The following is a 232988-nucleotide window of genomic DNA, read 5'->3' on the forward strand; positions in this document are numbered from 1 at the left end:
TACATCCCAAAACAGAATCATTGTACCATAAGAGGTGAACCTGGAGGACTTAGCACTATCCATTCTCTGTGCTAAACACCAGCTTTCTCTCCTGGAAATAATTTTATTTCAGTCACCTTCTTGCCCTACCTTGAACCTACACTGGTTCATCCACAGTGTCTTGATTTTAAATTTTAAGGGTAGCCTGGGTGGCTCAGCGGTTTAACGCTGCCTTTAGCCCAGGGCCTGATCCTGGAGACCTGGGATCGAGTCCCACGTCAGGCTCCCTGCATGGAGCCTGCTTCTCCCTCTGCCTGTGTCTCTGCCTGTGTGTGTGTGTGTCATGAATAAATAAATAAAATCTTTTTTAAATGTTTTTTTTTTAATTTTAGGGAGGGGATTGGGTGGGTGGGGAGTGTCTGAACTCTTTTTGCAAATAAGCCTAACCTCTTCCCAGAGGACTACACACCAAGAGGAAAGGCAGGTTTTGCTAAGCCCCAAGAGAGTATCTAAAGGTACCTCATTACACACTATGGTATAACCACAGTGTTACAGAGGCAATGATAAGAGGACCTTTCCAAGACCAATGGACAAAAAAGTTCTGCTTGTAATAGCCTTTTCTTCCTGAATGTATAGAAAATAGTTGGTAGACACCCTAGACAAGCACTAGCAAATATATATAATACTGCAAATGTATGTGAAATATAATGCAAACCACAAATGAAACCCTGCATGTAATTTCAAATTTTCTAGTAGCCATGTTTGAATAAGTAAAAAGGAAAAGGTAGAATGGGTTTTAATTATTTATTTAATACAGATTTCCAATGCATTAGTATCTCAACATACAACCAATATAAAAATTATCAAGATCTTTTACATTATTTTTTTCACACTGTCTTTAGAATCCAACATATGTTTTACACTTATAGCACATCTCAATTCAGACCAGCCACATTAAATGTTCAAGAACCTCACATAGTTACTAGCTACCATATTAGAACAGCTCTCGATTTAAAAAATCTATATACCCCATTACATAGACCATGTCCAAATTTCTGGTCAAAGTAATCTAATGAGCTCTTGCACTGACATACACCATCTGATCAAAACACATAACTATAATAAAGTAGGAAATACATGTGACTATATGGATGCTTCCCTAACATGATACTTTTGTAGCTGAACCCCAAAGCCAAAATTTACCTTAATAGAAAAACACTAAAAACACTTCCATTAAAAACAGGAAAAGAACAAGGGTGTCCTTTATCACAATAATTATTTAACACAGTACTGGAAGTGCTAAACAGTCCAATTAGACAAGAGGAAAACATAATAAAACCTTAAAAGGATTATCATTATTTGAAGATTATGTGATTTTTGATCCATAAAACCTGTGTGAGTCAACTATAAAGCTATTTAAAATAAGAGAAGGCATTAGGTTGACTAGATAAAAATATATATACAGAAATCAATAGTCTTTACAAACCGTCCTTTAGAAGTAGTAATAGAATAAATGATTCCATTAAGATAACAAACAATAAAATACTTAGGAATTAATGATATGTGCAAGAAATTCTATATGAAGAAATCTTAAAACACTACAAGAAATTAAAAGAAAGACTGAAGACAGAAAGGCAGACCATGTTCACAAGTAGGAAGAATCAATATTACATGCAAAAAATCCACCACAATTCTCTCATAGATTGAAGAGATGCAAGAGAAATGACAGAATTTTGCAAGTATTCGGGGACACCGAGGGTTTGAAGAGTGCACATACCTAAACATGAATGACAAAGACAGATGAACTATCTCCCCCTCTATCCCATGCCTAATTCTGTTTGTTTGTTTGTTTGTTTGTTTAAAGGGTATTATCCTTGCCATTCCTCTGATTGTGTATGATAAAAAAAAAAAAAAGCACCATTTCCCGCATTCTATCTCTACTCCAGCCATGAATCCATGTAGTGAAATAAATGTAGGAAAAGAGATCCAGTTGTAGAAGCTAAAGGAGTAAACTCTAATCCCAATGCTTCCACTTAGAAACTGTTAACTTTGGGGTGCCTGGGTGGCTCAGTTGGTTAAGCATCTCCCTTAGCTCAGGTCATCATTTCAGGGTCCTGGGATTGAGCCCTGCATCCAGCTCCCTGCTCCACAGGGAGTCTGCTTCTGCCCACTCCCAATTTGTGGTCTCTCTCTCACTCTCTCTCTCTCAAGTAAATGAATAAAAATCTGGAAGGAAGGAAGGAAGGAAGGAAGGAAGGAAGGAAGGAAGGAAGGAAGGAAGGAAGGAAGGAAGGAAGGAAGAGAAGAAAGAAAGAGAAAGAAAGAAGAAGAAAGAAAGAAAGAAAAGAAAGAAAGAAAGAAAAGAAAGAAAGAAAGAAAGAAAGAAAGAAAGAAAGAAAGAAAGAAAGAAAGAAAAAGAAAAGAGAACTTTATATAACTCACTTAAGTTTCAGAGCCTCAGTTTCCTTATCTGTAAAACAGAGATGAAAAAATGACTGCTACTCTTCACAGGATTGTTGTGAGGATGGGAACTGAAGTTTGAAAGTGCTTAGGAACCTTAACATTCTTCATTACTATTTAGTTTATTATCCAGCAAGATGCAATCCATGTTCCAATTCGTGTTTAATTGACCATCATTAACACAGCTCTAAACCTAAGATAAATAAGTATAAGCTTATTCCTCTGATATGTTTGTTTTGGAGAAGGAGAGTGAGGGAGGTAAGGACAGAGGCAGAGGGAGAGAATTTCCCAGCAGGCTCCACACCCAGCACAGAGTCCAACGCAGGGCTCAATCCCACGACCTTGAGATCATGACCTGGAAGGAAATCAAGATTCAGAGCCTTAACTGACTGAGCCACCCAGGTGCCCCTCTTTGTTTATTCTTTAGAAGCTTCAAGGAGGGACATCTGGGTGGCTCAGTGGTTGAGCCTCTGCCTGCAGCTCAGGTATGATCCCGGGGTCCTAGGATCGAGTCCCTACAGGGAGCCTGCTTCTGTCTCTGCCTGTGTCTCTGTGTCTCTCGTGAATAAATAAATAAAATCTTAAAAATCTTCAGTCAGCCCCGGTGGCTCAGCGGTTTGGCACCACCTTCGGCTTGGGGTGTGATCCTGGAGACCCGGGATCGAGTCCCACATCAGGCTCCCTGGATGGAGCCTGCTTCTCCCTCTGCCTGTGTCTCTGCCTCTCTCTCTCTCTGTCATAAATAAATAAATAAAATCTTTTTAAAAAATCTTCAAGGAATAGAACTTCTCTGGAACTAACCATTCCCAACCTCTTAAAAGACTGCCAGCTGTGGTTTCAAATAATTACTCAAGAACACTTGACTTGCATTTTCCTCTTCCTCTCCTATTGCCCCCTTCTCCAATTGTAAAATGCAGAATTGTTTGTGGAAGAGTGGATGTGGATGTGGAATGAATTCAAACCATTCATTTGCATAGAATATATATGTCTGACTCACTGCTTGGAAGAGAGCTGTGTGGCATCAGAGTAGGACTGATGAGAAATAGAGAAGTGAGAAATAGACTTTTGTTGCATTGAAGTCTCCAGATTTCGGAGTTTATTTGACTCCAAAGCAGTCTTCCGGTCCTGCCTCCTACCACTTGGGTATTATAAGTGAAGTGATGACCAGAGAGAAGAGCAAGAGCTCCAGATCTTGCACATGGGGCAGATCCATGAGATGGCCAAGTCTAAAGTATGACCACATCTGCAGGTTGGTAATAGGAAGTGGAGGTAAAGGTAACTCCGATGACAAGTAGGAGGCTTTTTAAATTTTTCCTAAGTGAGGCCTTGGTTAAAGGTCTATGTAGAAAATTTCTGTATAAGTGGCCATTATTACACAAGGGATAGAATTAGATTTGGTAAGTAAGGAAAAGTCAGACTACCAATGGGTGACTTGATACATTGACTCTGCATAAAATCTTTTCTTTGGGAGACTGTCTCTGGATGATGCTTTACATTTTAGACACGGCACAAAAAAAAAAGTAAAATTTAGCACACACCTTCATACTCATGATGGAGTGAAGCTATCACTTTGAATAGCAAGTGAGACTTAACAGAAGTCCATGACACACACACACACACCCCCCATGTGGTTCAGGGGACATTAGCAATAAATGCTTTTATTTATAATGAGAAACAGTTGAAATATGGAAGGAAGTAACAGGATGACAGGATTTCCTGTAAAGTACATGAACAAAGCAATATTACACGAGGTGCCTTTATAAACAGCTCTAGTAAATTTTACATAAAGCCTGACATGACCTTTTGTGCTTTTGAGCTACTTCAGTTACAGTAACATCAGAGACAGCAGCCAAAAGCATTTCCTATAAATTCAAATGTATTCCTATTCATGTGAATCAACGCATGAAAATTAATGCATACCTCACATTCAGACACACTCAGAAATCACATGCACAGACCCCACACAGAGAGAAAGCATATACGCACGGTATCTCATTTTCTATATCAGAAAGGGAGACAGAACATGAAAGGCTCCTAACTCTGGGAAACGAACTAGGGGTGGTGGAAGGGGAGGTGGGCGGGGGGTGGAGGTGACTGGGTGATGGGCACTGAGGTGGGCACTTGACGGGATGAGCACTGGGTGTTATTCTATATGTTGGTAAATTGAACACCAATAAAAAATAAATTTATTTTAAAAATGCTACATTTTGAGAGCACCAGCAAATACATATGGTGTAGGGAAGAAAACATCAGTTTTCATTAAGCAATTATGAAATTTGAGTCACCAAATTAGCATTCCTAAATCATGCGAGTCAGAATGACTTCACTGAGATTTGTCCTAAGTAATTAACAAATCACTTTTTCCTTAAGAGCTGAGAACTTCATAATGGTACAGAATTATTTTATTACTCAACCATTAAAATTCATGGGCCCCTCTATTATGTTAAACAATTAAATTTTAAATTATTTAACTCTTAGAAGTAAGGGAAACAATATTATTCTAACTTGGATTCCCTGAACTTTGTTTTTTCCCTTTATATTCCTTCAATCACCTGATTGCTCTCAAAGAAAGTAATTTCCTATTAACATTTTATCCTGTTCAAAATCCTTTTGTTGTACTTTACCCGGAATTTACATCATGATCCGAACAAAGTAGGAATGACTGGCAGGCAAGACACTGATGAGGAAGGGTTGAAGAAAGAAAAAATATAAGCCTGTAAGAACCTGGGTTTAGATGAGGAACACACATTAGAACAACATGAAGAGCTATTTTTAAATATACCTGAGTCCCATCCTCTGAGATTCTAGGTCATTGCAAATCTTATTAGCGGGCCCATGTTTCTTTTTCACAGAGGCAATCAGAACACTTGGGCCAGGTTTGGGACCTATGTGTGTCAAGTGAATAGAAGCAGGTGGGACAGCATGTGCGTCACACATGGACACAGCCTGGACATCGTGGGGCATTTTCCATTTGCCTCATTTTCCATACTTATTTTTAGTTGATCTTGCTAAATTGTGTGCATCTCTAGAAGTCGATTTGAATTCCCTTTACAATGTGGAGAATTTTAAGTGAGTAATAATGGGCAGGGAAAAAAAGGTTTTTTTAATTTTATTTATTTATTCATGAGAGACACAGAGAGAGACAAAGACAGAGGGAGAAGCAGGCTCCCTGCAGGGAGCCTGAGGCAAGACTCAATCCCAGGACCCCTTGATCACGCCTGAGCCAAAGGCAGATCCTCAACCACTGAGCCACCCAGGCATCCCAGGGAAAATTCTTCAATAGGGAAATTTTATATTTCATATTACAATTCTATTCTATCCATGATCTTTCCTCTCATTTTAGAGTTCTGGCTGGTGGTATTTGCTTCTGATTCCATCAACCGCATCCTTAGGAGAGGATCTCAGTATCCATCACTTACACGCATGTGAATAAACTCAATGTGCTATCCCTCCCAAGGGCATTTGCCTTTTCTCTGATTGCAAAATAAGATTTGTTACCCCTCACTTTTTCGCAACGGGTTTGCCGCCAGAACACAGGTGTCGTGAAAACCACCGCTAAACCTAAACCAAAATGGGAAAGGAGAAGACTCACATCAACATCGTCGTCATTGGACACGTAGATTCGGGCAAGTCTACCACTACTGGCCATCTGATCTACAAATGTGGTGGGATCAACAAAAGAACTATCGAAAAATTTGAGAAGGAGGCTGCTGAGATGGGAAAAGGCTCCTTCAAGTATGCCTGGGTCTTGGATAAACTGAAAGCTGAACGTGAACGTGGTATCACCATTGATATCTCCCTGTGGAAATTCGAGACCAGCAAGTATTATGTGACCATCATTGATGCCCCAGGACACAGAGACTTTATCAAAAACATGATTACAGGCACATCTCAGGCTGACTGTGCTGTCCTGATTGCTGCTGCTGGTGTTGGTGAATTTGAAGCAGGTATCTCCAAGAATGGGCCGACCCGTGAGCATGCCCTTCTGGCTTACACACTGGGTGTAAAACAACTAATTGTTGGTGTTAACAAAATGGATTCCACTGAACCACCCTACAGCCAGAAGAGATACGAGGAAATCGTTAAGGAAGTCAGCACCTACATTAAGAAAATTGGCTACAACCCCAAAACAGTAGCATTTGTGCCAATTTCTGGTTGGAATGGTGACAACATGCTGGAGCCAAGTGCTAACATGCCTTGGTTCAAGGGATGGAAAGTCACCCGTAAAGATGGGAATGCCAGCGGAATCACACTGCTTGAAGCCCTGGATTGCATTCTGCCACCAACTCGTCCAACTGATAAGCCCTTGCGTCTGCCTCTCCAAGACGTCTACAAAATTGGTGGTATTGGTACTGTCCCAGTGGGTCGAGTGGAGACTGGTGTTCTTAAGCCTGGCATGGTGGTCACCTTTGCTCCAGTCAATGTTACAACTGAAGTAAAGTCTGTTGAAATGCACCATGAAGCTTTGAGTGAGGCTCTTCCTGGGGACAATGTGGGCTTCAATGTCAAGAACGTATCTGTCAAAGATGTTCGTCATGGCAACGTGGCTGGTGACAGCAAAAATGACCCACCAATGGAAGCAGCTGGCTTCACAGCTCAGGTGATTATCCTGAACCATCCAGGCCAAATCAGTGCTGGATATGCACCTGTGCTGGATTGTCACACAGCTCACATTGCTTGCAAGTTTGCTGAGCTAAAGGAAAAGATAGATCGTCGTTCTGGAAAGAAGGTGGAAGATGGTCCCAAGTTCTTGAAATCTGGGGATGCTGCCATTGTTGATATGGTTCCTGGCAAACCTATGTGTGTTGAGAGCTTCTCTGACTATCCTCCTCTGGGCCGTTTTGCTGTTCGTGACATGAGACAGACGGTTGCTGTGGGTGTCATCAAAGCAGTGGACAAGAAGGCAGCTGGAGCTGGCAAAGTCACCAAGTCTGCCCAGAAAGCTCAGAAGGCTAAATGAATATTATCCCCAATACCTGCCACCCCAGTCTTAATCAGTGGTGGAAGAACGGTCTCAGAACTGTTTGTGTCAATTGGCCATTTAAGTTTAATAGTAAAAGACTGGTTAATGATAACAATGCATCGTAAAACCTTCAGAAGGAGAATGTTTTGTGGACCATTTGTTTTTTGTTTTTTTGTTTTTTTTGTGCGTGTGTGGCAGTTTTAAGTTATTAGTTTTTAAAATCAGTACTTTTTAATGGAAACAACTTGACCAAAAATCTGTCACAGAATTTTGAGACCCATTAAAACAAAAGTTTAATGAGAAAAAAAAAAAAAAGATTTGTTACCCCTCAAATCAATTTCAGATACCAAGGAAATGGGAGGAAGTGAAGGAAGACAGGAAGAGAAGACAGAAAGATGTCTTCTCAATACCACAAAACTTATACCGCCCACTCAGGACAGTTTAAAGGAAAACGTTAGGGTTTCAGTAATGATTTTAGTAAACTGCTTTATTGATAGCCTTCGGTGCATTATGTGAAAAGCCAAATTAACAAAGATGCTGAAGAGAGAACAAAAGAGAATAGTGTGGAAATTGAAAGACAATCTGGAGGGAGTTAAATAGCCGCTGATTGTCCCTTTATGGAGAGGGGAGATAGAAGCAAAGGTTAAACAAAACTAATTTGTTGTTAGTCCAGGATGAGTCTGAGGGTGGACCTTAAATCACAGGGCTATGTAGGAGGCTATGAGGGCAGTTAACTGCTTGCTCTGCATTTTGAAGAAAATTTTGCCCTCTGTTTGGACTCCCCTGTGTGAACACAGAATGTCACTTCCCTGGTGTAGATTGAATTATGTCCCCACCCCACCCCCCAAAAAAAAGGTATGTTAAAGTCCTAACCCAAAGTACCTTAGTTAGAGATAGGGTCTTTGCAGATGTAATCAAGTTAAAATGAAGCCATGCCTGATGATTGATGTCTAGACGACTGGTGTCTTATAAGAAGTAATTCCACACACCCTCCCCCCAGCCCCCGTCCCCACCTCTGGGAGCATATAAGTTCATGGAAAATTAGAACAATATAATAGGGATCCTGATGTAGATTATGGGGTCAGGCCACCATACAGCACTGATAAGGAAGGAAAGCCAGAGGGGGATGACACAAGATTTGCAAGTTCTTCATAGCAAAGCCTATCAATGAAATTCACTGCATCAATGTAATCCACTAAAAGTGGTAGTGCTGTGTGTATGTGTGGGTCTAATCAACAAATCACATAGCATATACAAAATATTTATCAACAAAAGAAGGGTCATATATCTAACCCTAAGGCAAGTCCATATTCCAAAAGACTGAAGTCATATAGACTGTTCTCTGACCAAAATGAAATTAAGATGAAAATTAATAACAAGCCCTATGTGAAAATTTACCATCTATTTAAAGTTAAGAAATATGTTTCAAAATAACCTATGACTCCAAAAATAAATGATAAAGGAAACGAGAAATTATCTTTAACTGTGTGATAATAAAAACATAACAAATATACAACAAAAATGTTCAGTATTTAAAGGGACACTTATAGTCTTTATTATATTAGAAAGGAATTAAATTGAAAAGCAATGAGCTAAATAAACATCAATCTCAAGAAACTGGGAAAATATGACCCAGCAATTGCACTGTTGGGGATTTACCCCAAAGATACAAATGCAGTGAAACACCGGGACACCTGCACCCGGATGTTTCTAGCAGCAATGTCCACAATAGCCAAACTGTGGAAGGAGCCTCCGTGTCCATCGAAAGATGAATGGATAAAGAAGATGTGCTCTATGTATACAAAGGAATATTTCTCAGCCATTAGAAACGACAAATACCCACCATTTGCTTCGACGTGGATGGAACTGGAGGGTATTATGCTGAGTGAAATAAGTCAATCGGAGAAGGACAAAACATTATATGGTCTCATTCATTTGGGGAATATAAAAAATAGTGAAAAGGAATAAAGGGGAAAGGAGAAAAAATGAGTGGGAAATATCAGAAAGGGAGACAGAACATGAGAGACTTCTACCTCTGGGAAATGAACTAGGAATGGTAGAAAGGGAGGTGGGCAGGGGGCGGGGAGGTGACTGGGTGACGGGCACTGAGGGGGGCACTTGATGGGATGAGCACTGGGTGTTATTCCTTATGTTGGCAAATTGAACACCAATAAAAAATAAATTTATTTAAAAAAATAAAAAATAAATTTTTCAAAAAGCAAAAAAAAGAAACTGGGAAAAGAACAGAAGAAAAATCTTTAAAAAGTAAAAAAAGTTAATAAAAAAGACAAAAGACTGATAAATAATATATAATAGAGAATCAAGAGGTCATTCTGGGAAAAGATTAAGAAAATTGAGAAACACTTGGGGAAACTGATAAGGAGGAACACAAAGAAGGCACAGGTCAATGCAAAGGATGCAAGGAAGATGTTAACTACAGACTCTACCAACATTTAAAACATAATCAGAAGATGTTATGAACAACTTTGTGCCCACAAGGTTGAGCATTTTGATAAAAAATGGACAAAATTCCAGAAAATAGGCCTTACCAAAATTAGTTCATGAAAACAGGGAAAATCCAAATAATTGGTTTAAAGCTTGCAGTCTGGTAATCCTGACATCTGAGTCATTGCAGGTCTATTCTCTCTCTTAATCCTGTTTCTTCTTTTTTTTTTTTTTTAAGATTTTATTTATTCATGAGAGACACAGAGAGAGAGAGAGAGAAAGTGAGAGACAGAGACACAGGCAGAGGGAGAAGCAGGCTCCATGCAGGGAGCCCCATGTGGGACTTGATCCTGGGTCTCCAGGATCACGCCCTGGGCCAAAGGCAAGCGCTAAACTGCTGAGCCACCCAGGGATTCCCTCTTACTCCTGTTTCTTGAACAAAGTAGTAACTTTTTATGGACTACTAGACATTATATATGAAAAACTGCAGAGGCTCTGGATGACATTATCTTCCATCAGAGAGGATTTACTTCTCAGTCTGTCCCCATGCCCAGACTTTGCAAGTGCCCCAAGGGATGAAACTGCAGGCAGAATGGGGGCTCCTTCTCAGTAAGGTGTCTTTTCCTCCAATATATCAGTACCTCAAGTCCATACTACCTTAGATGTCTTCAAACATGTTTTCAATATTCAGCTTTTCCAGGTTTTCTTAATGGGAGCATTGGTCTACTACAAGCTATACTCTTCTAACTGAAATTATAAATCTGTGTATTAAAGCATGATCAAGCATTAAAGACATAGTAATCATTTTAGAAGTTGCGTGGTTTTTTTGAGAGAGAGAATGCATGTGTGTACAAGCGGGGTGGGGAGGGAGGGGCAGAGGAAGAGAGAGAGAGAAAATCCCAAGCAGGCTCCACACTCAGCACAGCACCCTCACAACTCTGAGATCATGACCCGAGAGGAAATCTAGAGTTAGATGCTCAACCGACTGAGCCACCCAGGTGTCCCTAGAAGTTGTGTTTTTAACATTGGCATTTCAAGAGTTAAGTGCAGATGGCAGCAGTTGAGAGGGTGAGAAGAGTATTGAAAGGAAGGAAAAAGGCATTAACAGCCTTATCTTATGCAGTGGTCAAGGTGGTTCCAGAAATAAAGATAGAGGATCCCTGGGTGGCTTGGCAGTTTAGTGCCTGCCTTCGGCCCAGGGCTTGATCCTGGAGACCCGGGATTGAATCCCACATCGGGCTCCCGGCATGGAGCCTGCTTCTCCCTCTGCCTGTGTCTCTGCCTCTCTCTGAGTGTCACTCATGAATAAATAAAATCTTTAAAAAAAGATAGATGATAGATAGATAGATAGATAGATAGATAGATAGATAGATATACCATTGTGTGAACCAGCAGAACTCATGGCATATGATCAAAATGCAGCTTTACTTTAGTTTTCCATTGGTCCTCACAGATGTAGTCAGTGATGCTCACCTTTCTCTGGCCCTGGATAAAGTCTTGGCCAGATCCCATGATATTTCTGCCAAGTGCCAGGTAATAGGTATACCCCTGTTACTTCAACATTGCAGTCTTAAATCAGAAATCTAAAATCCAATCCTCAAAAATCATCAAAATTTTCGATTGACTTAACATCAGATCCTCCTTTCTCCACTTGCCATACCCATTGAGGCCTGAGTGTTGCTAAAGGAGAGGAATGTGTGGTCTTTCTCTGGCTGCTTTTCTTGTCTAAACTAGGACTTCTTGCCTCCCCAGCATTGGAGCACAGGAGGGGAATGGGGTCAGGGAGGTTGCTTACTTAAACTGATAACACTGTAAGTTAGGTTCACTCTCTCTGTCCTACATGTCTAGAACTGTGTCTTTCTTTCATGAGGACTGGAGGAGGCTTACCTACTGGGTTGCTCTGGCTGAAGTACCTGTGACATGAGTGATGCATCCCTTTTGGTTGGCCTCACACCTTCCCCATTGGTTCCCCAGCAATCCACTGAGAATAATGCTGGCTGCCTGCATCCCACCACCCTTCTGCAGGACTTTCAATGGTTCCAGAGCATCCTATACATTCCTATATGGTTCCCATTTGGTCCATTGGAAATATTCATGCCCCTTTGGACTGGCCACTGGGCAGGAGTTCAGTTATTCCCCATTTGTAACAGCAGTTCCCTTGTATTCTATCATCTAAGCTGCCTAGTATCCAACAGTCTCACATTTTTTGTTGCCAAGATTTCCTAGAATGAGAATTAGACACCAGTCCACTCTGTATCCACATCCGAGGAGTATGTATTGGACGCCTCACTTGGTCCACATAAAGCCCCCTCATGCTCAGTAAGATAGGTAGGTGATCTCTGCCCTAAGCCCTGCTGGGATATGTGGATGAGGCTCACAGCGGAATCTTCACCAAAAAAATCTTCCTCACACAATACTCTCTATCTACGCATCAGCATTTTTACATTTTTGAATAGTAGTAGGTAAAGAAAAGATCAAGAGTCAGTAAGCTGGCTCTTGACCACTTCCTTTATAGTTCTGCATAACAGAGTTTGTTTCACATCTGTTATAGTAGATATCCTATTAGAACTTCGGTCAAAATGAAGACAAGACACATCCTATTTTCATATACTGTTTCTAGTACAGTATTTAACATAATAAGGATGGCAAATAGTCAATGATCACAGATACAGGTGCATGTAGGGGCAGAGCTAAAGCAAATGAGCAAAAAAGGCCTGAGATAAGAAAGATTATATGGCCTGCTTTGTCCATTTTTAATTGTCCCACATGTCTTCACATGAAGAAATATTTTACTACTATAAGAAAAAAATATATAGCCAAATGATGCTAATGGCAATAGCTACTTGGCCTCAGTACTAAAGACCAATAAGGAATGCTAGAATCTGGGGGACACTGGAAATCTGAATGATCAACAGTCATGATTCAGTTCAGGCCAACTATTTCCCTAAAAGAATGCAAACCCAGTTTTGAATATTTGATGATTTTTCAAGAGAAGCAGGAAAATCTATGTTTTTGTGTTATAATTATACTTGATCCTTTACATTTTGGCACGATTTTTTTTTCAAACATTGTATAGGCCAAATATAGACAGCCAGTCTGTACCCGCTAGCAAGGCACTAAAATAATGAACCAAAACCTCGTGGACCAGAGCAGAAAGTCATTAAATATTTTCTTAAATGGATATACATATGAATAGTGATTTTAATGCATTATTTAGACCTCCTAAGGTAACTAGGAGAATAAAAAAGCTAACTCCAGTTCTGGGAGTCTAAACTGTCCTTAGAACAACATAAGAAGGACCAGTTTTTATTACTCTATAGTATTTTGGCTTTTAAATTTATGGCCTTGTTACTCTGATAAAAAAATTTTTTTAAATAAAGAGGAACTTTTAAATCCCTTGACAAAATTCCAACTCTGATTTGACTTCCCTGGCTAGAAAATAGATTTCCGTCAGAAATGAAGCAACTGACTAAACACTACTGCTTGATACACCAAGGCCGTAACAGCAGCTCCAGTAGCTTTGCACAAATGCGAGCTCTGCACGGGTTCATCAAGCTCTGTGCCCAACTTCTGTATCTGTACCTTCGTCTCCCATATGGGTTTGCCTGAGATCTTATTCTTTGTGCATACCCTATATATAATTCCTGCTGGTGGCTCAGGAGAACAATGACAATATCTGTGGACCTTGAGAGCCTGTGCTCAATCCAAGGACCGAGTTCAACAGCCTGAAGACCTCCCCAGCCCCCTTCAATATCCAACAACTACATGGATATCACTGAGTTTTTATCACTCAGTGATAAAAACTGAGTTTCCTCACTGAGTTTCCTACCCGCCCCCCACTACCCCATGGCATTAATCCAATGCCATCCTCATGACTATATATCCGCTCAAAAAAATAATACTTCCTACGATAGCCACAACCACCCCCATTCGTACCACTAGAATATCTTTGTCTTCATGGATTCTCTCTCCAGATTTTATGAGGCCATGGGCACAGATTTGTTTCCTCTCTTCTGTAGAATCTCTCCCCTATCCTTGGGATGAGTCATTTGTCTGCAGCTTACTACCAACAAAAAGATGGCCAAGAGACTAATCTTATCCCAGAATGATAGAAATTACAAGAATTGTATTTATTTTCTTTTAATAAAAATAGCTAACTTTGTGTTTTACTTTGTATCAGATGCTGTTCTAATCTCTATGATGTAGATACTATTTTCACCCATTTTAAGCCAAGGAAACAGGCACAGGAAAGCTAAGTAACCTGCTTGGGGCAAAAATTTTCTAAGTGGCAAAGCCTGTGTTTTAATCCTGACTCTAACTCCAGAGCCTGTGCTCTAAAGTACTAAATTAGAAAGCCTTTCGGTATAAAATGATACATGAATGCAAAATGGTAAATCCATAAAACAGGTTACAGTCATCAAAATATAATTGTTACATCTAGATGATCTCTCTTCATAGGGAAAAGAATTGAACACCACCACCAAGTTTGGATACGCTCAATACTTACACGCCTACCTTTCTTCCCCCTAATTATCAATTGTCTCAATGGCATTCTGAGCTTTTATAAATTCAAATAAATAAAGACTTTCTAATCTTTATTCAAATAAAAAGAGACTTTATAAAACTTGTTCACTAGAGGTCGCTCTCCTAACTATGGAGTCTGGTTGGTCTTTTCTCACAGGCAAGAGGGCAGAATTAGGCAACAGATGATGGCTGCCATTCATGTGTCCAGCAGATGTCACTAGAATCCCATGGATCCTGAGGTTGATTCTTAGCTAAACACCTACACTTCACTAACATAAGCATCTCACTCTGTCAAGGCATGTTATGCTAAGTTTGTTATTTTAATAGATTTTAAAATATAAAACTATTTGGTTGTCAAGATAGTCTATGTAAAACACACATGATCCACGTATCTTCTGGGGAAAGAAAATAAAATAAATTACCTTGCTTGAAATAACAAGGTAACTGAGGGAAAAACAAGAGGGTTACTTGACAGGAATGACAACTCAGACTGGGTTGGAGTATGTTTTCTCAACAGCTTTCATCAAAAATCATACTATGCCTAAGATCAGGGATACAAATGAGTGCACGTAGCTTCCAATGCTTCAGTTGTTCCTTGTCAAAGTACTTCCAAGTGTCTTAGCCTACTGGGCTACCATAACCAAATGTCAAAGAGTGGGGGTGCTTTTTAGACAACAGAGTTTATTTCTCACTGTTGTGGTAGCTGGGAGTCCAAGATCAAGATGTCGGCCAACGGCTCCCTGGTGAGGACTCTCTTCCTGGCTTACAGAGAGCCACCTTCTCGATGTATTCTCAGGTAATGGAAAGAGAGGAAACAAGCTGGTCTGGAGTCTCTTCATACAAGGGCAGTAATCCCATCAAGAGGTCCTTACCTTCATGCCCTCATCCAAGCCTCATTATCTCCCAAAAGCCCTATCTCCAAATACCATCACCCTGGGGATTAGGGGCCAGGGGAAGGCAGACACTATTTAGTCCTTAGCATCAAGTTTAGTAATCAATAGGGGCAATCAATACAGCCTTATGTGAGGATTTGTCTGTGTCAGAGGAACCCAAAACACAGGTTCATGGCCTTTTATACCATGTTAGGCCTAGGAGACCATATCAGCTCCTGAGGATCCACCATATAATGAATTTATTGTTATACCACTTACTTTAGAGTTCTATTTCCTATGTTGTTGGCATACCTATAGCAATCCTACCCATACCCATACCTAACCTCTAGGATATTGCTTGATTTATCAGGAAAACTGTATTAATTTATCACTTCACAGACAGACACAGTCTCTATGAAACATTCTCTCATCAACAACCCTCACAGTCTGGTGTATATCATCCAATTCTATTTACTGCCTATTTCATAAATACAACATTCCAAGAGCAAAAGGCTAGCTAATAAGTGTAGAGATAAACATTAACATTTTTATATTTTTTATTAAAAAATTTATAAAATGTATTTTAAAAACATTTATAAAATAAACATTTTTATCATTATGATTCAGCTGAAATAACAAAAATTCATAGTTCCAGTTAGGAAAATACTACTTATCTATGGTAAAACTACCCTACTTTATCAATGCTGTAGAAAGTTTTGAGAAGTGGCACTTGCTTAGAAGAACCACGTGCTAAGAACAACAGTCACATGTTCGAATGACATGACTTCTACTTGTACTTTTATTCATTTCAGTTCAAAAGGTCTAAATATATTAAAACATCTTTATATCCTGAAATATAAAATGAGAATGTTAAAAGCACTGAGGAAAAGAGTACTTTTTAGGCAAGCAGGAATACTGAAGATAGATCATCTGTAGACAAAGGGTTTAAAGTGACCAGAGAACTCAAAAGACAGAACCCATTTCTGAAATTTTCCACACAGAACTCTTGAATGCCTTTGCAGAGAACATCTTTTCTGTTTGAACCATCTTATCTCCTTTTAAGTCCTATTCATCAATTAAAGTTATGTTCAAATGGTTCCTTCATTGTAAAACATTCTCTAGCCTCCTCAATCATGGTCAGAATCAACAGCTCCGAACTCTCTTCCCTTAGTACATCTTATAAACTGCCACCATTAAAGAGCTTATCAAGTTAAATCACTATCAGGCAAGTAACTTGAGGCAATATATATATCTCCAGAGCAGACTGTGGCATTGATTCTTCATTCTTCCATGTACTAACTGTGTGGCCTTAGATATGTCATTAAACTACCCTGACTCATTTCCTCATCCATACAACGGAGGTAATAGGGGTGTCTGGCTAGCTCAGTCTAAAGCATGCAACTCCCAATCTCAGGGTCATGAGTTCAAGCCCCACATTGGGTGTAGAGCCTTAAAAATAAATACATAAATAAAGTCATTCTCTTTTTTTTTAAATGGAGGTAACAATACATTATCTTGTAACACAATATCTTACTGGGTTATTAGAAGAAATAAAGAATATAAAATATGAAAAAAGAATAATGCCTGGCATAAAGCAGTCCTTAATAAATTTTAACTTTTATTAACTTACCTATTAGACTGGTTGTTCTTCACTGTATATTAGAATCATGTGGGGAAATTTTTTTTTTAATTGCCGTGCCCAGGACCCACCCAAGACCTATTTTAGAAGATTCTAGATGTGGTTCCTTATGTATTAATATGCTTTAAGGCTCCTCAAGTAAGGTGAATGATCTAGAGTTGAGGACCATTGCATTAGATTTTTATCCCTTTGACAAAGGAAATACTTGTCTTTGTAACCTCAGCATTTGGGCTAATGTCACACATATGGGAGAATTTAATTATATTTGTTGAACTGAACTGATGTGAGAAGATCCAGCAGGACATAAAATCAAAGCAAATCTTCAAAGCACTTTCCAAGATCTAAAGATGGTTTTAGGTATAGCTATTGCCCAAGATTACACCCCCCGTACCCAGGAGTAGAAGGCTTACCAGAGGGCATCAAGGACATTTGGGGAACAAGGGATGGTAGAAAAATGCTGATCGGCGTAGTTTCTCATGGAGACCCAGAATTCATACTGATGGAATATCAACAACTGTAAGGTGAGTAAAACCCTCATTTGGAAGGATTGAGAAAATATCTTCAACATATTAAAGAGCATTGTCCAATCTTAAAAGACTATTTACTCCTCATTCCCTGCTTCTTGTAACAGGATTGGCAGTGCTTTGAAGAAGCAGAACATACTGCACCAAGATGCACTGTAGCTAATAACACTGAGCTAGTTTGACAGGATAATGCTGAACCATCAAAGATGATGGAAAGACGAAGGATGTAGATTTTAGGACCTGAAAACAAAGTAAACAGGAGTTTTCTCTCAGGAATTTAGAGGTTGTTAGAACTATCACAGGGGAATTTTTACATTCTTCAAAAAGGCTAGGCGCTAGGAATTGTGCAAATCGAAAAGACGCAGATTTGGACTGCTGAATTGAGAAGCTATTATTAGGTCCACTTCTTTGCAATGACTAGCGTAACCACAGAGGAGACAACATTTTCAAACACTTTGTTATTTTTTAGTGTTCTTTCACCTGACTATCCCCAATTCAATATAGCTCAGTTTCAGTGAGTATTATAGAATTTTGCTGAAGATTTTAGTTGCAATCAATCAAAAAGCATTTATTAAGTCCCATATACTCAGAGCACTGTACGAGATGCACTGGAGATTGGATTACATACATGATACAAGTTCTCAAGTGGCTCATAATTCCAATAGCTCAAATACAAAATGGTTCAACTATTAGCTCAGAGCTGGAGCAGCCCGAGATGATATGTTTGGCACTCTGTGCTTACACTGCTGTTTCTTTGGCTTAATACTGAGGGCATTTTAGAGCATCTCAAATCAAACACCATTTATTATGAGCCCAGAAACACATTTTCAAGGGGAACACCAAAGGCCATAGCTTTTTCTCCCCGCTCCTCATCTTAAAGCTCTAGTAATAGCCAGTCATATATATGTCCACCAAGTGATCTTCATGAGTAAGTCAGATGACTGCAAATGAACCGAGTCAAAAATTATTCCTAATAAACAGAACTAGATCTATCACATGATAATGGCTATCATCTGCAATAGAGTAAAAGCCAATGCTCTTTCACCCTCAACCCTGAGCCCTGTACCATCTCCCTGGCCTATTCTTGTATGTGCCTTTTTGCAAACTTCTTCATTCTCTCTACATAATCACCAGCCACAGGCAGAAACTGAAACTTCCCCTTTTGAAAGTGAAAAGCAACAAGTGAAACTCCTGATACTCTCAATCTTTAACATCTTTCTGTTTTCTTTCCAGGTGTAAGCTTCTGGAATCTTTAAATTTCTGACAGCCACAACTTCTCTTTAGTTATTATGCGGAGGGATTCCACAAGTAGGATCAGAGAGAGGGTGATACAATTACTCAGCAATGAATCATTTTGTTCAAAATTAAACCACCTCCATTGCACATTGTTGTTCCCACTTCCTTCAGTAACTTATAACTAGAGGAAGCCTCCCTCTACTCTCTTCTAGAGACCATGGGTTCTTCATTCAGTCTCACACTTAAATTGTACTTAAATTTCTGCCACACACCTCACCAATCTTGAAATATGGGTGTGTGCAAACTTGGAATATTCTTCCTGCCACCATGACGTAGGCTTTCACATAGACCATATACTTTCTTTTTAATTTTCTGAGAACAGATCTGTGGGGGCTCTGACTCACCTCCTTATTGCTAGAATCTCTTATATGTGTTTCCTTCTTCTCCTCCCATTTCTGGTTTCTTTAACCCTCTCTGCCTCTTCTTTTTTTCTCAGCATCTTTTTTTTAAGATTTTATTTATTTATTCATGAGCGACACAGAGAAAGAGGCAGAGACATAGGCAAAGGGAGAAGCAGGCTCCCTGCAGGCAGCCTGATGTGGGACTTGATCATGCCCTGAGCCAAAGGCAAATGCTCAACCACTGAGCCACCCAGGTCCCCCATTTCTCAGCATTTCTTATGAGATATGACTTATTATTTACAAATAAACTTCAAATGGGTTTGCATCTACCTGCGACTTATAATGACCAAGTCTCAGAGTATCTTACGAAAAAACATGTCCACTTGCAATAGTAGTCTTTAAACACACACGGGGGGCGGGGGGGCAGCAAAGGGGAAAGTTTAATCTTTCCAATAAATGGTGGTAGGTCACTTAAGTAGCCATACAGAAAAAAAAATCTAACTTTTCCATACCTCACTCCGTTCACAAAAATTAATTCCAGGTTAATTATAGATCTAACTGTGAAAAATAAAGCAATAAAGCTTCTGGAAGATAACATAGGAAAGTATTCAAACTTTGAGATGGGGAAATTTTTCTTTAAAAGGATACAAAAAGCACTCTCAGTAAAGAAAGCGATAGAAAAATTAAACTTCATTAACTTTCTGCTTTTCAACAAAACACGATTGAAGCTATGAAAAGGTAAACCAAAAAGTAGGAAAGGATATTTTCAACCAATATAATTAACTCAAGATTTCCATCCATTAAATTTGTAGAACTACAAATTAGTAAAAACAGACAACTTAATAGAAAAGTGGACACGAGACTTGAATCAACACTTTATAAGAGAATAATTTAATGGCCAACACACATTTGAAAAGCGTCCCAAATTCATCAATCACCAAGGCAATGCAAACTCTAATGGCAATAAAATAGGACAACATTCCCAAGAGATAAAATTTAAAAGGCAGATCTTTGGTGAGGCCAAGAACAAATGAGAAATCTCCTACACTGTGAGTGTAAATGGCCACAACTATATTGGAAAACATTGGTATCATCTACTAAGGTTGAGCATGTACACATACTCTATAACCCCACAACTTGACTTCTACATGTATACTCAACACAAATGCATGCTATATACTCCAAAAGATATATACAAGAATTTCCAGAACAGCATTATTCAAAAGAGCAAAAATCTGGGGAGGAATTGTGCAACATTAGTAGATCAGCTAAATAAATTATAGTACATTTATACAATGGAATTTTATACAGCAATGCAAAGGAATGAACTGCTATATGTATCTTGGTCAGATCTCACAAACACAACATGGAGTGTTAAGAAACCAGTCACTGAGTGAATATATACCATATGATTCTCTCTACGTAAAATTCAAAACCAGGCATTAGAAGGCAGACTAGTATAAACTTTGGGAAGAGGGTAACATTGACAGTAACAGATGGAGAACACAGGGCTTCTGGGGTGTTGTTAATGTTCTATTTCTTAACCAGGTGATGGTAATTGGTTATGTTCACTTTGAGATTATTGAGGACTTATGGTTTGTGCACTCTTTTATGAATGTCATACATGTGTGTTATAGAAAAACATATGAGAGAAAAGATAAATGCCTAAATTAGAACTAGAGATAATGTCAAAGATGGATCATTAAATTAGCAAGATTAGCTGAGTTCTAGACAGACTGCCTGATATGTTTAATATATCCTACTTAAGGACAGCACACTGGTCCTAAAGATAGTCCTATGAACTTGTAGATAAGGTTGAAATAGTTGTAGCCGTGACAAACTGAAGGCTGTGAAGGTGCAAGTACATGCAAAGGTTAACTTAAAACTACCCTATAACTTCTTGGCAAATGAGCAGCCTGATGCAGCGGATACAATTTTAAGATCAACTTTCCAAAAATGTTAACCAGACATACATGGGGCATGACTTACTGAAAATACCTAGAATTACTATAATTTAATGTTTTGCATCAAAATGAGGCAGAATTCTATTTTATATAGTCCTTTTACAGAAGAGTAATAAGTCGCTAAGAATTTTTTAATATAATATTAAGTACACATTACACTTAGTAAATGTAAGTTGTAGTTTTATAATAATCCATAAATTTTTAGATATCATCTGAAATACCTTTATTTTCTTCTCATGGCAAGAGCTGAAGTTTTACTTAAAATGTTTCATGTTTGAAAGGACATCTAATTTTAGGTTAAAAATCATACAGCCTGTCTGTAACTGTTTGCTAGGGCTGCTATAACAAAATATCACCAAATGGGTGGCTTCACCAAGAGATATTCATTTTCTCAGAGTTCTGGAGGCTGGGAGTCCGAAATTATGATATTGGGAGGGGTATACCTTCTTCTGAGGCTGTGAGGGAGGAATTGTTTCATGCCTCTCGCTTAGCTTCTAGGGTGTTTAATGATGATCTGTGGGTTCTTCGGCTGTAGAAACATCATCCCAATCTTTGCCTTCATCTTCACATGGTATTCTCCCTGTGTGCATATTTGTGTCCGAATTTCCTCTTGTTATCAGGAAGCCAATTGCCCTGGATCAAGGGTTTATCCTATTCTGTTATGACCTCATCTTAACAAATTACACCTTCAATGACCTTCTCCCTCTTTTCAATGACCCTGCATCAAATACAGCCACATTCTAAGGCACTGGGGGTGAAAATGGCAACATATGAATTGGGTGGGTGGGGAGCACGGAGCATACTTTAACCCATAACACAGACTTTTTAACAAGTTATGCTGGAACAATTGCCATATCCAAAAAAATTTTTAATTTAGAATTTAGATCCTTAGCTCACAGCATATACAAAAATAAACTCTAAATGGATCCAACACCTAAATGTAAGAGCTATAACTATAAGAGCTATATAACTATAAAAACTTAGAATACACAGGAGAAAACCTTCATGACTTGGTTACACAAAGAGTTTTTTTTTTTTAAGATTTATTCATTTATTTTAGAGATGAAGAGCAAGTGAGCAGGGGGAGGGGCAGAAGGAAAGAATCTTAAGCAGCATTCCCACTGAGCAGAGAACCTGATGCAAGGCTCCCACAACCTGGAGATCTTGACCCAAGCCTAAATTGAGTCAGACACTCAGCCTCCTGAGCCAATGGGACACCCCTTGGTTATCTAAAGAGTTCTTGAATATAATAGGAAAAATATGATCCTTAAGGATAAAATTGATAAAGTGAACTTTATCAAAATTAAAAACTGTTGTGCCTCAATAAATAATTTAAAAAAAAAAAAAAGGGAGTGCCTGGGTGGTTCAGTGATTGAGTGATTGCCTTTGGCTCTGGTCATGATCCCAGGATCCTGGGAGGGAGTCCCACATCAGCCTCCCCACAGGAAGCCTGCTTCTCCCTCTGCCTATGTCTCTGCTTCTCTCTGTGTGTCTCTCATGAATAAAAATTAAAAAAAAAAAAAAGATATCCTTAAGAAAATGAAAAGATAAGCCACAGATTAGAAGAAAATGTTTGTAAATCAATGTATCTGCTAAAGGACTAGTATCCATAACACATAAAAGACACAACTCAGTAATAAATAGACAACTCAATTTTTAAAAATGGATTATTTTATTAGACATTTTTATCAAAGAGGCTATAGAAATGGCTATACACACGCAAAGATACTCAACCTCATTAGTCATTAGGGAAATGCAATTAAAACTACATCATATAACTATAATAAAAAAGACACAATAACAAGTGTTGGTGAGGATGTGGAAAAGCTGAAACCCTTGTACGCTGCCAGAGTAAATGTCAACTGATATAGCAACTTTGGAAAACAGTTTGAAAGTTTCTTTAGAAGTTAAATATAAACATAAACAGCAATTTGTTCCTAATACTTGTTACAATATGGGTAACCCTCAAACACATTAAGCTAAATGAAAGAAACCAGATGCAAAAGATTATATATTGTATGATTCCATTTATACAAAATCTATAGAAAAGGCAAATCTAGAAGAAACAGGCTGATTAGTGGTTACTTGGAGCTGGGGTGTAACTGAGAATGGATTAGGGTTATGGGGAATCTTTTTGGAGTATTAGAAATATTCTAGAACTAGATTTTGAACATAGCATCACAACTTTACAGATTTACTAAAAATCATTGACAAGTTCACTTAATACAAGTGCGTTTTATGGTATGTAAATTCTACCTCAATAGGGCTCAATAAAGCAGTAAAATCATATAGCTTCAGAATTTTAATGTATCACTCTATATTTTCTAATATTCAATATTGCTGTCAGAAGCCTATGTCAGTCTGATTCATGTTCTTTCTGAATGACCTGGATTGTTTCTTTGCTTCTTTTAATCTCTGGAAGTTTTTTCTATGTTCATTATCAAAAAATATATAGTATCATGTTTTGTTTTGCATTATTAAATATGCTTAATTCGTATCTTCTGAATGTATCATTTTGCAACCTGCTTTTTCTTTTCCCTTCAACATATGGTTTTTGAGTGTTACCTATGTTGCTACATAATAATTTTAATTATTATACAATAATCTTTTTTTTTCTATTATAAACAGTGTTGCAAAGAATAATCTTGTTTAGGTTTCCTTAGGGAAAGGTCCCAGTTTCTCCTAAGAATATATCCATAAGTAGAATTTTTGTCATAGTTTGTCTGCTTCAGCTTTACTAGGTAGTGACAAAATGTTCTTCAAAGTAATCACTCTGGTTTAAATTTCCACCAACAGTGCATTGTAGTTTCCATTTCTTCACGGGGTCACTTGTATCTTTAGACTTTTATATCTGGAAAGCAAAACACATTGACTGAACAATGGAAATGAAAATAATCTCTTGAGCCTCAGGGTTCTGGTATTCATATATGAAGATACATATCTTTCAACTCCAGAAGATTCTCATTTCCTCTTCTCAATTATTTCTGATTTCTCTCTCTCTCTCTCTCTCTCTCTCTCTCCAGACCAGTCTTATTTGACTATTACAAATTGTGAATTGTACAACCACATAATGACAAACAACCCACCTGCTCTTAGCCCCACTAAAATGACCCTCTCTGATTCTAATTCTTTTGTGTCTATCTCTTTTTGCCCAACTTCCTGAGATCTCTATTCTGCTTTCCCCCTCCAGATATTTCACAGCATTATGGTTAGGAACATCTCTTCTTACCTGAGTGGTCTCTTTTCGGGGTATCTTTGTTCTGTGTTACACACATAGAGTTATAAAGAGGCTACTATTTAGAGAAAAACAGAATTGTGTTCTTTCCTACTGCTGGAGTAATCAGTTTCCTCTCAGATCAATTTCCCTGCTTCTATTTTGTTCTTCATTCATTTCTGTGACTTTTGTTCACCATATTTATGACTGAAGAATTGGAAAGATGGATTGGAAGTTTGTATCTGTGGGTAAGTTTGTCAACTAGCAGGCACTGTTTCAGGATGCACATACAGAGAGTAACCCCCCATGTGCCAGAATGCCAAAGCTGCTCTGGTTCCACCCAGAGTTCATCCTAACTCTCTAGATTTTGTCCACTTTATTTAATGTGTTTAGAAGAAAAAAGGGCCTTCTATTATTCTTCACATTAATTTCTGGGTTTTAGCATAATCCACCATACCTGGTGTCTGCAGGGAGTCGGCATGGACTCTCATGACTGGATAGAGCTTGCATGGCACTTTCTGCTCAGTTTCTCCCTCTCCCTCTGCCCCTCCCCCTGCTCATGGTCTCTCTCTCTCTCTCTCTCTCTTCTCTCTCTCTCTCAAGTAAATAAAATCTTAAAAAAAAAAAAAGAAAAGAAAATCAGGGTTGGAAAGAAGACAAATTATCTAACAACTCCCTTAGATTTGGCCTCACTGTTTTCAATCTTGTTACAAGAACACACGAAGGAAAAATCGGTTTTACAAGATTTGGGAGGGTTTTTCTTTTTTTTTTTTTTTTAATTTGGTTTTTTATTTATGATAGTCACACACACACACAGAGAGAGAGAGAGAGAGAGAGAGGCAGAGGGAGAAGCAGGCTCCATGCACCAGGAGCCCGACGTGGGATTCGATCCCGGGTCTCCAGGATCGCGCCCTGGGCCAAAGGCAGACGCCAAACCACTGCGCCACCCAGGGATCCCGGATTTTCTTTTTTTAATACGAAAAATGTTATAAAGTTCCTCGGTTACTAGCAGATTTATTGATCACTACTGATTGCCTAGTTTCTATTCATTTGCACTATATTTATAGGTGACTTCTTACTGTAGGGCAAGGACAACTGTTATAGTCACTGGAAAGAATAAGACAAAAAAAATTAAAAAAAAAAAAAACACCTAAAACCCTCACATTCTAGACCTCAAATTGTTTACAGCCTCATGGTGAAATGGAGAGGTAAATGGACACAGGGAACCCAGGAGACACCATGGGACCAAGTAGGAAGGAGCTTCTAAATTTATCTTGAGACAGGGGAATTACCATGGAAGCAATGATGTTTTAGCCCATACTTAGAAGATTAGAAGTCTGCAATGTGTTATCCGGGAAGGACATTCCAAACAGCATTTGAGAAACACAAAGTGTTCAGAGAACATGGTACACTCGGAGACTGACAAGTGTTTCGATATTTCTGGAGCATGAAGTGTAATAAGAGAAGAATTCTAAGTTGGCACCACATAGAGCAAATGCAAATCAGTGTGACACAGACCATTACTGTCACAAAAATATAAAGAAGGTTGTTATCAAATTGCAAAATACTTTGAAAATAGTACAGAAACTTTGGCATTTCCTTTTAAGCCAAACTCATATTTCAGCTTCTCTAAATCTCGTTTGATTATCTCTTAGCTTCTTCTAACAAATTACTTTGGTCAGGTCAGGTTTTCTTCCTCCAGAAATGGCTCTTTCTCCTTCCCTGAGAAAACACATTGAAGCTAAAATGAACTTTTCATACATCCATCCTTTATCAGTCACAGATATGTTCCTGTAAATCTCTAAACAGCCATTTATCTTATTTCAATTAGAGCAATGGAATAGAAATTGTTTGAACAGAAAACTTCATTTATCCTATTTTGAGTTGGAAAAATAGGAGTTTCAAGTTGGAAAATACTCCTTTCTCAGTTTAAGAAACCAGAAGGTGCTTCTATTTTCTTATTACCTCATACAACTATCATATGGATTGTGAAGGTTAAAAAATTCACTGAGAAGCCCAATAGTAAAGACTTTCAAAATAAAATGGATTATTCACTTTAGAACTCAAATTGAAGAGGACACATTAGTGTCAAATCAATGTCCCATCCACTAACCTTTTTTTAAAAAATCAAAATTGAAAATGGACTTTAAGATGTTTGTTTTCACAGGTCTCGCTTTTTCATTTCACATTTATGACTTACTTAAATATTCATGGAGAATTGTCTATTCTTGAATTCATTCCAACATTAGTGCTTAAATATAGAATCTATGATGAATAAGCACTTAACCAGAGTTTACTCCTAAACAATCCCATACACCCCTTTTCCCTTTTAACATTGAAGCTATATAATGTATTTTTTAATTCTTTTCCCTGACCAAATAAGAAGGAACATTTTAAACTAGAAACATTCGCTCTTCACATAAATTCCTATTAGGGATCAGTGTTGCAAATCACAATTTTAAAAAAGGTTTGCCTAGGCAAAATTTTTACCAGGTAATCCATTTATGTAGATGGAATTTGTAAATCACTTACTATCAGAATAATGTTAGGCATAGAGTAGCTATAAATACAGTCCCCATATATCAGGAGCACATTACTTTACCAAGGAGAAATACAGAAGAAAAAGTAACAATAAAAGGCTACCAGTGATTGCATGACCAAAAAGGATGTGCAATATCACAATCTTCTATACTTTTCTATCAAAAGTACCCCTGGAGGTTGGGGCACTTGGGTGGCTCAGTCAGTTAAGTGACAGACTCATGATTTCAGTTCAGGTCAGGATCTCAGGGTTGTGAGATGAGCCCCACTGGACTCCACGCTCACTGGACAGTCTGTTTGAGATTCCCTCTGCCTCTGCCCCTCCCCTGCTCATGCACACCTCTCTCTAAAATAAATAAACCTTTAAAAAAAGAGAGAGAGAGAAAATGCCCCTGGAGAAGATTCCCAGCCATCCCTCTTTAGAGCTTATTGATTAGATTTGGGGAGGAGCCAAGGAATCTGAATTTACAAGGGCCAGGTGTCGTTTATTATGAATAAAAGCAAAGTAAGCCGGTGTGCCCAAGGAGTATTTCATTAAGGAAATGAGCAACCACCTAAACCTAACAGGATGGAGAGGATTTAATTAGGTTTCAGAGGTAGACGAAGGTTATATGTGTATATTTTAAGAGGTATGCGGGATGCCTGGGTGGCTTAGCAGTTAAGCTCCTGCCTTTGGCCCAGGGTGTGATCCTGGAGTCCCAGGATTAAGTCCCACATTGGGCTCCCTGCGTGGAGCCTGCTTTCTCTCTGCCTATGTCTCTGCCTCTCTCTCTGTGTGTCTCTCATGAATAAATTTTAAAAAAGAGGTATGCTAACTGATGTGTTTGACGGGGCAAGAAGACTTACTTTAGAAGTAACAAGAATTAAAAGTAAAACAAGATTTTATTCAGGCCAAGAATATGTTTGCTTTGTAGACAATGCAACAGTATTTTGAGCTGAAGAATCACATGATGAAATCAGCTTTTTAGCAATATTAATCCAGCAGAGGCGTTTAGGATAAATGTGTGGTGAAAGCTAGGAGACATAGTCTACATATTTATTCATTCACTGAATAAGTATATATTGAACACCCAAATTATGTGAATGCACTGTGCTAAGTAAGAAGAATGCATAGCTTTAAGTACCAACGGCCAGATCGAAAGCACCAAGTCTGTGAGTTGTCTCTGTTTAAGCTTTTCTGTTCACTAAAATTTCTTCTTGTAGCCTGACTTAATTTAGGACTGCCCTAACAGCTTTCAGTTCTGTATTTATGCTAATTTGCCTAGCTATTTGGAGTCACTGCATTTGCAATTAAAATGTTCTCCGTGGTTGTTAGAAAACTACTCTGTGAGATGAAAAACAATTTTGTTTCATCCAAAATATACTTAAAAGACTCTGAGAGGGGGAAAAAAATTAAAGCCATATTGATAGGTAGCCAGAGCTTAAAGTACAGAGTTAAGGAAACTGGTTTAATGGGAATGCATTTATCAGAACAGAGAGGAATCCATAAATATATGTAATAATGATGACTGAAAAAGATTTAAATTTATTTATTTTTTAAAGATTTTATTTATTTATTCATGAGAGAGACAGAGGAAGAGAGAGGCAGACTCCACTCAGGGAGCCCGACGTGGGACTCGATCTCTTAACTCCAGGATCAGGCTCTGAGCCAAAAGCAGAGTTTAACTGCTGAGCCATCCAAGCATCCCATAAGATTTAAATTTAGAAGTATGCTTTGTTACATCCTGATTGGAAGCTAGGTCTCTGGGGTGGTGACGGGTATATGTCATATACTTTACTGCCGGACTTTTGAACTCTTAGTAAGAAGAGGCACAGATTCCACACCATTATTTGTGTTAAGAGTTATTGTGAATATCACACATTCCAACCTGTAAGAAATTAGCAACATTTTCCATCTCCTTTAAATCAACTGAAACCTCTTTTGACAAACCCCATCCCACCAAATGATGGGAAAGTTATTCTGAATTGTCTTCCCTGTTATGTATCAGAAAACATTAAGGCCATGTATGTGAGAGGTCGAGAGGTGGTACCCATCAGCCTGAATTGAGCTTGTTGGTGTGTCCTATTGACCCACAAAGTATATATTACAAATAAATAAAAATGTGTAACTATGAATCATTTTCTGCATAGTTGCCAGAATTAATGTGGGAGGCATTCATGTAAAATTTGCATTTTGAGCTTCTATTGCAAAATCAGCAATATTTATTCTACATTAATTCTTGGCAACACTTGACTGGAGCCAAACAGCTCCTGGTGCTCTTAGAAAGGGTATCTTCTCATAGTTGCCACAATGCCCAACCCTTTATGATCATACACATGATCATAAGTCCTTTTGTGTTACCTCCTGCCCCGTAGGCACTTATTTGATTTTTGCCACTCTAGCTCACTGGGTTTTGAAGGGGAAATGTGACCTGTGCTAAATAACCCAATGGGCTAATGAAGCATGTGTTGAAGCTTCTCTGAAAACAGAGCCATCAAAACATGTGACTCGGTTTTGAAATCTTTATCGAAGTAACTGTGAGAAATGCCAGATTTGTAATGGATTTCATAATATCTATTTTATAATTGGGGAGGCTATTTTTCATTAAATGAGATGGGGGCACATATGGCACATCAATAGTTTTTTGACACTAGGACCATGGAGATCATTACATGCACCCAAAGTTGGGCCTTAGAACTTCGCCCCTGAGATTTCAGGTATAGTGAGTCAGAAATTATAGCATCTATAATTGAAATTAGTTGGAATCCTTTGCCAAAGATCACAAATAAAATCAGCACTGTAGGCAGTGAACTCTCCTCTCCTATGGTAAGGGTATAAAAATAGCCCAGGGCAAGCAAGGGGAAAGCTCCTAATTTTGCTCTTCATTAATTGGGGTCAAAGAGAATGCACATGAAATACACAAAGCTATACTAAATCCCTCTGTTCATAGCCTGTAGGCATACCCTCATATTTCAGTAAGGCTTAAAGCAGTTTTTTTGCTTCATGCCAGACAAGGCTGATCGAAGCATTTAATAATGAGTGGTAAGAACTGAACAAGTTAAAATACACAAAAATATAAACTTTAAATTCATTATAAAACAAAGCAAATGTTAAAGATTGTTCTCAAAATGAGATTAGATAATATTAAAATTAACATGTATCTGAATTCATTTAAGATTATGTTAGAGAAAGAAAAATAGGGGAAAAAAGGAGGGAAGATAGAATAACATACTAAAACTGCTTGCCAAAAATGAGAAGACCTAAGATTTTGTGTCACTGTTGATGCTATTACAAGAAGTCTAGACTAAAGATGACTTTGAAAAAACTAATGATCAACACCAGTAAATTTCAAAACATGATACAGTAATATTTCAATAATAACTGCTAAAAATTGATCATGATCTTTTGCAAAGCACTATACAAATTTCTTGACATGCATCATCTTTTCTAAGTCTCCATAATTGCTTTATTAAGTAGGAACTATTGTTACCCCATTTTACAGATGGGAAAACTACACCTTAGAGTGTGTGACTCTCTCTCTCTCTCTTTTTTTTTTTTTAGTGTGTGACTCTCTTAAAGTCAATGCAGCAAATCATTTTGTAGGACAGGATTTAAAAGCCAGATTTGCCTTATTCTAGAGCATGTGCTCATTATGATTCAAGCTATATCCTCCTGCCTTCCAAAACATTAGAGAAGAGACAGCAGAGAAAGTGTAGCTTGCATGCAAAGTTACAGAGAATGGCACAGAATGACAAAAAGATTTGGTAAATCATTTATTTTAAGAAGTGTCTTTGGGTCAAATGCCCATGTTAATAAAAAAGTCACATTGGGCTGAAATATGGATTCTAAATGTATGCTATTGATTGATAAATACATAAGATGAAATGACAGAATATGATTAAAAGTCCTAAGACATAGAAAAAACATTAGATGAGATAAAGCTGTTAACACTATATTAATATTAAACAAGGTGCTCTCAAAGCAGGACATCCAAGTGTGAGAATTGTTCTTTAAATTGATATATTATCAAAATATATTATTTATAATTTTCTGTATTAGTCCATAAAGCGACTTTCACTGTGTATGTAGGCACAGCTTCTAGAGCCAGAAAAAAATGACAAACTGGTTCATTTTCCCAAGCCCAATCCAGAAAATGCCTTGGAAGGAGGAAAGAATTGGGCTGTTCTGAAAAAACACAGCAAAACTAAAGAAACTCTTGGGGAGGCAGGAAGCAGTTGTGATGCACTTTGAGAGGAAATAGCAGTTTAGAGCAGAAATAGGCTGAAAGCGAGAGTGTGGAGCTCAGAGAATAATTGGGGGAGAATTTGACCTGAACTCTGTTCTCTCCACTACATCACCCTAGAACTCTCCTGCCCACATCCTCTATGAGGCAAAGAAGGAATAGAAACATCGCAGTGGTCAGGTTGGTAGGATGACATGAGAGTGGCAGCCATTTGAGTCTGGGAAAAGTCCAAAAACAGTCGTGGCCAATCTATGGCCCTGAGTTTCTCTCCTTCTCCCCTACTATGAGCTAGTGCTCTCATGTGTATATGGTGCATGGGGGTATGATCCAGGTGGGAAATACTCCTGAAAAGAGCAGTGCCTGGGCAGAGATCTAAAGAGAGTTCCTCAGGACATGCTTGCCTTGATGGGGAGAGAAGGGGAGGGGCAGAAAGGAATGGTCAGGCATAGACTATGACACCGGCGGCTTTATCCTGAGATACCGTCACGCACATACATACACACCTTTATACCTTAAACTAACCCAGATGAGCAGGAAGCAAAACTCGGGTTTCTGCTCATTACACCAGACCACATTCCCAATCAAAGTAGCTGATGTCCTCAGAATCACACCAAACATAGGAGAGGAAGACACACCAGCAATTTAAGGAAACATTATCACATAAAGTAGAATTCATGGAATATATAGATTACTATTTCAAACTAAGCGTCTCTCAAAGAAAGAACAAAGGATTTTAGCAACATGAAGTGAAAACAGTATTAAGGAAGAACCAAATAGAAATATAGGACATGAAAAACAATCATTGAAAAAAAGGAACTCAATATGCGTCAGTAAGTCACAAAAATGGGTTCAGCCCATCTTATCTGGAAGCAGAATGACTGACCATCCTGTTTTGCCAAGCATTGAAGAGTTTAATTTTTTCTTTTTTTTTTTTTTTTTTTTTTTTAGCATTGAAGAGTTTCAATGTCAGTACTAAAAACAAAAAGACCTGAGCCAACTAGGACTTGGCCCCCTATCTAGAAGACAAGAAATCTTTTAGACTTCAGGTAGAAATAAAAGTTAGAAATTCTTTTTAAGCATTATCAAGTAAAACTGTCAGCATTTGTATAATAGAGATTGCAATTCTCTAATTATAAAGAACTAATAACTGAGAAAGTTTCCAGAATGAAAGTTGAAAAATCTAAGATCAGAAGGGTTCCAAACTGTCAAACAGGATGACATGTTTATTTTAAGCATGAGAGGAAATAATAAAGTACACAGAAAGAGAGCAAAATACCCACAAGAGAACAAGCATCAGATTAATATGAAACTTCTCAAAAACAACATTGGGTATAGAAAAGATGATGAGAAAGAAAGAAAGAAAGAAAGAAAGAAAGAAAGAAAGAAAGAAAGAAAGAAGGAAGGAAGGAAGGAAGGAAGGAAGGAAGGAAGGAAGGAAGGAAGAAAGAAAGAAAGAAAGAAAGAAAGAAAGAAAGAAAGAAAGAAAGAGAAAGAAAGAAAGAAAGAAAGAAAGAAAGAAAGAAAGAAAGAAAGAAAGAAAGAAAGAAAGAAAGAAAAGAAAGGAAGGAAGGAAGAAAAGATGATGGTCAAACATTTTGAAAGTATCAGAGGAGATGAATTTCAAACAGAATTTTACATTCAGTTAAAACACTCATGGATATATAAGTATGTATGGGATGTAGAAGGTCTCTCTGAAAGCACTCTTGGTGGAAATATTTCAGTAAGAAAAAAAAATAAGTACGGAGAATAACATAGGATATATGGAAGTGACTTAGTGACATCTTCGGTGGTCTAAGAGAGGAACAAAAAAGTGCATCTATAATAATCCAAATTATAAATTGTCAATATCAAAGTGGTGAGGGCAGGGAGCGGCATGATGTGGGAAGAAGGGGGGTGATGAAAAAAGAGGTGAAAGTATGCTAGAAGACAGAGATGTTGGTAAGTCCAGGAAATGGACAGAGTCCTCCAGCTGGGAGCCGGAGCCCGGCTATTCCGGCGCCCGTGTTGCTCCCAGCCCCTGCGGCCCAGCTCCCGCCTCCCAGCCATCGCTCCCCCACCGGCTCCGGGGAGAAGGGAGGATGAGCTGGCGGACCTGGAAGTCCAGGCACCGAGAGGTGGGGAGAGGTGACTGCACAGCTCCAGGGGGCCTCCGCCGCCACGTGCCTTCCCCCAGGCCCACCGCCACCCACTGCTGCAGGGCCCTGAGGCCGAGTGGGGAGCAGTTTTCCTTTGGTCTGGGCTTCCAGCGACCCCTCTCCCACACGTGCCTGCCCTCCCAGACAATGCTGGCTTCCCGCCTCGCCACACTCAGCGGTGGGGACATAGCCAACTGGGTTTGGGGGTCCCTTCTGCTTCCCCACTCTTCCCTCTGGCTTCCCACTAAGGGGTTTTGGCGGGCTCCTCCGCCTTACAAGGGACCCAAGCCCCATCTCATTCTGAACTGCCCCCACTCACTCCACAGCACTGGCAGCAGCAGGTGTGAGGCCAACCGGGAGGGAGGTCGGCCCCAAGGTGCCCGCAACCAGCCTGTGGCTCACCTGATGCGGCTCACACCCTCTTTTCTTCCTTCTCACCTGGCCTAGACCTTGCTCTAGATTGGACAGCTGCCTTTAGGGCACAGGAAGGAAAGCAGCAGGGGTTGCAGCACACTACCCTCTCTAAATGGGCTCCAGCCCACATCCCGCCAACTTCCCTTCTCCCCCAACCCCTCCAAATCTATTGCAGTCATGAACATGCAGTCCTGCCTTTATCCAGGTGAGGTTCAGAAGGCCAGGTTTCCCTGTGGCCACCACCTAAGGTGGGCTGGAGCCACTGCCCAACCCCATGGGCTTCCACCGTATGCCTCAATTTCCCCTTTTCTCACATAGGGTGCTGATAACAAGGAACTAGCCTTGCCCACTCCCACACTCCTGGTCCTCCTCATGCCCCAAGGTTCTAGTTCCATCTTTTTCTCTGTTACAAACTATCTCTGGACAGTTGTGTTGATTTTGTTCAGTGTTTCCATTCTTAGATGTCTGTCACTGGTGCTGTGATCAGGCCAAATGTTCTCCTCATTGCCTCCTCCTGTTCTGCCCACATAGTGGAGGAGGGGGCCTGTATTGACCATGGAGGTTGTGGGGTCCACCTTCTTCCCCTATTTCACTGGGGAGGAGGCCACCATTATTTGTCTCAGCCTGCCCCTGCTAAATCTGGTTTCCTATTTGCAGTTACTTGAATTTTAAAAAATATCCTTAAAGAAAAAGAAATTGATAGAGAAAAATAAACAAGTATTGATCTTAACAATTTAGTAGTAACCACCTAAAAAATTAGACTATCATATGTGTCTTTCAGCCTGACATCCCCTCTCAAAATCCAGATCTATTCAACAGAAAATGGAAAAAGTATAAATGGAAAGGCATAAAGTCCTCATATGTTATTACATTTAATTAATGTAAATAAATTCAAAAAGCAAAAAGATTCCTAAAACTGGATAAAAAAGCAAAATACAAAAAAAAACTGTCTATAAGAAAAAATATGCAAAATGTTTGCCAATAACAGGATGGATACAGATATATATTAGACACTAATAGAACAAAATAAAGCCAGGAGATGAATTTTAATATGACAAAATATAATATTTTTTTGAACAACAAACACCTTTATTATATAACTGAAGATAGGAGGGAGAAAGATTTATTTGCCTTTTTGTGCTTTGATTTTCCTCAGAGTTCTGAGGGCAAGTAGCCATGTGCTTGGCCACACTGATAATATTTTTTGCCTTCAACGCTAAAGGAAAATGGAGCATTAAGACTAACAAAGTAATCAAGATACGATTTCTAATGTCTTAAGAGAGAGAAACTGCAACTAGTAGAATTCCAGAAAGATCACATGGGTAAGTGGATAAATGCAGCTTTTAAAAGACAGTCACAAATTTATTGATAAAGCATACTAGAAACAGTGAATTACAGGTGCAGTAAGTAACATGATTAATAAATTCACATAAATAGCCATGTAACCACCAGAAAAAAAAAAAAATCTTTTTGAAGGATACATGAAACCTGGAGAAAAAATCCCCAAAACACCCTCTGCAGACTTTTGCCTGCCTCTTGCTCTCCAGACCTGTGCCTCATGGCCACTGCCAGCTGCACAAAGCTTGTAAACAATTATTGGGATTTACTAGCCTCCACTGGAGAGGCAGGCAGGAAAGAACGATGTTGGGAATGGAATTGGGTCAGCCAACCTTTAGTATCTACCATGTCTTGGTTATATCATTATTCTGCCCTAACTCAAATGATCAAGAGCAACTGGATCTAAAAAAATTCAAATCCCAAGTTTTTATGCTTAGAATGTCAAAGGCATTGCCTGCTGGCATCCAATGCATCTAAGACAAGTTTTATACCTGTCTCTTCCAAGTTTCTTTGTAGTTCTAATTACTATTCGCTGAGCTTTTAGGAACTTTATATTTATTTCTAGTATAATGTTCTGAAATTATGTGTGAATGAGCCTAGGAGCGGATCATTTTTTTTTTTTTTTTTTTTTTAAGTAGGCTCCATGCTCAACATGGAACCCAATGCAGGTCTCTGAGATCAAGACCTGAGCAGACGGAGGTCAAGAGTTGGATGCCTAACCAACCGAGCCATTCAAGTGCCCCAAGGAGTAGGTCTTTATAAAATTCTTCCTACTCAGCACTCAGTGAGCACTTATAATCCAAAGACTTAAATAATCCCTTTCTAATTCTAGAAGTTTTCTTCTATTATTTCTTTAGCAATATTTTCTCTTATTGAGAATCCAATTAGTTTGCATACTTTAGCTCTCCTTGATTGTCTTTCTCTCCTATTTTTTGTTTTATAATTTTAGATTCTCTTTTTTCCTTCTTTTTCTCTGGTTTTTCTCTCAAAGTGTGTGCATGGCCTGGCAGCACTGGCCTCACCTGGGAGCTCATTAGAAATGTAGAACTTTTATAGCAGCAATGTCCACAATAGTGAAACTGTGGAAGGAGCCTCGGTGTCCATCAAAAGATGAATGGATAAAGAAGATGTGGTCTATATATACAATGGAATATTACTCAGCCATTAGAAAAAATGAATACCCACCATTTGCTTTGACATGGACAGAACTGGAGGGTATTATGCTGAGTGAAGTAAGTCAATCAGAGAAGGACAATCATTATATGGTTTCACTCATATGGGGAATATAAGAAATAGTGAAAGGGATTATAGGGGAAAGGAGAGAAAATGAGTGGGAAAAATCAGAGAGAGTGAGAAAACATGAGAGACTTCTAACTCTGGGAAAGGAACAAGGGTAGTGGAAGGGGAGGTGGGGGGAATGGGGTGACTGGGTGATGGGCACTGAAGGGGACACCTGACAGGATGAGCACTGGGTGTTATACTATATGTTGGCAAATCGAACTCCAATAAAAAATATACAAAAAAAAAAAAAGAGAGAGAGAGAAAGAAATATAGAACTTCAGGTCTCACCTCGAAACCATTGAATTATTTTCTGCATTTTAATGACATCCCCAGGTGTTTCTTATGCACATTTAAATTTGAGAGGTATTGTGGGATTGTTTTTTTCCACTGTTACCCTCCATTTCTATTGAAATATTTTAGCTGTGACATTTATATATTTTTTTGTTTCTGGTAGCCCTTTCTGATACCATTCCCTTTTCAAGGTATTTTATTCTGTTTTATGCATATAATATTTTCTTGAAATTAGTTTTATTTTAAGCTGTTTTGTGTTTCATGAATTATCTGTTTTCTCTGGGGTTTTTTGTTTTGTTTTGTCTTTTTTTTTTTTTTTTTTTTTTTTGGAGGACTGGTATCCTGGTCTAGCTCTTTCATGTTTTTTTTCCCTTATACATCTGTTGATCCTCGATAGTTTCTTTATATTTAAGAAAAAAGATATGATGTTTTATTTCATGTATTTGCTATGGGTTTCTCCTTCAGCTACATAAGAATGATAAGCTGGAGCACCTGGGTGGCTCAGTCGGACGAGTGTAAGACTCTTGGTTTCTGCTCAGGTTGTGATCTCAGGGCCATGGGATCCAGCAGCCACCACCACCAACCCCCAACCCCCAGTGCGGGTCCACAGTCAGTGTGTTGTCTGCTCAGGATTCTCTCTCCTGCTTCGTCTGCCCATCCCCCCTGCCCACACTCTCTAAAATAAACAAATAAATAAATAAACAAACAAATAAATTCTTAGAAAAAAATTAACAATAGGCCTTTTTCCTTAAATGGGAAGTCATTGTATAGGACATGTTAAGGAGCATGCTGTACTTCATCATTTGCCAAGGAGTCAAATTCAGGATTCCCCTTGGAAAACTTACATCTTTGAATATCTTCCTTAGGAATCAGATTTTTTTTTTTCTTTTTTGTGATGCAGCCTGTCTGATGGGTGAGATAGGAAAGTAGGGAGTCGACTGGCATAGCTTTTCTTTATGTTTAGTTCTACTTTGCATGTCACACCTTCTGATTTGTAGGTTCTGCTGGTCTCCCAACTATACTGCCACTCCACAGAACTATAGTTTGAGCTCCATGTCACCTAGTTTATTTTCCAGAATTTGTTTGAACTCTTCTACCTGCTGAGAAGTCCCCTTATCTTCCCTCTTAGACTGTTTATATAACTTTGTACATTTCCATAGTGTCCTATCAGTGGAGTCTTGGAAAGGACATGAAGTGAATCTATATACTTGGTCCATTATCTTGTGCCAGAAGCCTTTAAGATATTTTGTGGTGCTATATTTAAATCATAAAGGGGGCATCTTTAGCTGCAGTCTTAAAGCCGTGATACCACCATAGAGTCACACTTAAAGATGATTCACAAGAATACTAGCATTTCGAAGGAATGTATAAGCATTGCATGATGTGACAGGGGTGGATTTGTATTCAATAGAGTAATCAGAAAAGATTGAAATAGTGCTGTTTGATTTAAGCTGGGAGAGGGCTTTACAGATGAAGAACAGAGTCCTTAGTAATTAGACTGTTTTTATAAGAATTTATATAATGACAAATTTTACCTCTTCAAATGAGGTAAACCTAGAAGACTAACAGATTTGACAGAAACAGAAATTTTTTAAGACTTTATTTATTTGAGAGAGAGAGAACAAGCAGTGGGGAGGGGCAGAGGGAGAGAGAGAGAGAAAAAGAGAGGGAGAGAGAGAGAAGCAGACTCTCTGCTGAGCAGGAAGCCTGATACAGGGCTTGATCCCTCGACCGGAGATCATAACCTAAGCTGAAGGCAGATGCTTCACCGACTGAGTCACCCAGGTGCCCCAGAAACAAAATTTTTAAAAAGGTGGTAGGTCGGAATGATAGATTTAATCTAAAAGAACAAAGATTAATATGGGCAAGTGTAACATCCAGAACTTTGTCCAAGAAACCAACCACACAGGAGCACAGTTTATGAGCACAAATGTGATGTGATATAGATGTTAAAAATAGCAAATGGAATTTTAAGTCATCCAAATAGACACAGAATTGTGCTCTTCATAGGTCTGGTCCTCTATGCATCAGGCAGTCTTTATTCGTAGGTTTATATTCAGTTTGGGGCACCACTATTTAGGAGGAAAATTTTCCTGTGAAGCAGATCTGAAGAGAGTGGTTTAGCTGGTGAGATGATCATAGGAAGGAAAACTAAAAGAAGTGGAGAAACATATGGTTGTTTATGTTGAGAAAAATATATGACCATTTTTTAAAAATGTTCTTTGAAAGATTATACTGTGGAAGAGAAGCCAAACCTACACGGAGTGACTCTGGGCTACAGGACTGGGATAAGCAGGCAAAAGTAATAGAGAAACAGATTAGGGCTCATTTTGAGATGGAACTTAATGGCAAACAGAGCTGAAATAAATTGAATGATAAATTGCACTTCCCTGTCACTGGCACCCCAAAAAGCAGAAAACTAACTGACCCCTTGTCAATATAAGCATTGGCATATGCTTATATTCCTTTCAACCTTGAGATTTTATGAAATATGAGTGAAGAGGAAGGAAATATGGGTTTGATGCTTTATTAAGTTATAAACTAAAAAAAAAGCCAACTTGTTATTACCAGAGAATTAATCTGTGCTCTGCAAATTGTGGCTTTGATTTCAGCAAGGCCTAGGATATGTCCTGTAGCATACCATTCTACTTCTTATATCCTTTGCAAGGGAAGAAAGAGAATATAAATGGTGATTAATCAGATTTGCTATTCTGGGATAACAAAAACCAAAGAGGCTTGGGCTTCTGATAGAACAATTATCTTAGCTATTAGCTAAACTTTCTCCATTTTCTGTGAATTTAAATTATTCATGCCATTCCTGTCTTTAATATCATAGATTATCAAGAATTACATGAATTCTACAAGGGTTGAACTTCTTTTATGATTGATGTTGAAATTTAATGAGAGTCTTTAACCATTGCTGCATTCATGGCATTCAGTATCCCTGATAACTTCTAGGGATATAAAAATGTTCAGGTTTGTAAGAATACTAGTAATTAGTTTCTTTTAATTAATTAAAATAATTAAGTGGTTTCTTTACTGATTTATAGTTTGAGGAATAATCTCTAAAAAGCTGGTTTTATATAAATTTTAGAAAATAATTCTGGTATTCAAGTTTAAAAGACCCAAGGAGACATTCCACAAGAAATGTTAAATGTGGGGCACCTGGGTGATTCAGTGGTTGACTGCCTTCAGCTCAGGTCATAATCCCAGGGTCCTGGGACTGAGTCCCACATTGCTTCTCCCACTGCCTATGTCTCTGCCTCTCTCTGTGTGTCTTTCATGAATAAATAAATAAAATCTTTTTTTTAAAAGAAATGTTAAATGTTTATCTTTTTTGTTAAATATTAACTTTTTTGTTACTACTTTTACGTTTATTTCTTTTGATATACTCAAGATATAGACATTTCATCCTTTACAGAGTCAAGTGACTTCTGCATGTTTTATGGAAGCTGTAGGTGCAACCAGCCCTCTTCTGCCCTCATTTCTCTCCATATCCAGCTGAAATTCATAGGCACTATCGTCATCACCAAATATATCATCCTCAACTGCCTTGTCCTTCTCTTTCTTTGTCATTCCTGCTTGGTTAAAAATCACAGCACAAGTAAGTCCAGCTCTTGTTTCTACTGTGCCTCTACCCATATGGCTGAATTGGCTAGGGAAAGAAGCACAATCATGTTGCTGGTTCTCACTTAGAATTCAGTGACTACCCTTGAATAGTCCCTTAATGCTTTCTGTCCTTAATACCATAGTCCCCTTCTCCTCTTACACTGCCTTCCAAATCCTCACTCCACACAGCTTCCTATTTCACTGAGAGAACAGGAGCCTTTCTGCACCAGCCAACCACTACATCTACCCATCAAATTGCATCCCAGCTTGGAGGCCCAGCATATTCTCCTATTACTGTGGATGAGCTATTTGTGCTTCTAGCAAAGGTCAACACTTGAGGGCCTCTGAACTTGCCACTCCCTCTGTCTAAAGCATGACTCTTCCTTCAACCTTTTGGGGTCTCTACTAAAATATCAATGAGTCTCTCTGTTCAAAATAGCAAGCTCTACCCCCACCTTCCAGTCTCCTTTCCTGCTTTATTTAGAACTTAACATCAAATAACATATCATATGTTTAGCTTGTTTATTTTTATTATTGTCTATCTCTTCACAGAAGACTCAACTTCAAAGAGATGTCAGTTCTCCCTGGTTTATCTATAAATTAGTAGGATCCCAATAAAAATACCTATATATGGTAGTAGGCAAATGAATTCTTAAGTTTCATATGGGAAAAGAATCAAGGAATGATAGGAAATCTCTGAAATAAAAGAGCAATAAGGAGGAACCAACCATACCATGTCATAAAATATATTATAAAAGGCTAAAGTATTTAAAAAGTATGAGATAGGCATATTAATGAACAAAATATAGAATAGGACAGTATATGGAAATTTCACATATGAGAAACATTCAAATCATTGGGAAAAATATGAACTTTTCAGTAAATGATTTGGGACAATTTAGTAGCCATCTGGGAAAAAATAAAGTCAAATCTAAAGCAATATGTAAATTAATAAGAATCCCTAAAAGCAATTTTGTTGATTACCACTATGTAGTACGTTTCTAAATTCCAAATAGGAAATTATATGAGTTAGAATAGTCAAGAAAGGGGGTGGCTCAGTCGGTTAAGCATCTGCCTTTGGCTCAGGTCACAATCCTGGGGTCCTGGAATCTAGTTCCACAATGGGCTCTCTAGTCAGCAGGAAATCTGCTTCTCCCTCTCCCTCTGCCTGCTGCTCTGTCTGCTTATACTCTTTCTCTCTCTCTCTGTGGGTCATATAAGTAAATAAAATCTTATAAAAAATAGAATTGTCAAGAAATTCAGAAAAGTAAGAATATTAGCTAGAGGAACTGGCATTATCAGATATTAAAACAATATAAATCTATGGTAACTAAAAACTATGGACTTGACACACGAACAGACAAGTGTATCTACATTCATGTTCATCCCTTCCAAGAAAGTAACGGATTCTCTACAGGTGTCTGTTGAAGATAAAATACAATGCTCAATTGAGTAAAGTAATACCTTTAAATTACCTCTGCCTGATAGCTTAATCACCCATTACTTTATTAATGAAATTTGAATTTCCATTAATATAAATAATGCATCAATAAGCAAATTTCAAAGTAATGCCTTATCAAGCTGAAGATTGTATTGTACCTTCAACAAATGTGTATATACATATATATATATACAAACACACTACATGCATGCATTCATATAATAAAGTTTAAATATGTATGCACACACTAGATACACAAGGGTCAACATGGATGAACCTCACAAGTATTATATTAATGAAAACTTGAAAATTTCCATTTCTATGAAGTTCAAAACATTGCAAGATCAAAAACAAATTGTATAGTATATATACATATTTAACAAATCTGTAGGAAAAAAGCAAGAGAATAAATACACATTTAATGTGGTGGTCACTTGGTGAATGAGGGTGAAGTGTTTGGGATAAACGGTGACTGGATTTGGGATGAGGATAAACAGGAAGTGGGCGGAGAATACACTGACAGCACGTCTGAGACTGCTATCCTTAGAAAAACCTCCTTACAAGTTTAGACCTTGGCTGGTGTCTGGGAGCTTGGATTTCATTTGGGAGAGTTCCCACCATTGCCTGATAAGAGTGGCTCCCTGTGCCGAACAATGTGATGATTTATACCAAGCACCTGCTTTTCTTTCAGAAGTCTTGGAGCCTGTGTCCAGCCTCCAGTAGAAATCCTGGGCACGGAGTATCTAATGAGCTTTCCTGATGGGCAATATTTCATGATAGGAGCAACACATGTTGTCACACTCTTTGCTAGAAGAATTAAACACATCTCATTGATACCCCTCGGAGAGGACTCTTAGAAGCTTACACCTGGTTTCCTTGTGTCTTTTCCCTTTACTGATTTTGCTTTGTATCCTCTCATTGTAATAAATCATATTGTGAATTTTACTAGATTCTGAGTCTGTGAGTACTCCTAGCTAATATTGAACCTTGAGTTCATTGGCCTTAGGAATCCCTTCCAGAGTGGGTTATATAGGTGTTCATTTTTAAATTTTTATATCTTTCATGTATTACATATATTGTATGTATTTACCAGTTAATCAAAAGGAAAAGGAAAGGAAAAATGAATAGAACTTACCCAAATAAAGAGGAGATGCAACTATGTAAAAGGCATTTCAGTAAAATGAAATAGCAGAGTGATGTCTAGCATCAGACCATAGAATATTGCATTCAAGGAACTGCAAGCATGGACAGGGGAATCAGAGGAAACAGTGAAACTGGAGAATTAATCAGAAGTAGCCACAGTTATGATCCCCATGATCTTCATTATCCCCAATTCCATCTGCCTCCACGTACCGTTCCTCCTCCTCTTAATTTTCCTCTAGAGAGTGATGCGAAGGTTGAGGCACATGCTTATTTTTCTGTATGGATTGCCTTTTTATTACCATTTATTGAAAAGACTATGAATTACCTTGGTGCCTTTGTTGAAAATTAATAAACTATATCTGTGTGGAAATAGATATGTATGTATATATGTATGTATAGATGGATGGATGGATTTGTAGATTTTCTATTCTTATTTTTTCATATATGAATTTGTTGATACTCCACTACCACATTGTCCTCAAGATGGAGTTTTATAACACTTTTTTAGATTAGGCAGTGTAAATCCTCTCAATTCTGTTTAAAATTGTTTTAGGTATTCTAAATCTTTTTCATTTTCATAGAAAAATGGAACCAGTCTGTAGATTTCTAGGGAAATCTACTTTTTCAAAATTGCATTTTGAGAAGAATTGTCATCTTATCATGACATATTGAATCTTCATTCATGAATGGTTTATCACTCTTGTTTGGATTATAATTCAATACTGCTTTATTTTCTTCTTGTGTTGCTTTGACATACAAATCAGCATGTGTGTATCTGTGTGAATGTGTAGCACTTTCCAGGTGATCAATAAAGTTTCTCCACTTTGGCTGATGAGAATTCAAATATCCCTGGGTTCTGGGAACTGTTCAGCTCTCAGCTCCTAAGTGCTTTCCTTTGCCTGGCCCTGTGTTGTTTTACTCTGCGCATGTGCTGTTTTGTGCTTAGTAAAACTTAAGGTGACCTGTCTGCCAATTTCTGGAGTCCTTTCTGCATATAGATTACTCCTCTCTGCATAGTACCCTGTTCTGCAAATTCCACCATCTTTCCAAAATCTGATCTCTGTCTCTTCAACTCAGCAAGATTTGCACATTCTGTTTGAGTTTCCCTCCCTGAACTGTGGTCCTCAAAGAGCTGCCAGGCAAGAAGTAGAGGTACAATTGAGAACATTTTTGTAAAGGTCTACTTATATATATAAATAAAAAATATATTTTTTATTGAAGTTCGATTTGCCAACTTATAGTATAATACCCAGTGTTCATCCCATCAAGTGCCCCCTCAGTGCCCATCACCCAGGCACCCCATCCTGCCGCCCACCTCCCCTTCCACTACCCCTTGTTCATTTGGTATATATATATATATTAGTAGTACTACTACTAATGATGATGCCTTCTGTTTTACATTTAGCCATTTAAATAACTATCTCTTTAACAGAAAACAGAACACAGCTACCAAACTCAAAATTCCTACTTAATTTAAGCTGGTAAAAGTAAAACATTTACTCTGTACCTTCAGCATCTTATAATTCTCTTGGAAAATAACACTTGGTGGATGGAACTGGAGGGTATTATGCTGAGTGAAGTAAGTCAATCAGAGGACAATCATTATATGGTTTCACTTATATGGGGAATATAAGAAATAGTGAAAGGGAAAAGGTCTTATTTATTTTAGAGACAGAGTCCTCAAGGCAAAAGCAATTTCAGGTTCCTTTCTGGCTCTCACTTTATTTAGGTTTTCCCTTGTTTACATAGCTTTAAAGCTCTTTTAATTTTTTTAGATAGTATTTGTTGTGATTTCAGTAATGGGACTGGTCTGGATAATCTAGTCCATCATATTATAAAAAAACCTATTAAAAAGTTTGCATTCTAGGGGCACCTGGGTGGCTCAGTGGCTGAGCTCTGTCTTTGGCTCAGGGTGTGATCCTGGGGTCCTGGGATGGAGCCCCTATCAGGCTCCCCATAGGGAGCCTGCTACTCCCCCTGCTTATGTCTTTACCCCTCTCTCTATGTGTCTCTCATGAATAAATAAATAAATTTTTTTTTAAGTTTGTCTTCCAAATCTGTCAATTCTACCATCTGAGCTTCATGTTGGTCTGGTCCTGCTATCTTGTGTTTCTGATGGCTCCCATTCTTGATGCTTTGTTTTCCTGTGTGTGTGTGTGTGTGTGTGTGTGTGTGTTGTTCAAGTATAATTTTATTTTCGACAGACCTTTATTTGTCAAACTTCTTTGTAGGTTAGGTTGAAGTTGCTTTTCTCCAGAAAGAATTTGTAGTTACTTTCTCAGTTGCCGGGGGGAATGTCAACATAGCACCAATTTAATTTGCTTGAAGGTTTGTACATCACCAGGTATGATGGATTGGACCACAAACATACATGAAGTCTGATGTATGGTTGTAAATTCTCAGGGAAAATCTTCCTTCTCTCCCCTCTGCCCCAATGTTGATCCAGGTGAATTTCTCTGCTGGCTGCTCCTTCTTCCCCCACCCATCTTTGGACAAGTTTCTGTTTGTTTGTCTTTTTTCCTCCCTTTACATCTTTAACCACTTCACTGATGATGTTGCTCTTGACATGTAGCATTATTCAAGCTTCTCTTATAAAACTCTGTAATGTGGTCATTTCGTGTCCTGTGTACGTATCTTGTATAGCTATCAAAGTCAAAGCTTAGTAAGATCAGGGACTAGCATTTTAGTGCTATGTTATTTCTTGGCATTCCTTTTTCTACTTGCTTTGGCTTCTGAGGATTGCTTATTTTATCTCAATTGCTTAACTTTATACACTCTCGGCAATGCACTTGCAAAGAAAATTGAAGTATTTTAACTGTCATTAGTAGTTATGCAACAAAAGTATTTAGAGAATCTGGTCTGCCATTCTACCAACATTCATCATTTTTAAAGTGCCAACTGTCTGAAGGAATTTAAGAGCTATAGGGCTCAGGGGCTAAGGCTGGAGTTTTAAACTACGCACCAAAGAATCCTGCCTCCAGGAAGCCCTCCCTGACCCCACAGTTAAGATTAAATTCCATTTAAATTTTAAAGACATGAATGTAAGACCTGAAACTGACAAACTCCTAGAAGAAAACATGGACATTGTTCTTAGCAATATTTTTTTTGCACCAATCTCCTCAAGCAAGGGCAACATAAGCTAAAATAAACAAATGGGATTACATCAAACTAAAAAGGTTTTAGTGAAGGAAATCATCAATAAACAAAAAGGCAACCCACTGATTGGAAGATATTTGCAGATCATTCATCTGATAAAAGGTTAATATTGAAAATATGTAAAGAACCTATGTAACTTAATATAAAAAAACACCTGAAATAATTTGATTAAAAAGTGGGCATTTTTTCCAAAGAAAAAATTGGAACAGACATTTTCCCAAAGAAGACATATAGCTGGCCGACAAGTATATGAAAAGATGTTCAACATCATTAATCATAAGGGAAATGCAAATCAAAACCACAGTGAGTTATCACCGCACACTGGTCAGCCTGGGTATCCAAAAGAAAAAATTAAAAGTGTTGGTGAGGATGTGGAGAAAAAGGAAGCCTTATGATCTGTTGGTGGGAATGTAAATTTGTGCAGCCCTTGTGGAAAACAGTATAGAGTGTTCTCAAAAAAACTATGAAAGAACTGCCATATGATCTAGGATTCTACTTCTGGGTGTATGTCCAAAGGAAATAAAATCACTGTCAAGAAGAAGTATTTGTATTCCCATGTTCTTTGCAGTGTATTATTGACAGCAGCTAAAATAGGGAAATAACCCAAATGTCTGCTGACAGAAAATGGACAAAGAAGATGTGGTGTGTGTGTGTGTGTGTGTGTGTATATGTGTGTGTATATACAATGAAATTTTATTCAGTCATGAGACAGAAGGAAATCTTACCCTTTGTGACAACCTGGATGAACCTAGAGGACGTTATGCTAAGTGAAATAAGCCAGACACAGAAAGATGAGTATGACAGGATCTCAGTTACATGTGGAATCTAAAAGAAAATTGAACTCATTAGTGGAGGGTTCCTGGCTGGCTCAGTTGGAGGAGTCTGCAACTCTTGATCTCAGGATTGTGAGCTCGAGCCCCATGTGGGATATAGAGATTACTTAAATAAATAAAACTTTAATAATAAATAAATAAAAGAAAATTGAACTCATAGTAACAGAAAGAATGGTGGTTACCAGAGGTTGGGGAGCAAAGGGGTGGGTATTGATCAAAGGGCATAAACTTTCAGTTATAAGAGGAGTAAATTCTAGAGGCCTAAGTACAGCATGATGACTACAGCTAACAATAATATAAAGTATACTTGCAATTTGCTAAGAGGGCTGCCTGGCTGGCTCAGTCAGAAGAACATGTGACTCTTGGAGTCAGGGATGTGAGTTCGAGTCCCATGTTGGGTGTAGATATTACTTAAATAAACAAACTTAAAAAAAAAAAGAAGTTTGCTAAGGGAGTAAATCTCAACTGCTCTTACCACACACACACACACACACACACACACACAAATGTGGTAACTTTGTGAGGTAATGGATATGTTAACTAGCTTGATTGTGGTAATCATTTCACAATGTATACATATATCTAAACATCACATTGTATCACTTAAATATATACAAGTTTTATTTGTCAATCAGGCCTCAATAAAGCTGGCAGGGGGAAATACCCTATCTATAAATACAGTCACATTCTGAAGTACTTGAGCATTTAGACTTCAACATATAAATTTTGGGAGACACAATTCATCCCAAGCATCACTCAAAACTGGTTAAAAAAAAATCTACCTCAAGAACTTTCACATTCAGATTAAAATCCATACAGATTAAGATATACTGGATAAAGTTAGTTAGGTCTTCAGAAGACCATGATTCAGCAAGTCTTACTATGGGCATTAAATTCAGCTAAAAGATGTCAGCCCAAAAACAAAAGAGATACTAGAGAGATGTTTGCAGTGTTTATTCAATAGTCTAGGAAAAAGGGACACTAAAGCTTGGGTATATATTGTGAGAAAGGATATAAAAGTTTTACTTACTGAAGTTCTTTTTTACCATTTAATAATTCAAAGCAACCTTCAGATTATTAGTTTCCCAGGTATCTCAATATGAAAAACTTTGTTTTGAATAGTAGACAATTTCAGTCACTTAAAAGTGATACAGTAGGGCAGCCCGGGTGGCTCAGCTGTTTAGCGCCTCCTTCAGCCCAGGGTGTGATCCTGGAGACCCGGAATCGAGTCCCATGTCGGGCTCCTTGCACGGATCCTGCTTCTCCTCTGCCTGTGTCTCTGCCTCTCTCTCTGTGTGTCCTTCATGAGTGGATAAATAAAACCTTAAAAAGAAATTTTTTTTAAAATGTGATATAGTAAATTAACAGACTTGCATTCTGAGGGTGTATATCAGACTCTAATGTGTTCGGTTGTCTTTCTTTATTTCTCTTTCTTTTTTTCTTTTTTCTTTTTTAAAATAGCTCAATGTTGGGCTTCAACTCACAACCTTGCGATCAAGAGTTGCATACTCTTCTGACTGAGACAGCCAGATGCCCATTTGGTTATTTTTAATTTGTCTACAAGGCACTGATCTACTCTGGACATATTAGCTTGCAAATCTGCCAACGTATGAAGAACACAATGATCACAATTTATTATAACCCTGTGAGGCCTCAATTAGATGGCCACCTTGATGCCACCCATCATTGTGCCCTCTTATTACAGGTGTTTGTAGCAGAAAGTTAGACCAAGTCTAGAGATATAAGGAAATGTCTTTTGGGCAATATAACCTGTCTTATCACAATCTGAGCCTTCTCTCACTCTATAACAGCAAAATAATTTGGTCACTTCCTCAATGATCTGAAATGAACAAAAATTTGTGTAGTCAGCAGAAACTGTCATTGCATAGCAATGGCATAATACTTTAAGGAAAGCAAAATAGCCCTTTCAGATAGGCAACTTGCAGTAGTATTCATTTGGAAAGTCTAGGGGAACAAGTGAAGGTTGTATCTGTATATTGGTCAAATAATTCGGATCAGGAGTATGTGTGTTAGAAGGAAGGAAAAATTCATAGTAGGGGAAGGCATGAATCTGCTGGTTTATTCATGGTGGGGGGTGGAGGAGCAAATGTTGAGCTCAAAACAATATTCCCATTATGGAGCCTAGAAATTTGGAAGTTTTTCTTGATCTTTGACTAGTAGTACTACTACTAATGATGATGTCTTCTGTTTTACCTTTAGCCATTTAAAGAACTATCTCTTTAACAGAAAATAGAACACAACTACCAAACTCAAAATTCCTACTTAATTTAAGCTAGTAAAAGTAAAACATTTACTCTGTACCCTCAGCATCTTATGATTCTCTTGGGAAATAACACTTGGTTTCAGTATCAAGTTTGGTGAATTATAGTGTGCCCATTTAAAAACACGAGTCAGGGTGCCTGGGTGGCGCAGTTGGTTAGGCAACTGATTCTCGATTTCAGTTCAGGCCATGATCTTGGGGTTATGGGTTCTGCCCTGTGTGGGGCTCTGAGTTCTGTGTGGAGTCTGCATAAGATTCTCTCTCCCACTTCCCCTCCCCTCCCGGATGTTCACGTTCATAATAAATAATACTATGAAAGGAGGGACTTGAAATAAATAAATCTTTAAGAAAAAGAGATATAGGGATCCCTGGGTGGCTCAGCGGTTTGGCGCCTGCCTTTGGCCCAGGGCGTGATCCTGGAGTCCTGGGATCGAGTCCCGCATCAGGCTCCCGGCATGGAGCCTGCTTCTCTCTCTGCTTGTGTCTTTGCCTCTCTCTCTCTCTCTCTCTCTCATGAATAAATAAACCTTTAAAAAAAAAAGAGATATAAAAATACTGAATTATTGAAAAGGGGCAAAACTGTTATTAAAAACAATCTCACTGTTTCAGTCAGTAGAGCACGTGACTCTTCATCTCCAGGTTGTTGAGTTCAAGCCCCACATTAGGTGTAGAGATTACTTAAAAATAAAAATCTTTTTAAAAAACCCTCAGAATCCCAGCACACTAATAATATACTTTTCAAATATAATTTTTCACTTTTTGCACATATACCTTAAGATCTAAAATACGTTAAAAAAATAAAAATAAATTAAAAAAGATCTAAAATACGTTAGGTTGATCTTACTCTTCTGTGCTTAATAGTCTATCAAGTGCATTTCCCATATTTCTAAGCTTATGTCAATCATTTAAAAAATTATTGTGGTTCAATATACCTAACATAAAATTTACCATTTCGACTATTTTTACATTTATGTTTCTGTAGCATTAAGAACATTCACATTGTTGTGGAACTATCATCACCATAGGACATTTTCATCCTGCCCAAATGAACTCTATACTCAATTAAATACTAACTCCCCTTTCCTGCCCTCCCCTGGCAACAGCCATCTATGACTATTCTAGGTATCTTATGTAAGTGGAATCATATATTCGTATCTCTGTGTCTGGTTTATTTCACTTAGTATAATGTCTTCAAGGTCCTTGCAAGTTGTGGTATGTGTCAGAATTTCCTCACACTTAAAAAAAATTTTACTTATTTATTCATGAGAGACAGAGAGAGAGAGAGAGAGGCAGAGACATAGGCAGAGAGAGAGAAGCAGGCTCCATGCAGGGAGCCTGATGTGGGACTCAATCCTGGGACTCCAGGATCATGCCCTGGACTGAAGTCAGACACTCAACTGCTGAGCCACCCAGGAGTCCTGTCGTCACACCTTAAAATTGAGTAGTATTCTATTATATGTGAATATACCACATTTTGTTTATCCATTCATTAATCAGTGGATACTTGGGCTATTACCACCTTTCAGTTATTGTAAATAGTGCGGCTATGAACAGCACTGGGTCTACAAATATCTGTTCAAGTCCCTTCCTTAGTTCTTTTGGACATATACCCAGAAGTAGAATTGCTGGACCATATGGTAATTCAACATTTAATTTTTAAGGAACCACTATTCCATTTCCCACAATCTAATCATTTTTATTGGATGTATAATATTCCATTTGTTTCTATACCTTAATTTCCTAAGCCATCCCAGAATGTTTCCTAAAGATTCTCAAGTTCTCATTTTTTTCCCATTGAAGGGAAATTAGTTTTGGGTTAGACAATGCTCCAGGTTTTTGTCCCAGTTTAAAAAAATTCACAAATATAAATATATCATTACTTTTGATAGCTAATAATCAAGTTGATTTTTGCTTAGTGTCACCTTACAACTATTTTCCCATATCTAGGAAGTGCCCCATCTATGGGAGTAAGTCTTCTTAAGCTAGACCTCTGCTTTCCTATTAGGTGTATACTAGTGTATATTCAAACTTGAGTCAACTGAGTTAAATAGAAATCAAAATTCTTTCTCTCAGTTGCAGTACCCATATTTTGAGAACATAATCGTGACCCAGAGCTAGTGCTACTGACTTGGGTGGCACAGATATAGAACATTTCCATGATCCCAGAAAGTTCTGCTCCAGACTCTGTTTTTGACGCTAACCTTTTGGCTATGGGTGAATTAGAGCTTATGAGTTATTTCCAGAAATGATTTAGTCCTAGGGGACAGGCTAATGATAACCACATTCAGAAGAGAATGTCATAAACTCTAAAATATGAGTTTCATAACTTATAATTGGGCATATCTCCTCCAGGGGCAGGAATACTTCTGCATGCTATTTCCCATATTATTCTTCTTCAAAATGCAAATTAGTGGTCTTATGTTTTTTGGTGATGGTACCTATTCCAAGCAGAGTCAAATTTCTTTTCCTTCCTTCAGGAATTTGGAAGCAGGAGGTGAAGTTTTTAGTCAAGTCTTCTAGGTATCTAGAATTATGAAACAAGGACCACCAATCCTATCTCACTAGCAAAACACAGTTGGATCAAGCAACAGAAAGAAAACTAAAACAGGTAAGCAGAGATTAGGTTGCTTTAGGCTTTCTATATTCTGGTTCCTTAGGCCCATCGGCATTCCTGACTCTGGAATCAGGACAAAACCTACCCACATCCTAATACTGAATTCTTGTATGCTTAAATTAGCCTGAATTGGTTTGCTATGTTGGGAATTGGAATCCTAATACACATCCTATGGATACATATCCACATCCTATGGATATAGGTATTGACATTTTCTCTCTTTTTTTTTTAAAGATTTTATTTATTTATTCATGAGAAACAGAGAGAGAGAGAGAGAGAGAGAGAGGCGCAGACACAGGCAGAGGAAGAAGCAGGCTCCATGCAGAGAGCCTGATGTGGGACTCTATCCTGGGTCTCCAGGATCAGGCCCTGGGCTGAAGGCGGCGCCAAACCGCTGAGCCACCCAGGCTGCCCCGGGTATTGACATTTTCACATTTGGTATGTGCAGTTGTGCATAAACTTTGTACTTAGGGGCTTTGAAACTCCCTATAGCCCCTCTGGTCTTTCTCCACTTTTCTTCTTGCTTTGCTTCCTTCTCATCTTGAGTACTTAGGCTGTGCTCTCCTTTTTTTTTTTTTTTTTTTTTTTTTTTTTTTACTCTTTTCCTTCCTTTGATCCAAGTATGCTGTCTGTTCTCTCTCCAGGTGTGGAAGCTTTATAAAATCAAGTCCTGCTACATATCAACTGATTTGATTCTCTAGCTTGTATTGCATTTTACTCTCTCAGGCCTAAGTAATTGGTCAACATTCATTAATCAATGACTGAATAAATAATCCCTGACAGGCCAAAGCAGTAAATGTTGAGCTTTAGAATCTGGTATGAAGAGTACCAAGTGGGGTACTTGTGCAAGTCGTGACATGCTGCTTTAGATGGACTGATTGGAAGGCACCTCTTGCAGGAGGACGGATGAAGAGTCAGCTATGAAAAGAATACCAGCATCAGTATCCCAGCGGCAGGGGCACCTACAAGTGATCTAGGTGGGAACATGATTTGTGTTGCCAAGGAAGAGAAAGGAGGCCAGTGTGGCCTGAAGGAAGAGAGTAAGGCAGAGGAGCGGGAGTTGAGGTGGGCAGGGACTTCAGGCCCTGGTAAGAGGCTATGACAGTATCTGAAGCGTAATGGGAAAATCCTAAAGGGATTTAAGTCAGATCTCATCTGGCTTGTGTCTTAACCAGAAAAAAAAAAAAAAAAAGTCCCTCTGGCTAGTCTGGAGAATGAATTATAGGAAGACAAGCAGAAGGCTGCAGGAGACCACAGCAATTGTTGGCAAGAGATCATAATGGGTACACCTGCGAGGACTGAAGGCCGATGGTGATGGAGAACTTTGTGACCACATTTAAGAATCTGAAGGTAGAAAAATAAACTCTTAGTGACGAAGGAGTTATCCTTTTTACCTTTTAAGCAGTCGGCCCCTATGCTAAAGTCATTAATGAAGTAGACCTGGACCCTAAGAAGTCCAGAAGGGCCTTGACTTCTCAGTTTCATAGGCTCCGGGCTCACCATTAACCAATGTACCTTGGGTCCAACAAATCCCCCAGCACGAAATTCTGTTACTTTCGTTCGTCGCTTCCCGTTGAGCGAAGTACTTGGGAGGTGACCGCTGGGGGGGGGGGGGGGGGGAGGGGAAAGACCCTCAAGCAAGAGGCCAGCGGCGTTTGGGGTTCAAGTGGCACACCCTAACTCTTAATTGCAACGCATGCTTTTGATTCGGTATTGGTCGTTTTCCATTGCACAAAGTGAGAGAAGGCATCCTGCTAGCAGAATCTCTTATTTCGCCTGAGAATACCGTAGTCAGCGTCTCTAACTCCCAACAACCCAGGGCCAAACTCCTTCGCAACAATCCGTCTCCCCCCGGAGCGAGTCCCCCTCCCACGGACCCGAGTCCCGCGCGTGGGGTCCCGCTTCCCGCCGCACAGACCGCCGCGCTCATTGTCTGCGCCCCGGGCCCCCCGGAGGTCGTGCCGCGCGCGTCGCCTGCTCGGAGCTGCGAGCTCCCGGGCGCGCTTCCCTCGCCCCCCGCACCCCCCCCCGGATCCCAGGCTTTTGTCCCCCACATTTCCTCGCGACGCTAGGGAAAGGCACGGACGCGTCGTGGCCACATCGAGTGAGCAGGAACTTTTCTTTCGGTCGCTGCGGACCTTGAGGCCACCGCGCAGTAAAAGTTCTGGAAGGCAGCGGGCCCCAGCTGCTCACGTAAAGGGGCCGGTGCGCCTGGAAACCGCGGGAGCGTGGACATGGCTCCTCCAGCTTGTCACGTTACGGGGACACACTCGGGCCCGTCTCGGGGTAACGCTCCGCGGGGGCCTCCGGGGGCGGGGGCGGGCCCGGGCGCCCCACGCGGCCGCGGCCCCGGCGCTCGCTCCCGTGCCTGCAAGGCGCGGGCTGCCCCCGGGCCGAGCGAGCGGAGCGGGACCTCCGGGCGGCGACGCTCTGGCCCGCGCCGGCTCGATGGTTTCCGCGCGGCCGCTCGGGCCCGCGCGGTCCAGTCACCAGGGGGCGCGCTGGCCGGCGCCGCGGATCTCCGAGCTGCGCGGCCCGACTCGCGGCCGCCATATTGGATGCCGCAGCCGCCGCTGCCAGCGCTTCCTCCTCCGTCTTCGCCGCGCGCTGCTGGTTCCTGCGGCCCGAGCGGCGGGGAGGTGAAACAGGAGTCTGACGAGGGAAGAAGAGAGAGGGGGTGGAGAGTGCAGGAGACGGGGCTAGAGGGCGGCGGGCCGAGACCGAGCGGGGCGGAGAAGAGAAGGCGCCGCGGCCCGGCCCCTCCCCCGCCCGCTGTCGACCCGCCCCGGCAGCGCCTGTGTTCCCCAGACCGGCGCTCCGCCCGCCCCAGCGGCCATGCCGGGGCCTCGCCGCCCCTGAGGGAGCCCTTCCCCGCCCGGGCCTGCCCTTCCGCGCCCGCCCCGGGGTCGCAGCGGCCGGGGCTCCCGCCGGCGCCCCTCCTCGCGGCCGCGCCGCCGCCCCCGCCTCGCTCTCCCCACCCAGTGCAGTGGCCGCCGCCTCTTCCGCCGCCGGGCTCGGGGCCTCCGCGCCGACAACATGGAGGCTGTGAAAACCTTCAACAGCGAGGTTGGTATTGCAGTCTGCGCCCCCGCCCCCGCCCCCGGGACGGGGCCCGCGCGACCGGGTGGGTGCGGGCCCGCGGGGCTGCTCGGGGTGGGGCGAGCGGCGGCCTAGCCGTGCGGTGGGGGGGGGAGGGGAGGGGTGTCGCCGCGTCCCGCGCCCCGCGCCCCTCCCCCGAGTCCGAGGGCAGGGCAGGGGGAGGGCCGCCCCGGGGCGGGGGGAGGTTCCGGTGCCTCCAGCGCCCCGGGCACTGGCTGGGGCTTGGGAGGGAAGGCCCGCTTGGGCCCTCCCCCCGGAGGCTCCCGGCAGGTCTCTCCGGGTCAGTTCCGCCGAGGCCTGGCCCGCCCACCTCTTTCCTGGGCCTGCGGGATTTTAAGTGCGCGCCGGGCCTCGCGGCGCAGGCCGCCCCGTGGCCCCCGGTGGGGCAGCGGCCGAGGGGGGCGGGGGGTGACCCCCGGTCACGTTGTACGTACTGTTTATATTTGAGACACTGTTGGCTAGGTAACGTGCCCAGCTAGGGATTTATGCTAAGAGAATGGTGCATCGGGAGGCAAGATTTTTTTTTTTTTTTTTTTTTTTTTGCGATTTATTATACTTTTCCTTCCCCCCTTCCCTCATCATCAGGACGTCCCTAAAGACACAAATGGTAGACAGAGATCTATGCTTGGAGAGGGGAAGATGCTGGGGAAGCATTTCCCATGGGCTCATTCATATCTAAGATCTTAACCCTAGAAAAGAAGCAGGTGTCCAGTTTTCACTACCCCAGTAGTGAAATTAAATTGAATTTCACTATTGAATTGAATTTACTAATCTGAAAGGAGACAGGTTTCGGTAAACTACGTGAATTTCTTTTTTGAGCTCCGATTTAAGTAGGCCTTAGTAGTGCAAACATTAAACATAATAAACATCAGTATGCCCGGGGGAAAAAAATTCTAATCTGATGTTAACTAAAGTCGCATACATTTTATGGACTTTTGATGTGAAAGGGCTAATACTCTATTCGATAGCGTGATTGACAAAATTTTAAATAATCACCACTTAACATACCAGATCTATGGCTCTGATAATCCAAATAGAACAATACTTTTAAAAGCTATTTCACAGCTTTGTTTCTTTTATTTTTTTCTTCCTCTTCTTTAAGGATTGCTGCTTGGGAAGCTTAGCAAAGAGGCTAACATTCAGTTAGATAACATTCATGTGAGTTGGACTCTCCATATTAGAGTACATTGTAGTGACACAGTTATATGAAAGCAGACCCTCTTTTTGTAAATGATTTTTTTTCTTTGGTATTGGATTTTCTTTTTTTTTTTTTTTTTTAACCACTTCTTGATGAATAGTGCAATAGACGTAGGAGTCTTTTTTTATTTTATTTATGAATTTATAGCTGATAATTATGAAATTTGGTTCTCCCAGCAGAACTTTATAGCGCTTAAATTCTGAAAAAACATATTTAACAATACAATATGTGTTCCAATTTAATTGTTAATAGTTTCAGGAGAAATTATTTCCTGCACTAGTTTCCTGTTCAAGAATGAAAACAGCTCTATGTACCCTTTTTATTTGCTACATATAGTGGTACAGCACTGTAGAATGTTTACTTTAAAAAATTCTGCATAAGAAAATCCTTTCTCTAATTTCCACTGCAGTTATTTGATTTGCCTTTCCTCTCCTTTTTTAAAGTTTATTTTTTTAGTAATCTTTGCACCTACTGTGGGCCTGGAACTCATGACCTGGAGATCAAGAGTTGTGTGCTCTTCCCACTGAGCCAGCAAGATGCTGCTACCCCACACCTTTTTGAGGGGTGTCTCTCCTTTTTGTCTAGGGGTTCCCTAATGTGTATCCTCCCTCACTCTCAGCACCTCTGTTCCCCTCAAATTCTGAATAGGATCTCCCATGGTAGATAGAAGAAAGGGGTTGATACACCATGGTTGTCACAATAGAGTACAGTGGAGTAGAAATGGTACATTGGTTTTTGTTTTAGCATTGCCATTAAGGATAGGGGGCCTAACATTTACATGGTTAGCTAGATATTTCACCTCTTTTCTCATCTAACCTTTACAGGACTTTGAGATTGGCAGTAGTCCCATTTTAGCGTATGTAGCCCTCTTCCCTTTCTTCCTATGGATTTCAAAGAAAGGAAATCTTTTAATTTCTTTATTTACTAACGTGCTCAAACTTCATGTTTGAATGTGGAGTAGCTTAAAAATAGTAGCAGTACAGTCACAGACAGAATACAGAAAGGAAATACATTCAGAGAAGATTCAGAAGAATATACTTTTTGTTTTAAACACAAAATACATAATTTTTTCTGATTTTGAATATAGTTTCCGTGAATGTAATGCTTGCTGATGTTAAAATGTTGCAAGTAAGCATATAATAGGGAATAATTCAGTAATGAATATTTTCCATTAAATTGTGTATTTCAAAGTGCAAAAAATAAAGGAATTTTGAGTTACAGTATTAGGAGAAAAGGAGAGTTTAGGATGTTTATATATAGTGAATGTGGCTTTTAAAGGCCCATTTAAAATAGGAAATGCTTAGGTTTTATGGCTTGCTAATTCTCAGGTTTCTTAAGACCATCCCCCCTTCTAACATTGGCTCGAAAATAGGAACGTGCCAAAGATTTTAAAGCTAGTAATACGGGATTTTTGTTTTTGTTTTTTAAGATTTTATTTTTCAGTAATCTCTACACCCAGTGTGAGACTCGAACTCAAACCCCTGAGATTGAGTCGCATGCTTTAACACCTAAGAGCCAAGCACCCCAAATTAAGAATATAGATTTTTAATTTGCAAAGCACAGATGAGTTTCAGTTGAAAATCCATGACCTTATTATGTTTGATATTTGCGAGTCATGGTCAACATGTGCAGGTGCCCCACTCCCGTCTATCATAATCTTTCAAAGGGGTCTGTGGCCTCTCCTTCCCTATGTACAAAGACACTGTCAGAAGATCTTTTATATGGTAAATTCCTCTTAATTATTGTGAGTTCAATGAAATTGAGGCCTGAGAATTGATGTATATGTGCCCTCTGTGCTAGTTTTGTGAGAAAGCCGTAATTTACAGTTAAGCATCATCATTGTGATGGGTTAATCCAATGAGCAGTAATGTCAGTTCTGAAATGATGAAGAAAAGTTTGTCCAGATTGGAAAATAAGACTCCCTAAGAGTCTAAGCTTGACCTGAGCAGTTAACGCTAAAAGAATTATTATCGTTACAAGTATCATAGTTGTAGCTGCTCTGAGATGGTGGCATATCCTTGTTATGATAGTTTAGAGGTCCCAGGTCAGTGAAAAGGGTCTCATTGGTCTGCTTAAATTCTGTTTTTAGGACAACAATTGATTACTCCAGTATATCAGTTTTTTTTTTTTCCCCCAGTGTATCAGTTGTATGTGAGCTGCATATCTGTACTCTGTCCTTAAGAATGCCACTGTATAGTGGTCATTAGGGTAAGGTTATTTTTGTTTTTGAAGAGAGAGAGAAGAATTAGCAATGCATGACTCTTAGAAAATTTTATCTTAATTGGAGAAGGCACTTTTGTAATCTAGGAACTCTTAATACATGCATAATAGAAGAATCTGTTACGCATTGGTTATGTTTTGGCAAAGTAACTGGAGGAGATGAATTTTACTTGTATATTAGATTCTTTTAATTTTTAAGGACTTAAAAAAATAACATCAGTACCGTTACTGTACTTCAACTGTTACTATACTTCAACAAGGTAACATTTTTAGCATAATCAAGTATCAGTCAGCAATCAGGTTTTTTCCCAAGTTCTTTGTATAGCTTGTTGTATTACTGTAGTTTTTTCCATCATGATCCATTTCTCTTGCTGCTCAGAAAAGTCTTGAGTGGTTAGCTGAAGGGCCAGATACGTAGGTGTGAGATGTGTCAGGAAAATTATCACAATTTAAATTTTGGATTTACTTTGATTCATAAATTGTGAGATGATTATCATCTTTGGGATGCCTAAATTCTCAGTGTTTTTGGTCTTTAGGACTTTTTCAGTCACATAGCTTACTCTAAACTGTTCCAGGATGCATACTTTCCAGAGTCCCGTTAACATCCAGGACCTTTTCCTCTTCCATGCCTTGTGAAATCCCATCTCTGTTTTACTCCATTTCTTTTGTTTCCAGAATGTTCATTTGTCTAACTACAGGACTTTTTATAATCTTCCCAGCAGTATCTAGTAGTAGGCATGGGATGGTGAATAGTGGGACAAGGTAGAGGGAATAATAAAAGCATGTGAAATTCATTTTTTATTTGTATGTTTTCCTTTCGTCTGTGGTTCAAGAAAGCGATTTTATGTGAGGGAGCTATTAAAATACTGCATTTTAAAATTTAATATTCACCTATCAGGGAGTCTGTCTCCTTTTCTTTCCTTAGTCTTCACTGTTTTAACTTTCCAGTGGGTGTTTTGGTTAATTGTATCAATCAAGCTTTTTTGTTTCAACCTGTGAAGCCCTTAGAGATACAGCATACTTAATGTTATAAAAGAAGGAATCCAAAATGAGTGAAAATATCAGTGAGGGTCACAGAACATGAGAGACTCCTAACCCGGAAACGAACAAGGGGTAGGGGAAAGGGAGGTGGGTGGGTGGGGGGATGGTGTGACTGGGTGACGGGCACAGAGTGGGGCACTTGACGGGATGAGCACTGGGTGATATGCTAAATGTTGGCAAATTGAACTCCAATAAAAAATAAGTAAATAAATTTCATTTGTCTTTTCCATAAAATAAATAAATAAAAGAAGGAACCCTTCACTAAGCCTTCACTGTGCCAGTGGTTTAGATGAGAGTTTCTCAGCCTCAGTACTGTTGATATTTTGGGCTGGATAATTGCTATGAGGAGCTTTCCTGTGCATTATATGATCTTTAACAGTAATCCTGGCCTCTACCCACAAGGTGCCACTATTGTGACAACCAGAAATGTCTCCAGACATTATCAGATGTCCCTTGGGGAACAAAATAGACCTTGGTTGAGAATCACTGATTTAGTTCCCATTATACCATTCTTTAAAAAAAAAAAAAAGTACTTTCCCTTCTTAGGATTACTGTAAGTAATATAGTAATAGTCTTTTCCACCAGACTTTAAATTTCATGAGGATAGTGATCATATATTTTGATTGCTTCATATCCTCAGTACACAGCAGGGTACCTTAATACATACTATGTGTCAGAGATTTCTTGAGAATGAATGAATGGATGATACACTTGGGATTAAATGACTTGGATGAGGGTAGTTAACATTTCTAGACATCTGGTTTCCTCTATGTAAGTAAATGACTTGAGAATATATTTAGGGGATTCTTTGATTAAGTATAAAATAATTTTGGGGAGGACTCAGTACCCTTAAGGATTTTTTTTTGAAGGTCATTTTATGGCACTGTAGGAGTCCAGATAAGTTGGAAAATTTTAAATCAAAACTCTGATCTGTTGGTAATTTTCATTTACTAAGGAGGGAGTGTTGGGAGGAGACTATTGCATTTGAAAGTTCCAGTTAGATTAAATCCATCTTAAGCTTCGTTTTGTAATTATGCTATTTTCATACCATTTTTTTGCTTCACTGCTTTTCAATTTAAAAAAACATATGGTAAAAAGTTGTGGGTTTTTTTTTCCTTACAATATTTTAAAAATTTAGAAAACAAGGATAATTGAGATTGATAATTATATTTTTGAGACTCTACTTTGAGAGTGTTATAGTCTTAATCATTCAAGATAAATATAAAAAATTTTTGGCAAGATTGAAATAGCTCTATCATTTTTATTCTAGGCCAGCATTGAGTTTTTTTACAGTAATTTTGATTGACATTTAGGGGACATGTGTATTCCCCAGTTTCCTAAATAGTCATATTTTATGATCACTTGCTGCTTTTTTTAAGAAGTATAATTGGCTTAGAATTAGTGATGGTATTACTACTTGTACATGGAATTTCAGATATCTCTTTCTAGGGCCAGTTTTCCTGTTACTGGACAACTTCTAACTCAAAATGGTATGAGAGAATGTAATCAACCTTGACCTTGAACACTGGCTGAGCTCCTGAACTCGAGTGAGCTCATTTTATCTGGTTTTGTTTTTTTCTCAACATCTTTCTCTACTCCTCTCTCTCAGGATTGTGCCTCTACTCCTGCTTGTACAGACTGCTTTTCCAGCAGCATGGACACAAGAAGCATAGTAAGATGATTATAATGCACATAAGGCAGGCCCTTTGGAAAATACTAGGTTTAAATTAGTAGTGAAATGATGTCTTGATTATATGGGCAGTAATTGGGAAGCAGAATGAAGTTTGTCACTTCAAATATATTAGTAATCTTAAAAAGGGCATGTAGGGAATAGTTGAATTTCTTCACAAAAACATAGGCTAAGTGAAAAAGTTATTGTGCTTAATAGTGAACATAAATCTTAAATTATTCTTGTTTCATTTACTTGCATTGTGCTCCACATAATTTTACTGTATTGTGAAAGGAATATAAGATTACATATTTAACGTGAAATTGTAAGCCTGAAAATTTGATGGTTGGAAATAAAATACATCTTATAATTTGAAGAACTTATTCAAACTATAAGATGGACAGATCATTGACATCCCTATATGCTATAGGGATGGAGAAACAAAAAAAGGACTAAATCAAATTTTTTATTTTCTAATTATAGAGCAGATTTTGGTATTGCTACATTATGAGACGTAAATGCTGATGAGAAATGTTTCTATAGCCTATAATTTTTTATGTGAGTTAATTCTATCTCAAGTTTGATGATAAATGATGCATTTGTGCTTTGATTCTAATTTTATGCATTTATTTGGTCTTCTAATTCTGTTTTACAAGAATTTCTCATACACCATATTTTAAACTGAGAGAAGGATATGTAAATGCATTCTGGTATCTGCTGTAGGTCAGAAAATACCTTAGTAACTGACAGTCACTACATTTAATCAGAATGAGGAATAAAGGATATTGTTTTTTAAAGATAGTTATTGACTTATGTTAATGTATGACAAGCTTGTCTTTAAAATACTTCTACAACTTGATTTATATAGGTTGATTTGAAAGATCTAAGATTTCATTCTTTCATTCATTTGTTCATTCATTTAATCAATACTGAAGGGCCTACGGTGTCCCAGGCGTTTTTCTTTCTGCCTGTAAGCAAGACAAGCAGGAAGCATACCGTATTCTTTGTTTTTCTGTCGCTTCATCAGCTTTGTGTGCAGTGAGTGTGAGCTTGCCGCGGAGCCAGTGAGGCCGTGTGGGCATCGCTGAGGGGTTGCTGAGGGTTGCGGCCTGCTGGAGACCGGGCTGCTTGCTGCCCTTGTCTGGGCGGGGTTCTGCCTGCTCTCTCTCAGCCTTTGCCTTAGAGTCTAGAAAGCTCACCTGCTGTTCAAGACAGAGATGGAGCAAATAGGCTCACACAAGAATGGGACTTTATGTTTTCAACAGTGGCAAAGTAAGAGGTTTTATATGAAATTTTCTATCACATGTTTAAAAAAATCTCTTTGTTTTGGAATCATAACTGTTGCTTAAAAGATAACATCTTTAAGAATATTTCCTTTTGTCAGTGAAATATTAGTCCCCAGGTGCAAATAATTTTTAAAAAAGCTTTTCTTAAGTGGCAACCAAACCTTTATGAATTTGGAAGAATATTAGTATTTTTATTTTTAAAATGAACTGTTGCTTGATTTAAGTACATGAGAAAAATTGGTCTCTTTTGTATAAACACTTTTTCTTTAAATTTGATTGGATTCCTCAGGGCTAATTTAAGAAGCTTGTGAGTGAAAGATGAAACACTTTGGATCACGTGTCTCATATCTTAGTATGTAGAATTTGGGAAATGGTTTAAAGATCTTTTTATCCTGGGACACAGCACCTAAAAGGTTTAGTGGTACACCTGAAACTGATACAATGTTCTATCAGTTAGCGTTTAACTAAAAAAAAATAAGTAATCCAAGCCCTAGTTAATGGCTTTTTTAATTTGAGTAAGATTTTTACACTATAAAATTTTATGGTAAAAAATATATATAGGGTATTTGAATTTGTTGAAATATTTGAGGTATGGGTAAAAAGAATGTTGAATAAGTTAACATTTTTACAAACTGAAACATATATAGCAGATGTCTACTTTCTATAATAGAAGCTTTCTGTGATGAAAAATGTCTGGCATATGTATTTTTGAAATACTTCTTGTTTACCAAACCCTGTTAAGAGTGAGCCACTTTATAATATGTAATGTTTTATATCCTGACCCTCTTTTCCCCAACCATCATGTTTCAGTGGAATTTTAGGATAAACTTGTGTGAAAAGTAGGATAGGTGCTTCTTTCCTTTTATTGACTAGAAAATAGGGCCACCATTGTGATTTTACCAACAGAATGCTACTTTTAAGTATTATCGCTGAGACTAGACGGGACCCAGTTCTCAACCTCTGGTTGTTGTTGTTTTTTTTTTTTGTTGTTGTTGTTGTTTTTTACCATTCTATGTCAAGGGGAACTGTCACTCAGTTTTTCACTATTCCTTTTTATTGGCATGGTGCTAATTATAAATTAGCTTTATTTTTTTCCCACTTTTGGACTTTACTTTAAAACTTCAGATGTATAGAAAAGTTTAAGAATGATAGAGTTTTATGTACACCTCATCTTGATTTCTCTATATTAATTAACCATTTTTGCTCTTTTGTTTACTCTTCACATTAACATGAACACATGCAAACTTTTTTTGGCATTATGCTCGAGAATGCAATTCATGATGCCTTTTACTTTTAAATGACTATTTTCTACAAACAGTGACATTCTTCTACATAGCCATAATACAGTGATCAAAATCAGAAAATTAACATTGGTATAATGCAATTGTCTGCAGATCTTATTCAGATTTTATTAATTATATCAGTAATGTCCTTTAATAATAGAATAAATCCTGCACCACATCTTGCATTCATTCATCTTGTCTCTTTAGTATCCTTTAATCTGAAGTAGTTGCTTATAACTCTTTCTTGACCTTTTATGATCTTTGATGATATTTAATGGTAATAGGCCAGTTATTTTTGGGATTCTCTCAACATGGCTTGTCTGCTGTTGCTTCATGATTAGATTCAGGTTATGCATTTTTGTCAGGAATACTCAGAAGTGATACTGTTCTCTCAGGAAGCTCATGATGTCTATTTATCCCCATTAATAGGGATGTTAACTTTTTTCTGCAAGATTTCTCCGTTGTAAAGTTACTATTTTTTTCATTTGTAACCAGTATCTTAACTGGTTTTTTGAAACTAAGCACATACCTTGTTGCTTATCAAATTTTCACATTTAAGTATCCATTTAGTTCTTGCCCAAATCAGTACTAGGATGATTGATTGCCAAAAGGTGATTTTCTGTGCATATCATTTCTTCATTTATTACTCGCATTCAGTAAGAGCTTTTCCCTCTCTCCATTTATGTGTGTATGTATGCATATTGGTATGAACTCATGGATTCCTTTTATCCATTGGGGTTTTTTGATGCAGACTCAGTTTTGACCCGTCAGAGATGCTTCAAGCTGTCCCTGGGTCTTTCTGAGGTTTGATGCATATCTTTTGAGTACTCTCTTACTTTCTTATGTAGTAAGATACTGGAATCAGCCATTTCTCAAGGAGCTCTGGTTTCTTCCTGTGGATATTTATTAGTGTATTGAACTAGAAAATTTATATATTTATATGAATATACATGTATGTATATACACATAAATTTTTGTTTTTTAACTGTCTGCTTATATGAAAAGCCATGAGTTCACCCTGATGTCTCCAGTTCCATTACAACAACTGTAGGGTTCATTCTGATCTCTCCCCTTTCCAATTCTGTATGTAACTCCTTTCTCTGACAGAAAACTAGTTTCTGTTATCCACAATGTATTTACATCTATTTGTTCAAACATAAACACGCAAAAAGTAGTTTCAGAATTGCTAGACTGTATGTCTCTGAAAACCTATTAACTAGAATTTAATACTTGTTTATAGTTCATGTTTTGTTTAACCTGAGGGTATATAGTCAAAATGCTGTGTTCAAACATGATTTGGTTAGTTTTTTCCCCTTAATGTAGTTTTGCTATTTATTTGAAATAGAATTAGATTCAGGGTTTTTTTGTTTGTTTGTTTGTATTCCATTTTGTTTTTTCCTTCATCTTTTTTGTTATTTCTTTAGTATGGAAAACATTAGACATAAATTAACTTTAATATTTTTATTAGCTTCACCATTTGTAGCCACTTATGCTGTATTAAAATTTTTATTCTTAACATTTTTCAAATAACCAGCCCAAATTCAGAAATTTAGTTATGGAGAAGGACTTAGGTGAAAGATATGTTTCTAATAGTGCAGATTCAATTCATCAGTGAAAGAAAGTATGCAAAACTTTTATTCTCTTGTGAATGGAATATCCATTCACAGGGGGCAATAAACTGTTTCTGTAGAGGACAGATAGTAAATATTTTAGGTTAGTCCCTTAAGGTCTCTTACACATGTTCTTACTGGTCTTTCATAGTTCTTTTATTTTTTTTTTTAAGATTTTATTTATATATTCATGAGAGACATAGAAAGAGGCAGAGAGACACAGGCAGAGGAAGAAGCAGGCTCCATGCAGGGAGCTTGATGTGGGACTCGATCCTGGGTCTCCAGGACCATGCCCTGAGCCGGAGGCAGATGCTCAACTGCTGAGCCACCTAGGCAACCCTCATAGTTCTTTTAAAATATAAAAAATGCTCTTGGCTTAAGGGCCTACGAAAATAGGCCAGTGGCCATTTTTTGCTGGCTCCTGCTGCAAACATTGAAACCTGAGAACTTGATTGATAACATACTACTTATAAGTCAAAATTATAAATGAGTAAGAAAATATATTCCTTACAGGCTTTTTAATAGGCTTATTTGAATGTCAAAAACAGACATTTAACAGACAATTTGAAACAGACAATTTGAAAAGCTGCTTAAGTGAAAATAACTTACTCAAAATTTTTGAGTACTTACCACCAAGTACAGACACTATTCTAGGCTCTAGAGACTTAACAGTGTACAAAACAGACCTCAAAAGAAAACAGAACCCCACCCAAAAAACCCTCTGCCCTCATGGAGTTTACATTCAGTATTTGTATGGGTGTATACTGGAAATTCATATCTCTTTTTTTTTTAACTCATTTAGTGACATTTTATCTATTAAAAATTGTTTTCATATCAATTACAGAGCAAGCATTTTCTTAAACCTGACAAAAATGCAGCCAAATGGGCAAATTTTAAAAAGTTTGATTCATTGCTTCCCATCTCTTTTTTGTGAAGTGTGATTTTTATTTGAAAATTATCTTAATCATGATAAGATTTCAGTGTATTGGTACATTAACTCACTGGAGGATGACAATTAAAACCTCATTAGTTGGGAAAAAGAACCTAGACTTAATTTAGTGGTAAATAAATACATATATGTTACAGAATCTTTAAAAAATATTATTCAGATACGTAATAGTGATTCAGCTAGTCTTTCTTTAACGGTTTAATGAATAATATGATAGAAATAAAATTATTCTTAAAATACTGTCCAAAGTTGAGGACCATGATGAAAGCAGTTGCTTACATAGTATTCTTGAAATAGGGAAAAAAGTCTCCTGATAGTGCCAGTATTTATTTATCTAATAAAAGCTCCTGAACTTTGTGCATTTTTTCTATTTTGATTATTTTTATTCAGTATTTTCCCTGGCTACATATTGAATAGAAATCATTAGAATGACTTTTTATTGTGTGACATGTTTGTTGCAGAGGTCTTCTTTGAGTACTTCTACAAGCATTTAATGAACCATTAGGCGCTTTTTTTTTTTTTTTTTTTTTTTTAGAATTTATTTGATAGTGAGAGGAGTGGGGGGAGGAAAGGCAGGGAGAGAGGGAAAAGCAGACTCCTCACTGAGCAGGGAGCCCAATGTGGGAGCATGACCTGAGATGAAGGCAGATGTTCAATCTCCTGAACCACCAAGGTGCTCCTATAAGTGTTTTTTTAAAACACTTGATTGAGATATGACTGACTGCTTTTGTAAGGATTAACATCTTTGAATTTTTTTACACCAAGAAAAGTGTTTTTTATTTATATAGCAATTCCTCTTATTGAGCAGAATTTTCTAAATTCTCGGACAGAATAGAAACAAGAACTCAGAACTTTTTTTAGAGGCCTATCTCTACTTTGGTGGCAATTACAAGATCAAGGATTGGAAACAACTGAAGAGTATTGACATTTTAGAGGAGTTGAACAGAGGTTAGCACATCATTCCTTGTACAAAATTTTCCAATCAGTACTTTGATTCCTTTGCAAAATCAAAGGGTTAAGATGTGTTAGGTGTCTTAGAGCTGTAATAGTTAATGATTCCAGATAATTCTGTGAGGGCTTCCTTTATTTTGCTAGTCCTTCAAGATTGTTAGTTTATTCATTCAATTTTAATTGCAATTTTCAAATTGCTAGAATGTAATGATAGCCCATGAAGGTTTTCATGTAATAGCAACTAGCAATTGGAAAGAATGATTGATACTGGGATGTAGTTGCTGGTTGGTTGAGCTTTATTTTTTATTCATATTTGCCATCTATCAAGCATTATATTCTGCACAGTGGTTACCAGTGTTAATTAGATATCTGTGTTCTTTTTCTCAGCTCATATTCTAATAGGGGTGGGAATGGGAATGTTTTGCCACAAAGAGTCAAAAGATAATGTAATGAATAGTATGATACAAGAAGTGAGTGGTATAGCCTGTGTAAGCTCTTCACGAATATCATCATGTACACAGAATAAGGAAGGACATGTTATGTGAGCACAGGGTAAAGATCATTTTCAAGGAAATGGCAACTTTGAGTAGGGGATGAGGTTGGGGGGAATGATGGAGAATTGGTCAAGGATCTTCTGAAGAAAAGCCTTCTTTCACTATGTGTAAGACGTCAGTTTTAGTCAAAAGAGAATGGAGATCCTGAAGGGTGTTTTTGTTTTTAAGATTTTTATTTATTAGAGTGAGAGAGAGACAAGCAGGGGGAGCAGCAGGCAGAGGGAGATGGAGAAGCAGGCTCCCCCCTGAGCAGGGAGCCCGATGTGGGACTCTGTCCCAGGACCCAGGGATCACGACCTGAGCTGAAGGCAGACGCTTGACCAACTGAGCCACTTAGGTGCCCCCTGAAGGGTTTTAGAGGTGTATTTTAGAAAAATGAGTAGTATCTTGAGATCAGGGCAGGGCAATGAGGGGATGAGAAGGGGGAAGAGTGTTAAATTAGTATAGAGAAGATGAGGGGCTCAACTACAGTAATAATAGGAGAGGGGATGAATGCAAAAGAAATTTAGTAATAATAGGTAGCTGGATATGAGGTCAAGGATCGTGCCAGGGCTTTGGCTACATGACATGGTAAATGGTATGGTATTAATTACTAAGGTGGACAAATCAGGAGGAGCTAAAGGCTTGAGAAAGATAATTTGGTGAGTTGGGTTGGAGTGGGATCATTTTTAATAACTTGGAATAAAATAAAGATCTTTAGTATGAAGTACCCATATCTGAACCACCCAAAGATATTTACTTTTACTGTTTTGCTAAATATAGTAATAATTTTATACATCTTGAAGATTTGGTGTCCGTGGGACCTCAAGGTGGAGATACCTAGCTGGATATATAGGTACCTAAGCAGAATGGAGATGAGGATTTAGGAGAGGGTATAGTTGTCTAGGAAGATGACATAGAGAAAGAAGAGAAGCAGGTTTAGGGCAAAATCTTGTAGAATCTTTATGTTCTTTAGTTTTTTTGTTTACTTTTTAAGATAAGGCTTTGATCCTTTCAATTATATTGTATTCGTGAATATGAGGACATTTAAAAGCAACACTGCATGGAATATTCTTGGCTTTAAATCCTGCTTATACAATTGCCGTTCTCCTATGCACTGTAATTTAAGTTGTAAATGGAATAATCTATGAGTAAAATTAAAGATTTAAATTTTGAGATTTTATTAGAATTTAATATTAAGCCTACTCATACCATTCAACATTTTATTAGCTCCTAGTCACAATTCTTTACCTTAATTTTGTCTATAGTAAACAATTTATTATAAACACGGAATTGTGAATGTAAAGACTATCTCATTAGAAATAGAACCCGTATTTATTTGAGAAATTTGTTACTATGGTTTGTGGGGATTTGTTATAGAGAGGATTTACAAATGAATTATTTTTTCTCATTTTCATTTTGGCCATTTGATTATCAATAGTACTTCTAAAGTTTGTAAAATTCACATCATTTAATTTTAATGCTTTACAAAAGACATAGAGAAGAACTGAAATTAAAGGAAGTTAGTTGGATTGTTTGGATTCCAGGGAAAAGTTAAACTAAAGTGTTATTTTTATATGTGTGCATGTTTGTTTATATTTATAGGTTTTGTTTTCTTCCTTGGAGAGTCATTTTTGTTCTTTTGACTTTAGATAGGGCAGCTAAAGACCATCACAGTCATGTTACACATTTGTAGCTGTAAGTGGTTCTATGATTAGAATTCTTGTTTACTTCCATGCTTGAACTTGATTTCCAGAAATTGACAACTTTTAGACCTGCAAGACCTGTGATAGTATATCATGGAACAGACTCATTTTATGGATGAAGAATTTAGGCTTAGAGATGATGAAACTTGTTTAGTATCAAAGGCACTTAGTGCCCAAATTAAATTTATGTTCGTGTCTGAGTTTAATGTTTTTGTTTTCAGTATGTATATTTTTAGTGAGATTTTGGTAGTATTTATATGTTGGAGGTAGAGGAGGAATGGGAAAAGGGATTTTTTGTTTTTTCAGATTTTATTTATTTATTCATGAGAGAGAGAGAGAGGCGCAGAGATACAAGCAGAGGAGAAGCAGGTTCCATGCAGGGAGCCTGATGTGGGACTCCATCCCGGGAATCTAGGATCACGCCCTGGGCTGAAAGCAGGCGCCAAACCGCTGAACCACCCAGGGATCCCCGGAAGAGGGGATTCTTAGTTGAGTTTTATTTCATGCTACACCTGGGCCAGGATAAGGAACAAACTACTGTCTTTCTGCTCTCCTGCCTGTAAGATAAGGGCCCTTGGGAAAATGCCCAGGGCCTTTGGCAAAGAAGTATTGTGCAGTAACACCCCCCCCTTAGCTGGCAGTTTTCTAGCAGTTCAGCCCTTTGCAGGAAAGTGAGAAAAGCCATAAATTACAAAGCTCCTTTATGGTGTACCTTTTTTGTGGGAGAGGAGTGCAGTTGCTCTGTTAGCCTGTATCTTTAGCATGTTTCTAATTTTCACATTTTAGTAATGGTGGCTACTTTGTAACTACTTCCTTTATTAGGTCATCCCTGACAGTTTGTTTACAAGGCTCCTGGTTCAAGTATTTTAAAGCATGGCCAAGCTGCAAAAGTCAGTATGTTGCTGTTAAAGTAAAATGTGAGAGATTATAGGTGACGTGGAGATAGATAGTAGTTGTATCATTTATAAAATGGGATTACACAAGGTAACCTTTAGGGTCTCTCTTTTTTTTTTTTTTTTGTTGGTGTTCAATTTGCCAACATAGGGTCTCTTAAATATTAACCTTAGTGAACAAGTTTTCTAACTAATTTTATTTTATTTATTTATTTATTTATTTTATTTATGATAGTCACAGAGAGAGAGAGAGAGAGAGGCAGAGACATAGGCAGAGGGAGAAGCAGGCTCCATGCACCGGGAGCCCGATGTGGGACTCGATCCCGGGTCTCCAGGATCGCGCCCTGGGCCAAAGGCAGGCGCCAAACCGCTGCGCCACCCAGGGATCCCTCTAACTAATTTTAAAAATGATTTTATTTACTTGTTTGAGAGTGAGCACAAGAAGGGGGAGGGGCAGAGAGAGAGGGAGTAGTAGACTCCCTGATAAGCAGGAAGCCTGGTCCCCAGGGCTCCATCCCAGGACCCATGGGATCACGACCTGATCTGAAGGCAGATGCTTAGCTGACTGAGCCACCGAGGCACCCCTCTAATTAATTTTTCTTTGCTTTACTTTACTCATTTCAAAAATAAAAATAATGATACCTTCTTTGACTACCTCTCAGAATTTGTTTAAATATTTAAAATATTGGCTGGTTTTGGAATATTCAAAAAAGCCTGTTTAAAGAAAGTGTTCAAATATTCAAAAAGTTTTTGAATATATAAAATTATAAAATTTTGTAAAGTATTTGGAAAGCTGAAGAATACCAGTTCTTGATGTTGTTTTCTAAAACCTCGTTTTAGAAAAGTTTTTCTAAGATAGTTTTCTTAGAGAAAACAATACTAAAGGTAGTTTAAAATTTAAAAAAGCTGCAATTGGGAACATTTAATGTTATTGTGGACATCTATGTCCCCCTAGTATGTTTATATTACATACCTTAATAGATAAAAGTTATGGAGATTATGCATTATGAAGAAAGTATTAATATATTCTCCATATTTTCTAAGTTGGAGAAATTGTTGAACAAAACATTTGAACAGATGTAACAAAATTCCATGATATATTTGGTAGGTTTTGGGCCCATATAATTGCTGGTCATCATTTATAAGAATTTCAGTATTTTACTGAATCCAGCAAGAAAATAAATTTTAAACAGTTACTAGGAGTATAATTTTGCACTGGAATATATATTCATTTTACATAGATACATATACGTACTTAACAATACTTACATTTGTACATAGGTGTACAGAAAATTCTGGAGGCAGCCTCCCAGTCTAACAGTGGTTCATTCGTTCTTTTCTTTCTTCTTTTCTTCCTTCCTGATTTTATTTATTTATTAGCACAAGTAGGAGGAGAAACAAGCTCTGCTGAGCAGGGAGCCTGATAGGGAGCTCAATCCTAGGACCCTGGGATCATGACCTGAGTGAGGTGAAGGGAGATGCTTAACCGACTGAGCCACCCAAGCACCCCAGCAGTGGTCATTTCTTAAGAGAGCAATAGGTGGATGGTGTGCAGTGAATGAGAGCTTTCAATATTTGGAATTTTTCACATTTATTACCATGTTACTGTGTAGTAATTTTCCCTCAAACCCAGAATTAGCTTTTGGGAGAAAAAATGGATTTGGTCTATTTTTGTATTATTTTATTTATTTATTTTTTTTTTCTTTTTTTTTTTTTTTTTATTTTTGTATTATTTTAATTCTTTAGAGAAAGTGAGCTTCCTTGTTGGAGGTTGGAAGGCTCTTAAACCTGTTAGGCGATTGCTTAAAATTTGTTTGTTGCTTAAAATTCATGTTTGTTTAAAAAAGATTTTACTTATTCATGAGAGACAAAGAGAGGCAGAGACATAGGCAGAGGGAGAAACAGGCTCCATGCAGGAAGCCTGGTGTGGGACTCGATCCTGGGACTCGGAGATCATGCCCTGAGCCAAAGGCAAACGCTCAACTTCTAAGCCACCTAGGCATGCCTTAAATTCATATTTAAATGGAATTTATTTAGCTGTTATTTGGTCGGTGGATGTATAAGTTTCATAGTCTGTTTTCTTTTGATTAAAGTCTTTTTTGGTTGTTAGATTGATGCTATTAAATGGTATGTCTCCCTAGTCATCGACCATCTTATAGTGACTCAATTGTGTATGTTTAGTTGGTTGCTAACTGGTGAGCTTTTTTGTTTTGTTTTTGAAAACAGTGTCTGGGTAGGCAGAAGAACTGTGTTTGAGGCATGATTCTGTAGTTTATCAATTTGAATTTAGTTAGGTCACTTACCCTAAGTTTATGCATCTATAAAACGTGTATAATAAATTTTCATCACATTGGGCCATTCTGAAGGTAAAAGTGATACAGCATTTGTGATAGTACTTAATAATTGACAAAGTAGATGAAAAGTAATAATTTTTTTTTCTTTCTGCTTTATTGTGCTACTGCCTTTCCTTTTTTTAGTTTGTATTTGTTGCTCTTATTTCTGGATTGATTTTACCCTGAGGCTGGCAGGCTTTTGTTCTTCTTATTCTCCAATACTTAGTCTTCAGTGTTTATTCTTTATCTCTTCCACTGTTAACGCTCTAAGAATGATGTGTATTTTTGCTTTTCTCTTATGGGATTCAGTCTCACAACTTTTTAGGTGTTTTGTGTCCATACGCACATGAAAGTGTAGTGTTATCAGCTAAATATAAACTTCTCTTTCTTCCACAAACTTAGACTTCTTCTCTTTTTTTCTCATTTTATATATAAGGCTATTTTAATTCTTGTCCTTAGGAACTATAACAACTGTACATGATTTGGGGAAAAAAACCCTCTAAATAATGGCTAAAGAAGAATTGTCCATTCTGTGCCTTGTCTTGGTCTAGTCACTCAGAAATACAGTATTACTAGCTATGATTCTTGTTGCTTGTCGCCTCACATTATTTTTATCTGTGTATTCAGCATAGTCTATTTTGCCTTCCACATAAATTTGGGACCCCTTATTCACATACTGATAGGCCACATCTGAGGCCTGTTCGGAACACTGATACTTGTGCCATATTGTCTTTCAACTGATGGTCACTTGTTTGGTACATTTCACCTTCATTCATTACTACAGAAAATAGTGCAGCTGGGTTTCTTCCTTCTGCCTGTCTCATGAAGGGTCCTGACCCATTCACACACAATTCAGAGATCTCTCAAGAGCCAAGTTTCTAGCCGTTTCAGACTCCTGTCTTACAAACTGATGAAATCCCTGTAATCCAGGTCTTTGAAGTGCGTTGTTTGCTTTTCCTCTGGTCTACCCTGGACACTCTAGCCTGAACCTAGACTTCTTCTTTATGTCAGCAGTAAAATCCTACTCCCAAACACTCAGACTTGAAAACTTGGAATTTTCCTGGGTGCCACTTTCATTTATATCTTTTCAGTCATGAAATCCAATGAGTTGTTTCTTTTTTTTTTTAATGTGCTTTGCATCCTTCCCTTCTTTTTTATTCTCTGTATTAAATAACAAAAATAAAGCATTGATACTTTAGTCCAGGTCCTCATCACTTCCCCCTTGGTTTGTTATAGTTAGTTTTGAATTGGCTTTTAATTTATATTCTCTTTTCTCTCTAGTTTATACAGTAGAACTAAGCTTTCTTTAGATTATTAGATTAATTTTTACTCTGTCTCTTCATACTGTTTTGCTTGATTCACTTTATACTTTTAAAACATTTCAGATTACCTTTGCCTTCAACTGTGCAGCTTTCCTAGCTATGGATTTAAGGCTTTTAATGCAAAACTATTTTAGAAATAAAGAATTTACTTATATTTATTAGTAAGTATATAAAATTATGCTTACCACATGTATTGTGTATGCACAACACTCTGAAATGGGAACATTTACTCTATATATGAAGCTATGCATTATATATTCTCACCTATGTGTCTTGTTTTTTTGGTACTCAGTGATTTTCCAGTAGGAAAGCACAGTGATGTGTTGAGATTCTAATGCATTCCCATTAGGAAATAGCCCTCTTCTACAATCCTTCTTGAAAATTACTATTTGTAAAGAAAGATTTATTGACAAGTGTGTTACGAATGTTTAGTGTGGAAGCAGAATCACAGCTCTAACAGGAATGTTCCCTTTTTCCAAGTTAGCCCATTTCACTTCCATCTTCTTTATTAAACCTTTTCTCCATTTCATTTATTTGAATGTAGCAGTTTTTATTCTGGCACCTAAGTATGCCATGTGTTTTTGTTTTCTTGAGGCAAAATCTTCAGGTTCTTATAAGATCCCCCAAGTTTTAAATACCACTTTAGTGTATTATTCCTCTGTTAAATGCAAAGGAGAGTATGAGAAAAGAGAAACATAGATCCTCCACCGCTCTCATAATTAAGTAAATCATTTTCTCATACACCAGTTTTTGAGTATACACACCTCAAATTAGTGTCTCCACAAAATAACCTGTGATTACATTTTAGAGACCTTTGGGATCATTAGTGAATTGTCAAAGCTAACAGTGGTAAATCTCAGAATGCTAAGTATCTACTATATTATAATAACGATATATCACTGACCCTCCCCTTCTACCTCACTAGATTATTAGATATCTGAGGTGAAGTTCTTCAAGATTTTTTTTGTTTGTTTTCTGAAGGGCTTAATACTCTGCATATCTGCTGTAGGTAGTCAGTGAATGTTGATTAGATTTAAATGATTCTTTAGCTTTGACCTATTAATCAGTTGAATTTGACTTTGTATTTTTCTCAGTTCTTTGTTTTTAGTTAATTATACCTTGATAATAAAACTTTATTAATCTAAGAATATTGTGCTTATGATTAACCCTAAGAGTTAAAGGAAGCTTGAAAAGTATACAAGAATGATTATTATACAATATTGTAAATGATATTGGGGATTATTTCAGAGTGAAGCATTCTGATGCCTTGAAATAGTTTCTTATTTTCACGAATATTTGGCACAGAATTATAGGTACAAGGCTGCAAAGATTATTAAAGGTAAAGTTCAAAGAGGAAAAAAATAGAAGAAATGTATATCATTACCTGTGGCTTTCATATTCTACCACTTATTTGAAGAAAATAAATCTGTTGCATACAAGTGAATTCAGATATGAAGAAGCCTGATAAATTTATTTTGCCAGCTTGTATTTGATACCTGATCACCTTTGGAACCCAGTAAGCTTCTTTTTAAATCAGCATATTTGAAGTCCTAATACGTGCAAGGAACTGCTTTGGGTATTGTGGAGGATATGAAAAAAAGAATACTGATATTGGTACCTATTTATTGAGGGTTTACAATATATGAGGTCAGTGTTTTCCAAACTGGATGGATGAATGGAGAGATGGTTAGGTAGGTAGGTAGGTAGATAAATAGACTAAATGGAAAACAAATTGTGGCCAAATAATGTTACTTGTGATGATTGCTATGAAGGTCATAAGCAAGGTAAAACAGTTGGAGGAGGACGCGTATACATCACTAGTTGCAGAATGTGATTTCAGATGTGAAAGTTAATTCCCTTTTCCCATTTTTCTGATTACAACTAGGAAAAAAATCTGAGTTTTATACTACTATGTCTTTCACATTTCTAGATATATGCTAATCATTTTAAAAAAATGAACAAAGCAGAGATTGCACTTTAGACTCAGTCTTTGGCAAGAATTATCCAGAGAGAATTTAATATTTTATTTTCCTTATAATTAATTTTAATGTTCCCTTCTACTTACGACTGTGGGCTAGAGCAGTGTCTCAGAGAAACTTTACCACCCGCAATCAGAAATACAATTTGTGTCATGAGCCAGTTGTCACCTCTGTATACATCACAGGAACAAAAGTTTCACCCAATATTAGTCAGTGTATACGTCATTATTTTCTATTTTGTTTTAACTGGGCTAGAATGAAAAAGTTTTCATAGTGGATTAATTAGATTATGGTTTGAAAAAAAAAGTTTAAAAAATTGCATGAAATAGAAACAAATGGGTAGGACTTTTAATTGTAAGAAAATTATCTATGCCTAATAAATTACATTCAGTTTTAACACTTTTCTGAACATTTTTCTTGGTCTTATTTTTGTATTTAATTCTTATATTTATAAAGTAATTATTATAAATATATATGTCATGTGACATATTAGACACTTCCATATTTCTACATTAATAATGTTTGTATCAGATAAACTCTCTCTTAGTATACCTTACTAAATCTCTTCTTGAACATTTTTTAAATTGTTGTGTGAAATGTTGATGTAAAAATTTGATGATTATGGCCTTTTGCTTCTTAAAAATATAAGGGTCACACATAAAAATTTTATAGCTCTTGTATTGAGCACCATACTACCTTTTCGTTCCAGATGCTGTATTTTTCAGTTCTAAAATTTCCAGTTCTTTTTTGTAGTTTTCCTTTCTCTGATGAAAACATCTAATTTTGCATTTATTTCAAGAATATTCTCCTTTACCTTATTGAAGATCACTATGATTTCTTTAAAAGTTTGTGATAATTCCAACATCTGCATCATTTTGGGGTTGGCATCTGTTGATTGTCCTTTCACTTGAGCAGTGTGGTCAGATCTTCCTGGTTGGGGTATGTGTGTGTGTGTGTGTGTGTGTGCTGGTATGTCAAGTAAGTTTGGCTTGTATACTGAACATTTTCAGTATTATATTGTAGGACTTCTTTAAAATCCTCTTAAGAATGTTGGTTTGTTTTATTAGCAGGCATTCAACTTGATCAGGTTCAGGATGCAAGTTCTGTCTTGCCTTTTTGTGGTGATTCCAATGTCAGTTCAATTTTACAAGCATTTGTTTTGCTGTTTTAGGTGTGCCTAGCACATATGACAGTCAGGAGTTAGTGATTTACATAGATTTTAGTTCTCAAAGCCTTTGCTAGATTTATTTGGGTCTATGGCATATATGTAGGCACAATTCCAGAATGAGCCCAAGACTTAAGTTCATACACAGAATTAAAAGATCTTCCTCTCTGCTCTCTGTGGGATTCCCATATCTTTTGTAGATTCCAGGGCATCCTTTTTTCTTCCTGTGGCCAAAAAGTCATGTTTCTCTCCCATTTTTAGCCTTTAGAGTTGAAGTGGTGAGAAAAAAATTGGGATTCCTCACCATACTTTGTGGATAACAAGGGCCCCTTTTCCTAGTTACTCTGTCTGGAAATTGGTACTCTTTGGGAGTTTTAAAGTGCTGGCAACAGAGGCTGCCCTCCAACTGGAAGCGAGGCCTGACAGAATTGGGAGAGGAGGAAGAGGAGATGCCTCCTGGTGCCCACCAGTAGCATGAGGAGTCCTTTAGCTAGTCTTCTGGCTAGACAAAAGGGGTTTCTTCTGGTCTTTTGCTTCTAGCGTTGGCTGCGTGGTATGATTCTGTACTCTCTGGGATCAAAACCTAGGGATAATAAAGGAACACAAAACACTGAAATTCACTAAAGCACCAACGCAGGATCCCAACCCCTGCCTTCACTGGTTACTTTTTTTTTTTTTTTTCATTTATTCATGAGAGACACACAGAGAGAGAAGCAGAGACACAGGCAGACGGAGAAGCAGGCTCCATGCAGGGAGCCCGACATGGGACTCAGTACCGGGACTCTAGGATCACGGCCCGGGGCCAAAGGCAGGCGCCAAACCGCTGAGCCACCCAGGGATCCCTTATCACTGGTTACTCTTCTACTCGTTTCTGTCAGCTTGTTTTACCTTTCACAGTCCACAGGTAGTTCCTTTTTTATATTTGGTCTGACATTTTTAGTTGTAATCAGTGGCAGAGAGAGGCTGTAGTTGACTTAATTACTCCCCATCTTGGCTCACTGTAATTCCTATATATCCACTTTTTTCCAAGAATTTGGAAAGGATATATAAATTTTTGTATTGAGATAAAGACCATGAAAATAATTTTTTGTGGCCTAAATTTAGTTCTTTAGTAGTTTTGGAGGGAGAGTTGATTATAGTTTTTCTTTGTTACTAACAGTGTTTTAAACTATAAAGTTAAATTCTAAAGTAAATGATTTCCTTTTCATTACAGTTTTCAAAACTGTAATATTAACCTTAAACACTGTTATGGTTAAGAAATAGAATGTTTTGCTTGATAATATAAAAAGTATAAAAAGTTAATTATGTGAAAATACTTTAGCCCATAGGAAACAATAGTTACAAAACCCATAGGAAGAATAGTTATAAATAAGCATTTCTATTTATCATAACAATTTGTTAGCACTTTTATATATCAAATTCTGGTTTTCTTTTTTTTTTTAAGCTAGAGGATCCTACCCACCCACTCACCCCAACAAAAGTTTAATGTGTAGGTTTGATCTTACTAGACAGATGTTTGCATACCTCAGATTTATAATTTTAAAATAGGCATAATTTTCCCTGGTAATATCTTATACTTTTTTTTTTTTTTTAAGATTTTATTTATTTGAAAGAGCACAAGCCAGGGATAGAGGTGGGAGGGAGAGGGAGAAGCAGTCTCCTTCCACTGAGCTGGGAGCTAGACACAGGGCTTGTTCCCAGGACCCTGAGATCATGACCAGACCTGAAGGCAGAGATGCTTAAACCAACTGAGCCACCCAGGTGCCCACCTTTTTTTTTTTTAAAGGGGTTCTGGATTTGAGATACTGAGAAAGATGTACAATTTTACATACCCTTCACCAAATAATTTTACTTTCATTGTATGCTTAACTATACTCTGCAAACTGCTTATTAGAATATTGCCTGTCTCCAAAAGCATATTCAGTTCCATGAGGACAGAGAGATTGTCTGCCTCTTCTATTGGATCCATAGTGCCTGGTACTAATGAGTATATTTGGAATGAGTGATGAATTGTTAGACTAGATAATTTGCATTTTCTGTCATCTTTGTGCTTTTTAAATATTTTCCAGTTTTCTGTACTAAAGTATTTTATAGCCACAGAAAAAGGTTTTCAGGATTTTTTTTTAAAGGGAAAACAATTATTAATTTTCTTTGCTGATTTTTATGTAACATTTCAGATTTTATGTGCTTTAGTGTTTGCTATTACATATGATTTATTTCAAAAATGCATTTGGAACTTTGTTTTGAAGTTTTTATACTCACATTATTTAGTGTAAAATCAGGAGCTGTGCCTTTGTTAAAAGTGTGATCTGGGGGACGCCTGGGTGGCTCATTGGTTGAGCATCTGCCATCGGCTCAGGTGGTGATCCCGGGTTCCTGGGATCCAGTCCCACATGGGGCTTCCTGCATGGAGACTGGTTCTCCCTCTGTGCCTCTCTCTCTCTGGTCTCTCATAAATAAAAAAAATCTGTTAAAAAAAGTGTGATCTGGGAATTCTGGCAGAATATCTGCAACATATCTTTTTGGCTTTTGCTCTTCAAAAAATTCTGGGTGATCAAGAATATTGCTACTTCAGTAGAAGTAACCCAAGCTTATATATTTAGAGTTTTAATTCAAACTTTTTTTTTAACAAAGAAATTTACTTCAGTATAAAGTCACTATTGGTCACATTATTCTTTTAGAACATGCTTTTTCTTTTTAAAAATTTTTTTAGGGCAGCCCGGGTGGCTGAGAGGTTTAGCGCCGCCTTCAGCCCAGGGCGTGATCCTGGAGACTGGGGATCGAGTCCCATGTCGGGCTCCCTGAATGGAGCCTGCTTCACCCTCTGCCTGTCTCTCTCTGTATCTCATGAGTAAATAAACAAAATATTTAAAAAAAATAAAAAAATTTTTAAAGATTTTATTTATTTATTCACGAGGACACATAGGGAGAGAGAGGCAGAGACACAGGCAGAGGGAGAAGCAGGCTACATGCAGGGAGCCCGATATGGGCCTGGATCCTGGGACTCCAGGATCATGCCCTGGGCCGAAGGCAGATGCTCAGCTGCTGAGCCACCCAGGCATCCCTGAGTGTTTTTTCTTAATATTGCTTTTTCTTAGTGTTGAATCTTCTACCGTTAATTCTATTATTGTTCTCTAGTCATATTTTGCTACTTCAAGTGCATCTGATTATATGTTACTTTGATACATGCTTATGGTATCTAATATTTTATATTGTATCCCAAGCCAAAAAGTAATATGAAAGATCCTGCTATATATATATAGGAAGGGAGAACTTGTATATTAGGGAGTGACAAATTTTAGATATAGAGAGTACTTAGTTTTTGACTTGTTGGAGTTAAATTTGTAATAAAATACATTTTCAGGCATTACAGTTGAAAATGATCTTTTAAAAATTACCGGTGAAACAAATGTCTTACTTTTTATTCCTTTATGCAAAATACTGAATTTCTGTTTTTTTAAGTTATTTAGGAAAATGGAAATTTTTAAGAATTTAAATTTCAACTTTGAATTATAAAAATAATTTTCGCAAAAATATTTGCAAGAATTAAAAAATTTATATAGTCAAGGTAAAATGAAGAAAAGTCATTTACAAGTTTTTCTACTGTGTTAGTAACTTTCTGTTGCTTTGTAATACAGTACCACAGGCTTAACTTATGGCTTAAAGCACCACAGATTTATTTTATAAATTCCATGGGTCATGACCCAATCACTAGTTGGCTGCCTTTGTCGATGGGGTTCACCAGGCTGAAATCAAGATGTCAGCCAGGCTGTGTGCTTTCATTTGAGACATGGATTTCTCTTCCAAGCTCATTTAGGTTGTTGACTGAATATAGTTATTGCTGTTAGAAGGCTCAGGTACCTGTTTAGTTTGCTGGATATGGACTGGGGGTTGCTCTCAGTTTCTACCAACCACCTTAAGTCCTAGGAGCATGTGGCCCCCTAATATGGCAGTGAGAGAGCTCTAGCTCTTTGGTGTCTCTTCTACTAAGGACACTAATCCTGTTAAATCATTACTGCATTTTTACAACCTCATTTAACTTTAAATACCTCCATGAAGTCTCTATTTTCAAATATAGTCACATTAGGTATTGGGAATTCCATATATGGATTTTGGAGGGAGAGATACTGTGGAGGGCCATTGTGGCAAGTAGAGTTGTAGAACAAGATTGTATTAAATTATAATTATTATATTTTTCAAAATAACCTATGCATGTAATTTTTTTTTTTTTAAGTACCAAAGAGATTTTATTGGAAGCACTTCCTTCTCACACCATGCTGGATTCCCCCAAGGAGAAAAATGTTTTAGTTCTTAACACATTAGTTTTTCTGATGGTTAATTTCATATATGTAAGCAGTATTTTTGTAACACTCTTTCTTGAATGGTCATTTTGAGATACTTAATTGACTTTTTTGCAAGAATTGATGAGGTGATATTATTGCAGTTGTGTTGCCTTTGCTCTCTAATACCTTAATTTTGAGTGGTGGGACTCGAATTCGGTAGGACAAATTATTTTCCTCTGGCTGTATCCTCTGTGTTTACTGTGGCTTGTGGTTTTCTCTTTGTGCCATAAGTTACTAATCCTCTTAAATCATATTCTGTTTTTTGGAAATTGGTGACATTTTGTTGTGCTGATTTACTCCCCTCCCTATTCTGCTTTCATCATGAGTTTGTTTTTTACCTTTTAAAATTTTTATTCCTTTGTTTACTTCCAATAGGAGAAAGAGAAGAAAAATGTTTGTCAGTCAGATACTTGAATTGAAAGTACCAAGATTGTGCTTGTTCCCGTGTCTTTTGTGATTTCTGATTTTCTGATTTTGGAGATTTCAGGGATCCTGACCAGTACTTTCGAGGCAGTAGAGGACCATTGTTGGGATAGATGGATTGGGTTGATGATTATTTTAATTATTTTAGGTGCACATGGTGGGTTAATTCCGTTTATTATAGAACCACAAACTTTTGAAGGCATAACATTAACCTGTAAATGAGCAAGATATTAGTAAAATTTGATTGTTCTCTAGGGTGTGTCAGAAAATGAGTTATTGGGCTCTTCCAAAGTAGTCATAGAATTCATGTAATACCTATGCTCAAAACTAACATTTTTGAAATGAGTTTGCTTAAAATAACAGCATGGAGTACAACATTTTGTTAAGTTTTGAGTAATGAGTCACTGTGGAAGAGGGCCGATGAGGGAGGTCATGAATATACTTTTCAGAGACATGAGATTGCAGTGTTTATCCAAAAGAGAAAAGTGTACATTTTCTAGAGCTGAGAAATATTGCCCAAATTCAGGGTTGGCTTGCTTTTATAAATAAATTCTTTTGGAACGTACCCTGCCCGTTCGTGTGTGAATTGATCCTTGATTCTTGGTTGCTTTCTTGCTACAGGGATAGAGCTAAGTAGTGTGATAGAGACCATGTGGCTTCTAAAGCCTTAAAGTACTTGCCATGCTCACTGACCCTTGGCCCAGTCAATAGTTAACAATTGACAACTTTAAAAATCTTTTATTTGAAATAAGTTTGTTTTGTTGGAGTAGCTGGCAGCAACTAAGATATCTCAGTTCAGGGAAAAATTTCCTCAAACTTTGGTGAAAGTTACTAGAAACTGATTTGATAGGTTGTTTTTAGATCTAAAAAGAATATATTTGATGTTCCTGCAAGTTCCTGAGGGAAGTTGAAACATTAAGGAGTTAATTAGACTGAAGTCCAAGCTATTGTTTAGTGCCTTTGTTTTAAATTGGTAAGTCTTGAGTAGCCATAGGAAGGGGCAGGTCAAGACTGGGACTTCATTTCAATACCTGAGGTCTGAGGGACATGAAGACTTTATATAAATACAGGGTTGTCATATGAGATTACATACATTAGAACATAGCATTTGAGGGGAAGAAGCTTAGATTTGGGATCAGGGTTCAGACACAACACTATCAGTAGACCTGGAAAAGTTAAAATAGTCATAACTGAGGGAATAATTTGATATAACTAACAGGAATCAGCAGCTACTTTAGAAAACAAGGTAGGAGGGAGCCAGGCCCAAGAAATAGACGGGTGGGATTAAAACCTATATATGAGGGGTGCCTAGGTAGCTCAGTTGGGTAAGTACCTGACTCTTGATTTTGACTCAGGTCATGATCTTAGGGTCATGGGATCAAGCCCCCTACCTCCCACAACTCCACCCTCAATGGGGAGTCTCCCTGGAATTCTTTTTCCCTCTGCCCCTCCCCACATGCACGCACATTCTCTCTCTCTCTCTCTCTCTCTCTCTCAAATAAATAAATAAGTAAGTAAGTAATCTTAAAAAACAAGAAAACCCACCAAAACTATACATGAAAAACTGGGTATGTAGAAAGCCCAAGCTTAGAGTGCATGCAGCCCTAATCTTCTCACTGAAGCGTAGAGATGGGAATCATCAGGCAAATAGAAAAAAAAGGTTCCAGAATAAACTTCCATTCTTTAACATTTTCCAGTGCAAAACCAGATCAAACTTTGAGAATACAGGGAGCATTACATTCCCAGTTTTTGGTGAGGAGTTGATACATCTGATTAGAATGAGGGTTGCAATGAAGCTTGGCACTTCCTAATGGCAGCATTACAGCAGAATAAGTTGTCAGCTGGGTAAGACAGGTTTATTACTGTGTATCAGGCATTCTGATATCTCCTGTAGATCTAAAGATTATTCTCTCTTGATACACATTGTATTACTTATAGAAGTTTTTAAAAAGGTCTGAATGGTCTGGCAGTTTAGCACTTTTTTCTTTTTCTAAAATACTGAATGTTACAGTGATGGTCCTACAATTCTCAACAAATGGTCTTTGAGAGAGGTCCTGGAGGACTGAGTTTGATGTTGAGGATGACAACAGGAATGTATAGAACACTTAAATTTGGAGATAGAAATTGAATAGAAGGGAAAAAAAGAAAAAGGGCACCTAGGTTCAAAGTCTGACTTGATTTTGGCTCAAGTCATGATCTCAGGGTTTTGAGATCAAGCCCCAAAGTGGGCTCCACACTGGGTGTGGGGCATGCTTAGGATTCTCTCTCCCCCTCTGCCCTCCCCCCCAAAACAAAGAAAGAATTTGAATAAAAGGTAAAGTGGATGATGACAAGCTGTCTCTGTAATCTTGTGCTCAGTTCACATTAGTTCATTAAATGTATAAATTTATACTTCACCTACTTAATAAAGAACTTTGAAATAGCGTATCAAAATTAGGCACTGGTGAAAATATATTTTATATTTACAGTAAAACTAATCAATATAGCAGAGAAGTAGATGTTAGTAGACATTTGAGATTTATGTTCAGACAAGTAAAATAAACATGAGCAAGCTTACTTAAAAGCCAAGGCACAAGAAGGGAAAAACATGTTAAATCATCTTTTTTTTTTTCTTTCATAGAGAACATAAGTATGTAGAAACTAGCTGAATCATTCTCCTGTTTTTGCATTCAAGGAGAATATACTTTGGGAATTCTTGCATAAGGGATTTTTTTTTCTTTTTCTTTTTGGTTAAAGATAATTGTTTCTTTAACAAATGGGTAAAACAATGTTCTAGAGCAAGTCTTTCATCAATCTTTGTAAGTTGAAGACTTAATATTAAATTTTAGTTAAGGCATTCATTGAGAAGTAGATAAAATGATCTGTGACTATTTTCTGATGATCAGATTTAATGAAGAAATGAGATTTTACTTTATTTTTATTTTTAAGAATTTATTTATTCATGAGAGGCACAGAGAGAGAGAGGCAGAGGGAGAAGCAGGCTCCTCACAGGGAGCCCAATGTGGGGCTGGATCCCCCTACCAGAGCCAAAGGAGATGCTCAACCGCTGAGCCACCCAGGTGTCCCTAAACAAGTATCTATTTTCTCCCAGACACTGAAGATAGTTTGGAGAAAAGGAAAAAATTTAAACAAAAAAAGACATGGTTTCTATTCTTAGAGCTTATTCTCGTATAGGAGAGGGCAAGAGTGGATCTCAGATGGGCAGCATCCAGGGCTTACTGAGAAATTGACCTTTACTTTATACATACAGCTTTTTGTAAGCACTATAGAATGTGTTGATTTTATTTTGTACCTAGTATAAAAGAAAGTAGACTGGCATACAGGTAGGAATTGAAGCCACACATATTAAAATTCCCCGTGAGTTTGGCAAAGATAGCTTCCTAAATGATCTGATGGGATCTTGACCCTAATGCTTAGCAGTATTAACAGATGGGCGCTTCTGTGGGAACTTAAAGGGAAGGACATTTGTACTTCTCCCACAATTGATTTCACGTGAATATCTCTTGTACCATTAACATCTTATTAACTTAAACTGTATTAAAGGAACTTTAATCCTTTGACCTTGGGTGTCACAAAGAGTGACAGTACTTTATTTATTTGAGAGCAAGAGAACATGTGCACGAGCCTGGTGAGGGGCAGAGGGAGAAGCAGACTCCCTGTTGAGCAGGGAGCCCAGTGTGGAGCTCCATCCCTCAGGACCTGAGCCAAAGACAGCCCCTTAATCAACTGAGCCGCCCAGGTGCCCCTGTGTTGGTCCTTTTAATAATCAGGTAGTAGTTAAATGATCAGACAAGTAAACATGAAAGTACTATGTTGAGTGCTTCAGGTGAATGACAATACAGTGAGGAGCTATTGATCTGGCTGGAAAGGTAGGGAAGGCTTTCTTCATTAGGTGTTGCTCAAAACTAAGATGGATGAGTACACATTAACTAGTGAGGAGATCCTGGTGAAGAATATTCCAAATGTAGGGAATGAGCCCATTTTTAATTTAGGCTCTGTGGCGGAAAACTGAAAAAAAGATTATTGTGCCAGGAGCAAAGGGCTTAAGAAGGAGCATGGAGTGAGATGAGACTGGAAAGGTTGGCAGGAGTTCGACTATGTGTTTATTCAAAGCATGGGAAATCATTGACCTTTTTAAGGGAATATTAGTGATCTGATCAGATTCGGTTTTGAAAAGATAGACATGCACATCCATTTAGAGGTGTTCTCTGGGTGAAAATGGAGCTGGGTTGTGGTGGTTAGAGGAGGAAGAGGAGACAAATATGGGGAAAACTTGGTAGAAATCAGTAGAATTCATTGATAGATGGGTTATAAGGGGTGCTACAGCAAAAGCTCTGTTGCAGTGTTGTAATGGCCAAAACTTAATTTTTAGATTTGAAGTTCTAGCATTATAGTTAAAATCGTATCATCACTGAGTTATAGAGGAAGTTTTAATTTAAGCTTAGTTATTTGTTCATTGCCTGATTCTTTCTCCCCCCTTTAGCTGTTATCTCTTTGAGCAGTTTTATTATCCTTTGCTTAAATTAGAAATTTCAAAATAAAATTATTTTTTGGTGGAGAAGATTACTGCTAAACCTTAAATCTCTTGATTTCTAAAAAGTTTTGAGATCTAATTCATACACCATATAATTAATCACTTTGAAGTGTATAGTTCAGTGGCATTTAGTATGGTTGTACAACGTTACCACAATTTTAAATTTTGTCACCCCAGAAAGAAATGTTGTACCTATTAGTAGTTATTCATCATTGCTTCCCAATTCCCCCAATTGTAGGCAGTCACAAATAGATTTGCCTTTTCTGAACATAATTATATAAATGGAATCTTATAATATCTGGTCTGTTTAATATGACTTTTTAAACTGAGTATAATGTTTTCAAGGATCATCTATTTTGTAGCATGTATCAGTATTTTTTCCTTTTTTATGACTAATATTTTGAATGGATGTAACACTTTTTTATCCATTTTTCAGTTAATGGACATTTGGGTGGTTTCCACTTTTTAAATGACTTTTTTATGAATAATGTTGCACTGACCATTGTGTACAGGTTTTTATGTGAATATATATTTTCACATCTTTTAGGTATATGCCTGGGAGTGGAATTGCTGGGTCAAATTACATATTACTGTGTTTCACTTTTTGAGGAACTGCCAAGCCATTTTCCAAAGCTGCTGCGCCGTTTTACATTCCCACTAGCTATGCATAAGGGTTCTAGTTTCTCCACATCCTTACTTACACTTGTTATTATCTGTTTTTTTGATTATAAACAAGTAAGTGTGACATTGTAACTCATTGTGGTTTTGATTTGCATTTTCTTAAGGGCTAATGATGTTGAACTTGATTTTTAAAAGAAAGCAACACTTTGATTTTACTGAGAATGTAAAAATGGAAATGTTTAGTGATTTCATGTTATTGCTTAGAGACCATTAGTTTTGTTGTATTTAAAATTTGTTCTTCTTTTTCTCAGTTGTATTCCCTGAATGACTACAAACCACCCATTTCTAAAGCAAAAATGACCCAAATTACTAAGGCAGCCATCAAAGCTATTAAGGTGAGTAATACATTTTATGCTTGTGTTTTCAGGAGAAAACACCCTACTACTATTTTAGAGGGAGGATAATTATTACATTATACAGTTGACCATTGAACATCACAGATTTGATCTGCACAGGTCCACTTACTTGATCTGCACAGTTCGGCTTACATGTGAACTTTTTTTGATAAGTACAATGCAATACTCTGAATATGTTTTCCTTATGGTTTTCTTAGTAGCATATTATCTCCAGCTTACTTTGTTATAAGAATACAGCATATAATACATGTAACATAGAAAATATGTGTTAATTAACTGTTATCAGTAAGGCTTCCAGTTAGCAGTAGTTAATTTTGGGGGTTATCCAAAGTTATATGTGAATTTTTGACTCTGCAGGGGATTGGTTGTTTAAGGGTCAGCTGTATTTTCTTCCTCTTTATGGGGTTAAGACATGTAAATACATATACTTAAAAATACAAAAATGATAAACTATTATCCTATTCTCACCCGTGAACTCCTCCACCTAGAGATGAATGTGTCCGTTATTTGTCACACTGACTTTACAGAATTTTGGTAAAGGTTTCTAAATAAAAATTAATGTGTTTTTTTTCTTATTGATTCTATTATAGATTATATTATAGAAAATGAACCAATTTGAGAAATAATTAAACCTTATTATATATAGGACATTTGAACTCCGTGAGAAGAAGCCACAGGCCTTTAGCCATTGCTCTTATATAGAGGTTTTGAACCAATCTATGTTGACTCATTGATACTTCAGAAAATTTCAGAGAAAGTTTGTACTTTTCTGTAGAGAGATATACACATGTACAAACTTTTGCATAAAATGTTGGACTTTAAGGACCTTTAAGTTCAGCCATAAATACCTCTTTCTAAGAGGCACTTGTCCACAAAGCCAAGACTCCTTGCTGTAGTAGGGCTGTCAAAATAGACAATGAATGAGTGCTTATATTTAATTAAGTAGGCTTTAACTTGTGGGTGTTTGGTGATATGTTTCCCTACTGTAAATAGCCAGAGGCACCAATTATTTAAATAAATTGTCTTTGAATGACAGCATTATCTCTTAGATTTAACAATTTTTTATTTACAGAGAGAATCACCATTAGGAGAAAATTCAGATAGTTCATTTTTTCAGTGTTCTGATGGTCAAAGCTTAATTTTCACACTTGCAGTTAATTTTTTACATTATAATTAAAATCCCTGTATTTATATGCATAGTATCAAAGAGGTGATAAAGTGATAAGGACAGTGACCAGGAAGCATTTAAGCAAGAGATCTTCAAAAAAGAGTGATTTTTCAGGGTGTCTGATAGACTTTGTATATAGAATGCTCACTCTCTTGTGCTTTCTTTGTCCTGTTTTACATTCTGATCTGATTTTTATGATTATGATTCTGAGTATGCAAATATGTGTATTACAATTTTTAGTCTGGAAATAATTGATGCCTTTTATATAATTTGAGCAGAATAAAAAAGTTTTTTTCATTAAAGTATAGTTGATAACACTATGTTCTACTTTTAGGTATACAGCATAGTGATTCAACATCTTTTCATATGTGTTGTGCTCACCACAAGGGTAGCTATTCTCTGTCACCATACATTGCTATTAGAATATCATTGATTATATTCCCTATGCCACCTTTTGTCCCCATGATCTATATTCATTTCATAATTGGAAGCCTGTGTCTACCCCCCTTCATCTATTTTGCCCCTCTTTCTGTCCCCCTTCTCTCTGAGCAGAATATTTTTTTATTAAAATAGTCTGTAAGGTATTGGCATCAACATTATTCCCACTTTTCAGATGCAGGAAGGGTCTAAGAAAAATTAAGTAATCTGCAGTAGTCAGAATAAATACAGCTAGATTTGAACCCAAGTTTCAGTCCATCTAAACATTATATACTGTACTATTTTGATTTATTGTTCCTGCTTTAAATTTTTTAATCTTGAAAATTCAAACATGTTCCAAAATATTATAATGAGCAACGCATAGTCTTCCCTTAGATTTATTTGCCAGTAAACATTTTGCTACATTTGGTCTATTTCTACACACACACATTTATTGGCTGAATCATTTGAGAGTTAGTTTCAGATTTCATTCATAATAGCACTTAATCCCTAAATACTTGAATTTGAATCTTCTTTCAAAGAATAGACATTTCCTAAGTTAGTTACTTAGGAAAGTATTGTACACTGATCACATGTAAGAAATTACAAAATATAGTAAGACCATATATTCATTTTTTTGTCCTGTCACTCAGCCTTACCCAGCCTTTTTGTTTTGTTTTTCATGTCATTGATATTTTTGAAGACCTCAGACCAATTGCTTTGCCAGTACTGTATTTTTTAAACTCCATGTAGTACATATGTAAATTGAGATTTGAGCTGCCTTTTAAAATCAGATTTAAATGATACTGTGTTTTATATTGAGGTAAGTCATTGTGTTTTTTTTTTTTTTTTTAATCAGTGTTTAGAGACATGGTTATTTTAATGGGTGCTTGTTGGCATTGTACACTGTCAGCAAAATTTCACAGATAATCTGTTGGGGAAGAAGGCCCATGTGAATTGATGAACTTTGAATTAAAGTTTAGTAGCAGTTTTACTCAGAATTACATGTAAAGTAGCTAGAAGCAAAAGGACTGTCAAGATGTTTTCTAGGAGAATTATTATTTAATAAAAATAACTTAGTGTAATTAATATTTTGTATGCTGAAGTGTTTAGTACTTTTAAGTAGTTTTGAATTTTTTGTTAAAGTGACCTACACTGTTGAGTAAACTGTTCCTTTATAGTATGAAAATTTTAGCTAAGCTTTAACTTGTACATTTGGATTTGATGACTGTAAGTAATGACATTTTCCTTTATTTTGACTTTTGAATTTCATAAATGCAGTTCAGAGGAATGTTTGTGTGTGTCTCCTCTCCTTGTTTACCATCTTTAAACAAATACGGTAATCATGCAGTTACCATCGAGGTATTAAAATTTATTAAGCACAAATTTTAGATACCTTTTGCTTTAATTTATGATTTCTAATTTATTCCTTTTTAGGTTTATCCATAATGTTTCTAAAACTTACATATATTTTCTTATAATTAATAATAGTCCATTACTCATTTTTTTTTTTTTTTAAATGTTTATTTATTTATGATAGTCACAGAGAGAGAAAGATAGAGAGGCAGAGACACAGGCAGAGGGAGAAGCAGGCTCCATGCACTGGAAGCCCGACGTGGGATTCGATCCCGGGTCTCCAGGATCGCGCCCTGGGCCAAAGGCAGGCGCCAAACCCCTGCGCCACCCAGGGATCCCCCCATTACTCATTTTTAATTTGTATGTTCACTTCTGCTGATTTTTGGCTGATCCATGAGAACTTTATACATCTCTGTATCTTATTATATATACTTGTTCCATTTTCCAGGAGAAGCAGAAGGAGATAATGAAGTTGAAAAACTCCCTTGCATACATTTATTAATGCTATTTGTTTAGTTATTTGATATTTCTAGTACTACTCTAATTTGATAATACCATAGGAAATCTTTTCCTTCCATGAAAGTAATAATACACATCTGCCACTATGCTTATTACATGCACTTTGCTGTCAACATAACAATTTGTGAAAGTATAGTTTTATAAGGACTATGATCAAATTCTTTTATGTCTCATAATACACTTTGGATATACAGTTGGCCCTTGAATACCCTGGGGGTTAAAGTGCTCATCCCCCCATGCAGTTAAGAATCTATGTATAACTTTGGACTCCCCAAAGCTTACTGATAGCCTACTGTTGACCAGAAACCCTACTAATAAGATAAATAGTTGTATTAACATTTATTTTGTATGTTGTATGTATTATATACTGTATTCTTACAGTTAAGTCAAATGTTAAGAAACATCATAAGAGAAAATATATTTATAGCACTGTACTGTTTATTGAAAAAAAAAAAAATGTGTAAGTGGACCCATGCAGTTCAAACCAGTTGTACTGACCATGTATGTACTTCAAGAATCCTTTACTAGTTAAATATAGTTTAATTGCTTATAAAGGTGAGTGACATGTTTCTCAAAATTCATGATTCAAATTCATTGTTTCGATAGACCTTTGAAACAGTGTTATACCTATGTTTAACAGAAAAATTCGAATCTGTATTGAACAGGTTTTAAAACCATATCATGTTTTTTCTTTTAGTTCTATAAACATGTGGTACAGAGCGTTGAGAAATTCATTCAGAAAGTAAGTATATAAATATTTTCAAAATATACGTTAAATGTACTATAATTATAGAATAATGCCTTGTGCTCTGTTCTCTAAATACTAAAGTTTAAATTGTTTTGATGGACTGTTCAAAAATAATTCCATTTATTTTCTTTTCTGATTAAGAAATATGGGCACCTGGATCACTCAGTCAGTTAAGGGTCCGACTTGATCTCAGCTTAGGTCTTGATCTCAGGGTTGTAAGTTTAAGCCCAGAACATTGCACTCCACCAGCGTCGAACCTACTTAAAAAAATAAATAAATAAAAAGATAGTGCTTTTTGGATAATTCTAAAAACAATAGTTCCATAATTCTAAAAATAATAGTTCTCATTCAGGTAGATGTTCTTGTTAACTTGTACTGCCATAGTGAGCATCTGTCACGTGAAAAAAATGGTGTATGTATGATTGATTTTAAATATAATTATAAATGTGTTGCTTTTAAAGCCTTTAAAGAAATTCTCGCTTGTCATTTCAAGCAGAATACCTAGGAACAGCTCTAGATAAGATGTGATTAAGACATTGCCTACCAGCTACTTCTCTTCTGCTGATTCATATTGTCTCATCCATTAGGATTTTATACATCTCAACATCTTATTTTATAGACCTGAAGTTCCATTTTCTAGAGTAAGCAAAGGGTGATGAAGTTGAAAAAAGCTGTCTTATACACATTTAGTAATACTCTTTTTTTTTTTTTTAAGATTTTATTTATTTATTCATGAGAGACACAGGGACAGAGAGAGGCAGAGACACAGACAGAGGGAGAAGCAGGCTCCATGCAGGGAGCCCGATGTGGAACTGGATCCTGGGTCTCCAGGATCACACCCTGGGCTGAAGACGGTGCTAAACTGCTGAGCCACCCAGGCTACCCTAGTAATACTTTTTATAAGCAGAGTCCAAGGTGACTAGATTATAGTTTTTTGCCCTCTTAGTGATCAGTGCCCTATTCATTCCGCAGTTTTTGACAGGAGTACATAGGGCTTAAAACTTATGAAATGATACTGTGTTTGTACTTTACTGTAATTGAATTTAGATTTGATATTCTGCCCATGTTCATGTGCCTAGACGTAACCAGAACAAGTAAGTTTGAGAATAAGTGGTATATGGCATTAAGGATGCAGCAAGGTTGCAGTGTTTCTTAAAAATAGTTGCCTAGGAGAAGGGTATATAAATCAAAGTGAGGTGACTATGTCATGTAGGTAACCTTGAGTAAATAATTTAACCTTTATATGATTCAACTTTTTTTTTTTTTTAAAGATTTTATTTATTCATTCATGAGAGACAGAGAGGCAGAGACACAGGCAGAGACACAACACAGGCAGAGGGAGAAGCAGGCTCCACGCAGGGAGCCCGATGTGGGACTCGATCCATGAACTGCAGGATCACGCCCTGGGCCGAAGGTGGCGCTAAACCGCTGAGCCATCCAGGAATCCCTCAATTTTTTTTCTAAAGTCTTGCTTTCTCAGTACTAGTAAAGCATATTTTGAGATGAATTGAGGCTGAGACACAAAGTAAAATTCAGTATGCTGTGTGTTTTAGGTAATCACAGTATAAAATAGAAATTATCTCAAAAAAATGATCTCTATTGTGAAATAACTGTAGAATCAGTCTGGAAAAGCGAGTCAGTATTGGAGGAGCTGAAGTAAAGAAAAGGGTAGAATGTCTTTATTGTAGGACATTGCAAGGTATAAAATTCCACATAGCAATAAGAAACCTGTTGAGAGGAAAAGCTTCATATAGTATGTATGGTTTGGAGCTGTTCAAGTATAATGCCATTGTAAAAAGTGCTCCAGTAGCCACAAAAGAATTCTTAGTAGAGAAACAGTATGACAAACTTAGACCAAACATAGTACAAACAACTTCATGCCCCAGCTGTGCAGTCTAAGGGTTAAAAGTCCCAGGGGTGCTATCTTCCATTTAGAATGTATAACCTTCAGAGGAAATTCTGGCACAATATTTTGATCTTCCTCTTACGAGAAATGCTTCTCAGTAGTTTAGTGAAGTTTTGTATGCAGACTCATTTTTAAAGAGCTTCAGTTTTGCTCTCCACATTCTTCAGTCATTATACTGAGTTTCTGAGTTTTGCCTAGTTTTCAAGCAGCCTGAAAGATATTTGAAATGGCATCCAGAATAATTTTGCTATCTTTCATAGTTAAGAGGTTGGTTCATCAGCCATTCTGTTATGTCATAGTGAGGTATACAGTCTGTTTGACTCTTCCATCACAGCCCATACAGCTTACTTCTGTATCTTGAAATCTGCCTTAGAGGGATTACTGGCTGGCTCAGAGAGTATGAGACTTAGAACACCAAAGAGGAATGATATTGCCAGTCAATGTCTGGGCAGAAATGTATATGATTTACCCCTGCCCCTACTTAAAGGAGAAATTTGGCAGTGGGTTAGTGTAATGGTAAATTGAGTTGTGTGTGTACAATTTTAAACTATTTTGTGATAATTGTATATTCGTGCATCATTAAATCAATAATAGATTATAGTGATACTTGTAATAGATTAAAGAGAGATCCCACATATTTTTCACCCAGTTTCCCCCAATAGTAATGTTTTGATAACATAAATATTACAACCAGGATATTCATATAGTCCACCAAGCTTACTCAGATTTTACCAGTTTTACATGCACTCATTTGTGTATGCGTATATTTAGTTCTGTGCAATTTAGTCACATGTATTGGTTCATAAAACCACCACTGAAGATCCAAAGTAATTCCATCACCCCAAGGATCCATCGTGTTCCTTTTCCTTTTCATAGAGCCAGACTTTACTCTCCTCCTCCCACCACTCTAACTCTCGCCCCTAACTCCTCCTGAGGGGCATTAATGTGTTCTCTATCTGTAATTTTGTCATTTCAAGAATATTATGTACATGTAGCTTTTTGAAATTGGCTTGTTTTGCTCAGTATAATTTTATTTAGATCCATCTAAATTGTGCATGTGTCTAATAGCTTCTTCAATTTTGAGTAACATTCCATAGTATGGATATACCACAGTTTATCTAACCATTCACCCACTGAAAGTCATCTGAATCCTTTCCATTTTGGGGGAGCTGTTAATAAAGCTGCTAGAACATTTGTGGATTTTTGTGTGAATTAAAGTTTTCATTTCTCTAGGAAAGTTAGTGCGTGTTTTGTTTTATAAGAAACTGCCACTGTTTTCTAGAATGGCTGTACCATTTTACATTCCCATCAACAATGTATAACTAATCCAATTTCCACATTCTTGCCATCATTTGGTTTACCACTATTTTTGGTTTTAGCCATTCTGATAGATGTATAGCAGTATCTCATTGTGGTTTAATTTGCATTCACCTAATGGCTGATGTTGATTTTCACAGGCTTATTTGGCATTTTCTGTGAAATATCTCTTCATGTTTTCACCCATTTTCTAATTGCATGGTTTTCTACTGTCAGGTGTTCAGAGTTCTGAATAAAATTCTAGATGTAAGTCCTTTATCAGTTATATGGTTTGTAAATATTTTTTTCTTAGTTGGTAGCTTGTTTTTTGATTCTCTTAACACAAGGTCCAAGGTCTTTTGTAGAACAAAGTTTTTTTTTTTTTTTTAGTTTTGATAAGGTTCCAGATTAATATAACTTCTTAATACCTCTTTCCTGTTCTTATTGGAACTTAAAATGGGGCAGAGAGGAGACAGATAAAACATAAGTAAAAATGTTGCAGTAGTAGTCATAGTAGGGAACCAGAAGCCCACTCCACCTGTTTTGTTTTCTGTGCCATAGCCATTGCCGCCATTGCCTAGATGCTTGGTTTCTGCTGTGGAGCCTAATTTATAAAACCATTGAATTGGAGTGTTGTTTATAGTAGGAAATACTGTTTTAACAAATTTACGAAAAAGTCCATTTGTCATGCACATTATATATGGTCAAATGAGAGATCTAAGAAAAATGTGAAGTATTATTTAATGATGTTGACTTGTAATTTTGGGTGTTTTCCAGCTCCAGAACACCACATATTAACTTGTCTTTACTTTTCCTGTATTTCTGTGGAGTGGAATTGTTGGGTTATGCATTTCTCCAACTTGGCTAGATAATACCAAATTAATTAAATTCACAATGGTTGCAATTCATACTCCCACTCTCATTCATTGTGTGAGTTTGTGTTGCTCCCATCTTTACCCACACTTAGTATTGTTAAACTTAAATACATCTAATGAGTCTTACAGGTTATTTTTAAAAGATACATCCTTATATCACCTTTACCTAAGGGATTAAATTCTAATCAGCATTAAATCTTGTTTGTCAGAATGTTTTTTAGATTCTTAAGAACTCATCAAATTGAATGAATTTCTGTAGTCAAAGAGCAAAATGTCCTTTTATCAAACCAAAAAATTTTAGATAATTATTAGTTATAAACTATTACCACTTTTCCTCAGATTCAGTATATCACATCTAGGTTAATCTGAAATATTTTACTAAGATGTATATTAAACTTGGATTTGTTTAGATTTGTTTCATCAGGAACTTGGATAATACTTTTCTTTCTTCTTATCATCTCCCTTCTATAGTTTTGCAGTGATACTTTATGTCCATGAAGAACAAAACCCTTGTCCATCTCTTGCTTCTTTGCTTGGGTGACTGCAGCCCTCTAAGTGTAAAGAGGAAAGGAATTAGTGATCCCTGTTATTCCTTCCAGCTTCGGTGTCATGGAAATCAAATTGCTATTGTGAAATTTCTGAGATTCCACACTTTTGGGAAAACTTGAATTATCAGAAGTCTCAAAAATGACACAAAAGTAATGTGTTTGCCATCTAAAAGAAAATAACCACTTATTCTTGCTACTATTGTATCTGTAATTTAAGTTCTATAGTTAAATATTATTTCCTTAGATAACATATAGATTGGTTCAGAGTTAGCAGTGAAGATCTTATAGGCTTATTGAAGAGTATCATATATCTTTAGTTCTTGTTGAACCTTCCTTCCCAGTCTGTATCCCTTTTATTTCCTTTTCTTGTCTTGTTGCATTAATTAGAACTTGTAGGATGATGCTGAAAAGCAGTGGTGAGAGGGGGCATCCATTCCTTGTGTCATCCATACTTGGTCTTATTGGGAAAACTTTTCAGTTTGTCAGTAAGTGTGATGTTAGTTTGTAGGGTTTTTTTTTGTTGTTGTTTTCTTAAATAGAGCCTGTTACTTCTGGACCATGGACTTAACACATGCTTCTCAGTTTTTCTTAATCCTTATTAAGTCAGGACAGGATGGCTATAATAGGCTGGAATTGGGTATTGTCCTTACCCCAGGTCAGGATAGTGCACTCACTATTCTTCTGTGTTGTGACTTTGTAATCTGAGTTTTTGTTATAAGTCATCAAAAAGATGTATTTTTTAAAAGATTTAGTACAGTCATTACTTAGATTCAGTATTAATTTTTTTAAAAGATTTATTTATTAGAGAGAGAAAGGAGGAGCATGAGTGGGAGGAGGCACAGAGGGAAGGAAAGAGAGACTCTCAAGCAGAATCCTCACTGGGTGCAGAGCCCAACTCAGGGTTTGATGTCAGGACCCAGAGATCACAATCTGAGCTGAAATCAAGAGACACTTAATGACTGTGCCATCCAGGCACCCCTCAGTATTAATTTCTAAAGCTCTTAAAAGCAACTTATAAATTCTATTGAATCTTACTCTCATGATAATCATTTATGTGAAATAAGGTATGTGAGATTATTTTGTCTCTAGCGAAAATAAGATGTCAATGAATCCGGTTAATAAATAATTATTCATCACTTCTCTATGTGGCATTAGGGAATAGATACATTTTAGCAAAATGTGTGTCCTGCTTTTCATTAAATTTTAAGTTTTCTTTATTGAGATACATTATTTGCTCAGCTAGGTTGGTATTTCTTTGGATGTATGGTAGTCAAAGGGATATAGCCTTGGGCAGATATAAGAACTGAAGGATGAGTATGTGAGATGTTTTGGCAACAGGAGGGAAAGTATTTCAGGCTTTCAAAAACCATAATTTTCAACAGAGCAGATATTTTTAACCTTTAAGTAGGCTAAACTTAAAACTTCAGTATCCAAATACCAACATCATTGCCCTCCTATGAAATATTTCAAGTCCTTAACAGAATGTTGCAGTAAACACTTGTGAATTGATGCTAAAGGTCTCTTCATTTTCTTAACTAAATATGACTCTAAGGATAAGGTTCTTAAAAAGTATTTGAAGGAACAGATGAAGCATCATAGTTGAAGCATTATCTTAACTTTTTGCATAATGAAATCACTCATTGTCTCTGCTGAGAATGCCATTAGAAACATGTATGTGTATGTTAGGGTTGGATTAAGGATCCTTTTCTCACTGGTACTGGGGTTTCCAAGGATTTTTCAAAAATATAATTGTGCTTTAGTGCCATATGTGATTTCCAGGAAATTACCTTGGGTGAGATATTTACCTAATTATACCCAAAAATTAAATCTGCTTTTTGTAGCCCTAATTCCATGTGAATTAACATAAGCTTGGGAAGCAGGTTTTCTTATGCTTCTGTATATGGTGACAAAGCAGGAACAGTAACCTTGATATTAAAAGGATTCTTCATCGTGCTCACCTAACCAGATAGGCTAGAAAAGCTAGTGGCAAGAAAGTAGACATATAGCCCATATAGCCCTCAATTTGGGTGGTGGATGAGAAGGCTGAGAAACATTGTCAGTGAAGTAGGTAAAAAATGTTTCCATAGGACAGACTCCTGGAATAGTAATGTCTTACCTTTCTTATAGGTGTGGTATTTGAGAAAACTTTGATACTTTGGGCGTGGTGGATTTACAATGTTACAGTGTTCCTTCATTAGTACAGAAACACTTTTGTTATGAATTTCAGATGAAGTCTAATGCATGTTGGTAATGCTTTTTCTAGAGCTCGTTCCTGAATTTGCTACTTCCTTCCATGTGGCTTTTCAAAATCATTAAACTTTTTTTTGTTATAACAGTAGCTTATTTATCCTTTTGGTTTTTGTCATTCAAGCCAGTAATGCAATACTGTTTTGGAACTTAGGTGACTGGCAGTTGAACTGGGTGAATGGAGTAGCCAAAGTAGATTAAAATGCCATTCCAGAGACAGACTATGTAGAATAGTCAATGTCTGAATATTCATTATGTCTACATAAGCATTGTTTTTGTATTTGTATAGGATTTATAATGAAATTGACCTTTTCTTTCCTTCCCTTCCTATTCCTTTTTCTGTTAGTGTAAACCAGAATACAAGGTACCTGGACTTTATGTTATTGACTCCATTGTACGACAATCTCGACATCAGTTTGGTCAAGAAAAGGATGTGTTTGCACCCAGATTTAGTAATAACATCATTAGCACTTTCCAGAATTTATATCGTTGCCCTGGGGATGACAAGGTATGCTGCTTTTATTTTTATTTTTATTTTTTTAAGTCGATAATGTTACCCTTTGGTCTTAATGAGACAAGATTATCTTAATTATGATTTTATGTTACCCTTTACTCCTTGTAATTCCGAATTTGGATATTTAGTTATTAGACTGTCCACATTCCGAGATTATTAGAATCCTCTTAAACAAGTGGAGAGATGTAGTTGACTTGGCTACTTTTTAATTTATTGAAGCAATTGGTGCTATAGTAAGCTTTGGAATAACACTAAAAGCTTATTTATTCTCACACACAACTAATTTGCTGTTTTGATTATTTGACCTGAACTGATATTTACCTATTTAGTGTCTATGAAAATGGATTTGCTAAACAGTTAATAAAAAATAACCAGATTTTTAAAATTCTTTTGTTGTGGTAGAGTTTTATTAGTGCTGGAAACCACACTACTAAGTCTGCTAGATCTGAATGAATAAATATTCTGTACTACATAAAAAGAAGGCTTTGGATCCTGAAAGAGAATAAAAAAGGATTCTTTATGTGTGCTCAAAGGTATTAGAAGTTTACATATTTTGGATGTCATTTGGAGATTTAGTTTACTCTTCTGATAGGGTTGATTGCAATATTAAATGTTTTAAAAGTTACTTAAGGTAAGGACTTGTCTTGAAGTTTGTTATTTGCTTAAAACCTAAAGTTAAAATCACCTGTAAATACAGCTTTGGTGCTAAGATGAATCCTGATCACCTCAGCAGCCTTAATACAGTCTCCAGGCAACCATAACCATCGATCTCATTAGGCTTTCACATAGAAGCTTGAAACCTAGTTGCTATTCCTATCTTCTGCTAACTGTAGCTTTCATTTACCTTGTACATGTATCAAAACGAACATTTTTTTCAAATATGTTAAGATTAGCAAATCAGAATTCCAGAAACATGATTTCAGGGGTGGAAAGTACTGTAGAAATATTTTAATCCATCGTTCCCATTCACTATTTGAATAGTCTCTGTGAAATAACTGCTAAATTTTTAAAGCAAAAAAATCAAAATGTCATTTTTCTTTTTTCCTCTAGAGTAAAATAGTGAGAGTATTAAATCTATGGCAGAAGAATAATGTGTTTAAGAGTGAGATTATTCAGCCTCTTTTGGATATGGCAGCAGGGATACCTCCCCCAGTTGTTACACCTGTTTTGGCCAGTACTACTGCAGCTATGAGCAATACCCCAGGTATGTTACTTTGATAGAGATTTGTTTTTTAAATATTCTACTTAAGTCTTTCAGGTGATTATTCATATATAAAGTAATAGTTTGACAGTGCGGGAGAATTATCGAGCATTAGGTAATTGAAAGGAAATGTAATTTGAAGGAACAATAAATTCAATTTATATTTGTGTGGAATGCTTTCCTAAAAACTGAAAAGCTGAAGTTTTAAATCCCTAGAAACCTAAATATAATGAACTTAGGGAAACTGATACGTCACATAGGTTTTTTCCTGATTTAGGCTGTCTATAAACTTGCATGTAAAACAACTCTTTTTTTTTTTTTTTTAAGATTTTATTTATTTATTCATGAGAGACACACAGAGAGAGAGAGGGAGAGAGGCAGAGGGAGAAGCAGGCACCATGCAGGGAGCCCGATGTGGGACTCGAACCTAGGACTCCAGATCACGCCCTGGGCCAAAGGCAGGCACTCAACTGCTGAGCCACCCAGGCGTCCCTCATGTAAAGCAACTCGTAGTATGGTAGGGGAGCAATATTTATAAGGAACCCTGAAAAAATTATTTAATGGAACCAAGAATGCTTCAGTAATATTTCAAAATCTTGTTTTTTAAAGAATATTTAAATGACATTTTAACCTATTATCATAGTTCAGGAATCAACATCTGATATATATTTAGTTTTTGTTGTGTGTATCTGTGTCAATACACATATATATCCCTCTTAAACAAAAATAGTTTTTTTGTTTTTTTGTTTTTTTTTTAAGATTTTCTCTTTTTAAAGATTTTATTTATTCATGAGAGACACAGAGAGAGAAAGAGGCAGAGTCATAGGCAGAGGGAGAAGCAGGCTCCATGCAGGGAGCCCCCGATGTGGGACTCGATCCCGGGACTCCAGGATCAAGCCCTGGGCTGAAGGCAGCGCTAAACTGCTGAGCCACCCAGGGATTCCCCAAAACAAAAATAGTTTTATATTATACCTACTCTTTTGTAATTTTTTTATTATATTTTTAATATTTCTTCATATCATTGAATTTTCTTCTGTAGTAAGATTTTTTTTTTTAAGACTTTATTAGAGAGAGAGTACAAGCAGGGTCAGCAGCAGAGGGAGATGGAGAAGCAGGGTTCCTGCTAAGCAGGGATCCTGATTTGGGGCTTGATCCCAGGACTCTGAGATCATGACCTGAGGTGATGGCAGACACTGAATAGACTTAGCTACCCAGGCGCCCCTGTAGTAAGATTTTTAGTGACTTCTAAGCATTGTAGGCTCCTTTAAAATAGCAGCTGAGTTAATGAGAACAAGTATAGACAGATCCTTCGGTTATTTTTTTTCAACTTACATATTCTGTAATTAATAAAATATAAACATTTATTTAAGTTTGTATATATTTTTAAAAAGTGACATAGCAAATCTATCTTTCCAAGTCTTATTTTACTTAAATATTTGTTTGGGTGGGTGTGATGTCTTTTTTAAAAGGAACTCCTGTTACACCTGTTACTCCAGCCAATGTGGTCCAGGGTTTACCGGATCCATGGGTATCTCAGATAACAAACACAGATACACTTGCAGCAGTAGCTCAAATCCTACAAAGTCCTCAAGGCCAACAGGTGAGCATTTATTTTGTTAAATAATAATGATTTAGAACTCATTATTTTCTTGATGTTTTATTTCATAATGTACCACCTAAAGAGTATGTGTTATTTCTGTAAAAATGAGATCACACTATAAGTAGTATTCTGTAACTTGCTTTTAATTTAGTAAGGCATCATTCTATGCACTGTTTTGTAAAAACTTCATTTTATGCCAAAATACTGACTTAGCACATAGTTTGTGCCAGACATTATTAGATGCTATTGTTATTCCAGTAACAAGACAGGTAATTCTCTCTTAGGAAAGATGTCTTTCTGTGTTGAGACAAATAATAAAAAAGTCTATAACTTTATTTAGGTAGTGATACGTGACTTAAAACGGTAAATTTTTAGAATGATTGGATTTGGGAGGAGGGGTCAGAATTAGAGAGGGTAGCCAAAAAGAAGGTATTTTTGAGGAAGTGGCATTTGAAATGAGACTTGAAGTGGAACTAGTTGTGGAAGAGTTTGAAGATAGGCCATTCTTCACATTTCCTTTTTTTAACCTGTCCTTTAAAAACCAAATTAATTGTGATCTGTGCAATAAGAACACCCAGACTCTTCTTCCAAATAATCATGAGGTTTCATGATTAAGTTTTTGTTTAAATATCACCTCAGTGAGGCCTTCAAAAAACTATTTAAAACTGTACATTCTTTCATCCCCTGTACTCCCTATATCACCTTTCTTTCTATTACATTATGTAATTTTTTTCTCTGTCTCTTCGCACCAGAATGTGTGCTCTACAAGGATAAGAATTTTTTTCGTCTATTTTGTTCACTTCTGTGTCTCCAGTGTTAGGTTGTAGCAGATGTTTGCTACATTTTGTAGAATGAGTGAATAGTGTACAGAGTTGTAACAGTGTTGGGTATACAAATATTTTTTAGAGTTGAGATGTCTGGGGGATCAGATTGGCCTGTGCGTGTAAGTTAATGATGACAAAGTTAACATGGTAGACCTAAGTGGACTTGGGTTTCGGAAGACAGAAATGGTAGGCTGAAAAACAAACGGTTCATATGCTAAGCAGTGGGGAATTGCCATAGATTTTTATGTTGAAGTGACTGATATGAACAGTACTTTAGTGGATGGGAGAGGAGGGACACCTAGAGATAGGAAGTATCTTTGTTTTGATAACAATGATAAAAGAAGGGAAGTAATGAATATGTGATAAATAGTAGGGTTGCAGACTCTCTAAAATGACCATCTCAAAAATAAAAGGGACCATTTTAGAGTCTTAAACATGGAAAAACCAATTCAGTTATAGTTCTAGATTTGATCCAGCTTCTCCATTTTGGGGGCAGTTGGGAAACTGAATTGGATACTAGATAAAATTATCAAATTATTAATTTCATTTTGTGATAATATTTTAAAAATCATAAAGCACATGGTCTCATTTAAAAGAAACTTATTAAAATAAATACTTTTGGCAGGAAAAGTGATTTTTCCAGAACAGATAGTAAAAGAGAGTTAAGAACACATAGTAATTGATAGAATGATAAGTCAGAGTAGAAGGAAAAGTAGGATGCTGCAGTGGTTTGAACCTGACTGAAACAGTAACAGTGCTATCTGGAAAAATGGGGATGTCAAAAGCAGCAGTTAAAGTGTGTAGAGGAGAAAATACAGTATTAACTCTTTACCCCCTTTTTTCCTCCCTCTCTTCTTCTCCCTCCTTTTTTTTTCTCCTTTCCCTCCTCCCACTCCCTCTCTCCCTATCTGTTCTGGAACCTCCTCAGTGTAGTAACTAAGCTATTAGATATTTTGGTATTACTTTCTTTGCTATCACATTAGTAGTTTGTAGCCATTGTTTATTTGGTTGCCAAATGACTCTAGTTTGTTTCTTAATGTAGCTATTTTAGATAGGCATGAAATTACTTTCTTCTTGGATGGCTTTTGTACCTTCTCTCACTATAAGTTGATCTTTATTTAAAACAGTTCACATGTCTTGTTTCTATTCTAAATTGATAATTTTCAGATTTATACTCAGGTTTAGGTCTTGATTTAGGAAAGTATTAATTATTTCTAAGATGTACATAGGGTTTACTTAACTGAAATATCTTCAGGATCTTAGTGTTTGTTGTTTCTGCTTTTTTGAGGATAGACGAATAGAGGGAACAGGGATTTATTTCAACTCCTTTTGGCACTATTCACCTTTAATTTCCTTAGTTTCAGACTGCTCCAAGAGACCCAATTTCATACTTGTTTTTCTGCTTTCAGGAATTGTGTTGTCCAATGGTAAATCTGAAAGATAGCAAAAGCAGTTGTTGTCAGTGCTTGTTCTTTTACAGAGATTAAGGAGTTAATTGAGGAAGGAATGAAAAGCTTAGTGAAGGGGCACCTGAGTGGCTCAGTCAGTTGAGCCTCCAACTCTTGATTTTGGCCCAGGGTCGTGGGATCAAACCCCATGTAGAGCCCTGCTTTGGGAGCTCTGCTTCAGGTTCCCTGCTTTGGGTTCCATGCTCAGCATGCAGTCTTTTTGGGGCTCTGAGAGGGGGCTCTAAATAAAAGAGCTATATGTGATGAGTTCTTTATCTGTCATGGTATGACCACACACACCCGGACTCTAAATAAAAGAGCTATATGTGATGAGTTCTTTATCTGTCATGGTATGACCACTTTATTTGGCTTAAGTTCCCTGGCTTTCTAGAAGCAAGACAAACTTATTAAGGATTATTGTATATGGGACACACAAAAAATATTTTATTAAAAAATTAACTTGTTTTGAGTTAGTATCTATTTTTTCTTGATCTCCAAAGACTGTACAACAGTGAATGTTATTGAAAAGATGGGCATTCTTACAGATAAATTCTGCATCTGTTTGTAATAATTTTCCTTTTTTCTCTTCTAGCTTCAGCAGTTGATACAGACTTTACAACTACAACAGCAAAAGCCTCAGCCTTCTATTCTGCAGGCCCTGGATGCTGGTCTTGTTGTGCAGTTGCAGGCTCTCACAGCACAGCTTACTGCTGCAGCTGCAGCGGCCAACACCCTGAACCCCTTAGAACAGGGAGTGGCTTTCAACAAGGTAGACATTAAGTTATCAGATCAGTTCTGTATGAAGTATTAAACTCTGTATGCTATCATGTGGATTCTAATTCTGTAAATAGCATTTTATTATAGAACCATTCTAGTATACGCTGTACTGTATAATTCATTATGAATTTTACGAAAGATTACAGATTTCTGACGGATATGGTAACATTGAGGCAAATGATAATTTTCTGAATTTTCTAATTTCTTTTATGTATGTTACAAAATTTGTTACAAAATACTAATTTTGATGTTCTATATTCTAAAATTTTAACCTGCTAAAATTATAATTGTTGAAAATGTGAAAATTCACAGGAAAACTTCTCTACACTGTAATATTATGATAAATTGAGGCCTATCTATAAAGGATAGTGGTTTTAAAGTTGAAATTTTTTTCATGTATAATTTATTGTATAATAGCCTCAATATTCTTGTTAATTATAAGACTATTAAAATACTTGGAAGTATTATCCATATTTTTGTTTCTGCTACTTTATTTTTAGGAAAATACTGATTTATTATGTTATTACTTAGACTTTTTTAGCTGTCAGCCTAATTTAGTCTGAAAATTTAATAGTTACACCACATAGAGGGCACCTGGGTGACTCAGTTAAGCATCAAACTCTTCATCTCAGCTTAGGTCTTGATCTCAGGGTCATGAGTTCAAGCCCCGCATTGGGCTCCATGCTGGGCATGGAGCCTACTTAAAAAGCTAAACCGCATAAGAAAAAACTTCAAATTGATCATTTAGAAGACAGTAGAGCATCCTAAGAAGAGAAATATACTAGGAATAGATCTGTTGATTATAGTCCTAGGTGTTTTTAATCAAGCTTTATTACTATTGGCAAGGCACTTAATTATTTTAATCCAGTCTTCTCTTCTACGATCATTAATATTTAATCTGTGTTGTGATTTGTTATATAAGACAGTGTATGTCAAAGTACTTTAAAAATAAAGATTCATTCAAATTAAATGCTTTATTATAGCACAACAAAATTATATAAAACATTTATGTATTATGTGATAGAGGTAAATTAATGGGATGTCACTGACATTCAGAATAGCACTTCTACCTTATTTTTGTGTAAAGCACTTTTAATCTTTTTCTCCTTTTTTTTTTTTTTTTTTTTTTTGTTTCCCCCTTTCTCACTTAGAAGTTGATGGATAGGTTTGATTTTGGGGAAGATTCTGAGCATAGCGAAGAACCTAAAAAGGAAATTTCAGCTTCTCAACTGTAAGAATTGTTGTTTTTCTTTATAACCATAAGTTTTTCCCATTATTATTATAAACATTGGATGGGACATTGTTTTCTGAACTACCAAGTATACTTTGAATAAATTGGGATATAATTTCAGGCTATTGAGCTCTAACATTACAGAAAGATGGTAGATTTGCTGTCTTGTTGCCTCCGTATTTATTTTGACTCCTTTCTCAGATCGTTGCAGTTAATTTGGGATATATCAAAATCCTTTATAGAAGAATTGTAGATACAGTTGTGATATTTTCTATATCTGTATTAGGCTTTAAGTTATTTAATTGTAAGAATATTTGAAATAATGGGAAAGAAGCTTGCTTCTAGTGTCAATGACCAGTTCTAGGAATTTTATCAAATTCTGGGAGTGTATCTGACTCTCAGGATTGGGATTATAGGGGATTTTATTTTTAAAGATATGTATTACATATTTTTATTTAGATTAGTGATTTTCTTTTCTTGTGGGTTTGAGAAAGGGCAAGTGGGGAAGAGGATGTTGGAGAGTGGGGGCGTGGAAGGTGGGAGGATGGAGGAAGGATGATGATGATGCCTCTGGGAATGCTATTTTAAGCAGAGGTTATTAATTTAATGTACTGGGATAATATCTTTTAAAATATATTTATGTAATGCATAAAAAGACATATATATATCCTTTTGGTAAAGAGATTTTACTTTAAAAAAAGATTTTACTTGAAAAATTAAAACTTGTATTTTAGATTATGAATTATAAAATTAGAAGAGAAACATTTGAGATCATGTAGATCAGTGTCCTGAACAATTTAAGAATCTTTTAATGGTTTTGATTGGGTATTTTTATAATGTTATAATGCCTTCTATGATGAGAAGTTAAATAATCTTTTATTACTGAATCCTGTTTGATTTACTTGATACACATTTATCCATTTTGCATTCTGAAGCAAGGAAACAAATTTGATCCATTATCTTTTGAGACATAGCCTTTCAATATTTGAAGTTAGGTATCATTCTTCCCCTTAGGTTTATTTGCTCCAGATGAAGTACACTTTTTTTCAACTGTTTCAAGACTTCTCACCATCCTGATTGCCCCTTTTGGGATGCCCTCTTTTTTGTTCATGTCTTACCTTGTGGCACCCAGAATTCCAGGTGTATTCCAGGTGTGAATTTCCCAGAGTTTAGTTAAATTATTATTTCCTCTTATCTAAGTACTGTTTCTGTTAACATACCTAATAATGTGAATGCTTTTCTAAAGAAAGCGGATTAGTTTTATAAAGTTTATGGTCAATTACAATTGTAGATTTCACATGTATTGATTGATAGACCATTTCTCCCACTATCGTATAGTTAGAGAAGGAGTTAAAGTGACAATGTTTAAATACTTTTAACTGTTTTTATATATTTAATTGAGATTTTCGTAAAGTGTGCTAATGTAAAAGATACTAATTTATATGTATTTAATAGTGTGAGACCATAATAACAGATCTTCCATCAGAGTATCTTTAACATGTTATCCATCTATTGAAAGATTGTTGAAGAGTATCTTTCTATTTTAACATATTAATGTTCTGAGGTATTCCATTTTCTGTTAATATTTAAAAAGTAAACATTGTAGTAGAGTATGTTTCATTTAATTGGCATGGGGGGTTGAAAAATCAGTTATTTTTATATTACCTTCACTGGGTTTTAAAACATATTTCTACTTGTTTTTCCTTCTAGTTCTCATGTTTCAGAATCTGTGAACAATTCCATTTTTCATCAGATAGCAGAACAACTACAACAGCAAAACCTTGAACATCTCAGACAGCAACTCCTAGAACAGCAACAGCCTCAAAAGGTTTATAACTCCATCTTGTGGTCTTTAGAATTATTGCTATCTGCATTCTATAAAATGGTGTTTCTCAAACAGTGATTTTTCTTCAATTTTATTGCTAGGAAGATCAGCCTTTTCAGAATGTTTATAGTCTTTTCTGTTATCAGAATGTGTTCTAGGTCTATAGAACCCAGAACACATACACCAGCAGTGGAAGACAGAGATTGTGTTTCAGTATTACAACTTAAAACTTCATGTACTTTTCTCTCCACTCAATTCCCTTTCAAGCAAGATCATGATGATTTTGCTTTTGTTGATGGTGATGAGGGCAAAATAGATTGCCTTTAATTAGGCTATTACTGTATGGCAGGAAGTTTACGAGTCATGATTACATTTAATGCTATGAGATATCATTGACTTCTACTGTGTCTTAGTGGAATTAAATATCCATTGCAAAACCATAAAGCTAATATATCATTAGTCTTAAGACATACTGTTATTTTATGTGTAGCTAACAATTTTTAATCACTTCAAAAGTACAATATCTCATAGAGTTAAAAAAAATCTCATAAATTACAGAGATGATTATATGTGAAGAATCATACCTTAGAATTGATAAAACATGTCAAGTTGCAAAGGCAGGGTTAATCCATTATAAAGCCTATTTTTACTCCACATGAGAAATACAGGTGTAAACTGTTTAGAATATCAGTGTTTTCAAATGCCCCACAATCATACTTATTCCTAATATCCAAAATTTTTTGGCACTAAAATAATGCTACACATGTTTTTAAAGTATGAGCAATGTATTGTTAGACAAAGGATATATACAGAGATGAACAAAGAAGCATCTGGCCCTCAAGTAACCTTTTCTCTAATAGAGCACGTATATTTGTATGGACACGGCAGAATTCTAGTTTCAATTATAGAGGTACAAGTGAACGATAGTGGAAATAAGAGAGAAGAGTTACTTTAGATTTAAGGAATAGAAAACCTTAGATACTGCTGGGATGAACTTTTCCTTTTAAATCAAATAGTAATCATAAAGTGGACATTAATGGTATTTGCTAGGTTGGAACTTATACCTGGAATTAGGAGAATGGAATTCTATATCTTCTTATAAAGAAACATTCTGATAGAAGTGGTTAGAGTAGGTGTAGTATTTTATGTTGTGCAGGTATATCTGCCTGAGAATTCAGGAGCTTTAAAGAAAGCATGATGTAGAATATTTGGATGTTGTTTAAAGAAAAACACAAGTAGTAAATCAGTGAAAAGAAACCGGTTGTCAGTGATGTTATAAAAAATTAGAGAGTTGTTATAGAGGCAAGGGGTAGTCATGATGGAAGAGTCTATCCAAACAAGATTTGTCCAGCTGTAAAGTTGGCAGTTTTGATTGTCCTTGTTCCAGTTTCCTTTCAGAAGGTTTAGCAGGAGCAGTAAAGTCACAGTGTAGTACTCTTAAAATTAGCACCAAATTATTGAAGTGAAAATTCCTAGAAACTTGAGAGAAGATTATTCTTTTTTCTTTTCTTTTTATTTAAATTCAATTAGCCAACATATAGTGCATCATTAGTTTCAGGTATAGAGTTCAGTAATTCCTCAGTTGCATATAACACCCAGTGCTTAGCACAGCATGCACCATCCTTAATGTCCCGTCATCTACTTACCCCATTCCCCCGCCCACTATCCCTCCGGCAACCTTGTTTCTTTCCCATAGTTAAAGAGTCTTTCATGTTTTGCCTCCCTCTCTGATTTCTTCCCTGTTTTCCAGGGTTATTCTGTCTTAAGAATCTCACCAACCAAAGAAAAATAGAGCTCTGGGCTTAGTTAATACATTATCTCCAAAATTTTAAAGGATACAGTGATTAGATCCTTTTGAAAGAATTAGATGTTCTTAAAAGCTTTTGTTCAAAACTGAGTGTTGAAGAAAGAGAATGATGAAAACTTTTCTAATACATCAAGTAGATAGTGTTCAAAACCTATGACAAATTTCAAATTGGAAACTGTGTATCAGCAGAGTAACCATTAAATTTAATAAGTTGTATAATTGGCTCTTCCAAACCAGTTGCCTTAGTCTGTATAAAACAGGGTGAAAAAAAAAAAGAAAAATAAAATAAAATAAAACAGGGTGAGATATGCATAAAAATGAAGCATTTTTGTTTATCAATGAACTCATTATGGCTGCCTAAAAGTCCTTAACAGTGTCTTAGAGAAAGGAATCTGATTGCTGGTGCCACCCTACTCATTGCAGCCCTAACCTGCATGTCAGTTGATATCTAGTATCCCTAACAATAGAAAACCTCTGTAAACAGAGCACTTCTGAGGAGCATTTCTCAGGATCTGTCATATGTAACACTTTGGTTCGGTTTTCTTTATGTCGGAGAATATAATGGAAAGAGTAGAATTGAGCATGATAAAACCTAAGATGGGTGGGTGTTAAGAGCCCTTGAGTTGCTTTAAGTGATTTGATGTCTAGGCTCATATAAATTGCGTTTCATGGTACTGAACTTGTAAGATTATATAGCCATAGCATGTGTGGATTTTAATAAAGCTTTTGACAAAGTGTTTCTTGTCACTTATACAGAAAAAAAGGGAGGAACATGGATCTATAACTGATAAAAATGTGACACTTAATGAGTGTTAATCCAACTTTGAAAGAAGTTTCTGCTAGCTACTGTTATCTTTGTCTTTTATTTTTTCAGTATTGATGGTTGACATGAGGACATCATTGAAGAAATTAGAGGTGTATACCAGGACATGTACTAAGGATGTATACCAGTGTATCAGAAAAATAGTCATTTGCCACCTGGGTCCAATGGATCCTTTTAAAATGTATTTGAAATTTAAAAAAAAATGTATTTGAATTCATCTCACAGATTGTTTATACAAGTGAGACTAAAAGGAGTAGGGGAAAAAAACTTTATGAACTATTTTAATATACATAATTGAAATGTAGCAAACCTTTTTGTGTCAATGAAATTCAAATGACACATGTTCTTCTAGCAAAATAGAGTAGTCCAGGTTCTTGTTACAAAATACTGCAAGATAAAGTCCTTCCTATTAAGTAAGTGACTGAGTGGATGAAAAGACCCTGTTTTTGCCTTAAAGACACATTTTTCTGACATCAGTTTAGGAGTTTGGGAAATACATTTAGGGTATGGTCATCTGAAAACTCATAGTCTGATATTTCATTTAGTTATTAAATTTCACCATCATCATTAGAGTCTAAATGCTGCTCTTTGTTTTCATGTTCTATTTTGTCTAATAATTATGAAATATGTTCTTCTGTCAGTTTTCTTCTTGCCATTATGTACAGAAATGGAAAAATCTAAATATTCAACTATCAGGGAAAGCTTGAAAGTATACTACAAAGATAGTGTCTCCAATCTCATTTTAATCTTGAAATACACAGTATTTTTTGTAATGCAGTAAAACTGGATGATGATGATTCTTATTTCACTATTGAATCACCCTTCATGACAATTATATTGCTTTTTCTTTTTTTGTATTATTTTAGTCTTTCTTGAAGTAATTGGGAATAATTGATGGATAATAACAGAATAATTCTTAGGATGATGAAATAGCAAAATGTTTCAACATATAGGATAGTAAGATCTCTAAGATCCTGTAACATATCTTAGATACAGGGAAGGGTCCAGTGGACCTATCGCTAATTGCAAGATAATAGGATAAGTTTTAGTTGAATTTTTATTTTCAGTTTTTAAATATTTTCAGTTTTTAAATATTTATTTGAGAGAGAGTGTATGTGCCTGATGGCACAGGGTTGCAGGGAGGAGCAGAGGGAGAGAGAGAGAAAGTCCTAAGCAGACTCTGCTTGCATGGAGCCCAACATGGGGCTCATCTCACAACCCTGAGATTATGACCTGCACAGAAACGCATGAGTCAGATGCGTAACCAACTGCACCACCCCTGCACCCCTTAGTTGAAATTTTAAAGTAAATTTTCTCTTACTTCTTCATAAGACCTCTAAGAAAGAATAAAGGTCGTGAAATTACAGTCTTTTCAAATGGGTAAAACTCCAACAAAAAACTCAAAAACTAAAATTACAGTGGATCCTGGTGGTTATACCAAGAGTTAACCATTAAATAGAAAAATAAGGTTCAGGGATCCCTGGGTGGCGCAGCGGTTTAGCGCCTGCCTTTGGCCCAGGGCACGATCCTGGAGATCCGGGATCGAATCCCACGTCGGGCTCCTGGTGCATGGAGCCTGCTTCTCCCTCCGCCTGTGTCTCTGCCTCTCTCTCTCTCTCACTGTGTGCCTATCATAAATAAATAAAAATTTAAAAAGAAAAAGAAAAATAAGGTTCAAAAAACAAGGGTGAAAGGAATACAAAGCTTAAGATAAATGGAGAAGTAGGAAAAATATTATGCGAAGCATATATGCATACAGAATTAGGACCAAATAGACTCAGGATGGAGCTGAAAATTCCCTTTCTGTGTTAAGAATTCTATTGTTAATCTGTTTTAAAGACATAAGCCCCGAAGGACTATGCTTAAAATGTGTTTGATTTGTTTGGGAAGAACATGCTTGCTTACTGATGCTTTGGCCAGTACCGTGGTGTGTAGTAGGTGTCTCAAAGAGGTCTTTTCTACTTTAGCTCTAATTCATTTCTAAACCTTGAAAATGTTACTCGTTCTTAGAGAACCTGTTCCTTCATAAAGTAAGAGACTTGGAACAGTTCTTTAAATGCCTTTTTTGGCTCTTAATTTTTATGCCTTTTCTTTCAGATTAGATGTCGTTAGAGTAAGGATTTTTTTTTAAATGTTGCTGAAGTATAATTAATATAATAGTAAGTTTAAAGTGTACAAAATCATGATTTGATACATTTAAGTATTGCAGTAAGCTAACACTTCGATCATGTCATAAAACTATCATTTTTTTGTGGTGGGAATAGTTAAGATCTAGTCTCTTAGCAACTTTGATCTTTATAATAAATTGTTACCTGTAGTCATGATGCTGGTATCCCTTTTATAGATAGGGAGACCAAATTTCACAATTCAGTAATTTTTCCACAATCACAAAATTTGTAGCAGAAATAGTATTTTTGAGTTACTCTTCTCTGTTAATTATTACAGTAGCTCCCAGCTTTTATACTACCAGGAACTATTTTTATTAATCTTTAACATCTACAAAGATGTTTTAGGAAAGTTTGTATAGGGAGACTTTTTCATAATTAATTTTCTTATAACATCATAATACTTGCAGTTAAATCAGGTTCATACTAATAAGTATCACGTAAGTAGTGTCACTATATCAAGTTACTGTAAATCTGATCCCAGCAAAAAAAGAGGAGAGGAGATTCAAATTTCAAACAATGCTTCAGTTAGTCTTCATTACCTATCTTTTATCAGTTTTTGAAATGTATTACATACCCCAGAGTAACTTCCTAATATTTGCAGATGCCTAGAGGTGGAGGTTGAGGAAGGCCCAAATTGAGAATTGTTTTGCTAGATCATTTAATTTGATAGTGGTATTTGAGCTTTGTTTTGCCTCTATACATGTAATGTATGACTTAGTTCTTTAATATAAAACATTTTTATATTGAAAATATTATAGCATTTAATTTATAGCATTTGATAAAAAATGCTACTTGCCATTGAAATTCTAGATTCATTTAACTGAGTGCCATTATGTATTATTTATGATGCAGTCCTTTATTTTTAAAGGTACAGTGTTTATATTTTCCAAATTAGAAATTTGAAGACCTTCTTGATCTTACCGTTCTAAGATAGTCTTCTCTCCCTTTTATGTAGATATTCCATGCTCTTAAGTATAAAACTTGGATTTGTACAAAAGTATTTTAGGTGATTACATAAACAATTTAACGTGGGATTTCTATATGTGTTTGACTTCTTTTTAAAACTTTGTGATGTTTACATGTTTAAATTCTGTTGTAATAATATGCATGGTTTCTTAATAATGTTTGTGTGTTTGTATACATTCTCAATAGGCAACCCCTCAGGATAGTCAAGAGGGAACATTTGGATCAGAGCATTCCGCATCACCATCACAAGGGAGCAGTCAACAGCATTTCCTTGAACCTGAAGCAAATTTGGATGATTCTATAGATATTCAACAACAGGTAAAAAGTAAATGTTTTTCTGGGTCATAAATTTCTAAAATTAAAGAAAAATATATAATCATTTTATTTTATGTAAAGTATGTTATTTTTATGTAAAGTAATGGTAATTTCCTGTATATTTTTTCTTCACGCTTAAGCTCTATACTAATAACCATTTTACTGTTAGGCATTAATGCTACTATAGTGAATATTTTGTAAGGCAGAATTGCCAGTATATACTGAATCTCAATCAGGCATTTTGTTTGCTGTTCTTTTGGCTTTCAAGGATATGGATATAGATGAAGGACAAGATGGAGTAGAAGAGGAGATCTTTGAACAGGAAGCAAAGAAAGTGGCTGTTCGCTCAAGATCAAGAACACATTCACGATCTCGTTCAAGGTTCTACAATAATATTTAAGAGTAGCTGTGTGTGAACTTTTAAAAGTTGGTGGTTTCTTTGTATCAGGATGAAAGGAAATGTTTTTCTTAGAATGACATCTTACATTCTCCAGAGAGAAGAAATTCAGAATCTCAAAAATAGAAAAATGCCTTGTTCTCTTTTGAATTGGATATATCTGTGGCCATTTATTTGAAGAATACACATTAATTGCAGTCATATCATATAATCCCATGAATTTGGGATTATACATGATTTTAGTTAATAATATGATTACACTCAGGATATTATTGCCTCTGAAAACTGCTAAATCAAGCTATAGAGAAACAGTGTTAGAAATTCCATTAATAAAAAAAGAAATTCCATTAATTTCTTATTTTGTTTTCATCTTATAATAATACCAAAAATGATCATAAAAATAAAATTATAAGAATTGTTCCAGACATTAAGCATAGTATCAAATTATTATAAAGTGTATTCTCTGGTTTTCTTTGTGGGCTTTTCAGCATGGCTGAATCTCATAATATACTTATTCAAATTTGAGTTGAAGTTTCCTTAACCTGGTAATTCTCATGTACTTTATATACATTGTTTTTGCTACAAATTGTATTAAAACTTTAAGTCCTTAGTCTTTAATATTAATATACCCTATTTTCTGCACATGAATACCGCTAAAAATCAGAGCATTGTATGCTAGGAAAGGGGCAGTATCATCTTTGATGACCTTTCAGTCATTACTTGTTTCAAGAAGTTCTTTGTATTTACCTCTTGTAAACAAGAGCCTGTGAGTTCAGCTCTCTAAACCCATCTCATGTCAATGAGTAATCTTGCTAAAGCAATTACAGTATTAGAGCTGAAATCTTAGCAGCTTCTTTGTCTTAACACCTTATTAAGCATTTTGAAGCAGTGCAGTAGCATATGGTTGACAGAAAAAAAAAGCAATGTTTCAGTATCATCTTATATTTAAAGATGAGGCACTTTGAAAATTTTAAAAGCACCTTGAAATTTTAGAAGTTGAAAACTTACGAGAATTCTTCAGTAACTTAATGGCTCTGTTGGAAACATTCTCTATTTCCAAATTTTAAGAATACAGTATCTTTATCATCTAAGGATCTTTCTATTTTCCTTAGTCTTTCATTCCTATTCTTGACTATTGTTGGAAAATGAGTTGCCAGACACTAAAGAAAGCAAGCAAGGCCTTTACTGGATAGAATCTCATTCTCCTTGGTCTTAGTAAGAATCATTGTGGGCCTGAGCAGTACAGAGATTTGACAAAATGCATGTTTGATACTTCATTCTACTTAAACATTTTTTAAGAGGTAGCTAAATATAAGACAACCTTTTTTGTGTGTGTGTGTGTGTTTTTCCCCTCACCTAGAAGTGAGAAATTTGAACAGAAGAATAATATTGTTGTTAGAAGTAAAATAAGATTTTTTTGTAGATCACCAAGAAAACGAAGGTCTCGGTCACGATCTGGTTCTCGAAAGCGTAAACACAGAAAGCGATCACGCTCACGCTCAAGAGAAAGAAAGAGGAAATCATCACGTTCATACTCAAGTGAAAGGAGAGCAAGAGAAAGGGAGAAAGAACGACAGAAGAAGGGATTACCTCCAATTAGATCTAAAACATTAAGTGGTAAGTGACATATTTTTACAGAGCTTTGGTTTCAACAAATAGTAAGAAAATCATTAATTGCTAAAGTCAACTGTATTTTTAGATTAAGAAATTGGAAAGTAATTTGGTAAGTGAGTAATTTTATCCTTGATTTTTGTAAAGTGAGAGAAAAGGAAAGGGAAGAGCAGGTTTTATTAAAACACTAAGATTACTGAGAGTTGTTTCTTTTTAATGCAAATTAGAAAATACAGAACTTGACCAATAATTTATAAAGTGGGCTAGGCCTAATGTCTTCTTAATGAACACTGTGATTTCTAGTCATAGTGTTATAACCAACCAAGTCTGACCACCAGGTCTGGGGAGTAATTATTAAAGGAAGCATGTAGTGCAGCCCGGGAGGCTTCAGCGGTTTAGTGCCACCTTGAGCCCACTGCCTGATCCTGGAGACCCCAGATTGAGTCCCACATCTGGCTCCCTGCATGGAGCCTGCTTCTCCCTCTGCCTCTCTCTCTCTCTCTCTCTCTTTATCTCTTTCTCTGTGTGTCTCTCATGAATTAAAAAAAAAAATCTTTAAAAAAAAAAAAAAGCCTGTAAATTTTAAAGCTAATTATAAACTTACTGGATCAGAACCAAGGGAGAGATTCCCATTGTACAAACTTTCCCTCCTTTATATGTTAATATGTAATGTATAATTAGAACAAATTTGGTAGTAGTGAGAGTTTGAGGAGAGTTCACTTGGTAGAAATGTGAGTTGTAATTAGTGCCAGATTCTTCTTGAAGGATTCCTACTGCGTTAGGATTTTTAAAATGAACAGGCTGCAGATGGGTAAAGTACATAAAATGGAGCAATTTTCATTCTTTGCCAAGAGCTGAACACCAATCAGGTTGTCTGATTTCTGAAGGTCTCCAAATAAATTCTTTCTGCCATGGAGATAGATAAATAATTGGTATAACTTATACTGCTGAGTCATCCTGGAAATCCAGACTTATATTTAAAGGCAACATCCAACTTACTACTAAGTTCTGGCAATTTCAGCAGTCTGTAGCTATCTTGCCAGAATCTTACCTGATTATGAGAGCCAGTGTTAATTCAGTAATGTTGATATTCCTAACTCTGAAAATTTCTGTTTATCCCCTCAGGATTGAAAGACCAAATTCAAACATTTTAGTGCTATTTGATAAATAACATCAAAGGTCTGACCATAAATTATCTGCTTGCATCCCCTCCCATGATTATTGTTAGGACATTCAGAATCACCGGTTTAGCATAGGGCTTTTATGGAGTCTTTTCCATCAGTTCCTCACTTTACTTGTCATATTATAGCTGCCACCATTTATGTAGTTACTGACCATGGAATGTATTTTTTATTGGTATGGTTTTTTTCCATGAGTAAAAGTGTAAAAAAGAAAATTCAGAAAGCACATAAGAAAATAGAGTGAAAAGTGTATCTCTCATTTTTTACCTCAAAACTTTCTTACTCCAAAACAGTATCAATTTTATGTGGCCCCAACACATTTTAAACACATACAGTAGTATGTCCCTACCATTGGTCCTTTGAACACAAGAGTATTCATGAATAGTTCAGTGGATATGAAACATCAACAAGCAGTAATATTCTAGGAATCAGTGTCCTCTCCTTATGGGATGGGGGAGAGTCATTATTGTTTTCTAGGTTTAAAAAAAATCTGTGGGAAAAATTTGTAGAGCGACTACCTTGAAAAACAATAGAGGAAACATGGGATGTATTTCAGGAAGATTAAAGCAGCTGTGATGTAGTAGATTAATGAAGCGATGGGAACTATTCTGTGAAAGAGGTCTAGAAATTTGCTGAGGGTTTGTGATAGGTTGAATAATAGTCCTTCAAAGATGTTCATAGCCAAATTATTGGAACTTGTATCTGTGTTACCTCACGTGGTATGATCGATCAGGGATGGGAAGATTTAACTTGAGTTATCTAGAAGGGCTCGGTGTAATCCCCGGGTCCTTATAAGAGGAAAACAAGAAGGTTCGAGAGAAAAGGTGATGTGTGGATGGAAGGAGAAAGACTCCACTTGGCTTTGAAGATGGAAGTCGGGATCATGAGTCAAGGAATGCAGATAATTTGTCAAGGAAACAAATTCTCCCCAGGGGTGTCCAGAAAGAATGTAGGCTTTTGTTTACCCATTTTAGACCTTCACAACTTTAAGAGAATACATTTTTGTATTTGAAGCTACTCATCGGAGGTATTTTGTTACAGCAAGAGCATAAAACGAATATATTGCTTCTTGAGACTTTAGTTGAATATTAAATTATGTGTACGTAGGGTGAGACTCTGTGAGGCAAAGAACAAGTAGGGTAAGAACATTACCAGAGAATCTGTTAGCTGAATGATTCCTAAAAGCTAGCACAGGTCTGGAAGACCTTAGAGTTCAAACCAGGTGGAATAGAGACCTGGTTGAAAACCTTCATTTAGTAGAGATCTTGTAATAGTTGCTAGTGTTGGGCTAAATTAGCTCTAGAGTAAAACCTGCTTTAGGTTTACCCCATAATAGATAAAAGATCATCCATCTAAAGACTGGAAACTTTGTCTTTAAAAATGACAGTAATGTAAATCTAAATATTAAAACTCCTCAAATGGGGATCCCTGGGTGGCGCAGCGGTTTGGCGCCTGCCTTTGGCCCAGGGCGCGATCCTGGAGACCCGGGATCGAATCCCACGTCGGGCTCCCGGTGCATGGAGCCTGCTTCTCCCTCTGCCTGTGTCTCTGCCTCTCTCTCTCTCTCTCTCTATCATAAATAAATAAAAATTAAAAAAAAAATTCTTAAAAAAAAAAAAAATAAAATAAAACTCCTCAAATATATCAGCTGTTGTAAATCTTTCACAAGTGTCTTCAGGAAAAGGAAATTTTCATGGAGGCATGAATGGTACAGCTTAAAGTAGGCAAGATGTCTTATGTGTAGCTCTGTTTCTTAAAAAGAAGTGCTTCCCACAGTTTAAATATCTTTTAAGTTTTTCATAACAAGTTAATTCAGCCTTTTCCCCATTTGTATCTCTGTACAAATTATTTCCTTAAGGATAAGGTGCTGTTTTTAGATTTAACAGTTGGTAGGAAGAAACATTGACTTAATCATTCCAGCACAGAAAGATTAAAGGTGAAAGGTAGGATTGCAGTGAAGTGTTTTTGTGACCTTGTTGCATATTAGAATTACCTACAGAATTTTAAAACTCCCAAGTCTCAGTCTATCATACCCCATAACCCTTCATCTTTTAGAGTAAGACCCAGGTATCCATGGATGATTAAAATGTTCATCCAGGCTTGAAAACACATAATAGATGTGGATGGATAACTGGAATTTTAGTTCATTTTAAGCATAACAGATAAAAATGGCATTAAGTTTTTTAAATATCTGTCTTAAATTTTATTATTGTTAATAGTGCTTTTTCTTCAGCTGCTTGAAAGAAGTAGCTTTGTCTGTGTGATTTAGGTCATTTGTCTTTTATGTCTTGACAGTATGTAGTACTACTTTGTGGGTTGGTCAGGTGGATAAGAAGGCAACTCAGCAAGATTTAACCAATCTGTTTGAAGAGTTTGGACAAATTGAATCCATTAATGTAAGTATCCCTTCTTATATAAGAATTTAAGGTTAACAATAATATATAGAGGATTTTCACTTATACAAAAGAATCACTTTGGTTCCTAATTAGCCCCACAGTATCTGCCTTTAATAACTCACATCTTTATAAGGATTATTTTATTTTAATCATTTCTGTGTTTATTTCTGCTGCTATTTATCTCCCTAATTAATTTTTCTTTTTTAATGGAATTCTAACAAAATGTTCTTAAGGCTTTTGTTGCAGTGTAGTTGGCCCTTGGTTCCTTAAGTCATGAAATGTTTGGGTTAGTAGGAACCCTATCTGTGATCTAATTTAATTCCATCCCCTCCCCTTTTTTTTTATAATGAAAATGAGGAAACTGAGTCCCACAGAATTGTAGTCACCTCCATGGAGCACTTAGGTGGTAGTGGAGACCCAATTGGACTTGGGATCGAAGTCTTTTACAAGCACCCTCCCTCGTCTCCCCATCTCTCCCTCTCAAAGCAAACCTGAGGCAGGAAAACCTATGTGGGCACAGCACCCCAGTAATGTGAAACAACTGGCACTCCTCAACTTGATTTTTTTTTCAGTACTTTTTGCTCCACCCAGTCTCTTTCTTTGAATATTTTCTTCTTCCCAAAGATCTGCCGTTTTTCCTTGGGGCTAATACTAAGTAATGGAATGTTTTATAGCAATTTATTTGTTTGAGGAGCCTTCTAATTTGTTAGCTCTCTGATTTTATTCACTGTTATTATACTTCTATGTCTGTTAGACCTTTTATCATTATTTACCGGGAAATTGGCTGATTTTCCTTTCTAGTCTTAGATCCTAACATTCCTTAAATTAAATGACCAAACTTGGCTTTTCCTTATGAAAACACTCTTCATATGAAATGTTTGAGCATTTCGTATACTACTTTCAACTATATATGATCTCATTGGAATCTCACAAGAAGCTGGTTAAGTAATTCCCATTGTTTATTTTATCAGTGAGGAGACTAAGTGATTTGCCTGAGTTGCACAGACAGTAAATAGATGATTGGTTGAGGGTTTAAACTTAGAGGAGTCCTGTTTCTTTTTCTACACTGTGAATGTTTTAGGCTTTTCTTATTACTCTCTTTTCTTTTTAAATTTCACCTATCAAAACATAATTATCTGCTGGAGTCCTTAATCATATAACCTCTAATTTTTTTTTTTAACATTTTATTTGTTTGAAAGAGCAGGGGGAGGTGGGAAGGGAAAGAGTAGAAGGAAAGAGAAGCAGACTTCTGCTGAGCAGGGATCCCTATGCAGGTTTTGTTCCTGGGACTCCAGGGTCATGATGTCAGCCAAAGGTAGAAGCTTAACTGACTGAGGCACCTACACACCCCTAACCTCTGGATTTTTTTTTAGTTTTCTTCTAGCTGAGGTGTTAGAAATGTGTTGACACTTGAAAGAATATGGATGCCCAAGACCCCTAGATTCTTATCAGAATGCCACAATTTATAAGGTGATTCTAATGCAAAGTCAGGAATCATTGCTCAGAATGGATCCTGAATCCAAGTAGCATTTAGATCGTCATTACTTGTGACATTTATAGTCTTGCTTGTTCCGTAGTCATTTGGGCATTAGTTTGCCTTATCTTCTTCCCTCTTGCGTATTAACTTTTAGGAGCGTCGTACTTATGAATTATAGGCACTGAGTAATTTTGTGAATTGAAGTGTATTGAATGGCTAATGATAAAATCTAGGATTTGAAAATTTGATGGAAAATTTATAAACTTTTCACTTAGTCTTGGGGGAGTTTGAGGACTGAGTAAAAAAAAGTCTGTTCGATTTAGCACTTAGTAGGTCATTAATGAGCTTGAAGAAAAATTTTCATTGCATTGATAGAGTTAGGCCTATCTTGCAAAAGAGGAAGAAGTTTCTAAGGGGTTTAGATAGATTTCTTTTTTGAGAAGTTTGGTATTAAGTTTAGAAAGTAGCTCGAAGTGAACTCAGTGAAATTAAAAACACTAAGTCTGTTTTCTTTTTCTTGTGTTAAAACTTTTGTCCAGAAGCACTTGGGCAAAATTAAGTTTTATACAACTGACAAGTTTTACCATTTGTTTTAAATTGTAGATCTTATATTAGGGATAAGATACTTCTCCCAAACAAAAAAAAATCTTTCTCCGTATGCCACTTGGAAATATTGAAATACTTTCAATTTTTTAATATTGTATGCTTTCACATATGTTGGCCATACAATACTGTTTTCTTTTTATCTGGTGGTATCATTTACATGTCATTTTACTTTTTTTTTGTTTTAGGAATACTTTGATTGACATCTGATACTCAAGATTTTGTTCATGTTATGACTTAGAGTGAGACCCAACTAGGTTTTTTTAATTCTTTTAAAACTAAGTAGTCATTTGTACATGGATTATACCAATAAGCAGCCAAAGGAAGAGAAGGGAAAAACTATTCAGTCTTAGTAGTCAGTGATCTGTTTCATTAAACCATAAATGTCAGAATGAATACCTTATTTTTACCCTTTCTAAAGAAAAAAATTTTTTTAATAGATGATTCCTCCCAGGGGCTGTGCTTACGTCTGCATGGTTCATCGACAAGATGCTTTTCGGGCTCTTCAGAAACTTAGTTCCGGATCATATAAAATTGGGTCCAAGGTCATTAAGGTGAGATTGGAGGGGAGGAATCCATGCTCTTGTTTTATTGGATTATTAAAATGTTCCTATAATTGATTCATCATCTTTTTTAATGTTATGGAAAAACTTCTAGAAAAGTTTATTATTTCAGTATTGTTGAGTTTTCTTTCTTTCTTTCTTTCTTTTTTTTTTTTTTTTTTGATGAGTTTTTATTTTTAAGTAATCACTCAACGTGGGGCTCAAACCTATAACCCTGAGATCAAAAGTCACACGATTCACCAACTGAGCCAACCAGACATCCCAGCAATTTTATCTTTCATTCACTTCTAACTCCCAATGCTTCCTATTCATACCTCTTAATTATATAATTATTATTTTCTCCTTTTTAACATCTTGTATTATACAACCAAGGCCACTGTGAAGGGTTTATTAATAAGTATATTTTGTTTTCCTCTTAAACTGAGTGTTTATTGTATATTTTTTCATTTTTACTCCATGTGACTAAATTTACATTTTATTTCTGCTACTTGAAGAAATTTATTCCATCAGTTTCTGCAACTGAGTTAAAAACTTAAAAATTGGGCAGCCCCGGTGGCTAAGAGGTTTAGCGCCACCTTCAGCCCGGGCATGATCCTGGAGACCTAGGATCGAGTCCCACATTGGGCTCCCTGCGTGGAGCCTGCTCTTCCCTCAGCCTGTGTCTCTGCCTCTCTCTCTCTCTGTGTGTCTCTCATGAATAAATAAATAAAATCTTTAAAAAAAAAAACTTAAAAATTACTTTCAAGGTTAATATGTATGTGCTTTGTCATCTCATGGCAGAAAGCTTCCTCTGTGTAAAGTGTCTTCTGGACTACCAAGGATTTGTTTAAATTATGATAATTGTTCTAATTATTGCTAGTGTAATTATTATTAACTAATTATTGCTATCACATTTTTATGGTGAAAGTAGATTTGGATTGTTTCCGGAAATGTGCTTGGGATTTTTTTTGTTTGTTTTAGTAAGAACTGGAAATAAATCCTGTGGTATAAATGCCATTGCTGTCTAATGCAGGCTTTATTTTAAAAACAAAACAAAAAGAAGAAAATACATGGAAAAACTTCTTGGCTGCTATTATTTTTCTTTTTCTTTTCTTTTTTTTTTTTTTTAAGATTTTATTTATTCATAAGAGACACAGAGAGAGAGGCAAAGACGTAGGCAGAGGGAGCAGCAGGCTCCATGCAGGGAGTCCAATGTGGGACTCAATCCTGGGACTCCAGGATCATGCCCTGAGCCAAAGGCACGTGCTCAACTGCTGGGCCACCCAGGCATCCCTCCTATTTTTCTAACATTCAGTTGCTTGTCCAACTACTTTTCTTTATGTTTACATTGTTTACGTATAATTTTCTAGCATCCAGTTGCTTATCCAACTTCTTTATGTGTTTACATTGTTTACAATATAATTTTGAGCGTTTTCCTTGTTTTCACAGTATAGCTGAGCTTTCTTTTTTTCCCCTCTTCATTCCTGATAGATTGCTTGGGCTTTAAACAAAGGTGTAAAAACAGAATATAAACAATTCTGGGATGTGGATCTTGGAGTTACATATATACCGTGGGAAAAAGTTAAAGTGGATGATTTGGAAGGTTTTGCAGAAGGAGGCATGATTGACCAGGAAACTGTAAATACTGGTAAGAACACTAAAGGTAGTTTTGTTTAAAAAAGTATGCTTAAAAGATTGTAATTGATAAGAGTTGTGCATGATAAGGTGAGTTGTACTTATTTTATTTCCTGGATTCCACCCCCCAAAAAGAGAAAAAAAACTGAAACACTGCTATTTCCAGATTACATGCTTAATGTGTCTTATTTCCTAAGTGTCACAATATATAGTATTTAGAAGTCTGTTAATGTAGCATTTTTCCTGTTATTTATTTGTTTGTTTGTTTGTTTATTTATAAAGATTTTATTTATTTATTCATGAGAGAGAGAGAGAGAGGCAAAGACACAGGCAGAGGGAGAAGCAGGCTCCATGCAGGGAACCTGACATGGGACTTGATCCCTCATCTTAAGGATCACGCCCTGGGCTGAAGGTGGTGCTAAACTGCTGAGCCACCCGGCGTGCCCCCTGTATGTTTTTTAAAACAAGTTTTACTCCTTTAGAAAAAGTTGTGTATGTGGAGGTATGTAACCCAAGTTAGAGTAATTACAAGTATGCAAGAAGGAAATAACAATATAGTGGTATTTGCTGTCTTCCTTGAATTTAAATAATAACTAGGGACTTAAGTTTCTTTGAAGAACTTCCTTGATTATTTTGATTAGTATCCATGTTGAGAATGGCAGGAATAGAATCTTAGAGAGCTATAGTTCCTATTCATGCAATTCTAGAATGCTTATAACCAAATGATCTTAGGTTGATAAATTATAAGAAGAGAAAGCAGGGAAAAGGGAGAGAGATCGGCAGTATGGGTGTGGAGCTATTGCAGTTTTACATGAAAAAAATCTAATGGAGAGAATAATATTTAAAGGAGTGAGAAGTGCAGCTATCTGGAGAAAGAGCATTCTATGCAGAGGAATAGTATGTGCCAAGTCTATTCAAAAATTGTGAGACCAGTGTGGTTTGAACAAAGTTAGTGAGGAATGAATTGTTGAAGATAAAAGTCAGAGATATGTACAGAGTCATATAAAGTCTTGTTTAGTCATTATAATGACTTTGATCTTCACTCTGAGAGAGATGGAAAACCATTGGAGGAACCTTGGGAGCTTCTTTTATTTTTGCATAGCTGTGTTTTCAGAAAGATATTTCTTTATTGAGTTAATAACCTTCCTTGTCGGTCTCCCTTTGTACTTTGGGACATAATATAGAATAAGATTGGATCTTCTTATATCAGATAGCTTTTGAGATGTATATCTATTCTATCCTCCTAATTGTTTCCTCTAAATATTTTAGTATCTTTCATTTTTGTCTCGCTTCATGCTTCTTTGGACTCCTTGGTTTCTCATCAGACTTAACTGGGCAAAGCCTAGGTTGGCATCTATAGTTGTGGACACATCTTAAAGATGTGCCAAGGTAGATGAATAGATGAAGGATGTAGAGATGAAGTAAACATATACATAGAAATAAAACTTTTGCAGCCATCCAGAGGAAATCAATTTCAAATGTTTTGTTTAGAGTGGGAAACTGTGAAAAGCTCGGAACCTGTTAAAGAGACAGTCCAGACAACTCAGAGCCCAACTCCGGTTGAAAAGGAGACAGTGGTCACAACCCAGGCAGAGGTTTTTCCTCCACCTGTTGCCATGTTACAGGTTAGTAGTGGATCTTTTGTTATTGTTAACATGTTGTCTTACATTTCTGTTTTCACTCATGTATTTACTTCATAAAGCTTGGAGGAAAAGTTATTGAAAATAGAATAAATACAAGTTTAGTCAAATAATTTTGGAGAAAAAACTATTTTTAAGAAATGGTGTCATTTATATTTAAATGTTTTTATGTATTGCACAAATATTTATCGATGGTCTGCTTCTATGACATTCACTGTTCTAGGCACCTGGGATAAGGATACATCAGTGGAAAGAAAACCACACAAACTTTTGCAGCTTTTGTTTTCAATAGGGGAGACAGGAAGTGCAAAATAAGTAAGTTCGTAAGATACTATGGAAAGAAAAGGGAGTATGAGGGTTTTCAGGAGTGCTTGGATGAGTGCTTATGATTGTAAATAAAATGGTCAGAGCAGACAGTAGAATATGACATTTGAGCAACAACTTAAAAGTTGCTGAGGGAATTAACCATGTGGCTACCTGGGGAAGAATTCTCTAGGCAGAGGGTGCAGCCAGTGCAAAAGTCCTAGGCCAGGCAAGTATTTGATGTGTTCCAGGAATAACAAGTGGGCTAGAAGTGAAGGGAATGAGAGGCAGCTTAGTAGAAGGGAGAGTTTTAGAAGGACTTTGATTTTCACTCTGAGATGGGACACAGAGGATTTTGAAGAAAGGAGTGATTTGATCTGGCTTTAATGGTTTTAAAAGATCAGGTTTTAAAGGATTGCATGGCTACTATTTTAAGAATAGACTACTGGGCGTTAATTCAGGGAAACTAGTGAAGAGATAGTTGCAGCAGTCCAGATGAGAGCTAATGGTGGCTCAGACTAGACTGATGACAGTGGAGAGAAGAGGAAGTGGTTAGATAATGAGGGGTACTCTGATTGTGTGTCCAGTAAGATATTGTGGCAGGATGAGACTTGAGTTGTGAGAAAGCGAAGAGCCAAGATTTTTGGTGTGAGAAATTGGAAAGATGAAGCTATCCTTATTTGAGAATGGGAAAGACATTTGGGAGTTCTGTTTTGCACATATGCAGTTTGGAGCGTCTTTCAGACAATGAAATTGAGGTGTTTAATAGATTATTGATAATATGTGAAATTTAGGAAAGAGATACACCCATAGTACAAGTGAATACTTGGGAATTATTCCTAGGATGGTAAAAAATATTGATGTTTAGAGTAGAAAATAAACTTAGGAGAAACTGAAGTCATTTTGAAACTGTTACTGACATGCTTCCCAGTGATTAGTTTACATACCATAGCTGGGTATTATAAACTTAGTGGGAGGTGGCAGTTTAAAATTGATCATGATAATAACTATTCAAGTAGGTGCTCATTAGTTTGTATCACTTAAATCTAAGATAGATTTTAGTCTCCATGTATACTATCTGTTGAATAGTACTTCCTTGCTTTTACTAAACCCAAGTTAGAGTAATTACAAGTATGCAAGAAGGAAAATAACAAAACAATATAGTGGTATTTGCTGTCTTCCTTAGAAAGAAATAGAAATTATTTACCTTTAGTTGTTCCAAGATTTAATCATTGCTGATGGATAAAGTGATTTATAGAAATTATTTACCTTTAGTTGTTCCAAGATTTAATCATTGCTGATGGATAAAGTGATTTATGGACTTTTTATTTTTTATCCACAAAAGATTCCAGTAGCGCCAGCTGTGCCTGCAGTTAGTTTAGTCCCACCAGCATTTCCTGTCTCCATGCCAGTTCCTCCTCCTGGATTCAGTCCAATCCCTCCACCTCCTTTTCTGAGAGCAAGTTTTAACCCTTCACAACCACCTCCTGGTAAGGAATCTTCTTTTTTTTTTTAAGATTTTATTTATTTATTTATTCGAGATAGAGCACGAGGGGTGGGGAGCTGCAGAGGGAGAGGGAGAGGCAGACTCCCTACTGAGCAGGGAGCCTGACGAGGTGGGGCTCTATCCCAGGACCCCCAAGATCATGACCTGAGCTGAAGGCAGACACTTCACTGACTGAGCCACCCAGGTGCCCCAGTAATTTTCATATTACTATATATGCTCTACTTAGAATATCAGTCAGTCATTCATTCATTTAAAAAACTTTTTTTTTTAATTTTTATTTATTTATGATAGAGAGAGAGAGAGAGAGAGAGGCAGAGACATAGGCAGAGGGAGAAGCAGGCTCCATGCACCGGGAGCCCGACGTGGGATTCGATCCCGGGTCTCCAGGATCGTGCCCTGGGCCAAAGGCAGGCGCCAAACTGCTGTGCCACCCAGGGATCCCCATTTTTTTTTTTTTTTTAATTTATTTTCCTTAAGTAAGCCCTATACCCAGCGTGGGGCTTGAACTCATGACTGCAAGATCAGGTCACATACTCTACCTACTTAGCCAGCCAGGTGTCTTACAATATCATTTAAATGGTTATTTTTCCAGGTTAAAATGCTATAGAGCATTAATTCTCAAACCTTGGCATGTGTAGGGATCACTTGGAGGGCATGTTAAAGCAAAGCGTGCTGGGCCTGGCCTCCTTTTGTTTTACTAAGACTGAGATATGGGGTAAGACAAGTATATTTCTAACAAGTTCCCAGTTGATGCAGATGGTTGAAGGATCAGCACGGAGAAAAAAAAATGGAATTCTTTTAAAGCATTGAAATACTTTCAAAATAATTTAAAATTTATGTTGAATTTTTCATATCAGAATTATCTATAGTTACCACCCATTCATCGGAAGTTTGCATTAAGTTATATAGATTGTTTCTCCTAAAAAATCATGGTTTTCATTTTGATTTTAGAAATTATAAATTATAATTTAAAATGCAAATTGAATTTGTAATATTTATTTTGACCTTACAAATTTTTGATAAAAGTTCCTGGAGTCAGCATTTCTAATTTAGAAACTGTAGATTACTTAACACACAAATATAAATAATAGCTTATATAGCTTAGAGATAGAGCTTTTAATATTAGACCTTGGAGTAGAAGAATGAGGAAGAGGCACAAGGGATCAAATGATATACATGTTTTTCAAAGCTATTTTTATCTTTCTTTGAACTTCATGAACTCCTTGCATAATTTGAAATTGATGCAGCTCTTACAAGAATTTTATCTTTTTTCTTTGTTAAAGATTAGAAAATTATTCTTGTTGAATATTTTCTGTATTTGGAATCTGAGTTAAAATTATTTTTCCCAGAAGGTAATTTTTTTTTAGATTTATTTATTTTAGAGAGGGGCAGAGGCAAAGGAAGAAGGAGAAGATGAAGAGAGAGTCTCAGGACTCTCCGCATGGAGCACTGAGTTGGATGTAGGGCTTAATCGCACAACCCTGAGATCATGACCTGAGCCAAAACCAAGGGTCTGTTGCTATAACCAACCGTGCCACCCAGCAGCCTTTCAGAAGATAATTTTAAAGGATTATTTTAAAAACATACCACATAGAATTTGTAAAGTCATTGTCTAGCATTCATTTGTTGGAAATCAGGAAATCACATATCTTTATTTTTAGCTATTTGTTTTTGGGGTTTTTTTTGTTTTTATTTTTAAGATTTTATTTGGGGCTGGGGAAAAGGCAGAGGGAGAGAATCTTCAAGCAGACTCTGCCTAGTATGGAGTCCGATGTGAGGCTCAGTCTCACAACCCATGAGAACATGACCTGAGCCAAAACCAAAAGTCATGTGCTTAACTGACTGAGCCACCCAGGTGCCCCATTAGCCACTGTTTTTCCAATTGAATTGAATGGTAGCTTTATATCTTAAAAATATAAGGAAACAGGTTTATATTTTGATCGTTTGACATTTAAAAATATTAAACAGTCCGTATTAAAGGTTTATTTTACTGTTCAAAACATAATGTAGTAACTAACATCCAAGGTTAATGAAAATATTTTAATCTAGTAGATAAACAGCATATATATCAAAGAAATACAATAGCACATTTTGCAGATGACATTATTGCGTATAGTGTTATCAACAGTTTGAAATACAATATTTAACTCCCCATGCAGTCATTGTGCTAACATGAAACAGGTTGCCTAGCTTGTATTAATCTTTGATTTTAGAGCATCATAGAGAGTGCCGCAGGACTTAGACAAATGAGCAAATAAATAGAATGTGATCATGATAAAGATTTCTTTGCTTCACTTAGCTTACTAAGCTAAGGATCAAATACAAGGTAGTGTTTGTAAAAGTGATTTTTAGAAATGTTTGTTTGTTTGTTTAGAGAGAGAAGTGAGAAGTGTGCCAGTGAGTCAGGGAGGAACAGAGGAAGAGAGAATCTTAAGCAGACTCCCTGCTGAGTCTGGAGCTAGACCCAAGGCTTGATCCCACCACCCTAATAAGATCATGAGACTTATTATGAAGTCAGAAACAGCCAGCCACCCAACCAGCTGAACCACCCAGGTGCCCCTAAAAGTGATTTTTTTTTAATAGAAAATGTATTCACAAATATGAGGCCATAGTAATGGAAGACTTTTAAGAATGTAGAATTTCATTTATAGCTATTGAAATCTTTGAATTTAACTCTTAAGCTATTTTATTTTTGGTCTCCCCGCCGTAGGTTTCATGCCACCTCCAGTTCCACCACCTGTTGTACCACCACCTACTATTCCACCAGTAGTACCAACATGTGAGTTTTCTACTTTGGGAGTTTTCTTTTTCTTTTCTTTCTTTCTTTTTTTTTTTTTTTTTTTATTAACCTGTTGATTCTCATTCTTATGAACTTTTAATTTTTTAAGTTTTAGGCAAATACTTATTTTGTTAAGTGATTTCTAAAAAATTAACATAATTATATGATAGTCATTCTATATTCATATTTGTTCTGTTGTCTCAAAATGTTATTTAAAATTGGTTTTAGTCAAAATTCAAAGAAGAGTCTCTGGGTCATCTGTGAGGTTGGTTTGTGTGTGTATTAAATGTCTTAATAAAGAGCAGGCCTGCTCAGACCGCCCTTTATTTCTTAATCCTTTATGTCGAAGAAACCGTTCCTTTCTGTATGCAAGATTCCAAACAATGGATTTGGCTTTTGCTTCTTTGTGGTATCAAATTTGTTCCTCTGTCTTCTGATTTTTCTGTATGTAGGAAGTTTTTTAGCATCAAAGGTTTGGTTAGAATGTGCTTCAGCATTTTTAGTAACAGTATTTAACTGGTTGGGTGCTACAGACTTGATACATCACATCAGGACCATGGAATTTCTTCTTCTCTTACTTTCAGTGGTGTTAAGATGGATCAGACATTCAGGTAATGGAACCTGGCCATTAAAAAAGTTTCCCTTCAAATTTTCATCTGATGATTTCATCCATTGATCATTATTGCTTTAAAATACTTTCTACCTTTGAATTTTATAATTTTTCCACATTTCTTACTTAGAATTTTTCTATTAATAAAACCTTCCTCTTACCAGCTAGTAGTAGTTAGTTGAGGTTCATTTTTATAGGAGAACCATGGTAGATGCTTAATTCTTGTCTCTTAAGTGCCGTTTTTCAGCATAATGAGTTTAGTTCTATGGGTATTTCCAGTGATATCTGGTGACTGAGTGAGAAGAAGCTTTTTCTTATTTCTCCTTCTTTCTTTCCCTTTCCTCTTCATCTCTGTCTCCATTTTTAGTGTTTATGGAATAATAGAGTTTTACTTTAGAGGAGTTGCATTCACTTTTCTTTTTGAAGTTTAGTTTGTTTTATCTTTAGACAGTAAGACCTTTCATAGTTGCTTCTCTGTCCTTTTGAGATGACTACATCAATTCTTGGAGAACTTCGTAGGTTTCTGTCCCAATACTGGTTCAATGGACTTTATCATAAAGACATTATATGTGACAGAATTTACCTACTGATAGTCCATTTTCCTTTTATTTATGAACTCTTCTCTATTTTAGTGTTTAGACAGGATTAGGATTCATCTTTGTTGTTGATTAGGAAGAATTATTTATTCTTCCTAAAAATTAGAAAATTAGAAGCCATTTTTGAATTCAGCATTCAGAGAGATTCATCCTAGAGCTTACCTCCTAATTATTTCTTTATAGTTTATTCGTTTTAGAAAATTTGGGATCATTTGAATGGAGAACGAGAAATAACAGCCATGTGTCAGTACTCTGCCAGTTGCTTACACTATCTTGTTTAATTCTCATAATTCCCATGCGTGATTGCAGGTCGTTTCTTTCCTATTCTATAGCTCCGTTGTATGCTAACTGTATGTCCAGGTAAGCTGCAGTTAAATGGGAGGATAAAACAGTTCTTAAAATTCCCAAGTAAATGATGTAACTGTATTGTGACATAAATTGGACTAAAAATTCTGATGGTTGAATTGTGATTTTATATTCCTCTCGTTCTTTTTTTTTTAACATATAAATGACATATACACTTAGGATGCTTTAAAATGGAATGTTTATTCTTTCTTTAAAATTCTTCAAAATGGGAGTGTTTATACTTTTTATTTGCAGTCCACTTTACCTCTTCTTATATAATCGGTTTCTAACCTCATTTGACAAGAAGTAGTGAAAGGACTAGTACATTATAATTTCAAGGTGATTGAACCGATTTGTATCATTGTATGTATTTGTCAGTCTACGTGAATCATTTCTATATATTTACAAATTCATGACATTCTTGGAAATTAGGATTTTTTTGTGTATTATTGGAATTTTCATCTTCAGTACTGGTCATTATTTTATTAAACATTTTCTATGAAAACATTTCCAAAAATTATTGTGTCCCTGAATAAAAAAAAAAAGCTTACTAATGTAATTTAGCCTCTTCTTGATGACTTGTCATTTTGAGCATCAGTTATGATAGGTAATAGATGCCAATAAATGAAACAGTCAAACTGTAAGTAGTTAGTTTTCATAATAAATAGAGGAACCAGAAGAGAATCATTTATGTCAGGGTATCTTACCAAACAATTGGAAAAGAGAACAGAAAGCCATTTAAAACTTGAGCAAGGCCAGTGTTGGTCACGGTTAATATTAACTTAGCACATGAATTGCTTGCCTAATTAAATCTGAAATATATTTCTCATTCTTTAAACAGCTTTAGTGCAGCCACCATTATCCATGACTCCAGAAACTGTGAAAGATGTTGGATTTGGTAGTCTTGTTTTACCGGGTGGTTCTGTTGCCAGCAATCTTGCTACTCCCACTCTGCCAGCTGGAAATGTTTTTAATCCTCCAACTAAACAAGCAGAGCCTGAAGAAAAAGTACCTCATCTTATAGAGCACCAGATTTCATCTGGTGAAAACACAAGATCAGGTAAAACAAATTCCCCAGAAATACATAGTTAATTCATAAGCACTACTTAATTCTGAGATGTCATGCATTTGTAACCAGTTCAGAGCACCAATATTAAAATGTTGCAGTATTTAAAAAGAGATCACTGTCTCCTAGAATTTCTCGTAGAAAAAAGTTGGCATTCTGTTCAAGATAGAATAGATTTTGGCACCTTTCTTTTAAGACCTCTCCTACTCCTTTTTTGGCCCATTGGGACTACATAAAGTGTTAATGTTAAAATATAGTTTCATAAAATATGTATACTTACAGAAAGATAAGAATGAGCAAGTATTAGATTTGAATAACTTCTACCCAGTATTCTCCAGCTAGATCTAAAAGATAAATATGATATTTGGAAGTAGCAGGTCCTTTTTTATAGCACCATTGTTAGTATACTAAGACTCATTTGTGCTTTAGAAATATTTTTGTTAAAGGTGGAGGATGACTATAATGCCTGACAGTTTTCTTTAAATGTCCTATGTAAAGATTTTATGTAACATCCCATTTATCTTTTAATATTTAAATTTCACCATGCATGGTATTAATTTTAATTTTTGTTTAGTATCTAGTGTATCTTGATTCTTCTGGGATACACGTAGTAAATTAATACTAGGCCAACTAATTATAGCATTAGTAATTACAAATAGTTTACTTTTATAGAAGAGTGATTTTTTTGTCTGTGTTATTTTTCTTCTTTCTGTTTTAGTGATTCCAAATGATATTCCAAGTAGCTCTGCAATTTTAGGAGGACAGCCGCCAAATGTGACAAGCAATTCTGGAATTCTGGGAGTCCAAAGACCAAATGTATCGAGTAATTCTGAAATTATTGGAGTCCGGCCATCTAATGTTTCCAATAGTTCTGGGATTATTGGACCCCAGCCACCAAATATTCTGAATAACTCTGGAATTTTGGGACTACAGCCACCAACTGTGTCAAGTAGTTCTGGACTTTTGGGAGTGCTACCCCCAAATATCCCTAATAATTCCGGACTTATAGGAGTACAGCCACCGAATGTTCCAAATGCTGCTGGACTTTTGGGAACACAACCACCAGCTGGGCCTCAAAACTTACCCCCTTTAAATCTCTCTAGTCAAAGGATGCCCGCAATGCCAATGTTAGACATTCGTCCAGGACTAATACCACAGACACCTGGACCAAGATTCCCTTTAATGCAGCCTGGAATTCCACCCCAACGGGGAATCCCTCCCCCATCAGTACTTGATTCAGCTCTTCATCCACCACCTCGTGGTCCTTTTCCTCCAGGAGATATTTTTAGTCAGCCAGAAAGACCTTTTCTAGTCCCTGGAAGACAAAATGTAGACAATGTTCCTAATCCAGAGAAAAGGATACCACTTGGAAATGATAACATTCAACAGGAAGGAGATAGAGATTACCGGTTTCCTCCCATTGAAGCCAGGGAAAGCATTAGTAGACCTCCCCCGGTGGATGTTAGGGATGTGGTTGGACGGCCTATAGATCCAAGAGAAGGTCCTGGAAGGCCTCCATTAGATGGTAGGGATCATTTTGGAAGACCTCCTGTCGATATTAGAGAGAATCTTGTGAGGCCAGGCATAGATCATCTTGGTCGAAGAGACCATTTTGGCTTTAATCCAGAGAAGCCCTGGGGGCATAGAGATTTTGATGAGAGAGAACATCGGGTTCTACCTGTCTATGGTGGTCCAAAAGGCTTACATGAAGAAAGAGGTAGATTTCGATCTGGAAACTATCGATTTGATCCTAGAAGTGGTCCTTGGAACAGAGGATTTGGACAAGAAGTTCACAGAGATTTTGATGACCGCAGAAGACCCTGGGAGAGGCAAAGGGATAGGGATGACAGAGATTTTGATTTCTGCAGAGAAATTAATGGAAACCGTCTTGGACGAGATAGAATTCAAAACACCTGGGTCCCCCCTCCTCATGCTCGGGTTTTTGATTTTTTTGAAGGGGCCACTTCTCAACGAAAAGGTGATAACGTGCCTCAGGTTAATGGTGAAAATACTGAAAGACATGCCCAACCACCACCTTTACCAGTGCAGAATGATCCTGAACTTTATGAAAAACTGACATCTTCAAGTGAAATAAACAAGGAGAAGAGTGACACAGTTGCTGATATAGAAAGTGAACCAGTGGTAGAAAGCACAGAAACTGAGGGGACATAATCATCACTCAGTAGGTAAAAGATACCTTTTGTAAAGTTGTCATCTCTCTGTAATAGATTAATGGCTGACTGGACCATAGTTGTTCACTTTTGTCTGCCAGAATTAAGTTAATCTGATGTTCATGTTCACCTTTCTCTTAAAATAATTGTACAACTGACTTGTATAGACATTGTTCTTAATATGAACATGGTAGGTAAACATTTTTTTATTTTTCTGATAAAATATAAATGTTGCCCCCAGATTCTTTTAACTTCAAGGAAATGAATAACAGCTTGTCAGAGACTTCCTATGGAAGAAAGAATTTTTTAGATACTACCATTAGGTTGGATATGGTAATAGATATATTTCAGAATAGCAAGTGGTGGTATATCTTATCCATATCTTTAGGCTGCTGCAGAATTTTAAGGTAATAGACAAAGCTGTGATATTTTATGCAAAGACTGGCTCTAGATATTTGAGGAGCACAATACAGAGATTTTAAAAAGTGATTTTGTAAAATCTACACTATGGTCTCTGTTTCTCCAAAGTAAGTGTTTGTGATTTGTTCCTCATACTGCAGTGAGTAAAAAAGAAAAAAAAAAAAAAAAAGAAAACAACATAAATATTAAAGTACGTTTCAATGTTGGGTGAATTTTGTTTTTAGATGCCAATAAAACTTACTTGTTTGATAACAGTGTTCTAGGAATTGTATTTTTTTAATCTACAAATTCTTAAAACCCTGGATCATTAGCAGCATGTGCTTAGTTGCAGAAGTTTTTTTATTATTCTTAATAACAACAATGAAGAACTGTATGGTAGAAAAACATGTACTTTGATATAAAAATCATGCAGTCTCATTAGTATGTATGTAATATCTGTATATATTTATTGTGTAAATCATATGTAGATTTTTCTGTTTCTCTGTATGTCTTCATGTACATACAGAGAAAAATAGTAATAGTTTAGAAAATAAAATATTCTTTAAAATCAGAAAGTTAGAGAAATTTGGCTAGTTGATAATGCTCATAGTCAAAACTCTTCTTAGCTTTTACGAAGGTAAAATAAGAAATATTGTAAAGAAATGCATTGGCGGTTTGGCAATTCTATTTTAATGTAGTTAGGCATGAAGCCAGAGTTAGCATGGAGCCAAAATTCATGTGAATGCTTGCATTGTTTTGTTTCACATTATATTTGCTATTCTGCATAGATAGTGCTAGTACTAAAGTACTTACTGGTCACTTGCCTGAAGTGAATTTCTTAATTGCACAGAATGTATAGAGATGTTGGTGGATTTAAAAACACTATATATATCAGAAACAAAGCATCCACCATGTGTTTTGTAGGCTGTGGGTAACACTGTTCAGATTAGCCTCCAAGGTAAACTGAGTAGCAGAAAAATTGGGGATTGGTTTTCTATTTATTTATTTATTTTTGCTTTTAATTTTCAGTTATTTGCTGTTTGTTATTCCTTTGGGTTTTACATATATATACATATAAAACCATTGTGTTTTTTTATTCCTAATGAAGGCTTATATTTGCTCCTATGAATAGTCATTTTTGTTCCCTGTGCATTCCCAACTATTCATCATTGCTCTATTTCTCTAAAATTCGTAAGCTACAGTTGTCAAACGTGCCCAAAGTAACAATAGAAACACACCAGCCATTTAAAATTGGGTTGTTTTTGCTTACCTCTTGATAAGCTTGTAAGAGCTATTTTACAGTTGGTTCCTGGCCAAAAATCAAGTCATTTCTTTTTATAGGTTCTGAACAGAAACAGTACATTGTTTTGTTATGTGAACAAGTGGGTAAGAGTGGAAATTGGGTGTTTATTTCTATAGTAATTCAGTCCAGTGATTTGAATTGGTTTCAGTCTTTTCCTTGGGATAACAGGAAAAACTGTGACATTGGTACAAAGTATTAATGTTCAGGAATGATTAGCCTTGTCCTTACGGACATTGTATTGACTGGGATTTCAAACTACTTTAGTTGCATTTACCATTATTAAAATTAAGTGACATTCACTTGAATTGAGTAGCAATAAAAATGTAAGACTCTTCAGTGACCTTTGATCCCAAGTTTTTTTATCACTTTTGGGCCTTCATGTGCAAACTTGAAAACAAAATACTTTCAGGTATTGCACTGGTTTGAAGATTTTGTGGTGAAAGTCAATCTAATCAGTTGTCAGTACTGTATCTAGAAACCCATTTTGGGAGTGTGTGACACTCTTAAAATAGTTGAATTATGTGTACTTGTTCTCACTTTGTTCTTACTTTGTAGTATAGTATTTAAGTGAAAGGGTGTTATTATTCATCCTTATAATGATTTTCCAAACTTGATATTTACATACACCATTTTCTTAAATAATGGAGAGAAACTTTGACACAGGACCCATCACATTTTTGTGCTTTTGATCCCAGTATTGTCACTAGAATGCTAGCCATTAGAAATACGCAAGGAATGACCCTAACCACTTTAATAAAATTGTTCAAAGTGCTGCAGGCAGTATCTACATTAGCCACCAAATCAATAGTGTTTTGATTTGTGACATGTTAGAGAATGATAAGACTTTCTGAGGTGTATTCATAGACTGCAGTTTGAGTAGATACTATTTTTTAAATTTTTGTGTTTTTTTGGTCTTTAAACATTTCATTAAACATTGGCTTCTGTTCATAGCGTAAATACATAAAATGCACTTTAATTTACATTGAAATTAGAAATTTATTTTACAGCAAAGCAGTCTTTATCTGCAGCATCTTGTAGGTGAAATGCTAAATTTATTGCAGTGTGTAGGGTGTACAAATGCTTAGCATTGGGAGATGGAATAGTATAAAATTATATGCTTAGAACTCTGAAAATGACTTTATATAGTATTTAATTGACAAAATTATTCATTATTTAAGCTCTTATATTCTTACTAGAATTTCTTTTGCCCTCATAATTTAGTTGCTTCATTAAGTTTATTGGCCATTTCACTTATAAAAGATTATAGTTTATGGAGCTATACATTTAAGGTTGTTTTGGGTGGATCAGTTTTGTAACATTTAAAAAGAAAAAGTTACCTCTTTTAATTTGAAGAAGTTTTTTTTTTGTTTTTTTTTTTTGTTTTTTTTTTTTGTTTTTTTTTAATAAACACTGTAGTTCATTAGACCTAAGGTGCTGTTGATTGTCAGAAGCACCATACAGGAATAAAAAATGTTTCCAAGATGACATGCCAGTAATAATAAGACCCATCCTAATTCAGAAATGTCAAAATGTAAAGTGTTTTAGAATCAAAGAAATGTGGTATTCATTATGAATTTTATATATCTATATAATCCCTTATTCATTAAGTGATTTAAAGAACATTTTGATGTTTTTTGTCATTGTATATATTTTAGATGGGCACAACTTTAAAGAAAAATTTTAATATTCAATTAAAAATAATTTTGTTATACCTTATGTGCCTTTATTATCATTACTTTATTGGGTGCTATATTAAAAAATGTCTTAAGGGCTTTTAACTGTTTCAGAGAAAGAAAACATTAACATTTTTCTCTTTAAATATTTTACATAATGTAGAAGAGAAGCAAATATCTTTATATTCGTTTTTAAGATAGGCAACATTAAAAACTAAATATTTGTAAATAGTCATAAATACTACAGTGTGGCAGAGAATTATAAATGTTTCCTTAATTGAGGATGCTGTGGTTTTATATAAAACATCTTTTAAACTGTAACTTAAAAAAAATAAACTATAGCTTAAGTTTTAGGCACTAAAAGTTTTCTTTTCCACTTCTGAAGAGAAAAAGATGACTGCTTTTTAATGGGAGATTTAAAAACAAGATACCTTGGTTTAACAAAACTGTCTGAAACTAGAATTCAAAATTAATGGCCCAGATTGATGGTATACTTTAGAGGCATCCATATTGAAAGCAATTTGAAATACACTGTCTCTGTGGTTCTCTCCCAAGAAATGTGTAACAGAATCACCTGTTGGAGCGATTTGAAAATACCAGGAGGTTTTGGGGGAGGTCACCATAGGCTTACTAATATAGAATCCCCTGTGGAGGTAAATACTTTATATACACCTGTACACACACACCCCTCCGTGGGTGTATGTATACTTTTTAGCCCCCCACATTACCACAACTTCAGATATATTAAAACATGTATATACCTAATATACCATGTACTTCAGATTCTTTAAAAAATTTTTTTAAATACTTTGGTGATCTAAAAATTATTTTTAATATTTCAGTAAAGTGGGATCCCTGGGTGGCGCAGCGGTTTAGCGCCTGCCTTTGGCCCGGGGCGCAATCCTGGAGACCCGGGATCGAATCCCACGTCGGGCTTCCGGTGCATGGAGCCTGCTTCTCCCTCTGCCTGTGTCTCTGCCCCTCTCTCTCTCTCTGTGTGACTATCATAAATAAATAAAAATTAAAAAAAAAAAATTAAATATTTCAGTAAAGTATATACTTAATTTGTGGCAGTTGGTTTTGGAATATGAATAGAAAATAGGGAAGTCATTATCACAGATGTTTTAAACTCATTAAAGCGCATTAAGCATTAATCTAAAAATGAATTCAAGAAAAGGATGGAAAGAGGCATATGAGATGGTTTTAGGAAGTATTTTTGACTCAAGTGAAACTTTGTTATAGGATACTTCAAAGAAAAATTTACTCAATAGCATGGAATTAAATGATTTGATTGATTATAGGCCCCTTTGGGATAAAATTGCAAACATTAAATTTATTAAGGACTAGTAATGTTACTAGTAGGACTACTTACATGTGGGTTGCACATTAAAAACTAATGCAAATCAGAGGTTTATTTTGCATGAGGTTTGCTCATACATTTTTCTTGCCCTCTACTTAATTCTCCCTTTTCTCCCTTATTTCGGGGTGGTCTTTTCATTCTTTATGTACACTTAGAATTACTTGGCCTTGTTCTGGTCATGATGCAAAATGAATATTCCAAGTAATTTGTAAACTGTACATAGTAGATCAAGGGGTAGAATTGTGCTAACTTTATATTGTGGAGGTGTTAGGTGGTTGGGATAGTAGGACGATGTATAGTGATGGAAGCGGAGGGAGCACTTAATGCACAGTGCTCACTAGATGGTAGACCGTAAACTTGGAATTTGTGACTTTGAGCCCAAAGTCACAATGAGAAATAGATGAGTTTAATGAGCCCATTCCACTTGTATGTTAGTGGCAGATACGTAGCACTTGGTTGACTTGTGTTGTTTGTCCCTTTCCAACCTCCATGGGCAGCTATTAGATTTTGTCTTATTTTTCTGCCTTTCTCAGAATTCTCAAATCCTTCTCATCATTAGCATTCCAGCCTCCTTTTGGACCCTTCATTTCAGACAAGGACTGTCAATTGAATGGAACTGTGTTGAAAGCAGGTTGCTGCCCTTAGGCTTAGTGATTTCTAAGGTCATTTCTAGAATTTAAACACCTTGAGTCTATGAAATAAATTTTCTCTTCTGTAAAAGTTGAGGAAGCAGGAGGAACAGAGGGAGTCATTAAAACAACATTGGAACTTTAAAAAGACCACAGATTTCATTGCCATTAGGTTTTCAACACTATCTTTAACGTTTGCTAGATACATGTCTTAAGACAAGTTACTGTATTTCCAAGCACTATTTCTTAATAACTGATCTGCAGGGTTATACTTTTTAAATTATTATTGATCATAATATTAGCTAATACTTAATGACATGTACTATGCGACAAGAACTAGAATAATTTTATTACCTGTATAAGTCTCATGACAGTCTTTTAGTATTATTATTTTAATATTTATTTTACTAACGTGAAACCTGTCACAGATTTAAACTATTTCCCAAGGTTATACAACTTGTAAATATTTGAGCAAAGATTGAAGCCCAGGTCTATCACTTTCAAAAATTAGTGTGTACCATCTACTGTAGTGCCAGACATACTTGGCAGAGGCTCACCAACTATTAATTCCTCTTCTATTTAAAAGGCAAATAAATTTGTGCAGAAAAACAAACTTGAACAATCAGTCGGTCTAAACACCAAACTGAATTTGTGTTTTCATTGTTACAAGTATGTGTGGGGCTATCTTCTTTTCCTATAGCCAAACAATCACTTCAGCTTCATTTTTCTTAGATTCTATTTTCAGGATTTACGTTTTTCTTAAGGTTAAACCATGATATAATATTGTTAAGTCTCTTTAACAATTTTAAATTTTGGAGGCAAGTTTATGTTGCATTGATACTGAATAAGATTTCTTTTTGATTACAACTTTCCCACAAATAAAATATCAAAACTTATTTTTAAAAATGTTTTAAAACATGTAAAGCAGAGCCAGTGATTGCTTGCAAATTTATATTTTAGATTGTGGCTTTGGCAGCTCCTATCTAAAATTCAGCATTTATACACTGTATGTATAGCCCAAACTTAGTACTCCGTGTTCTTGTGTGTAAAACTCCTATATTAGGAATATTCCATGCTTTGAATGAAGTAAAATATGTAAAATTGTCTTTACACATAGTAAGCATTCAGTGTTAGTCTTTATTCACCACTTAAATTCAAGTAGTTTTAGAGTCTAGCTCTGTTGTCTTTGGTGGCAGTGGATAAATTGCAGTGATTTTACTTTACTCAGATATACAATCTGATTCTAGATTTTTCTCTTCAAGTCTTCTGTTCATATCACTAAACTTAGATTCCACAGCATGTCATGGTGCTGGCCTCTGATCACCTTTTCCAGAGTCTTTGGAAAGATGACTCCTAAACATTGTGGCCATATTACTGGCTAATTCACATGTCAGGGGAATATGCTTATAATATTTGTGAGTTATACTTCTATTTCTACTAATCTTGTCAAAGGTAATTATTATTTTGCTTATGTTATGATTATTACATGAAATAAAAAGTTCCTGCATTTGAACAATGACTTTTCAATAACAAGACTCTTGTGTTTATTACTGAACTCGGGTCAGTTTGCATATTAATAAGAATATTAGTAAAACAGAAGACTTGTGTTGAATAAAATTAACTTTTGAAAGTTTTGAAAGTAGAAAGGATAAACTATTTAAGAATTGATCTTTCTGTGGTAATTGAAATTACTTTGAACCTTTTAAATAGGAGAGGGTAGCATTTACCTAATATATCAGGAACTTCTGAAAAGCATCACATCTTAGATATGGTGCTCATACCCAGGATAAGGATTTAAGTAGTTAAACCATCAGGACTTAATTTAAGATGGTATTTTTTTTTAAATGTACTTAATGATATTTTAATTCTAGCCCTCTTTTTATCATATTATTTTCTGAATTGTTAGCCAAATGACCACAGGTTAAAATGCATTCTCATTACAGGGAAAGAAGGGAGTTGGGGTAGAGAGACTTAACTTTGTTGTCTTTGTTGTCGATATTGGACATAATGTATATTCAGAAATACACTGGTAGGATCTGTTATCTCTCTTTACAAATGAAGCAAATTCAAGGCCGTGGTTACATTTTATTTGCACAGGTGTCTGACCTCCAGTTTTGCTGACTCTGAAGTATGCTTTACTTTAAAAGATGCTGTTTTGGAAAGGTAGATTTAATTTATGATCTGTGCAGTTAGTTTCCTGCTGTAACAACATTACCAAAAATTGGGCGGTTTAGAACAGCAGAAACTTACTCTCTCACAGTTCCAGAGGCTAGAAGCCTGCATCAAGGTGTTGGCCGGGCCACGCTGTTTCTCTGAAGGCTCTAGAGGAGAATCCTCCATTCCTCTTCCAAATTTCTGGCAGTTCTCCGTAATCCTTCCTGTTCTTGACTTGTAGATGCATCACTTCAATCTCAGCCTCTATTGTCAAATGGGTGGTTTTCCATCACGTGTTTTCATATCATCTGCCTGTGTATGTCTGTTTTCAATTTTCCTCTTATAAGGACATCAGTTATACTGGATTAAGAATCCCCACTCTATTGTAGTGTGATGTCATCTTAACTATTACATCTGCAGTGACCGTGTTTCCAGATAAGGTCACATTCTGAGTTGCTGGGAGATAGCACTTCAATATATATTTTTGGAGGACACGATTCATAACAACCTCTTACTGAATTCTATAACTATTTAAGATAAGTAAACAGACCTTGAAAATTTTAGAATACAGTAGGAAGAAAGGTACATTTCAGAATGATAAGACATATCTTTATAGAATTCTATTTTTAAATTACTTTGGTTGTTAATAACAATCCTATTCAAATCTATAATACAAGTATTGCAAGCCATCAAACACAGTAGCACTGCCTAGCTTTTTAGATGAATTTGTAATGCCTATAATATAATATAATGCCTGTAATTTCTTTAGTAATAATTGAACTAAAAGAATTTGCAAATAAAATCCAATACTATTAGTATGATATAGCAAAGAATCTATTTACTGCAAATTCTTGCATTAAAGAAGTAGACTTTTAACAGTGGAGGGTTTTTTTTTTTTTTAACTTTAAAATTTAGGTACTCTGAAAATTGCCGTGTCTTTCCATTTCATTTGGACTACTTATATTTTTTAAACAGTATAGCATTTTCTGTTTTGTCAACTCATTAAAATTTTCCCTTAAGTGATATGACTATCACTTTGCCATTTCAGTGGGTTTGTAGAATTAGTTTTTTATTTGCCAAAGTAAAGACTAATTTGTTCACTGTTTTAACTTAGTGTTACAACCTTAATACATTTCTCTTATTTTTTCATAGGATTAGCCAGTACAATTTGTATTCGATCAAGTAAAAAAACACAACTTTGTATGACTAAAATCCAAGTTATATGAATATAGGTCTTTACTAAATAGGTATCTTAATAAAGGCTCCTTGTAATTGTAGAGAAATTTGGACATTTCTTTTTGTTTTATATGAAAAACACCAAAGCACTTAAAGCACTGCCTGGCATGTCCTACAACATAGGTGCTCACTATTGTAATTGTCAATAATGACCAATAGAGACTTTGGGACATGCAAATCAGTTTTGTGTTAGTTGCAAATAATTAAGAGTCTATTAGTACAGATTTGAATATTCAGAATGGGAGAGGATAGGACAGAGAATGGAGATTTGTGTGGTTCTTGGAGCTTTATAGGTCTTGCAAGACTTTTTTTACACCCAAAGCTTCAACTTTTCGACCTATATTTATCTGATGCATAGGCTAGTGTCAAGCATCCTGCTGGCCCAAGTGGCTTACCTTTCATGGAGAGCTGTCTGTGATCGAATTTCAGGAAGAACAATTAGAAAGCTTCCAGGTTAGTAATAATTCAGTGGTTATTTTTTTTTTCAATAAAGTGGGAATTCAAGTTTTAAAAGTAGATATTTTTTTTCATGGGACTTGAGAAAGGCTGACTCATTTGAAATAAAAAAGATCTATACTTTTCCCATGAATATATTCAAGCTAAAAGATGTTGTTAATCACCGAAAATAAACTAAATACTTACTTAAATTGTGTCTGACTCAATCCATTGTATGGGAAACTACATTTAGGAAAATGATTTTCAGATTTGTTATTAGATTTCCCTATATGACACTGAGAATTTGAAAAACACTTTATCTAAAATAAGTCTGTCAAATAAAATTTGAGATCCAGGAGATTTATCTATTTCAGGAGATTTATCTATTTCAGAGAGAGTAAGTAAACTTACTTCATTGTTGCCAATTCTGGAATGTCTAGTCACCTATTGTAGCCAGTTTAAGAAGATAAGAGTAAGGATCTTGGTTCCATTGGGAACCACAAAATGTCACAGTAACTGTAGTTATCTGTACTTCCAAATGTGAAGCAGTAATTTTTTTCATTAGGGCTTTACAAAAATAACAGCTAGACTCTTTAAGGGCTAATGTAAAATTTAATTGTTACCTTGATATAGAAAGCTGATTATGGAAATGGGGCACTCCCTTAAAATGTTACCAGCTCTAATCTTTGTCACCTTGGTTATTGTATTTGTTGAACCAAAGCTATAGATGTAGGGCTTTACATGGAAGGATCTAAATATGTAATATACCTGCCCCCAAATTCATAATTCAAGGCTTTTGTTTTATTTAAGCCATGTATTTCAGGTTCTTCTAGTATGACTTTCATACTCTGTCTGGACAACTGAGAAACCAGTAGTTCACATTTTAATCAGGGTACACTAAAGTTGATTTCTAAATTAGTATTGGTTTTCAAGGATTGAAAAATGACTTCCCTCACTCCACAAGCAATCTGTTTAACTGATAGTAAAAGTAAGGAATCTGGAAATGTTCTTGCATGAAGGAAAATTTTTTGATGGAGGGTTCACCTGAGAAACTCTGGAGATAAAGGCACTAGTCTTTAGCTCTTCATGAGCCTCTAGCTATGGGTTATAGACAAGTGTATGGCCTTGATTCTTTCTAAACCACTAAACATCAGATGGAAAGATTTTAAGAGTATAGGAATAGTGTAACCAGGTCCTGAATACAGACATGATATCTAGGTTCAGAGAATTACATGAGGCTGACACTTTGTGATTAGTCAAGTCTTTTGAGGTATAATTTTCTCAGTTTTTCCAAAGCAATACTTTACTACTTTTCCCTTCATTCTTGGCAGTTTAGATTCTCATTTCTTTTTGTAGCTCTAAGTGTCTGTGTGGTAGAAAAAGAAAGTGATTATTGAGCACTGCCTATTGTTGTTTTGTCATCAACTATCTACTCAGGTACCTTAAACAGAGCACTTATTCTGGCAGGATGTGGTTGAGCCAGGTTGATTTTTCTTGGTAAATATTTTTGTTGTTCAGTAAGTAGTCTGACTTTACTTTTGTTTCTCGCTTGGCTGTTTACATTTTTAATTTCGCGTTTCAGATACTTTCTAAAACCAGTATCTTTTCTTTCTCTGAGTTTCACATCTGCTTACCAAACTTGTATTTCTGTAGGAATTAGATCTTTAAAGCTTGATATTTTCTTTTCAGGACCTACTCAGTCTTCATTAAACATATGACTCCTGTAAATGCTCCAATAACCAGAAATTAATACTAAGTGTATACTCAGTACTAAATATATTCTCAGAGAATGAGAGCAACCAACAGAGTCACCTACCTATATATAGGGTTTCTGTTTGTTTTAGGTTTTATTTATTTATTCATGATAGACACACACAGAGAGAAAGAGAGAGAGATTGAGGCAGAGACACACAGGCAGAGGGAGATGCAGGCTCCATGCAGGGAGCCTGACCTGGGACTTGGATCTTGGGTCTTCAGGATCACACCCTGGGCTGAAGGCAGCGCTAAACTGCTGAGCCACCAACCAGGGCTGCCGTATATGGTTTTTAAAGAGTAATATGGGGACACCTGGCGGCATCAGCATCAGTATATGCTCTTGATCTTGAGATTTTCAGTGTGAGTCCCATATTGAATGTAGAGATTACATAGATTAAAAAAAAATAGTATTTCTGACAACTGACTAAAAAAGTACTAGCACTAAATCATTTTTTATTCATCTTCTGATTTATTACAGCCTAACAATACTCATTTATTATTCAGTGCTCTTAATGTCATCAGCACTACTGTTCATCTGAATTTGCTTCAGCGTCTCTCATGGACCAGCTGAGTCCAAAGCTGCCAAAAGTCAATTGAGACTGAACAGGGCTTGAGAGAGGAGCCAGAGGTGTGCAGCAGTGAGAGTGATTGCAGTGGGACAGGCATGCGGCCCCCTTGGCCTTTGACCAGATGCTTTATGTTTAAGTACAAACAGAGACCTTTCTTCTTCTGTTTTCCCTTTTTCCTTTGTGAGCATACTATACTCTTGGTGATTATAATTTATGAACCACTATTCTAAACTCCTTTTTATCAAACTGATAAATTTAAAATGAAGTATTTTATTTCATTGAGCCAATGTCGCTAGGATTGATTCATGGGAATAAAGATGGAATGTTTGGCTTATCATGGATTAAGAGTACATATTTGAAATACCAAGTGGTAGATCTCTTGGGACGATGATTAAAAAAACAAACAAAACCCCAGACATTTATCTAGTTTTGGAATTTAGCCCAGGGAAGAAAACCCCTCGGGTCCTTCTGCTCAGACAGCCTGATGTACACCCTTGAACCCTCTAGTAAATGAGAATTAGTAGCATTCCCAATGTCTTTGTGCCACCATAATTATTCCTAAAGCCTTCTGATTGCTAAGCATAATATAATCTGGAATTCACTTCTATAACAGAACTGCTAAAAGCCCTAGCACCCTTGCTTCTTGCTCTCATATCTTTCTAATCTTACAGCTTTCATCTGTAAGCTATAGGAGGTGGACTCATGTATTTTGGGATGCCTTTTTAACTATTGCTTGATCAATAGAACTCTGAGCCTAAGGAAAGTTAACATTGTAATACCCATCAGTAATGGAATTTATCATCTTATGCTACAGCGCTCTATTTTATTTTTATCTAGAGCAAGGTTAAAAAATGTAGGTGTGTACCAACATATATATATCCCTCCCTGATAGATAAACTTTTACCACCACAACTATGATGATGGATACCCTTAATTGAGCTATCCCAGACTCTTTTTTGCTAAGTCCCACATTTCTCCAGGCAGCTGCTACGAGTCAGTTGTTAATATGAGACCTGAAACCTCTTCATCCTGGTCCTGAAGGATTTGACCATTTAAAATCGTGTGTCTTTCTCAAGAACCAGTTCCTGTGTCCTCTCACTTGGCAGTATACAGTTTTTCACTTCTTAAGGTAGTGTTCTGTGTGATGTTACTTTTATATTAACACTGTAAGGACATTATCCTCTCCTTGCCTTTACTGGCCTTGAGATGCAATCTCATTGTGCGTAAGTTAATGAATTAAATGTTTCATTCTGAATTCTTTGAAGTATTTTTGAAGTGAAAGACTACAGGTAAAATTATTAGCTTTTAATATTTTATAGGCATTTTTTCCATAACACCCTAATTATATTTTGGCCTTATTTCAACTCTTTATAGGGAAAAGAATCCTCAATGAAGATGTTAAATGGAATAATTCTATCTTTTGCCTTTGGTTTTAGGTTCACTTTAACCTTGTCAATAAAACTTTTGATTTATTATTAGAAACATGATAAGGCATGACCTTTGAACCAGTTAATCGTTACGGATATTAAAATTTTATCTCAAAAAAATATTAAGGGGACAGTTATTTTTATTGAATTACATTAGAGGAGGAAGTTTATTTAAAAGGAAACAATTGGAAATAACTCCGAGAATGGAATTAGGAGTAGTATATTTGGATTATTTCCCAGAGAAAGTAAAACTAGTAAGAGGCCAGTACAAAGATTGTTTAAGAAAGAGAATTATTTAGCACCTAAATAACTTAGATTTTTTTCTGAAATGAAAAGATGAAGTTTTACATAAAGCTTTCATGTAAAAAGCTTGTTTCATGTTTATGTAACCCAAGTATGTTAGAATAAAATATTTTAAGATTATGAGTGATCATGGAAATCAATGCATATGGCCTTGATGACTTCTTAATACCAAGCACCCTTAAAAAAAAAATCCATTTTGTTTATATCAAGAAAAATAAAGGCAGTTTCGGAAATTTGTCTGCTTTGGAACTTGACTGAACTCTGTATTCTGAATTGATTGGAATGTCTAGTAAAATCTGATTTGCCTAATGTTTGGCTTTGAAGTAATTTGATTTAGTAACATGCAACCATACATAGTTAAAGAGTTGTGGGTTTTTTTTTTTTTAAGATTTTATTTATTTATTTGAGAGAGATAGCAGGAGCAGAGGAAGAGGCAGACTTCCCACTGAGCAGGGAGCTCAGTGTGTTACTTGATCCCAGGACTCTGAGATCATGACCTGAGCAAAAGGCAGACACTTAACTGACTGAGCCACCCAGGCATCCCAAGAGTTGTTTTTCTATGAGTAGCTTAAGACTTGAGCCAGATACTGAAATCCTTAGATTTGCTACATTAACGAAGATTTGCAATTATTAACTATAATTAAATTATATGATGTCTAGACTGCTCTTTAACTATACTTCTATTCTCTTAATTCTTATGCTTCTTAGCATGTTTCTAAAGCACATGCAATTTCCATTTCTTTTGGGAGGAATAGACATAACCTAACAGCCTTAGGAATAACCCTGATTTCTGTATGAACAAGTTTGCCTTAAGTAAATTCTTTTACTTGCTTGGTTGTAATTCTAGATATCATTTTGTAACTAGGTTTTGGGAAAAGTGCATGGGATTTTCCAAAATCCCCACTCTTGGAGATCATCGTATTACAGGCCTCAAGTGTACAGATCAGACTGTAATTAGAGATAGACTTGAATGATGTTCACATTGGCCTTTAGAATACGGAATTCCAGCTTAATTTTTCATCCTTATATCAGTGTATATAGCAGATCCGAAAGTGAATCCAACTGGAATTTTCTTTCTTTGAAAGAGAATGGGGAACAGACCCAAAACACTTACTCAATATCAACTTCAGATGGTTGCAAAACCTAAAGGAGTTCTGTTTAGCTAGATAATCATAGCAAGATTATAACCAGCACTGTGGTTTCTCTCTAGTGGTTTCTCTCATACTCTCAAACATGTGCTTATGTTGAAAATTATTTAGTAAAGACATGAATCTTTGCCTACTATATCTGGGATTATTGTGTTAGCATATTTTAGTGTGAGCTATTTGTATTGAGATGCATTTGGTCTCTTGAGGAAGATCTTGCTTAATGCAAATCCAGTGCTGTTAGCTGTACATGAAGGTGCTTTAATAAGTTTATGGATTCAGGAAAAAGAAAAGAAATTTCTGGGACAAGTTCCTTATTTTTTTAAAGGATATTTTTAGACCGGGAGGGGGAGAGAGAATCTTAAGCAGGCTCCAGCCCAGCGCAGAGCCCATTGCAGGTCCCAATCTCATGACCCTGAGATCATGACCTGAGCCAAAATCAGGAGTCGGACCCTTAACCAAGGGAACCACCCAGGCATCCCATTAGGAGATTTTAAAATGAGATAAATTTCTTTATAGATCACTTTCCTTGGTAATGTTGACAAACATTGGGGGTATTATTGCACATGTAGTCTCTTCCTTGATATGAGGCCAGCTGCTTAAATTGTGAACAAGTACACTTGAAATGTACACATTTCCAGGAAATGACAAGGTTATTAAAATGTAGATCAGGTTTTCAAGTTTGAAGACTGTATTTAGAAAATAAAATTTAACTGAGATGGCTAGTTACAATGTCTTCTGGCCAGTCACTTCTGACTATATGCAACAATGAAGCTTTCGGAACCCAGATACAAATGTTTTTTTCTCTACCCTGAGCATAATTGTAATGTGTACTAATACCCAGAAGCATGTTAAGTTAATATGACACGTTTTCAAATGTGATGACAAACTTAAAATAGCAGATTATATTACTTTTGTGTCTTAGGACAAAAATGTGTTGATTTTAATGGGTAAGGTTTGGGACAAATAAAACATAGAAACTTTTCTTTTAAAAAATTTACAAAATTATGATAAAATTGCATATTCAGGGAACCCCTGGCTGGCTTAGTCAGTGGAGCAAGCTCCAACTTGGGTATAGAGATTTCTTAAAATATGTTTTTAAAAATTGCATATTCGGGGGAAAAATTAATTTTTACCCCTAAAATTTTGTTCTGGCAAACAAGGAGGTGGTTCTTTCAAGAGTCAGAACATCTTTCAAGACGATCCAATCCCTTAAATTGTTAAGGTATTTTAATAAAGCATAATCCTGATGCGCAGGTTCCTTTCTTGTACTGTCTTCGGGAGAACTCATAAAGGGAAATACACTGCTTTTCAAGCCTGGGAGAAGAGAAAATATTTCTTTCACTCAACAGTTTGCTTTCCCTAGTTGCAAGCCTTTTCCATTCTCCACAGAATCATCCCAAAACTTTTCCACCCCCCATAAAGTATGTTCATTTCCCCTCAGCAGAGTACCTTCCTCTTTTCTAGTGACAGGAGCTGCTTTGTTTCAGGCAGCCTTCTCTAAGCTTACTTTAAATCATCTGGTCTCTGCCTCTAGACCATTCGTTCTCAATGAGGAAGAGATTTTGCCCCCTTCTTTTCCCCAGGAGACATTTATGGTTGTAACTGGGATGGGGTTGGGAGTACTCCTGGTATCCATTGAATATCAGGAGCAGGGGCACTGTTAAAACATCCTACAATGCATAGGGCACCCCCTGCCCCATGACAGAATTCTTTCTCCAAATGCCAAAAGTGCCGGGGCTGAGAAATTTTTCTGTAGTCTTAGGAGCAGATGTCACTCCCTACCTCTTTTCTGTATTCTTAACCTTCTTCCCTCTTCACTTACCCCAAGTTTTCTCATTAATGTGTTTCCAGTCTCTCACACTTAGAAAAAGTAAGTGTACCCTTGACCTTTTGTTACTTGCTCATGGAGGAGCAGAGGAAGAGGAGAGAGAGAATATCAAGCAGACTCCACACTGAGCATGGAGCCTGACACTGGGCTTGATCTCATGACCTGAGCTGAAACCAAGAGTTGGATGCTCAACTGACTGAGCCGCTCAGGTTGCCCCATTGGTCTCAGTCTCCTCTTCCTCTTATTCCTTACTGCACTGTAGTGCTTTTGACCTCACCAATCCTCTAAAGTTGTTCTTTCTAAAGTCCTCATGACATGCTGGACTCTCTGAACTGTTTACCTTTTCCTGGTGTCCTATCTGATCTCTGCCATAAACATCGTATTTCAGCAATTTGATATAACCTGCAGCTCCTGCAGAGTGCTTCACTGCTTGTCTTGCTGTTTCTTCTGCCTCAAGTAGGCTCTTTCTCTTCACTGTGCAGACTCCTATTTGTCTTCAAGACTCAGGGCAAGAGCTGTATCTTTTCTGTTCTCCCCTGAGTAGCCATCCTCTTCTCACTAGGTATCTTTGTTATAGTACTTTGTGGTTATAATGTAATTATTTGTTGACTTGTTTGTTCTTCAGAGGCCAAGATCAGATCTTATTTCTGCTCCTGGTGAACTGCCTGAGTCAATACACATTTAGTAAAAATTTGTTGAAAGAATTTTTAAAATTTGTTTTAAAGGTTTATTTGAGAGACAGTACTTGCATGCACACCTGTGGGGCGGGGGGAGGGGCAGAGGGAGAGAATTCCAAGCAGACCCCATGCTAAGCATGGAACACAACATGGGGCTCAGTCTCATGACTCTGAGATAGTGACCTGAGTTGAAAACTGAGATTCGGTCACCCAACAAGGCACACCAAAATTTAATAATTATTATTATTTTATTTTTTTGAGAGAAAGTGTACATGCGTGAGCAGGGCAGGGGGAGGGTCAGAGGGAGAGAGAAAATCTTCAGCAGGCTCCATGCTGGGCATAACCCTGAGATCAAGACCTGGGCTGAAACGAAGAGTCAGATGCTTAATTGAGCCCCAAGAATTTTCTTTTAATTTTAAAGAATAAACATTAAAAAGAAATCAGAAGAGCCCAGAAAGATAACAGATCTGGAAAAAATCTGTTCTTAACAATAGAAGGCCTTAAACTACAAAAAAGTTCAGCATCATACTTGGAAGCCTGTTAGAAATTGAGTCTCAGGCTCCATCTCAGACCTACTGAATCAGGATCTGCATTTTTAAAAGCTCCTCTGGTAATTCATAGGAATGATAAAATTTGAGAAACAAAGTTCCAATTCATTTTTCTTTCTCCCAACAGATGTGGTTTTCCATATGTCCAAGTGGAATACATAGAATATTTTGATATTTGTAAAGATTAGAATAAGTACCTTTGATGAATGTATTTCTCTTAAGAGAGCAGTTAGCAGAAGCCCAATGGAATACTTATTTTTAACAAGGAAGGGGAGATCATTTTTTTAAACTAGAAGTGCTTTTTGGTGTATTTTAAGAGTTTCATTTGATACACCTCTGATAATGTCCGTAAGAAGAACTTTGCATTTCTCATGTGAATATTGTTTTGTCTGTAGGTTAAATTAAATCTTGTAATAGGTGCTATGAATTTGTATTAAGGAGATAAATGCGTAGACTTTAGTCCTTTCTGATTTGGAGGCAGAAGTCCTACTTTACCAGGAGATACTGACATTGTGGCTGTGTGGAGTGAATACAATTTAATAAAGTGTGAAAGGCTTTTAAAAATGTCATTGAAAAATGGGATGTAAAAATTGGAAACTATCAAGCCTTTGTTATTTAAAAGTTACTGTAAGCAGTATAACACAGCTGTGCTTTTAAGATGAACATATAATGGTGAATGCTGTTATATGGCACAACATTGGTGTATTAAATAGAGGGTTTCAATTGTACTATTAAATTTCTATAACGTAATTTCTAAAGATACAGGAAATCTGATTTTTTTTGTTAATGGTCTGAAAAAAATGACCCAATGACCCAAAATGAAGTGTTTTGATCAGACATTTAATGTTCCAAGTTTCTTAGCAAATTTTTTGAGGTGGAGCCCAACATGGGGCCTGAACTCATGACCCTGAGATCAAGACCTGAGCTGAGAGCAAGAGTCTAATTCTTAACCAACTGAGCCAGTCAGATACCCCTAAATTTGTTAGTTTTTTAAGTTATCTCTACACCCAACATGGGACTTAAACTCATGACCCCAAGATCAGTCACATGCTTTACTGACTGGTTCAGCCAGGTGCCCCAAAGAAGTTTTTTTTTAATGCTAAATTTTAAACTTAATTCTAAAACTCAAATGTAAATACTTGAGGGGTAAGAGTTGGAGAAAGCATGTTATTCCATGGGATTATCATTGGGATGGAAAAACAAATTCACAGTAAATTCAAATACTTATTGAAGAGTATGTACATTTAGTACTTTGATAGGTAAAAGTTGGTGATTTGGGAAAGATAGTAGAGGACTGACGGGACACAGTCCTTGACATCAAGGAGTTTACCTTCCAAATGGGAATCAAACTATTTCAGTTTAATGTGTGAATTGCTTCAGCAGAAGGATATACAGGATGCGCTAATAGTAATAGAAATCATAGTAGTAGATTTCACTACTAGTAGTAGATTTCAGTTAGAAGTTGCTGCCTTTTTTTTTTTTTTTTATGAGAGGATGGGGGAGGGTCAGGAGAGAGAGGATCTCAGTCTCCATGCCCAGCACTGAGCCCAACTCGGGACTTGATCCCACAACCCTGAGGTAGTGACCTGAGCTGAAATCAAGAGCCAGATGTTTAACTGACCAAAGCACCCCGGTGCCCCAGAAGTTACATTTTTATTTCAGCAAATTCCCTAAATCTCAATATCCTTATCTATAAAACCAAGATAAATATGTCTATCTGGAAGGCTTGTTTTGAGGATTAAATTAAACTACGTGTACAGTGCTTTGTACAGTACCCAAACAGACTGCTTAATAAATGTTAGCCACTGCTCCTACTCTGTGGCCATTACTGTGTAACTGGAGAGAATCCTTCCTTCTAGCATAGTGCTTTCTGCCTCCCTTCCTTCTTTTTGTATTCATAGCCCTACTACATGGATTTGAAGGAAGTGCTCAAATCTTGGAGGTCAGATCTAGATCTCTTTGTAAGTTTATTTTCTCTTATTGCTCCACTCTCACTATGAAAAACTCTTTTGTTTTTTGAAAGTTTCCAAGACTTCGGTGTTGTGGTCCTTTTACAGGATGTTGCCTCTCATCATTCAACTCCTGCATCATCCTGTATGGACCTCCTTAGTCACATGTGGCTATTTAACTTTATTAAAAATTAAAACTTCAGGGGATCCCTGGGTGGCTCAGCGGTTTAGTGCCTGCCTTTGGCCCAGGGCGCGATCCTGGAGACCGGGGATCGAGTCCCATGTCAGGCTCCCAACATGGAGCCTGCTACTCCTCTGCCTGTGCCTCTGCGTGTGTGTGTGTGTGTGTCTCTCTCTCTGTCTATCATGAATGAATGAATGAATAAATAAATAAATAAATAAATAAATAAATAAATAATCTTTTTTAAAAAAATTAAAACTTCAGGGGGCACCTGACTGCTCCATTGGAAGAGCATGTGACTCAGGGTCATGAGGTGGAGTCCCACGTGGGGTGTAAAGATGACTTAAACTTAAAAAGAAATTAAAAATTCAGTTCCTCGAGGCTCCTGGCTGGCTCAGTTGGGAGAGCAGTCACTTGATTTCAGAGTTGTGAGCTCAAGCCCCACATTGGGCATAGAGTTTACATTAAAAAAAAAAGCAATTCAGTTTCTCAGTCATACAGCCTACACTTAAATTCTCAGTAGCCACATGTGGCTTGTGGCCACCAAATTGGATGGTGTAGGTGGGGAACATTTCCACAAAGTTCTATTTTCTAGCACTATTGGAAAACAGCTATTGCTGTTAGTGTAAGACCCAGGAAGTGCGCTGTTTACCTTGTTAGCAGTTTTACAATTCAAAATCCTCTCTCCCTCACCAAATTAAAAAAAAAAAAATTTAAAGCCTATCACCCTTGGTTATTTTTCCATTAAAGAGTTAAAATGCAGATGCCTGGCTGGCTCAGAGAACAAGGCACTCTTGATCTTGGGGTCATAAGTTGAAGCCTCATATTTGGGCATAGAGCTGAAAGAGTTAAAATGCTTGAACGATTTTGGTTCTTATTTTTATAATTATAAAGTTTGGATTGATAATTATCTGAAGAGTTTTATTAAAATATCTCGAGTTCTCAAAATTCAGTGAAGTTGTGAAACAATTTTAGACATCTTTAAAATGTTATTTATGATTGAAGATAACGTTTGATGAGATTAAACATATTCAACAGACTGCTTCAATCCCTCTCTTCTTCAGTCTTTCATATCTTATATTTGCCATTTGTTTTTTCTGAGCAATGCAGCCTGTGTTTTCCAAATACAAACTGTTCATTTAGGGAGCTCCATACTGCAGCTGCCATTTACATCTACATTATTACTTGTGGCAGAAAAACAAACATGCTGACAGATAATTTTGAATGAATCAGCAAAAGTAAAAAGACCAAAAAGTTTCTGCACAGACTGCTGCTGGCAAATTTACAGTGAGTGGAAGTGTTGTTCAGTTATACAAACATTCCAGAGGAGTTTGCCAAGAACCTATCTGTAATTCATTCCTGAAGTGTCCTCATAAGTGCATATATCAAGATCTTCCCAAAGAGACCTTTTATTATTATTTTTTAATTCTGTGGCCCTAAAAATGATGTCCTTTATTTTCTGGCTTGTTGCAATAAAAAATTCACATTTACAGATATGTAAGTCAATACTAAATTTATTTTCATAATACGAAATAGATTCTTACCATGACACCCTATTCAATTTACTGCATACTTTATAACTTGAAGCCATATATTCTCTATAATATATAGAAATATTAAGGCAAGTAATTAATCCTAAAGATTGGGAATCAGAGTTGAATAAAAAGGGAATAATCCTCTCGTGTTTTTAAAAACAACTTGTATTTAGAGCTTAAAAACACCATAGAGATCATTGGCTGTATTTTTACAGAAGACAAAGCTTAGATTATGAATCCATGGTGATGGACCTAGGTAGCAGTTTTTTTTTTTTTAAATATATTCTTTGCTTCATATAGTAAGTGTATATAATTAAATAGTATTTATAGCTTATACATCTCCACAGAAATTCAATGAATGCGGCCACCTGGGTGGCTCATTTGGTTAAACGTCTGATGTCTGACTTGGCTCAGGTCATGATCTCAGGGTCCTGGGACTGAGCCCCATGTTATTGTCAGGCTCCCTACTTAGCAAGGATCTGCTTATCTCTCTCGCTCTCCCTCTGCCCCTCCCCCCTTCTCATGCTCTCTTTCTCAAAATCTTTTTTAAAAATGTAAACTCAGCAAATTTGAATTTAAGGAGATTCAAAGAGGACAAGTTATTTCATCTCTCAATCTTTTTTTTTTTTTTTTAAGGTCAAACATCTATTACATCTAGCTCAAGTGTTTGAGGTCCTGAAAAAGTAACACAAGATATTCAGACGTGTCACAGTACAGTTGAACCTGGAAAGTATTATGCCAGAGGAAAGACACCAATCACAAAAGACCACATATTGTATGCCTTACTTATATGAAATGTTCAGAATAGGCAAACCAATAGATGTAGAAAGTAGATGAGTGGTTGCTAGGGGCTGAGGGGAGGAGGTGATGGAGGGTGGCTGCTGATGGGGACAGTTTCTTTTTGGGCAATGAAAACATTCGATAACGGTGATGATTGTGCAACTTTGTGGAACTGCTTAAAACTACCGAATTGTACACCTGGAAAAGGTGAATGTTATGGTATGTGAATTAATCCTCAAAGAGAAAACAAAAATCAGTAATACATATCAACCCCTTAGCAATTACCTACCACATAATTAGCTCTCTGTAAAAGATTAGTTGCTATTGCTATTAGGGTCCATTTGTGAATTTTAAGAAAATAATGCCTAACATGTAGGAAGTGTAATATTTAGTATTTTATTTCACTGCCTGAAATACTTACAAGTGGTTTAACCACTGATAGCTTAATTATTTTTGTTATCTGTGGCAGTGTTTATGATGTAAAAAAGAGATTTACCAACACTAGTTTCCCAAATTCAAATGTTAACTGTAGCAATCTTTTTGCAGGAAAAAAATCCCACATTCTAGTTAGTATTGTAATATGGTTTCAACAGTTTTCTTAATGTAAAAATACATGCCATTAAAATGGTAAATTTTATGTCTTGGTGTGTTTTACCACAATTTAAAAGATAATAATATAAACACTAAGTCTAAAGAAAGTTGTTCATCCTGAGGTAGTCTTTATTTGCCATGTTAGTCTTTTTCTTTTATTAATTCAGATAATCACAGATAAAAATCTTTAATGATGGCAGATTATATATTCAGTTTGGAGCTTTTAAATCATTAACAGCTAACATTTCATGTTCATATATAACAGGTGCTGAATAGGGCACACAGGAAATAAGTTCCATACCTCAAATTTATCTCAAAATGTAAAGATTCAGTGATTTTGGTCTTGAGGGGAAATGATGCATCAGCTTTTCATCTCAGCTATAGTATCAGTGTCAGTAACTTACACAAGAGAAATCTCTAAGCTTCAGGATCTATAATAAAGATGTACTATAAAGCTTCATGTAATGCTAGTAGCAGAGAAAAGTATCGATTTCAAGGACTCAAGACATGAAAATAGTTGAGGACAAAGACAGTTTACTAAGTATAGTAAATGCCTAGTAATAGCACTTGATGTATAATGTAAAATGTTTACTCAAGATATTTGTTCAGTACATTAATTTATAGCTATTTGTGGGGATATAGTTTGTTAATAAAATAAATCGTGATAGCTATCATCAAGCCACTTCAATATGACTAGCATTTGGTTTGAGTGTGAGTCCAGGTTTGGATGGAGATACCAAGAAATTCTCTAAACGTTATTGCCTTCAAAGAACTTGGAGAGGGATCCCTGGGTGGCGCAGCGGTTTAGTGCCTGCCCTTTGGCCCAGGGCGCGATCCTGGAGACCTGGTATCGAATCCCACGTCAGGCTCCTGGTGCATGGACCCTGCTTCTCCCTCTGCCTATGTCTCTGCCTCTCTCTCTCTCTGTGTGTGTGACTATCATAAATAAATTAAAAAAAAAAAAAAAAAACTTGGAGAGTCGGGGGAAGGGAGAAGAGTGTGAAATACCAACACCATGACGAATGGTATAATAAAACATAAGGTGGAATATAGTCCAGTGCTTCAGTATTTGGTGAAGATAGGAATGAAATGCTACAGATAATCAGAAAATGGAGACAACAGTTAAGGTGGAAATGATATTTAGGGCAGGCCTTGAAGAACTGCCATAAGATAAAGAAAGGGTGAAAGGTATTCCAGGCAGGAATATTGACCCAGTTGGGACAAAGGTATAAGCCTAAGGGTCAACCATTCAGAGGCTGATGGAGGATCTAAGACCCATCTGGCGGGAGTTGGCAAGGTCCCTTTAGGAGTAAAGTGACGTGTGGTTGGGTTGGTTAGGTTGAGACTGAATTGCATAGAACCTTGAGAGCATCAGGAGCTGAGAAGTTCACATTTTATCAGTTAGACGGTGGGAGAGCCAGTGATTTGATGGATTGGTGTTTCTGGAGAGATTAATGTGGTAGTTCTATGTAGAATAGGAGAGTGCCAGTGCAGAGACCAGTGGGTTTGTTCATAGTGCCCTTGTGGGTAGCATATGCTTTCTGTGACATAAGACTGGTCTTGGGCAGAGTTATTCTAAGTAAGCTGTTACCTTCCTTTTGCTTTTTTTTTTCCCTCCACTTTTTCCTCTCCTATTTCTCTTCATTACCTCATCATAGATGCCAGACAATTACCTCTTATTCATTGAGTTGGTGATTTTAGATATCTATTAAAAAAAAAAAAAAAAAAACTAACTTTAAGAAGTGATTTTTATAAACAGGGCTTTTTCTCTTTGGCTTTTTATTAGAGGTTAATGATGAAATGGCAGGGAATTTGAACTTTTGGACAGGGCACACTGCCCAGTGGGATCATGCTGTGAGCAGGACCACCTACAAGGGTATCTCCCTTTGTAGAATTAAGTGTCTCTCAAAGTGTGGGCCATGGGTAACCTGAATTAGACTACCCAAAAACTTTGTTCAAAATGCAGACTGAGCCCTTCTCAAGACAGTGATGCTAAAGCTCTGAGAGTAGATGAGGAAACCTGCAGTTTTAACTAGCTATCAGGTCACTTACATACTGAATTTAGAGAACCATTGATTAAGGCATTGCCATTTTCTATGGAATTATTCTAGCAAGTGGTCTTAGATTCCATTTCCCATTAGGGAAATTCCATTAGATTCCATTTCCCATTAGGCCTTTTCCTAGTGGGATATTTCCCAGTAGACTATATTAGAGGTAGTATCTTATTCTCAGGTGGAAGCCAAATGAACACTACATGCTACCAGTTTTATTTGGCTAGGTATTGCCCTTTTTAACTTTTTTTTTTTTTTTTTTTTTTACTTAGAGCACAAGTAGGGTGGGAAGAGGGGCAGAGGGAGAGGGAAAAGCAGACTCCCTGCTGAGCAGGGAGCCTTGATGCAGGACTTGATTCCAGGACCCCAGGATCATGACCTGAGCTGAAGAAAGATACTTAATCTACTGAGCCACCCAAGCTCAGTACAGTTGACTTCTTGTTGTATAGTAAAACCAACAGTTCCCTCCTTAAAGTGTTGATTACTGACAGCATAAGTAGCCCATCTGTGTTGTGTTTAATCTGTCAAATCTAATTAAATTCCTTTTTTGTAAAAATGTCCATATTACCAATATCTAGAGTTGCATGTCTCCTATTACACTGTTGGACTTCTTATTTCAAACTCCCCGTAATTATTAGACTTGTCCTTAAAGTGTGTTATAATGATCAGTGAACCTGTATTTTGAGATTCTAGTAAGTAGGCTTTAAAAGAAAAAAGTTAAAACAGGAATTCTAGACCAGTCAGAAGCTAGACAAGTGAAAGTAGCCTGTTATGGGGGGGGGAGTTAAGGGAGAAATTATTTTTTTTTAAATTTATTTTTTATTGGTGTTCAATTTGCCAACATATAGAATAACACCCTGTGCTCATCCCGTCAAGTGCCCCCCTCAGTGCCCGTCACCCAGTCACCCCCACCCCCCGCCCACCTCCCTTTCTACCACCCCTAGTTTGTTTCCCAGAGTTAGGAGTCTCTCATGTTCTGTCTCCCTTTCTGATATTTCCCACTCATTTTTTCTCCTTTCCCTTTTATTCCATTAAGGGGGAAATTATTATGTATAGTTTACTTCTTGTTGAGTGAAAACACTTGACCTTGTAGTTTTACTGCACTTGGCTCCCCTTTAGCTTTACTGACCTTTGGTTAATATTACCATTTTAGTACTCACTTGACTGATAAGCATATTAAATACTTGACAGATAAGGAATTTCTTTATGTTCATGTCAGATGGAGTTAGGAATGGAACTCAGAAATATTTATTCCCCATGACTGTAGCATATAGCATGCTACTTTTCATTCTAGTTTCCTGGTTAACACTGAAATTGAAATATTCCTTTTTCTTCTTTCTTTTTTAGAGATAGAAGGGGAGCATAGAGAGGGAGAGAGAATCGCAAACAGGCTCCACAACTAGCTCGGGCCTTGATCCAACAACCACCCTGAGATCATGACCTGAGTCAAAATCAAGAGTCAAATGCTCAACTGACTGAGCCACCCAGGCGCCCTTGAAATATTCCTTTCTAATGTGCCCCTGCTGATAATCATACTAAAGCTAGAACCTCTTATTTGTAATATTAGAACAACAATAGGGAGGTAGCAGTTTATCCATATTCTAATTAACCTGTAAAACCCGAGTTGTATTTGTTTAAGAAGATACGTATAAGCAGCAATAATGCACTTTGCTTTTTAGGTGGATTAGTTCTGCACCTGAGATGCAAATGTGCATTCAAGCATTAAAAAGGCAAATTTGTTTCTGACTTCTACCTTTTTTTTCTATAAATGTAGTTTTTAATTTAGATTATTTTCTATTGACCTAAAAACATATGTTTTTCTAAAAGGAAAAGAATTTTGTAGTGAATGGTGTTTCAAGACTCCATCATAATGCAGACTCATTATTCAACAAACCATACAGTATAGTTAGTTTGATGTGGACCATATAGGGTTTTAGTGTGCAATTTAATGGTATATTTAAATGAGGAATTAAGTAGCTAAACAGATCCCATCAAGGTGGGCTTAGAGCCTCTCTGTAAAGGCCTAATCGGTAAGTTTCCATGTAGAAAGTAAGATTTTGACATTTTAATTTTCAAAAATAAAATGCTCATGCTACAGCATTACTACAAAGTAAAGTCAGGATAGCAAAAAAGTAATACTCTGTTTTTCCAGCTATCAGTTTTCCAAAGATCATTTCAAATCTGTAAGGTTGCACTGTGCTTTTAGTTATTAAAATAGAAGATCTGCAGTCTCTGCTCTGAAGCTCAGAAAAGATGATGTCACCATTCAAATCTGGACTTGGTAGTATGAAAGCTTTTAGCTGAATATAAAACATTTTAAACTCTTTTAAAGGATAATCCTTCTGTCTTCAGTATTGTCAATTCATTTTCCTACTTTATAGGGTGCTAGATGCATCCCTTTTGGAGTATACTATAATTTTTCATTTAAAGTTTTTCAAAAAATTTAATTTTAAAGGACTTGGTTTGGAGAGTTCTTAACATTCACTTGGTGAATTCCAACAGGATTTTGCCATTGCTAGGTGATTTCACTGGTGCAGGATTTTGACTCTGATGAAGTCCTGAAGGGCAAATTCTTTACTAATCGTTTGATGAAGATGGAAGAATGTTACTGTTTCACTCTCCTAAAATGATAAATCTTTAAAAATGGACAAATGAATGGAGTCCATCATAATTATACCCACAAAAACAACATCTGCATTGTAAAATTATCCTCACTGCTCATTAAATATTTTTTAAGTCTAGACAGGACTCACTGAAAGGTTTATTTTTGCTTGCTTTACGTGTATTGATTTTTATATAATTTGCAAGGTATAGACACACACACACACACACACACATGCATATAGACACACAGGTACTCTGGAAACTCAATCTGAATCTGAAAATACATTGTCAGCCCACGTGATAGTGTAAAATAAGTGTTTGCCTTTCCCTAGCTTTCTTCTCTGCCTTTCTCTATTTAAAAATTCATCTACCCCTGGCACCTTTCAGGGATTAAAAGTTAACCCCCCATGCACTGTCACTCTCTAGCACACACATTTTTATATAGAACAAAATCTACCCATAACTGAAATGCATGACTAAAAAATGATCAGTTCATAAGTCCAAATTGAATTCCTGATCTTTTGTCTCAGACCTTCAAACAAGTGAACATTAAGTAGTTTTCAGCCACAACTGCACCTTGGTTTTGTTCCCCCCACATCCTGCCACCTCCGCTCTGTTCCAGTTAATTTCTACCTATACTAGATATTAAATTGAAATTTTATATTGCAGAATTTCATATTTCATATTAGATCGTATAGGTACTTGGTTTTTTTTCTATAATACTTCAAAAAGTGAAAAAAAATAAAAAAAAAAGAAAAGCTGGGGAGCCTGACTGACTCAGTTGGTAGAGCATACGAATCTTGATCTCAGGCTCATGAGTTTGAGCCCCACATTGGGTGTAGAGATTACTTTAAAAAAAAAAATCAGGGATCCCTGGGTGGCGCAGCGGTTTGGCGCCTGCCTTTGGCCCAGGGCGCGATCCTGGAGACCCGGGATCGAATCCCACGTCAGGCTCCCGGTGCATGGAGCCTGCTTCTCCCTCTGCCTGTGTCTCTGCCTCTCTCTCTCTCTCTCTCTCTCTCACTGTGTGCCTATCATAAATTAAAAAAAAATAAAAAATAAAAAATAAAAAAATAAAAAAAAATCTGTCAGTTATAGCATTGTGGAGCCTTACAATTTTTTTTAAAAAGACTTTTAATTTATTTATTCATGAGAGACACAGGCAGAGAAAAGCAGAGGGATAAGCAGGTTCCCTGCAAGGAGCCCGATGTGGGACTCAGTCCCTGGACCGGGATCAACCCCTGAGCCACCCAGGTGCCCCTGGAACAGTACAATTTGAAGCGGTGTTTCTGAACTGAGGTTGTTTTCAAAATTATTTTTACCGCATTCTTAGTCTCCATTTTAGCTTCTGTCCTAAGTACAGAATTTGTCATCTGAGGGTCTTGAGGAGTGGTATAGATCGTTCATCCTGTGCTGTCACATTGTTTATGCCACAGAAGATTCCACAGGTGAAGGAGAACAGAGTGTTGCTCAGAAATAATTCTTGGAGTGTTAACATTTAGAGCAAAGCACTGAATAAAGCAAACAAATAGTAAATTTGTAGGGATAACTGTGGAGGTAGAAAATATCTTCTAAAATGTTGTAACACCCCCACAGTGAATAACTCTCATGGAAAGGTTTATTTCCTTTTAGGAATACCGTCACTTAACCCAGTTCAGTCACTGTTTATTTTTTTAAATTTATTTAGTTTATTTTGACACATGAACTATTCAAAATATCCATTTGGCAAAAAAAAACAAAACAAAACAAAAAAACAACTCTATCCTGCTTATTTTTTTGGTGTGAAAAACTCTCACACTGACCTAGCAATACTCCTATTTTCTTTCTATTCTCCACAGAGCAGCTGGTTTTTTTGTTTGTTTGTTTGTTTGTTTGTTTTTGTCATTCAAAATAGTATTTATTTTGGGACATCTGGGTGGCTTAGTCAGTCAAGCATCCGACTCTTGATTTCGGCTCAGGTCATGATCTCAGGGTCCTGGGATTAAGCCGCACCCTGGGCTCCGTGCCCAGCAGGGAGTCTGCCTCAGATTCTCCCTCTCCCTTTGCCCCTCCCAACTGCTCGCACTCATGTATGTGCTCTCTCTTAAATAAATAATTCTTAAAAATAGTATTTATTTTATGATTATTTTATGTTTTAACCTTTTTTTTTTTCAAGATCGTATTTATTTGTTTGAGAAAGAGTGAGTGAGAAGGAGAGCTAGGACGGGCAGAGGGACAAGTAGGCTCCCCACTGAGCATGAGCAGGGAGCCCGACATGGGGGCTCAATTCCAGAACCCTGAGATCATGACCTGAGCCCAAGGCAGATGCTTAACCGCTTGAGTCATCCAGACGTCCCTCTGTTTTATTTTTTAAATAGTACTTGTTCATCATGAAAAATTCAACAAGCACCAAAGGTTATAAAGTAAAAAATTCAAAATTAGCCAGCCAGCCAGTTCTTCTACTGCAGAGGCAACCACTAATATGTCCCCATGTGCCCTTCTAGAGACTTCCAGAGCTTATAAACCTATCACTCTTTTTCATGCTTGCGTAATATTCCAATGTTTATTAAACGACAATTTAGTTAACTAATCTTCTTTTTTTTTTTTTTTTTTTTTTAAATTTTTATTTATTTATGATAGTCACAGAAAGAGAGAGAGAGAGAGGCAGAGACACAGGCAGAGGGAGAAGCAGGCTCCATGCACCGGGAGCCCGACGTGGGAATCGATCCAGGGTCTCCCGGATCCGGCCCTGGGCCAAAGGCAGGCACCAAACCGCTGCGCCACCCAGGGATCCCATAGTTAACTAATCTTCTACTAAGGAATACTTCAGTTGTTTCCTGTTTCTATTATAAGCAGTCATGGCAGTGTTTTAAGTGATGTTCTTGCCTTTTTGGACATACTGAAGTACTGTCAAGGCTTCAGTATTTACACAGAATTTCTTGACTTTATCTTTTTAAAATCTATTGGGTGGATGGCTCACCAGTTAGCGCCTCCTTTGGCCCAGGGCATGATCCTGGAGACTCGGGATCGATTCCCACTCAGGGTCCTTGCATGGAGCCTGCTTCTCCCTCTGCCTGTGTCTCTGCCCCACCCCCCTCTCAATCTCTCTTTCTCTCTCTCTCTGTCTCTCATGAATAAATAAGTGAAATTTTAAAAAATAAAAGCTATTAATTCTGGGACACCTGGGCGGCTCAGTGGGTTGAGTGTCAGCCTCCAGCTCAGGGTGTGATCTCAGGATACAGGATTGAGTCCTCCATCAGGCTCCCAGCCAGGAGCCTGTTTTCTCCCTCTGCCTGTGTCTCTGCCTCTCTCTCTGTGTCTCTCATGAGTACATAAAGTCTTTTTCAAAAAATAAAATTCTCTTTCAGAGAATTAGAGTTAATTTTTAGAGAATTGGTTTCGTTGCATCATGTTTTCCTGACGTGAGTAAAGCCTTATCCCATAGGCCAGAAGAGAGAGTCTGAAACATCCAGGCAAGGCTGTGGAGGACTTGGTGGGTTTTCACTTTTTATTTAGTCTTTCCTTATTAAAAGCTGTGTGTCCATCCAGTATGTGATTCCAGGGCCTATTCTGTGAGTACTATTGGATAGGAGGAGAGCTCTGTGATGGTAATTGCTTTAACAACTGTTAATATGGTTAGTCCTTGAGCCAGAAGAGTCACTTCCCCAACCACAGCGCCCTCCTCCAGAAAAAGAGTGGGGAGAGAGGAAATGTACAGGTCTGCAGACACTGTTGTAAGGGGTGAGAGAGTAGGGAGGTAGCTTTTTAGTGAAAAGTCTGCATATTAAAGTCAAGCTATTTAAAATCTGTCCTTATAATTATTTGTATAGCAAATCATCTGGGTTTTTTTGTTTTCTTTTTTTGTTTGTTTGTTTGTTTTTTCTGTACCAGCTTTTTAATTCCTCCGGAGCAAGGACAATGCTTTATTCTAAACCCTTTTATACCTGGTGCTGCCTACAGGTAGTGCAACATATATTGACGGATAAATTAATAAACAAAAATAAAAGGAAGTGTAGAAACTTTGAAATCCTAGTTGTCAAAGTTAAGTCGAAATGTCTTCATTCCCTAATCCATTACTCTTTTTTTTAAGAGAAGGAGTGGGGGGAGGGACAGAGGGAGAGAGAATCTCAAGCAGGTTGTACACCCAGTGCAGAGCCTGACACAGGGGTCAATCTCACCACCCTCAAGTATCATGACCTGAGCTGAAATGAGTGGCTTAACCGACTGAGCCACCCAGGTGCCCCCCCCACAATCTATTACTCTAAAATATTTCTCCGACTCTGCATTTAATCTATGTATATATTCTGTGCAAACCAAACTAATTCACTAATTCTCAACTATTTTCTTTTTTTGTGCTTGTTTAAAAAGAAAGAATAGGAACAAGATGAGAGAGGCTGTGTTTCCCCACAGTTGAAATCAAATTTGGGCTATCATTGGGAGTTTTCATATATCGTTTTCTGCAGTGGAAAGTTATGAAAATGAAATTTCAAAGAGATTATTTCAGCTTCCAAGAATCAAAAATACTCCTGTTGGTTTTTTAAAACTCATGCTTTCCGTTGAACTCATGAACAGTATTCCAGCCATACTCGCATGTGCCTGTTACATAATGAAGCATGTGAGGGCTGTCTTTGATGTTTCTTCACATGTAGGCAAAATTCATCCACCAAAAGTTTTAATACACATGATAAACCTGCTTACAGATAATTCTATTTCTGATTGTCTTTGAGACTTGAAAAAAACCCAAAGCTTTAAGTATTATTTTGAAAACAAGAAAACAAAATATTCATGAGAAAAATGGATCATGTATATTTGACAACTGAAATCTTCAGAGTATTTGAGAATTTTCAATATATAATTACTGTTCTATAATTGGTATCTTTGGTAACTTTTCGGGCATATTAGGGGTATTTCCAAAAAAGTTTTTTTTAATAGCTTTAATGACATGATACTGTATTCTTGCTATCACCAACAGGATTAATTTTTTTTTAATTAAAGTACTGTTTAGTTATTCCCATTCTATAATATTATATATGTGGACCATTTTAATTGTAATATTCAATACTAGTAGAGGAAGGAATTTTTTCAATTAAAGATTTTTTTTTGAAGGTTCCAAAAGAGTAGATATTCCTAAATTGTGCCTCTGAAAATTCACTTAATGGAGAAAATTGCGTTTGGGGATTCTCCAATGATACCAGTAGAGGTCGCTGTGCACCTATGAAAGGAAACCTAGTGTTCCTGTTGATGAGCTGGTTATCTTAGAACTAGTATTCATCGTTGGTATTTCTGGGAATTGAACCACATTCCTTCCCCCACCTTAACAAAGTTGCCTGCCTGTCTTCATCTAAGAGATAGTCACTTGCTGTTTTTTTCCACTAATGGGAGCCTGATGCTTCATGGTGTCGTGACACACCTTCCCATAGTATACTTAGGTACATTAGCTGAAGCACCAGGAATTTTGTTTTTACAAAAAACAAAAACAAAAACAAAAACATAGACTCTCGGTGTTTGAAGGAACTTTAACATTCATTAGATGCAACATCGATAATTTTAATATTTAATTTACTAATCCAAAATAGTCCCAAAGGAATTCTCTCCAGTACAGTTGTCTGCTGTTAACATAATGGAATTTAACTTGTTAAAACTGCTCATGCCCTTATACCACAATGTCCATATTTCAGGGTGTTTCATCCTCTGAACATATCAACAAGATATTTCATAGGTGAATATTGTTTTATGAAGTTACTGCTGTAGATTTGTCTGCTAATAACGGAAGGGTAAACAAGAACTAAGCAAATGCATGTTGGTCTTAAAACTGTCCTGGTGCCCTGAGCAGAGTCCAAGCAGATCTGTAAACGTTCAACTAGCCTTGTACAATGATGCCAGTTACTTTTAAGGTGGTTGTAAAAGGAATGAGGTGATAAGGAATGTTGTGAATGGAGCAAGCAGTTGGGAATGAAGGAACTCTTCTATAGCACAGCATGCCTGGGCCTCAGTTTGTAGAATGAGAAAATTGCACTAGAAGTTTTTACAGATTCCCTCAGTGCCAGCATTCTTAGTCTTTAGCAGTCAGTGTGGACTACAGTGTAACAACATGGATCCTGCAGGGAGAGGGCCTGGATTTGAGTCCTGGTTCTGCCACTTGCTAATTCTGGTTATCTTACAGTTACCCCTTCTGTACTTCATTTCTTCTGTAGAACGGGGTTGAGAATAGCACCTGCACTATGCAGTAAATTAGTGGATATAAAGTACTTAGAATAGTACCTAGAACATAGTATATACTCAGGCTGCCATTATTACACACACTCATTTTTCTAGAACCCATGCTGGGATAAGGTAGCCAAATTCTTAGGCTTTAATCTGTTCTTGACTGTTCTCTGAGGATCACCATTGTGTTTTCTCTAACCCTCAATTAATGACATCTATATCAAGAAACCAGATGTGTATATCATTTTTAATGATCTAAGCTTTCTTCATTTTTTTCTTTAAAATTGGTCTCATATTAATTCAGTGAATTTCCTTCTTTTGATGTAATACTTTGCTCTGGAATTTTTCCTCTGGAGTATATAATCACATTTCAGTTGCTGTTCTTAATGACTCATATCGACACCTTTTTTTTTTTTTTTCGCATTTAAATGCCCTAGTTTCAGGGAAAATCACGAGACAAGGTTTTTTAAAAAAAACAAATTCTCTATAACATTCAAATTTATTACAGCATTTCATATCAAAAATCTCTTAGGTCATTCATAAGGCATTTGAATTCAACCCAGTTAAAAAATTTAAAACAATCACCTGGCCATTTATATAAAAGATCTCTCTATTAACTTTCAAATTCCCCACAATAAAAATTTATTGCCCACATACCAATTCTGAGTGAGAGAAACAATATCTGGTGCATAAATATATAGACACATTTTTATAGGTATGGATTTGGTCTTGAAAAGTAAGACCAGTATTTATATTTTAAAATTTTATTTTCACTATACACTTTTAAATTCTTTGCCCCTAAGCAATTATTCACATAATTATTGCCTCTTAGTAGGTGGGATAAATCAATTATAATAAGACATTTTGGCTCCCGCTTGCCACAATGTATTACAGATATATGAACTTGGAGGGGTGGGGATTATTATTCCATGGGTTGTCTAATAAACATCTGGTATTTCTTTAGGGTAGGGGCTGGAGAGATTCCCTAGAAAAGATAAAAGGCCATAAACTAGAATGCCTTCTCCATTAACTTAAGAACCATGTATTTTTTGGCAAAGGATGTTAAATGCAATGTTTATGAAGATATCCCCTGAAAGAACACACCTTATTTCTACCCAGATATCTGCACTCACAGTTTTCAATTAGTCCTGTCTGCAGATACCCCTTCTCTACACACACAAACACACCATCCTACTATGGAACATCACATTGTACAGCATGTTGCTGAATATTTCTCCCATGTAACTATTTTAACTGTTCAGTGAGCCAGCCACAGAGAAGGAGGCAGGCCTTTGTCCTGTATGTTTCTCTCAGTTATATTAGCATCTGAGTGGTGAATTCAGAACGTTGAATTAAATCAATTTGTCCACATGGTCCAATGGCTAGGAGACAAAGGAAACTCTTGCTTGATTATGTTACCATCTATTTTGTAAATCTAAGTTACCAGGTTTTGTTTTTGTGTAATAAACTTTTCATGACTTTTCAATGTATTCTATGCTTTTTATAAGTTTAATAAATAAGAAACATTAGTTTCCTAATTTATTTTAGTTTTCCAGAATGACACTGTATTCTGTTATAGATGCTCAGGAAATGGCTGAGAATACTAGTTAGATCACTTTTCAGCATTTCTTTTTTCATTGTATCTTCTCCCTTCTGCCCAGATGTATATATTTCACATAAAACTTTAACTAAAGAGGTTTTTTTTTTTTTTTTAGATTTTTTAAATTAATTTATTCACAAGAGATGCAGAGAGAGAAGCAGAGACATAGGCAGAGGGAGGAGAAGTAGGCTCCATGCAGGGAGCTCAATGCGGGACTTGATCCTGGGACTCCATACTGTGAGCCAAAGGCAGATGCTCAACCGCTGAACTACCCAGACATCCCTAAAGAGTTTTATTTTAAATTAAGGCATTAGAATAATGTGTAAGTGAAGAGCGTAACTTTGGAACCAGGCCCATCTATAACATTGGACAAGTTCCTCTCTTGCTCTGTTTCTTCTTCTGACATTGGGCAAATAAATCCCTAGCTGTGTGACATTAAGCGTGTCACTCTTACTGTTTCTTCATCCGTTTAAGAGGATTTATATCAGCACTTGATAGTGCGACATGACATTTAGAATCAGACTAGCACATGATAACTATTATTATTTTCATTATTATCTTGATTCTAGAGAAAAAGATGTTAGGACCACAGACATTAGGAGAACCAGGGCCTACTTGTTAATATTCATTCTTCAGAAAAAGTGTCCTAAAAATACTGAGAGAAATGGAATGGGGAGATATCTTTAGATGTAAAGTCTCTCTTTTTAGCAGTACTTGACTTTCAGAAAAGCATACATTTTACAAGTTATATATATGATAATGTGCTGGATATGAGTTAAAGCCAAGAAAAGCTACAGCCTCTGCAATCTTATTTATTTAACTTGAGTATAGCTTGACACACAATGTTACATTAGTCTCAGGTATGTAACTTAGGGATTTGGCATGTTATACTATGTTATCCACGAGTGTAGCTACCATCTGCCACACTACATGGCTGTTGCAATATCATTGTATTCCTTATGCTCTGCTTTTTATTCCTATGGCTTACTTATTCTATAACTGGAGGCTGGTGTCTCTCTTTCCTCTGCACTCATTTTGCCCAGCCCCCCCCTTTCTGCCATCTTATTTTTTACTGTATATAAACGTGTAGGAAAGTATAGAGCGAAAGGACAGCCATTCAAGGTATAATGAAGCAACAAGGACTAGATGGGCCTGGCAGTAAGAATATTCTTTGAGAATATTTCAGCTCATGGTTCATGCATTCTCAGTCTGTCTGAAAAGGCAGAGGTAGAGACAAGTCTCTGGAGGAAAGGGAGGGTGCTTTGTGCAGAGGGAAGCCAAAATGACCTTCAAAGAACTGGCCCTGGTGAAGTGGGTGACCAGGGAGTCAATGAGCTGAGCCAGCTCTCCACCATCCCTAGGTAACCTGGAGTCTGATGCAGAACGCATTGCAGTATTACAGGACACAGGCAACATGGTTGTTGGGACACCTCTGACAAGCTGAATGGGACACCACATCCTTGTGTTTGGTAGTTTGTCTTGTATGATGAGGTGTGAGGACGAGCAGGCTGTGAGGCTGAATTTGGAGAAACAGATTCTGTTTGAGATTCTTAAAAATATTGGCCTTGGGACTCAGCAACTTTTATGGGTCATCAACCAAAGAAAATTAGAGCTGGAAGGCACGTGACAGATTAGTCCATGAATAAGAACTCCACTGTGTCAAACTGGGGAGAAAGGAATTTGAAAAGCATATTTAATGCTCTTTGTTCCATAATGCACAATAAAATTTTTTCTTATTGAAGTATAATTGACATAGAATTATTGACATATAATTGACATGAAACCTGTTAGTTTCAGGTGTACCTCATGGCGATTCTATATTTTCATAATTATGAAATGATCCCCACAGGAAGTCTAGTTACTGTCTGTTACTGTCTGTCACCCTACAGTTATAATGTTATTGACTGTATTCCTCATGCTGTCCATTACATCCCATGACTCACTTATTTTATAACTGGAAATTTGTACCTCTTAATCCCCTGCAATCGGTTTTGCCCACCCCGCTCCTCCCCTGCCCCCTCTGATAACCAACAATTTATTTCCTGTACCTTCGAGTGTGTTTCTATTTTGCTTTGTTTGTTGTTTAGATTCCACATCCAAATGAAATCGTAGGTATTTGTCTTTCTCTGGCTGATTTCACTTAGGATCATACCTGCTAGGTCCATCCACATTGTGGCAAATTGTAAGGTTTCTTTTTATTCCTATGGCTGAGTTAATATCCTATCGTATGTATATACCACATCTTCTTTATCCATTCACTTATTGAGGAACTCTTAGGTTGGCAAATTAAAACTTTCTCATAACATGCTCTGGACAGAGGGAAATATGTGGAATCTGATTATGTGCAAAGACTATAGTAGGTTTAGGTTAGCAGCAGTTGCCAGGTAATGACTGCCCACCTCTGCCTTGGTTTCTTCGTCTATAAAGTGGGAGTGCAGATCCCAGCTGCTTAGAATAAGCATCAGGTGACATCATGGTAAAAATTCCTTGGAAACTTTAAAAACCTTTCTAAAAGAATGGTGCTGTTTGTCTCACTTCTAGAAACCCCATTCTCAGTCTCTGGGAATTGAAAACAAAATAGAATTTACTCTGGCCCCCTGTAAGTGAATTAAGTGAAGAGAAATGAGGCAGTAGAAATGGAGTTGCCAGGTTTTGCAAATAAAAATACAAGGCACCTGGTTGAATTTGAATTTCAGATAACCATGAATGATTTTTTTAATGTAAGTATGTCTGAAGTTCAAACTTACCTGGGCATCCTGTGTTTTATCTCACATCCCTAATGGATTACAAACCTAGAATCACGGTAGACCCAAGACATTAGTTGATGGCTTGATGTCCTAGAATGTGTAGGGGTTTCACCAGTGGTTTTGGTCTCCTTAGACTATTCTAGATAACCTGTAATTGTTGTCCTACTTTTCTTTCTCCTTCCTCCTCATTCCCAGAATTGTGGAGCGTTGGCATTATCGAGCGTTGTGTCATGTTATTGTAATTGTTGGATAATGGTGATGGTTATTCTCTACTGAATACCTGATACACTTGACCCTTTACATCAATTATTTATCCTATTATTTATTTCCCTTCACAGACAAAACATGTGCGTTAGCTCAAGTTATACAGCTACTTTGAGTAAAAGAGGAGTCCTAACTCGAGGGTGTCTAATGATAAATCTGTGTTCTTTAACAGCCACGTCCCGTGTTCTGGATGTAGATGACTTGTAGCCAACGCCATGCCAGGAAGTTACTGAGAGCTTGTCTTCTCTTCCTTCCTTCACTATCCGTGATGGGACTTTCTATTCAGATCCCTGCACTGTGTGTTCAGATTCCACACTCTGTCACTTTTCTTTTCAGATTTAGCCTTTGTTCACTTTCCCTAAAATAATATTTTATCTTGCTAATTAAAATAGTGCACTTTGATCCCTTCGGAAATGCTTAGGTCCCCTCCTTGCATCTGTAGCTCTCAGCAGGAGATAAATGAGCTCAAGCCGCCTTACGCACGTGACAACTTAGAGAAAGAATTAGAGGGGGCCCCAGAAGTTGGTCTGGGCTCAGCAACCATCTATTCACGACAGACAGTTTTAAAATGAGCGACATCAATAAAGAATGGAATCCATTGTTGAAAAATATTTTATCAACCAAATTATGTTTGAAGTTATTTTTATTTTCTTTCAGCTCTGTCACACACAACCATCTTTTCCATCTGATTTCACTTCTGCTGTGTTCTTAGCTGCAAAGATTTTAGAAAGATGACAGTTGGTCGACTATGAAATGTAGGATCTATTTTTATTCAAGATCATTGATTTAAGTTTGTCAAACTAAAGGAATGTCATGTTCTGTTCATTTATGGGATTAATACCTACCCAATGAGTTCTTCTAGTCTAGAAAATGTTCCAGTTCTCTAGCAATTAAAGATTAAGTTTTGACCTAATTTGTAGGGAGATTTTAGTTACAGGAATTTAAAATAATGTGAACCCTGACCAGCTTCCTCTGTGTGCCCACTTCTCCCCAGATAAATTTGTCCTTTCAATCCAGCTAAAAGCCTCTGAGAGCTTATGTGTGTGCTGAGTCCTGCAAAGCCTTGTCTTTGTCATCTTTCTCATTTTTTTTAAGCTGCATTTGACAGCTGCATGTGACATTTGGGAAATTGCTTTCAAAATTGTATTTGGCTGACGTTTAGTAGCCAATTTAAATATATAAGAAAACCACATCTTTTTAAAATTTTAAGCTGAAGGCATTTGCATTCAGTATCTCTTAACTAAGGAATAAAGTGAATGAACAACAACAAAACAGTCCCAGTTTTAAGTTATCTCTTGAACATTTTGTACTAAGGGGCATAGGAAATACTCAGCTGCAGTTCAGTATAGTATTCCAATATAAACTGATACAACAACCATGTATAGCTGTACATTTGAATTCGCTGAAGTTTGAAATCTACTTAAGATATATATTTGATACCATTTTTGCAGAACTGTGTCTGTGGGTTCTTAAGTAGAATTAATAATCACAAGACAGAAATGATTGGGAGAGGGATTTTGCACATTAATGATAGTAGGGCAAGTGTGGGAATTGTACCACATGCATATGTCAATAATGATAGTGCATATAGTTGTTGATATCCATGAGCTAATTTTTAGATATTGCTGGTATGCAACTTTTTATCTCTGGTGCTTAGCAAAGCACCAGGCCATGCCTAGTTCTCAGTAAATATTTGTTGAATTGAAATGAAGTGTTCTGGTTGGAGGGTTTATATTTATCTTTAACAGAGAATTGAAAAGTCTTTTCTCCATTTCACTCTGCACACTCCCCTGATTGTCAAGGAATGTAGGAATAGAACAGTTGAGGTTCTAAAATATTTCAATGAACAACCGAGACAGATAACAGTTTAGAAATATTAATATTTCATAAGAGGCTTTTTCTCAAAAAACATGTAAATATACTTACCTTTTCATATATAGGTACCTATAAAAATGAGAAAACAATGCAAGAGACAATGATAAAATAGACATATGAATATATCCTATATTGTGCTTTTTATTCATAAAAATATATTTTTTATCAGCCTATTTTACATCATCCACTATTTTTTTTTCCCATATTCTAATCTTTGCTCTGGTTTTCCAAAACAAGTAAGATAGAATTTTCTAGGTAATTTTATATGGTATAATGACAAATGTTCTTCTCAGAAGTCAGAACTTCTATCATTAAAAATTTGCCCTTAGGACAGCCCAGGGGCTCAGCAGTTTAGCGCTGCCTTCAACCCAGGGCCTGATCCTGGAGACCCAGGATTGAGTCCCACGTCAGGCTCCCTGCATGGAGCCTGCTTCTCCCTCTACCTGGGTCTCTGCCTCTCTCTCTCTTTCTCTCTGTGTTTCTCATAAATAAATAAAATCTTTTAAAAAAATTTGCCCTTAAAAGTAGGAGTTATAGATTAGCATTGACTTTGTATTCAAACTTCCATTCCGGCATTATTATTGAATGCAATAACAGTAAATATCTCTATTCTGGGCACGTATATAAGTTACATGCTATGCCCCGTGACATAACAATAAAACTTTGTTCATCTAAATAGATAATAGATAAAAATCATCCAGCAAAGTTACCCACTATATTTCACTGGTTCCACCAGGAGAACCATATTTTTCCAGTAGGAGAAATCCCACCTTTATCATTGGAATCAGTGAAAAATAAAAAATAAAAATGTGAGATGTAGGTGCATCTGGGTGGCTCAGAGATTGAGCATCTGCCTTTGTCTCAGGGTGTGATCCCAGGGTCCTAGAATCGAGTCCCGCATCGGGTTCCCTGCATGGAGCCTGCTTCTCCTTCTGCCTGTGCCTCTGCCTCTCTCTCTGTGTCTCTCATGAATAAAATTTTAAAAATCTTTGAAAAAATTTTTTTTGAGGTGTAATGGGTTTTACTAGAATTTATTCCCTTAAGTGGGAGTCCTGCCCATACAGTGATGTGACTAAAAGAATAGACCTACCGAGTATAAATAGAAAAGCATTTTGGCAAATGTGTTTCTACTCCAAAGCTTTATATAGTAACTAATAATGTTGAGTCCAGTTCTCCAGACTTTTTAATCTTCCTGTTAATTCAACTACAATTAGGGTACTGTACAGGGAATTTTGTGGCTGCAGGAATCCTGCCTGGTTACATAGAGAAGTATAAAGTTATATATTAGGGGAACAGGAGACCTTGTAACTTAATCCTCTAAAAACTATTTTATACTTCCAATCAATGCAAACTGTTTTATGTTTTCAGTAATCTTGTAGTAGTGCCCTTAGAATCTGCCAGTCTTGCTACCTTTAGCATTTGTGTCTCTGGTGGTGTAACCGAAATAGAACAGGGCACTGCTGGGCCCTTGTCACGTTTAACTTATCCTCAAAATTGCTCCTATCGTTTTAGGATATGTAGTTGGAATTCACTTTGGCTAAGTTGAGCTCCTTTATTGCTCTACTTACAGTGAGCATGACCCTACGTCCCCGTTTGCCCCCAGAGAGCCCCAGTTTATGCCTGTTGCTTCTTTTCCATCTTGAAATGTTCTTCCATGAACAATAAGTTGTATAGTCCTCGTGCCTTTAACTGTGAAATCAGATGAATACAAAGTCACTTGTCATACAAGATCACACGAAATTTGAATGACTTAGGAAGGAGAATGGAAGTTGTCAGAGCTCGGCAAGTTCATCTACCACCTGTGGGGGGGGGGGGGGGGGAGCCGAAATAGCAACTTGCTGTTGTATTTGAGGAAGACCAACGGCACATGGCTGATGCCCCAGAAGGGCCTCTAACCTCCAGTTAGACATTTATCTCAACACATTTCTGGAGTGCATATGTAGGCCCGGTGCCATGGGCAGCGATGGTGATACAGCAGCGAAGGCGAGAGAGCCGGCCCTATACCCTCAAGGAGCTGACAGGAGTTGTCCAGTCTGGCTCCGTCCAACCTGCACAAACAGGTCACAGTAAAACTGTACTTTGTAAACCAAAACCATAGTCTAGGTGTTCATCGTTTGCACACTAAGTTATGTTCTCTCCAACCTCATAGCCTTAGTGTGCTACTTTATTAGATCATAAACTCAGTGAGGAAACATCTGGAAGACCTGAGCCTTGAGAAATCAGCGGTGTGTCTGGAGTGCCCGGTACCGGCTGTGCCAGCACCACAGCAATCCCTGCCCAGGGACTGCCGGAATGTCCATTGCCATAAACACCTGAGAACAAAAACAAACTAATGATTTCCGTCCCAAACCATTTGCATGGTCATATACCTCTACGAAATCCTGACTGATTTACAGGTTATGTAGGAAAAGGCGGGAGGGGACAGCATTCCCTTTTACCCAGGAGTCAAGCCTATGGAAATATTTGCATACATGCAAGTAAATGCGTCTCTAATATATATTTTTAGCATTTTATGTGTAAAACCTGAATACGAATGATCTATCCAGCCACTAAACGTGAGTTAGGTCTGTGTACGCTGAACCCAAAGGTGTTCATCATACACCACGGGGTGAAAAAAAAGCAAATTACAGAACAGTATTATCCCTTATGGAGATTTTTGAAAAACCAACAGAGAGGGTATGTTTGTATGTATATATAAGAAAGTCTCAGAAGATAAATGGCAGGAGGGAACAGAGGGATTTTCACTCTCTCGTGGTAGTATTTGCACAATCATAACATATTACTTGTATAATTTTAAAAAGGTTTTCATTTAAAAAGTTTTTTTTTTTAAGATTTTATTTATTCATTCATGAAAGACAGAGAGAGACAGAGAGAGAGAGAGAGGCAGAGACACAGGCAGAGGGAGCAGGCTCCATGCAGGGGTCTCCAGGTTCCAGCCCTAGGCCAAAGGCAGATGCCCAACCGCTGAGCCACCCAGGCATCCCTAAAAAGTTAAAAAAAAAAAAAAAAAAAAGAATGAAAGAAATCCTGACTGATTTAAAGGTATCTGCAGGATCCCCCACTGTTCTGAAACACAGCCAGTAAAAACCAGGAAGCGAGTTCCAGAGTCTCCTGAACAGCCAAAGCAGTTGTAACAAGGTCTGTTTTGGAGGAGAACAGGGGCCTGGGGGGACTAGGCCAAGTAAGAAAGTTTTGGGCAGGCCAGGAGGTCACGGCCAGGACCATTGGTCAAGGTGGATGTGGTCAAGCAAGCAGGTCCAGTGTCTTGTTAGGAGGCATCAGACCATCTGGGAGTTGGTGGAGAGTATGTGTGTGTTTCAAGGCAGATTGAAGGGCAAGGCCTACAGGTCCAGCTTACTCCTGGTCTATGTGAATGCAGACAGGTCTCTTAGGAAGCCCACATATGCATCATAGAAGGAATGCAGACACTGCTCTGAGATTCTTGGTCATTGTAGTCCACAGTCATTCATTACAGAGATGAAACTGATAAGCTGTCCTGGTGGAGCAAGAAATTTCCACTCTCTAGTCGAGCATCTAGTGTGTGCAGGTGACAGCAGGAAGTAGTAACAGCTGGTAGCTTTACGTTGTGAGGTAAGATAGAAATCTCTGCATGAAGAGCAAAAAGCAGCCAAAGGCATTGCATTGTACTGTATACAAATAACCGACTGTAGGCTGAGCTACTTTTATGTTCCGTGTGCAAATTTGTGGTAATGAAAAATTATCTTATGTGGAATATCCCATTTCTTAACATTGTAGATAACTGAGATTTAATGTAGATAACTGAGATTTAATGTTTATTGTAGACAAGAAGTCATCAGTTTACTTTCCAAGTTAGTTCACACAACCAAAAATTCATATTTAACTTTGAAACCTGTTTTTCTTTTCTTTTTTTTTTTTTTCTGGTTGATTTTCAAGGGACTAACTTTTTAATATTAGGCATAAGAGGGATGTGGGCTATGACCTTGGCTTTTTCTTGCATGTACAGAACACTGAGTGCCATTATTTTTCCTCTCAACACCAAATGGCTTTCTTGATCGTGCACTGCTTGTCTTTTTCATTTGAAAACACTTTGAAGGTCTTCCAGTGTAATTAAGAAAGTTTATTTTTGTTGAATTAAAACAGTAGCAAGTCTATTTTCCTTGAAACTAAGTGTAAAGATTGTTTCTTGTAAAACAGGAGGTATCCGGTCCTGTTTAAAGCATGACCGTTTGGGGTGGATATGATTCAAATCCAGTGTCTCCTATGGAACAGTGTCGAGGTGGCAGGGAGGACACTTGAACTGTCTGTGCGCAGATTTCCTCGTGTGAACCAGGAAGTCTGGGGATAGCGCCTCCTGCAGAGGGCCATTCAGGGATTGCGTGAAGGTCAAGTGTGTTGAGCCTTAGCACAGCACCTTGTTTGCACTTGAGGACTCAGGACTATTATTTTATTCCGATTGTTTCTCCAAAGGCTCCTCCAGGCTATAGACTCCAATCTCTGTAAGTAGTATTTTAGGAGCCCCCCTTCCCCCTTCTCTGCCCCCCACTGCCACCCCAGGGTGCCTGCCCAAATCCACCCTCTCACCACAAACTGGCCCGAACTGGAGGGAGGACAGGAGGAAAGGAGTCACTGTGATGCCCTCCAGCGTGAGGGATCTGGCCCATAAGGAAAAGCCATGGAACATTCGGGAGAGGTCAATGGCCAACAGGGACCATGGATATTCGACATTACCTATTAAAGTGAAGGAGCTTGGTTTTCACTTTGGAAGATGAAAAACACCATAGCAAACTTGAGTTTTCCCTTAAAAGATCACTTCTGACCTTCAATGATCCTGTCTGGAAGCCATCGCTTCCCGCCCCCCCCCCCCCCCCGGCAACCCCTTAGGTCTTATATTGCTCTAGACAACAATTATTTGGGGGGATATTTCATTTTTCATTTTATGGCAGCCTTCTGGTTCATGTGTTTATGTTTATATATTGCTATCCGAGGAGCAAACAGGAGGCACCCTGTATCCATCAGATTTGATGGCTCTTCCAGAATCTACATGGGAAGTGGATGGCACTCTTAAGTGGGTCCCCAAGGACCTGCAGGCGATCAGTGATCTCCCTGACTCTCCAGCATAGCCGGCAGCATTCTCTTCACCGGGAAAACACTTGGCAGCAAGCAGTTTATGAAAGACACTTTTTTGGAAAGCCCTGAGCATTCCTGATACTCCCTAAGGAAATTCTATTTAAAATTACCACTCTTTATTAGACTTAGCTAAAAATATTCATCACATACCATCCTAAGTGCTCAATTAGGTTGAATATTTATATATACATTAAGGCTTAGCCGTGGCTGTATTTATGAAGTGTAAGCGAGCACTGAGTAAATGTACTCCTCCCTTCCCAGGAAGAACCACTCGCCGTGAAAACAGTGCTAGGATTGTGCATGTTTGTGTTTGCTGGCAGGGGTGGGGGGATTTTTCTCCTTTTTTTTTTAAATGCTAGTTCGCCTTCCTTGTGGAATGCAAAACTGGGTCCAGAGGGGCAAGGAGTGAAGGAAGGAGCCGGACAGAGGGCAGGTGATGGAGGGCAAGGTCAGGAAGGCTCTGCCAGGAGACAGGCTCAGTAACTCCCACGCCCCCCCAGGGGACAGGTAAGGGGGGCAGGGGGTGCTGGCCAAGAGCGCAGGTGTGGACCGGGTGGTCATGGGGGGAGCACTCACTGGTAGAGCATAAGCACACGGTACGATAAAGCCCTGATGGTGGGGGCTTGGAGGATGAGCAGGGCGCAGGCTCTGCATTTGTTTCATGTCGCCTGGCAGATGTGTATGTGGCAGTCTTCTCTTTGTATCCTTCTAGAAGGAAACAGCCACTCAGGCGAGGGAAGGGGGTGGTGACTCATCTATGGGAATTATTCTCTCTACCTGCTTCCCAAATAATAATATTGTAGCTATAATCTCTCTAGTTTGGGGCAAGGAGGTAGTGTATAATTTTCGTTAATAGTTTCCTAACAACCAAAGGTGGGAAGTGACATTCTTCTGCATACCCAGGACCTGGACTTTCACAGGTAGCTGGGGTAAAGTGGGAAGAGCATTGGAAGATTGGGGTGCACATCCCGGATCTGACACCTGCCTTACACCATGACCACACCTGAACCTGTTTCTGATTCACGAGGCTCCCTTAATACCTGTCTTGCCAAAATGTGAGGATAAAAAAATGTGCGGAGACCTTGTTCTAGAGACAGTCCTAGCATATGCTCTATAAAATGTTCCATCAGCGATGTCACCCATGATGAGACCATCATCACCAAGGCTTTAGAGTGTAGCCAGCATGTCAGCATCAAGCGTGTATTTTATATAATCAGTGTTAACAAGGACAGAGCATCTTAGGCAGCAGAATATAGGAATACTTCCATCGTGGCAACCTGAAGTAGTCCCAGAGTATTCTGAATGTTAAGGGCTTAGTAAGGAAGGATTCATTCAGCCAACAGGTAGTGCAAACCTGCCAGATATTTCAGGCACTCCAGGAGATGCTCCTTCTCCTGCAATGGTAAAAATACTCATTCTAACCTTGAGTTCAGAAAAATAGAAATTGACCTAATGCCCTTTCTGAACCAGTGTGGATGGTGTTACACAACAACTTTTATAACAGTAAAATTGGTAAAAATGATTATAGTTTTTAGCTACCTATATGTATGTATACACACACACACATACACATGCACACATACATATTTGGCTTCACACAGGAGAAGTTTAGCACTCTCAGAGCTAGAGAAGGTCTGAGTGTTGGCTGTTCTGGAGGCCAAATGACCAGTTACCTGCAATGCCTTCCCACCCAGTTCTCCCTAAAGCTACTGTGCTGTTCCTCATGGTCTGTATGGGGGCCTGCCTGGATCAACATGTAAAAAGTCTTCCTGTTTTTTTTTCTTTTTGAGAGGTTAATGTACATACTATGCATCTCATTTCCTCTTTATTTCACTGCTTATACGTGTGCTAATTCTAGTCATGAAAGTCTTTTGCATATACACATATTCTCTTAAACTATCTGCTTCTCATTCTCTCTTTACTTTCCAAGGAAAGGAAGAATGTCCTGTCCTGCCCCTTAGGCGTTTCCTCTGAATAATTATTGGGTGCCTGTGCCTGACAATACCCTGGTTTTATAGTTGGTAGGAGACTGGGTAAGACATTAGTCCTATATCCATAAAGTTCATATGCTCATAGAGCTGAGAATTTATAAACCAAAAACTATAGGACAAGGTAGAAAGTAAGTGCCAAAGCATGAGACTTTTTCAGTTGAAAACTGAAAAAAAAAAAAGTGCATTAGTATAGATTTTCAGATGTTCTATATTATTATTTGAAATAGTACAGGAAGTGGTGCTCGGGTGGCTCAGTTGGTTAAGCATCCAACTCTTGGTTTTGTTTCAGGTCATGATCTCAGGGTCCTGAGATGGAGCCCCACTTTGGGTTCCATTCTCTGTAGCGAGTCTGCTTTACTCCCTCACCCTCTGCTCCTCCCCCACTCTCTCTCTCTCTCTCTTTCTCAATAAAATAAATAAATAAAATCTTAAAAAAAGAAATAGTACAGGAAAAGAAAAAGTTGTAAGTATAAAAGAATGAGTACATATTGGTCATCAGTTTGGCTTTAGGTTTTGTTTTATTTGTTCACCCAACAGATAATTGAGTGGCCAGGCACTGTCTTGGGTGCTAGAGAAATTAAATGCCGTCATCCATTTAGAAGCTCCGAGCATAATAGTAACAGAAGGCAGGAAAGTATGGAAACGAAATATGTACCCAGTGTGTTGCATGTGACTCCATGGGATCCAGGTCTGGCGGCTAAGAGGAGGTCCTCTGAAAGGCTTCATAAGGAAGGTTAGTCCCATGATTTTTGAAGACCATAGGGGGTGTGATTTCATAGAAAGAAGGTTGTGGGGGAAGCAAGCCTCAGAAAAATCAATGAGCTTCCTTGGGAGGGTGAACATTTGTAAAGTCTGATTCCAAGTTTGCTAAGAGAGAGAGAAAAAAAACACAAGGGAAATTGCATAATTTTGAGAAAGGAATGATGTAAATGTAAGATGATGGTGATTCTAAGTGTTTTTTTTACTTTATCCATTAGGTTAGGAACAGTTAAAGGCAGGTTACCTATTAAAGAGTCTCGATTAAGCTTTCCTAGGAAGTCAAAACATTTTTCAAGACATACTGCTTATTAACCCTAGATATGAAAGATTTATTAAAGGCAAAAACTACAATGATGCTTCATATAACTGAATCCCAGAAAATCTTGGCTCTGGTCCTGAAAATCTTGAAATAAAATGTTTTCTGGAACATTAATTGGAAGACAGCTTGCTATCACCAAATTGTTAGTCTGTGGTAGAAACTCAAAACTGCTAACAGATGCCTCCTACAGATTTTTAAAATATGGAATTATTTCAGCCAGCTACCAAACCATTGATCTATGTAACTTTTTAAAACTATGAAATATGCATATAAATCTACATAACCATTCGACTGAGAAAAAAAGCGTTCCTCTTTGTACTATCTACCGTAAACATCTGATTGCCAAACTGAGACTGGCTTTGACTAGAATTTAGCTATTTAAATTAACTCCAGAGTTTATCTAAAAACAATTCACATTAAGTTTTTAAAAAATAGCATTTACATTTTAATCCTTGACTTCTTTAGTCCTTAACTAACTGTGTGACCTTGGGTAGGTTCTTTAGCATGCCTAAGGAATGCCCAGGTTCCTCTAAGACCCTGCTTCCAGGGTCGCCTGGGTGGCTCAGTTGGTTGGGCACCTGCCTTCAGCTTAGCTCATGATCTTGGGGTCCTGGGATTGAGCCCCACATTGGGCTCCCCACTCAGCAGGGAGTCTGTTTCTCACCTCTCCATTGGCCCCTCCCCCTTGCTCATTCTCTCTCTCTCCCAAATAAATAAATAAAATCTAAAAAAAAAAAAAAAAAAGACCCTACTTCCAGTTTGAGCATTTGAGATTTGCACAAGCACATATAATCTATATATGTTGTTAAAATATTTAGAATATTAGAATATGGGACGCCTGGGTGGCTCAGCAGTTGAGCATCTGCCTTCATCAGGGCATGATCCTGGAGTCCCAGGATTATGTCCGCATCAGGCTCCCTATATGGAGCCTGCTTCTCCCTCTGCCTATGTCTCTGCCTCTCTCTCTCTCTCTCTCTCTGTCTCATGAATAAATAAAATATTTTTTAAAAATTAGAACATTTTAGAATATTTAGAATAAAACTCCCCAATTATTCACATCAGTTAGTTAATGAGTTTACTAAGGTATATGGGGCCAGGCCCACTCTATGCCCATTTATATTAATTATATTTACTCCCATGTAGAGTTAAATAGAGTGAGGAAAGTAAAGAGAAGTCCTTTAGGAGTTAGACTCCACTTCCAGACAGAGCTGCCAGTCAACTCAAAATGGGAGCACAAGGGGAGGGCATTTACTCCCTGTACTGGTGATCCTAGTGGGGAGGGGAGACCTCAGTTAATACACACCCGCCACACCCTGCACCCAATCCAGTTCACAGGTGCCTCTTTGAAACAAACGAATGTATCTTTCTCCTATTTTTATAATAAAATTCTAATCATGAAGCCTCTTAATTTTCAAAATGCCCCTTTTGTATTTTTTTAACTTTTGCTAAATACTAAAGAGTATCTGTCCAATTGTGTAGATAACATAGATAAAACTGGATCTCAGAATATGCAGATTCTATTATTATTTCTATTTCAAAAATCATACGAGTAATGCATATGGTAGAAAAAAGTAGATGATGGAGGTAAGTATGAAAGAAATAAAATCACCTGTAGTTCTAAATCTGGGCATTTTTTTTTATTCCTTAAAATATAGCAAGGTTGCTTGGGGCCACAGGCTTCATATCTCCGAGTTGCTCTGCAAAAATGGGGATAATGATGCCTGTCTGGGGTATTGATGGCAGTTTCTGGTGGTGGCACCATGGAAAGTAACCAGGTACCTGTTACCATCCCTAAGTGGATGGGCATGTGTAGTTGTGGCACCTTGCACACGTGCTTGTACCGTGACAGTGTTTAGAAGAAGCTTTCAGAGGGTTCAGAGATAAACTCAGTGGATAGAGTCTCAAAAAGGGAATTGGACTCAAGAGGAATAATAAAGTCAACAATGTAACCCTGCTAATATATGCAAAGTGACCCTAATCCTGATGGAAAAGAAACGAGGTCTTTGTACAAAGGACACTTCAGAGGAGATGCACAGCCCCAGATTGACCATGAAAGAGTAGTCCAGCACTCTAGAAAGCCAGCAAGGAGGCTGCAGGTCGGTTTGAGATTGGGGCTTATGTAAAATACTGCAGACAGCAACAGTTGTCTTTTCAGCGCTGCTCAGAGTGAAAACCATGAGGAAGGGAGATGCGACTCCTCGGGGCAGGTGACATTATCTTAATAGACCTAGAACAAACCCTGCAGAAGAGGGAAAAGTCTAAGGAAGGTAGATGGACAATGAAAAACCCTGGCCTTGAAAAATGGCATCCCTGGGAACAAGAAGAATGGATAGGTTGACCTCAAAATTGCTGCAAGATCCAGAAATTGTGAGGCGAGCTGGAAAGGATTCCTGTGCTTGGAAATGGGCAAATGTTTTTGATTTTCAAGCAATGTTCTTGTTTCCTAGAACTACAAGCCAGTGAACTTGTCACCATTCTGAGCATGATGCTGAAAAGAATTAATTAAAAGGTTTGTCAGTTGTTAAAATAAGGGGGAGGGTGTGGATTCTGTGCCCCAAAGGAACTAGTATAGGTTTTGGCGATTCCTGCCAGAAATAAGATTGCAGCTTTTAAAGAGGGTCATTTGACTGGCAGATGAAAAATGTTACAGATGCTCTGTGTCAGGATGTGAGTGAGGTAGCTGAGAAAGTTGTTAAAGATTCATTTGTGGAAGGAGTGGAGACATAGGGCCTGGGTGTTAGTGCAGCCTGACTGGCTCACACCACTCTACTCAGAGTCCTGGTCAGTGGACCAGCGTCAACCCTAGAGGTGGGACTCCTTGAGGGTGGCCCCCAATCTTACGGTAGAACACGGGGTGAGGGGGTGCCTGCCGATCTGGACAGTGTGGGGCAGGATCAGAAGCCACAGCCTGGTCAGAGGGAGAAAGCAAAGCCAAATGGATGCAAAAGAAGGTCCAGGACACAAATGAGGGGAGTGAGGGACAAGGACACCTGGAACAGGGAGGGGCTGGACTGCCCTATGAGCCAGTGCAGACAAATCTGGGCCAGGGTGTCATTGCGGTGGCACCGGTGTCCTCATGCTCCCTGCAGGGAGCCCAGTGTGGGACTCGATCCCCAAACCAGGATCACACTCTGGGCCGAAGGCAGGTGCTCAACCACTGAGCCACCCAGGCGTCCCACAGTTAAAGGGTACCTTAAAGGGTATGTTTCAAATGTGTCCATAGGAGAATGATCCAGATTTGGGGGAGTCTGTCTAAATCAGATGAGGATTAATATGCTCATCCTGGAGAACATTTGAAGGTTTTTCTGGCCACTGGTTTACAATAAGTGAAGTGCAGTAGAAAGATTAGACTTATCTTTGGTGACACCAGAGGGCATAGATTTCAGGCTTCCAAGCCCTTGAGGGAAGCCCCCAAAAGAAATAGAAACCTCAGGAGAGAGGCCCAGCCCCTGGAGAGGCGGCCTGGACAAAAGGCACTTTCAGGGATGAGAGATAAGTCGGGGATCCAAGGAAGCACCCGTCTGACAACTTGAAATCCTGTGGTTCTAAGTCTGTCATCTGTCTTCTATTCTTCTGTATGGTTGTGGTTACTAAAGGCATCGTGTGCAAATTCTGAATTGTTGCTGTAAAAGATGTGCTATTCGAGACTGTTCCCTTCTTTTTGAGCTGTATGATTCAAAACTAAAAGGTTTGGGTGATCTTGTCAGAAAAAGGCTTCTGTTTCAACCCGGATCATTCCATACCATTCGTTATTATCCTTCAGGGAGGAACTGGATTGAAATGAAAGGTAGAGGTAGTACCTAATTTGCATATCTACCCTTCTGGGTGCCAGGGAGCTGTGCACATTCTTGCACGTCAAAGCGAGCCAGGGCTTTTTTCTTAATTTTTTTTTTTAAAGAAAAGAATGATAACCAACCACTTTTTTTTTTTCAGATAGGCAGATTGTTAAGGATGGACATTTTAATATAGTTTACATTTTTAAAAATTTGTCTTATTTATTGTTGTAAATATAAAAGGAAGTCCCTCCTGAGAGCTTTGGGGACCAGCCAAAGGCACGATGTCATCAACTATAACTGATAATTGATGGCAAGTTTCCCGGTTCTGGTCAGTGCTACCGTGACCACGCCCGGAGATCAAATACTTGCCCTTGTCCTTTAGCACAGGAGAGGGGATGCAGGAGCCATGGGAACTTTATTTCCACTGTGTTCCCACGCGAGGGGGAGTGCAGTGGGTGGTCAGGCACTGCTCCTGACTCCCGATGGGCGCGGTCAGGGAACCAGGGAGCTGTTTGGCTGGTCACAGGTGTACCTTCTACACACAGCGTGTAAACAGTGTTAACTATGGGCTTCCCCAGAGTATGCCGCAGCTGGTCAGAGTTGTTCAACAAGGCGCTGTCCTCATTACGGAGGATGCTGGTCTCCTGTGACGCTGGGTTGGCCCAAAGGCCTGTTGTTGTTGACACTAAGTGGCTCCCAGGTGCTTTGCTCTGAAAGTATCAGGTGATCAGTCCTCTGCTCTTCCTTTTCTCTTCCTTTCTCTCCTCTCTCAGTCTCTCTCTCTGTCACATACACACATACCCTCTCACTCTTCCACACTCCCACGCATTCTCTCTGTCTTCATTTAGAGAAAGCTCTGGAGAGCTCCTCAAAGCAGTGCCCAGCCCCAGCTCCTGTGAGCGTCTCTCACTCCCTTTTTGTGCTTTTGTAGCACACTTCTGTCCACTTGCTTTAATTCTCTCTCTCCGGGCATGTAAGCTGGCCGAGGACAGAGGGGGTACCTTATTCACCTCTTTGTCTCCAGCTCCCAGAACATCCCAGGCATGTGGTAAGCTCACGAGAATTCTCTGGAGGAGAAAAAAAGGAGGTAACTTGTAAAAGGAGCATTCTTATAGTCAAGAATAAGTAGTAAAGGATACACATCCTTGAAATACATCTTTGGTTCCAGATTAACCATGTTGCTGCGGAAGTGAACACAACCTATTATGTTAGCTCAGAGTCCCTGAGGTACCCATGCATCTAACTCCCCAGTAGGCTGCTAAATAAAATACAGGATGGCCAATTAAATTTCAGATACATAACAAATAACTTTTAGTATAAGCATGTCCCATACAATTTTTGGGACACACTTACACCAAAAATTATTTCTTATGTATTTTCATTTGCTATATTTGGTAAACCTATGTCAAGTTCCCTGATATATATATTGATTTGCCACATTTTAGGATGTTTCAGTGTTCTTTACAGTTTTCCCAAGAAGAAATCAGCTCTGGTATCAGCCTTGCCCCCCAGATTTGGCACCACTGATTAGAGCCATGGTTCATTCAGAACCTTTCTTGAACTGAAATACATATGACGAATGACGTTTATGTCTGAATCCCTCTTAACTCCTCCTTCATTTTCTCCCACTCAAGAAAGCATTGACTATAAATGATAGTGACTGTTACAGGAATAACTTTGAATCCTTTAGACTTATTATTTACAAGAAATAGTTTTCAGATTTGTACTTTATTATTGTCACTAAACCTGGAAATGACTTGTCTCCTCTCGCAGCTAATTACAAATGGACTTTGAGATTGAGGGTGAGTGGCTAGAATTTAGTGGTAAAAAAATGAAGACTATGGATTTTATTTCACTTCTGAGATGTATTGCTTTCTTTGCAAGAGAAAAATTATCTTGGACTCAAGAAGACCTTTCGAGAGAGAGAGAGAGAGAAGAGTAAAAAGCTTACCTCATTACTAGAAACATACCCCAAGCATGGATATCATTAATAGTCAGTTGACAGTTTCCTTTTTACATGTAACAAAACAAAATTGGAATCCATCAAACTCCACTGACAGGGTCATTTAAATAGTCGTAGTTAAAAGGTTTTTATACAAAAAGCTATATTACTGGGAAATGAGTACAGGCATATCTCAGAGCTATTGTGAGTTCAGCTCTAGACCACCACAATAAAGTGAGTCAGATTAAGATTTTTGTCTCCCAGTGCATACAAATTCATGTTTACACTATATTGTAGTGTATGAAGTATGCAAAATAGCATTATATTTTTAAAAATAGTATATGCTTAATTTAAAAATACTTTATTGCTAAAAAAAAAACGCTGGCCATTATCTGAGCTTTCAGCAAGTCATAATCACTGATCACAGGTCACAAGAACAAATATAATAATAATGAAAAAATTTGAAATATTGCAAGAATTACCAAAATACGCAAAAACAGAAAGTGAGCAAATGCTGTTGGAAAATTTGCGCCAATAGACTGGCTTGGTGCAGGGTTGCCACAAATCTTCAATTTGGACAGAACGAAGTATCTTCAAAGAACAATAAGGTGAGGTATGCCAGAGTATCTTTTTTGATTTTATATCCACCACCAAATGTTTAATTCCTTAACGATAAAAATTGCCTTGGCAGTTTAAGAAATATCGCAGATATGCCAGTGGACTAAAGCACAATTGGAATAAACCAAAAATAAAGAATATACCATATTTCCACTGAGATAATTTTTTCCACTGAGATAACATATTTTAAAATTTTATTTATTTATTCATGAGAGACAGAGAGAGAGAGAGAGAATGAGAGAGAGAAGCAGAGACACAGGCAGAGGGAGAAGCAGGCTCCATGCACCGGGAGCCCGATGTGGGACTCGATCCCGGGTCTCCAGGATCATACCCCGGGCTGAAGACGGCGGTAAACCGCTGAGCCACCCAGGCTGCTAAGATAACATATATTTTTTAAATTTTTTTAAATTTTATTTATTTATTCATGACAGAGAGAGAGAGGCAGAGACACAGGCAGAGGGAGAAGCAGGCTCCACGCAGGGAGCCCGACATGGGACTCGATCCCGGGTCTCCAGAATCACACCCCGGGCCAGCACTAAACCACTGGGCCATATTTTTTTAAGTATCTCTACACCCAACGAGGGGTTCAAACTCATGACCTCAAGAACAAGAGTCGCATCCTCTGCCAACTGAGCCAGCCAGGGGCCACTCTACTGAGATAATTTTTAATTATTATTTTGAAATATAATTGAATTTTTTAAGGGGGGGGGCGTGGAGAGAGAATCCCATGTAGGCTCCACGTTCAGCACGGAGCCCAACACGGTGCTCCATCTCATGACCTGAGCCAAAATCAAGAGTCGGTCACTCAACCGATGGAGCCACCCCAGAGCCCCTATATAAATTCTTTTTTTTTTTCCTTTTTTAAAAGACAAACCCTAACATAGTACCACACCTAAATTATAGCTTGAGTTTACATTTCTTTTTCCTAAGAAACAAATGAAGAGACATACCAGTTATTCAGCCCCTTTGGTTGTTGGCAAGTATCGATTGTCAATGCTTGTGACATCCCAGAAGCATGGTTAGGAGCTGAGCATAATGCAAATGAAAGAGTGATATATGAATACCCATCTTATGGCCACCTGGGACCACCTGGTTGAATTTATTAAAACTACTAGAAGTGGGTGGCCTTCTTCCCTATGTCATGACTCCGTGCCCCATGCCCTTGTTGCTTCCTGGTATATTGGTCCATGTCCAGCTACTACTATGTAAACCTGGTACCGCTTCTCCAGAGTGGCACTCTATTAAGCATCCCAGGAGATGTTCCAAAGAGGGAGCTATAGAATGCGAAAGGATGTGCAACTTGTCATAATTCCAGAGAGAAAGAAAGCCAGAGATTTTGACAACATTTTTGGCAACTAGATTCTCCGGAGATGATTTGCTCACATGCGCTTGGCTGGCAGCTTGAACCCAACAGTGGGTTCTTGATGCAGAGGAGCACTTTGTCAGACTGGTTTATTGTACCGCCTCGCAGACATTTCCTGTCACGCGACCTGCACCAAGCTGGAGGCCTTCATTGGGGGATGAAATGTTTCCTGTGTTGAGGAAACATCACCAAAAATGAGGACAGACTTTGGGTGCAAATGTAAGCCCTACATTGTAGGAGCAGCGTGAGCTGAGAGGGTGACATAGCTTCCAGGGGCTGGTGTGCTCATCTGTGAAAAGAGGTTAAGGATAGCTGCTTGAGGCTCAGGAACAGGAGTTGGGTCCTCATTTCTCTCCCTCCACACCACAGTGATAAGCCTGCAACCCCACTGTAGGCCCCTTGCCAGGATTTACAAAGGCTTGCTAAACTCACGCAGTCACTTAAGGAAGAGGGTAAACAGTTACAGGCCAAGTTGTCTGGAGAGGTAGAAGTATTTTCTTTGAAATTGCCAGAAAGGACACAGGCTTTTGATTGTGTTGAGTGGCAGGTGGTTGGAACAGTAAGTAGCAGTTTCATTTGAAGATATAAAAAGACAACGGAGGAGTGCCTGGCTGGCCTTATAGAACATGCGACTCTTGATATTGGGGTCATGAGTTCAAGCACCACCGTTGGGCATAGAGGTTACTTAAAAATTTTTTTTTCCAAAAAGGCAACTCAGTGGCAAACTTTTAATAAATTGTCCATATCTCATGATGGCTGTATTTTTCTTGTTGTGTAATTCTCTGTCATAAATAGTTTACAGGCAGGGCTGTGCTCGTGTTGTCCTGGGACCTGTTGGAATTCTGTTTCCTTAGCTCCCCTGTCTCCTGGCCAAACAACTTATGCCAAGAACACCTAACCCTGTCCTTGTATTTAATCCAGTTCTACCATGCTGCCTGGCCAAGGGTGTAGACTCTGCTGGTCCATCCTTCTGCTGGACCCAAGGAGATTACTTTAACAGCTAACCTATCAAACTTATACAAATGATAAATGTACTAAAAACCGAGAGGGGTTTTGGGGTCCTAGTTCTCAGTGTGTATATGACTGGGGGAGGAAAGAGGGAGAGACTAAAACAAATTATTTAGAATCGACTTGTGTTCCTGACATTTTTAGAACACCTAACACCGAAAGGAAGGGGTGATTTTGTCTTGAATTATTATTTGTAAAGTGGATCAGGCTTTCCTTTAGTATGCATTATAATTTCAGAGAGGGATTCAATTTTCCAAAAATATGATGCTAAATGAAGAGCATTAGGTATCTAATCAAGAAAATAGTCCCTGAGTTCATAAGCGGAGAGTTTCATTTTAGGGAATCCCCCAGGAGTGGATCCCTAGAGTGGATCCAAGGGGAGGCTGCATTTGTCATGGCCTTAATTTGACTTGATTCATTGATACATCTTAAAATCATTGTAGGACAAGTCTTTCCCAATAAAAGTTGTGTATATGTTAGATCAGTGGCCTTCGAACTTATGCCAGAATCTGTGAGGTCAGAGTGTGCAGGATCCTATAAGGGCCTGGGAAAACTGGCTTCTACCCAAGCTGCTTGGCACTCATGCGTCTGACACACTGGACTCTCACAGCTTGGAACTAGGAAGCTAATTATAAACTAATGCTCAAGTCCCTTAGCATTCCTGGCTCTAACATGTATGGTTTCAGCTATTCCAGGCTGACTCGTGGCATGTAATAATCTACAATTTTGCCAAGGCACAGATGTGAGTTAACCTTCATTGCAAGCCAAGTAGGCAGCAGTGTATCACTTTGTGGGTGAGCGGGCCCACCTGGCCTTTTTCTACTCATTATTGCATACCTGTTTGAGGGGGAAATTAATACTACAATGGGATTTGTGATTTGGGGGTCTGGTAACATCTGAGAAGTATCCTTCCTCTGATGTTTAAGGTATTCTGGGGAAAGACATAGGACTCTGGACAGCTGGATGGAATGCAGGTGCCATAGCCCAGGGGGTTATGAGATATGTCCTGGGATGTTCTGTGTCGTATCACCTCAAGAGCAATAGAGGGATTTCTATGTGGGGAACAGATGTACATCAGCTTTCAAACAGTGCAGATGAAGAGATTTTCTTATCCCAAATCCTGGTCAAGTCTTCTGAGAAATATGATTATAAAAGCAATCTCAATTCAAATTTTTTTAAAAAGTCGTATCCCATTCTATTCTGTGTTTTCACATTTGCCCAAGATAGGTGTCCTGAAACTGTGCTATTTGTAGAAGAAAGAGTATGTACTAGTGGTTCATTAACTTGGGTCATGTTTGGAGTCCTCTGTGAGCTTGTTAAATAGAACACTGTGCTTTCCAGATAGCTATCATTCTGTTTAAAAAATAAATAAAAAGACATGCAATTCAGATATAGTGTTTGTCCCTGACATCAGAATTACTACTCTGTGTGCTGAGGGGGCCTCGGTTACAGCCCAGTCAGGCAGATGGTTGTTTGCCGTGGGGTAGCTGGTCCACGTCCTCTCCGCACTACAGTTTAGGTATAAAGATGACCCTGCTTGTTGCACTTGCTACTACTGCACTGTGTTCATTGTGGGGATGTGGAGCCCCACTGCCTTAGTTATTTGTTTTTTTTTTTTTTTTTAAGATTTTATTCATTTATTTAGAGAGAGAGAGAGCCACGCATGCAGAAGCAGGGAGGGGTGGAGGGGGAGGGAGAAAGAATCTGAAGCCAACTCCACACTGAGCACAGAGCCTGGTACTGGGCTTGATCCCACGACGGAAAGATTATGACCTGAGCTGAAACGAAGAGTCAGGTGCCTAACTGACTGAGCCACCCAGGCGCCCCAGTGCCTATCTTAGTTATTTTATGTGCGCATGAGGAAAGACTGTGGTACAAAGACAAATACCTGCAACTCAGATAACTTACCAAACAGGCATGAACACGTTTCTTGGTTGCATCCTTCCACACACATGAAGAGTAATAGTCTCTCTCCCTTTTTATTTTCTTTTAATTTCACTCACTTAACCTTCTGGTGGTTCTTTTAAACAGCAAATTTCTGATTAAGTGTTTATTCTAGATAAGGAGATAAAGCGTATACATAGAAAGGAAAGATCTGATGTAGGCATAGCTGAGTCCACAATGGGGGGCAGCCTGTGTCTGAGCTGGGCTGGTTCCTGGAAATGCTTTTCCTGCCACCTGTCCCTCCAGCCCTGGGGCCTCGCTCCTTCAGGGCTTGCTGTCCACAGGGCTGGGGGTGGACGTTCCTGTCCTGAGAAACTCCAGTGGTCACCTTCCCTGGGGTTGCGTTTTCTGGCGTCCAAGAAAAGCGAGTAGCTTGTCATCTCCTTGACTAATTTTTGTCAATTCTTTGCCACTGATTCAGTTTGCAAATTAGTTTCTGCAGCTATTAAAAAAAAAAAAGAGAGAGAAAAAGAAAAGCATCTGCTCAACTGGGTGGCCATATAGTCTCTCCAATTCAGTTGTGATGACAGCTGAGGACACCAGATTGAATTTGCCTTAAGCAAACTGGATATATGAAAAATTGAACTTCTTTTTAAAAAATGATGATTGTTCACTTTTCAAAAGGTTCCTTTGCCTTATGAAAAAGATTACAGTAGGATTTCTTTAAACACCAACTTTTGCAATACTCTAAAAATGAAATTTAATCACTGCCCCGTGTTTCCAGAGCATATTTTATGTGTGATGGGAGCATACCTATAAAAAATATTAAGCCTTTTAAAGTTAGCTTTTAAAATTATGAAAAATATGTTATCTGATGGGTTCAAGTTTACCCAATAAATATTAATAGGTTTTGCTCCAGCCTAGGAGGGAGGAAGAATAATACATCCTACTACTGACCGTTTGAATGTGCTAAATTAAAACCAAGGCCGTGCATCATGTGACCTGTCCCTCATGAATCGTAGAGTGTCTGTTCTTCGAAACCCAAAATCAAACCTTTTAACATTTAAGCTGGAAGGAGAGCTCCCTAAAGCAAGCTCCTGTGTAAAATTCATTTGCATTGAGCATCAGTCCAGAGCCTACAGCCTCCATGCATGCAATTGAGATGATTCTACTGCCAAGGAAGCAAGTGTCACTGGGCTGTTTCTTACTCCAGAAGGTCTAGGTGGTTGGAGGTGTAACAAGTGGATTATTCAACTTCCAAGATGGCACTCAGTTTATTTCCTTTCATTTCTTCTGCCCTTTGCTGAGTAGCTGTTGGGACACCTGTGCCAAGGAGTGGGGCTCTGACAACAGCAAAGACAGACCTTGCCTTGCTCGCATGGAGCCTGCAGTCTGGCTTCCCATCCTGTAAGCATGGTGGTCTGCCCCAAGGTGATAGAGTGCTGCCCTTAACAATTTGCTCTTTTCTTCTTTCTCTTTCTGCTTCTGGTCTTCTTCCCCTGCCCCCACCCAAGTTCAAGATTTCAGGGTGTCAAAGCGCAGACTTACCAGATCATATGTGAATTGTTAACAGAGATCCTTTGTTTTCCTTTTATCTCAACAAGGGCATACACTTTGAATTTTTAAAAAATATAGATGTACTCAGGATCGTGAGTTCAAGCCCTGGGTTGGGCTCCATGCTGGGGGTGGAGCCTATTTTAAATAAATAAATACATACACACACACTGATTCTTAGTTACTTGTGGTGATTCTCTCCTGCAAACAGGAATGGCCCAGAGAGAGAATGCTGAGAAGTAAAGAGAAAGGAGGAGGGTAGTCTGGTTGTTGGGGCGGAGTGGAGAAGAGAAGGATCCTGACTCCATAATGGCCAGAGTGTGTGGCCAGTAGGATCGCTGACACCCGGATTCATCAGGAAGGTGAGGGGCTCTGGGCTTTTCATTGACTTTTTTGGTGTGTCACAGAGTAGCTCAGAGTCATGATAGGAGGGAGAAGATGATGGGAGCAGAGCTCCCATGGACCAAGGGAGGCTGGTGACAGGCCCTAGCCACTTGAGAAGGCCTCACAGAGGAGGCGGCCATCAAGTAGAGTGTCTTCAATAGCTGACTAAGTATCCAAGGTAGAGAAGGAGGGGACCAGCATACCAGGCAGAGGAAATGCAAACCTTTAGCTTCGCTCCTGTAACCTAAGAATGGGTGAGCATCTGTGCTCTGCCCTCCGTTGCCCGGGCTACCTGAGAACATGGGTGGCAGATGGAAGAATCCATATCCTTCCTGTCTCCTCTGTGATAGATATTTGGCACACAGCACCTCACTTAATCCCTATAGCTAGCCTCAGTGGTGGGTATTGATCCCCATTTTTAAGTTGTGGAAACTTGTGGGAGTCCAAGATTTGCCTACCCAATAAAAAGTAGAATCAGAGATGCAAGCCTGATGAGTCCGTTCTGGAGAGCACGTTTTGGCCAGGAGGCTGAACTGCTTCTCCTGTAAGTGAGTTTGCTGGAAGGGTTCTGATACATCTCGTGACCCCTTCCACTGGTTCACATGAGACTGGACTTCACCACCTGTGGAAACAGCTCAGTCTGTGATGGTCCAGAAGTCTCTTATAGTTGGGCCATTCAGAGATCTATATTATATTTGGATGATTTGTGTCAAATGGTGTAATTTTCCAGGATATAATATCCGATACATTTATATTAATGAGAAAGGGACATTATAGGATATACAGTGTTTTGTAGGACAAGAGATCAGAATGTCATCAAGATTCCCAATCTTTGTGTGCCCTTGGGCAAATGGGAGCCCTTTGAGCTTCAGTTTTTTAATGTTTAGAATGAGAATGTTGTGCCCTGCAATCCCTAAGGTCTGTTTTTGCATGACTATGATTGTTCTGTTTTGTTGGGATTAAATATGCACACAGATTATACACACAATACGTATGTGGATGTGACGCAAGAAAGAAAATGTGATCTCAGTTTAGTAAAGGAGCCATGGGTATCCGTCATCATAGAGAGAAACTTCCCTAATAGGGAATAATTGCTTTTATTTTATTTTAATTATTCTTACACTTAGTACTTGGAAAGACCCAACTTCATACTGTTCTAATCTAATGGGACGTCGCTCCACACATTTTAAGTAGGTTTTTAACTACAGAACAATGAAACATTAGCAAATGATGTTAGAACATGTCTGCACACACTGATACTTTCAGATCTGTGCCAGCCATCCTGCTCCCATATGGGCTGACCAGACGGATCAGCTGGACGAGGCAGATTGGGGTCTGGCATCCATGAATAACTCTGGCACTTCCTTTTCGACGTGGCAGGGCAGGCTGGCTGAGGCTTGGATCTGAAAGTCTGTTTGCAAGGACCTAGTTTTCTTGGTATTTCTCCATCATCTCCTTAGCCCAGCGGTGATGAATCCCATGCCTTGGTGCTGGAACAGATCGCACTCTGGGTAGGTTTTCTGCGGCTGGCTTCGTAATCTCACGCCTTCTCCCTTTGGAGAGAACAGGAGAGACGAAGGCAGTGAATTCTGGTTGGTCAGCTTTGCTGATCGCCGGCAGCTCTGATGAGAGTTTTGCTGAGGAAGAAATGAAGATTAATGCAAAGGGGGTCAGAGCCTCTCTATAGATTCTCTTTCTCAACTGTAATTTAGAAATGATTCTCTAGGCTTTAGGCAGTTTCCAGCCTGCTCCGATGGATCATTTGGAAATCAGAACAAGTGTACTTGAACGGGGTAAAATATGAACTAGGCCACAGAGCCTTTACATTGTAATTGACGTTAATTTCTGTTCCTCCTTGCAGCTGGCCTGCCCGGGGTGGGTTCTTTACAGTGAGTAAACACTGCCCGGTCTTTACTCCTTCACACTTCTGTCACCCCAATAATTGACCCAGAGACCAGACCACTGTTTCTAGAACGGGGTTTCGGCAAGTAAGAAAGGATATGGCTGTCCTGGAAGCAGGGGGGCCTCGCCTGCTGTCCTGGTCACCGCTGGCCTCTCATCAGCAGTCCTGCACTTAGGTCACAGTATGGGGTGGCCATTCGCATGTCTCGTAGCCTGGATATCTGGGGTGAAGCAGCCTGTTAGAGGAAGGGCATAAAATACTTGGCATCAGGCATATTTGGCTTGAAGTCTGTCTCTGACACCTTGTACCATCTTGGCTAGGTCACTTAAGCTCCTTGAACCTCAGTTTTCTGGCTTGTAATGTGGGAGTAACGAAACTCGCAGCATTGCAGGGCTGTTTGCCTCAATGAAGTGAGGCATGTGTGTGAATTACCAGGAACCAGCAGACCCCGCCACTCACCAGTGAGTTACAGCTATAGAAGGACACCTCCATGTCCATTTGCCTTCATTATGCCCATTTTATAAAAGAATAACTGCATTTCAAAATTAAGTTGCAGCGAATGCATCATTAATGGCAACTTGAGCTGCAGAAGGCCAGTTCTAGAACTTTTACGATTGCTTCCAACTATTCCTCCCCTCCAGGTACTGTGTCCCAGTTTATTTAAAAAAATAAAAAAGTCATCTTTTGTGCCATGTTCTCACTGATAAGTGGGGGTTTTGGCCTCCTCTTTACAATGAAATTATAGCCATTATTCTGGGGTAGAGTGAAGCTCTTTGGTAATTGGGAACAGAGCTCACTCGCTCTTTAAGGAGCTTGGAGAAGCCACCTGTGCGGAGTGGGTGCTCAGGTGTCTTCTGTGACGAGGCTTGAGACAGAGCAGCTTATGGTGGGCTCTACACCTAAAGACGGAGCTCCATAACATGCATAGAACTTGGGGCCCCGGGGTGCAGAACACACGGCGACAGCACACACGGTGAACAGAAAGAGCCAGAGCTGGGGACTTGGAGCCAACGTGGCTTTCGGTTCCCGCTCTGCCCTTTGCCGTCTGACCCTGGGCAAGACGCTGGTCCAAACCTCAGTTTCGTCGTGGGGACAGTTAGATCTGTTTACGAGGTAGGCTTCACAAGGGCCTTTAAGGGGGGGGGGGGTGGTGGTAATAGCAACAACAAAACTATGCAGAAGAGATGAATATTAATAATAAATAATGAATTTGTTGATATCGGTGTCAATAGCCAGAGCCACAGCGTAGAGAAGAGTGCACACTGGCCAGGGAAGTGGGACCTGGTCTCATTCCCCTTGGGTGGCCCGGCCACTGGCATTCCCAGGTGACGCTGAGCAAGTCACCCAAGCCCTCACAATCTCGGCTGCTCCACATGTAGGCCGGGGGCCGGGGCCCCCGTTACGAGAGCCAGAGAGTTCATAAATGTGAAGACCGCTTTGAGCACTAAAGCGGTCTCCAAATATATAAGCTCTGTGACCATTTTCTCCACCTCTGATTGTTACTTGCACGAGTACCTGACGTGTTTACTTGTGAATGTCCACCTTTCGGGTGATGGATCATTTACACGCTGTGACAGCGGTTCCTAGGGGTACTTTGGATGCATACACCTCCCCGACATGCACGGTGTAGAAATACTTGCCAGAATCCCATAAAAAATGTACTTACTATTGGCTTATTTCAAGTTGATCAAGACAGAAATCTTGACTTCTCTAACTTGGCAGCACAAGACACATTTGGTCTGTGTCGGTAGGTACATGCGTGTGTTCGTAGATCATTCCTGTATGTCCCCCTGACAATTTGAGTGAATCTGTCTTTTTCGTTTTGTTTCCCAGTATGGCCTTGGTGCCTTTTACCACGCAGATGCTGATTTGCTCCGGACAATAACCCTATCCTCTTCACACCCTGGCCAATCTTAATCCAGACTTCGGGAAATGACTGTGACTTGAGAGGCTATAGCTATGATAGTCAAGATGAGCTGATTTTCATTGTCGTTTCCTCTTGAGTAGCTTTTAAAATGGCATTTGAAGGATCAACGCATTAGCGAAATGCTTAGGATAATCCGAAGTAACAGACGATATTTTGGTGCCCATTTTGTTTCATGTGGATCATTAACGCATTTCAGAGTTGTGTCTCCTCCCCTTATGCCAAACACACAGTGGAAACATGAAAAACCTATTCAGCATTTTTCTTATCCCACATCACAACTGGGATGCCCTCAAAAATAATTACAATAATATGATATAATATAAATAAATTGTTATTCTGGCATCGTCTAAGTTTTACCAGCCACAGAGGCATAAAGATCAAATTAGAATTACTAAATAGAGTTTTTCGATTGCTGAAGCTTATGATTTTGTTCCTAATGGAAACTAATTGCCCTAAATGTCCAAATATTTAACTTAATTCCTGGTTGTACCTATGGCATCTATGAAAGTCCCATTAAACTTTTCGACCCCAATTCATTATAATTTTCACAGGTTATGGTGAGGTCATTTTGTATTGTGGTTGAAAGCATCAGTTTTAAGGTCAGACTTCCTGTGTCTACACCTCACTTTGGCAATGCGTGCTTTGGTAATATTACTAGTTATAACTACTTAAATGAGCTCAACTAGTTGTATTTTATGACTATGTAGTAGGTTCTTACAGAATGCTTCTGTGTTCCTCTACTTTTTAAATGTGTTTTTCAGCTTTTATGGAATTATTTTTTAAGAAAACCAGCAGGTATGCCACCACCACCACCACCAAAGGCACTTCTTAGATCTTAAGACAGCAAAAGATGTGGAAATGGGTATTTTCAGAAGTTTATACCCATATAGCTTAGTGACATCATCACATAAGATTGTAATCGACTTCATGCACTATCAGATATTTTGTGACATCTCTGAAAGATCAGCTGATTCAAAACTCCAAGCAGAACTAGGACCAGAGCACCGCAGGTTTAGGTATCTTGTAAGTCTAACCACTGCTACAGACTGAAGTGGTTACACCTGGTTGTGCTCTGAATGGAGCTATGGAGGCAGGACCTCATGGACCCATTAATGTCATTGGATTGGCCTTCTCTTTAGAACTCATCCATTGGGGTCTTCCTAGTGTATACATGAAGGAATGACTAGCCCAGCAAGGTCAGGTGACACTGTTAGCTATTGGTGGAACCTCATCTGGAGTCTGGGCATGCTGACTTCCAGGACAGGGGTCTCTCCTGAATAATTCCAGCATGAGGAGAGAGATGAACATGGCATACTCTGGTTCTTCCTGCTGTCCTGGAAGAAGACATGGCTTTGTAGAGCACAGAAATTCTTCAAATATTGAAACATTTGCTGTTGTGTTGACACCATCTCTTCTTTAGGAATTATCTTGGAAAAAAAAAAAAAACTAGGGAAAGTTATATTCCATTGACCAGTGATGACCAGCTATTGTTCCTTTTGTCAACAGGCAAGATGATGAATGAAGTTCTGGCAGCTTCCTGTGTCCCAGGCCTTGTAGAAATAAATGAGACGTGCTTCAAAGTTCTAATGTGCATCACATCGGATCTTGTTTAAGGAAGCATTAAAAGGAACCCGCCGTTACCTATTGAGAAGGCTCTGTGCTCTCAGGCATTGTTTCTGATTGAATCCAGAGGTTGCAAGCATGCCTCCCTGTATTACCTGTTGGAGCAGGTTTAATTTTATAAATTTTAAAACAAACTCTATGAGTTTCCAGTTCATAATTGTTCTTTTTGAGGATGCACTCAGATGAACAGTATCGCATCTGTAAGAGATACGCTCTTCCACAGACCCGAATTGATTGGAATATAAATGGCAACAACCTCCATCTGTAGCATCATCCAGTACCCGTGATGGAAAGGGCAGATTGCGAGGAAACCCTTCCGAGGGGGAAAAAGTCACACTGTGTTGGAACTACAGATTAATAGAACCATAGCGTTAGTCAACCACGGCTTTTTTCTTGAACACAACATGCATAGACTGTAGTTCTTGACTGGTGACTTTAATCCATTATGAATCATCTCCTTGGACCTCTCAAAAATTGAAAGTCTTGAGCTTCCATTGAAAAAGCAATGCAGTTTTGAGAAGATCCAGGGTTCAATGTAGTCTTCGGGTTCATTCCAGCCTTCAGTGTCCAGTTATTACAAACAGCAGGTACCCAGGTGGTAGATGAGAACCTAGTGGGAGAGGAAGGAAAGAAACGACAATGAACGGGCATATTACATTGTATTATACACATACTTTATAAGTACATTTCTTATGAGCTTCTTATTCAGGCAGAGATTATAAAAGTTTGCTGCAAGTATCTAGACCAGGATTTGTGTTTTGGAAATTATCAGTGTTCACAATACCTGCAGGGAAAACCAAAAACAATGACAAAAACTCAAATGAGAGCACTCTTTACACCTAAAAGAATATTTTTTATCATTCTTTTGTTTTGGCTCTGTCACAAATTAAAGTGCTTGGCATGTGGTAGTCTGTGGTCTCTTGAAATTGAATCAATGAGAACCTGACACTTTCACAGGATGCTGTCACTTTGGACATTCATAATAAAAATTGAAACTGAGTTTGGTTGGTAGTCATTTACTTTGTCTTGGAGCTCAGCGCATCTTCCATGCTGCACCTTTGCTCTCGGCCAACCCATTTCTCTGGCCCTGTGTCTAGAGAGAGAACTGCACACATGGTTTGGGTCGTTCCGTCTCTTGCCCTGAATTATTGTTGATTTTTAGGTTTGAACAACCATCCTTTGTTATTTGTTGAAAGGCAGAGCTATTTATGAGTGCCCAGGTCATTTTGATTATGCATTCTACAACATGGATTAAAGATAATTCCTCTTCAGAAATAGTATACCTTTGCTTTCTTTGTTTTCTGCCTATATTTCTGTTAAATTGATTATAATATTATTATAATATATTTTGATATTTTTTAGTAAATAAGTCGAAAATTGGAGAAGGTAGTGGGTAACTTGGCCGCAGCTATAGGCTTTTTTTGTTTGACTCTCTGCCCAGTGTTCTAGAGTATATTTTTGCGTATTCCACAATATTCAGGCAAGAAACTTTAAAACTCCAAAGAAATCCAAACCTGTGAGCCTATTCAGATAACTTAGACCTTGCTTGGCACTAAATTTGATAGGAAGGTAAGAAAAGATACCTTTCCTTCTATTCTTTTGTAACTAAAGCTGCGCCTGGCAGAGAGATATGCCACTCATCTAGGTCTATGCTTGGCCACCCCACCTACACCCCCACCAAAAAGGAACAGCCTGGATTTGGGGATTCATATGGACATTCTTAGGCATCTATAAGCAAATGATTTTGGAATTCTTACATTAGAGAAAAAAGACAAATAGAAGATTCTGGGGTTCTTTAGATGGGGCAGGAAGAGAAAAAGTAGAAGAGCAAACAAACTTAAAAATAGGATCCTATTTTGGGAACTGAGTCCATGTGGGGTCCTAGCACTTAGCTGGAGGTGTCTGACCGAGGCGAGCTTTCTAAACCCCAAGAGACACCATAGTAAGGGCAGAGGTTGATGCTTTTTGTTCCCTGGATGAATTCCCTTTTCCAAAGCCTCTATCACCCTCTGCCTGAACATCTGGGCAAGTTCTCTTTGTGAATCAGTGTGAATATTTACGGGCACCCCCTTTCCCCCTTCCTTCTGTCTGCAGCAAAGGAAAGCTTTCAAAAAAAAATCTTGAGCTAGACTTTAAAATAATATTAGGTGACTTTGACAAACTGAAGCTCTTTGGTGTGTACACAATTAGAATCATTGATGTGGGTTGTTTTGGTTTATAAGTAAACGCTGGCCTCTCCCTTGAATTCTAATACCAAAATCTCATTCAAATGAGATTGTCTCAAGCAGTTCCTTTGAGGTTAATAAATTCTTCAGAGAGGAAAAAGCCTGAAACATCTGCTTCAGAATGGTCTCTGCTTGGGAATTGCACATAGATGATTACTTTTATCTAAAGTGATTTGTGTTTTAAATGATTTAAGAATACAAGCAGTTAAGAAAGTGATTGAGTTTGATGCTTTAGAAGAAAGCTTCTTTCCATTCATTATTAGTAATTTTCCTAAATCTACTATTTCTTGATCCAATTTTTTAAATTGGGGAATATTCCACACGATTGTGGCTGGCATCAAATCACATCATTTTTACAGCTGGGCTTTTTCAGAGGGCTGCTTAAGGATTACCAGGAGAGGAGCTTACTGCAGTGTTTAGACTGGGTCATAGTTATTGTTTTATAGATACTTACTGAATTTTTAGTAACTGTGAGAAACTTTATGTTTACTTCTCTTATTTCTGTTCTGAGATATGTATCTCTTTCAAAGCATTTTTGAAAAAGATTTATTTATTTGAGAGTGAAAGAGAGAGACACAGAAAGAGAGTTTGGGGAAGGGTCAGAGAGAGAGTCTGAAGCAGACTCTGTGCTGAGTGCAGAGCCCGGCCCAGGGCTCCATCTCACTACCCCAAGATCACGACCTGAGCTGAAACCAAGAGTTGGATGCTTAGCTGACTGCACCACTCAGGCACCTCTCAAAGCATTTTTTTAAGTCTCATAGAAAAAGACTTTACCTGTTGGCAATAAGGAAATAAAATAAAGCTCATTTTCACACGTTCTTGTGTTATTGCAAAAATAAATTATTTTTTAATCCAAAAATATACAGGCATCAAATGACTCTTATTATAGACAGCTTAGGAAAGAAGATTATAAACTAGAAGAAAATATATATACATTTTATTATCTAAGCTTTTTTTATATACAAGCTCAAACATCGTGCTCAAATATACTTTCTACGAAGACATTATAAATTTTAAAATCCACCAAAGGATCCACATTTCTAGAAATAAATGTGGCTTTCAGATGGCTTAGACTGTCAGTTATGCACAGTTGGGAAGGAGCTTGAATGCACCTTTTATAGATTTTGCCTGGGTGATCGTGGGTGACAGCAAAACTGTTAGTGAGTGGAAGTAATTGCTATTCAGAAGATTTTCTTTAAAATTTCTTATGAAGACTGAGCCACATTCGTGTTTTACATGATTTTAAAAGTCCCTTCATGAAGAGTTGCATTAATATTTAAGAGTCCGTCCCCTCCCATGTCGAGCACGTTGAGTAAAAAAGCCATGGCTAACATATCCATTGACACTTCTCTCTTATTACAACGTTCCCATTAGAAGAGTTCTGTGTTGCCTGTGTGGACGTGAGCACACGGACACGCACACACTTCGTGGGACTGGAGGCCATAGCAGGGTGACCAGAATCCGCTCAGGTCACAAAGAAGTGTAACTTCCAAAGCTGTGGCCTGCTGGGGAGACCACGGGGAAGGAGAGGCCAGCCCCGGCTGCTGCGACAAGAACTGGGGGAACAGCCCTGATGATGATGAGATCAGGGCTCTCATCTCTGTGTGAGAGGGCTGGCCATGGCCGAGGCCCCATCTCTTTAATGCCCTCTTGACTCTATCCTGCGAGTCTGGCTTTTTATGAGAATGCTGTACTTTTGTCTTCAAATACCAATATTCTTTTGTACATCCAACAAACACATATTTGGTGTTTACTAAATGCCCGGTGCTGTGAGCAGGGGTGGTGCCAGGAGTTAAATAATGCCTGGGCTTATCATCAGGATCTGCCTGTTGAAAAGGAAGACAGATGTGTGTCATATATTAAACAGAAGATGAATGCAGAAGAGCTCACATAGGCAGATAGAAACCACATGTTTCCCTAAAAATGACTATTTTATGAGCTCAACTTTCCACTGTAGAAAAAAAAAAACAGTCTGTTTCTCTTTTTTGCTATTTTCTAGCCAGTAACAAGTTTATCGTTTATTTGGTTTTCAGAATCGTAGGATTATATTTACTTATATTAGTGAACCACTCCTATGCAAAAGTATAGTATTTCCAAGGACCTACCCAATTTTCAGTGGCCTAGCAGCAATGTTACTTGGGGTAAGATTACAGAAATATGTTCTCAGTGGACATTCCTCACAGCAGATTCTAAACAGGACCCTCTCGTTTTCTAAATCCATAAACATTAGTGAGGAAGCAAAGTACCACCATCCACGAATGCTGCAGTGAATTCAACATGAGAAGTGACAAGCTTCAAATGTAAGTGGATGGAATGAAAAACTCAAACTAATCTCAAGCACAATGACTTTGGCTTTACAGTCTTTGGAAAATTATAAATAGAACACCTGAGACACCATCTCTACTATCAAACCACTAGATCAGAGTTTCTTGAGAGATCTGTCTTATTTAAGAAAAAAAAAAAAAAGACAATGGAACAGAGATAGACTATAAGGAGACAGTGGGAAGCAATACAGAGAAAGTTTTTCTTGGCCCACATTTTTTCTGAAGTGAGTTTGAATTTCCTGGGGCCATCTTAACAGTTCACAAACAACAAGGTAGGTTCCCCTAGATCCCTGTAACAGTGAACTGATGCACCCCAGAAGTAGAGTTGACACAAGTGTTTTTGGCCTAGTTATATTGTACTTAGATATATTACCATTAAATCCAAAAGAAGAAAACAAAACCAGTAGAAAACCAGTGAATCGTGGATTTCATTCATCGTTGGCTTGTATCTTTATCTGAGGAAGAAAGATCCATCAAATCTAAGTATGGGAATTTTACCTAACTGAAATATAAGACTTGTGATACATAGATTTGATTTGGAAATTCAAATGTTTCCAAATGATGATGAACATGAGGCCCATGTGGACAATATGTATTACTTCAAATAAAGTGAAGTATTAACTAGGGTAGGTGTTGAACCATCACTAAATCATTTGTTAATTATCCTTTCTTGGACTTCAGCCAAGACATAGCAGTAATATTCCATTCAGCCAAAATTCTACCTACCATCCAATAAAAGCAGTAATTCCTCAGTATTCTTGACCATCAAAATTTTCGAATTAAGTTTCCACAAGATAACATCACAATAAACTATTCCTAGCATAGTGGAGGGTTGATGCTTCTTTAACAAGCTTCCAGTTTTTAAGGAATTTAAATATATTTCTTAAAGGTATGAAAACAAGTGTTCTGCATATATCCCCAGCAGTCTTTGCTGTTGCAAAAGGCTCTCAGAAGCTTCCCCTTGCTGGTGTGGAGGCGGTGGGCAGCACCAGCCACAGAGCCTGGTGCATCTAGAACCAGCTTCTAACTATGATAGACATGAAGGAAACAGCCACTCTCTCCCCAAGGGCAGGGCAGAGAGGAATTCTACTTAACAGAAGCATGACACTCAGTGTGTTTCAGTTCATCTCTTAAACACTGAGACGCTAAAAACCAGCCCCCCATTTGAGTCATCTACACCTGCATCAGGGAAGCTTCTTCTTCCCATCAGGTTTCTTCCATTGCCCATAGAGAAATGAGATTCTTTGATTCATGTGCATCTCTTCAACTACTCTTAGCTTGCTCTTCAATTTGCTGGTTTTTCATTCCTTTCTCTTGGGTTATTTGTAAGTGCTTGCAGCTGAAGATGCTTCCAAGGCTTTCATAGTGGTTCCCAAAACTGCCTGCTAGAATCACCTGAGCAGCTTTAAAAATATATAGATGTTAGATAGATAATAGATAGATGATAGATAGATGATAGATGCCTATGTCCCTTCCCTACAGATTGTGATTTCTGGGTGTGTGCTGGGTGGGCATTGGGAATTTTAATAGATTCCTGGGGGGATCCTAAGGTTTGGATGAGTTTGGGAACAGCTGGGCTACAGGAAGGAAAGGAAAGGCTTGGTACGCCTAGTCCTGCATCGTAGCTCGGCCTCCTGCCAGTTGTGTGGCTGGTCATTTAACCTTGTTGAGCCCTGGTTTCCTCATCTGTGGCGTGGCAACAATCATGCTGGCAGTTTTCTCCTCTGCATAGGGAAAAATGCCGTTTATGTTAACTGATTAGTGACAGCGCATGTAATGCACTTGTTGCAGGAAGTGGTGGTTGGCATTATTTATCCCCAGAGTACAATCGAGCTTAATGCATTCCCAAGACTTGGAAGCACGCTACAGATGAGTAAGTGGTGTCAGCTTAATGAAAGTGAAAACGAGTAGGATGACAGCCAGGCACCCTGCCCCATGGGAGCTTCCCCGCCTGCCCCGCCCCCAGCCCCCGATAACTGAGTTGTTCATCTATGGCTAGCCGGTTGGAAAGAAATGATATAGCGTTACACTCAGAGATAGGGCTATTGTGTCCATCTGTTTTCCCAGGATGGGGTGAGTCTGCCCAGGGCTTTGGGAACAGGATCTGCCTGGCAGAGCAATCAGAGGAAATCTGGGAAGTGGACACTTTTGAAAGGCCAGCATGGTCCATGAGTTGGTGGCACATTTGCTGATGGCTCCTCACCACAGCCCAAGGCACATCCATAAGGTTAGATGTGAAGGGAAGTAGGGGTGGGGCTGCCATGCGCGCCCCACTCCCCACCCTACCCTAGGCCCTCGCCCATTACAGTCTGATTGTATTTTTCATCTCTTCTCTCCTCCAACCATTCTTATTTATTGCTTTATATTCATCTGAAATAAGCAAAAAGCAACTTCATTCATTTTATTTTTTTAGACATTTTATTTATTTGAGAGAGAGAGAGCATGAGGGGGGCTCAGAGGGAGATGGAGAGGTAAACTCCCTGCTAAGCAGGGAGCCCAATGGGTGGCTTGATCCCAGCACCCCGATTTCATGACCCGAGCAGAAGGCAGATGCCTGCCTAACCGACCAAGCCACCCAGGCGCCCAGGAAAAATTAACTCCTTTTAAAAAAAGAACCACAAACATGAAGCCTGTTGGGATGAAGGTGGTTCCTGCACACAGACCTTGTGGAGGGACAGAAAGCCCATCGCATCTTGCCTAGTGTGACCTTGGGGAAGTATCTTTTGTGGCGGAGGAGAAGGGAGGTCAGTGGTGTGCGTTCCCTCCTGATGGAACCCTAGAAAGGCAGAGTGTCAGAGCTGAGAGGCACCCGAACGAACAGCCATCTGAACCCCAGGGGTTCCTAACAGTGAACACGCTGAAATTATATGCGAGATCATAGATGTACTGAAATGTTCCTTGGATGAGGGCCATGGCTTTGCATCAGATTTGCAAAGAGCTTGGTAATCCTCTAATACTCAGGGACCAAATTTATTAATAAGGAAGCTTGAGAGCCACACTGGCAGCTAGGAGCAGCGTTAGGGGCCAGAGTCAGGGCGACCACACCGCGCTGCGCCCCCCGGCCCCCCAGCTCCAAGCGGGGCTGGAGCAGCCACGGCCTAAACCACAGGTTCAGCCCAGGTCCGGCCACGCTGATGGGGCGCAGAAGGCAGGGCCCATCTCCCCTTAACTGAGGACATCATGTCCCCTGAAGGCACTTGGGAAGAAGGTGGAACCCCCGTAGCTGCGGCAAATTCTCATTATTTTAACCTGCCAGGAGGCATCGTGGGGTCAGAATCCCAGCAGGGATCTGGGCGGGTCTGAAAGAGTTGGGGCCACCTGCTGTGGAGGGTCGGGGTCTCCCTTCGGCTGCAGTAACAGAACACCATCCACCGGGGCCTTATAAAGCACACGTGGACTTCCGTCAGTCCTGGAGCCTGGGCAATCCCAGATCCGGGCGCCGGCACGTCTGGGGGCAGGTAAGGGCCAGCTTCTCCCGCCCCGCGCCTGGGGGGAGGGACCGGCAGGTGGCTCTGGGCCTCTCCGTGCACGAAGGCTCTGCCCTGCCGCGAAGCACCTCCCAGAGGCCTCAGACTCCATCACGTTGGGGATCAGGTTTTCAATTTATGAATCTGGTGGCGGGAGGGGGCCACAAACATTGTCTAGAGCATTAGGCAGAGGCCGAGAGGAAGAAGGATGGTTCGGTGTTTCTTCTCCTTTCTTCTATGTGATTTGGTTTTCGTGTGGGCTCGTTGGCCAAAAAGAGGCCTGGCAGGATGAAAGAATCTGACGACCGACTCTCTTAAACCCTGCCACCAGCAGGACCCCCTTAACAATGACAGAGAAAACATAGCCACGCGGGGCTGGCTTGCTGTGGTTGAGCTGCAGGTGCGGGAGTGTGTGGGATCCACTGGGAACACTTATGGGAGAGGCTTGGAGGCCCCCCCCCCCCGGGAGAGGGTACGATCTAGTGGATCTAGTGCCAACAGCCCAGCTCCCGATCAGTGCCTGCTCCAGCGCGTGCTAGCATCTAACCTTCACCTCCTCGAGCCTTCGTTCCCCTGCTGTAAAGTGGGGACAGCTCTGCCTCCCTAGCGGGATTGTTTGAGGACAAAATGAGAAAATGATTGAAAGTAGTTTCTGCGTCTAACGGATCCCACCTGTGCTGTTGTTGAACGTACTCTGCAGTGTGGAATCATGTCGCTTTAAATTACACTTGATGTCATTAGGAAGGAGGGAATCAGGCCCCATCATTCAAGTCCTGAGGCTCGGATGAAAATAAAAGATCTTGAATGATCGCCTTTTGTTTCCCTTTCATGTCGCACTCATGCGGCTGACCTCCAACCTTTGATCTGTTTTTTAATTACCCAAGTAAGGAGAATACATTCTTGTTATGAATGATCATAACGAGCACAGAAGTTTGTAGAGTAAAAGGTGACTGACTAGTCCATGTTTTTCTAAACCAACTTGTAATAAACTTTCTAAGTAAAGCCTAGAAAATGTCTGTGATATGCATCTGGGCTTTTTTACATGTCGATAGACCTCGCCTAATATCAGGGTTTTCTTGTGACAAGGGTTTGAGGAATTCTGGGTCAACTTTGCACAGGAAATAGTATTTCCGCAGAGGGTGTTTCCACCTCTGGAAAGCTGGAGTGTCCCAGCAGCTCTGGCATTGTTGGGTGCAAGAGTCTGACTTTGGCAGAAGACATGGGAGGAAGGAGAGGGGAGATATAGACTGTTCTGGGGGATGGTGTTTCATCATGAAGGCAGAGAATTTGGTGCTACTGTTGCTGGAGCTCAATAGGAAACCATTAGGGGTGTGGTACTGGGGACCAAGGCCAGGCTGACCCCAGAGAGGGCTGGGCTGCTGCTGGCACAGCCTATGCCTTTCTACAAATTACAGTAGGGGGCCCCTTGGTTCCTATGGTTCACAGCGTGGCAAGAAGAGCAGCACAGCTGCGTTTCAGCTCCTGCTTACCCCCTCACAGGTGCACTTGTGCAGTGCACAACTTATACAACCGTGCTCAGCAGCCCCAGGACAGACCCAGGAGTTCAGCCATTCTACCCCAGCCAGGAAGAACAAAAATAATACCAAAAAGCCAGGATCCTGGTCACTTACACCCAGGTTTTGGACACATGGTGAGATGGAGGAGAAGGTACTGGGAAGATGGAGAGGTTAAGGACATTCCTTTTCAGATCATGGAATGTATCTCCTTCAAGTATCCGAGGCTTTGTGGGTGTTCTCAACTTCTCCAATCCCTCTCCCCTCCCTACTGCTGTTCTCTCAGATTCTTCCATAAGACAAGATCTGCTCACTTCCTCATTCAAAGGCCTTGCCCTTCCTACCCTAACCCTAGAAGCATGACTTTGCTTCCAAGGGCCCCAGAGTGACCTCTTCATGGGTGCAGTTGGAGGAGGCTCATCTAGAGCCTGGCACAGGGGAACACCAAATCTCAGGTCATGGGTACCTGGCCTCATGTTGGGCGGCCTCTGGTATGTGAGGAATAAATGCAGATTTGGGTGCCTCTGAGAGCACCCTTCTCTGTGTCTTGCTCTGTATGTGCCATGTGTTAGTTTCCCTCTGTCCCCACAAGCTACGCCTCTTCTCTTTACATCTTCTCCCCTTCTGTCCCTTATAAGGACACTCGTCATCAGATTTAGAGCCCACCCAGATAATCCAGGATGATCCCATCTAGAAACCATAAAATACATCTGCAAAGACCCTTTTTCCAAATAAGGTCACATTCACAGGTTTCAGAAGTAAGCACACAAACATACCTTTTGGGGCCACTGTGCAATCCACAACACACCATGATCCCAAGCCTGAATTATGTCTGAATGTAATTATCCCCTTTTCCCTAGGGTGGCTGCCCAGTGCCTTCATACCAGCCCTGAGTAGAATATGAAGTGTTCTGGAATGTCACTTGAACAATGCTAGGACACCACTGACTACAAAACAGAATTCCATCTAAGGTTCCAAGCTTGTGTCCTTAGGAAAGACCCAAAGATCCTTCGATCTGTGCTTTCCTCCTTACTTTCACCATGTTTCCTAATCCAAATGACCATCCTCCCTTCTCTGAATTATTACAACATCTTCCTCACAGGCTTCCTGCATCTTCCTTTCCTTTTTTTTTTTTTTTTTTTTTTGCATCTTCCTTTCCATATTGCAAAGGAATTATTCCTGAATGTAAATCTCATTGTGCAAATACACAACACACACAGAGACATCCACACACCTGTTCCCGTTGCTCTTGAGAATGAAGCCCAGATCCCTAAGGAGACCCACACAGGGGGTCACTGTGGTGATCTGGCTCTGTCCACCTGTCCAACCTTCCATTCCATACAAGGCCCAGCTCTCAGACCTCGAGCCACACTGCTGTGCTCTGGGTCTGGGGGAGATGCCCTGCTCTAAGGGCTTTGGCAGCCCATAGTTTTATTTCAAAGGCTCTTAGCTCCTATCATATCAAACATGTTAGGATGCACCCATCTGCTTCATTAAGTATTTTTTGGTGCAAAGATATTTTAAAAGCTTTCGTATTTCAGCTTTTGAAATTATGTGACTACGAGTGACTCCTTTAAGAGGACCACCTCTGGGTGCTTGAGAAGTCTCACAAAGGGAAGGCATCCACACTTGCGCTGATTTTAAAAAAAATACAGTAAAATATTTATGACCACTCATTTCTAACTCAAAATGGTGACAAAGTGTTTTTTGTTTGTTTGTTTGCATTTTATTAAACAGCCATTTCAACTTTGTAGGGTTCTTTTTTTTCATATCTTGAGGATAGTACATTGTTTTCAGATCTCATAGCTGTCAGGCAGTTAGTACTGAGATCATGGGAATATTGGGTTAGTCAGAGAATGTCTGATACTTAGTCCCAAGGACACTCATTACTCGTGTCACTTGGTACCTCAGGGTCTGTGTTGCTCAAATAAGCACTGGAAGCCTCAGAATGCCTGTTCAGCTTTTGATTGGTAATCTGGACTCTAGCCCCATAAAAAAATAATGTTCAATCATAGACCAAATTGATCATTTTGATTGTTTCTAGAAAAAAGACAAGACTTAAAAGTGATTTGGCTAGGTAATCGTCTTATCAAACTTTGAATGTCCCACTAATAGCATTCTGCTCATTCCTCTAAGCTTGGCCAGCTGGTCCTCCCCTGTGGAAGCTGGTATCATGTGTCCTCTGCATCTTGTTCAATGAATCTTGTTCATTCTAGAAACATTTGTTAAGTTCCTACTAAGCAAAGAACTCTGTGCTTGCTATGGAAGACACTAAAAAGCTGAATGAGGCACAGGGACATGTCCTGGGGATGGTTGGAAGGACCAATGTAATGCTTCTACAAGGGAAGATGCGATCAGTGGCTTACTAGAGGAACAAGTGCTGTGCCGTGGAGAGAAGAGTCAGTGTTTTGAAGGCAGAGGACAGGGATGGAGATGGATTCGTGGAAGGGCTGTCATTTCAAGCTGAGCTTTGACAATGGATAGAGGTAGAATGGGCTTCCAAGGTAAGGAAACACCAGAGCAAAAGCAGGGAGAGGGGGACATGCATAGCAGGGAGCAGTAGGGAGCTCTCGGTGAGAAGACAGGGTCTGCGTGTGGAGTAACAGGACTCGTGATCTGAGCACTCGTGATCTATACCTTCTGTCTTCTCCGCCCACCTGGGGGGCAGCGTTTTGTTCATTTGTTTAAGATTTCAACAAAGGTATCAATTCATTTAAAAAAATCATATCTAGGGGCGCCTGGGTGACTCAAGTGGTTAAGCATCCCACTCTTGACTTTGGCTCAGGTCATGATCTCAGGGTCGTGAGATCAAGCTCTGCACTGGGCTCCATGCCCAGTATGGAGTCCGCTTCAGGTTCTCTCTTTCCTTCTGCACCTAACCTTGCTTGCACTCACACGTGCTCTCTCTCTCTCAAATAAATAAGCAAATATTTTTTAAAAGATCATAGCTAACATAGGGCAGGCACTGTCTTGTACCAGAAATGCAACAATGCGCAGAACAAAGTTCCTGATTTCATAGAGCTTTAAATCTAATTGTAAGAGACACATTGATATGATCTCCTAGGTGGTTATAGGTGCTACAAAGAGAACAGTCTAGGGTGGGGGGGAGGGATGGAAAGGCAGGGGGAGGCCATGGCTCATACTTCCTGTGTAGTGGTCAGGGAGGACGTCACTGATGAGGTGACACTGGTTTGACTAGAGATCAGGACGATGTAGGAAATAAGCCAGGGTTGACAGACTGGAAAAGTTAAAGGAGGGGGCGCCTGGCTGGCTCAGTCAGTTGGAGAATGCAACGCTTGATCTTGGAGTTGTGGGTTCGAGTCCCATGTTGGGTGTAGAGATGACTTAAAAATAAAATCCTAAAATAAGAAAAGAAAAGTTAGAGGAGAATAAGTGAAGTTTGCTGTTTGACACCATTGTGTCTGTTTCTGTGGTTGACAACGTGTGGGTCTCCTTTTCCAATGCCCGAGAACCGTCTTAAATACATCGTTCAGAGTTCAGCTTGGCCAGGAGGCTGTGCTGAGCAGGCCAGAGCGGCCTCGTCATGACACGGGCATTTCTGGGAAGGCTGTTGCCCTCCCGAGTGTGCATCTGCGAGTAACTCCATAGGAGGCCTGACTTCAGAGTCATCCTCATGTGGTCTCAGCTCCATCTCCACCACCAACTAGCTCTGGGCCACCAGACCTGTGGCTGAACCTCGCTGAGCCTATTTTCCCGTCCCCAAAGTGGAGGTCAATAAGGTGAATAGGTATGAAGCCCTCAGCGCAGTGCCTCCTGCAAACGATGTTTGCAGTGGACGTGGCCAGTGCTTGCAGTGAGAGGGCAGTGAGAGCAGTGCCCAGAGGATGCATGGTCCCGGTTCTGTCTATGGCCCCGGTGCTCGTCCCCCACCCCAACTCCCCAGTGGTCTAGGGCCTCTTTCCTGGAACAGCCTGTGGTATTCCCGAGGCCAAAATAGGACCCTGATCCTTGTATTCCATCCACGGTAAGGATGAAATAAGTGTTCAATGGAGAAGCAAATCACGGACTGTGCTTCAGCTGGAAAGGGCTGTGGAGCAAGTTTTCCAGAAGAGAAAATTATCTTATCAAAGTCTCAGGAAATTAATTTCTTTTTCTCAAATCTGTTTTGACAAATTCTTCGTCATTGCCTTCAAATTCCATTTTTATAATAATTAGAGGAGCATTGCAGAGATCAAGGATAATCAATTTTTTTGTTTTTTAAGAGTAGCTCTGGGTTTTAGCAGTAAAATGTGCCTAGCTTGTAGGGTCTCACATATTTGACCGAAATACACAATGTGGCAGGAGTGGGGACGCAAGTGACAAGAGGCAATTGCCTCTTTCCAATTGTCAGCTTCTAGTTTCTTGCCCTGCCACTGGCCTTGGGGATCTTTAAGATCAGGCTCCCCTTTGAGGGTTTTACTATTTCCCCTACATACAAGGAACTCTGAGATGAAGGGTGGCACGGGAACTCAAGGTACCCTATCATTATTATTTTAACCTCTCCACCACTGAGCCCAACTCAGGGGCAGTGGCCATCAGGGGACAGATGCTGCCTCGCCATATGGGGACCCCGGCTTGAAACAGAGAATCTGATCGCTAGACAGGCCAGGCCTTATGACTGCCTCTCGAGGACAGCCTTTAGGGAAACAGAGGGGCCCTTTTCCAGCCAGTGTCTGAGTATCTTAGGAGCTCATCATCCAAGAGGCCATGATGATCTTTTCGCTCAAGCCCGAATGATCACAGTCATATGTTAACCAAAACTCTGACAAGGCTCTGACTTATGGTGAGAGAGCTGTTGCTCATTTCTGGACCAGTCATCGGAATGTTTACACAAGATGTTGAGCAAAGGCAGCGTTCTCTAGTTTGCCATCCTTTGTGCAGCGTGCTTCCGTTGTGCATGCATCACTTAGGATGTGGATGTGTGCAGGGAATGGACGTGCAGAGTGGCTCCTCATCCCCAGAAAGGCCAAGCTCCTCCCCTCCTTTCCCTGAACAAAGCCTGCTAGTATGTTAGGGACTGAGCAAGAACCCGGGGATTTATAATCCTCCGAGAAGGCTGAAAACCTGGCTTTTAGTCAAAATCAAGAAAAAAATGCTGATTGAATTTCACATTTTCCTTTTGTATTGAGTCATCCTGGTTTGCAGAGATATTGGGAAATCAGGAAGTGGGAGGAGAGGAGACATAAGGGGGCCTCAGTCGTGGCTGTTGGAATAATCAGTCAGCCACGGACACAGCAGCCTGAATACAGTGTTTTCATGCATTAGCCTTCTGACAACTTTGATAAAGAAGTTCCACCATCTTGGGGTGTCTGGGTGGCTCCATTGGGTAAGCATCCGACTCTTGATTTCAGCTCAGATCATGATCTCAGGGTCGTGAGATTGAGCCCGGTGTAGGGCTCCCTGCCTAGTGCAGAATCTGCTTGTCCCTCTCCCTCTGCTCCTCCTGTACCCCCATCAAAGGAATAAATAACTTTTTCTTTTTTTTAAAAAAAAAAAGGAGGTTCCACCATCTAGAGAGAACCAGCCTACTGGCTGGTATGGTTTCCAGAGCACAAATACACACACCAATTTAATGCTATTATTCTTGCGGAGCCAAACTGTCCAGAGAGGTCACCCTAGTCAAACCCGCCTTTATCCATGTCCTTTTTCACATCTTAACCAGCAACCTCTGGAGAGGGCAAGTGAGGTGTGCTCCTCCAGGTCACAGGCTCAGTGAGACCACTGATCCTCAGTACTCAAGACCTCGGTAAAAATCTAAATGGCCTCAACAAGTTTATAAAACATTGCCACAGATCCAGAATGAAATTCCTTGGGCCAAATGCCAGGCGGTCAGTGGCTTTGAAACAGTCCCCCTGCTACCATCCCAAGGGAGAGAACAGAGCACATAGGCAGCTAGAAGAGGGTGTGGGACCACCTAGGGTAAGTGGCCTCAGTAGAGACCAGCCCCTTGCAGAAGTAGATTCAAGGGTCGAGGTCACCAGTACTGGGGCTTTCCTCTGAAAGGATGTACCCCTCTCCCCCTCCAGCCTTCACCCACACCCAACTAGGGACACACACACAGGGAATAGACCTTCCTTGTGGAGGTACTTTCTGTATGGCAGGCATCACAGAAGGTGATTTCTATACATTTTCTCACTTAATCCTCACAACAGATCTACCAAGTGTTCTCTCTCATCTGTGCGATAGAATTTAGAAAGATAGGGCAGCTTGCCCAATGTCATGGTTAGTTTAAGTGGTAGGGCTGGACCTGGAGCTGAGCCCCACATCTGTCTACCTACCTATCTACCCACCTACCAGCATCACCCAGACAGAGACTGAGAGAAGGACAGATAAACACATGAAGGTTTCAGGTTCCCTGGTCAGAGCCAGGGCAGGTCAGGAGCTGGGTAAGGCTTTCATGTGCTTGGGCAAGTTCCCAGCCAGGATTAACTCCCCTTTTTTCCTGAGATGCCATATATTTTGGCAGTCTGGTAAAGGAAATGATGAATATGCTGTTGGTTTAAAAAAAGAAAGAAAGGTCAAATCCAATGAATCATTGGAAGCCCTTTATCACTCTGGGGTTTCCAGCTTCAGGATTGCCGATAACTTGTCCTGCATCTTGAAGCTGATTTTGGCTAGACAGAAATGTAGCCCAAGAACTCCATATTAGGCTTTAGATGCTGCAGTTTTTGAGGGAGGTGCTCTGGGAGGAGCCAGGAACTAAAGTCTCCAATGGGATGTCTGATCTCATTCCTCTGGTAGGCAGGCCATTGTGGGGATTATGCCCCTAAAACCAAGAGTGCTCAAAAGTTGAGAGCTGAATGAGGTAGGTAGGGGTGGAATGAAGGGGCAGGAAAAATTCCTAGTACCATACGGGTCATTTATTCAACCTTCAACAGATAATTATTGCAGCACTGAGTACAAGCACCTGCCCACATAGGATGCATGCTCGGCGACATGCATGATCTATATGCTCTAAGACAGAAAGCCGCAAGGAAATGGCCAACATCATTTCAGTTGTAATAAATGTAATGATGAGAGTGAGAGTCTGAAGGAGAGAATTTGGGGGCAACAAGAGAGAAAGGAATGTATTGCCAGGGAAAAGCTCTCCCTAAGGAGGTGACATTCCAGCTGAGTCTGAAGACGCTGTGCATTGCAGGTGCCCGGGCAGCCCCTAAGGAGTGGGAGCAGAAGGCTGTCATTCTATCACCACGGCTGGCGCCACCCGGAGGGGAGACCGAAGGAGACCAAGTGCGGAAGCAGGGAGTCCAGCTCAGAGGCTCTCCCTCCTAGGTCAGGGGAGCTCTGCAAAGATGACACAACTGGACATGAGAGAGGGGGTATATGTTTTTGGAGGAAGCCTTAGCAGGACTTTGTTGGGTGGCCTGGGTATGAGGAGGTGGAGAGGGAGGGGTCAAGGACCACTCAGGGATTTCTGACTGGATAGACATTTCCTAGATGGGGAATGTAGTTGTCAAAGCAAAGGGGCCCTTGGGTGCCTGTATAGGGTCCTAAAGAGCCAGGGGAAGAGAGAGCAGGGAACACTGGCAGGTGCACTGGTCACGGGTGATATGGGGAAAAGCAGAGATGGGAGTTCTTGTAAGGATTAATCCAATGAGGATGTGAGATAAAGCCGTTGGCACAGTGCTGGGAGTATCGTAGTGACTCATGAACGGGAGCTGTTATTTCATTAGGAACAGGCCAGATCCCTAATAAGAGCCAGGATAAAACAGACAGAACAGGAAAGGACATGAGGCTGGCAGGGCAAGGCTGGGGGGCCCTATAAATGCTGTATGTCCTCTTAGGGTCACCAAGGGAAAACTAAGAAACAGTGTAAGGAGGGAGTGGATTTCCATCCCTGAGAACCTGCAAGGTGGGACATAGACAGTGGTTGATCTGTCCTTGGGGGTTCATGTATCCTCCAGGCTCAAGGCATGGGCTGGAAGCTTCTAGATCTCTGACTCTTGACTGCAGCAGCATTTGAACACAGTGCCTAGCTTGGCTCCGAGGTCCTCAGCCACCTGACCACTGGCATCGGCAAGCAGTTGCCCTCGCACCACCCCGTGTCTGCTCTCTGTCCCCTGCAGGAGGGGGGCCCTGCCGTGCCCTGGTGGCTCTGGCCGTTCTCCATCCCGCCTGGTCCCCCCAAGCCCTCTGCCTCGCCCAGTTCAGCCGGGCCACACACACAGTGTGGTGAGGACACAACAATGAGACAATAAGCAAACGAGAGCTGGGGCCCGGATGTTTCTCTGTGACCCCAAATTCCTTCTGTTCCCAAACACTCAGTTTTAAACATTTGCTTTTTAAAAGTTCTAAATTCAAAGTGGCACTTGAGCTGAAATCTTTGCTCTCAAAGTAGCTTTCCACGGACGTGAAACGGGCATCTGACCTCAGTAAGCGCAGTGCAGCCAGACGTCATCACGGAGGGCTAATGGTCGTCCTTGGTAGCACTTGTCTCCCTGCCAGAAAATGGGGATTATCACGTTTATCCATTTCAGAGGATGTGCGCTGTAATCACTGAAAGCTAAATGTTTTTTTAAAAAAAAATGAACTTGAGTTTTCCCTACGGGTGCTTTTTATTTTTTTTTGATTTAAATTTTAGTTAACGCACAGTGCAATAGTGACTTGCTGAATTCAGTAGGATTCAGTGATTCATCACTTACTACAATGCCCAGTGCAGATCCAGTCCCAGGCCTTGCTTCCTGCCCATCCCCCACTTACCCCCTCCCCCCACCCCCAGCGACCCTCAGTTTGTTCTCTTTTGTGAAGAGTCTCTTATGGTTTGTTTCCCTCTCTCCTTTTCTCCCCCTCCCCCTATGTTCATCGGTTTCGTTTCTTAGATTCCACATATGAATGAGATCATATGGTATTTGTCTTTCTCTGACTTATTTTGCTAAGCATAATATATTCTCGTTCCATCCATGTTGTTGCAAATGGCAAGATTTCATTCTTTTGATGGCTGAGTGACATTTCATAATATATATACCTCATCTTCTTTATCCATTCATCAAATCCATTCATCTTCTTTATCCATTCATCAAATGAGGGACATTTGGGCTCTCTCCATAGTCTACTGTTGTTGCTAATGCTGCTATAAACACTGGGGTGCGTGTGACCCTTCAAATCAGTATTTTTGTATCCTTCGGGTAAATACCTACTAGTGCAGTGGCTGGATCATGGGGTAGCTCTATTTTTAACTTTTTGAGGAATCTCCATAATGTTCTCCAGAGTGGCTGCCCCTGTGTGCATTTTTTTTTTTAAGATTCTATTTATTTATTCACGAGAGACACAGGGGCAGAGACACAGGAAGAGAGAAGCAGGCTCCATGCAGGAAGCCCGACATAGTACTAGATCCCGGGTCTCCAGGGTCAGGCCCTGGGCCGAAGGTGGCGCTAAACCGCTGAGCCACCCGGGCTGCCCCCTGTGTGCATTTCTATAGGTGCTTTTTACCTACAGACTATTTACTCCCTCTAATACATGCACACTCATGTGCACATGCACACTGTCCTCCCTTCTCATGAGACCACAAATACTTCCACGAGGTTCCCTAGCAATCCTAACAAAAATGGCTCACGATGGCCGTGATATCACAGAAACAAAGGCCGATGTTGCAAGCTTTAAGTAATGTGTTCCTGACTTTCAAAGCTTCCCACTTATCACTTTCCCTTTCAAGTTTTCCATCTCGGGCATATCAAGATCTGAAGAGATGTCTCGGAGAAGCCACTGGCAAATATGATGCGTGGCTTCTGTTTTCACGTTTGGGACCTTCCCAGGCCCCAGGAGGAAGGTGGGAAAGCACCCAGGTTGCCCCGTCTTCTGGCCCATCCTTACCAGCAAAGAAAGCCCAGCCTGCGTGGAGGTCCGGGGCCCACCCTACCCTGCTGCCCTGCCCTGCTTTGCCCTGGATTCCTCCACCTTCAAAGCCTGGGGAGTCAGGCCAGGCAGGAGGGTTTGTGGCCTGCTCCGCACAAGGGATGTTAGAGGAGTCACCAGCCTCCCCTGCCCCCGTGAGGGGGAGAACGAGAGCCTTCCTGAAGGTTCTGCACACCCTTCATGCACACCCATTGCCCAAAGACTTGTGTGTCAGAGGCACACTCTCAATGGCCACCGAGAGAGCCTGAGAGAGGTTTCACAAAATCATACCTGCGGTGGGCGGGGGGTGCATTTTCCCAATGCTCTGAGGGCAGCTCGTCTCATTTGTTCCCACCCAAGTGTCCTCGATGGCAAAGAAGAAAAGCAAATTGCCATCCCCCTCGGGCTGAGGGCACAGCAGCGGCCAGTCACAAGCACAGAAATATCTTGTGGGTTTGTTTGTTTTTTAAGATTTTATTTATTTATGAAAGACACAGAGAGAGGCAGAGACACAGGCAGAGGGAGAAGCAGGGTCCCTGCGGGGAGCCCTGTGTGGGACTCGATCCCAGGACTCCCGGATCAGGCCCCGAGCCCAAGGCAGACACTCAACCACTGAGCCACCCAGGTGCCCATGAAAGATCTTGTCTTACCACAAAACTGTGTGATGATGAGAACATGTGCAGACTTTGCACTCTAGTCCAACATACCGGTGTGTTTCAATCCACTAGCCGTGGCTGGCGCTTTGTCAAACCACTGGGCTCTCGACTACAGCTCCTCCTCTGAGGCTCCGGGAGAATGTTGGGTGTGTCGGAGGCGCGTGGACCGCGTGGCCGGGTTGCACGTGGGGGGATCCCGAGCCCTCTCGGGCTGCGGGGCCTCCGGGCAGCTGGCGCAGTGGTTTGCACCCTGGGCCCCTGGGCCTTCCAGCTCCTCGCTCGCCATCTGCCCGTCGGTCCTCCTCAACCTCACCATCCTGCCAGTATCTCCACTCGCCCCTGGGTGTTTCCCCAGCTCCCACTGTCCAATCTGTGGGAAAGTGAGACAGATCATTATCTCTCCGCTGCCTTTTCCGTCTTGCTTCTCCCGAGACCACTCAGCCCTTGTGACTTTCCTGCCAGTTTCCCAGCTTTGTGGCTGTTTGCGCGGGCAGAGGCGGGGCCCTAACCAGACAAGCCAACAAGCAAACACACACAGGGCCCTTGGAGCTGCTGCTGAGGTTCCCAGCGGCATCCCTCCTGCTGGTGGCCACGTGTGTAAGAGTAGGTGTCGGGCAGCCCCGTGGCTCGGCGGTGTAGCACCTGCCTTCGGCCCAGGGCCTGATCCTGGGGACCCGGGATCGAGTCCCGCATCGGGCTCCCTGCATGGAGCCTGCTACTCCCTCTGCCTGTGTCTCTGCCTCTCTCTCTCTCTCTCTCTCGAATAAATAAATAAAGTCTTAAAAAAAAGAGAGAGAGAGAGATGTCACCTCCGTCCCGAGGGCCGGTACGGGGCAGTTAGAGGGAATTGGGAACAGCCGCAGGAACCCACCTGGAAACCGCCCCTTCCTCCTCTCCAGCATCCTGTGGGGAAGGCAGGCTCCCCACGCTCATGGAGGGGATCCAACCTGCACCCCGTGATTTGACGGACTCTTCCAAAACTGAGTTGGTTCAAGCCTCTTATGCACAGCATGCTAAAGAAGTGTGTGGTTGCTAACATTGCGATTTAGCAGGTGATGTCTCCAGTGACGGTGAAAAATGTAGGGATAAGGTTCTTCTTAGCTGAAGTAGAAGATGTGCAGGAATCCCGGATGCCAGAAGCATCCTGGTGTTTGTTTTTTTTAAAGTGGTGTCCTGCCCCTCATCTAAGAGTCTTACAAATGTGGATAGTAGTGACAGTACTAAGCACTACAAGTACTTCCCATGCGCTTCTCCCCTTGCTAAGAGGCTGCCTGCAACCCACTACCTGGTACTCTTCACACCCTCTGAAGTAAATTCTTATGACCCCATTTTGCAGATGGCTTAAGGGGGCTTATGAACTTCCCCAAAGTCACTTGGCTTCAAAGCAGCAGAGCCAATATCCAAATCCTGGTCCCTCAGGCTCAGAAGCTCCGCTGTGTTACACACACAAACCTACTCTCACTTCCTTCTCTGCAGAAAACTTGCTTTTCTTCATGATAAGGAACAATATCTAAAACCAACCAAGACCCCACCAGAATTCTGAAATCACATTTATCTTTGTGGTCAGTAGTGTATTTCCAGTGTTTTATTATTTTATATTTGGGGAATGTATTTAGTGAGGCCCTGTGTTCATTTTTTTCTGCTGGAGGTTACCTTGCCTCTTAGCAGTTAGAATTATTTCTTATAAGGAGATATTTACATCTATAATTTAGCCACTATATCCTCTGGATTAATTTTATTAGTTCCCAAAAGCTGCAGTGACACAACCAAGTCAAATGAAGGCCATTGTCAACATCTTTATAAAGGACTACCTCAAGAGGGAGCTCCTTGCAAGCCTTAGGTTTATTTGGTTCTTCAGGCCTGAAACTTGGTTTTAAACATATTTTCAGATTTAAATCCAGAGAAGAGTGGTGTTTGCCAGAACGATTGAGAGGGCCCAAAATGGGTGAAGAGGATCAAGAAGTGCAAGCTCCCAGTTATAAAATAAATAAGCCATGGGGATGTAATATACGGCATGGGCAGTGCAGTCAGTGATACTGTATTCACGTTGTATGGTGACAGATGGTAACTAGACTATTGTGGTGATCAGCCTCCAATGTATATAAATACTGATTCCTTATGTTATACACATGAAACAGAAAAGTGAGTGTTAATTATACGTCAATTAAAAAAAATGTTTTTTTTCCAGAGAATGGATTGCGATCCTATAGGAAGTTCATGGAAGAGGTATGAGGAAACAAAATAGAAGTGCAGGGATTTGAATTCTTAGAATGGAGGCCATGAAGATCCAGGGATCTACAGATCTACAATCTACAGAAATTACTAGAAAGGAAACTTGATGAGAAAACTTCTATAATTCTCTTAGTATGTAGAATCACAGTTCTAAGGTAGGCAGGGTGAATTGCCTTTATTGTAAAATGCTTTGGGGAGGAGGCAGTAGAGAGGTGGGAGGCAGGATTCTCAGTTCTCCTCAATAGCCATCCATATACGTGGTTTGATGTACTGATTTGGTATCCCAAGGCAGAGAGTGTGAGGGCATTTGTTTTTGTTCTTTATAAAAATCATATTAGCTCTTCTGAAGAAAATGTAGAGGCACAGCTAAAAAGTCAGGAGAGAAATGAGAATGGAATTCTAAAAAGAAACAATTATTCTAGAAAAAGTATAAAAGGTGGAGCAGAGGAATTAAAAAAAATAGTTGGAACAAATAGAAAACAAATCAGAGTAGCAGATTTAAATTCAATCATATGCATAATGAATATTAAGTGTAATTGGACTAAATATTCCAATTTAAAGGCAGAGATTGTTAGAATGGAAAAAAGAAAGACTCAAAGATACTCTGTCTTTAAATATAAATATGGGTAGGTTGAAGATAAAAAGATGAAGCATATTCTACAAACAGTATGCTTTAGAAAACTGGAGTGGCCATACTAATGCAAGATAATAGACTTCAGAATCATAAATATCACCAGGGATAAGAGGGACAATTTTCCAGGTACACATCACAATCATACCTAGTATGTGATACCTAGTAATAGAGCTTAAAATACATGAAGAAAATATTGACAGAATTTAAGAGAGAAATAACCCTACAACTGTAATTGGGGATTTTAACATTTTTCCGTCAGTAATTCATAGAATAACCTGACAAAAAAAGCATTTCCATTCATCTAGATGGGCCATCCACTGGGGGATGGAGCTGGAGTCAGCCAGTGGATGCTCTACTCACAAGAGGTTTCTATTTAATTTTCTTGACTAATGAAGAAGCAGCTGTGTCAGTGTCCTTTGTTACATGAAGGATGCCTTGAGATTGATTATAATTGCTGTGAGAGTGAACCTGAGGTCTTTACCTTGGCAAGTGAGCTGCAGAAGATCTCCTCTCCATCCGCACACTTGAGATCAACCCCGTAGTCTAGACAGGGTGTATTTCTAGTGAACAGAGTAAATTGCTTCTGCCCAAATAAGGCAAGGCCCCTTTCTCCAAGGAGCATTCTGTAACTACTAGAACCCAGGCTGTCAGGGAAGTGGACTCCTTGGAGGACCCTCCATGCTGAATGTTTGATTATGCTGATGAGCCCTTGAGTGTCGAACTGGAGTTTTACCTACACAGTTAAGTGACACTTAAAATCACAGACCCATTATCTTATAGCCACTCACTTCAAGATCCAGACTGTTGCTGGAGGAGCTGCTTAATAAGATTATGGCACACGAGGAGCAGCCTCATGCTCCTGGCTTCAGGCAGATGCCGCCACCCCCTCCCCTGTCACTTGCCCATTCTCGGCTTAGCCATCTCCTGAGAAGGGACATTTTCCATTTCCTAGAGTGATCAGCTGAACAGTTTCCCCAGAAATTATGGATTCAAAAACTGTGGATACTGTATCAGGAAAATACAGAGTAGTTATTTAGGTTAAAGCATCGTATGCTTCTGTATCAGTTAAGACACGTGTGGCTGTGGAGACCGGACCCTCTGGACTGGTCTGGAAATAATCCTTATTTCTGAGTTAATGTTTTCTTAGTTCAATTTAAAGCTTATTCCTTTGTATTCTAACTTAAAAGGAGCTGGAAAATAGAAGATCTCCTGTTATTCAACTCTATGGAATAGATGGGAATAAGGGCACACAAGCTTAAGCTGAACTAAGAAGCCAATTGAAGAAATTGTGCATATTTGGTGATTTGGGAGGAAATATCCAAGATCAAAATATTATGCTTTGATAGGCAAGGGAAGAAGATCTAAAATGTATTGAATAAACAGGGAGCTGATTTGCAATGAGCTTTCATCTCATCTAACCAGTAATACACATTATGTATGATTCTACCCAGAGCAGGAGAAAGTCAGAAAAACATCAGGGACTAATCCATGGAAAACAGATAAGACTAAGTACTCAGGCTAATCTATGGCATCATTCAACCTACCCTGCCCTGAGACACTCAGGTGCCCAAGTCAATTCTTTTATTTTTAGAATCGAGATTGTGATAAATGCAGTATTTGTTTCTTTTGTACAGTACACTTGGCATCTACTGTTCTTTCCATCTGGTTTCCTCAGATAGGTCCGTAACTCTACCTGATGCCAAAGAAAGCCTTTGTGTTTCCCTTAAATCCTTACTGGTCCCAGTGGTGGGTCCCCAGATGGAATATGGCATTTTCCCATTTTGCCTTTCGTGAAAAAAATAAAACCTGAAAGAAAGTCTTTTCACTCTAGCCTCCTGAAAGGCTCTACCGTTTCCCCCAAACTTTTAGTATTACCTAGATAATGAATGGGGGATGAAGGGGGAGCTGATGGTATCATTTCAGAAATAATCTGATCAAAAAAAAAAAAAAAAAAAAAAGAAATAATCTGATCAATCACCTAAATTAGTTACTCCTCTTCTAATGATTTAATTACATTTTCCAAAGAGGAGAAAGACATTGGGAGCCCACTTATTTTTCTATAATAGATGTAAGAAAGGAGAAAATGGCAAAAAAAAATTTTTTTTTTTACCTCTTCCCTTCCAAGTGTTTAATGTGTCAAGAATCATGGCACTTGGAGCCTGGGTGGCTCTTTAGTTAGGTGACTGACTCTTGGTTTCAGCTCAGGTCATGATCTCAGAGTCCTGAGATAGAGCCCTATGTTGGGCTCCGCACTCAGTCTGTTTGAGATTCTTTCTCTTCCTCTCCCTCTGCCCCCCCACCTCATACTTGTGCACACATGTGCCACTCACTCTCTTTCTTTCTCAAAGAGAAAAAAAAAATTATGGCACTTTACTCGAAAAAGAGCACAGGACTCAAGTCAAAGAGGTCACTTACTAATTTTGTGACTTTGGTTCTCTTCTGAGCCTCAGTTTCCTGACCTGTAGACTGAGAGGTTCAGACCTTTCCTCTCTGTGTCTTGAAGGTACAGGAGGAGGCCCTGCTACAGGTGAGAGGCCCATGCAGGTGACCGGCTTGGGGGACAGTGGAGCTGTCAGACAGTCCTATTTATTAGTCTTCATTATAATCTGGAGCTCTTCTTTCCAGCTATTTAGGCCTTCTTGTTACCCATTTTTCCTTTCCCTGAGTTCAGGCCATAATTCCCACTATAACATCTTCCTACTTTTCTTCTTTCTATTTGTTCTTTTACTCGACTGGTCAACTACCATGTTTTTCATTATTTACCTTATGCCCAGCGACAAATGTGAAGATTTTATCTCCAAAATGATCTTTAAACACTTCACAGTACCTTCCTATTTTAAGGAATGAATTCTTTCTCTTTTTAAGATTTTATTTATTCATTTGAGAGAGAGACACAGAGCATGAGTGGGAGGCAGAGGGAGAGGGAGAAGCAGACTCCCGACTGAGCAAGGAGCCCGATGTGGGGCTTGATCCCAGAACCCTGTGATCATGACCTGAGCAGAAAGCAGATGCTTAACTGACTGAGCCCCCCAGGAGTCCAAAGGCATGAATTCTTCAGGTTCACGTTTCTAATCTTAAGGGTCTATACCTTCGTATTGGGTGCTGAGCACCAGGATTTGAGTTCTGGTTTGGGAACTTGATCTGATGGAAGAATTGAGGAGATTTCTTTCTCCAAGTCCCTTTCTGGGTATGCTGCATACCTCTGCCTTTACCCGCCTCTTTGAACAGTTTGGCAGGACTCCTGCCTCCAGCAACAAACTGTTTTCCAAAGCTCCATTCTCTTTCTTTCTTTCTTTCTCTTTCTTTCTTTCTTCTTTCTTTCTTCCTTTCTTTTTTCTTTCTTTTTCTTTCTTTCTTTCTTTCTTTCTTTCTTTCTTTCTTTCTTTCTTTCTTTCTTCCTTTCTTTCTTTCTTTTCTTTCTTCTCTTTTTCTCTTTTTCTTTTCCCTCCAGATAAAAATTCCTTGTTAAGGAATTTTAACAACTGATTTATTGCAAGACATTCATTTTGAAAGAAGTTTTATCCTACCTTGTTTCTGTTGTTTTTGTTGTTTTGTTTTTAGTTCAAAGATCTTACTGACTTTGTTAAATGATTCACCAATCAGGGAGCATTGCATCTAGCAAGTAGAGGAGAACCCCGAGGAGTAGTACAAAATGGAAAGTTTTATAGGAAGGGGAATGGAACAAGGAAGTTATTAGTAAAAAACAAGATTGTTTCAAGCAAAATCACCTTCCATTAGGGGGAAGAGCAGTGGGTCTTACTGTGCAGGTGATCACATCTTCCTTTGAGGGATGGAGAGGACCCTTGCAACAAATTACTTTGCTGGTGCTGATCAGAAAGTTCCTGACTGGCCAGTCAATTCTCCATCTCTGGGGGAGGCTGAAACTGCAATTAGTTTAGGTATGAAGCCCCAGTTTGGTGACATAGCCTAAGTGACCCCATTTTAGACCTGTGGTTTTCTTTTTAACACTTACAAATCACAATATTACAATCCACCCCCTAGTCTTCAAACATGCATCCCTTAGAGTGGAACACTCAATAAAAGTCAAAAGTTCCCGACACATGACTAGAATCTCATCTAGTCATCAATCACTATCCAGTCATCATTGTATCTTATGAAAATGTGTCCCAGAGTGAGGCCAGTCAGGTTTGCACACTGCAGAGTGTGCCTTTAGGATTTGCAGGCTTCTTCTGATCTGGTCAGGTTCCCAAAACAGGAGTGGTCTCCGGAATAGAGGCTTCACTCTTGCAGGTATGAAGCCCCAGCCAGAGAAAGAGATGCACAAGGTGAGGTGTGGGGAGAGGGTGCCAAGCTTCTTTAAAAAAAAAAAAAAAAGGTTTTATTTATTTATTCATGAGAGACACACACACACAGAGAGAGAGAGAGAAGAGAGAGAGAGAGAGAGAGGCAGAGGGAGAAGCAGGCTCCATGCAAGGAGCCTGACATGGGACTCGATCCCAGGTCTCCTGGGCCAGGTCCTGGGCTGAAGGTGGTGCTAAACCGCTGAGCCACCCAGGCTGCCCCGGTGCCAAGCCTCCATGCCACGCTATCTCCCTGCATCTCCACATGGTGGTCACCAGCCTGGGAGCTCCTCTTCTAGATTATTCTTATATTCTCACATTTGAGGATTGGTGACCCAATTCTTCTTATGAGGATATGTCTCATTGATGTAATTCTAAAACAATTTTAAATCCACAGATTAAGAACATGTGTCTCTTAATGTCACATGTTAAAAGAGACTTCAACTCATTCTGAAATCTATATTGAAGAATGTCTTAAAGCAAAGTTGCAACCGTAGAGCTATATTAACTATAAATTATTCAGGTCTGAGGAGAGTGACCTAGAAAGTCAGATTGGAGGCCCATCCAACCTAGCATTCCTTCTCTGACAAAGGCATCCAGGTTGTTTTGTTGGGCAAGGAAGGGGAGTGTGATCAGTTTGGAAAGATATGTTTTTCCCTCCCTCATGTCAGTCTCAGAATGTCAGGAATGTTTCTCAAAGGTGGATCTGTCAGCATGACCTTTGCTGCCTCCTTCAATTCCTTTTATATCGTATCTGCTACCTCTTGGGACATAAGTTTCATATTTTTTATTATCTGCAGTAGTACAGTACTTCCTCTTTTTGTCCTAAAATTACTCCTTTCAAGCTTCCAGGAGTGTGCCTTTAGGATTTGGAAGCAATGATTTCATCTGCAGTTTCTCTATTCAGTTCCACTCGATCCCAGAGGCTTTGATGGTATCTGCTTGGCCTTTGTCAGGATCGAGAAAGCAAATTTTGCTTTTGAAAATGGAAAATTTTCAAAGGAGCCTTCCTCCATGAGGCAAAGAGTTTCGAAACTAAGGGGGCAGTGATCCTCATTGTGGAGAAGCAGGAACACAACGTGGGGACAGTCGACAAAGGGTTAAGCGTCATGGACAGCATTAGTAGAAGTGAAAAACAGAGCTGATCCAAAACATATAACATATACTCCAAAATAAGCCAGGCTCGCCCCTCTTAATGGGATCACGGAGACATGCCAAATTCTACAGCTAGTCAATTGTATACATATGGTAAAACTTTTCATACCATTCAACGTTTGCTGCCATATGATTTTAATTACGTACAGATTGGGTAGCTGGAAGAAAGCACTGGAATTAAGTAGAATAAAGTTAAACACAAGCCCTTTTATAAGTGGCCCTGGTTTAGGTTAGGATGTATGCAAATGCCTGTGGAGGACCAGAGAGGAATGTGTGGTTTGGGGGGACTCTGGGGATGGGCATGACTCATCTTCAATCTGGGGACCCAGTTGTTTATCTGGAAGGGCAGCGTTTACAGGGGTTATTCTCCTTTTGAAGTTGGAATTTATGCTGATGCTTGCACCTTGTTACTCACATTCTTCCTGCCCCACCACAGTGTTGTTTTTTTTGTTTTGTTTTGTTTTGTTTTATTCTGCAAGATGAAATTGCTCTCTGGGCAAACATTGCCTTTAATTTTTTGAAAGGCTGTGGGTTTTCAATATGGCAGATTGGTAGATTTATTTTTTTTTAATTATTTATTTTTTTAAGATTTTATTTATTTATTCATGAGAGACAGAGAGAGAGAGAGAGAGGTAGAGACACAGGCAGAGGGAGAAGCAGGCCCCATGCAGGGAGCCCGATGTGGGGCTTGGTCCCGGATCCCCAGGATCAGACTCTGGACTGAAGGCATGTGCTAAACCACTGAGCCACCCGGGCTGCCCAGCTTGGTAGATTTAAAACTGTTTTCCCCCAGCCAGACTTTTTCAGTCTGTGCTCCTTGCTTCTCTGGAGCTAATTCTACATAACGAATTTAAAAGTAAGGCTGTTTACTTCATTCAAGAAAAGAAACGGAAAGCAAATTTTGCTTCAGATGGGCCTTGGCTGGGCGGAGGGGAAGCCACTGCTCCTGAACGTGCTCGTCTCAAACTTGAATAGCGTTTCTTTGGTTTTCTCCATAATTTACCATGGCCTTTACTTACCGAACATCTTTTGGATAAACCACTCAGAATCCCAGCTTTCTCTTTTGTGACATGAAGATCCTGACTTACTGAGCTCACTTACTGAGGTTTCCCGGGATTCTTAGGCCTCAGAACCTGACCGATCACAGGCCCTGCAGAGGCTGCTGTGACACCCCCCTCCCCACCCCTTGGAGGAGCAGCGATGGAGCTGGTGTAATAAGGAGTCAAATGATGCCCGGTCTCAGAAGCCTGTCTTATGAGCACATCAGATTGTTTCAAGGAAGGGGCAAGCTCATAGCTATGCCTTTGCCGGTGAAATGGGGATGCCAGGAAGTAAACTGTGAAAGCAGCAGGTAGAGGGCTGGATCAGGCATGTAAGGTTCTTCACCCCCCACCCCTTTCCATGGAAAGGAAGCAGAGCAAGTCGAGAACTTTCACATCATGGGGTGATGAGCTGAGGGAATCCCAGCTGTTGGGCCAGAAAGCATATTCCCCACTGCCGCCACCTCTGGGTGGCCAAGCACCGGGGACGTCCACCTCTGCCCGCTCCCTGCCCCCCACCCCCACGCTGATCTGAATGGCAACGTCTCCATCCACATTCGCCCACGTCTCTTTGTGAGTATTCGTGAATATTTACACACAGACGCCGTTCTGCAGACAAACCCACTCCGGTCTATCTTTCTATTGTTGGGGCTTTGGCCCAGTAATTTTTCTTGGGAAAGGCACCAATTTTAACCTAGAGGGAGTTGTGTTTCCCCCAGAATAAATGTCTATGGATTGAAATGTCTCAGTTTGGGGGAAATAGCAGAACTATCAATGAGCTGAATGTCGCCACTAGATTATGAATTTCTTAAGGGCAGCTTCCATATCTTGACCTCTTTTGTGGGATAAATGAAGACTAAATGAATGACAAATTAACTTCAGTTAGTTGAAATGGATTTTGTAAATGGACTGTTTAATAATATATTCAGGTATGTAAAAATAATACCTACTAGTCATGCAAGTTAGGTTCTCCATGTTTAAGAAGGAAGGAAGGACGGACGGACGGAGGGAAGGAAGGAAGAAGGAGGAAAGGAAGGAAAGAAGGAGGAAGGAAGGAAGGAATTTGTATTTAATTTCAGGTATGATTCCTCATTTCTTCTTCATATTTATTCCAGTTGCCTTAATATATTGGCCTCAGACAAAGGTAACCACTTCCAGAAACCACATCCATGGAACCACATCCATGGAACCCAGAATCTTAGTTACCGAACTGAAGAAACAAGAGATACTGGAGTAAGCTGCAGGGAACCCTTTGCTGTGCAGGGCAGCCCAGTAAATTTACTTTGTTATGAGTTTGGCAGTCCTTCCCTGTGCTCCTCCTACCTCTACCTCAGTGGGACTGCAGCCCTCTGGGGCCAGGGCTGGGCTCAGCCACCCAGAGAACATCTTTCCTCACAGTGGGGAGGAAACAGTCTTCCAGGAATGAAACAGGGGCTGAGGCAGGACCAAAGGAGTGACTGCTTTGGATGGGAAGTGGCTCCAGTCCCTTGCCCCAGGGGCCCGGTTTTCCTTTGCTGCACTTAGTGTGCCAAGTGGTAGGAGAGGAGCTGGAGAAGTCACAGCTCCTTAAAATATAGGGGCTGTCCTCGGTGTAGCAGAGAGGAGAGACACTTAAATGATTGCAGCACAATATAAGAACTTGCTATGGTAGGGGTATAAATCAAGAATAGGCAGCCCTAAAAAAAGAAGGAAATATTTGTGCCTAGGAGCATCAGGGAAGCTTTACAGAGGTGGGGATATTGGGCAGAGTCTTGAAAAGTGAATAGAGATTTGCTGGGCAGAGACTACTGTTCCAAGTAAAGAAGTGTAAATGGTAAAGAAATTAAGACATGTAGGAGAGACTGTTCCAAGTAAAGAAGTGTAAATGGTAAAGAAATTAAGACATGTAGGTATCAAAGAACCTGGCATGTTTTTGGATAGCAAAAAATTCAGCATGGTTAGAATACAGGAAAAATGAATGAGGGGGAGTTCACGGGATATGAGATTGGCACAGCAGATTGCAGCCAAATTGCACTCACCGTGGTCGATTATAATTGCTTATTTACATGTTGATATCTCCTGCCAAAGTATTTACACCTCAAGGTCTGGGAAGGGCTCTTACTACTTTTCTTCAGGTCTTCTGAATCCTACTGTGTGTTTACATTTTTAAGACATCTTTATTGGTAACTTTATTTTTTCCCCAGCTTTATTGAGGTATAATTGATACATAACATTGTGTAAATTTAGAATGTATTGCTTTGATACCTTCATATATTGCAAAATGATCACCAACATAACGTTAGATAACACCTCCATCCCACTGTGCTTTTAAGAGGACCCAATGGATTCTCATGGAATGAATGCATGAGTGGATGTTGGTTGGTATTGGAAGTCATTTGAACCCAAGCTGATGAGCTGATTGGACTACAGACTGGTCACATACTACAGAGACTTGTCTGGACTTCATTTCTTGGGGGAATATAGAGCCACTACATGTTCTAAAACAGAGTGATCTAAACCTGTGTTTGAGGAAGAAATTCTTGCTACAGTGTGAGAGATTGTGGAACCCCTGGGTGGCTCAGTGATTGAGCATCTGCCTTTGGCTCAGGGTGTGATCCCAGAGTCCCGGGATCGAGTCCCACATCAGGCTCCTCGCAGGGAGCCTGCTTTTCCCTCTGCCTATGTCTCTGCCTCTCTCATGAATAAATAAATAAAATCTTAAAAAAAAAATGTAATGTGACAGATTGAGATGTGAGACACCGTAAGTTGGAAGGCCAATTGAAAAATTACTGTAATGGTCTGGAGGAGATATTAGAAGGCTTGAGAGGGTAGAGACTTGAGAGAGATTTATAAAGTAGAATTAGAATCCAGCACCAGTTTGGGTGACCAATGGAATGAGGAGGGAAAATCAATTACTTAGTTGAACAGGTGAAACTAAGTCTGACTTTCAGGTAGATTTATACCCAAAAATTTCAGTGAAGAAGAACCTGACACTTAGGCACTAAACATAATTAGCTTATTGGTGTTTGTTTAGAATAACAAATCTTAGTGAATAAGAGTTGAACCAATAGGATTTCCGTGGGTATGTAATAGAACGAACAGATTTATACAGTGTGTGTAATATCAATATTACCTT

At 38.5% G+C, this 232988-nt stretch overlaps 2 protein-coding genes, 2 long non-coding RNA genes and 1 pseudogene across 14 annotated transcripts; 1 reads left to right on the top strand and 4 right to left on the bottom strand.

Moving 5' to 3' along the window:
- Positions 1-47562: 47562 nt before the first annotated feature.
- LOC144314154 (uncharacterized) lies at positions 47563-54663 on the bottom strand. 4 transcript variants are annotated; one of them, XR_013379940.1, is made up of 3 exons: positions 54497-54663; positions 53034-54170; positions 47563-47946 (listed from the first exon to the last, which is right to left on the bottom strand). XR_013379940.1 is itself a non-coding variant. In XM_077897962.1 (2 exons), exons 1-2 carry the CDS (start codon positions 54554-54556, stop codon positions 53775-53777), a joined length of 456 nt encoding a protein of 151 aa, XP_077754088.1. In that variant the 5' UTR covers positions 54557-54663; the 3' UTR covers positions 47563-53774. The 4 variants fall into 4 exon arrangements, 1 of the variants encoding a protein (XP_077754088.1); XR_013379938.1 differs by having other exon boundaries at positions 52913-54170; XR_013379937.1 differs by having other exon boundaries at positions 52348-54170.
- On the top strand, positions 54432-201493 carry SCAF8 (SR-related CTD associated factor 8). Of its 7 annotated transcripts, none has more exons than XR_013379852.1 (24): positions 54467-54584; positions 60686-60748; positions 86988-87071; positions 91250-91294; positions 98519-98680; positions 99737-99890; positions 101357-101487; positions 104352-104528; positions 105688-105767; positions 107478-107595; positions 113543-113674; positions 113940-114052; positions 115492-115685; positions 119156-119256; positions 121777-121890; positions 123370-123526; positions 125005-125138; positions 126802-126946; positions 129674-129742; positions 132135-132353; positions 133078-134545; positions 138748-142630; positions 143643-143737; positions 200378-201493. XR_013379852.1 is itself a non-coding variant. In XM_077897940.1 (22 exons), the coding sequence occupies exons 1-21, from the start codon at positions 54555-54557 to the stop codon at positions 134529-134531; spliced, it is 3876 nt and encodes a 1291-aa protein (XP_077754066.1). In that variant the 5' UTR covers positions 54468-54554; the 3' UTR covers positions 134532-134545; positions 200378-201493. The 7 variants fall into 7 exon arrangements, 3 of the variants coding, with proteins under 3 accessions (XP_077754081.1, XP_077754066.1, XP_077754059.1); XR_013379841.1 differs by lacking the exons at positions 138748-142630; positions 143643-143737 and adding exons at positions 181972-182167; positions 194869-195019; XR_013379846.1 differs by lacking the exons at positions 138748-142630; positions 143643-143737; positions 200378-201493 and adding exons at positions 181972-182167; positions 194869-195019; positions 198778-199150.
- Positions 72789-76464, bottom strand: LOC144294510 (single-stranded DNA-binding protein, mitochondrial pseudogene; annotated as a pseudogene).
- Positions 186464-189867, bottom strand: LOC144314179 (uncharacterized). Its single transcript, XR_013379970.1, has 3 exons — positions 189799-189867; positions 187299-187355; positions 186464-186998 (listed from the first exon to the last, which is right to left on the bottom strand). It is a non-coding gene; the product is annotated as an uncharacterized LOC144314179 (long non-coding RNA).
- LOC144314172 (uncharacterized) lies at positions 196124-210935 on the bottom strand. Of its 2 annotated transcripts, XR_013379969.1 has the most exons (4): positions 210801-210935; positions 198611-201104; positions 197072-197179; positions 196124-196594 (listed from the first exon to the last, which is right to left on the bottom strand). It is a non-coding gene; the product is annotated as an uncharacterized LOC144314172 (long non-coding RNA). The 2 variants fall into 2 exon arrangements; XR_013379968.1 differs by having other exon boundaries at positions 196124-197179.
- Positions 210936-232988: the final 22053 nt, after the last annotated feature.

Source organism: Canis aureus, chromosome 1, assembly GCF_053574225.1.
Source record: "Canis aureus isolate CA01 chromosome 1, VMU_Caureus_v.1.0, whole genome shotgun sequence".
NCBI classification, from domain to species: domain Eukaryota; kingdom Metazoa; phylum Chordata; class Mammalia; order Carnivora; family Canidae; genus Canis; species Canis aureus.

Excerpts from the sequence above, each read along its gene's own strand:
- SCAF8 (XM_077897940.1), top strand. The coding sequence starts at position 54,555 with ATGGAGGCTGTGAAAACCTTCAACAGCGAG. Across the intron at positions 99,891-101,356 it reads AGCTATGAGCAATACCCCAG|GAACTCCTGTTACACCTGTT; the intron begins GTATGTTACTTT and ends CTTTTTTAAAAG. Across the intron at positions 114,053-115,491 it reads CATTCACGATCTCGTTCAAG|ATCACCAAGAAAACGAAGGT; the intron begins GTTCTACAATAA and ends ATTTTTTTGTAG.
- LOC144314154 (XM_077897962.1), bottom strand. The coding sequence starts at position 54,556 with ATGTTGTCGGCGCGGAGGCCCCGAGCCCGGCGGCGGAAGAGGCGGCGG. Across the intron at positions 54,171-54,496 it reads GGCGGCGGCCACTGCACTGG|ACTCCTGTTTCACCTCCCCG; the intron begins GTGGGGAGAGCG and ends TTCCCTCGTCAG.